This window comes from Sceloporus occidentalis, unplaced genomic scaffold, assembly GCF_023333645.1.
Source record: "Sceloporus occidentalis isolate IW3139 unplaced genomic scaffold, rSceOcc1.0.p SCAF_51, whole genome shotgun sequence".
Taxonomy (NCBI): domain Eukaryota; kingdom Metazoa; phylum Chordata; class Lepidosauria; order Squamata; family Phrynosomatidae; genus Sceloporus; species Sceloporus occidentalis.
This window is the reverse complement of record NW_028317031.1, coordinates 6973523-7254147: the sequence shown is the minus strand read 5'-3', so window position 1 is coordinate 7254147 and position 280625 is coordinate 6973523. Positions and strand designations below refer to the sequence as shown.

The 280625-nt window shown below is 39.7% G+C and overlaps 3 protein-coding genes and 1 pseudogene across 4 annotated transcripts; 1 reads left to right on the top strand and 3 right to left on the bottom strand.

Moving 5' to 3' along the window:
- Window positions 1-12441: 12441 nt before the first annotated feature.
- LOC149288553 (E3 ubiquitin-protein ligase Rnf220 pseudogene) lies at window positions 12442-13066 on the bottom strand (annotated as a pseudogene).
- A 28568-nt stretch (window positions 13067-41634) lies between these two features.
- LOC149288552 (ERI1 exoribonuclease 3-like) lies at window positions 41635-157811 on the top strand. The gene is made up of 8 exons (XM_089491700.1): window positions 41635-41674; window positions 48138-48424; window positions 58982-59098; window positions 62803-62862; window positions 63597-63688; window positions 76537-76609; window positions 107936-108035; window positions 157729-157811. The coding sequence occupies exons 1-8, from the start codon at window positions 41635-41637 to the stop codon at window positions 157809-157811; spliced, it is 852 nt and encodes a 283-aa protein (XP_089347826.1).
- A 13363-nt stretch (window positions 157812-171174) lies between these two features.
- On the bottom strand, window positions 171175-197151 carry LOC149288551 (DNA methyltransferase 1-associated protein 1-like). Of its 2 annotated transcripts, XM_089491796.1 has the most exons (11): window positions 197050-197151; window positions 196779-196870; window positions 196014-196209; window positions 193394-193552; window positions 192517-192684; window positions 190646-190831; window positions 186716-186787; window positions 178750-178822; window positions 177583-177869; window positions 172072-172079; window positions 171175-171232 (listed from the first exon to the last, which is right to left on the bottom strand). In XM_089491796.1, exons 1-11 carry the CDS (start codon window positions 197149-197151, stop codon window positions 171175-171177), a joined length of 1401 nt encoding a protein of 466 aa, XP_089347922.1. The 2 variants fall into 2 exon arrangements, with proteins under 2 accessions (XP_089347922.1, XP_089347923.1); XM_089491797.1 differs by lacking the exon at window positions 172072-172079 and having other exon boundaries at window positions 171175-171234.
- A 23092-nt stretch (window positions 197152-220243) lies between these two features.
- LOC149288550 (uncharacterized) lies at window positions 220244-222331 on the bottom strand. Its single transcript, XM_089491811.1, has 3 exons — window positions 222272-222331; window positions 220790-221783; window positions 220244-220419 (listed from the first exon to the last, which is right to left on the bottom strand). The coding sequence occupies exons 1-3, from the start codon at window positions 222329-222331 to the stop codon at window positions 220244-220246; spliced, it is 1230 nt and encodes a 409-aa protein (XP_089347937.1).
- Window positions 222332-280625: the final 58294 nt, after the last annotated feature.

Sequence of the window (280625 nt, the reverse complement as noted above, 5' to 3'; positions counted from 1 at the left end):
AGCTAGGACTGTTCCTTTTCTGGAGGCCGCTATGTGCCCAAACACACAATGTTAATGATTTTTCTTGATACCTGTAGTGTTTCTTATACTATGTGCCAGAGTAGAGTCAGACGACTTGCTCATGTGAGCTAACAATCTACTTAATACACCCAGGACTGCCTTTAATCCTAATGCATCCTTTGGCTAGTGTCCTCGGCAAGTGCCTTTGTACAACATACATTCCTAACTTTCTTGAGAGGTCTTTGGGTTCTAAAACAGATGGCACATTCATGTCTAGTCTAACCTCAAAAGCCCGCAATCTGTTAGCCGTTTTACCCACCTAGAGCTCCATCTACTTGAAAGGGGGAAAAGGGGGAGAGCTGAGGGGTTCTATGGGTGCCTCACCATGGGGCATCTGCCTAATTTGTTTGAAGAGCGAATGGGTTAATAGTCTCTATTTCCAGCAGGTCCAGCCTGGTGTATATTTCAGACAGAAACTAAGGAGAGAAAACACATCGGGGGGGGGGGGAGATGGGGACCAGCCAAAAAAAAAAGCCAGAATGGGAGAATAAGCAGCACTTCTGTGTTGCATTGTCCACGCTTGGCCACTAATTTGCTGATTGCATTCTCCTGCAGCAGGGAGAATGTTACGGCGGCTTAAGGCACAAATCAGATACAAGATAGAAAAAGGCCCTGTGTGGAGTAGTAAACCAATTAACATAGCGTTTTGTGCTACGACTGCTCCTTTTGATGGCAAGCTGGGCGGGGGGCGACGGGGAGGGGGTCTGTCAGCTTGTACCGTAACCTGCTGCCTAATAACCATAAAGTTACCATTATTTACGGTACAAGATATTAAATAAATAATGGGGAGAAAAAAAAAATACAAGCGCATGGGAGAGAATGAAAAATTCAAAAGCACTTACTGCTCACAAAAACTTTCAATCCGGAACATTTTGTTTTATTCTGTTACTTCCGGGGGGAAAAAATGGTTTGTGAAATCCAGTTTTTAATCCAAATCATACGGTATGCTGGAAATGGCATATCTAATCATAAGTAATAAAAATCAGTAATTCTGCTTTTTTGTATATAACATCTATAGTGGCAATTATATTTTAGGGTGTTTTTTTTTGCTCTGGAATTGCAATAGAAAATAAATTATCCAAGTGCGTCTATCGGTATTTTTGGTTCTGGTTGTGATCCCAAAGGTTGAGCTGATTCTCTCTTAGTTTCCCATTTCCCAGCAAATCTACTCTGTAGACGAGGGACAGTAAGGCCAGAAAACGTCAGGAAAGGGTCTTTTAAATGTCAACGGCATTGTTTAGACACAATAAATATCCCAGCTGGCAAAATCTATGAATTTCTTAATGGGGTTTCAGGGTAGCCTTGGATTAAGACCTAAAATCCTTAGAGTTATTGAAGACGGAGTAAACACTCGTCCATTTGCTCCCTGCAGGGAAGGGGCTATTGTCAGGGGCAGTCACAATCTACATAGCTAAATGGTTCCTCTTTTTGTGTTTTGAATTACCCAATTTGAGAAGTTGGTGTGATGTGCATCTGGATGGCATTCCATCAGCTCTCCTTCCTGTCTACTTAGTACTGGTGTTCACTTACAGTCAACATTAACAGGTCTTTTACGTTGCTTGGGGGTAAGGGGTTAAACTCAAAAACCCCCTTCTCTAGCCTTTTTGTCCCTTCTCTGGCTGGTGATTCTCTGCCCTTTACAACAAAAGCCTTTAAAAGCTGATTGTGATTCAAAAACACTTTTTCTTCCCCTTCTGTTGGGCAGGTCCTGTCGCTACCCCATCCATTCTCAACCTCCCTCATCAACCCCCCTCGGGAAAAAAAAAGAGACTGTACAATGGATTCCCCTCAGTGCCTCGTCATTCAGATTATGTAGAAGCAGTGCTTTTTTGGGGGAAGCCGGCCTTATCCAGCCTTTTGTGAGGTCTGTGCCCCATGCCATAAGAGGTCAACCAAAAGAGACCTCCAGCACACCAACCACAAACAATACACTTCTGCTCTTTCCTGTGATTAGAGGCCAAGGAGCCAGCAGTCACTACAGCCATTGGAAGAACACGAAATTCCTATCCGATATAAAGACCCTAAAACAGAGGATTAGGATTCCTTTAACTAACTCACTGAGTCACAACGTAACCAGCGTCCATATCGTTCTTTGAAGAGACTGGAGAAGTTGGAACAAAGTAAAGTAATACCCCAATGCACACTCTACAAGCCTGTGCTTAGGATGGATTTTTAAAGGACACAGTTAAATGCCCCCCCTTTGCATTTTGGCTTCTGTTTTATGCCAGAAGATGTACTTTTGGTCCACGAGAAGCGCTTCAGCTTTTCCAGAATGGCCGTCCACAAATCAGCTGACATCTACCATTTTTTAAATTCCCTTGCGTTTCCAACTGGTGGGGTTACAGATGATGATGATGATGATAAGGGAATTTGCAATTAACTGCTTAAATTAGCATTGCATCCACTTACAGATCACTCTAATTAATTATCATAATTTATCATTAGCATATGATTGGTGGAGGACCGAGAGGGTGATCATATGGTTTGTTATTATGAGCACCCCCCCCGAGACTTTTCCTTTTATAGAAATATTAAACAACAAATGTATTGATCATGGCTACAATGACCAAAAATAATAAATTGGCTAAAAAAAATAATAAAAATAATAATAAGAATGATAATAATAATTTGTCATTCTTAAAAGCTTTGAACATATTTTTTGGTGAAAAATTAAGATATTAAGATGCAAAAAAAAAATTTTGTTGATTGTGAAGTTTAGAAACTGAAAATTTTGATCTCTAATTTTTTTTTTTTAACCATTAGGGTAAAAGAAGAAAAAAAATGAACGTAGCACGTCCGAGCAACAAATACAAGTTTGTGAGAAAAAAAAAAAAGTTGCTGTCAGCTTAAGAAAAAGAAATCTTCCTTTTTGTCCTCGTTCAAAGCCTTGGCTAATTACTGTGGTCACACTGCATGTTATCTGCTATCTACCAACAAGAAAGAGGCCGGCCGAGGCAAACGCATACAGAATGGGGGTCTGGATATACAGAGGAGGGTGGGCAAAGTGAAAAAGAGGGGAAGAGGGTAAATAAAAGAAAGATATCATTTTTCTTGGTGTAAGGTTGTTAAGGAAAAAAATAAGAACGGGGAAATAAAAGAATCAGACAATACCGGAGAGACACGCACATTCACCATGAACTCTCTATCAGCTTTCACGGGGCAATACATTTTATTTGTTGGCAGCTTTAACTTATCGCCGTCTTGTTTTTAATGAGGTATAATAAGGGGAACATTTTGGAACGCCGCGGTCCCTCTATTTTATCCGACAAACAGCTGTGTCGTGCCAGGGCCGGAGAGAATGATTCATATCTCGCCACATGCATACGCTAACACTCCAGTAATTACCCCAGCATCTTCAATAAAGCAGAGCCTTAAACCTGTCGCTCGGATTACAAGCGAGAGGTGCCGTATCTCGTAACTGGGACCACTATCGTCGCAATGAATTTACCGCCAGAGCGCGGCAAGGATTAGCATGGGCTACAGCAAAAAAAGGATGCACCCATAAGACCCCCCAAAAGAACACAAGGGTGTTACTCTCTCAATCAGTCCCTAACCTCCCCTTATATCTTATGTCAGCATACAACAGACTGCGCCCATCCATCACCCATGTCTCGTATCGATCTGTTGCTGCCAGGCCTTTCTCTGCTGAGTCCTGGGAATACAGCCGGATCCGTAAGCGAGTTTGTCTTTAGGTGTGTGCGCATGCATAACTTTGGGTGCAGGGCATGCACAACCATATCATCCTTTAATGGCCTTAGAATGCAAGAAGCAATAGTCCCCAGCTCTCTCATTCAAGGGGTTAGTAGGGCCTGAAAGAAGTCGGTACCTGCTTCTAAATTCAAATCTTATACCTAGGCTAAGCTTCAGGGTGTTAAACTCAGTAACTCAGGGAAAAAAATGTCCAGAGTTTAGATATTTACCTTATTAGCTAATAAATAATCAACAGTATGTATCACTGCATAAGGGTCAAGTGTTCTTCATTCTAAAAACCTGACGTGTCTTTGGCCCAGGAACACTCAGAGGTTTAAGACAGTCTAGCTTATGACAGACATAGACCTGTAGGGTAACCACTATCCTTAATATCTGTCCATTGGGAAAAAAAACATATAGAGATATATATTCCAAAAATTTTTTTTTCATTACTTATCCTAAGGTCCTGCTAATGCAAGTATAGGCACCAACATTGCCCATGGTAGATATTTACTGGGGTCTGTGGTGGACAATTTAATGATGTTATATGGACCTTCACAAACCTTGTCATGGACGCTGGTGTCCTCGTACGGACACTTAGTCTATCTCTGTGCTAATATGGACGTGATCTACGTATTTAACAGTCTAACTCAACATCATATGGTATATTTTCACTATAAGGTTGGATTATGAGCATAGCAGTAATCAGGGGGCACTAATGCGATAACGCACTCTCAACTAGGAATTCATCTACTAGAGGCATTTATTAGTTAATAACCCTCACACCAGCTTGTGACCCTGTCCACAACAGATTCTAATTGGTCACATGACTAGTTAACCTTCTCAATGCCAAAGCTGTGAGCAATGCATTGTAAAGCACTGGAAGGATTAACCATTAACCATAGCCACCCAACAGTTGAAGAACCACATAACAGCTAAATAATCAGATACTTAAGCATGAGCTATGAGCAAAAACACCTGCCATAAGGTCTGTGCCTCATTTAACCCTTGATATCTCTCTCTGGGGGCAAATCTGTCACCGGATGCCACTAAAAGCCATTATTAGCATTTTTCGCACATATTGACATCTTTGTCTTTCCTTTCTCCAGGGCCATGAGTGATTGGTGTGGACAGAGGGCCTATACGGACTTTATCTCCATGGCAAATATATTGACGGCATAATATTACTGTCCCTTGCAGGATGGAAACTTATGCAAAATCAGGATGAAAAAAAAAAATGTTGACGCCGGGAGACAAGAGAATTGTACAAGGTGCCGGTGACCCTGCTGCGGTGACAGGTGCCCTAGTTGACGTATGTATACCTCGCACATTCTATAGTCTCCTTTTTTTAATTTTATAATTCCTCCCAAAAGACCCATCAATCTGATCAGCACAACACTGGGAACATTTATGGGGAACGTAAAGATGAAAATAAATAATGGGTTTTGTTTACTACTAAAGATTTTTTTATGTAAAAAATCCTATTCCAATTTAAAATTTTCATCGTGCATTTATTTACCTTCGTGAGACTGATTTAGTCTTTTTTACACAACGTATCAAAAAGTATCAAAAGTCAATTTATGAAGTCCTATTTCCACCATAGGAAGGGGTCCTTGAACAAGAGACTCTAAATAAGCAATAATATGTGTTTAAAGCAGTCTCACCCTTTAATCTATTACTATATCCCCTTAATTACATTTCAATACATCGTATCTCACAATGAAAAAGCTCTAGAGAATGGTAAGATAGAAATAATTTGCACAAAATAGAAGAAAACAAAAATGCATTAAGCGATGTGAGTTTGTCAGGTTGCAACATTAGCTCACATAGCCTTCCAGCCATTGAGAGACATGGGCTTCTTGACCTTAAAATTGCTCATTAATATTTTAGACACACAAGGAGTTGTGCCTGCAAACCACCGATGGTCTCAGGAGGGAAACCGTGTAGCAGCACAACGTGATATCACATCAGAGAGGTTTTTTTTTTTTAAAAGCGGAACAATAGCAGATTCCAACTAAGACAATAACTCTCAATAATGTTACCCACTACCTGGTGGCTTTGATGTCACGGGCGTATGTGATGTATTAAAGTACAAAACGTCCATGTATGAGCTTCATTGGGCTATAGAATCTGGAAAGAAAGGCTTTCCAACATCATAGCAGGTGGGAAACCACTGTAGAGCATGGCATCACCAAGATCCACCATTGCTACCCAAAATACTCATCAAAAATAAAGAAGGCACTTAGAAATCTTAACATCTAGTTAAGAAACTGTTGCTTCCTGCTTCCACTTTCTCTCTCAAGTATTTGGTCAAATGGTTCAAGCAACCAAAAATACACTTCTGAGACCAGCTCTTACCACGTATGGATACACCTCTAACTGTCCTTAACACCCACGGCTATTTTTACGTATTACGTTTCTTTTTTTTTTTTTTGCTTTGTTTTATTGACAGTTTTATTAGTTCCATTGCACATAAAGCAGAGGATAAAGTCATAACACGGTCCCAATAAAACTATCCAAAACTGGAAAGCGCAAATAAAATTGTAGCCATAAATAACAAAAAAATGAAATAAAACCAAAATTCCTAGAAGCCCGTTATAAAATTGTGTGAAGGGGAATCAACGACGGACATAAATTAGGTGGCGGCTGACAGTCCTCCTGTTCTCCAAGCGTAAAGCAGCCTTCGGCTGTAAAGTGTCACGCGGAAAAACGCTAAACAAGAAAATCGGGGCTGATTTACTAAAAGGTGAAAAGCTGGGAATGAAAACATTAGGTTTTTCAGTTTGAATTCCATCCCTCTGTATATTACATTAAATCTAGTTTGTTTTCTAGATCCAATTCTAGAATACAAGAACTTTTCCCAGACTTCCAACCCAACACACAAGGAAGGCCAACAACAGTTTTAATAATACAAGAGGGAACAAGGGGGAAGATGGGCCATAAAAAAAAAATATGATGTTATTTCTAATGCCTGGTCATGTAACTCTGTCTGACAGTGTTCCATCTTGATGATCCTACTACAAAGGTACACATGGTCCTACACGGGAACTCTCAGGGTTTTGCCCAGAGACTCCAGGTAAAAGTGTTTCCCCCCCCCAGGTCTTCAGGTCACTGCGGGCAAAGTCCTGGTCCCAATTCCCCTCCAAAATTGGTGGGTTTTCAGGGGCATCAACGTGACCCCCCCACAACGTTGGAAGGACCGGCCAATGACATTAGCAGGACCTACTACATGCACCCCGCAAAGGGGGGGGGCAGAGAGCATCCAGGTATGTGCATGGTAGGAAACAGTGGAGGAATCCTGCCTGGTAGCATGAATTCTTTATGAATTCTACATACTACGGGGCAGTATTTGTCAGACTGAACTGTGGAATCATAGGTGTCAGGTTTTAAATGGCCAAGATGGCAACACTAAGCATTTGATGGTCTCCATGCTGGGTTTCTCACCTTAGAAGGAACTACAGATTAATGTAAACGTCCAAAAATATGCAAATTCTTCTTTAAAAGTCAGTAGAATGAGATGTCTGCTTGAATGGCTACCTATGAATTATAGGAGTTGTGGTCCACAGAACTTGGGAGTCTCAGAGGCTGCCTAATTCTGATTTAATGGGGCGCACACAATATATGTATTTTTATGAACGTATAATAATAGTGCTCAGATTTTTGGCAGGGGGCAGTCTTACTTTTCGCAGATTACGCCAGTTAAGCCTAAAGCCAACCCTAGCCAGGAGATCGTAAAACGTCCAGGACATATGGAACCCCGTGAAATGCTTACGCTGAAACTTTAATGAGACTGTCTAATGCAGAACAGTCATCAAGGTGTTAATTTGTATATCTGACCGCACTTACTAGTCAATTGGGACTTTTACAGTTAAAACGAGATAAAAGCAAACAAAGTGAGAAAAAAAGAGATCACATTGAAAGAAATAAAGAAAAAATCCTCTAAGCCAGAGAGAACGGAGATATAAACCCTGCCGTCCGTCCATGTTCAGCCATAACATGCTTGATACATTTAATGAACATAATAATGATTATATTGGCAAGTACAGCATCCCCGATGTCGTTAAAGCCCCGGCAGTGGTGTGTGACTTCTTTTTAACACTTCCTCTCCCAGTTGGGAAATAGGAGAAAGTGAAAATAGAGCTCGGCAAGGAGTTTCTTCTTTTACAAATTGGTGTTTAGCATAAGAAGAGGTGCGAGGCCGAGAGAAGGAAGGCAGCGAGGAGAGATTTCCTCTACCCTGTTGAATAGTTTGCAGACATGAAAGAGCAATTGGACGCAGAGCAGAGGAGATGTTTACAGGGGAAAAGAGGAGGGGTGCGGGGGTCTCAAGCCATTGCAACATCTGGTTAAGTACTGCTCAGTCCACTGCCAGGCTACCTAATTAGCACAACACTTGTGTCGGGAAATAAGGCTCAGCGCTTGCACCATAAGCGCCGGACGGCAGCTGGCGGATGTAGGGATAGGAGTGCATAAGGCGGCTGCCGTTACGAGCGGGAGAATATCGCGGTGTGTGTGCCGCGGTCGGCACGGGATGGGCCGAGGAGGCAGCTGATCCGCGCGATCCTGGAGAAGGGAAAACTGTGCCCTGGTGACTATGAAGTCCTTTAAAGAGAATTTTTTCTATGCAGCTTGTGGATGAAAAAAAGAGTTATAAAAAAAAGTGCATGTTTTTGGGTTTTTTCCACTTTGCTATAAAAAAAATCAGCAGTATCTTTTAACCTCCGCAGTGCCATGGGGTGCATACCCCTGCTTGTTCCATTTTTTATTTTTTTTTACGTATATGTAAAGAACAACAGAAAACGTTTGTTATATGCGTAACCCTGTAAGCTCTGTGTATACGCTACCCTAGCACTCAAATGGTTAAAAATATAACTCCCAGAATCCTTTCTGGTTCATTAGTGGTAATATTTAGTTCTGTATCTACTAAAGCCTCTCTATTAGTTGAACCCCTTTAGTTTTAAGAACCTGAAGAACAGTGTGCCGGCCGCCAACCCGCTCTTAAATAGTTATTTTCTGAAGCTGTGATTATCACATTTAAGACGAAATTCTTCCTCTCTTCTAAGAACCCATTAAATCCTCCATTTACGTCAAACAATGTGAGTCAAACTCTTGCAAAAAAACCAAAAAAAAAACCCTAAAAAAAGAATCAACTGGTGGCGTGCCAGGTCCAGCATCTCTGGCCCATGCGCCACAAGATTTTCTTCCGGGTACCCCATCAAATCATGACCGTACCCCCGCATACCAAAAATGCAAAAGAATAAAAGCCTTGAGGAGGAATGAGGAGGAATGAGGAGGTTCTCCTGTGCCGTAATGTTTTGTACCTTTAAGACCCTGTCTAGATCAGGAAGGAAGCTGGATCCTTATATTCTCCTGAAGGAATGTCGCTTACTCAGAGTATCCTCGCTAAACCCCCTCTGAAAACCACCAACACATGCGCCAAGACATTAATGCCTCTGTAATGACATCAGAGCATCCAAATACACGCAGAATGCTTATTACTATTTATAAAGTGTTGTCTCTAGACATAGATACATAGGGGTCATATATATAAAACAGTTAGAGCAGGGCCCTCCTTACCACTTGTTTCTCGAATTGTCATGTTATATATATATATATATATATAATACATATATATATGTATAGTACTTGTTATGTCCTGTTTACTCGTTGTACATAGCCACGGAATATGATGGCGCTATGGAAAACAATAAATAATAATAACAGTTATGGAGCAGTGTTCTTAATGTAAAAAAGTTACCATGGAAACCGGTAAAACGTCAGTACTGGTTGCTCCACATTTAGAACTTTAGAGGTACTCTTAAGTTCCCCTTTATGAATATAAAGCAGACACAACAGTGCGAAAGTTGATTTAAAAAAAAAATATTGAAAGATATGTATCACTTTCTGATCTGTTTTGGCCCAACACACTTTCATTGGAATATATATTAAATAAATATCCTCCATACAAGCATTCACAATAATTAAATTGATAGGAAGGCAGATAAAATGTGTGAGGTGTAGCGTTATCGCAGCTGAAACACTTGCCCTGCTTCCTCCCCACTGACTGCATTGGGTTTGTTTTAAAAAAAAAAGTGATTCTTCTGAAGAGTTTGAAAAGTGCATTTATCACCATAGCAACCAATGGAATCGACCAATCAGCAGGGCTTCCAAATCCCACTACTCTTGGCCAGCTCTGGTGGTGAATGTCCGCAGACAGAGCAGCATAATAAATCACTTATCGGAATAAAAGCAATACGGCCCCCCCTTTTAATTCCTACAGTATAACATTCTCCCTGTGTCCAGCCATAAGCAATAAATCTCTCTGCAGACTACATGTTCTCTAACATGATCCTCACATTCCCCCAACAACTGCTGTTTTTCCGTGAAGCAAACATTGGGGGTTATGCGTAAGAGCGATTCTGATTTAAAGGTTAAAAGGTTGTCTTATTGCATTAGCAACCAGTGGAATGGGGAACCCGATTAAACCGCTTGCTATAGTCATAAGACCACTTTCAGACTTTGCACCAGAGTAACGTTTTCTACACAAAAAGCGATACTTGCTCCTTTTTAGAAGCCCCTGTAAAGACTGATCTGTTTCCATGTAAAGTAACGTGCGCTAAGGGGCATGCATCTGGCGTGAAAGCCTATGAACCAGGTGAGGGACGCTAAAGTGCTTAACATTATATTTTGCCACGGGATATATGAGAGGGGGCTTTAAACTTTAAAAAAAAGAAAAAAATCAATAAAAAAAACAAACAATGCATTTAAAAATATTCAAAAGATTGAGCGTTGCAAAGAGGGGGGTGGGTCAGATTTTTTTTTGGGGGGGGGGGTATTAGCTGTATTTTGCATCAATTGCTTCAATTATGGAAGTAAAGTGCAGGCAGGAATTCCAGATATGATCTAATAGATGGTTAAGCGTCTCCTTCCTCCTCTCCAGTCTTAATAGAACCAAACCAGTGATTAGGCATTCAGGGCATGAAGCTGGCATAGACACATCCAGACATAGCCAACTTAGGGCAGATGGGCAACCAACCGTACTCCTTTTCTCCATCCCTCCTCTGTACGTTGCCAGGAATAAAAAAAAAACATCCACGGTGCAGAACGGCTCAGCCGGCTCGGCGTAATGTTTGTGCGGTCATTGCAAGCACAGCTTGTGCGTTCAATTGCCAGTGATCTTGGGAAAATCCCTTTAACTATCCATATGTAATAAGAGATTATTATCATTCTGCTCCCTTTTCCCCACCGGAGGCGTTAACACAGACAACACTTTCAGGTACCGTAATTAAATACAGGGAATATTAATGTGACATATTTAAATTAGCGAAGGCTGGAAAAGAAGACGTTAACCTCAGCGTATTCATCGTGTTCCGGATCAGTGGTAATATTTTGCTACGTGGTTTGATCCATCTTACCGGCTGCGTGATGTGTGTGGAACATTAGAACTTAAACGCGTGTCGTCGTTGGGTTTCGGAAGACGCCGTTCTATGAATACACCTCTTGGAGCCTACAGGTTTCTACGGTTTGTAGGTCCTACAGAGTGTGTCCAAGAAGCGCTAAGCGGAATTTACAAGGCCGAATTGGTTTTACGGCAGCTGAGGTTGGTGTAGGTACAGGGGGCTTAATGGGAACCATTTTTTTTCTAGCCTTGGAAACTTAACTCTGTGTCTAATTCAAGCAGACAGACCGGGGAGGGAAAAAAGAGTAGCTCCGACCAAAGAGAAACAGACAGGACATCTCAATTACCCTCGGCGGTGTCGTAACGGGAGGACACGGAAGACGAGAAAGCCAAAGCTTCGCTTTAAGGGGAGAGAAGAAATTTACACTCCAGGAGAGAAGCCGAGTATGGGGGGGGGGGGGTGTGTGAAAGAAAAGTATCGCTTTGGTTTAAAAATGATCTTTTTTCACTCCTAGGGGAGTTTTTATCATCCCGGCCGTGTATGTGTCATTTTATATGCCGAGCTGGCCGAGAATCTCAGCAAGACGCATATCACTGCTGCCAACTGTGTCTGTATATAAGGGAGCCTATATAAAGAGCTACTAAACAGGGACAGAAATCCTCATATTATTTACATACCATGTACATGGATCAATGATAGGCTATCCCCAAACGTCCAAAACTCCCATGACTCTCAATCGGCTAATTGGCTAAAAACCCATAGAAGCTAAGGTGTAGCCCATGTTTGCATTATTTAGATGCCTGGTCATTGTATGAAGGTGACAAGGACTTCTAACCCCACAGAATAATTTGGAGTTCATCTTCTCCAGTTTTTATATAATTTTATGGAAATTTGTACCAAAGTGTGATTTGTTTTCATCAGTGGTGGGTGGTGGGTAGAGTATGTTATTTTCTCTAATGAAACCTTAGTAAATATCGCTGCTTGCGTTTCAGTTGGTGCTTAGAAGCCTCGATTTAATAAAGATTTTTTTACTTCTAAATAGTGAATTTTGTTTCTGATACATTGAAATTTAGAAATGTATTATTATTTTTTAAATCGAGGTTAAATAGGTTTTTATATTTTCTGAAATCATAAAATACATGATTACTGTTTTCTGAAGTTGTTTTAGAGAATCGTTGATGTTATAAGTAGATATTATGTGTTAGCGAGGAGCTTCTAATTGCAGCTTCCGCTGTGGAAGTTACCGGCGCGTGTACAATGGGCATAATAAAAATGATAAAATTGTACTTACATCTATCATTTCGATCTTCAGGGCTGGATGACGTTTCTCTGTCTGAAATCAGGCCGGACACAGCAAAAAGTTTTTTCCCTGCATCGTCCACTTTGAGCCCGCCTGGGGAGCCGGTGGGGATCTGAGCACCAAATTCATACTCTTTTCCGTCCGCGTCCGAGAAGCGCAGGTGTGGGGAATCAGTGTCATGACAGCTTTTGAGTCGCTTGGCTGGGGTAAAAGCTGACTGATAACTTTCACGCTCCTCAGGGGAAGTGAAAGGCCTAAAGGCACCCACACCACTGTGATTCAGCATGCTGATTGGAGAACAGTCCAGGTTGGGTGGGGCAAACTGTGGGTGCAGATGGAGAAGCGAAGGTGGGAAGTCACGGTTTTGGAAAGCTCCAGGTACCCCTCCTTGACGGTGATACATGGAGGTGAATGTATAGGAACCATTGGTAAATGGAATGTGGACCTCTTTGTCCACTGACACCGGAACCCCAAAAGGTCGCGGCTGTTGGCACGGTATGGATGCATCGCGACTTGCTTCGGCAGTGGATGCCAAGACCATTAGCGCCGGAGATGCCAGAGGGTTGGGGAGAAAAGAAGAGTTCTCCATCTTGAAAGCAGCCCGGTGCAGATCCATTACTGACTTGTAGACTCTTGCAGGATCAAAGGGTATGATGAAGGTTCCTCGGGGGGCTGGAGCAACCAGACCTGGATTAAATAGGGGCTCCGTCACTGCATTTCTTTCTTACAAAACCTGTGTTTCAAAAGAATGAGAGAAATACAAGCAGGTAGAATTGAGTTAGTTGGATGATGTTTAATGAAAATAGATTTTACTGTATTGGTCATCATTTGGCTTGAAAAATGGACCTCTGAGGTCCCGAAAATTCATGAGACTTGATATCTTCAGCAATGGATATTTTGGTCCACTAAAAGGTATCACTCCTTAAAAATACATAAGATAATCAATGAAAGCCCTGAATATTTACAGCAGTACACAGCAATCCAAATAAATACACCATGTCACTACCACATAGGCAACTGGTAAGGCATGTTTCTTAACTCGTTTAAAGCATAAGGAGTGAATAACATTGCTTATATTTTTACCACAAAAAATTTGTGATTTAGAATTTTTGTAATCTCTTCCTTTATTTTTATATATATATAATATATATTTATTTTTCCTTAATATATATTTTTTTACTTATTTTATTATTATTATTGATTTATAAGGACCCTCATATTTTGCAGCACTGTATATTGTTCCTATTATTATATATTAATTATATTAAAAAATCATGTTATCATACAATAATACAAAAGGCAGTGAATGTGTATATATATATATATATAGATAGATATATAGATATATATGTAAATAATATATATATATATTTTAACTCAATTCCGAAAATAAGGATAACTATATAGTAAAAAGAGAATTTTCTGAAAAAATGATCGATTTCGTGTTTGTCTGTTTAATAGCGCCTGCTGGCCTGTATTTCTAAACTTCCTTTAACAATTAAGCCATTTCGCTATTTGCAAATATGCCTATGAGGCCAATAGTTGTGGGTGATTAGATAGCCAGATAAAGAGAAGGAAATAATGATATGTACAGATAGTGATGAATAGCTGGGTGTAATTGCACGCATTCAGATCAGATGGCAAATACACATTAACCCTTTCTACGGCTTGCGCCTCTAGGCACCTTCAGGATTATTAGCAGACTGGCTTCCAGGTGGGAGCAGACATTAATGATGTCGTCTGGGTAAAAGGATAGGCAGGGATATATAGATTAAACGGTCAGGCAGATAAGAGTTTAGGGAAGAATAATTACCAAATCACTTTCCTTGTTAAACAAAGACAGCGCCGAGTGTAAATGAGCGATAATTCCTCTCTGCTTTTAAACCAGACGCCGTCCGACCCTGTATTTAAAACTTCCATGCTTTATGATAAGGCACAAAGGGCAAAAAAAATAATAAAAAAAATACCTGCTTTATTTTAGGCGATTAACCCTTTCATCGCCGTCAACAGAATTTCATGCCGTAACGTTAATCAACTGGATGAGCCATGTATAGAAATTTCTCAGGGTTTTTTTTTTTTTAAATAAAAAGCTGTCTAGATTTTTAGATTTGTAAAAAATTTTTGAGATTGCAATAGAAGGATTGCGTTCACTCGTGTAATACAGAGACACAGTTCAGCTTAATTGGTTAATATCAATTCTGGCCAGTTTAAAGAATAAACTAAAAAATATGAATTTCTGGAAAATAATAGTTATTTAATAGAACGTAGATTTAAGAAATTTTTTTTGCTAATCATGCTATATGGTAAAATGGATTTTCTTGCCTATTGGATGAACAAGAAATGATTTGTTCTGCCGTTAAGCGGACTGGATAGTAAGAATGAAGGTTGCAGATTCGCAGAACCTACTAATATAGTATAGTAGACAAAAAATAGCATATCTGCGCCGTATATGTTTGTGGGGGTATCACCCGTCGCATAAACATACCAGAATTATATACCACAACTGGGCACAAGAAACACCTCACTCCAACATATTGCTTCTTTCTTTAGAGACCAATAAAAACATCTCTCATTTTTAACTTTATCATATAAACAGCGGCCGCCTTTCTTTTAAATCAAAGCACACAAGTTTAATAGCGGAGATGAAAGACTTAACATTAAACTCAGAAACCAGGACTGAGACTAGTAATACGGAGCTGGTAAAACCCGAATACCAAATGGTGGAGAGTGACTTAAATATTTAAAATAAATTTTAATAAAAAAACGAATATTTCTGATTACTTTATTACCTGTTTTAGCTATGGATCTGCTGATTTTAATTTTTTTTAAGTTTGTTTATGTTAACGTTACGTGCAAAACTTTGTAGAAAATTTCATTAGGCGCAAAACGAACCAAATATTAAAAACTAAAAAAGTGGGGAAAAAAGCCCTTTTCCGTTTTTAATATGGATGTCCACTATGAAAATTAACTTTCTCCAAAAGAGCTTCGTCGGATCTTAAAATGAAGGTTTAATCAAAGCCTTTAAATGCTTTGTCACAAGTGGTTGTAAGGGATAAATATTAATAGGCGTTTAACCCTTTCAAAGAACCGCACAATTCACCGGCACTGAAAGGGTTAAATCATCAACGCAAATCCATCTGAACCGCCCTATCTCAGTTTTCTCGTTGCCCCAATTTATTCTGCCGTTAAATTGGTTCATTCAACGTTCTCTTTCATATTCGACCTCCCCAGGATAAAAAATAGCGCGTGTAACGTATCTCCTAAAAGCACAAATTTTGCAGCGGAGGCTACCAGATTTACTGTCCAATCCCTTCCTAAGCATCAAGTAAATGTTGTTAATGTTGTTAACAGTTAATGCAACTGATGTATTTTATTCTAGATTAATATTTGGAATAGTCCTAAAATATGTATTAATTTTTAATTAATATATATTGGCAGATAAAGCTCAAAAGCTCATGCCTGGATGGAGTAGGCTTCGGAGTTGCAAAAAGAATATTTAAATAAATAAATGTATTATAAGTGCTCCATATATATATATATATATATATATATATATATATATAAATATTTTGGCATATATTTATGTGTGTGTGTATATATATATATATATATATCAGGAAAGAGACAATGAAGCCTCACAGGTGGTATAACTCTGGGTCCGGGTGACCATTGCTTCCTACAGGTGAGCCTAAACTTTAATATAAAAACGCCCGGTTTATCGATACCCCTGAATGTATTTCCTCCGCTGCCACGTATCCCGGTATTAATGGTGTAGAGAAGAGGACACCCTCAGATCGCTTCCTCATTTGGCAGATTTCCTGGCCCACATCATCCCTAAATTACTACATTATATACTTCTCATTTATTTTATTTTTCCTCTTCCAAATTTTTAAATAACTTTTGAATCAAGCCGGAGCAATTACGTGATGTCAACTGCACTTAATTGACCTTGAGGGTCTAGATTATTTTCAATACATGATACTCCAGAAAGAATGTTTCATAATTCCAACCACAAATTTCAGCTATCCTGCACAATAATATCTCCCTTCATTTAAACCACTGTAAAATATTTTTAGTTTTAAGCATTAAAAATAATTGTAATAATATAATAATAATGTAATAATGTATGTATAAACAAAAAATGGGTTATGAACATGATGTATCAGTTTAAATAATATCCCTTATATACTCCTGATTTTGTAGGAACATCTTCTTCGCCATAAAAAGACTAAAAGGATGGTACTTTCTCAAACCGCAGCCCTTATGGAAATCTATAGTTAATACACTCACAATGTCAAGATGTCATCGTCTTAAACACAGGACCCTAAACAAGAAAACTAACAAACCTTCTTAATTAAAAAAATATGGATTGCAGGATAATCAGGCAGAACCGGGCATTGAATAGCTCGGAATACACCGCAGGAAGACGGCAGGAAACCAATACATATTTCTGCTAGTATGCTGATTTTTTTTTTTTTTAATTTAGCACCTCGTGCAAATCCAGATTAAAATAACTCCAGCTATTGATCTGGGCAGTGGGATTGACATTAATTTTAGTTCACTTCTCACTTTGCAAAGGGATCAATAACAAGTAATAAGAGCTGACATCCAGGCTGAAAGGAGGAGAAAGAGAACTCGCAGACAGCAATCGAAAAAAAAAAAAAGCTCCCAAATAAATCATCAGATACTTTTCCCCCAGCATGAGACAAACTCAGCCGCAGAAGAATTGTCTTTGGTGAATGAACTAAGCAAGAAGAGCATGATGAACCCCCACCACCACCACCAAAAAAATAGGACCACCAAATTTAAAATTTATAAAAACACAATAAAACCCCAAAAACAGCATAAAACGCACACCAGTTTTTTAAGAATTAATGCTGAAGACGTGCTATTCACAAAAATTTTTTAAATTTTAAAGCAGTTCAGAATGATACTGTTATTGAAACAAGCAATTTTAGATTATAAAACGAATACAATTATCATGATGTAATGTACCATATATATATATATATCTATATATATATATATATGTATATATATATATGTATATATATAGATATATTAATATTAATGCTAAAATTGCATAATAGTGGTAAACCAAGAAAATCTTACAATTCACATATTTTAGAGAGCTCTAAATAGTATTATATGTAATATATATATATATATATATATATATATATATATATATATATATATATATATAGTATTCAATTACTGATATATCATATTAAGCATGATAGTTATACCATACATAAAAAAATGTTTTAAAATTTGTTTTATTTAAGTTGTTGCTTTGAATAGATTTTAGGAGGTAATAAAACTGCAACCAAACAACTATGTCGGGAATGTTTAAAAATAATTGGGCAAGGCTTTTTACTTACTTGTTGACAATGAATTTTAAATAGGATTTTTTTAAATAAAAATCATAGATCATTTATACACAACAGGTTGCATTTCTGTGGTTACATAATTATATGCAAAGACTCCGAAATGAATAAATACAATGCCCTTAGTTTTAAAGAAAAAAGCTTGCAAAAAGTCAGTTCTTTCAAGCTCCTTGTAAAATTGTTCCCGGTGATATAAAAATCTGATTACTTACATCGGGTCCAAATTTAAGGTTTTTTAACATGCTTTTGTATGTCACGGCAAATTTAAAATTCAGTTTCGTAAGTACATACATTTTCAATAAAAGCACAATTTAAAAATAAAATACATAACTTAAAATATACAAGAAAAAATATTGTATTTGTAATTTAATTTTATTAACATATTAACATTTACCAAAATATATATATATAAAATCTGTGTGTGTATTTAATATCTAGCTACAATTAATATACAAGAAAAATATTGAATAACAAAGTTATTCTTAGAAAAAAAAAATAAAAAAGAACACAAAACATTTTCCTTGAAATAAGAAAGTGATATTGGCAAAATCGCAAAAATTGACCACAAACAATATAACAAAAACTGTGGCAGGATGATTGCAAATTGGGTGGATAAATAATTGTATTAACTGTAAGCAAAATAATAACGGGAGAATTATTTTATTTTAGTCAGTTTTCTTAGGAAAAAGAACATTAATGCGAAAAATGTACTACATATAAATAAATAATACATAGATCCAAACTGGTATTGGGCGCTTGATATACAGGGGGTACAACCACTCCATAAGGTTCTGGACAATTTTTGGTTACGCATATAACTCTAAAATATTAACCATACAATGAAAACAGCTTTTATATTATAATTAAGGATTATTTAAAAGTCAAGACACCATTGGGTATCCAAACATCAAACATGAGCATGTTAATTATATATATTTCCAAATATCTAGTTCTTACAGGGAAAGCAGGTGCTGATCCTTAAAAAAAAATCTATTTTGGAATAACTGAAACTTTCTAAGATCTTAAAAATCACACATATTTCATGCTTCAATAAAAGGCACAAATACACCAAGCCAAATTACTGACATTCAAATCCGTTACTAGAACTAATTGAAACAATAGAGAATTTTCATTAAATTCTCTTTTTAAAATTAAGCCACATTAACCCTTTTTATACCGACAATCAAGCAGGGTTTTTTTTTTTTTTAAATAATGTGTCATACAACAACAATATCAGGTGTCGGACTCTTTGTCCAAAAAAACCTTCATAGGATTTTTAATACTTCCCTACAACAACAAAAAAAGATAAAGGCCTAATGAAGCCCCCCTGTCCCAAACAAAGACCCCCCCGCAGTAGAGAGGATGCTAGAACCCTTGAAATTTATTGCAAAAATCGCTTGGAAGGAGTGTTTCCTGTGTGGCAGGACAGGGGCAGTAAGGTTCCTAATCATTTCACGGTGACCAAACAGATGTTTTTTTTATGCATCTACATCAGAAGGTGAAGAATTTGCTTCCCATAAGTCTTAAGCCTAATTCACACACTTCCCTCTTGGATTTTATTTTTAAAAGTTCACAACAATTCCAAGAAGGGTCCCGCTGAGTTTCTATGTATCTTCTCAGGATTTGCCAGGAAGGAAAAGCTAAAAAAAAAAAAAAGTGGCACAATTCTGTAACATTGTAACCCAGCTGCCTTTAACCCCCTAGATAACATTCCATATGATGAATCAATAATCTATAGTAGCTACATAGCAGAAAGTCAGAACCTCTAGGATAGTAGAGGAACATCTAGAGGAGATCCAGTGACCACAATGGTCCCCCCAGTGCCAGGTTCATCTACACTGTGCTTGGGATAAATATTTATTGAATGTCAAACAAATATATTTCTGTGCATGGTGGATAACATCCTGAAGGAAACAATAGAATTTAAAATGTTGGGGAAAAAGAACAAAGTCTTGATTTCCAATTAAATAAAACAAAAGGAAAGACTTACAGGACACTGGTTCTCTGTATACAAATCTATATGTGCAAGTTATTCCTAAATATTACTGCATAACTATTGCAGTAATGGGGTATTTAGAAAAATAAATGCAGTCTTCAAATAAAATGATGGAATTGAAAGTAGCATGAAATACAAATTGCTAATGCTAAACTGGGGAAGGATTTCCATGTAACTGGCCACCAGCACCTGGCCACTGGGTTCCTTATCCACTTGTCCTACCCCAGGGCAGGGGTCTCCTACAACAACCCCAGCAAGAGATGAGGGTCTGGTGCACCAAATTCCTAGCACAAGCTCCTGGAGGAAACATGTCTTAGATCTACACATATTTTTCTGCATCTTGTTGTTTGCATGAAAAGGATAAGCCCAGGAACTGATGTATGATGTCAGAACCCTGCAAACTTCCAGCTCAAAGTTGCACTTTAAATAAGCGAAAGCTCCCAGCACACAGGGGCTCTATAAGGACTCCTAGAAGGTCTTGATCCATAATCCAGGAGCATGAAGTTCTTCCCCCCAAGTGTCCTGCAAAAGCCCCAAAGACCCTCCCCAGTGCAGTGTCCCAACACATGGGAGACAGCTACTCCTGAAATGTGTACTTACAGTGAGAATGCTGTGCATCTGGAGAGGTGAGAGGCAGACAGAGGGAGAGATCCTTGCAGGAGGCTTGCTGCTTCTTGTCCTCAGCCTTTCACACTGTGGCTTTCCTTTTGCATGTGCAGACCAAACAGCCTCTCAGTAGCACACATACATGCAAACACACCAGTGAGTGAGAGGGACTGGAGCAGGGCTGTCTCACTGTGCATGCAGATAGCAGTGACTGAGCTTCATAGGGGACTCCTGGCAGCAGACACACACACACTCTCAGCCTCTCTCTCTTTCACTGCTCTGAATACATTAGGGTACAAAGGGAGGATGGGAAAATTAAGCCCACATACAGGGCTGTCCTACAACATAAACTTGTGCCCCTGCATGGAGTGTGTGCTCATCTGCCTATGGAAGATCTTGTGGGTTCTTCTGTCCTTACATGGGCTTTAATCTTATTAGATGGATCCATGCACCTTGCTTTTGTGTGTTAAAGCACCGTGTACATGGTCGGCTAGCGATAGGATATCAGGCTGCTGAGTAGATGACTCAATAAAGAGACAGGCTTGTACAATAAAAGAAAAATATTCAGCAATATAACATTAGTGATCGCCTTGGGACTGTAGCTAAACCCTAATCAATATGTGCAGATAAAGAGAGTATAGTATGGGGCCGCACATTGTAAATCATATCAGCGCTGGATTTAATTGGCTAGGAAACATATACACATCAGGAAGAATGGGAAAAAAATAGGAGCATTTCGGAGCTAAGCCTTTGATATAAAGAGTAGGTATGAGCTGGAGTAATGAGTCATAGATTATATACGGATCACGCCAGAGGAATTTATAGATTTTACTTAATGACGGTTTCAGATCCCAAATGCTGGTCGGAGACGGGTACTGACTGGGTGCTCGGCTGATACCAACTTAAACAGGCATGATGCCTTTAATGTAAAAAAAATAAATAAATAACAATTATAAGCCAACTGAAACGGCCATCTTTGTGAATATGTTAACCCATTACATGCCAGATAGTTTTAATGTAATTATTTCTGTAATAGTGAAATTAACGTTAATTTCAGCAGTTCATTTAAATTCATATTAATAGAAATATATATATATATATATTATCATAGAAGACAATAGCCCCGGGACCCAAAACAAAGAGGGTCCCAAATCTTGTACATCAGAGAAAACAACTGATCCAAGAAGGGCTTCTGGTTCTGCTTCTGGCCAACATTCCCATGTAGAAATGGTTAAATGTTTCTCAATTTATCTTAGTACGTACATACTGTATATGTGTGTATATATATATATATATATATATATATATATATATATATATATACACCAAACTGAGAACCAATAGGTATTTATTTCTATAGACGCACATTGGTCCATCAAAAAGAATGTTCACTTTGACTCATTATAATTAACTCAGTAACTCGGATGTCCCAAGAATAGGTTGGCATTATATTAGTGAGAGTTTTCATGTTGGTGTATTCAGGATTGCATCTGTCTCTGCAGAACCGACCCTCATATCCTCAGACCCTAGAAAAATATCACTGGAGCTCCATTTAAAACTAGACAACTCAGAAGGAGCTTATGAGAGACCAGATCTGGTCTATGAATTTTGGACTTTGAGAGCAAGGTATGGAACCCATGGCCCATAACTGACGACTGTCACAAAACATTTAGGTATAAGAAAGGTTTTGAAGTACACTGCTCACCATTTTGGTTATCATCATGTTAAAGTGTATTAAATTAACTTGCTCACTTTACTAATATGCTGGAAGATAAGTGGAACAGCCTCCCAGCAGAAGTATTAGAGTTGCTTTAAACATGCATGGGATACACATAAGGCTACACTAAACCTAAAACAAGACCAGGGACTGATTTAGGTTTTTACAGCAGGACAAGTGGGCCGACTACATGGAATGAATGGGTCTACATTTCTACAACAGGACACTTGGTAGGTATGCTTCGGTTTCCATGGTGATTGTGCCACGCTAAGCATTTTACTCCAGAACTGCCCATTACAAACAAGACCCTGTGTGGTTTTATATGGTTGCCCGGCACAGTAAGGGTTAATGGAGAAATGAGGATTGTGCTGTCGAAGTTGTCCTGCGAAGCAGCTTATGAAATAAATAATACTCTTTGTATTAGCCTGTGTTATTAAAGCAATCTTAATATCTGGCGGTTATAAATCAGCTGTGTGTTGTTGGGAAGCTGACCTCCCTAACACTCCTGTTTAGCCTCCCAACCTCTAGCCTGCGAGTTGCCAAGATCAAGGTACACTTTACCTGCTGTGTATTTGTGCAAAATACTATTAATCAAACTTTCATGTCAATAAGTACGGTTCTGGCCCGTGTGCCCTCTGTTGGTCTATAATGATTTGCAATACGTTGGCCGTGTTTATACAAATTTAAAAATACAGCTATCAGGGCGTATAGGCTAGCGCCACTATTTATTACTTGCCCCAAGAGATGTGACACTTCCCCTTTACAGATCCAAAGTCATTCTTCCAGCATATTGTAGGTGTGTGGATATCCTGAATCTAAGATGAGACTAAGGACTGGGTCTTTAAAGCAAAAAAATGGGAGGATGAATGTTTTTTTGTTTTGTTTTTTATTGTTAGTCCAGTTGTTAATGATTGCAGTTCCACATATGGCCACAAGGGGAGTTAACAGTAACCAGATCGTTAGCAGCATGTTCACAATGCCTGAGCCTTTCTGGGCTCCTCCATTGACATCAAGTGATCCAAGAGATGCAGATCTGCACAAAAAAATTGAAATCTCACTTTTTCCTTAAAAGTATTTTTTTTTATTTAAAAGTCCAACTCAAGTGGCATTTTACATGCCTTCTCAGGTAAATTAGAGAACATATGAAACATTTTTGCTTATAGATAATATAAAACAGTTGAAAGATAAACAAAAGGGAATAGGTGCAGAATGCAATATAAACAAACATTTAATAAAAAAAATAAATACATAAATATATAAATAAAGACAAGACCCTGTGAAAGATACAATGTGCCAATTGGCATCACTGATGGACTCTGGTCTTCTCACAGCAAGGAACCACCATCAAACCAGAAAATATGAAGTATAATAAGTAAACCGGTGGTTTCCACATGAAATAAAGTATTGTTACTGTCTCTCTGTCCATTGGTAGGGTTAACTGAGGAAGTGTGTAACCGGTCAATGCTTTCAAGACCAGATAATGGTCATAAAACCCATTTTTTAAGTTTATACCTTTACTTGAACCATGATATAGATCTTGATATTTCTAGCTGTATGTTTGCTGCAATAAATTTAGTATACAGCATCCCTTTACCATTGGTTCATTTTATCAAATATAACGTCTCTTTAAGGACGTGTGATCTCCCCTTTTGTGAATAAGATACATGTTTACTTCCTATTGAAAATATTTTAACTACAATAAGAAACGAGCTTTGTTATGGGATGCTGAATGCCTCATTGAAACAGGAAACCCACAAAACGCATGAAAGTCACAAACAAAATAAAGGCGACCAAAGCAGTAAAAAGTTAGCCTGACAAAAAAGGAATGTAACGGCAGGAAAAACGCGGAAAGGGTTCTCAGCAACATGATTGTTTGCAAGATATTTTTATGTCGTTGTAAACAACATCTTATGGGCATCTTTAGAAATCATCTGAAACAATGTTTCTCCTAGTCTTAGCACTTGGAGTGTTTGTTGATCCTTGGCCATGCTGCACATTGAGGAGTATGGCTTGTTGCCAGGGCTGATTTCAGAAAGAATAAAAAGTACCAGGTGACCAGATGGGCCGACATTCAGCATCATGTATGACTAGGTTCTTGGTATCCACCAAGATGTCCATGAAAATCTTGACCTGGTATGCTGGGAAGGTCACTGTCCTCCACTGGTGTCCTTCAGTTTTAACTTGGATGGCCACCTAGCATGACCCTGCTAAAAAATCAGCCCTGGGTGGCAGTTGAAAGTCATATGATAACCCAGTCTGGGTGATCCCAAGCATGTGTACTGATCTGCACCCTTTCTTCTAGAATATGAATCCAGACGTCCACCTTAGTTTAAGTAAAAATCTTCCACCATCAAACCACAACCTCTGATTAAGAATTTCTCCCTCCTTCCTTCTAATGTGCATTTACTAAACTTTTGAAGTCTTTGCTGGTATAGAGGATAGCATCAGAGTATGGGTGAAAGGGGCAGATGCCCAGGGTAGAGCAGAGATTCCAGGTGCAGGAAAAAAGGGGGTTTTAAAGTTGAGTTTGGGTGAGAGGCACCCTGTACCCGGGATTTGGCTGTATTGAGCTTTCCCGTCAACAGAAGAATAACACTTCAATGTTCAAACATTATCAATCCAGCTTTAACCCTTTGAGTGCAGAAGAAGTGAGTAAAGCACTAAAGGGTTAAGAGTGGAAACAAAGACTATTCACTCTGCAGTCATGAACTTGGAGACAACTTGTGCACTAAACAATTGTGACCATCTGCACATTAACACAATGATGCATTATCTCATTGTTTCTGCGTAGTCTCGGGGATCTCTGCATTATTTGATATACAGTGGTATGATTAAACATCTGTGGAATCCAACTTTGCAAACAACTGCACACCTACCAACTGTCTCAAACTTTCAGTTACAGTCCTGTGTTGTAAGGCTACATGCTGTTGACCTGGCGCATGACCAAAGCTTTAAATCAGCACTTAGCTTTTGAGAGTAAGGTCTTTCCGGTAGTGTTATTATCCCAAATTATATACAAAACTAGCCGTTAAACATGCACATTTGTATATAGTTTAACACATGACGGGTTTCCTTTCATAACAGAATAGGCGATCCTGCAAAAATTTTAACTTTGAAAATACACCCAAACCAATGTGAACCTTACAGGCATCCTGAATGTGTCCGAAAAGTTTGTTTTTCATGTGATGCTTCCAGCGTTCCCATATTAAAGTTATATTACATGTATGTACTAATACTGCCTTTAATGTAAGGTTTATTTGTTATGAGGCTTTATTGTGTCTCTAAAGTTCTTTTCTTGGGGTTCTGTATGAGTTAAAGCAGTACTTTGATGTGATAATGCCCTAATAATGTAGAATTACAGTCTTACAAAGTATTATTAACTCCCGGTTACATGCTGAGGTGTGACTTCACAGTGGCAAAGTGTCCTTGGAATTCTTTAAACTTTTGTATAGTTGCTGTTGGGTGCCATTTTTTGTAGTATCCCTCTTTAACCCTTTTAGTTCCAGGGGTCATGTGCAACACCAATTAGATGAGTACACGCGGAAAGTTCATTATTGCAGTAGCAGTACGGAAAGGGTTAAAAAAAAACAGCACGTTCACGGGATTAATAATATCTTTGTACGAAAAGCAATGGTGTTCTCCCTTCTGCTATTCTGTCAGCAGCTCGCGCTCTAAAAGTCCATATGAAATAATTATAATTATACCACGATAATAACATAGCTGTTATGTCACAGACAGCCAAGGCTCTCACAAGCCATTACAGCCGCTTGCAGCTCTGTCTATGCTTGTCACTCCCAGGCTGGTAATTGTTCTGTTGTGACATCAAAACACAACTAATAAAAGCATCAAATAGCAACTCATCAATTACCATGTGGGAAGTGAGAGGCTACAGCCATTTATATTCCAAACAGATGTCAGTGGCTGCATTGTCTTGGAATCCTGTCTTTTGCAGGTCTCTTTCAGATCAGACTCTCTCTTCCACGCTGAACCCTAGTTGTCTACGTTCTATTAACTCTTTAGAAACAGGAGGCATTCATTCAATTCGCTGCGTCACAAGAGTTTATGTTAATACAGTATAAGCCACTTTGTTGGTGATCCTTTTGAGCCCCGAATCCAGCACTGTTATCATTATATATTTATAAAGCTCCGACGTATTCCATGGCGCTGTACAACGTGGCATTTAAATTTGCGGCGTATTGAAGCACGCAGGAAACGGACGCTAATATGCGATTTCAAGTCCATAAATCACTTGCTTTGAACAAGTCTGACCTTTCTATAAATTGAAAAGCGAAAAAAAATGCTATTAAGTTGTAAGCTCTTTAACAATTTATTCGGATATATATTTTTCTATTCGCTTTTGGATTTTTCTATTTTCTCTTTTATTTTATGTTTTTAGGGGGTATGATATCATAACCTATTTAAAAGTTTAAATCACCACTATCATGTTTTTTTTAATTGTTCTGGCCCTAAAATCCCAAAAGTTTATATTTTTTAAATTGCACGAGAAAAGGATTAAAAGATAATATAGAGGAATCGGTTGGCGGAGCCGCTATGGGCATCTGCCAACTCGAAGTTCAGCAGCAAGATGGCACCTCCGGTCAGGGCTGTTAAAAAAAGGGAAAACGACCTTAATTTCCAGCAATATAGTAAGCATTTCATTCTTGAAACGGTAGCGGCTGGGCTTGCAGGGGTAAAGGGAACATGTGTATGATTTTTATTGTTAGAAATGACAGATCTGCTTTAAAGGCAGCGCTGCTCGACCAGCGCCTGAAATACGTTGTTCTCCAGCTGCTAAGATTACAAATATCTGGGATTTGTACTGAGCGAGCTTTGATAGGATAAGGGATCTTGACAGCAGTTATATCATTTAAACATGATTCATCGTCATGTCACACTCCGATTCTCTGTTTATCTTTCGGGGTAAACTCAGATTTACACAAATATGACACAATGAGTGAATTGCAGCCCTGTAAGTGCATGTTATTTCGCACCGTTGTGTTTTAATTGTAGTGTTGAGGAGGACGCAATGAGAATCGGCCAGGGGCAGGGGAAAAAAAAACGATATGCGAACCAAGAAAGAAAAAATAATGCATCAAGGGCTTATCGAGAAAAAGTCAAAGACTGATTATACTCATTAACCCCTTGACAACTAGGGAGGCCTGAGCTGTGTTAAGCACAATTTGTCTAGCAGCATTCAACGTCTTGAGACGCATGTGGTATTTCTGCACTAAGCTGATGATTTGTCTTATAAATAAATGGCTGCTTACATTCTTGCCAGCGATCAACCCTTTCGGTGACTGAGAAGCAAAAACATTTATAGTATTCCAGCAAGCGATTGCATAAGCTTAGTGCTAATGGGTGTAAATAAGACACTTTGGCATTTATGTAGCACTCCTTTTGTGCAATATGGTAAAACACGACACTGCGTTTGTAAAGCTAAGAAATCAAGGCACTGACAAAAGGATTATTAACAAATAACCAGAGAAGGTCTAGTCTTCAAAAATGACAATGTTCCATAATATATAAAATGTGTAAATAAGTAAACTTACAGCAAAAGTACATTTAAACACCTGTTGGGTACCATATTGCATTGAGATTCCATGCCTTACTAAAATATCACTAGCCACGATCTAGCCCAAGCCCGCCCCCCAGTGACTTGTTAGTTGCCATGTGGTATATTTTGTAAGTGTCCACATTTAGTTTTTTTATGTGTTTTGGAGTCTATTGTGTTTTACCGCATGAATTCTTTATGGGAGATTTCTCACTTAACTCCACTTCTGGCTTCCTCAACTGAAAGCAGGAATTAGTAGTATCTACACATCTTCCAAAGACTTAATAGCACTCTGTATCTCCAGATAGCATACATGTGATTGGTGGCTGCCAATTCCATCGATTTCAATTGGAGCTCAGCTTCAGAGTGCCTAGAGTGGGAGCTCTACTGAGCATGTGCAAAAAGTGTACTGATGAATGCTTCCTGCTCTCAATAGAGGTGGCTGGAGGAGGGCATACACCAGACAGAAGTGTCATTTCATAACTCCAATAGCTAGAGAACGCCTGCATCAATTTGCATGCAGTAAAATGCGCTGGAATCCATGCAAAATGGACTTCAGTAAGCACATAACTTAAAATTAGGACTGGAGTGCTCATTTAAAGTAAACCAGCCTCCAAGCAAACTGACAGTATCTTAATCTATAATCTTATAGAAAAATGTTTTTGGGGGGTCGCTGTTGGAATTGGGACCAAACAGATATTTTTTCCCACTGACTGGTTTTACAGTAGAATCAGAATGTGGATGTTGCTGGCCTTTGCTCTGTTGGATCCAATAGCCCTTCCAACAGATTTACCATTTGAGTTTGTCCACATCATACCTGTATACATTTTGCAACCTATGAAAATAAACCTCTACTACAGACGCACAAAGCCTATTCATGTAATTTTAATAATAAACAAGATGTGAAAACAGCGAATTGAAAAATGCTAATTTTTATTAACTTATTAACCCCCTGAAAGCCGGTTGGTTAATAGTAATTGTAACTTGACTTAGCAATTTCTTTAACTTCCTGAGGTTGGTCAAAATCATATATCATATTAGAAGAAAAGAAAATCTAAACACATGGACAGCAATAGCAGGCATTAGAAAAATAAAACTGATTATGAGCCACGGAATGCCTGCCTGACTACAACAAAGAGGCAAGAAAAAGATTGCTTATTTGCACATTATGATTCGTGTTAAATGGGGCCAAATCATTATCCTAATAACTAGAGAGCTAAACTGTGTAATGATTTTACGGACACCATTAATATTATCCTGTCACCACAACATCTCCGAGACTGCGCCTCGCATGAAAGATTTGATGCATCGTGAAATATTAACATACATAATTACATTTGATTAATACAATTATTGCATAGAATCCTAATAGTCTAGTAGTCCAGGGTAAAATTAGATTGTCGTCAGACGCCGATGCCCTTACTCGGAACAACATGCCCGCGTATATATATTGATATTATATAAAGTGACAAATGCATATAGGCCTTAAGTGATTAATGGTCCCCTGATTCTGATAGCACATCCCAGAGTTCCAACACTTCCTTCTCTTAATTGGAGGCTCGGAACAGGCGATGGGGAGACATTTACGGAACAGACCTTTATATCAGTGGTTCTCAATCAAGATTTAAGAAAACCAACATGTTAAAAACATGTATAATCACAAAAAAAGTATTTTCCATGTTGAATAGAAATATAAAATTCAACGGCAGATAAGAACATTTAGTCTTCCTGGATTTCTATAATTAGAGTTAGGATACCCATATTGCCTGCTCAATGCATGTTTAAATTCCCTTACTGTGTTAACCTCTACCACTTCAGCTGGGAGGCATTTCCACCTATCTATCAACCTCTCAGTACGTTCAGGTAAACGGAAGACCTACGCCGGTGTGAAAAATATAGCGTTTTTAACCCTTGGGTCTTTAAATGGTGAGCCCTACAAGCTGTTAAGAGACATGTGAGTTACACAAACTCTGTCTCGTGATATTCTAGAATCTTAAAGAAGACCTCCCACCATACTTTTACAGCCTTTGTTATTGTTGCATGGTTTCTAATATGCATGTAATATTTCTCACAAAAAAGTCTCATAAATAGTATCTTTATGATGTATGTAATTTTTCACACAAGATGTTCTGCTATTTGAGAAGCTATTTCTCACCATCGTGGCACCAATTGCAACATATGTGACGGAGGGCGCAACACAATTGCCTACACTTTTATGCCGCAAACACTTTTTAAATATTGTCCAGTGTTATGCCCCTGATGTAGGGGTCCTTATCCTGGATCAGTAACAAGGGCTCCTTGCATCTGAATTATATATATCTCACCACATGGTAAAAGGGATCGGGGGCCAATCCCCGAAGATGGCTAACGTGAGCAAGTAGTGAGATTTGGGCTTCCAGTGGCCTGTGCCTCTCCTTGCTCCTCCAAGTGTCTTCTTCTACTTAACCGAAAGCAAACCCTGGAAGTCAAGTGTCTGGCATGCCTTGACCAGGGTGATGCAATCAGTTATTAAAGAAAATGCCCCCAATCTATAAAAGTTGGCCTGGGATCTACCAGTGGTCAACAGACACCTGCATAATGCATGGAGAACGTGCACAAGAGATCTGTGCCTCAAACAAAAGTCATGACGACAAGAGAGCTTCTTGCTGGTGGCACAATTTGGTAGACGAAAAGGCCCTGAGGGGAGCTCAAGTTGCCAAACTGTTGGGCACATTTTAGCTCACATGCTTCAGAACCCCTATCAACCACTACAGTTACTCCTTTGGTATTTTCTATAGATTCTCCAAGATTTAATTATCTACAACATTTTTTTTCCCAGCCCAGTATTTCTTAAATATTACCCCCTGTTTATTATCAAGAAACAGTTGACATGTGAAATCTCACAAACTGTCCATGTAGTGAGATATATAAATTGATGCTTTCTATAACCCAAGTAAAATCAAATTTAAAGGGCCTCATGACATCCCTCTAATCTGACTGAATTAAGAAAAACAAATGCTTAAAAGGACCTTTTCCCCAGATTTAATATTCCTCCACCGTGTACCAGCTCGGAATTAATCATAGAATCCCAAATCTAATTGGTAGTTGGAATTCCGTATAGCTTGCTTATTTTATGATCCATTCCATTACATTTATTAGTTATTATTACATTATATCATATTACAGGGAAAGGTCTTGAGAAATCCCATAATGGCTCATTTTTCATGTTGTACCTGGGTCTCTCTGTATTTTCACCTTGTCAGGAATCCTAGATGGGTTTCACATGAGCTCTTTATCCTCCAAGATAAAGTAAGTTCCTCTGATCAGTTATTTCAACGTTTTCTGAATATTTTACAACAGAGAGAAAGGGATGGAAAGAGAAAAGGAGAGATGTTTAAGATGGTTTAACACTAATGGCTCTTACAAAAATGTCACGTAAAAAATGTCTTCTAGGACTCAATATTCTGTATTCTTCACCGGAATATTTTTAAACAACAACCGGAATTTTAAAGGAAATTCTTATTGATCTCGTTTAATCCTACTTAAACACAACCTTAAGCACCTTGTAGTGCACTGCTCCGTATCGATGAAAATTTACATGTAATTCCTTGTTTTTGACCGTTTATAATCTTGTGGCTATGCTTTTTTTTTAACACAATGGGATTTGATACTTAGATTTTTTTTCCTTGGTCCCTTAAATTATCCATCAGTATCCTTGCGGAGTGTGAAATACCCAATTAGTCCAATAAGTGTGACTGCATAATCCTGGTGGGAAAAGGATGCCAGAGTCTCTAGATTACTAAGTGTAATGGAATTATCTGGAAACTAGATAGTAAGAAAATACCATAAAGGAACGCTTTAGGTCTTTTGTCTTCTTATATTATGGACAACCCTTTTGAACATTATATCGACAAATAAAATAATCTTTACAAGCGTTGATACCAGCTCATAAAAACCTTAGAACATTTTCTGCACTAATTACATGACATCACAATACACTTTATACGGGTAGGTTTTAGAACCTTTTTAAAAAATATATATTTTTATGATTTACAGAACTCTATGAAGATTAAATGTTATAAATTAGAATAAAATGTGTAAATGTGTGAATGAATACATAACCGTTGTTGGCATAACCAACTGAGTACGTTTTGGTAAGAACATTTTAAGGATGCTGTTCCACTATCATTTGTTTTAATTTGAAATAAAATTTTCACAGAAGCTTTACGTTTTTTTGTGTGGCTTTTATGGCCACAACCTATCTATGCCAGCTTTTGTCTCGCACGACAATTAAATGTCCCTAGCAATAATTATGAATGAGATGTGGTTTAAACACTTCTTGATCATTCAACAGCGCCTGGAATGGTTTTTCTTGTGAAGCAAAACTGCTCAGAGTTAGTGGAACAGCACCTTTAATCCATGCCTTTACATCATGCATAATTCAGTTAGTGAGACTAAAACAAAATATCTTGCAAATTTAATTATGCATTTTGCAGGGCCACCTCTACATACAGCACGGCAACCTTGATTACCTGAAACGTTTCAACTCCCTACAACTCATGTGTGTTCTACACAATAGGATACCTTTTTGGAATAGTAATTTGTAGGCAATAGCTCAAGTTAGCTCACGAAACCCCAAAACACACAGCTGATTATTGGGTCAGTGAAAGCCCAGACTGGCCATCGGTTATACCGGGCAAATATCCAGTGGACCAGTGGCTTCCACCTACCTTTAGCATGTGGTCACACTTTTCAGCCACTGGCCAGGGCCAATTTTACCTCTCCAAGGTTGGGGTCAGTAGCTTATATCTCATATACATATGTAGTCATTTAATAACAGAAATGTCGTGGTGAGCAGGCTCACATCAGGCTGACAATCTTAGATTTAGCGATAACGTTGGAAGACTCTCAAGTAGAAGAACATGAAGGAAACCTTGTTGCAGAAGAACACAGAGAAACCTCGTGAAAGAATGTATTGCAATCTGGTCTAAAGAGACCTGGTACTCTTTTCTTTAGAAGCACACAGTGGGATATAACGACTTGGGACAGTAATAATGCTCATTCGATACCCACTTACTACCCAATGGCAAAGTGTCAGCTGTGTTTATTTTCATAAGGATAAGACTGCTTGGCCGCTCCACGGAAAACATCTACTCCTACCCCATGTGGCACTTTTCACAAGTGGAAAATATCATAATATGCGGTAACGCTGTCCTCCCTGTACCAACTGAGATATGTCATTTCTGTAAATGATCCTTTGTGCTGGAGAACAATAAGACTCCTTCACAAGAAATGGAACTAAACCCACCAGGAAGAGGCTTCATAGAATATTTAGTGAGAACTGTACAGTTATAGCGATGACGAAGAATAGCCACAGTCTATTGATGTATCCTTAGGCAAGTATATAAAGTATGGATAAAAGTATTCTTTTTTAAAAAAAAAAAAAAAAAAAAAAAGAGAGAGAAAGAAATGAAGGCAGATAATTTGATTCTGAGCTGAAAGGAGCTTTTTATAAAATCATATTTTTAAAGAAAAGAAATGTTGAAACTTTTATGTGTCACCCAAACAGAGAAGTTTCACAGAGAAAACTGTGATCAGGAAGAAAAAGAGCAATTTGTACAAAAAAAATAAAAATGTGTCTTTCTCAGCGCGATTATAACTTTATGTGATTCGGAAAAAAAATGCTTTTTGAATCCCGGTTGCAGACTGCACTCATTAAAATCTATTGTACATGGGGGTTAGCGTTTTAAAACTATTAAACACATATGATATTGCTTAAAAGAATGGATGGAAAAATATTTTGCTCATTGGCACAGCGGTGTACCCTTTCACTCCTTCCCCGCTACAGAGACTCATAAAACAGCTTTCGTGGAGGGGCAGTTCCACTAAGTGAGGATGTAGCTAAACCAACATAAAAGGGATATATTTTATGTGTGAGTAAAGAAAAAATAGAGATAAAATACATTAGCCGGCAGCAAAAAAAAAGACTCCTAATTTATATGTTTCAAAACATATTCAACTTGTCAAATTTTAGTAAAAAGTACTGTTTAGGTGTCCAGCAGGATCACATAACTAATCCACTGGAGAAGCGGTTTGGTAGCTCTTAGGATGAAGTTTTCTGATCCTGGAGATGTCTAGTGTTCCAATGCATAATATCGAGCCTGCGATAGACTGCTTCCCGTTCCGCAATGCAAAAAAGTACATTTTGGGATTTTGAAAGGTGCATTACACATACATATCACATGTCACCAGCGTGCCACAAAATGCAAGGTAAATGCCAAAAATGTATCAAGCTATTTGATATATGTATATATATATATATATATATATATATATATATATATATACGTGCATGTGTTATCAAGCAATATTTTATATTAAACAAAAAACTTTATTGCCTCTAGGTGATACTTCTTCCCATAAAGATCCTTCAGGTGAACAGTGCAGTGCTTATAGTGCTCTCTTCCATAAAAACGTTAAGTTAATTCAACCTAAAAGCCATATAAACTGAATCTAATATTATATTTATAATTATATGTTTGTATTATTTGTATTTGCCCCTCCATAGGCTTAGAGGTTCTTTTAATCGCTTGGGCCAAGACAAACCTCTTGCCGTTTTTCACCTCTGCACTTTAGGAGGACAAAAATATCCAGTGGTGACACCTACTGGATGACCAACAAGTGACAGCAGTTACCGGTGTGGTCATTTGGGGTAAGAAGAATTAATAACCCCCTCCTCCTTGTAAACCCACCACCCACTGATGATGTAGCATCGTGGAAAATATTACATGTTTGGTTTTGACTTCCAAGGTTCCGTGTTTTTATGGAAGTTTGCACGTGTACAAGGTGAGATGTGTATTTAAATCAAAATAATTGTGAAGTGCAGCTTGTGAATCTTCCTTTACGATGTAGGATTCCGTGTAGGTTTAATGATTGATTGAATTATTTGTGGGGAGGTTGGCGGTTTACCGGGGGTCATCTTCCAATGCACTGAATTAAAAAAATGGTAAAGAATTCTACTGTTGTCCAAGTAAATCTTGCCTTTGTGTTATTTGGTGCAGAGATGTATTTGGAGTCTCGTGCAGTGGTAGAAAAGGTCTAAGTCTCTTGTCTTTGTGTCGCATGATTTGGTGGAAGAGAATATTTTGTGTGCCGGCATTATGTATAATTATGTATAATAAAAATATCCCAGTGTCATGGGCTGGGAAGAGAATGATCTACCGACTCTTATCGGCCGTAACAGAGAGGATGAAAAAACAACAGGTAAATTCCAAAAGTTAATATAACAAAGCAGATACATATTCTGTATATTGACAGCCAAAAATAACAGGAATAGCAATTGATATGTCAATATGACATATACCGGAAGCAGAAAATGAACCATTCGAGATCCAGAGGGATCATCACCCCTATGGTAACAAGATATCGTGTTATCAATGCTCGGGTGGGATTTATATCCAAGCTGTTTGTAATTTCTCTACATGATCTGCTACCTGCATTCATTCCTCCATCTGTACTGGTACGGGAAAGAGCACCAGTACAATGTCTTCTCTCGTTAATGTAACACACATCTTAGCCCCAGGCAAACTAAATCCCTCATCTTTTAATTTGATTCCATTTAAACTCCATTGTGTAGGTTTACGGAACTTTCGTGTTCTTCCGGCATTCTCGGTGGAACAGACTACGCCTTTCTAATCCACATAAACCTGGTTATATCTGCCCTTACCTTTGCTAGCGTATATGAAGAAGAACAGATATCATATATGAGCATATTCATATATGGCTGTGAGCGGGTATTGCTAAAGTTCTCATGACAACCCTTGTCATAGTACATTGACTTGGTATTCGCTGGACTACTATGGGCTCATTTTCTTTCATCTTTTATTTATTACTTTGTAACATGGCTTGTCCCCCCCCATCATATCAGAAAGGATGATTTTTAATATATTTCCCTCCAAACAAGAGTTGGTGGGATTGAACATGTAATAATCCTTGGATGACAATACTATTACATGTACTTTTGAATGGAACAAAACTGTAATAACATATTTATGTGAATTTAGGGATCTTTATTAAAAAATCAGCACCAGCTTGTCATCATTCATGGTCCCCCCTTTCCCCATGGTCCCTCATGATTTGAAAAATGCCCATCCACCCCTTCCATTTACATAATTCTGGCCCTGCACCATATTACAGGTCCCTACCTTGAAACCAATGCATTGGAAGGTAGGAAGCTAGGAGAAGTATTCCAGTATGGGACTGTGTTGGACTGGGGGTGTCTCCAGCTTCAGGGGCTGGGACCCATAGTGCTATATTGTCTATACCCCCTGATGGTGGTCCTGGTTTCTAGTAATGATGGTCATCTGAGGGTAGAGCAAATATTTTGCCTAACTTTTCCATCTAAGTCGCTAATTATATATCGATTAGGGTAGTTTTTGTAGGCTTACTAGCATGGGGATATATAAATATATGCATTTTGTTAATTATCATTAATTTCTTAGTTATTGGCTATACACTTTTCAGTGTCGCTGGTCTTCGACGAGGAGGGGGTCCTTATATCAAACATATTTATTAAAATACCAAATTTTGTTACATTTCAGGGCCACTGTGTCATTTTATTAAAGAGACCTCCAGAAAGTACACAATCTTGGGAACGGATATGAACACTCTCCATTTTTTAGATAAAGCTGTGATAAGGCACATTCCATTAAATGAAACCATAGGAACATTGTATCACTTAAAGTTTTAAAATAACTGTTATATTAAATAAACTACCTGCCATCAAAGCAGACATTGAGGTGAATGAGTTAATTCAAGTGTGGCGGAACTGTTATACCAAAAGTATTCTAAAAATTTAAATGGGAAAGAATGAATTGGGGCAGGCGAGCAAAACGATATTAAGAAAAATATCATGCAGCACTATACTGTCCTCAGGAGAGCTCAAACTGTAATCATTGAGCTCCATATAATACTATTTGTTTGCTATTGTGGCAGTTTTATAGGTACTTGTAGGGCTGCAAATAAGGACACCAATTTGCCACCGCAGTATGTTTTGATAACCGGACTTCTCCATAAATCTGTATTAAAATCAAAGGGGAAAAAATTTAAAAGGAGTCTGGCAGGGTGACAGATGGAAGGTCGCGCGTTTAGATGGCCTCCTTGTCACTGCTACCGTGGCTGTTCTGCGGTTCAGGATACGGTCACAGGAGGATGGATATGTATGAGACGTATGCGTCTGGCCGGTACTAGCTAAAGAGATAACTTAGGTGTCAAAAGCGGGTCAGAGGTCAGTGAAGTTATTGCATGGCTGCTAGAGGGTGACCGGTCATGTGACAATAAGAACACCTCATAGAGAAATTGCAATATTTCCTCCTTCTTACTTACGTCTTTTTCACCTCGTTTTTTTTTTTTTGTCTCCTTGTAATATTATTGTTGAGATTTTCCCACCAACACTGCCTAAATATTGCCTTTTTTGGAGATATTTGCAAAAAAAATCATTAATAAAATATTTTAACATATTTTCAAAAAAGTACTTGATGGGGAGTTGGCTTGCAAACAATGGCAACTGACCAAGGGATCTGGTAGCGCTGTGCCACATGAGAACTGCGTCTCTCGGGGGCTTTATAGGACCCGGACGTCTCTGCCTTGGTTAACCTCTGGGGTGGACTAGCAGACATTTTTATTATTATTATTATTATTATTATAACATTTTACCTACACAGCACCAGTGTATTCATTAGAGCAATGACAAAATAAAAAAATTAAATTATAAATAAAAAAAATAATATGAAAAAACAGATAGCAGCACTCTGATGACCTGTTCATGAAAGTGACTGTACTAAGATAGAGGTCCTCCATACAGACTTGAAACAAAATAAATTTTTGCCTAAAGTAGTGAAAAAGGTCCATTACAGTAAGAACAGTAAAGATGAGAAATTCAGTACCTACAAATCCAACCAATTAAATTACTATAATACCGATACAGATGTAGAAGAGGGCCAAGCTCGTGTGAGTGATGATTATCAATCATCATTATATTCTGGGCTTTTCTACCAAGGGTAATTTTTTGTTTTGCCCATTTGCTCGCTTTCATATAGACATATAAGTAACATCTATGAGAACATTTTTCTACTTCCAATATCTGAAGTGACAAAGTGACTACAATCTCTTCACATTGGCCTTTAATGATTAGACACCTGGGGTACTTTTAAGATATACTTTAAGATTTAAAGACTCATCAATTTTCCCAAACATAAAATTTTACAGTTCTGTATACTAAATAAACGTAACACATACATATGTATATTAGCCCTGGTACCTACATATATACCTATGTTTATGGATATTTTCCACATTTATTTACCCTTGGTTTTCCTAATTTATATACATTTAGGGGGGCAGCTCCCCAAGGACCAGACTTGTATCAAACCTCCACAGTAGCTGTCCTTTAGGCCCCCTCAACAGCTGCCACAGCCTCCTAATGTATAGTATCCTATGCACCCCCTGCAGTTGAAAAATGTGGGTAAATGACTAACGATCTTGGGCTCCACCAGCATGCGAAACAAAGACCACCGGGGAAGTACTAGTCGAGTGATGGTAGCTGCACAGACTTTCACCTCCACTCAGGTACCGGTGGTCTGGTGGGCATCGAGCCCATTTGTGTCTAATGAGAGCGCTGCATAAGGCTATAAAGCAAGCAGTGAAAAAAAGGTCAGATTTTGTTTATACTTCATACATTGAAGGCTTGTATGCTGTTTTGCATGTACATTCATATATATACAGAAATGTACTACAGCTTAAACATACACAATTGTGAGTTTTATTCCTATGGCATATTCGGCAGAGCGGGATTAAGGTCTTATTGGGCCTGGAGCTGAAACATTATGATAGGCTTAGGCTTGTAACCATATTAAAGTAAAAATATATCCTTCTAAAACCTGCCATTAACCTTTAAATGTAATTTAAAAGCCAACAGAATGACATTCTCGAGCATTAAAATGTACAATCTCCTTTTATCGTATTCTAAAATGTATCTTGAGGTTCCATAATGTTTCTGGAGTATGCAGTCCCGCTGTGAATCTAGAAGTCACAGTTTTAGCAGTTATTCAGTAAAGTTATCTGACCTACACAATATGAAATCACTGAAATTTTGCACGCCGTAAGAAATGATATGGCAATTACGTTTAGGAGCTATAAAGGATTATGGTTCAGCCGGCAGACAGAGTCCGATTTCACATAAAGCAGACTAGAAACTTGCACACTTTTTAGGAGCGTTGCAAAAACAGCGATGGGATTCACTCCCTCTTCACAATAAATACATACAGGTTATGTTTTTTGGTAAATATGCATAATACGCATCTCTAAGTGTCGTAAGGTGAGAAAAAGTTGTGTAAATACCAAGATTTTGCAGAAATCCACGAAACAGTGTGGCTAGGGCTTTAGGGGCCATAGTCTAAGTTGCCTGTTTATGTTTAGGGTCTGGGAACCAATAGACTTAAGAACACCACGAATATAAACCAGGTCCGGACTCCAGACCCAACACAAGCTCAGGCATGATCATGACCCACTATTACATGTAAATATCATAACATTTTTTGTATCCTACAAAAACCTCTTGATGAAGGAGGCAGCAAAAATGTTTGTGCTAAGAGTGGCCCTAGGAAGCAAGCATTAAAGGGTTGGATGCATTATCCCAAGATCATTAAGAAAAGCAACAACCTTGATCAATGTATTGCGAAGAAGACAGAACCCACCTCCATGGGAATTTGACCATTAAATACAGAACCACAAGTAATCCACAGTATAGTATAAGGATGGAAAAAAAATGGATATAGCCATATTAGCCCAGGACAAAACTGAATCTTTAGCGGAAGTGAATACTTTTTATTGGGTCAACATAAAAAAATAGCTAAAGTTAGCTTTTACGACTTCAGAGGTCTCTTCTTCAGACAGAAGAGGTCCCAAAAGCTAATGTGACTTTACATATTTTTCTCTGTTGGCCCAATAAAAGGTATCAAGTTCAACTTAAAGTGCTATGGCAAAAGATGGGAGAAGACTTTGAAGTTTTGGGGTTAAAGCAACTAAGCTTTATTCACATATCATCTTGTTGAAGGTGGAAGGATATATCCGAAAATAAAAAATCTGTTGGGTTTGTTATACTCTTTGTGGATGTTAGTGCACACATGTTGTTCTTGTAATATAATGACCCGATGATTAGCAATACATGTGTTTTTACATTCTAACCCAAACTATGCCATCATATTACCCTGCTGATAGTTATTATGATGCTGCACCAAATCAGCTGTCCCAATCAGTATGAGTCTACCATGAAATAGATGAAACCTCCCTGAATCTCCTTGTTCATTGTGCATTCACAGACAGCTCTTATGAAAATACTATTGCAAGTGTACGGGGTCTTTAGTGTTCTCCTACAATGCCCAGAATAATGTAATGTAACATGGCACATTGCCCAGGTTTTCTAGTATAGAACCCACAGCGAGGATACACCAAGGCTATAGTAACTATGCACACTATTAATAGCCCAGGGACGCATAATGTACATTCCCATGTGTGTATGGGGCTGTATCTAGGTTGAGCCCATTTCTCCCTTCTCGGATGACAATGCCCTAAATGAGATCCATTTCCCATGATAGCGAGTCCCTTAATGACTACTATTTCACCTGAATAAAGGGTTAGTACATTCAGCTTATACAGTATACAGAACCTCTTTTGTAAGTTGATGTATGTACTGCTAATTTCATAAAATTCCATGTAGGTAGAGACGGTACCAATACAGAAATCAAAATCACTTCTGGATTTTATTATATACCCTTTTATACACCTAAATAGTAAAAAGAAAAATTAAATGTGAAATGTGACTTTACGCTTATACTTGTAATGGCTCTATTAAACATCTCTTTGCCTAGTATACTCAATCCACACGGATTTAAATGCGTACGCAGAAATTTGCAAACCCATAAGCACAGTTGACCAATGCGATTTTATTTTAGCCCTCTGCTCAGTCGCAAAAGCGCTAATTCAATACCAGCTTAACACACCCAATGGGTGATAGACGAGGGTCTATCTTGAAGTTAAGGTACCCAACACTTCCCACTACTGGGACAGGATTTATAAATAACTGGAAAGAGCTTGAATACCAACAAATTGTTGAAAATATCTATATATACCCCAACAAATAGTAAAATAAATCTATTTATTGGAAATAAGTGGAAAAAAAGCATTGTTCCAATCGCTCTTCAGACATTAACCATTCCTGTCCCCTATGGCCCAAGCTCACTACATTATGAACGCTGTGGATTACGTTGGTTTCTGGTGTCACTCCCTGTAACACTTTATTTTAGTTATTTTACTTTTTTTTAATGAAAAGCTTGGGTTAAAGTGTAATACAGGAGAATAAAAATAACTGATGCGGCTTGCATTGTATAGCAGGGCATGCTTTAGTTGCAAATGAGGCACACAAGCGGTTACGTGAAACCCTAGCAACAGCTGCAAAGGCAAACGAGGATCAGTCTACCAACAAAAAAACCAAAACAGAATTGTATGAACAAAGCTTTGTATTTTTGAATAGTTTTTTAATGAGCGCCTAATCTATGAGGTATATTAATTAACACCTTTTAGTAACCTGGAAACCCAAAGCAATTTTTTTAACCATTTACAATGAGGCTCTTAGACCATTTTTTTACGCCTAGGCACCGTCAGCGGTTAGGGGAAATAACGGACCATGTGCTGGCATGCAGAAAAGAAAAGCACTCCCAAAAACCACAACTCCCGGCATGCAACGAGGCCGCCGCCATGTTGGATCGACATTCCCACATGAATCCGTGTAGGAAAGTGATATAGAGAAAGGAGGCTTGCTCGTTGTCCCCGCCCGTTTACGCGGTGATTGGCTGAACGGGCCGACAGCGGAACTCCTGGTTGGCGGGCGATGTCTGTCCGTCACGACCGTCTCCATAGGCAGGAGGAGAGTGAGAGGTGAGTCGCCTGGTGTTTTGTGTGTATGTGTGAGGAGAGGAGTGGGAGAGACCCTCATGTGTTGCTCTTATCTATATGTATGTGTCTCGGTGGGGGTGGGGTCGGTTGGTGGTGCATTGTGGGGTCCAGGGAGAGCAGGGGCCTGGGCTGCAGCTGCTACCAGGGTCTGTCATGAGTGTGTGGGCCTGGCAGGGAGTCTGGCTAGGGGCTAGCAATACTGGGCCCCCCAAGACAAAGCAGCATGGCTTTGGGCACCGGTTCTCCACAGGCCCTCAGTAGCCAGGGGGGGTGGTGCACCTGCACCCCGGCATCCCAGAGAATCCGCTCCTGCATGTTTCCTGTGGGTGTTGGGTTTCTGGCCTTTACCCATTTTGTAGCACTGTCACATGGCATGTGGCCTTCTGCACCTCCAGCTGATGCTTCTGGTTGACCCCCTCATTTACAATCACTTTGTGCCCCGTTGGGCTTTTGCTAATAGTTTTGTGTTGCTCAGTGCATCCTCTCCTCTATATGGCTCACATAACACGTACACAGAGAAATAGAACTTGATTGCAGATCAGGCCCGTTCAGCCCGTCCAGTCTGCACATTTTCCCTGATGTGAAGACTCACGCCTTAGTCAGTCCTTGCTCTCGTCTTAGGCCTAAAGTTAGCCCGAATCTATCACATGTATGTTCAAATTCCCTCACTGTGTAACCTCTCCTGCTTCTTCAGGGGGGCTGTTCCATTTACCTACCGCCCTCTCAGTAGAGTGAATTATTATCTACTTAATCATTCTTCTAGTTACATGTACGTTACACCGTTCTGTACCAGTTGCCTTCATACCACAAAACTGGCCTCCTGTCCCTGCAGTTGATGCTGACGTACAAAACCTTTCGAAAGTTTGGGGTCACTCAGCCTGTTTCATGGAAAATGAGGGGATTTCTGTCTGTAGCATAATTCCGAAAGGGGTTTTCTAGCCATCAATTTGCCTTTTAAGCTTAAACTTGGATTAGCGAGCACAACGTCCCATTTGAACACAGTGATGGGAGTGATAAAGGGCCTCTTTACGCCTCTGAAGATGTTTCATTAAAACCCAACATCTACGCTGCTTTTCTGATTAATTTTGTTATGTTAATGGACAAAATTTGCTTTTCTATCAAAAACAAGGACTTTTCCAAGCGACCCCAAACTTTTGAATGATAGTGTAGATGGTGTACTCTGTCCTGTGTAACTGAAAGTTGTGTTTCTGCTAAGTTGGCGCATGCACGTTTTCTGCGTATTTGCAATGACATTAAACTTTGTTTTGTTCTTTCTTTTTTTTTTTTTTTTTATGCATCTGCACCTGTAATTTACTGTATAAGTAGGTTTGATATTTTAACCCTGCAATGCTCAGCCTTGTCTTGTCAACCCCTTGCAGAGTTGAAAGACTTCTAGTTAAGAATGACCGAGACAGCCCTTAGCAATGTATTGGACCGGGGTGAACCAAATCACGTGCCGGTGTCTGTGATCAGGCTGGTGCAATTTCCTGGGGCATTTGGGCATTTTAGTGAAATGTTTGCTTTCAAACCTATTTAAAAAAAAAAAAAAGTCTTCCCTGAGTTCTAAACGAATCTTGTTCATTGCATTTGCTCCTAATTGGCCATGTCTGCCATCATTCCCACAGCCTGTGCTGGTTTATATTTTTATTATGTGTTTTACCAACAGCATTTTCATAGTAGCTTTTATTTCCTCCGCTTTAAGAAGCGTGAGACTTCTGGCAGGGTAAGAAAATCTTATGAGCTTGGTAGGCATGGATCTTAAAGTTTTACTTCAATCTCTGTCACTATGCATTATTTCCTGGCTCTTAAAACATGATACTTTGCTAATGTTCCAGCATTATATATATATATATATATATATATATATATATATATATATATATTGCATATTTTCGTAATTGTTTTTTATTCTTCTAAAAGAGAAAACACAAGCAGCAATTTGCTTCAGCTATCTTGACGTGCGTCCTAATATTAATGCTTGATATTATGTGAAGGGAAAACTTCTTGATCTGTGCGATGATTTTTTTATTATCCAGAGCAAGAATTTCAAAGTTTGTTGGCAAAGCCTATGCTAGTTTCCATCAAGTATGAGAACATGCTGTGAAATATACATTTTCTGCATCTTGGGAAGCGTGGATTCAGGCCACCCTCATATAAAAGAACAATGCTTTGAGTGCTTTTCAACAAATTTTATTATAAAGGTGTTTTATTGTTGTTTTTTTATGGCAAAAATCACCTTGTGAGTGATTTGCGGTAATTGGCGTCCTGTCCTCTGTGTGTATGTACATTTTGTAAAGACCTGAAATCTGATGCAAAAGGATTTTTTTGTATCCTACAACCGTAATGAAAAGTCCTCCATCAGCTTCTTGTCCGGGTTGTTGGTGTATAATATTTACTCTGGTGTTTCCATTATTATGGGTTCTTTTCCAGGTTAACCAGTGTTTCTTAATGTAAAAAGCTTTATAAAAACACGGAAAGCTAGTTTTCAGCATCATTATACAGCAAGTGAGTCTGACTCAAAATAACATGAGAAAATTTATATTATTTAGGCAATGTGCATCATCAGGAACATATCAAGATTATGCGAGGTGCGGATGGTACGGGGAGATATACCCAGCGCTCCAATAAAGTAGCACTAAACAAGGTAAATAAAGATACCATGCACACTCAAAATGACATTAAATTGTAAATGTTTATCCTACCAACGTTTCATCCATACAAGGCCTTCATCAGTGCAAACTAAATTCTACAGGCAATTACTGGCCCCTGGGGTTTTGGTGCCCAGGTAACAAAGTGCGTAAAAGACTGTTCGCACCTGTTACATAATTGCCTATAGAATTTTTTTGCCCTCATGAAGGCCTTGTATGGCCCAACGTTGGTAGGATAAACATTAACAATTTATTGTAGTTTTGAGTGCGCGTGGTATCTTTATTTTCCCTGTTTTACATATAACACAAGCACATAGACTGGGCACGTTTCAAAGGAAGGTAAATGTCAGGCGATGATTGTATAATGTTGGTCACCCAAACTCTACCTATTGTGTGGTTACATTTTGTTGGAACTAAAAGTTTTATGGGCTAAAATATTTCAGCAGTGGGATATGCTACATATTGTGGTTATTTAGTATAATGCATGAAATATATTATTATTTAGTCATATGCATGAAATATATATATATACTGTAGGGTCACTGGCTGAGCGTCTCATCTGTACAAATTGTAATAAAGTGCTGTTTAGTGTAGTTGAAGTGGTCAATCCTATACAGTTTTCTCAATTACTTTAATACGTAGAAGGTGCTATTAGGTAAAAAAAAAACATGCTCCCCGATACCTACCCCTGCGGTTGGGTGTTCGCTGTAAAGAAGGCGGTTATTAGTCCGTTTAGCACTGAATTTTATTTCACATTTTCTCTAAACTAGTTATTTTTCATGCTGCTGTTACACATCACCAAACTTGAGCTTGTGTAGTATCCACGGTTCACCATCTGCTGGAATAATTTTTGCTCATTAAAACTTTTTCTTATTTGATCAGCAGTGGGAGTGTGACAGATTAGTAATTCAATAAGAGGAAAACAGTGATTTAACACGTTAACCGCCGATCTGCTGTAATAGGTTATTTACATTTCAAATGGCGCATCTGTATATTCAGATTGTGTATTGGCTGGGGCGAAAGTAACTGTTTTTAACAGAAAATAATTTTGATACCTCAAAGTCAATAATGCAACATATAGAAAATGTAATAATTCCTTGAATAAAATAACTTAAGAGAATTATTTCTGCGAAGTGTTTGGGCATTCAACATCGACTGATTAGGAGGAGCAGCACTTTAGGTATAGCAACTTTGATGTCTTTAGCTTAACTCGCTCATTACTTTTCATCTTAAGGCGTCCAAAGCACATCAGCATCCAACGGAAAAGAGCAGCTCACGGATAAACTTAACTTGTTTTGGATTTTTACATGAAAAACAATATCGGTCTTTAATTACTCATGTAGTAAATCAAGGGGAAAACGAAGCTTGTACATTACTGGTTGTGGGTATTAAACCGGTGATGTGTTGCGCATGAAGCTGTTATAGACATTAACTGATGGGATACATGCTGTATAAAGGGAACAATAGAGCCTTAATCAGCTATTAGTTTAGATTTTATCACTTGTATGACACTCGGAACACGATTGTGAGAATGAAGATTGATTCGATACAGCCAGTAACACTACACAAAGTAATATATTTATTTAGAATGTAGCTTGCACTTAAGGACTTTTTATTTATGCTGATCTTGATGCGATATATACGTCCCTAAAACTCCTTTTGACTCCTATTTACAACATACTACCCAAAAGCCAGAAGAATCCCCCCTGGAAAAAAAAAAAATCAGTGTGATTTTTTGAAATATTCTTCCTGAATTTCACATAAGTTTGTTCTGCTTCACGTACGTATCTGTGTATTAATACATTGGTTGTAGTTGGGTCTTAAATTGAAGATGCCTTTGTGTGAAATTAAGGAATCAATACATCGGGAAGAGTAGGTCTCTTAGATTTTCTTCTACTTTTATTTTATGCAGGGTTAATGGATTAAGACTCTCCAGGTCCCCTAGGCAACAGAAACCTAAACATAGACTCGCTTTCACTTACCTGTTAGGCACCTGGCTAAACGTCTTAATCCAGTGCTTCCATACTTATAGTGCTGGGATCATGTTACGTGACCCTATGGAGTGTCCACCTTACAGCTATAGCAGATGGCTACAGCTACTGTGCATCAGCCCCAGGGTTCCCCATATCTCTGTGCCCCCTAGGCTGATGCCTAATATCCTGACATATGTGTCACTGCTATGCAATTTAAAATACTTTGAAATCTCATGAGCGTGACTGTTTGAAAACTCCATGGAACAAAGCAACGTATCTAGATCCATCAGAGCTTACAATAGTAACTGTAACTACTAAACTCCGGAACATGGTCCTTGGTTTGACTGCTTGGTCTGTAGTTCTTTGTGTATTACGTTTTAATTTTCACCTGAAAACTATTCTTTTGCTGTATTTCCTTGAAAACATTTCAACAGGGGCCTCTTAATTCTGTCTCTTTACTGCTCAGCCTGCCCATCTCTTTTAAAGTGACATCACTCCCATCACACCTCTCACACAATAGACATGACTCCCATCACATCTCTCACATCACCCATCTCTTTCATCACACTCGCAGGCCGTCACTATTATTGGTATTAGTGTTAGGATTTGTGGCAGCAGTTGTGGATTTGTGAAGTGGCAGCGGCTGTAGGAAGTCAGACTGCTGTGATGTAGTAGATAGAGAGGGCTTTGAGGTAATGACGGGACTCTGTTCTTTTGGTTTTCTCTTTAAAATAAATAAATCTGCTTAAACGTTTTTTGAAATACTGCAGTTGCCTAGAAACAAATAGCTTTCCTTCCCTCTACATGATGCAGAACTTCTGGGGATGTTTTAAGGTGGAACAGCACCTTTAAATTGTACCGTGACTATGTATGTCTGCAAAGTATGCAGCTGAGATCACACTACTCTAATGCTCCTTAGATCACGCCAAGCTCAGAAATACACATTCAAATAAAGTGCAGGTCTGCAAATCCCCTTATGTATACTTGACAAGTGATAAGAATCTATTTTGTTGTTTTTAAAGGTGACTTCAGTCTTTGCATATGTTAGAAATCACTGTTCTAATTCTTTACCCCGAAGATAAATAAAAGATTTGTTTTATTTTGACTGGGCTAGTTTAGTTAAGAATGTGACATTTTAAATATTGGGCCCAAAGCTTTAATTGGGGCATCTCCATTCTTTAAGCAGACATTGTCCTGACGTGCGGCTGTTTCTTATTTCTTATGGCTAATGAGCATTCCTCTCGCCGATGCATCAGCATCAGTGACAAGTACAATTTGCGTGGAGAGGGAAGAAATATTGTATGTTCTTCTGTTTATTCGATGTCATGCAGGCATTCAAAGGTGTAGTCCCAGCTGGTTAAAGTCTATAACTTCCCTGACCTCATGATGATGGGCTGAAGTTTGAGATCAAAAGTCCAAAAACGTCAGGATGCCCTACCTTGTTTGTCCCTTGTCTTTTTAAACCATCAGAGGAACAAAGGCTCGGACTACTGAAAGCTGAAATAAAGCCTACAGAATCATATCCCGCTCAATTCTGCAGAAAGAGAGCAGGGGTTGAGTCAGTTCTGTGTTGTCTTCTGTTGTACCCACAGATGATTTATTTGTGCTGCGTGTGCCTTTTATTTACAAAAATAAAGACTAAAAAAGTATGGGAAAAAAAACACATTGTTGCAAAGTACTTGCTACCTTCTCTTCCAAAGAAGAAAGTATGCTGTGAGTTTTCTGTGCAATATGCTGCACACTTAATAGAGTGTTGAAGTTGCGAGGTTTGAGGAACCTTAACAAAAAAGTCTTATTTTGCTCTGCTCTTTCTTTAGGTTTCAACCTAAATGCAACAGAGGATTCAATGCAGTTACTGTTGCACATCCGGCCAGCAATACTTCACAAGCAGATACTCACAAGATCTCTGGGTACTCCCTGCCCTGACGCTTTCAGTACCCTTGGCTCTGAGAAAGCATCTAACCCAATGCTCAACAGAAAACTGGGCAGCCAAGGGTTTGGGGCGTCAGTTGCGGCAATGACCTCCTTCCCTCCCCAGAGATACCACTACTTCCTCGTGCTGGATTTCGAGGCTACGTGTGACAAACCACAGATCCATCCCCAGGTAAAATTGTAAAAGTATTTTTGTATCTGCAAATAGGATTGTCTCCCTTTGTGTGTAGCCCATGTTACAAAAAAATAATGTTTTTTTTTTAAATTTTTATTTCATACGAAAGTCCCCAAATAAATACACGTCCCGTTAAATGAATTGTATACAGAGATGTCCTAAAGCACTGAACAAAACTAAGTTCCATTTAATATTGTTCTTCTGTTGTCTGCACACATTGGGGTCACCATTATTGATAGTTGTGTGATACTTGGATGACATTCCCTACACAACCGCCACAATGGCCTGATGGTCTACTGCAGAGATTCTTTTTATCTACGGAATGCCTTCATATACTTTCATTAGCCGGGCTGTCTTTGTGTAATTAAGACTGGGGCATTCTGTTCTTTACATCAAGGCAATTTGATCTTGATACTAAGATCTAGTAGATACACGTAGATGAGCTGATACATGTCACCAAGATGGGTTTCTGTATAAACAACCTACAGTCTAGTATTCTGTAATATGGGATCATATCAGTATTTTTCAGGATGCATGTGAGGCTACCACATATTCCATTTTCTATCATACCATTAGTGTTACAATCTTTCTTCTTATAACTGATTACGTTTGCAAGGGCATGTTCATCACTAGCAACCTTAAGAGTCCGTTTCACATGTCTGACATGTTTACAAAAATACTTGAGACTATACTAAACATTTAATTTTAGGTCAAACATGAAACGGAGTTTGTTGTATGGCTGCTTCTCCACGTTCGTTACTGTTACTGTTTGGGTCTGCACCATTGAACCACTTTGGGGAGATTGCAAGGAGAATAACCATTTTACAGCTCAAATTTGCCCCTTCCTCTGTTCATCAAGAAGCCCTAAGTATGAAGCATCAGCTTTCATCTGTCAATGTGTAAATCAGCAATTAAAACACAAACAGGCAAATGCCAGCTATGACCTGCAGCACTATGAGGCTGACAAACAAGGCCGGACAAATCGGCGGATAATTTATTAGCTTTGCCCCTAAAATCTAATTATTTGGCAATTCAAATCTTTCAGTCAGCCTGTGCCGTGCAGTAAATTTAACCCACCATAAATTATTTAGAGGACTGCCTGTGGTGTAAATCACGAAAGATAAAAGGGGACATTGAAAGAAATCAGTATTTGTTTAGTGCATCAACTTTTAACTAAAGAGATTTCTTTATCTAATTAACTTTGCATTCTGTCCCATGTTTATGAAACAAGCAGAATTATGTCTTAGCCTTATCCAAATTTCTGATTTCTTTTCCTCTCTCTCTTTCTTTCCCTCTCTATTCTTCTCTCATGTTCTCGCTTTCTTTGCTTTTCCCTGTCTTCTGTTCTCTCTCTTGCTTTTTTTTTTCTTTATTTCCCTTTCCAATCCTCATTTTTTTGTTTATTCTATTGTTTTCTCCCTTTCTTCACCCCCCCTCTGTTTTGTGCATTTGTTTTCTTTTTGGCATCCAGGTAACTAGATAAATTGAACTGTGCAAAGAATTAAGAAACATTACTTGTTTGTCCCTGAGTATTTTCAGATTGGTATTGACACATTGCATTATTAAAGCAATCTATATGTGTTTAATAGAAAGCCGCCACATCTGCAGCCCAGTAAGGGCAGCTATATTTACTGAAAATCTATGCATTTCCATAATTATCCCTTCTATTTCTTGACTCATCCGCCATTGTTTTTAGATTGCAAGCTTTTGATGTCCACTTTGCATTTTTTTCTGAATCATATACCCCCTTTATTATATGTGTATTATAAGTGGTGCTATAATAATATAATATATTTACTAGAGGAAGATGGTTGGATAAGTTTCGGCTTTAAGTAATGCTCTCACGATGTTAACGTGCACATCGTGCCAGTCCCAGCATCTCACTTTTCTACCGCCGTCACTTTTAAATTATGTTACCAAGAACTGGGTGATTATAGGACTTGTGAATACCAAAGGACTAGTTGAAAGAAGCAATAAACACTGGTTAACTGTACGGTCTTTAACCCAACCTACGACATGTATTTTTGGGCAATTAATAAAAACCCTTGTAATGGAACAGAGCTGCCGGTTTACGCGGTAACCTGTCTGCCGTAAATAACATTGGATCAGAACACTTATTGCTCCAAAGGTCTCCACTCTTAGGGAGCACATAAGGGACAGACATTAAATCATTAGAGAAGGTGCCAGTTGACGGCTTTATGACCAACTCAAGCTTGTAACCCATAGCTCTACAGTTAGCAGGCTAAGCAATGCTTGTATTTCCAGGGCTTTGGAGGCTTTTAAAAGATATTTGGGTAATAATTTGCTTTGTACCTGTGTGTTTCACAGTGATAATTACTATTTAGCAGTACCTGCTTCAGAAACATCCACGTGGAGATCTCAACAAGGTTTCCCAAGCAATGGGTTCTAAGTACATAATATAGGAGTAAACAATTCAATTTACTTCAAATATATATTAAGGGCCAGCCCTAGAAAATTTATAGTTGCAATAAAGTGAAGTTCTTGAATTTTTTGTAACTTAGGGGAGAGGTCAACCCACATCTTCTATTTATTGGTTTATATAGCACCAGCATATCCCACAGCGCTGTACAACAGGTAAACAGGACATAAGTAGTGTATCAAATAATAAATACTATTTTACTGAGGGCTCTCCTCGCCTCTTTTTTTTTTTTGTAAGTCAAATTGTTATGTTACTACTTATGTCCTGTCTACAGCGCTACGGAATTTGATGGCGCTATATAAAACAATAAATAATAATATTGCCTTTGGGGCTTTATTCCTGCTATTAGAACCCATATGTGGCTTCCATGCTACTGGTATGGATAAGGTGGTGGCGTTTTCTATACCACTTTCTATCCCCAGGAGGACTGTACCAGAACTACGAGAAGCAGACTGCTTTATTTTATACCGGAAATACTATCATGTTGCTTTATAAACCTATTATAGCTTTTATTGTTGAGCTGCATAGATGAAAATTATAATATTAAAAATGTTTTACTTAAAAATGGTTAAAAAAACGGCACACTGTAGACTGCTATGCCATACCCAGGATTTAGAACAGTCCTTTCTAAAAGGTTACAGAATAGAATTCCTAGTAATTTGTATGAAATATCTTTTTGTCTTTTTTGTGAGAAGTCATTGTCTATTTAAATTTGATATTTAGGTTTCTGCAGGAATGTCAACTTGTAATTTCATAATGCTGCATAGGCTTTAGAAAATTGAATTTTATAAATAGACAGGAGATGAATTGTACCTTCAAAAGGTCCCAACACTTGTCTTTATTAGCGGGACAAACAGAAGATCCTTCATTCCTCTGCCAGCATTGCTTCCTTCCTAATGAAAGTTTAAATGAAAAGTCCAAGCATGTCACAGGTTAAATCTCATTGAGTTGTGATATAACGTCATTAGGGAAGCGTCTCTATCTGTTGTGTTAGTCACAGGGAAAGGCAAGGGGGGTTGTGAATAGACATTTAGACAGCACGGGTACCCCACATCGCAGTGCGTTCCTCCGTGAAGACAATACATGCTGACTTAATTCCCAGAGACATTGGAAATGCATTCTGATCTATGTAAGATTTTTCCTAAGAACAATCGAGGTATAGGTAAGACAAACCAGTTAACCATTTAAACGGTATAGAGTACAGATTTGTATCATTAAATAAAACACAAAGTATCGTCGGCTTGCATATTTAGACCCCCCCCCCATTCTTTGCAATGTTAATGCAATAAGGGAATTCAGTCATGCATGGGATAGGCATAAGGCTAACCTAAAGAGAAGACAAGAGCGGGGACCAAATTATAGAATGTAAGCTCTCAAGAACGTGTCTCTTTTCTTCTTCTGTGCCAATATGCCGTAGCGTGTGTTAATGTAATTGGCGATCTTGTATAATGTCAGCTTTAATGTTTTCGTTCACCGGCCCCTGTTATAGCGCTACGAAATCTATAAATAAAAGTGTAACGTAATAAGGTCTGAGGTTTTTACAGCTAGAAAAAAACGGGCAGCCTAGATGGGACAAATGGTTCTTAGCTGCCGTCAAATTTTATGTTTCTCTATTACTTTCATAAGCTAATCTTATTTGGTTGAGACTTGTCTCATAGGGGTTATTGTAAAAAGAATAGTTACTATTGGATTGTATAAAATAAATAATATAAAATATGGTACAATTATTTTCAATATGATTAAAGACGGTGACAAGCCAGGCAGTTTTACTGTGGTGTGTTTGGTGGTTAAATTCGGTTATATTGGCATATTTCACACTAGTAAATGTAAATTTATACTGGGAAAAAACAGTCATAGATTAATGTGATCATCAAAACCCAGCTGATTATGCTGAGTAATATTTTAGTTTTTTTAGTAGTTTAGTCTTGCAAATCCTATACGCAAGGCATCAGACCGGGTGTAGAATCATCTCTATGTAAAATCAACCACCCTACCCTATTGTGAAGTCACAACTGAGATTATGCCCATTAAAATCATGCCAGCCCCACCATGACATCACAATACTGGCCCTGATTTCTTGCATCATAATATTGGTTCTAGAATTTTGGAAACAGACCAAGAACTAATCTTACAAATATTTCATTTTTTTTATTTTTTTTTTTTATTTTTTCTTCCTTCTCGTCCATTTGATTTCAGACAAATTTTGTTTTCAGCTTTCGGTTCGGATGAAAATCGAAAAGGGCATTTTATATTCCGAAATAACATTTGTCACTCGCCCTCTTTCACGCTCTCTCACATGCTTTCTCCGAATGCCTCACTCTAGAGAGAGAGAGAGAGAGTGGGTGAGAGTCTGAGAAGAGCGTGAGTAAGAGTGAAAGAGCCAATGACATTGAAATTAAAATTCGGAGCTCTTTGCTTTGTTTTTATTTGTTGCTTTGGCGGTCTCTCCTCGTTTTCAGAGATTTGTACGAATGGGCAATTTTCATTAATTTTCTTAAAAAAATTCTTTTACATCTTAAAACCAGTTTTATATCATAAAACTTAACCTGCTCCCTTCTAAAAAAATAAAAAAAATTAAAAAAATCGGATATGTCCCTGTGATTTTGCTCCGCGCTGTCCGTGGTACTGAAGGCTACCGAGGAGTATAACGATGTCTTAGACTTGGTAAAAGTCCTGTTCATCATTTCTTAACTTGCTTCTAAATAGACATTACTGGGACACGGCAGTCACACTCACAAACCCCCCAACCTCCGAACAGACACACTTACCTAACTGTCTTCACGTGGATTCTCAGAGACCTGCACCTCGCCTCCCAGCAGAGATGAGACATAATTCATATCCACTCTTTACACAGGGATAATTGGAGAAGAAAAATGCCATCAATCTCCAAGACAATAAATCAAACAAAATCATATTAGTCCATTAAAAGACAGTTCTATAACATTTAAACCAAAACCCAACTGTTCATTTTAATTATGTTTCTCCATTTCTCAACCTTTCTACTTTGATTTTACAAAACTAAATAAAAGGAGGAACGTTTGACCCTTTTCTGCTGCTAGAGATTTTGCCAGTTCCGTCCTGTGGCCAGTGTCAGGACCGTAGTAAATAATATATATATATATATATATATATATATATAATGTGTGTGTGTGTGTGTGTACCAGCCACTTTTTAGTAATTGCGTTTAATCCTTGCAAATATTAGCGTAAATAATTTATAAATGAACTCTCCGCTGCCTGATCCAGACCTCTGTGTGTTAATGATATTTATGAAGAATTCTGCTGAAAAACATTGTGTGGTTTTTCTGTAAAATAATGATTAAAAAGAAATGTGTATGTGTATATACACAGTGCCGTTCAAAAGTTTGGGTCACTTAGAAGTGTCCTTAATTTTGATCCATTAAAATAACGTGAAATAGATCAGAAATCCTGTTTAATTCTGTAAATGACTATTGTAGTTGGAAACTGGCTGATTTTTTAATGGAATGTCGTTATAGGCGTACAGAGCCCCTTTATCACTCCCATCACTCCCATCACTTCTTGTGTTCTAATGACACTTATTTGCTGATTCAAGTTTGTTTAAAAGGCTAATTGATTGAAAAGTCTTTTGTAATTGATGTTACTATGAAAACAGCTAAGTGACCCCAAACTTTTTAACGGTAGAGAATACTTCAGCCCTCGCGTGCACTTTACCTTATAACATTTATTTTTTTGTTCTAGTTCAATTCAAATGCATAGAGAAATTCATTATCAAGCATTTGGCCTGCTTGCCCACCATCCAGTTCCTTTGAAGTGTCAAAAGTTGTATTTAGGTTACATGATCTGGTACGGCTGCTCTTGTAAAGTAACGTGTGTGTGTTTTTAGACTGTTTTGAAGAAACTTACTGTAAACCAAATTCTGCTATTGATTTATTGGAAGAGCAGATGCATTACATGAGTATCTACCAAACCAGCAGCAAAAACATCCAGAGCAACTTACTGCAGTTAGTCCCCCCCCAAAAACCGCAAAGACCGGTTTGCTTGTGATATGGGTTGCCCCTTGCCCATAAAACTTCATATTAGTTGTATGATAAGTTATAATGTCCCAGATATTCTTGCATTATGAGCAAATTACATGGTTTCTTGCAAAAAAGACAATATTGCTGAATCTTTAAAGAATGTCAGAGGTGTTAGAACTATTCGTTGTCCTGTTTGTACAATTGCCGGATAAGATGTTAAATTTCAGTACATGTATATCTTGCTTTATATATGAAGGTAGTGTTACCACATAAGCAGATTAAGCAGCTGCAATGTAAAAATGGCCCCCGCTCGTCTAAGTATCTCCGTCGTAGAACATGGGGGTAGGTAAGACAGAGCTTCCTAATTTTTGTATAATGTAGGTCATTTGTTCTAGATTTCTATGTTTTATGTTGATCACAAGTACATGACGTATGCCCTTGGCGTCTTCTTCCCACCAAACTATATTCATGCCTCCCCCTTGTAACACAGTCCTTCTTTCTATGAGTGGGCGCCATTGTGCTTGGGTGGGCTTTTCCTCTGTTATTAATTAGGATTCCAAGCTTAACTTGTCTTCTGACCACATCTGATATGGGCCTCCCCAAGACCTCGCCCTTAGTATAGTTTATGGTTTTCGGTTTCCCCTTTGGTACCCGACCTTGGTGTACGCTATGGACAGAGATTGCTCAGCCTGACCATGACCGCTAATTGCTTCCCTTCATTGTGAGTCAACCTCTGTTCGGAACCCAACATTTTGAGAACATGCACTCGTATGCGCATGCACAGTAACTGGATAAAACCTGGAACGTAAGAAGATTGGATGGAGTATGTAATAGGATAGTATTTCCCATTAAAATCCTTCTTAAACCATGGAGGCACTAGATCTTGAAAGGATGGCCAAAATATGTCTTTTCAATAAAATAATATTTTCATCTACTTTATCAGTTTTCGTGCATTTGTGTGTTCTGGTAAAGATATACAAAACCTCAAAAAAATCTTCCATTTCAGATAAATTAACATTTTAAGTACCCTTTTAAAACCTATAGTCACCACGTTGACTGTTTTTAGCAAGGCTGTTGGGTTTGGAAAGGTTAATTCTCCTAATTGCACGCCTAGTTTTAAAAATGTACGGATTTGCTAATAAAAATGTCAGCAATGTAAAAATGTTTGCTTTTGGCTGCTTTGATTAAAGTGCACAAACTGTTTTTGAATATTAAAAAGCAGCAGTTTTGTTTTTTTTCCCCCCTGTTTTTAATGGAGCGGCTCATGACATCAGTCACCGGTTTCATTTGCATAACCCCAGACCCTCCGCTGTTCTAAAAAAATAAAAAGCGGGACCTCATTGCTATGCGTCTTTATTAGGAAGAAACTGATCAATTCATCTTCTTAGGGCACAAAACAAATTGTCACTCTTTCTTTAGAATGTGCAATTGGTAGGGACACAAGGGACGCGGCAAAATAAAAATGGGATTAACAACCGAAAGTAATGATTATGCTTTTATCTCTTTTGGCGTCTTGCTGTGTGTTTTATCTCTTTGGTATTTGTTGCATATATTTTTATGTTTGTTAACAATCTACTGGTTACATATATATATATATAATTTTTATGTATTTTTGCATTAACTGAATCAAAAGTAAAACGAGAAGCATAACTTGGAAGGGCTGTGTGTATAATTTTAATTATAGCGTGATGCATTTTAAGGGTTAGCGAAAAAGAAACGGACAAAACATTAGTTTGAAGACATGGCTGCTTACAATATGACATTGTAGGATGTCGTAAAGAAAAGCACTTATTTTACGGCAATTTCTTTTGCGTACCTGTGTGCTTCTCAGCAATGCCACCCCCTGAAGGTCTTCCCTCCTGAGGAGGGAAGCCGGGGAGGATTAGCATCCCTGGTCCCTGTCACCACTCCACATAACACACACTCTCTCTTCCACTCCAACTCAAACGCAAACACACACGCTTACCTTGCCACACTATAACAGCAACATTGTGTGACCCCCACGGAGCTCCTGCCTCTGCCGTCCCTTTTTGGAGGAGGACCTGCCCTGGGGCAGTTGGCGCGGACCCAGACAGCATGGGGCGAGAGGCTATTTGGATGTAGATAAAGATGTGAGTAGTTTAAAAGGGCGCAGATCGGGAAGTACGTGGAGCCGGGCGAGAATAAATAAATGCCACCTCCTCCCTTTAACAAAACTCTGGCAGAAAGATGAATTATGGTTGCAGCGACGCACAGCATAGTCGCACAGTTGTTCCAGAGTGCCCGCGGTGCACAGATACCATGATGTGTTTCCCCTTTAATGTTTGTCTAGGGTTTGGCTGATCCGGAAATTCTTTGATTTTTTTAAGGTGTTTAAAGAAATTTAAAGAAAGTTATCGGATTTGCTGAAATTGTCAGATTTTATTAAACATTTAGGGAAACAACTAACTTACTAAGTTGTTTTGGCCATTTGAAATAAGACTCAATCAGTTTTAGGGCCCATTTTTTTCCTGCAGAAAAGATGGACCCCCCCAATACAGAAACAGGACGGGTTAGCTGTAAAGTAAGACATTATCCCTCCTTAGAATCAAATTGTTACGTTGGACTAAACCATTGGCCTTCTCAATTAGTTGTTTTCAGCTGATAGAACTTATATTTTGTTTTTAAATTTCTTGACATGTTGTTCGCTCCCGGGCTCTTGCAGGGGGGGTTCCAAGCTCACAGCCAGCTTCTGTGTCCCGGCTTATCAGGGTAGAAGACGTAAGTAGATCATTCACACGAAGATCTCGGCTCCTCAAGTGATAAAAATATATGTTCTTGCAGCCTAATATGCTTCCCACAGGAGCTCAGTCCATTGGAACGCACAGAGCTGACCCTTTTTATATAGTTATTGCATTTATGGAGTATGAGTGCAAAACGTTACATTTTACAATCCCCCTGATTATTGGCAGTTTTTTTTTCTCTTCATATTCATCTCATCGGACCAGGAATTCCTTTATATAATCACTTTCTCATGAGTTTAAATTACCTGTGGGATTCTGCAATGGATTAGTATATTAAATTGGTGTTGTAATAGTTATGATAGCATTGTAATGACTATAGGAAGAGTTTTTTTGGGGGTTATTTTATACCAATATGAAAATGTCTACTTGCAACGTTTTAGGTCTCTTGCTTTGGTAAAACAATGAGAGTTTATATATATATATATATATATATATATATATATATATATATATATATATATATATATGTGTGTGTGTATATATATATGTATATATATTTTATTTATTTATTTATAATGTCATTCAGTAAATACGTTTAAAAGTGATCTTGATACAACCATTGGAATGTTCCTGTTCATTGGGTCATACCGTGACTTGCCGTGGCAGCAAAATATTAAATTTTAACCCAAATCACTTTTTATACGTATAAAATATATGTGGGTTTGTGTGAGAGCTTAATTTAGTCAATCTCTTCTGTGGAAACTGGTTTTGGCAGCCTTTGAAGTAATGGGGAACGTACAGGATAGATTGGTAATTATGCCCATAGCCGGAAACAGTCCTGAGTTTGCTGGGGCAATCTCAAGAAGCATGCTTATGACCCAGCTGCTGGCTTTCCTGGGCTATGGCTGTGGGCCAATGTCCAATGCCCAAATCTGACACTTTCATATAAAGAGGTAAAGATGCACTCTCCTCTGACCATGTAACACAGATGGAGAGTAACATCGCGTGGCCGATGGCATGTTATGAATGGACGCCATGCACCCTCAGGTGTCCCGGGAAAGGGCATATGGGGTTTATGAGTATAAGATCTGGGTGCTGGAGTGGTGAGCAGAAGATGAAAGGCCAAGTCTTTGGGACTGAAAATGTTAAAAGCATTTCTTGGAATCGGGATATTTATGCATTTTTACGCAGTTTTGTAGAATAGTGATGAAAACGAGTGCCGGCTAGATTTATTTTATTACTGCTTGTATCATTTATATTCAGGGCAAAGTGCTTGTTTATTAAATTGTATTAGATGAAATAAATTCCTTTTTAAAACCGCTATTTCCCCGTCTCACCCATCAGACAGCATTGTTTTCACAAAGAAAATGTTCTCCAAGTTAAGAAATGTGTTCTCTCTGTTTTCCGTTTCCCAGGAAATAATTGAATTCCCCATTCTGAAGTTAAATGGCAGAACAATGGAGATAGAATCCACCTTTCATACGTACGTGCAGCCGGTGGTGCACCCCCAGCTTACCCCATTCTGCACCGAGGTAAGGAAAAGAAGTTATCGTTAAACAATTTTTGCCCCCAATGATTGCTTGGTGTCTGAGCGCCTTTTTCTTGCAAGGAAAGCTCACTGGAGTTGACCCTTGTTAATGTGTACTAAAGTCAGAAAGTTGGAACGACAAACACCGTGCTTGGTGATATACCTATATTTTAATGTGACTTTGTGACCTATTTAACCATTTATGTATCCGCATAAGACATTTATAAGAAAAATATTTCTTATTAAGAATAATACACGATCTTGTAAACCAATTCTCTGCTCTTTCTATACACATCATTGGGGTTTTTAGGGCTGTAGAACCCTGCGATTCCCTCATACCCAGCAAACATTCTGAACTTCTGGTAAGAGAGACATCCGAGGAAAAAAGTGGCTCAGAGGGATTTGGGTTCAAAAGCGGCAATGTGGTGCTTGTGAGACGAACATATTGCTTTAAAAAAAAAAAAAGATTGATATGGCATATATTTTAATCAAATTACCATACCATATTTGCTTGATTATAAGACGACCCCCCAAATCTGAATATTAATTTAGGAAAAAAAGAGAGGATGAATATAAGACGACCCTATAGGAAAAATTTTACCAGTAAATGTTAATTCATCTAAACTATTTTTTTTTTAATAAAAGCTATGATTGAGAAAAATATTTTGGTTTTATTTCCTTCTATTTTCCAATCTGCCCCATGATATGCCTTTTAACCCTCTAAATGCCACTGTGCCCCATGATATGCCTTTTGACCCCCTATGTGCCACTCTACCTCCAGAAATGCCTTATACCCCTATATGCCACTCTGGCATTTAGAGGGTTAAAAGGCATATTAGGGGGAAGAGTGGCATATAGGGAGGTTTAAGGCATTCAGGAGGCAGAGTGGCATATAGAGGGTTAAAAAAGGCATTTCTGGAGGCAGAGTGGCATTAAGGGGGTTAAAAGGCATTTCACAGAGCGCTTTGCCTCCAGAAATGCCTTATGCCCCCCATTTAACACTACCCCCCCCCCCCCCCAACTTCTGACTTCCCTGTCATATAGCCGGGGCAGTGAGTAGATCCCACGCACTTACGCTGCAGCCGGAAGGAGGCGTGGCTAACAGCGGGGGTTGTCTGCGTCCATCGCGCAGACCTTCCCCGACTGTCAGAGATCAGAGTTCCCCGCACCGGTGCGGGGAACTCTGATCTCTGACAGCCGGGGAAGGTCTGCGCGATGGACGCAGACAACCCCCGCTGCTAGCCACACCTCCTTCCTGCTGCAGCGGAAGTTGTCTACACGAATCGCGTAGACATCTACACGCTGCCCCAGCTACACACCGGGGACTCAGAAGTACCGGTAAGTGGAGCGGGGGGGGGGGGAGACAGGAGGATCCAGGTCCCCTGCAGCTACGGGGGATCTGGATCTTAGTCGTCTCATAGTCAGACCTATTTGAGGTCTGATTATAAGACGACCCCGATTATAAGACGAGGGGTATTTTTCAGAGCTTTTGCTCTGAAAAAAACCTCGTCTTATAATCGAGCAAATACGGTATTACTTTACCTAAATGTTAGAAATCTTGCAAATGAAGAATTTACATGTTCCAGGTGAAATAATAAAAAATCTAATAGGATCCTTTGGCTGTAAAGTAGTTGATCTGTTCCCCCGGATTGTGCGATTATGGGGTCGCGGCGCAGGGTTTAAAGAGTCGAATTCCCCCTCCTTATCCTCCCGCCATTCCTCTGTTTGTTGTAAATTGCAGTAAAGGGCTTTGTTGCAGCACCTGCCCTTGTAAGGTTGAGATTTATTGCTTTCTTTGTCCAGGAAGAAAGACTTGGCCATCTTATCAGATAGCTCACCAGAGGCGAGTGCTTATGTAATCGGCAAACTGCTTTGCTGTGGCATTATGATTTATTTACAGATAAATCCTTAAAACTTGCCGTTGCGGTCGCACCAGGTGTATGGTGCCAAAAGGCCATGCGTTTTCATGCCCTGCACTATTACAGTGATCTGCCGCTACTCCGGCATCTCCTCTCCTAAATAACAGATTGCAAGCTCTTTGTTGCAGGCCATGGATCCTAAAATGGAAACAAATGAAAGTTTCTTTTGTTTCGTAGGTATATCATTTAGGGACACTGTTCCGTTTTGTTTCTCCTACTGATTTGTTTCCACATACACAGTAGATTTGATAGTATAGCATAACTTTCATCACATTTCTGTGTCGGGCGCGGTGGCGGCGCTTTTCCCAGACGGTTCTAACCGCGGACTGCTGACTTTTTTTTTTTGCATTGCTGGCATTAAGAGGGTTAAAGCCAATTACCGTTTATTTCTGTGCTATTTCACAGTCAATGAAATAGGAGTTTGAAGCAGCATTTAACTTTCACTAGCAGAAATTATCCTTCCACCTCCTGTGACATGCTTCAATTTTCTTTATGTGCACAAATTTACATACAAGCCAACCCCTTCAAATTGCCAGCCATTAGAGGAAATCAGGCAATGTAACCCAAAAATAAAGCTTTTACTAACTAGATTTGTGGTCCTTTTTATCGTGGAGTCCCCCCCCCCCAGTCAAGCAGCATTACTGTCTTAAGCAGACCTCCCTGAGCAACTATTCCCTTTGCGTAGGAATAACTCCATATCTGATGCTACACTCACCAATGTATAGAATACAATGGATTTGTGAAATAAATAGTTTAACAGAAATAAATATTCCTCTTTTTTAGTTTTTTTTCTTTCATTATTATTATTATTATTGTTTTTATATAGCGCCATCAAATTCTGTAGCGCTGTGCAGTGGGTGGACAGGACACAAAAAGTAGTATGTAACATAACAATTTGACTTATTGACAACTCACTGACATAGCTGATAGCCACTGTTTAAAAAACAAAAAAAAGAATAATTATGAATTGTGAACCAATGGGAAGCCACGTGTGATGAGCAAAAATCCTGAAATTTCCGATGAGTTCTAAATAGGCACTTTTGCTTCCTTTTGAATTCTACATCATAATGGCTTAATGAACTGCAAAAGAAAATCCTAGAGCATCCTCTCTTTAATTAACATTTCTCACTGAAAGGTATTTATTACCATTCCTCGTTAGTCATTAGTAGAAAATAAGTTTGCCCTGAAGTCTTAGTTCTTGTATTCATTACAATTAATTAAACTTGTGTTGTGAGTTAATAAACATACCCCTGGGTGGGGTGAGCAGACTGAATTATATATATATATATATATATATATATATATATATATATATATATATTTCTTTTGGATCGGCGTAAAAAATGACTGATACGTGACTTAAAAAAGTACAGCAGTAAATTACTCTTTTTGTAATGGTCTTTATGATAGAGGATACTACCCTTTCTGTAACAATTAGCTGCTTATTTGGTAAACTTTTTCTTCTCCCCTGAAATTTGAAGTACAGTAAATGACCCCTGTATAGTAGAACATTTGTCTGGATTCAAAAGGCATATTAAAGATAAAATTCCAGGGAAACTAAGCAATCCTGTTCAGGGAAACTTAATGGCTTAATAAACACATATAAATGCTGACATTCTGGATGTTTCTAGATTTGAGAGTCCACGAAGATCCAGCACCTTTTTGTTCTACGACGCTAAAAACAGATGGTTGGGTGTCAAAAAGATGGAGAATTCTGTTACCAGGGATAGTTTGACACACTTCAAACTATTTTGGCTATTATAGTAACACACCGTCCCTTCTTTTTCAGCTGACGGGAATTATCCAGGAGATGGTAGATGGACAGCCGACTCTCAGCCAAGTATTGGAGGTGAGTATTGCTCGAGACATTCCACCTCCGGTCTCCAAATACACCAGGGTTTTTACAGGGTAGTTTCAAGAACATGAGGGATATATAATCTATATTGTAGTATATATACACTTAATTTACACAATTTCGCTGTTAATCACAATTTAAACATAGTAAAAATTATGTATAATTGTATTTCCCCTAATGGTCAAGCCAGAATGTATAGACATAATATTACATTTCTATAGACATAATATTACACTTCTAGGTATACATTGCTTGTTTGAGAATTTAAAATCATGGAAAAAATAAATTTAAAATGATGGAAATAATATATAATTCAGTTAAAGGTGAGCTAGAGGATAACCTTGATTAACGTTCCAATGAACAAGGTGGGTAAAGAGGGGAAAAAAAGCCTAAAATGATCTCCGCAAAGTAAATTACGAGTGTTTCCTACTGGTCAACGTGCGATAAACATCAAAGTAAGTTATCATAACATCCTCTCTGTTTATGCCTCTAGGTCTTCCAAGAGTACTGTGACCTTCTAGCATTCGTCCCCCTAGTGCACCCATCTCCCTGGTAAACAAGCACCAAATCTTGTTAATAACAGTAAGAGTATAGGCCAGGGCAGATAAGATCACAATTTTCTCCCTGTTCTGATTACAAGGGCTTATCTTTGTTGAAATGGCTCATCTCTTCCACCGCCTAAAGCTGCTCATCACCGTCTTCCTTATCCTTCTCTCTTCTTTACTCAGAGAGCCGACGAATGGATGGCCAAGGAGGGCCTTTTAGATCCAAGCGTCAAATCTATCTTTGTTACCTGTGGGGACTGGGACTTGAAGCTTATGTGAGTATGAGAGACTAAACAGTGTTTCTGTGTCCGCATGATGTGCCATACGTTGCATTCCTACTAAAGTCAAATCGCAAGCCTGTTTCACATAAAAAGATATTAGATAAATTGCTCAGTTGTCATATAAAATGTTTTAACTGGGCATGCTGTGTGTGGGGGGGCCTCCTTCGATCAAAAAGGGTACAAATGGCTGTGAAACCAGAGGGCAGATCCGCTCTCATCACCCAGAGATCATATGATAATGAAGTGCAAGGTAAGAAATACTTAAGGAAACATGAAAAGAGCTGCATATATACTCCTGTGCTTAACGACACTGATGCTGGAAGTATGGAGTTAAATACCGTGGTGGCTAGACTGTGATTAATGCCTATTGTAACACTTACAGTAGGTTATGTTGTAAAGCAGGGCATTGGTGGTGCACATACATGCCACCCAATGCTAACAAAACGCTAATTGGAAATATTTCTGTTCTATGTGGATAGAATTTCCAGCATTTTATGGCAATTTACCTGGGCTTTTGTAATTTTTTTTCCTGTTAGCAGAAAAATAATTAATTGGGGCGTGCACCCTTCTTAAAGGATACTTAAAGGTGAGTGGAGAGACATTCATGGGGAAAAATGATCATGTTTTTAATATGTATATATCTTACACAGTTAAACTAATTTCAGTCTGCGGCACCATTACATTACATTACATTTCATTTAATGTATAGAGCTGTATAATGTAGGTTTTGGGGAAAGTGACAGATCTCTTCTAAAGGAATAGGAAAGATCTTCGTGATTAATGTCGGGTGGACGGCCTCTTGAAAGCCAGGCGCAATATCTCGCTTGATGCTTTTAGAGATGTTAATTATGTTTGGTCGCGGGATGGTAAATAGAGCTACCCAAAGCCTGTATCACAGACTTTTTTTATCACAGGTTGGGAAGGACCAGCTGACACATAGCAGTAAATTGATAACTCGAATGTGTTAGGGCTGGTTAATTTTATTTTGACATAAATTTTCCAATTTAATACTTAATAAGAATATAAAAAAGTAACGCGGGACAGATAGCAAATTGCTGGGTTTTTTTTTCTTTCCTTTTTTGCAGCGTTTCTTGGAAGTCGATGAAGATACACAGTATGATTAAAAGGGGTGTTGATAGGATTGTAGTTTCCTTTACATCCATTTACCCCAAACTCTCTAGGAAACATGAGAAAAAAAAAAAAATAATAATTCTTTTTACAGGTTACAAATTATTAGAAGCAGAATTACTTAGGTTCTAGGAAAGCAACTTTTTACCTAGAAGTTTTGATTTAACTTACATTTTTCCAACATGGGGTACATGTACATTGGTTGGGACCAAGGGGTATTTCACTACCTAATTAATTTCGTACATTAACATATGACAAAAGAGTTATTCTTGTCCCTAGACAAGCCTAATTATTATATCTTTTATGTAATCACATTATCTTATATGTAATAATAATAAAAAAAAAAGATTACATGTCCCTGATGTTATTGTGAATACGTAAACGCCACAAACATACTCTTATCTATTTTACACACAAAAAGATGCTTAATTCCCCTGATATCTGCTTGCCCTCTTGGCTTTGAAGAGGGTGAATGTGCCTGTTGGCTATTAGGTTACATCAAGAGATCCCTAGAGGAGAAAACACCTTACAGATGGTAATTGGGATTTTGCAGGAATCCTTTGGATCCTCTTGATTGCGGCTTGTAGATTATTGCAGACCTTGCAGTTGTCTTTGAGAATGCTAACCTCTTAAAAGCGAGAAAGGCAGAACCAAATCTCTAGAACACATCCAGCGCCCGACACACGGATAAGTTTAAAGGTCTTTTATCCGTATTCAAAGAATTCTGGCATCTGACCTGAGCTTTTCAGAAACAAGTAGAATTAGCAATTTTATCTACTCTTCCTCCAATATAATCTAATTCATTACCTACACCTGTAGTCTTTTAAAACGCATATTTACTTTTGGGGCAGCCCTATCCCCCACCTAGGGCAGTGCCCAACGTAGCCCACCCTCAGTGGTTGGAACACATTAAAAGGCGCACAGCTCCTTTAGCCGCTCCTCCATTCTTTAAGGTCTGATGCAGCCCTAACACACAATGAAAACTGTAAAATGATTGTGTTTATTAAAAAATTGCCAGTATAGGCCAGAGTGCTGTAATTAGTTACTGTGATTGTAAAATACCAGCGTAGCGACTTCTTCCCTACATGTTCTCTGTCGTTCATTATATATCGGTTATAGATCACTTTTTGTTTTTGTGGATAGATCGCACCCAGATGTATGGCGTGCATGAGCATCCATTGACTTGTCAGGATGTTGGGGACTCAGACAAAAATGTTTATCATAATCATTTTGGTACAAAAACAGCAGAATCATGTTTCATGGAGACTGCCAAAAATGGCTATTGGAGGAGGATTTAGAAAGCAGAGGTTTCTGGATGATTGGTACGCTTGGAAATAAATGCAGCTTAATGTCAATGGGTGATTTCCCTTTAAATGACATATTCTGCTCTAACAGCAATGCCCTCAGACCATAAAGAAACACAACCTAGCTGCCATAACCGCTAGTTTCATACTAAACAAAAAACATATTTTGACAGCATTACCTAGGGCACTGTAACAATGTCAGCTGGGATACTGTTAACCCCTTGAATGCAAGGTGGGTGAGCGGCTTATATGGCTGACTCACCTGGATCACCACAAGATGACTCTACTACTACCAGGAAGAATGACGACTACTGACTACTGTACCTTGCAATGTGAGCAGGCGTACCAATGTTCTCCAGCATCTAACACTTCTGATCTTATCCATCTATAATGTCTTCCTTGGAAAGAGAAATGTCAACTTTCATCTCTTTAATACTTAAAGGGACACTTTAATACTCATGATAGCCCCCACTAAATAAGTATACTATGTGAGTGATTTGATATGCACTCTTCAAAAACGGGGGGGGGGGATTAAAAAGTATGTGCCTGAGAAAGAAGCTGCAGCGGTGCAGCTGGAATCCTCTTCTGTGGCATGACCGTTTGTCCCTTTGAATAAGCCAATCGGTGTCAGGAAAGCTCTTCTATTGAAATGAGACCCCTCTAATTACCTCCCATCTGAACAGAGCCACGCTGCGGAGCTGTCTGGAGGGGAGTATATCGCATGCACAGAGACGGAACGCAATGTAGCAGAATTCCCCCATACGTTTCAAAAGGAACGTCAATCTTTGAGGATCTCTTAGCGGTCCTGTGTGTTAAAGTGCATATGATGGTTGGAGTGACCTTTTAAAGGCACCATATAATGTCCTTTAAAGCGCCAGCTGTAATAAAGGGGAAAGAATGTATGATTGAACTATCCAATATCTCCCATGAAAGTGCTCACTTTGGAACCAACCTGCCTGTAGGTGCATAACTTTCTTGCACGGTAGATAAATGTTAATATTAGGGCTGCAACTAACGATTATTTTAATAATTGATTAGTTGGCCGATTATTTTTTCGATTAATCGGATAAAAAAAACAATATGCAAATTTTTTGTTTATTTAAAATAATTTAATGAACTGGATGTTAAAAAACAACTTAAAATTTACATTAACATTCTTATTTTGTTATGATGTAATAAAAAAACAATATTTTCAAAGTACAAAAACCCAAACACAATATTTATGAAACAAAATAACCCCAAACATTCTGAAAAGAGGTGGACTATTACTGTTCAAGAAACTTTGCACCCAGCCCTGGCACTTTGCACCCAGCCCTGGCACTTTGCACCCAGCCCTGGCACTTTGCACCCAGCCCTGGCACTTTGCATCCAGCACTTTGCACCCAGCCCTGGTACTTTGCATCCAGCACTTTGCACCCAGCCCTGGCACTTTGCACCCAGAACTTTGCACCCAGCCCTGGCACTTTGCACCCAGAACTTTGCACCCAGAACTTTGCACCCAGCCCTGGCACTTTGCACCCAGCCCTGGCACTTTGCACCCAGCCCTGGCACTTTGCACCCAGCCCTGGCACTTTGCACCCAGCCCTCAGCACTTTGCACCCAGAACTTTGCACCCAGCCCTGGCACTTTGCACCCAGCCCTGGCACTTTGCACCCAGCCCTTTGCACTGTGCCCCTGCACCCAGTCTCCAACTCTGCCCTGCACCCAGCCCTGCCCCCACACCCTGCCTTGCCCCCACACCCTGCACCCACTCTGCCCTGCACCCACACTCACACCCTGCACCCACTCTGCCCTGCACCCAGTCTCCAACTCTGCCCTGCCCCCACACTCACACCCTGCCCTGCATCCCCACCCCCACTCTGCCCTGCACTCAGTCTCCTACCCTGGCCTGCCCCCCCACCCCCACTCTGCCCTGCATCCCCTGAAACCCCACCCCCACCCCCGCGAATCGCTCTGTGCGAATGGAGCCACTCGCAACCAAAAGAAGGCGGAGAGTGCAGAGCGTGTAGCGGAAGCGGGGAACGCTCGCGGAGGTAAGTAAAAGGAGCCGAGTGCTCCAACAACGAATCGATCACTCGATTAATCGATAACGGAAATCGTTGTCGACGATTTCCGTTATCGATTATTATCGATTTTATCGATTCGTTGTTTCAGCCCTAGTTAATATAAAAGAAGCGCTTTATGCTTTCGTATGTATTAAAGTGCATATGATGGTTCCCTTTAAATATCCAGCCAATGAGGATGTCATGTAAGATAATCGGAGAACTGCTCGGTTGATAATGGAGAATTTTTTATTAATTTTCTGCCCAACATTCTCTCCTAATATTATAATGAACCCTTTTAAATTAGTATTCATAATCGGCAAAATAAACAAAATTTTCTTAAACTTGCTTAACTCACAATGTTTAAATATTAATTTTTTAACTTGTTAGGTGTTACTGTGCCATTAACTGTTCCCGAGACCCAAAGGTAGGGTCTTACTATGTTATTAGTAATCCGTAACTGAAGATCTGCGGGCAGCAATTTGAGGCTAACTGTCCCCTGTAAACTGTAAATTAAAACATCTGTTTTTAAGCAACAAACAACTATAATTAATGCAATTGTTGGATTTAATATATTCTGTTTCATACTAAGTATCAGATAATTTGCGTAACATCCTTGCAAATGGGAACAAATGTTTCCAGGAAAGATTTTGCCTTGTATTTCTTTCCGGTGAAATGTCTTAAAAAAAAAAATAAAAAAAAATAATATATAAATAAAATGAATGACTATTTCCATTCAAGTTTACGGCGGGCTTCTTATTAATTATTGCAGTTTTTATATGGAGGTAATAATCGGTACATCTCGGGAAACGGGATGCCTTTTGCCTGCCCGATCAAGAGGTTTAAATCCTTAACAAATTGCAAGAACTATTTCTGCGCGTGGAACTTTTTAGTAACATTTGTTCCCGTGGCAGAGACCACATTCTTCCCTTTTTTTTTGCAGTTGCTCACGTTTTCAGGGCGTATTAAACAGCAAATGTTGTTGTGTTTTTATACCGCGATAAAGCAGAATCTTTGCCGTGAAGGGTTTATAGCGGCGTTCCTTCATCTTATGCGCACATTAGTGTAAGCTCGTCGGTAAATTATACTACCGCTTTAATTTTATTTTCCCGATATAATTCTTCTTTTGCGAGTGCTGCTGGCTAAGAGGCCCTTGGATTACGAGTGAATTAAGATCGTTCTATTTGTTTACTGTTTATTGCTTGCTTTTAATATATACAGGGCTGGCCGAATTTATATCGAATTTATGCGCCGGCCGGAAAATTTCAGGAGCCAGCAGGATTTTTTATAGGAGCCAGGAAGGGGCGTTTCCGTCGAGATCGATGTTGGCACCAACAGCATATTTAAAACTAGAGTGTGGGACAGCTGTCGATAAGTGGAGCAGCCTTTCGGCAGAGGTGGTAGAGGGTGTTTCAGTGAGCGAGTTTAATTTTACATGGGATAGGTTTAAGGGTGTCCTAACATAGGATAAGGAACAAGAAAAAGGGTTAGGCCTTAGAAATAAGGAATTTATTTATATATATTTATATTAAAAATGCAAAGTTTTAGGCAGGTGTGAAAACATGCTGTGAAGAAAAAAAAAAAAAACTAGCCGTGTTAATAGTTTATTTTTTTATCATTTAACAAAATGCATAGTGAGTGAACAAAAAAATCTAAAACTTCAGTGCGGGCCGGTGGATTCCAGGTGTTCTGCCCAAGCTCTTTTTGAAGAAGCACAAAGAAACGGGCAATTTATAGGACCGTAGAAGCAGCGGTCGGCCAAGGAAACTTAGTGCAGCAGATGAGACACGCGATGCTTCCCATCGCTGACGGCGGTACACGAATGGGTTTGCAGGCAACAGTGAAGCATAGATTAGGTCCTGTATTTCTACAAACGGAGTTTGGATTTTGGTCCATGCAATTCAATCCGGGAGGCATCAGGTTGACACCACACTATGTTAAGCGTAAAGAAGGAGACCTGAAAGGGATGGTTTGGCCCCCACAGAGCCCTGATCTCAACATCATCGAGTCTGTCTGGGATTACATGAAGAGAGAGAAGCAGCCGAGTCTGAATAAATACACAGAAGAACTGTGGTTCTCCAAGATGTTTGAAACAACCTACTTGCCGAGTTTCTTAAAAGAACTGTGTGCGAGTTTGCCTAGAAGAACGGATTCTGTTTTGAAGGCAAAGGATAGAAGATATTGCACCATACTTACAAAATGAACCCAAGAGCCTATAGCACATGGCATGGTACAAAGGAAATAATGTGTAACAATCCTGTTTATTCTAAACTCCAGAGTTCCTTGTGACTTTCAAGACAGAACACTCGGCAGCTAAGCTATCACTCCCATAGTATTTTTTACCCCCTTTTTTTTTTTGCTACAGGCAAGAAACAAATTAAAACTGTAAAAGTTTCCTTGTGGGTTTTGGAGTTTGGAGAATATGGTGCTTGGGTCTAGTTAATTAAGTTGATTGTGTAGCTGATGATACCCCAGACACAAGTGCATTTGGCTTCTCGCTAGAAATAAATTACAGAAGCTGGAGAAGACTCTCGTTCAAAAGACAGAGCACAGAAGAATTGAAGCCGTGGATACAGGGAACCTCTACAAGTCAAGCAGCCTCTCTTCTTGCCTCATTCTTTCTTGCAGGCAGCCTGAGGCGGGCTGTGTCTCTCCGAGAGAGTGACAGCGGTGTGACACCGTGAAAATAATTACTAACAAATCCTGGTGGTGACTGCAAGCAGCTCCGCGCCTTCAGAGGCATGTCACGGTGCATTAGAGCGGGACTGCGGGAGATACAAGTGGCCGCGAGTGCCATTCAGAAGCTAGGGGCTCGCGTGTGAGGTGTACCTGCGCAGCACCTCTGTTTATGGCCAAGTACGAGTCCCTGCATTGTCGGTTCTGAAATCAAACCGCGGAGACTGATCTTATCTCCTGTGGAGAAGCAGCAGCGGCTTTTGTGTCCGACACTTGTATTCAATGTATCTGTGTCCTTAGGCTAAGTCGTGGCTTCTGGGAACATTGCTCTGTTCAGGTGAAGCCGCAAATAAAATAACTTACTGAGACCAGGGATTTCAACATTTGTGGCTTTAATAGAAGACAATATCTGTTTGTATTTGTACAATGGTTATAGCATCCTGTATGCTCCCCAACCAAATTTCGTTTTTTTTTTTTTTCCTTAAAATAATTTGTGTAATTATACAGGTGTATTACATATACTATTGGAAGGAAATTTCTGTTTACTATGGTAGTTTCCAGTCAACTGAAGCCACATTTTGGGTGCATTTTCACTGTATAGGTAATAGGAAGTTAGACTAATTTTTTTTTTCCTGAAAACCACTACCAAGGTATAAAGGGCAATAGTAACATTTATACCTTTTTGTTATATAGAACAACTTAATTCAATTATAAAAACCACCTATAATGTGTGCTTTTTTTTAATTTTCAATCGGTATAGTTGTTTGAGAAATACTTAACTGGAAAGGGCCTATTTTACATCAACAAAGCTGAGATCTGTGGCAAAAGATGGCACAGCAAGCAACGTCCCTCTTCACCCTAATCCTATACTGACAATAACAATCGGCAACAAAACAAGAGTGAAGATATGACAGGTAGGAATACGTGAAGTTCTTGAGGTGCACACGTAAGGTGATTTTTAATACATATATTCTTTATTATCTGTAAATACTGTTAGTATAGTTTTATTAACAGAAGCGAATTGTAGAATGTAGGCTACAATGCAGGAAATGTATGTGCCTCCCTATATATTAAACAGATTTAGAAAGAAACCTTTTTTTTTTTTTCTTTTGGGTGCATTATTTTATTTGGAGCAAACTGTTAAACCTGCCTAATGAATGGAATTCAGCGCCCCAGGCCTGAAGTTTACCATTCCACGCGTTGTTGTTAGTTTTTAATAGGGTGTATATACAGAGAGACCAAACATCAGGTTACTGTTTCCCTTCTCCAAAAATAAATAAATAATAAAAAGTCCCACCTTCCCCAAGCTGGAGGTCTTGACACTTCAATTCATTAGTGCTAGATGACAGCAGATTGAGATCCCATTCTGCGCCTCTCCCCGCTTCCCTGCTGTCATGTTTCCACTTCACGTGCCGTGATATTTAAAGCTGATGTGTCGCTTATAGACCTGTTGTACCGTGACAAGCTAAAATAAATAAATTCTGGAGGAGAGGGATAAAGAGACAGGGTCCTCCTGTCAACGGAGTCTTATATCCTGTCACCCCGTTCTGTAATAAGCTCCGTCTTATTATGCACGTGTTGTCGTAATTATTTATTTGATACGGCGCTGTCACTATAGATGGTTAACATGTGTACAGCGGAGAGGTACAGCCCGCGAGAAGTGGGAATCAATTGGAAGCATACATATTGGGTGCAAAAATAGAACCGTAATTCCACAGAATTATAGCTTAGTATTGTTGGCAACCAGAACGACAGCCTACCTAGCCTGATATTTGGGGTATGTTTTAAATATCAGCCCTTAACTGATACATCCAAACATTTTAAGTTTTTAAACACCATCAAGCCAGGCTATGATCAAGTGAGAGCTGACCTCTGATTTTATAATTTTGAGGCACTGCTAGAGTAAGGCCTCAAAGTTGTGCATATGTACTTTTGTGACAATTACACCTTGACTAGATCCTTTCTCTTTAGTAAAGGTGTCTTTGAGACATTAGATTGTATGCTCACAAGAGCAGGGCTCCCTTCTAGTTTTATACCAGTGTACCTTAACGTACATTAATCCTATTGTCGAATTGTATATTGTCCGCTTTAATGTTGTTGTGCACATTGCCCTATTGTATTGTTGGTGCTCTATAGGATTAGTGATATATATATATATATATATATATATATATATATATATATATGTGTGTGTGTGTGTGCTATCTTTCAAGTTTGATTTGAGCCATCTTGGTAGGCTTCCTATCTGGGCTGAAAGTTGCCCTGGCTATAAACAGGCAGGTAGGTATCTACACATAATAGGAAAACCTTTGTTTTTTTCAGTACTGTTGCAAAATATTCTTCCGTAAACGTAACCTTGGTCAGAAGAGCAGAAAACCTCAAAAAAAACTTCAGTATTCGTTTCATGGAACTAATTTGGCGCACATGGCAACCCACCCCCTCTGTCCTAAAGTTGTAAACAAAAAAGTTGTAAACATTAAACATCCAAGGTTTCAGAAAGCCGGGGTTGGGTGCATGCTGTGCGCGCCAGTCACAAGAGGCGGTAACATACAGAATCTCTATTAAAAGGTTATGTCCCTTTTTAAATTTCACAACTTCATAAAGAACCCTAATCTACATCCATCCCTTTCCGTATGGATTATGTATAGTGGAACAGTGAGCAATAATCTATTCCCTTTTAGACTTGATATTTGGTTTTACTTCCAATACTTTTGTTTTGAAAATATCCTAGATGAGCATTTTTGAAATATGTTTATAACCGTCCACTAGTTCTGCATGTCCACAACCCACCGACCGAAATTGTGTAGATGAAAGAGATGTATCAATAGGTGATGCCTTGATTTTAGTGCTTACGTATAACATGGGAGGTGAAACGAGACCCTCGGATGATTTCAGATCAATAAAATGTGAAAAAAAAGAGTAAACCTGTCGGTTTTATTTCCTAGAATATGACAGTAACATACACTAAAAGGTGCAAATCACAGTATTCCTGATCAATGCCGTTTAAGTTGAAGCAATGCGTAGAAAACAAATCCCCTGCAAACATTAATACCAGTCATTTTTTACGTGGGTTCGGCATAGGCTGCCTCTTTTCAGCCGTCTGTGTGTCTGTCTGCTTTCCTCGTAGTCTAGAAGCCGTCTCTTGGTTTCATTTGCATCGAGGCTAACCTTGCTGTTCCTGCTTTCATTTAAATGTGTTAAATATTTAGCGACATCTGTTTTGTAATTCAGGAGGGCTTTATGCGTGACATTGCAAGAATGGTCTTCGGGAAACGAAGCTCCGTATCGGAGACAACAAATCTAGGTTCAAAGAAGTTAGTATTGGTGAATATCAAATATCGTTATGCTTGTGAAGATGCCCATGAAAAAGCTGGGCAAATTCCAGGAGCCCCGTGAGCATGGCTACAAATATATTGCTGTGGCACGTAACTATTTGTCCTGATCTATATTCATTTCTATGGATGCTCCTGTCTGTGGCCCTCAAAATCCTACTTTGATTTGTCCGTCGCTGACCGGAGACTTGTGTGTCTCTTCATGCATTCAACAGTACTTTAAGCAGCCAAGTCGTTAGAAATCGCCATTAATAGTTATATTTTATTCTGAACAGTTTGATATTGTAGGAAAACATAACTGTAATTACCTTTTGAAAAGCCAACCTTTTCTCCACCGAGGTGGTGGCCATTCCTTTACTTTTTATTTAAAAAGGTCTAACTTGCAGGAGCTTTCTGTCAGTTTTAGTGATAAAGCCCCTGATGGAGCTGTCAGGGGCTTTATCACCTAAACTGACAAAGCTCCTGCAAGTAAGACCTTTCAAATAAAAAGTAAAGGAATGAGAACCCCCCGTCTCATTCGATAGAAAGCTGTTCAGTGGTCCATGTGACCTTTCTAGGGGGCGGACATGACATTTTTATCATACATTTTATTTTTATATTTTTCCCTAAATTTTTTTTCAACTCTTTCCTTCATTCTAGAATCAAAGCTACTGTCCGCTCTTCTGTATGAGATATGTATATAGATTATGATTATACGGATGGAGAAATGGGCGCAGGCACACACTGAATGTGCCCTCTCTGGGGAGCCTTAGTGAGGTTGATATCAGTCATATAAATATGTTCGCTGCGTATTTTTCTCCCTTCTCCCCAGCACACTCTGCATAACTTTTCTTTAGACGGTGTCTCTCCAGAAAGTGACAAGGCTGACCCCTTTCCATTGTCTCCTGACTCGCTGAACCCAGTAGCAGATGGACATTAACCTAGTCTGATTAGTTGGGAGACAGCGACATTAATTTTTGATACACTGGGACCACCTGAGAAATGGAATTCAATTACCGCATCCTCTCTCCGACGCGGCTCTCTCCCTTGTCTTCTCCACCTCCCGCCTTCACTCTTCTTCTCGCTCGTCCTCTGATTTTATTTCTAGACCCGCGGAACTTGTTGAAATTCAAAACCCCTATTTCTGCCAGTGACCCCCAGGATAATTAGGGTTAAATTGATAAGCTATTACCCCCGCTGACACGTTTTATCAGCTTCTGTTTGTACTAGAGGATACAATACAAAAGTGAAAGAGCAATTTGTGCTCTGCTGTCAATCTCCAGGCCTAGATAAAGGTGTTACAATTTAGATAACACGCTCAGTGTTCTCTGTGCTTTTGTTGTTCAATTAGTGTTCCTTTTTTCCCAGCTCTGTCTCTTCTCGCCCTCCCTCTCTCCCTACGTACCGTCCGTCGTATTTCACCTCGTGCCATCTCGTGATAATGATGCCCTGTTAAGTGTGAGAAGAGATAGGGCAGTTTAGTGCCTTCCTAGCACAATGGACGCCCATCCATCATTACATCGGCTCTGCTCTCACTTAGGGAGAGTGATAAGGGGACGCATGCATTTATCACTGGATGCCGGTGTTATTTCCGCTGCCTGGATTAACGCCGCTGCTTTCTAAGCACACTCTCGCCAATGTTTTTTTTTTTTTTTTTCTTCTTCTCCCTTTCTTCTGTTCTATAGACTAGATAAATTATTTGGATGGTTCCAGTGAAAACCCCTTTCAGACAACCCAGCAGATGATTTAGGAATGCCTAATGATACCTGCAACTCTCTCTGCCCCTAAGGAGAGGGGAGTGTTGCTAACTTCTCCATCAGATTTTGCATGGTTTACCCAGTGAACCATTTTTTTTTTTTTTTTTTTTACAAAAAGTTTTTTTTTTTAGCAATCTGCAATGTGTTTTCACCTCTAGCACACAAATGGTTAAGTATTCGAGTTATCATGGATTTTGGGTTAGGGGGCACTTGGGTAGGAATGTTTTCCTACCAAGGAGTGATTAAGGTCGTAGTCCTTACATGGGGGAAAAATTGGCAGGCTAGATGGGTCGAATGGTTGACATCTAAAAAAGAGACCTCTGCGGCTTTTGAAAACTAATGTGAATCCATGTTTTACGCGGTGAATATTGCTCCACTCAACGGTATCTCAAACACCTCTTGGGTATCTCCTCTGGGACAATTGCATTAATATCCATTTTTAAAAAGTCTTTTTGGTTGCAAAGCACGTTTTTTTAATTTATTTTTTAGCAAGATTCAGTCCACCCCAGTAAGAATAATGTGAAATATTTCAGCAGAAGTAAAGTTTAACAGAAAATGCACGGATTTGGCTGCTAATCCAGATCAGATTAACCGTGACTTTCTCTTCTGCCCTTTACCCAACAGGCTGCCGGGACAGTGTGAATATTTAGGACTGCAGGTCCCAGATTACTTCAAGCAGTGGATTAATCTGAAAAAGGTACTTTCTACTTTTTTTTTCTTCCTAATCCCCTTTTCTTTTAAACATATTTGTCCACGGGGAGGTGTTTCACAGCCGGTGTCATTTGCATGGAAATGAAGTGGAATTTCTTCCTCTCGCCTTTCTCCTGGGACCCGGCAGGTTTCCCTGCGCCCTCTTATTGTACGATCTTTAATGGGAGTCTCGCACCACTTAATGGAATGTGCCACCCCAGAGATTCCCAGATGTGAGCCGGTTGTTTGTACGCAGGCAGCGGCTGTGTGTGTGTGTATTCGCCTCGCTGTACTCGTTTAACCCACCGAGTCCCAGGGTGGTGAGCGATATTCTGCAAACAATATCGGCCACTCATCTTTCACAAAGTATGTATATATGCTACATGAAGGCATCTTGATGAAAGTCCTCCGTCGTGGCTGAAACATTCTCTGCAAGCTTTCATATTTTTTTATTGTCTCAAGACCCGTGCTTTTTGTTTATACAAACACTAAGATATCGACTTGACGGTACAGATGCCTTTGATGTTAAATTTACTGTAGTATTCTGCATGGTGGTTCAGAAAAGATCATGGAACCAGCAGAAAAAAACACTGGCTTGCTTGTGTATACATTGGAGATGTTTTTTTAAACTTTAATCTTATTATCTAATGGTAGTGCATGAAGCCTTTTGATCTATGGGATTTCGAAGGCATTCAATGTGCTTGCAAATGCCCCGGTATACAGCCACGGGGGGGGGGGGGATAGTGTAAGAGACAGAAAAAAGGAAATACAACAGAGGGTTAAATGATGATGAAATCAATTTTGGATCCCCTGTCCAAAAAAGAACAATTGTTTGTTTTAAAATAATTGGATTTATACCTACGGGTTTTACTGTTTTATATAATTGTAGTAACAGAACATTCTACATTAGAATTGTTGTCATAACCCGTGAACTGTCCGTCTACGACATACTTTAATTTTTTTCCCCCTCCCAATACTCGGACGCTCTGTGTGTTAATTAACACTGTTTTTCCGTCATCTGTCACCGAAGGGAGGCAGATAGCGCGTTAGTCCGTCATAACTGTTGTGAATGAGCAGTCAAAAAAAAAAAAGGAGGTCTTGTCTTTACTCTCCGAATAGAGCAGCACAAACCTCGGGTGCGCTGCTCGTTCTCGTCAATCTTGACGTGGGGACTTGAGCATCTTGTGCTGTCAGAACAAATCTTTTTCGTTGATTGCTGGGCCTTTGCAAATGCAATGTGAAGGCACATCGCGGCACTGTGCAGTTCACTGACCATTAGTGATCGCCATTTGAAGTTCAGTAAACTTTTGGTGAGCAGATAGCAGCTTGTAGCTGGCAAGCCAAGCCTGGTAACGAGGGCTGTGACTTGTGTAATCAAGAGCTAAGTTCTAAGCGTCGGTTCACCTTCAGTCCCCCCTCTTCCCAAGTCTTTGCCCCTAGGAGAAATTCATGCACATTCTCCACTTGTCCGTAGCTACCAGGCATACCCACCAATATGATTCAATTATTCTAATTCGAGGCGACATGCAATGTGAAATGACGGATTAAGGTTTAAAATGGCCCTTTCCACGTTTTCCTAGGAACACATAAAGATTCCATAATCTGAATTTCACTTTTCTTATTCAATCCAAACACACCTTGTAACAAACAAACAATTAATGAGATGTTATCAGAGTTCAAATTCAGAAAGCAAAATTAGGATTTACTTTAAAGGGAAATAATATTCCCGATTGTACATCGCTGCGGAATATGATAGCACTAAATCAATCCATAATATCTTTCACATAGAACATCTTGACCTTTACCCGTCGGCATGCTGGAGTCCTGTACAACCCTTCAGCAGTTTAGAGATTACGTTGAATGTACAGTAATCTTTATGCTGTGGATGAGCCTGTGCTAGAGCAAGGTGACCAGAGGATCGCTTCCAAACTCAGAAGAGTATCTAGTCAGGCCCATGGAGTTGGCAGTCCTATCTCCGAAACTGGTCTATCAGTGCGCTTGACGGCTGAGACAAACTACTATTCTCAACTTTGTAATAAGAAGCATAATTGAGACTGTTGTGATGTGAGGTGTGTAAGTTATAACAGCGCAGATACGGCCTCCATCGCACTTATCTGAAATAGCTGAGAATCCATGGCTTTTTCCATAAATATTAATTCAACTTTTTAAGAAAGCCAACGCACACTCTGTTTCTTGTACACATCAACGTCTGTGTAGTCCATCTAGTCTGCCTTGTTTTCCTACCTGACTTGGTCCTTGGCCTTACCCCTATCCAGTGCGTATAGTAGCGCCGCCACCGCTAGAAGAAATAATTATTTCCGGGACCTTCCAGACTATATAAAAAATACAAGAATAGAAATTCTGATCATGTTTTTATACTTTTGTATCAAAAATAATAAAATGGATCTGTTTGAAGATGGGAGCATGTGGGTTAAATATACCAAATATGAATGAGACAATATAAGAATAATGAACTTTTATATTACACAATTATACCACTGTGGTCTCCGCAATATTCTGACACCATTATTCGGCGGACATTAATCATTTCACGTATGTAAATATGTTGATTTTACAAATACATTCTTCGATGTAATTAGTTTCATGACTGATGTAGGTATTTCATGAATATCCTAATCCGAGTGCCAAGATGTTAATTTCCGAGCAAAAAAAATGTTTAAGTGATTTCCATCATTATGCAAAATGCCTTAAAGGGAGCATGATTAAGAACAATGTAATATGCTCTTAGCATGCTCGGCTTAACTGGCACCTTAGTATATATTCAGTCTTAAACAGTAGTTGTGCCTAAGGGTGTAACAATTTTTCCACATGATTTGAAAAAGCATATCATAATTTTAAGGTGATTACATTTTTTGTTATGTAGAATGTTTTACACCTTTTTTTGTAAAGTCCTTAAAATAAATTACTTTAAAAAATTAAGAATAAAAATGATGAAGAGATAATGCCGTAATATGCATTTTTATTTACAAATGGAATTAATGATTTTATAAAAAAAAATAAATCACAATTTGTTTGTTATGAATTCTCACAAAACAAAGCTAAAATCTGATGTGATACTATTGTCCAGCTCAGCACAATGATTTTTAGGACTGGAAACTCTTATTTTAAAAATGTTTTTTCTTTATATTAATTATATGGCAGGTATTTATATAAAATAATCAAAAAAAACTTTCACCATATGGAGGGGCTGTACCTCAGATTTTTTTTTTTCTATTTACTTTATTTTAGACTATTTTTTGCTTATTTTTTCCCTTATTACACCTACGTTTTATTCTAATTCATAAAGCCGTCTTATATTCCCCACGACTTTATATAATTGCATATTTTTTGTATATCCTAAGTAGGTCTATTTATGCCTGAAAAACCTAAGGCTTTTAGTTTAAAAGTTCAAGAAACATTATAAAATGTAACCTGTAGTAACCATTTTTTATAAATCTGCAGATGAACACTGAACCCTTATGCCATAATAATACATTTAAGAAAAAATATAATATAGCAACATGTGGAATTATTATTAAAAATAAAAACAAAATAAAAAATGAATATATATCTATATATATATATATTCTATAGGAATTGCAAAAAGTGTTTAAACTCTCCAGAAGACACTGAAACGGGCAGCTTTAATAAGAAATGTTTATCAGCTGGCGTGTGGTTCGGACGTATTAATTAAGACGAAATGAAGGAACACCTCTAGTTCATATAATCACTGAAAATTAATAAGCAATTACAAGGATGAGCCCACTTAGATTTAATTATGTAAAAGAGCAAAATATTTAATTAATGTTTAATTGCAGTGTAAACATAATTACAGGTAATGAGTCCATAAGTATGTGATAGTGAAATACATACCCGGTAACTACGATGTAATTAGGGGCCGAGCCAAATGAAATAAAGCATCAGTAATATAGATGCGCTATATGTATATAGATATATATATCTTTATATCTAGATCTATATACGTGCATTGGATAGTGTTAATGTGTAGTTGCTGATTAAAAAATCCACTTTGATTTAAAAAATAATCCTTAACAATCCAACACTGGTATCCATAGTGAAATACCAGAAATTATTAAATAGCACGGCGTATTTTATCTTTTTTTTTTTCTTTTTTTTTTTTCTTTCATGCAACTTGTAATGACTTCCCGGCTGAAATCCCCTTTAAATACGCCTCGGAGAAAGAAAAAAAAAAAACGAACTCTAAAAATTTCTTTTCATTCTCTTCCTCCTGTCTTGTTAACATGTGTTGCCTTTGGGGTAATCAGGGAAAAAATATTATGTCCTTTTACAATTACCGGGTTTTGGAATATTAAAATGTCTCAGTGCATCGGCAGTGTTATTTTGATTGGTATTCTAACCTTTGACTAGCCCATAAAGTGAGCGGCTCTTCAAGCCAATATTGCCGGGCTGAAATTTAATTCCGAAATCATTCCAGATAATAGGCAGACAGATAATATATGCATGAAGGATATTATGTTTGGGCTAAATGCAGCAAGGCCAGGGCTCAGGAGTTGAATAATGGGGAAGAGTGAGTTATAATCTGTGGGGTAGAAATACCTTACTGTCAGGACTGGAATAGGAACCATTAAATCAAAACCATAGAGAGGGGAACAGAGCAGCCAGAGGACAGGAATATGTTGTCTAGTTATACTACACTTTTTTATTTTCTTTTACTTACTCCTCAACTCGGGACTCCAAATGCAACCACCGCTTATATTTCGAAGACCAAGTGAGGACTGATGACAGGTGTAATAAATACCTCCTTTCCAACATCCGCATATTCTTACTTTTCACCTGCTAGAGGCTTTTGTCGACCTAATTCAATATTGGTTTGGGAACTGAAGCCATTTTTTTTTACTGTAGTTTTTGTTTATTACTATTTTCTGTGGTCAGTATAGATTTTTGAAGTGGAGGCAAACGAATATGAAAGTTATCTGGGCAAGAACATAGAATAAATAATGTGTCCTTATATTATTAAAGGGGCAGTTTAATCTCCCATGTAGTCTCACCAAGGAACAATGCGTATTAATACTTTAAAAATGCATAAGGGGTACAGCATGTAATCTTATAGGGACCACTCTTTTAAAATATGCAATAAAAGGAATCAGAAGGCTGGATAGTGTTCCTCTTATGTTGTATTTATGGATATTAGTACATATGCTTGGCGGGACCTATTGGGGACGGTGTACTTCAAGCTGCATCAAAAACTGATTAAAAGAGAGAAAATAGGGGGCAAAGAAAACAGGACTGGATTCTTTAAAACTGCATTAAGAATGTTCATACATGGGAACAACCCAGGGTTTGATACCTGGAGTTCTGCCTGTCCCGGGGCTACGATCAGAGACCAGGCTTAGCCACACATAAGGCTACGGCTAGGTAGTCTTTAAATGAATGGGAATTGGGGAGAGATTACAAACCAGTACGCTCTATTCTTCGCCCACTCCTTCCTGCGTCTTCCTCGATTTTGGTCAGAATTCACAGGTTGTTGGTTTCAAAACGTGTCGGAAATAAAGGAAGCCTTATTTCAATCACACTTATTGGCTTAATACATAGTTTCTCTTTTAACACGTAGCAGATATTGGGGTACAAAAAAGAGTGCGCTATAAAGCGTTAGTCTCCTTTGGCTGTTCCCGCAGCCTGCATTAATACGGTTATGTTGTGGGATTATGTGAATCCACCAGAATAATACTTAAAAGTAAATATTATATAGAAAATTAATGTAAAGTTGCTGGAAAAACAATCTACTTGGTAAAACCTGTATTCTAGTGCATTCCTTATCCTACAATTTAGCAAAATTACGATGCCAATTCGGGGAAGATTTATTAGCACCGTGTCATATTGTAAATAAATCAGGTAATAAGATGGGCTACAGCTGTGTGTAGAATAAAGAACGTATTTCTTCCGGAAATGTCATCCCTCCTTTTAATGTGATCTTTTCTTTTAGATTAGCATTGTTTTTTTCCTCCAAATATTTGTAATTAGTTTTGCGTTTCTGAAAAAGTATCAATGCCGTTAACACAGTAGTTACGAGGCCAATGTGAATAAGCCTATTATTTTTGTGTAAAAGAAACCAATTTGTCAGTATTTGAGTTTATTTATAAAAGCACCAGCAGGTTCCGTAGCGCTATTAACAATAAGGGGAGAAAATAAGTTTTACAATTATATTTGAATTTATAATAACATGAGCACGCAGTCATACTGGTATAGAATGAGATTAGGGGCATGCTCCTTGCCTTCCAAGTCTTCTGTTTTAAGCAGGGCAGTCTCCGTTTTCACAAACATTCCCTCCAAGCTCTGCCTCACTATCTGTCATCCACCGGGCAATGTATGGAAGCGATGCAGTGTGACGCCATGTCAAGGTAGGTTGATGGCTTTACCTCTAGTTTCTCCTCTAACCAGTTCCACCCCCCCCCCCCCCCCCCCACTCCTACAAAGGTGTCCAGCTTTGGACAGCTAAAATATTGGGGGCTAGGCTGGGAGGGACTGAGGCAAGAGGGGATTCGTAATTGTAGGTAGAGCTGGATGACAGGGTACTGAAAACGCATCTCATATCAGCCTCTCATATGGATTTTATTCACTAAGCGGTGAGTTTGTAAGGCAACGGTGATCTCAACTCGGCGACTATAAAAATGGCTGACTATTCATTGCATTTTATTTCTTTGGCTTCTCCAGCAAGAAGAGCTTGGCTCACCCTATGTAATGCATGGTTAAATCGGTGGGATTCCTTGAAAGACATTGCTTGAACTATAATTCATAGTTCAATCAATGTCTTTCAAGGAATCCCACCTTGGAGGGAGAGCCCGCTTTCTTTTAGAAGAAACCGCAATGCTTAATGCAATCGGGGAGCTGAAACTGCGCCTCTCCCACAAACGCGTGCTTTAGTAAATAAACCCTTTAGGTAAATGATATAGAGTTATATAGTAACTATAGTGGGGAGCACATTGTGCGTTATACCGGATTAAGGGCTTCAGCTGTTATGAGAACACCGGAGAAGCACATTGAACGCACTCTGTAAAGCTCTCCCACACTTCACCCTCCGTAGCCATCGCTTTAGGGTCTCCGTGACGCACAGAGCACACAAAACATTTTATTTAATTATCGTTACGTGCAATCCATTGATATGTAATTAACATTATTATAATTGAATGTACCCCTTTGGCAATAACAGCTTTTAAAATGTTTCAGTCACGCTACATTTATTCTTTGCTTCCAATTTCACTCACTCTACACTAATGTTTATAGAACATGATAGACTTTCATGATATATTACGTTTTTGTAGCAGCATTTTGTAGACATATGGGCTTGTCGTGTTGAATTTGGATACAGCGGATCAGCACAAAACATATTTTTGTTGGTGTTATAGCAACTCTAGATTTTTATTTTTTTTTTTCTTTCCAGTCCACAGTTTTTCTAAATGAATTAAATGGGCCACAACCTACTGGGTCTGAGCCAGTGTAGGGGGATCATGTCATTCTCTGGAGGCTGGGTCCAAATTCTTACTTTACCTGGCTTGACATCCTTCACGCTTGTTGAAGCAAAGCCCAGTCAGGCTTTGACCTTGAGCCTATTCACTAATTCACTAGCCTATTCACTAATACACACTTTTTATGTTCACTAAAATTCTTATTATAATCCCTGGCATGATCACAGTTTTTTAGTTGTGAGGTTTAGCAATATATCATGTTATCGCAAAAACAAGGTAATTTCCATCAACTTCAACCTCAGGATATATATATAAAAAAATGTGTATCGCGTATTGCAGAGGATAGGGCACATGTCTTAATGGCTATATTAACGATGCTTGGATGTTCTGGGTCAGTGGCAGTTGTTGAGTGAGTTATTATTAATTGGCAAGTTTTTAATAAATGTTCATTTTCTGAACAAAGAAATTTCGAATTAAGGTGTTAAAAGAAATATCTCCTCGGATGTACTTTATTGGCTGCTGTAATGAGTCATAAATCCAGTGTCCTGATTCAGTCCGCTATTAATTAAGTTCCGAAAGATGATTCCAGTGTCCCTTTGTTCTGTGTATTTAGAAATATCTTAACATATAAATTATTTTACTTTTTTCGATTACACAACCTGGTTTGGGGGGGGGGGGGGGGGGTTGAGTCGAAAGGTTTCATTGGAATTTTTTGCCCATCGGGACCATTAGATTCTACAGCCAGGTGTGTGACTGCCTGGTCCCTTTAACTATTCATTTTGGAAGGTAATTTCAGCTGAGCTTCTCCTGGCAGGAGGACTGGGGAGACCCTGCATAAGGCATAGTTAACTGGAACCCATTTAGCTTTGCTCTTCTGGGAGGAGGTCATTGTGTTGGCTCCATTGTTTTAGGACATGATGACGTCAAGCCTTTGGCTTTGTAATTTTTATTTTATTTTGTAAGTTGATGAGCTTCACCTCACCAAAGGTTACTCAATGAACTGCTGGGGTGGAGGCATAAAATCTAAATTTAACAAGTTACTCTTTTCTATGTGATTTACATCTGTAGCAATAAGGAGCACGGAAGGAGGAGGTAGGAGGACAATGCCGATGTCCTAGCTGCATTACATGAAGGACGTTCTGGGGGAAACTCGCGCTTTTATAGATACTCCACTCATAACCATTCAGTCTGTAACAGTGTCGCATCAAAGTGCATAGCTTGAAGCTGAAATTTATAGCCATCATTTCTATAATTCACGTATGTAACGTGCTGAGAATAGAGTGATCCCACCGCGCTGACACTCGTAATTCTGTACCGAACATTACCCTTGTTTTGCTGCCACATTTTGGATGTTACACATAATCTGCCTGAGCGTTACGTGGGAGCCGAGCAACGCGGCCCAGCCAATAATTCTTATTCTAATCAAGCCGTGGCACCTGTCTTTCGGCTTCCAGCACTTCATTTGTTGCTTTTATAGCCAAATGAAAAATATATGAGTGTGTTATGGAGGCTTTGGGTAGTGGCTGTCAGGCTCACATGAAATCTTCCTCACATTGTCCCATGTTTTGATTATTGGTGCGGACTAGCACACCAAGCTTGATATAAAATATCGTGTCTGTCTACTTCTGTGGTTATATAGGTTGGAGCAGGAAATATGTGTGTATATGCATAATTATATATGCACACATACACTCACTCACACACTATATGGACAAAAGTATTGGGACACCTGACCGTTACACCAACAGGGCCTTTATGACATCACATTATAAATACAGAGATTAATATGTAGTTGGACCCCCATTCTTCTGGGAAGACTTTCCACAACATTTTGGAGTGACAAGTAGAGTGGAAACTCTCCCTTCGCTATGGTCTTTCGGTCCTTCGACATGCACTACTGGCCATCTCATACATTGCTAGCCCGTCCCTATGAAAATCTTCTCTTCCGCCCATTCAGCTACATAGGTTTACCAGGTTGTGCACAAATTTTCTTTTTATATATTTATGTAGGTCCCGTCTTTGTAGAATAAATAGGTGAAAGCTGTTGTGGAATGGTTTGTGTTTTTGTACGCACCTCTCGTCTGGAAAAGCCTGCTAGTGATATGACACAGTTGTCCAGCGCCCATGGCACGGCATTTAGTTCACCGAGGTATACAATAAGAAGAGACCGACCTCCTACTCTGAAAAGACTAAAATCCTTTTCTTTCCACGTTCTGTACTTTTGACCCCGTTTTGCAGCGTGGGTCAGTACCAGAGATGCGCACATTCATCCCAGATACCTTTTCTTCTCCTATTCAACGAGTATTAGACATTAGATTGCAGGATCTCAGGGGCAGGTGTTTCCCCCTCCCTATTTTTTGCGGATATTACCATCTTATACGAAATAATAAATATTAATCCACATTCCTGAAGGCATTACTTTGGCTCAGACCTTTTATTTCCCCCTATATGACTGTGATATATTACCGATATGTAAAATCTTACTGGGGGAAAAAAAGCAGTTAACGGCTATCTTTATTATCATTGTTCTTTTACGAGTTTTCTTTATCATTCTTTTATTAAATACATAAAGAGCTTCAACAGAGGCAAGCATATTATAGATAAACAAGCCGGGAGACAAGAGGTCATGATCTGGTGTTAGAACCGGGCCGGGTAATTATACAAACGCACCGCTAGCTTTGGGCTATGGTTGCCATGATGCGCTGGAAGCTGGCTGGGTGTTATAGGATTTGTAGACTAGCATTAGATGGAACGCTGCAGGTTGCCACATTCTGGGCAATTAGATGCGAGACTAAATGGCAAAGGGGGAAGGAGTTGATTTTCAGAGATGGGGAGGGAGTACGGTATTTTAAGATTACTAAATTCGGGGTTTAAAGGGTTAAATTCAGGGTAAATTGGGCAAATAACAGGAATAATAACAGAACAGACAGGAATCTCCTACTTTCTTCTTGAAGGATGTAGATGAAGTCGGCCACATCAGTTCATATGTCCCTGGTGCCAGTCTCTCGGAGGTGAGAATGTTGGTATGTATGGGTATGAGTGTATAATGGTGTTCTGCAGTCCCAAAAGTAACAATATTGGGCTTCAGTTTATAAATTAAATTGCTTTAATAAAACACATTATTGTCCTTTATAATCACCCCAATTACATATATAACTACTGATCTGGGTAAATCTCTGGTGACCCCTGGCCACAACCCTGAAACAAAAAGTGTCCCTCTTTGGCCGTTTCAGAAGTTCGAGTGAACGTCGCTTACAAAGAGGAGGACAGAGCCAAGAATCCCCAGACATACAGAAAATTGCCCCGTGAACACCTTCCCATCTGTAGCTGAACAATTTCCAAAGAGCTGAAAGGGGCAAAATAGATAAAAAAACCTTCGTTTTAACATTGTGTATGTGTGGCGTCATGCAGCGGGCTGCCTTTATTAATAAAAAGTGGCGTTATTACAGAGAGCAAAGAGCGATGCTCCTGATGGAGCTGCTTATTGTGTAATTATTTCTTGTTAATCCCTTATATAATAGAGGTCTCTTCAGAAGCACAGGGGTTAATGAAGTGGATTTAAAGTATCAGCATTTTCCTTCTGTAACTGTAGGAGGATTTCTGCTCGTTCTTCTATGCCGAGTCAAACCTTAGGCCGGTAATCCTTCTAGGAGCTCTGTGGGGCAGCTGAATCATCACATTAAATATTATTATTAATAATAAATATTACCATCAGAAATGCTCGCCTTCCTTTTGACCGGCCCAGTCCTGTACTTTGGATCCCCCGGTAATGCCTTCCATGGCCAGCTACATGTATGTTAGATGTCATGCTTCCATAGGGACAAAAGTAGAGGTGTTCGCAAGTATGGTTGTGTGTTTGTAGAGCCTGTCAGTGCGTGTCTGTGTTAGTGTGTGTGTGTAAGTATGTCACTGTGTGTAGGACGGGTCTGGTTGCCCCCGCAGGGGGGGTTCTCGGCATTTTTGTTATGCCACTAAAGTGGTAGAGGCAAATACAGTACGGGGATTTAAATATGCATGGGACGGGCATATGGCTCCTTAAAACAAGACTGATTAAGGTCTCTACAGCAGGTAAAATGGGCAGACTAAATGGTCCAAATGGACCAAATTCTATATTTCTATGTGATAAAAGTATAATTTGGGATTGAAGGCGTAGGTGACACTATTAAAAGAAAAAAAAATATATATTTTGTTTTAATTTTTTTTTAAATCATTGTTATGCATAAAAAAACTAAGAAAATCTAATAATCTAATAATCTGTGTAAATTGTGGTTTATTAGTGCCCTACAGCTGCAGTTGCTTATACACCGAGATCACCATTCTTTCCAGGTTTCTAGCCGAGCACGTTCCTGTAAAATATATAGCTCTGGAAGAAGAAGAAAAAAAAAAGATGTTTGTTCTGCCTAATTATCAGAAGTGTTGCTTTACGAGGATAGCTACACATTATACTTTTATTGTGGTGTAATTATACCAGCTGCCTGTGGTCTTTGTCATAAAAAGGGGAAAAAATGGCTCATTATCCTTCCAAAGAAATCTTTTCCTCCTGTTTTTATTATTGTTATTTTTCTCCCCTTCCTCTTTTGTTTTAATTTTCGCTGCTTTAGATGGTCTTTAACGCCCAAGAGAGCAGGTTGATTTATAAATACATTTTCTTTCATTGTCCTGCTGGCAAAGGGTTAAATATTATAAAAAATAAAAACCCAAACCTTTAGTGTGTATATATAGTGTCTGTGTGCATACTATATATATATATATATATATATATATATATATATATATATATATATATATATATATACTGTGTGTGTGCGGAAAAATAAAAATATAAATAATAAATATAGGGAGAATGTTGAGAATTTTAAATGTTACTACTTTTATACATGGATTTGAGCAGAGTTGGTTGCATGACCCAGGGGTTCTACCGACTAACGCCAGTTAAGTCATGGACTACGTTGTAGGGATGAAGTGTGTCAGACTGTATTACTTGGTGTTATGTGTGTTTTGTGCTGTGTTTACATTTTTATCACAGGATTGTGTATTTTCTTCCGGTAGGTGTCAGTGATGACACCCGCAGTAAGGTCACTGGAGAGGAGAGAAGATGGAAGAGAGTGAGAAACAAAGTTTCTTCCTTTTCTATGAAATAGAAAATAGTAAAGAAATAAACAAAAGAGAGAACATTTCATAAACTATAAATATACATGGAGTTTAGTGATATATTGAATTGAGAACAGTGCAAGAAAACAAGTAAAATAGAAACATCCTTTTTCCCTGGCACTACAGGTTTAGAAAAAACCTTCACTATCCCCAAACCCCTTAGCCCAGTAGTATTGTAAATAATACACTATAGGGTAATATGTAATGGATGGATATGGCCTTTAAGACCATATATGTATGTGGGGTATTCCTATAATCAGGGGAAGTCACACAGTAGCACCTACTACTGTAGATGAAATCCTACACAAAATTGCATTTTTTTTTCCCTCTTAGTATAGTTTTTTTGCATATTAACACTCATGATTACTTTCCTTTTGTGTGTTTTGATGTGTTTTGGTGAGAGGCACGCCAGCTGTGCAGGTAAAAGCACTCGTTGCGAGCCAAAAGCTGGGGCTGTGATGGTGTTGAGGATGTTGAGATTTGCGCGCAGATTTTTGGAAATTGGCACAGTGCAGCCAGGTCCCGAAGACTTTATTTCTTCGATGGAAAAGGTACACTTCGTGGTTTACCTCTTCTGTGGGGAGATCCAGTCCTCTGACTGGATCATTTTGGTCACATATCTCTTTAAATGAAGACTGGTGACCCTGTGGGCTTACACTGGAGCATGAACCCCCATGTTTTCATTCTTTGACATTGAAGCATGGCACCCTGGGATTTAGAAGGGGAAAAAAAAAGATGTCAGCCCAATAATACTGGAGCAGACAACGCCTTCAGTCTACAGTATCAGTGCGTCCCCCCAAAAAAAGACTGCGTAAAAAGCCCATTCAAGGAGAACAGAATGGATCCAGTTGCGTTGTCAATGCCCTGCAGTGCTTCTTATTCTTATCAATGCCTTACTAAGTTTCCTATCAACGAGTCGTAAAGACACGCACAAAATTCTTGGTAAAGTCCTGCCCGTAGGCACCCCTCGAAAACAAATATGTCCCTATTTGGCTATTGGTAATGCTGGAAAATGTACCCCATGTTTTGTTTAGATCTGTGGTCCCCAGCCCGGTCGTCAAACACCATCAGTCCAGGTTTTTTGACTTTCCTGTAGAAACACAATGTAGCAATTATGAAATCCGTTCAGGTTGCATACAGAAATGTAAATATCTTTCCTTAGCTTGGTGCCTAAATTTATACAATGTGAAAAACAAATCATAAAGTTTTTCTTCAGTGCCATTATATCAGTATTACATGTATTTTCTTACCATTTAGTCCTGAAGCTAAGATATTCTTATGATTTTTCGTGGTTCTTTCCCTGTAAACTGTATTAGCTGGTAATTTTTGCACATACCCCTCTCTGTTTTCAGTTGGGTTACTTTGAATTGCTGTAAGCAGGAATGATGAATGATAACAATAATGTTTCCACTCAGAATATCTCCGAGATGTGTAGGTTTCAGCTGTGTACTACCAATCATCTGATTCTGAGTGATGAGAGGGTCTGCTCGCTTTGAGGACGTGTTGCCGGCCCTATTGTTTGAAGCCGCAGACTCCATTCTCCAAGCAGCCGCTAACTCATTGATTGCCTGAGTAAATGCCCTGTGCTTTTAGATCGATCAGCTATTGAGATAATTCAGATTTTCACATTCACATCATGCGAGTCGAGAGAAATGAGACGGCTTTTTATAGAGACTGGGGATCCAATCTGATTCTCACAGTCGCACACAAAGACCTATTCCAGAACCAACTAGGAGAGAAAATCACTCGGCTGATTCAAACCTAGCTAGTTTCTGCACTTACCACCGTTTCTCCTTGTTATTTATGTGTGATGTAATGTCACAGGCTGCCTATTGTGTGTCATAGCATGTAATGTCCTAGTCTGCCTTGACCGTGGAATTACTGGAATAGGTCCTAGCCCCGGGACTAAAATTGGGACTGTAGTGACAAAAACAGGAAATTTAGTAACTACTGAAGAGACATATCAGTGTCTCAATTGTGATAGACCTGTTGCCTAGATAAATTTCCGGTGGGACAAATGCTAGATATTTCAGTGGTATGGCATCATTCCAGATATTTTTATTAGAATCTGATGTTCACTTTACCCATAATAACTCCAGCATGCGCCCGACTACCTTCGGAGTAGCATCTCATTTTTTTATTTTTTTTTGGAAACGCATAGCTTATTTTAGAAATATTGCAGAAAGATAAACTCGGTTGTAAAATGAGTTCGTTGACAGATTTAAAATCTGGTATTATAATTCTCTTTAAAATGTCACAGCATTTTATAAATAACATTTATTTGGCTTAGGAGCTTTGCCCCAAATTATTTGTGATGCTGCAGCAGTTAACGATCTGAACCCCTGCAGGGGGCACTAGCCATGCTAGTAGAATATCGGGCTAAAGGTAGATTTCCTAGATCTAGGTTTACTTTTATTAAGCGAGCTACAAAAGGCTGGATCTCCCATTTTTAGGGAGAGGTGGTCTTTGATTGGCAGATCATCAGTTTTGAAGGTTCTGATCTTCACCTCCTCTTTTTGGTAACTGTGCAGTTGTAGGATACAAAGTAACACCCCTGATTCATTGGAATCCCACCCTGAAGTGTTCAAAAAAACGACAAAGATTGATTTTAATGTCTTTCTACTACTACTACATGAGGTAGAGGAAGCAACATTGTGGGGGCTAAATAGCTCTTACCTGCCTCCAAATTCGATATTTTTTACTTTTGTTCAGTTAATTAAAGCGTTTTGGAGTATTCCCACAAAATTAAATTGGTGCGCAATAAAGAATGTTGTTTCTTGCCTTCATATCACTTATTTGGGATGTAACGGTGAAGAAGCTGGTCCTCCTCACTGGAACTGAGCTCACGTGCCCAATAGGGGTCAAAGTCCTCAAGTCTGTTAATTTTATGGAAGTGCGAGGACCCAATAACAGAACATCAGAAACTAACTTCTGCCTTACTCTCTTTCCTCCACCCCTGGAGCTAGAACTGGCCTAGAACCAACAGCAGTTGACCCATCTCCAAAGTCAGACTGTCCCTTCTTGTAGAAAACCACCAGCGTTTTCCGAATATTAAGCAGATTTAGCGTAGTTAGCTCACCAGAACTCGCTGTTTAGTGAATGACCACCATAGTGTTTGCTGTTTAAAAGGACATTAGTGTGTCATCCTCACTGAAACCATTCACACCATGAAAATGTTCATCGATGTAGATAAATCTTTTACCTAAAATGAGTCTATGTTGGTGTGAATTTTTCTTTAGATTCACTGTAGCACGTGATACATTTAGGAATGTTGTGTACTGGAGGCTGAGTTCATTTGAAGGAAATTAAGCATCTGCTAATGGCCATTGCTCCTTCGTAAGTAGCCCCCAGTGAGTGATCAATAGCTAAATCCCTGCACTGTTATGTTACACACGCTGACTCTTGCCCTACTTTGGCCCCGTCGGCTCCTGAGCGCCATCCTTCCCCCTCGACTCTCCTTTTGTGTGGGACCTGCTTTGAAGCCTGGCCTGCCGCAGACATCGGCTGGGATTTCATTAAGACTGGAAATGATGCTGGCATCTCTTGTTCGCCTTTTATCTTCTTTTTGCTCTTCATTATCCCGGAGTCTCCGTTGCTTTTCTCTCACTTCTGATTCTCCTTTTGTTCTCCCTTTGTCTATTTATCACACTGTGAAGGTTGAAAGAGATGTTATTAATCTGTGAGAATGAAGGCAGGATTAGTGGCATGAATCGGATTTTGAGAGGTGTAATGATAGAAAGACTCGCTCGGCTGGCGGGCCAGGCGAGTTTGATAAATGGGGAGCACACTATACTGACTCTTAACATTGCTACACGCGTTTGCCCACTGGGGCGATCCGTGTTCTCAGATCTGCCAGCCGTCCCAACGTACCCTCGTCTGATCCGAGGAATTAGTGGGACACAAACATCTCCTCTTACTAGGAACGGAAATAAGATATGGAGATATACAGAGAGCTTACAGAAATCATTACCATGCCTAAAATCACATTTCCTTTTTTATTATTCTCATTTTTATCTCAACTTCCTCTGTTTCAAGCATAATTGTATCGAGTACATGGCTTATAAGAAAGCGCTGTATTGACCTTGAAGTGTTTATAAAAAAAAAAAATACAAAAATCATTTTTATCAACCCCACAGTCCTTCTTGTCCAATACAATTGACTTTTACATTTTTTTTTTTCTCTGTTTAATTTTATTTATATATATATATATATATATATATATATATATATATATATATATATATATAATAATTCTTTTCCCTATCCAGTCTGTCAGTAATTTCTGCTGTAAAGACTCAGACCATGATCGGTTCTCGGTCTCGTGTATGTTTAAATTCCCTTACTATGATAGCCTTGTATCCACTACCCTCTCGGTAAAGTTAAAATAAGAGAAATATATTCTCTCTCATTTTGTCAGTCTAATTATGTTTATTTAGGAAACAGATTAGACTCTTTTGGCAAATTTTGCCACCTAATTTAGTTCCTCTCAGAGAAAAAAAAGTAGCCCTTTTTGTGTTAAACTAGATCTTTTCCGAAAGCAAGTACACAAATTTCAAACCAAAAAGCCCAAGCTCTAGGTTGCCTTATAAGTGAATTTACTTTTAGTAGAAGCTGCGAAGGTTGGCAGCTCTTCTTAACCGAGACTTTACCGAGACCGCAAGACGACCGTTCTATAAATCCAACAGGAAAGAGAGAAATATTTACAACAATTTTTTTTCCCCAACAAATCTACGTAATTTCCATTAAACTTGCCAGTATCTTAAATCCAATATAAACATATTTTTTTTTGTCACTGGGTCAGACTGGCAGCCGAGTGTGTGTGTGTGTGTGTGTGTGTATATATATATATATTGTGTGTGTATGTATATATATATATATATATATATAATGCGCGCACACACATAAAATTAGATTTAATACATGACCTGTCATATTAGTAATAATTAAAGAATTTTTGTTACATTTGAGGATATAGATAGCATCTGGGATGTAATAATTGTGTGATCGTCCTGTTTGATTAGCAGATGCGCGGTGATCTTCTTGTCTTTCTGTCACTGCAATTATACGTATAAAAATATATATTCAATTAAACTTTGTGTTAGTTGCCGTTCCTAATCTGGGGGCTGTGTGGCAGGGGTTGTTAGATAAGCCCTCTGACAGCATATTCTCGGCAAGGCAGGACTTTATTCTTGGGGGGAGTAACAAGATATAGACTGTTGTGTGACAGCTATGTGACAAACTGCCGGTAAATATGCTAAAACCTTGCCTGACTATTTCACCTTCACAGAGCAGCCAAAATAAATTGGGGAAATGATCAGTGGAACATTTCCGAAAGCTGCCTTTTACAGCTAACTGCTTGGGCAGAACTTACCAGGCAGGTAATGAAGCTCTCTCCTGAAATAATTTAGAGTGCAAATTGCCTGACACAGTGTCTCGGTCTGGCGCGGGGGTCTGCCAACGCCATATCATTGGTGTTGGAGGCTAGGGGTTTTCACCTTGCTTTGGCTGATTAGGTTTTATAGTGATCATGTGACTTTTTTTTATTTTTATTTAATTTTTTGTGCATATTTCGGATTTGTGGATTTGGCTTTTCCGGCTAATGGAAAAGGCCATCTGAAAAACAGGCAGGCGTTTTCCTGTACCCATCTGTCCCAAGTGTGCGAGACCCTCTCAGTATGTTGGGCATGCGGGTACAGCCCTAAAAGTTACAATAATGTGTATAGAAACAGGATAAATGGGTTTATAACTGGAATTATGTAAATTAGATTGGCGATGAAGTAGCTGAAGAGATGTCTAAATCCCGTGTCCTAGTGATGTAGGGCAGCGGGAAGACTTTGCTTGGCACAAGGGATGTGAAGCATATTTTCATAGCTTTACCAATCTGTCCCCTAATATTTGCTATATTTACCCAAAATCTATGAATCAGAAGCTTATTTTATGCAGCTGGACAGGTAAAGTAACTTCATATTTCATTTTTACCTGTGAGGATGTTCGATATAAGACCAAGGCGTGAATAAGGTTTGAGGTTCTTTCATCAGGAAAAATAGGAAGACTATGTCAGGAACGTTAATTGTGATAAATTATAAATTACTTCTTAAGTGATGATGAAGATCATTTTAAAGTTGCAGTGCTTTGGTTTTTAGCTCAAACAAGCGTAATAAGTGACAGTGTTGGTATCTATTTTATATATCAAGCTGATGGACGTTATTAATGTTCCTTGGGGATCTATTCCGCGGTCAGTTCTGGTTAATACGTTCATTAGCACTGTCACGTATGGTCCACAGGGAAAACATGGCTTTGTGCACATGCCACGGATCTGTGACGGAGTTGACACTTCAACAAAGGAATATTGGCCAAGTTCGTGAAGTACTGTTCAAGGGCAACAAGTGCAGAAAAAGTAGACAAAATGCGAACAGCGGCAGAAGAAAGCGACCCTCTTGTTTTTCAGCATTCCGTCAAATATGTCCTGTGTTTTAATAGACATTAAACATGTATATTTATGTATTTGGTGTTGCTTTTACAAACAGATTTCAGGTCCTTTAGAATTTAGGAAACCATGGAAAACCGTCTCCATACTGTACCATTAATCTGTAAGCTTAACCATTTGAGAAGCATGTCCATTAATGGTAATTTATTAATCTTCCTAATAGTATATTTTGGTTGAAGTTGTTTTATTTTTCTCAAATTTAATATTATTTTTCAGCAAAAATTTTTTCTAAATGTGTTATGTCATTAGAATACATGAGGGGAAAAAAGGAATTAAATGCTGTAAATAAATAAACCATCCCAAACTACACATTGAGATAACCTGAATTCAACCATCAAATAGAAAGACCTCTAAGGTCCCAAAACATTATGTATCATTTCATCTTTCTCTATCGGTCCAACAAAAAGCATGAACTTAAACTACTAACCCATTTTCTTTTGGGCTAATATGCCTGTTTCTATTTTTTTTTTTATTACCATAAAAAAAAAAACCCATTGCGTTTCCTAATGAATGTTGATCGTGCTTAACCATCTTGGATGCCGCATGTCTTAAATATTTGGGATAATGTGTGGTTTTTAAAAGTACAGTATCAGTCCTGCTCCAGCTAATTATTTGGATACAATAATGCTGTTAGTGGACTATTAAAAAAAACCCTGATATGATTACAGTGGATTTAATATCACATGATATATCATTATATCATTACATGATGACAGATGTAATTGAAATACACTTATTGGAGCCGTGAATCAGGTTTCATTCAATCAGAAGCACCTCGAGGGACATTTAGGACATGAAGAAATAATTGTCAGGAGAGAAAATTGTAATAAAAATAAAGGGAGTGGCAACCCTCCTTCTTGAAGATGGATGCCAGGGCTTATACATTAGGATTTGTTGGAAGATGTTATCAGTTCTAGGACGAAAATAGATATAGTTCCACCCGGAACCTCTGTGTTTATGGAGAGCAAGAGGCTAAAGTACAGGATCCCAGAGTCCTGGTGGAATTTTAATGGTCAATGCAAAGGTCTTACCTTCCCCTGCTTGCTGGAACGGCGTTTAAGGGGAGGCTTGATTCAGTTCTGACTTTTTAAAAGTTGGTAAATGCCAGGCTGGCAACCCGCCTCAACTGCAAGCATGCAGGAGCCTAGAAAACACTTCCAACTCAGGTGACCCGCAGCCCAGTTTAGATAAGATAAGCAGCTGAGTGCAGGTCCTGATGGAGAAGACCTGGGGAATGGAGATATTCATTTATATCCCTGCTTTAGAATGCATCCAGGGACTATAAGCATAGATACTTTTATAAATGTATTGTTTCCTCAAAGTGGGGGACATCTTTTAGAAGAACTTAATGAGTATCCGGTCAATAGCTTGTGCTTGTTGTTTATTTTCAGTTTAATCGTTTTGGCTGTATTTGAGATTTAATGCACTATTTTATTGCATGGACATGAGTGTTAAAAATGGACAACCATTTCAAATGGTACCAAGGCAGTCTTCTTCCTGCATTGTATTTAATGCATGCTGTGAAATAATATTGTGCTGCTTGTCTGGCTTTCTCAACTTTTTTTTTTTTTTTTTTTTTTAAGTTTTCTATTTGTTTGGAGAAGCCCCATACATTACCGATGCTGGCCAGGGTGTTAGCTGCTTGAGTGCCTCCGGTTCATTGTGCCGCTAAAATGTTTAGCTAAATGAGATTGGCGGAATAACAAGCACCGGGATAACTTGACTTTGATCCTTCTTCCCATTTGAAGGTCTGACAAAGCATTTGTGTTAGGAAATCAATACTTCCACGGTACGAGACTTAACACCCGGCTCCAGATTAATCATATCCTACTTTATGTTTACGTTTCCCTGTGTGCAATCCCAGCTCACCACATCTTCCATGTGTGCCCTCTTTCTAAAATATGGAGATGCGCTTACCATGTAACATATCCTATATCACATAGAATTCCAAGAGGAGGCTGGCATTTTGTGTCTGCAAGATACTAAATACAAAATAAAATACGTAATAAAGGCATTGCACCTTAAATGGGTGCTGCAAAACATAAACCCCATCCCATTAGTTGGAGAATACAAATAGAACAAATTGTATATACTGGCAAACCCCCCAGTTTACCTCCGCATTGTGGCATCAGAACAAAGTTCATGATGATTGATTTGCCGAGATGTTCTAAAGCGGAAACGCACGGCACCCTGATTTTTTTGTTTGTTTTATGTCTATGCATTTGGTACGGAACCCGCCGTGGTTGACGTTTTAAAGAAAGCTTGCAAGGCTTCCCTTCTTGGTAAAGATTGTTTGGTCTGTGAATGAGAAACGACAGCTATTTAATAATAACGTCAATAAACAACATTATTAGAAAAAGGGATCAGGTCCCAGGTGTAATTTGTCATGTTATATGCAAGAGTACGCAGGTAAATGTGTTACTGGATCAATGGTACGAGGTTTGGCAGCTATACACTTTCAGTAGCTTTTGGCACGTACCTTATTTTGGAATATTCATTCCCCCCCCAAATGTCCTTCTTTAGGAGGAACAGTCCCTCTTTGGGACTCCAATACCCATCCCCCCTCAGGTGTCCTTCTACACCCCTAAAAGTCACAATGTGCTCAGAAACAGTGGAAATGTATTTATCAATAAAACTGTGTGAATAAAATAGATGAATGCCTTACTCAGTTACATAAATATCTATAGGTCATAAACTTAGACAAAAAGTCTTGGTAAAACTCTACCCCTAGCCCCATCTTTAACAATCCCTCCCACCCCAAACAAAGGTATTGAAATGTTGGGAGGTCTGAATTATTTGGTTGTTAGAACTCTTTTTTTTTTATTATATTGTTGCAGTTTTATAGATCTATAAATGACATAATTGAAAAAACTACCACAAGACATTTAGACAAAAGAATTAAGGATGCCAGTAAGGTGCTAAATTATGAAGAGCAATGGCCTCCTTGTTCTTTCAGGAGCTTTTGGCCTTCCGTGCAGCCTCTTGAGTTGAGTGACCCAGAAGCTAACGGTGCGTTGACCTTGGCAGGATCTCTGGTGATTAATGAACCTGATGAACTTCTTGTGAATGCCCGAAGTAGTAATTCTCAGGGAAGGATTGTTCTGTCTGTTCACATATTAGTCCGCTCAGGTCATCTCTTCGGATCTGGTGTCACCCTTACGTTGAAAAATGCATGTACGTATCTCGCCTTTCTTTATGCTGTTCTCTTAGTCACTTGTATCATTGGGTAAATTGTTTGTCAGGGTTTAATGCCCTTGAGCTTACGTGAGAAAGGCCTGCCCATAAATACAAGCCATACCATCCTTTTACCACTTATGTTCCGTTACTTGTGATTTATGTTCCAACTCTAACCTGCTGGTGTTTCATGAAACAACTACTGTCCAGTTTGTTGTCTTCTCTACACTTTAGAAGGCTTCAACGTTCGAGCTACTTATATGCCCTAATAAGATGTCACTTCCACAGCTGATTGTGGTTCTTTAGATAAAGGGTGTGAATTATTGATTGAGTTCGGTGGTCACTGCTCTTGGTCCACTTTCTAGAGAAGAGACCTACAACACCTGTGAGAGCTGCCCCAGTTTTTGATATTTCACAATATATATTTACTTTAAACTCAGGTAAATCTATTCAAATCTTAAGCTGCCAGTTTAGCCATACGCACCATGATTATCCATCAACCACATAGCCATGCGTCTATAAGATCTTAGCCTTGTATGTACAGATGTGCATGTTAACGCGTGTTTGTCGGGGGAACCTCCCTGCTGTCATTAGAGATATTATGTGGCTCTTCCCTCTACGCATCCCATCATTTACAGATTTGCAGATATTCTAGAACTGCAGGCGATGTAGCTGTGGTCAAACCTTAACACGCCGCTACATTGTTTAGTGTGTTTCTGTATTTCAGTTTAGATCAAAATTTTTTGGAGCAAGAATAAAGTTAAAAGGTTCCTTATTCACGTTTGGCAAACAAATGATATTGTAACAGATTAAAACAATTAGTTGTATGTATTTAGCCTATATATATATATAGATATATAGATATATATATATAGATATTTTTTGTATAAAAGAAGCGTACACTTGTAGCAGCTGTTAAATCCAGCTGTAAGCCTGCTTTACTGGCTGTTTGTGATGGGACTGACAGTGCATGGAGCCGGCTGATTATACACAATTCCATTTTAGCGAAGTAATTTCACAGGGCGATCAGTGTTTGAATGTAATGGCAGCCTGTGCAGGGAGTCAGAATATTAAAGGGACTAATGGAAAAGCTCCCTGACACTAGAGGGGAGGGTGAACGAGACTGCGGGAGGGTAAAGGAGTGCATATGGGGGGGGGGCGGGGTGCTGGGAACAGCGAAATTGCTGGCATACCCACAGATGGATGGGCACTAAACTAATGGCGCGTGATCCGGGGATCAGGGACAGTTTCCCTTGGGCACCGACGTTCCGCTAGGACAGGAATTTAATGCACAGCCCTGTCATCGGTGTCGGAAGCAGCAGGCTTTCCCTTTAACGCAAAACCATTGCGCTTTGCGTGCTTTTAACAAATACTGACAGTTACTGACTTCGTGGATTTTAATCAATGTAAATACAGGAAAGTCACCCTTAGAATTTTGTGTAAAAACACGTATATGATACTCCCTATTTTAGGACTTGCGGAGCGTAACATGGCTTTTCTGTATAGCATTCCTGTAATTGTGGGTATAATACCTGAGGTTTTACAATAGGTGCACTTCACAGGTAACTCTGCGGATGTGAAACGTCTGCTTAATGGAAATTCTTTGTTATAGTAACGATTTCGAAAGTCAAGTGTGTGTATAGGTGACCCCCACATCAACATCGCCAACCCCATCCTTCCCTGTCCCATGCCATGCTGTAGTATAATGTGATTGCAATCTTCTGCTGATGGTACACAGGTACATTATATTACAGCCAAATATATCCCCATGTCCCCACATAAAAATACTACTCCGCATCATACCTCACAACATTTCAACCGGAAGAAAATGGGATACTTTTAGTGTGGTTTGTTGTGGCATTTTTACCAAGACTTTTTCGGTGACGTAGTGAGCTTTTTAAGTAACTAAAATAGGAATATGGATAATGTACAGTATTTTATTTACACAGTGTTATTTCTATACATGTTCTGAGCGAAAGATGATTATCTAACTAAGTTTCCTTATTCTACAACTTGGGGATCGATGGGTGCAAGATATTGAAGCGCTTCTTAGTGTCAGGTGAATAAATCTAGAGGTGGCATCACAAATTCTAGTAGACATGTGGCCCTTGGGGTTTTACTGTTATTAGCTAACGTTTTTAGAGTATATTTTCCTGGCTCCCAGACATACTCATGTTTGCTCTTAAATATTTGTCTGGCTTTGAAATTACACCAGTATTAGCGAGACCCTCATCTCGTACCATTAGTGGCGTTGGATAATTAGCCGAAATTCTAAGTTCTGTTTATATTCGTTGTAGCTTTGCTACATTTTTTTTTTTTTTCATTTGGTTGTTTAGAATCTTTCTTGTAACTGAGGTTAGAATGGAAAGATATGATTATGACCTAACCCAGGACTTTCCTTATGTAGAAGGTCATTAGAACATTAAGATACTCGCTGGAGTAGAGGGGTGAGGCGCTCATGGAGAGGGGAGAACATGCGGAAAAGCAGGGACAAATAACTCTGGTGTCAGGATAGTGATAGCTCCGGGTGCTTTATCTGGGAATATTAAACTGTATTGCATGACATCCTCAGGCAGCCTGAATAGATATGCCAATTCATCTCCCACTCAGGCTTTGACAAGCTAGACTGCCCTTGTTGAAAGGCATCCGTCAACTTGGCTTGTCTGTTCCCTGTTCTCTTCCACCATTCCGCTCACCCTCCCCACACGTCTCCAGCACCTCTAAGCTTCCCATGCACAGAAATTGAAAAGCCAGAATATAACCATGAGAATAATCATAATAACAAGGAAAAAGAGCTAATACTTTTTTTAACTACCCACTCCCCCTATTTCCCTTGGTTTTACAAAAGAAAATTGATAAGAACCCAAGTGTATTAAGGCATGTTTAGATAACATTGAGAATATTAGAGTGACTGAAGCCAGGGCCGGATGAATAATATAAAAGAAGCGTCGTAAGCTGGGGGGAAAGCGACGGCAGATCGGCTAATACTGGTGTTTAATATTTGATGGGTTGGGATAAAGCCGGATCACCTTCGAATCGAATGGAGTGTCAGGCTGAGAATCTATTACTGAAATTCCAGTGTGATTTGACAGAAAAGCGCGCTGTGTTATTCTTCACTAGTTACAGCAATCTGCCGCCTCTACATCACTTAAATATTTTTTTCTTTGCATGAGTAAACACACTTTATGCGTCGTCCTCCCCTGTTCTTTCTCCCATTGCCTCCAACCTTAAATCACGGCAGCTTTCTTTTCCTGAGGCTGACGGAGAAGATTTCATTATTTGTGTTGATAAATTGAATTTCTGACCATTTAATGTTGCCATTAAAGCACCTCACTTACCTTCTATATGTAATATTCATTACACAAAGGATTTGGGCGCTAAACGTTTCAGACCGTACATTCGTGTAAATGCTTTTTTGTGTTTTCTGGGGTTTTTGTGACCGATAGGAAGGAGGTCAAGATTGGCCTCCAAGGCCAAGTTAATCCTTGCTCACACTTTCACTTCTGAGATGTGTTCGGACTCTGGGTGGGATTCAGTGGGAAGGAGAACGTTCTGCAATAAGAGTTAAAGTGAACTATTCTTTTTCCCATTAAAAAAGGAGAAACTTTGCTAAAGTCCTATAGATAACCTTTCCATCCATATAAGAAGGCATAGGCTAGCCAATATTAGCATTGGTTGACCAATGTTCAGTCAGGTTAACCAATATAGTAAAGTCGGTGGATAAAGCTATATTCCACAGAGGGCTTAGAAATATTGTTTAATTTGCCTCCTGTAAAAATATATTAGAACAATAAATGAAACCATTAAAAGCTATTGATTATCACTTTATAATTTTACCCCAGTCAGAAGCTCGACAAAATGCGTGTAATAATGATTTATATGGCACGGGCCTGTTCTCCCGCAGAAGACTTCTATTTGACAATTCCACGTTATCGGTGTAATTCACATATATGTCACTTTCCCCTTTATGTATATCGTCGGTTTATATGCAATGTTCTGTAGTTTTAAGGATTACTCTACCCCCCCACCTCTCCGAGCTGATAATCTTTTCCTATCTTCATTCCACACCCTCTTTCTCCTTATCTCGCTTTAAGTGTGAACAGCCTCGTCTGGAACTGATCAATGCCCCTGGCACTTCCTTCCAAAACCCAGGAAAAAAACAATTAAAAGCCAATCGATCCTGCCGGCAGCTTTGAATATGCATAACACGGGCCTACTTGACCTTCAGTGGTGGGGCCAGTCACTGGATGGCTGGCGAGTTCCTGGACTCTGCTTATACAAAACAATGACCTTGAAGGGTTAACGTAAATTAAGCTGTGTGCGGTGACACACTGCACGCATTCCCTACAGTGCCTGAGTTATTATCATCTCTAAGATAAATTAACTGTTACCGCCAGCATCATATTCCCGGAAGAAGAGCTCCATATTCGTCCACTTTCAGGCCGTCGCATCAAGAACAGCCCAACATTTTGGAATCCTACAGAACAGGCCGTGGCGTCAGGAGGTTCTCAGCCTGCCAATGGCTTATTACGTTAGTGTCTTTGAGTTGAAATATCAGACACTCTCCTGCAACATGAAATTTAAAGTGGCTCGTGCACAAGCGCTAAAATTGATGTCAAATAAAACGATGCAAATTAAGTCTTTTAATGTGTTTTTAAAAGTGACTTTATTTTATCCCACCAAACCTGAACAGCAGAAACGGTAGTCCCAGGAACCTCGAATGATCACATCCAGATGTGTATGAACCATCAAAGGTATGTAGTTCATACCTTCTCCATACACCTTCAAGTGTCCTTCCTTACAAGGGACGGTCCCTTTCTTTTCCTCTTTCCTCCCCTGATGTTTGTCTTTTCTAGGAGTTCACAATGTTTGCGAAGTATGAGCGTATCATAGGGTTCTAGAGCCCTCAATTTCACAGTAATAAAAACAAAAAGATTTATAAATTTATGTAAAGCAGACAGTCATCTTTTATGCATGCCCTGTGCCATTATTTAAATAGCCATCAATAGGTCACAAAGTCACTTAAAATCTCAGTGAAACCCTTCCCCATCCATGGCTCTTTGGCCATTCGAGATGTTGAGAGGTATGCCACCGTCCTAGAGTTTCCGGGGCCAATTAACTGCCCCTAAAGGTGAAAAGCTAAATAAGGAGGAATCATCCTGGCCATGCATGCCAATATACACAGCAGTTTGGAAAGTAATAGATATTTTTTCCAAAAAAAGATTATCTTGGGTGGGGGGAAGGAAATTGTAGGATAGCAGTAGTTTGCGATGATTTGGACAGTAATCCTTTAGACCCTTGTGGGTGACATTGCGTTATTATAGTACAAATAAACTGAAATTAATCTGTAAAAACATTTACACGTGTTTTCCTAACAAAAAGACCTAAGAGGCTATCTGCCGGTCTCCGCTTCTCGGGACTGAACATCTGCTCCAGGATCACATACAAATTGTCCAACGCAGCCCTGATGTACAACAGACTGAGGTCTTGGCTTCGGGGAAAATAATGAACAATAAAGATATCAACACATATTTGTACAAAGGCCAGACAAAAGCAAACAAACTCCCCTTTGTGTACATAAACTGTAATTTCAGTGAATTATGCACAGACTTAATTAGGAGTTTTAATTGCTAATCATCTCCCAATAGGATTAGCACTGTTATCTATTAATTATCCGCAGAGCAGCATGTTTGGCTAAGATTGAAGCGAGATGGCTGCAGAAAGTGGTTGCGTACACTAGCACTTAATTATGTGCTAAAAAGAAACTAAGAGACAGGAAATATTGTGTTATTAGGTTATAAATTACAAGAGCTTCTCCAGCCAATCCGATGTCTTCATACGCAGCGCTCTGTCTCTGCCGATGGTATACATGTGTACGGCAGCACAGATAATATAACGGAAAGGTTACAATCATTTTGCTTAACGATAAAACAAAATGCTGCATATTCAGAGCAAGATTTTTATCTGATAATTTTATGTTTATTTTTTTTTGCAGGTTTTTCGTTACTTGCTTGGCAGCCCCACTAAAGAGTACTTTAGTATGCATTCTTCAAAAATGAATAACTTACCTGAAGTAGAAGCTGCTGCCCTTCTCCTCCATGGGCTCCCCTTCTCCTCCATGATTCAAGCCACTGATTGGCTGCTTGAAGCAGCCAGTCAGTGGCAGGAAAGTGTCCCATTAGAGATCAATGGGAGCGCTTTCCTTGCGTGTGTGTGTGGGGGGTCTGAATTGACTCCTGTCTGATGCAGGCAGTTAGTATATCATGCGCGGGGAGATGCCTTTGGCTAGAAACTTTTCCTACATGGAAGATAGTGGAAAAAGCGCAAGTGCCTATGGGGGGGGGGGGTGTTCTACTTATATGGACAACATAGTTATCGTATGCATTAAACATGGCTGGAGCATGTGCTTAAACATTTTACCGGTATTACTAAGAGGTAAGCTGTGACAACATACAACTTGAGTGAACGTCAAGTAGACTAGAAACGGAAGCTCACTTACTGTAATAGAATTGCTCAAATTCCTACAAACCAGCAAAGTCACTTCTCCAAAAACAATTATGTGGTTGGCCCCTTTAATTTATAGAAATGTACACCCCCGTCCGGGCTTCTAAAATCCGTAATACCGGATCCTAGGTTCTACGCGGATTTAGCAACCCCTGCTCTTGCTTATTTTCTGTTTACTTTATCTGTTCTTTTAAGAACTGTAACATCCCTTCTCCCACGACGCCTTGCTCTGCTTTAATTGCAGTTTGCTTGTAGATATGTATTTTTTTCCATGTGCATAATTTGTCCCGTTCTTTGAACATCAGACATACCGGTCCAGAGCTAAGCAATTTAAAAGCGAACACGAAGGAAGACTACAGGGAAATGAGCTAGACAGGAATTGGGAGGCTGCGGGACCCTCCTTGTCACACTTAACTTATCACCCCCTGGAGACGCATAAAAACGATGATTTTATTATGATCAATCAACAGAGACATGTTGGCTGTAGAAATGTCAGATATGATCTTAATGGCGAGGAGGCACTTGAGGAGTTAGATGCTATCAGATCATGTTTTCATGTCGTAATCCCGGCTACCCTGTAGAAGATGCATTTATTTTTCAAAGTATTCCCATGAATGCACAAACATTTGATCTTTATGTTCCAAAATGATGATAAGGGATATGTACCATGTATTTTGTCATTTAAGTAATGTAAAGTATACATTAATCAGCCTCAAATGTTATGTGAGCCTCTCTCAATGGCACACTTCAAATTATTATTATTATTATTATTTACACATACTATAGGGGAGATCGGTGAAACCCCCCAACTGAGCCATGACCCCCTCTGCTCGTAAAGTCACAAAGACTATGTGCAACAGTCAGCACATTGGTTTCCGAATGGCTCAGTCTGAATCACCCAGTGGGACACTCTGACTATTAAGGATACTGACTATTCGGGATACTTTATTTGCATTGCCATAAAGAATCGGCTACCTAAAATATCATGATATTGGTAGCCTCCAAGTCTGTAGATAAGACGTTTATTGTAACAAATGAAATGAGACCAAGTTGTCTTGAATGCTAAACATCGCTACTGTATACAGCACAAAAATATTTTTCCATGGGACTGTGTATTATGATTTTATGTATATATGTGTGTATATATATATATATATATATGTGTATATATATATAAATACTTTTGCCCATTCATCTGTTCTGGGAATGATGTTCCTAATGCTCCATTTAGTTACAAATCTGTTGGGATTAGGGTTCTCCTATTAAAATGAAAAACCTTTTGCAATACTTATTTATCAACAACATGTTCACATTAGTTTGTATGCCAGCTGAAACGGTATACAGGAAATGTAGTATTGTTCGCTCTCCATTGCGTGCTATATGAATGTGTTCAATAATTCAATCATTGGGGCAGTTAGCGACTGGTAGGCATTGATATGAAAAATAATCAAATTACAGGGGGGGAAAAAAAGAATGTGCCGTATTTTACATAACCATTTACATGTTTCATGTGCAAATTAGATCTGACATTTAAAATATACAGATACTTTTAACTGCGAAGCATAAAGGGGAATGTGTTTTATTATCATTTTTAAGATGCGTCTGCAATTCAATATACTTAGTGATTTCTATACCAAGCGCGTACGACTATTTACGGTGTGCTCGTAGGTAAACTAGTCCTAGTACGCTCATTACACGACATAACGTGGTTTCTTTACAATTAGACTGGTGTGAGCTGCTTTGCGGCAAATTGTCAGTTCCAGAAACCTGTTTTAGACGCTTTTCATCCCACTTATGTGTTAGAAGCGACCTACAAGCATTACATTTTTCATGACACCGACAGCATGTAAAGGCTGCTTCTTGTAAACATGATTAGCGAGTAAAGGTCATACCCCTGGGTATGTAGGGCGCTCGTGTTTGAAAATATGTTTTACAATGCAATGGTATACCGAAACACCCTTTATTTTCCTTTATACTACGGGGGTTTTACTTTATAACGTTGAAATGGGTTTAAAATCATATTACCAGACTTCAGATATCAATAGGAGCCACTCATATTGCTATAAGTGAAAATTATATTAAGTATAATTATTACGTATATATTAAGTAATATAAGTAATAATTATATTAAGGATTTCTGCATCAACAGGTAAAGTTATTTCTGTACCATAAACTACCCTACTTAAAGCACATCGGAATATATAAATATATACTTCAGTATTCAGTGGTGATTCGGAAATGTGTTGAAGGCAGCTGGCCTTAAAGTGGCAGGGACTGTTCCCTGGCCCCTCCATTAAACAATTCATGTATATATTGTATTATATATTACATCTACGTTAGAACTCGACTGGAAATGGTGCATTACGGTTGTCAGCTCAATATTACAGTGTTCCCATCAAATTATAAGTAATAGGTTATTTTGTTACAAAAGTACATACCTTCAGATATTTCAGGGTACCGAAATAAACCCAGAAAACATGTATCTTGTATAATGTGAAATGATACATTATCTGGTACACAAAGATTTTTTATGTAAAAAGCTAACAATGTTGTGCTTGTGTCCTTCCTCTAGGCATACAGCTTCGCGATGGGCACCTGGCCTAAGAATGGGCTCCTAGATATGAACAAGGGTTTGAGTCTGCAGCACATAGGGAGGCCTCACAGCGGGATAGGTAAGTGTTTTTTCTCCACTTATAAGCTATCATTTTGGGGAGTTTCAGGCATTTTAATGTATGCAAAAGGGAGCATGCCTTCTTTAGTTATTGGCGTTATAAAATGAGCCTTCTGTCTCATGTAACTTCATCCCTCACTAGTATCATACTCCCCGCCAGTTCTCAATAGCGCTGCCATTGAAGTCAGTAGGAGCTGCCATTGAATTCAGTGGGCGTCTGGGCCATATTTAACGCAAAGCAAATGGGGTATCTTAACAGCTCCCATCACTCTTTTTCATATAGACTTTTTTCTAGGAACTCAAATAGAGGGGGCATTGAAGAAGCCTGATGCCGAAGGTGTTGGTTAAGGAGGCTTTGTGGTTTGTGAGGAGCCACCACATCCTCAGTAGGGAACACATCATTGTCTAAGACTCCCACAGGCTAATCCTCAGCTTGTTCAAAGACTACGTCATCATTGACCCAGTGCCCTTACTCTTCTGGTCTCCTCTTCCCATGGGCTTTCCACCTAAACCCACCATCGCCCTCATCCTCAGGTGTCACTCCTGCTGCAATTGAGTAGAATGGCAGTGCTACTGAACATGTGTAAGATGTTTTCATACAAATGCATTTTGGTTTCAGTAGAGCCAGAAGTCTCATTTTCTAACCCCAGTAACTGACTACACTACAATGGAGTCCAAGAAGGACCCCAGTAATGGATTTAACATGAAAGTAGGACTGGACAGGTTAAACTCATAAGTAGTATTTAGGTATTCTTTTTTTGGGGTATTACAGTAATCAAAGTTCTGTCTGAAATTGTCTGCCATAATGTTCACCGATTGATTTGTAACATTGGACAATGGAAACGGATGCTGCATTGTAATTGTCCAAGACATCTAGTAGAAAGCCGCAGGCACTTGGAAACATTGTAACTGTCCCGAGACCGCAGTTACTACCGTGATCTATGATGCATAAGGCAACCAGAGTAAGCGTTAAAAGAAAGACACGTAGTTCTGTGATTGGTGGACTCCATCATACAGACTGCGCCTGCAGAACTATATAAATATACCTTGGAACTAACTATACTGCCGCTCATATTAATATATCAAGTCTCTATTTAGCTGAGCCTATAGTTTTCAAACCGGCCACCATGTTTGGACACATTCCATCTACCCAGCCATGATAATTATTCTCTGCATCTGTACGAGGCTGATTTAGTTATGCGTGAAGGGGTTAATTTGTGTTCTCAGCCTCTAACCACAAAACTCTGAGATCAATACACGTTAAGGAGATGAATTATTTAAATCTCAGCAGCATTTAATTAGTGAGACCGTTCTGAGGGATGGCTCTCTGAGAGTTATTGACAGGCGCTGCATTAAAATTTGGTTTCTGCTTTGAGTGGGCATTCATTTTAGTGGCGTGTGGGGACAGCCCTGGAGGAGCTGCACCGAGGGCTGGAAACAGATTCTTAACAAGAACTGCAATCATATACATAATTTCCCTACATTTTCTCTCGCTGCGTTTCCCACTTGTCTGAAATCAACAGTAAATCAGAAGTGGGAGAATACAGAGGGGTTCAGCTGAGCACATCAAGATTAAATTGTTTCTTCAGCCCTTCATTAAGGATTCCACCCTCACCTCGGCAGCCTTAATGTATTATTTTAAGTCTTGCTTGTTTCTAAAGACAGAATTTATAAGGAAAAAAAAATTCCAAAGAAAACACAGCGGTTTTCGGTCCCGCAAGTATCCTTGTCTTTGCTCTATGTAAATAAACACTAGTTTTGGCTCCTGTTCCTTATCGAGGTCTATTCTGTGCCATTGGGCTGAATAAATCGACAAATTGTTAAACTGATATTATAAAAAACAGAATTTTGTATATATCGGGGAATTATAATGCCGATGCTGCTGATGTCATTTCAATACTTACCTTCCACAGCAAGTGTTTATATTTTTGCAGTGTGTGTGTGGCTTTAAATTTATTTAGCAGATTTCAGCTCAAAATGTGCCCAATTTTTATTTTTAAGAAATTTTTAATACTGTTTAAGGCATTTTTCCTATCCCTTCCCCTACTATTTACTAAACCATGAGATCAGACTTCAGTATAAATTATGGAAGGCCAACCTCAGTGAGCAGGGCCGGGCCTGTGGTCGCTAACATAAGTTGGAACTTTATAAATGTGAAAATATTTACCCTTTAATATTTATAGCACGTGATGAAGATTCTAAGCAGTTATTATTTAATGGTACACTTAGAATCACCTGCAGTCAAGCAGGGATATCAGCAATAACATACCAGTAGCAAAAGGGAGTCTTAGATAAGACCACAGAGGTGTAGAATAGGAATGAGTCAGCTGTAGACCGCGTGACCCTGAGATTATGGCAAACACTCAGAATTCCCAGTTGTTAGTGCCTTAGGCAAACAAGGTCTCTGATGATTCTTATAATCAGATGCTTTTTGAAGTATGAGAAAAACCAGTGGTCAGTTGAGCGACCCGAGACAGCTACATATAGAGACTACCTGTAGACTGCCTGTATAGCAGGTCCAGCCCCGCCAGCAAGTTTCTCCTGTGAGGGCTGAATAGTTCTATAGTCGGACGTGTTTTTCACATAACTTTACAGGACTGTAGGGGGGGAACTCAGCCATTTGGCAGGGGACGTCTACTGCAGCCGGCCCTCCGTAATGCAGTGACGGTGAGATTAAATCCATCGTCTCGTTTATGGTTTAGTGAATACACCCCTGCTGAAGCATTCACGTCTGTTGCTTATCCTTTGTGTCTAGGTGGCAGAAAGATAGATGCACGTGTAATTATTAAAGATGTTTACCCATCCAGCCTGAATATAATGAAGATATATCTCCAAGCCATGATGTAAATTAAAATCAGACACCTGTTAGGCGCTTCATAACATAAATCGCCAAAAATAACCCATTATTTTATTTATTTTTTGGTGGGGTTCGAGGAGATTTAATTAACCCCTTCCTTTAAGAGAAGTGCTCTGTGCTGCACTACAGGAACGCCAAAACATCTTTTACATATACTTTTGTATGTTTGAATTTTTTTAATAGAAGCTTGAGTATTAGTATTGTTTATTATTATTATTGATTTATATAGCACTGTCATGTTCTGCAGCGTTGTACAATGAGTAAATAGGACATAAGTGGTGGATCACATAACAGTTTGGACTTACAGAAACAAAGTTAAGAGCGCCCTGCGGAGACGAGTTTACAGCCTTAGATAAGGTACACGTGAAAGAATCTGTGGATGTCGTTCTCAGTCATCCCATTCTCTCTTGTAACGCTGTGAGATACCCCAGTTTACTTGATGGGTTGGATACCATAGTACTCTTAGTCGGGGAGCTTGCGATGCTGGCTCAGGGCTTTGCCTGGAACGGCTCCTGTAAAAGTCCTGGTCATAGGTTCAAATCCCGACCCGCCTGACCCAGCCTTTCATCCTTAGGCGGCAGTTATGGGGGTTTCCAGTTATAATTGAGTCATAATATCAATCATCTGTCAGCCCCAGCACTCTGCAAGGCATCCGTGAGTGTCTCTTACCTCCATTCCGCAGCTTGGGATACAGCCCATTACACGCTAAGAGTTCCCAGCACTCCTGCAATCAATGGTTTAATTGATACTTCATGCAGTTAATGTATCCAAGAAATGAGTAATATCGTCCCCTCAAATTGAGTTCTTTGGCGACGCCGAGTTATGAAGTGTTCACACTCTTGGATTGTCTTATCTCAGGGAACCACAGCTGATAGCAACACTTTTAGAGTTTCTCTGTTTCTCCTACGCCTTAGATGAAACCCAGAAGATGCAAACAAGGTGGTCCATCGTTATCTTACCGAGTGCAAACAAGCCGCGGCGCGTGTCACTCGCGTTTTAGTAATGTAGCCCCCTGCTTTTATCATCTGAACAATTTAATCCAGAAGAATACATACTGAATTAATGCTTTATGCCCAAATGGGAACGCAGGTTCTACGGTTGCTTCTTAAATTGAATGTGTCCCCCACAAAAATCCTTTACATTAATCAGTAGTGCCTTAAAATGGCTGTTCTCCCAAAAATTCAACAAGGACCAAACCTATTCGCGAGGAAGCGGCAGTCGGACAAATCTTTACGGGGAAATTCATGCTTCCAGTGTCAGTATATATACAGACACTTGTCAATTCTTACTTACAGCGAATCAATCTGTGTCACCGGGAGGGTTGGTAACCGAGCAGCGTTTCAGACCAAAACACTACTTGGATTTCACTGGAACTGAATCTGAAATATAAAAATACTCACAGTTGCCCATTTAATGATTTGGGTATACCAGCATTATTTCTGTTATAATTATTATTATTATTACATTTTATTCATACAGCCCCAATAATTTCTGTAGGGCTTCTTACTGACCTTCCAGAGTCTGAGGAAACTAGAAGACGATCCGATACACTAAGTATTATATATTGAAAAACACCCTTGTAAGGTGGAACTGAAATAAGTTTTTGTGTTTTTTTTCGTTGGCCTGTCTGTACTTTTTTTTTTTTTTTTTACCCACTGCACTTTTGACATCATTCATATAGGTTATTATTCTCTTTGAATATTTGGGATATTTGTTATTTTTTCTGAATTAATTGTAAAGGAGAAAAAAATGTTCGGTTTTTTTTTTTTTGTGTTTTTTTTGGCCCGAGTCGCACTAACTTTCTCAGAGACAAATGAATAACACTAAGATAAATAAACTCATTGTAGAGATGGGACCGTTGATGGATTTGGGCATTATGTCTCAGTGCGGTACTTTGGAGACTTTTCTCATGTCAGGGCCAGATGATGTAAGTATAGGATTCATTTAGGCGAAAGGGAATAATGGGTAATGACATCATGAGCCAGAGAAGAGATTAAAGCAATGGATAAAAGAGCCATTTGTTCTTCCTGAAAGGAGGAAGATGGATCCACATAGACACCGCTCGTAGCATCAGAGCATGGCATACGGCACAATATTTCTTCCAGGGTGTGCGCGTGTGTCTAGGGGCAGTGGCAGGCATTGTGATTTGACACAAACAGCCAGCGGCTAGAAAATCAGGTCACTGATACAGCATTTATTTGGCAGGAGAAACATAGTCCAGCAGGGTTTAGTAATTTGGTTGTTTTCAGAGTTAAAAATATTATGTCAAAACATAGGCAACATTTTTGCCCAATAAACAGAAAACAATGACATTGTCTCCAGCTTGTTTTGGTGCTGGATTGAATTACACCTCATACCGTCTACAGATCAGGTCACGATAACACTTGTTAGTTGAAAGAGGGACCAGATGGCACTAGGTTCTCAGATAAAATGTCAAGAGCGTTCAACTCGAAGAGGAAGCACCATGGTGTCTATTTGTCTCGTGCAGTGGAAAAGAAGTCACTTAAGTCTCAGACTTTTCTTGCAGAACAGAGATGGGGTTAGCGTTGGACCGCGTAGAAACGTCTACTGAACATTCCTGGTCACTTGCTTCAAAGAAGAACACCAGAGTCATTTAGAGGAGGGATCAATATGTCAGGGATGTACAAAATAGAGTAGACTGTATTCGTTCTAAGCTTCTTAGTATAATGACTCCAATACATCATGTTAAGGATTTCTGCTGGAACCAAGACAGCAGTTCCTTTTGTTGGCTACATCACACAACCGTGTAAGCAATCTCTACGTGTTACAAATATACTGTAGGGTGTTGGCACAAATGCTTCACCACCTGTTTAGTAGTTTAGCTTTAGGAAACCTATATATGGCCTTAGATATTTCAGTAGACATAAATTCATAGTTACAATTTGCCTTAAAACCAAAAAAGTTGGTGATCCTACTAGATCACCCTGCTGCTAAAGATCAGACACTGGGCCACAGAGAGAATTCCTGAGCCAGTGGTCTTCAGGGGTTCAGTTTCCATGGAAATCAATGTTTTCAGGGGTCCTGCTGTTTACTTCACATGTGTTACTTAGAATACAGGTAATGGGACGGCTCTGTGTCCTTGTTTGGAGTAACAAGCGGCTATTTGTGATTGGAAAAGAGGGAATGAGTTGTTATGAGATCAACAAGTTGCTATGATGTCATTTCCTGTGTTACTTCAGTGTATCTGAACTCATTAACTCGCAGGAAACTACCAGTGACTAATTACAAAGAGTTTCACATCTTGCACAAATGCTCCGTGTTTAATCGAGGCTCCCTTGGATCTGAGAGTTTGAGGAATCCTGAAAACTTTACCCTGCAGGAAAAGTCATTGAAATAGTTCATTTTATAAATTTCATTTGTAATCCAGCTCACAATAGTAGTACTTTTTAAAAAGCAAACACGTGAACCAACCCGACATTTGGTAAATGAACCCCAAAGAGTCCCATATTACAAGGCAAATGTTCTTGAAGTGTGTCATAGTGCCAATATATGGTCATCCTTGTTAAGATGAGATCATTCTTGTGAGAAGCACAAAAGTACATGTTTCATATTGTCATGCATGCCAGTTTAGGGGTGAAGGGTACCGTTGGGTAAGAGTTTATTTAACCCTTTATCACTGGAAGCAAGCTACTCTGCTCGCTACCTGGATTTGCTCTACTCTTTGCCATTGTTTAGGCTTTCATTGAAACCAGAGACAGAAGAAGGTCATTGTGCAATATTGTTACCAATACATTTTATTAATTAGGCTCTGCAGAGAACGAAGAGAAATAGCTTGTGTTTTTTTTGTTTTTGAACGAAGAGGTTAATGGGATGCTCGGAGAGTAGACAGTTTTAATGAGCTTCAACTGGATGTGCTGCGAGTTTACTCTTTGTGTTAAAAGGGTCACACTGCAGTAGTTTGATGTGGATTGTCTCCTGGACCCCCTGTGTCAGAGGTGAGCGTCTGTCAGAGCACAGGCAGAGCTGCATTCACTTAGTGACACAATTCTAATTAACTACCGGGGAGAGCTTTCACCACCGAGGAGACAGGAGCAGGTCTGACGAGAGGCATGGCCTCCAAGCCTCCTGCCTTCCTCTTTCTGTGCACGGATCTCTATTTATTTGTTTCAGAGGAAACCCCGCAAGGAACGAGAAGGAGGAAAACACATTTTTGCTAAGTGCATGAGCTGGAAAACGCAATCTGGAAGCATTGGTGACCTTTTTGCAAGTGATGCAGAGATCTTTCACCTAGGAACAGCTCTTGTGACATACGGGATACCCCTCCCAACCTCCAAAGCTAGAACCACTACCTGTCCTTAGTCTAGTTCTTCGTCGTACCCAAGGATTTGGTCTTATGTTATTTGCTTTATCAGTATTACCTTAAATGTCCTTCCCAGCCATCATCATTCTAAGTAGAACTCATCACAATATCTTTGTGGAATGTTCATATTTACCTCATATATTTCTATTAGATTGATAAATCGGTTGGTCAGTGAGCCACTAAAATTGTAAAAAAAACCAAAACAGCCATGTAGCCCTTAATGGGCTAGCAGCCTCGGACTCTCAGTTCACATAACTAGATACGTTGGGTACACAAGGACTTATATTGTGGCCACATCAGTGATTCACCATATCGGCACATATCATGTCGACTAGTCCGTGGTATTTGAGTTTTTACTTTGTTGTTCTTCACCAGCACATGAATAGTCTGAAAGTCAGTTTTTTAAAAATGCTACTGCTGATGCTTAGCTTTATGTATTATTTTTATATAGGAACGTATAGATGTATCTCTTCCCTGGCTACTGGTGGAGGGGGGGGGGGGGGGGGGGGAGTTTGCAAGTGACCATATTTTAACAGCTCACTACCTCCCAGAAACTTTCTGCTGTTAATTTGTTTAAGAACTTTGCCTGCGAAATGTAGACCACTTTGGTCATAATCAGATTAGGTGGTCATTTCCAATTAAAAGCAATTAAACATTTTGTGCCGACTTTCCAAGGTTCGTAAAATGATTATCCTCTGTTAAACTGCCAATATGTTTGTGGCAAGATCTCCTCTGTCCCGCAGGGAAAAGGTTAAAAGAGAGATTTTGTCGTTTCTGCACACAGTTTTCTCTGGTCTCATTATCTCTGCTGTTGGTGAATGTTTGCCAGGTTTTGTAGGGGCCAGAGGTGATACAGCTGATTGTCAATGTGGTCTCAGCAAGCTCCCGGAATGAGCATACATGAGCCAGAAGATGTTTGGGTTCCATGTTTGGGAGCCTTTGATACGTCAAGCTTTTGCAAACCTTTAATAAGGAAGTGCAGAGGAGCTTTAGGAGCGCCCGTTGTATGCAGAAGCTCGTGGGTACAAAGATAAATCGCTGTAACATTGTAGCTGTTACATAGTGTTGGTCTCGGGTAGCTACAGGGAGAAGCAGATGTCACCGCTTCTCCCTGTCACAGGTGATTCAGGGTTAAGCTCACTTGCCTTAAATATACCGGTGCAGTTCTGAGCTCCGCAGTTCCCGCTAAATGTGTAAATATGTATCTGAACAGCCTAATGTCTATATGAGGGCCACAGATCACTCCAGAATGAAGCCAAACCTTAATAAATTGAAATGTAATACAAGTGAACTTAAAATATCTTAAAAGAGTTACATAAGTGCCAAACATAAACCCTAAAAAAAAACAACATTGTGAGATTTAAGTTGGGAAAACTATGGTGTGGATACCAAGCGACGATGGCAAACGATCCCACACTTAATCAAACCCCAGTCCTTGGGTATCCGTAACCGAAGTGACTTAGGCATAATCTGTTATCTCTGGCTCTACAAAACACAAAGCCGAGGAGGAAGAGGCCGCCATGAGATATGTAGGCAGGAGGGACAATAGTCCATCAGAGTCCAGTCAGAGCACATTAACTTGGTGACATGATTCTAATTAACTAGCCTGAGATGTGCCACAGCTGGGATGACAGCACCGCTAAGACGACTTGAAAAGGCGTAAAGAAACCTGACAGCACCTCCTCCTGCCCCCTCTCCCTCTCCACCTCTGCATCCTTTAATGCTTCCACTATCTCTCCTCTGTGTAGGAGTGTATCTATGAGATAATTAGGATACCTGTCTGCTTGGGGAGGAAGATTAACAAATGGAGCCATATCTCTCTCTGCTCTTTGCATCTATGTTCAAAAAAAAAAGAAAAACCGTCAAAATGACACAAGGGAGGTTGAATCGTAAACCCTGTCGTTTTAAATAAAGTGTCCTGCCCTTCCTGGTCAGTGTGTCTCGCCCTTACAGCGACACGAAAATAAATGAACCCTTAACCCTTCAGTTTATATGCAAAGATTGCTTTTAATGAACCGCGCTGACTAGTGACCATAAGGAGAGGTTGTGGAGCGTTAGATGGTGCAGATAGTTATCTGTACTAAGTGCTGTCATGTAAGTTTCTGTAGAGTCATTTGTATGTGTGAAAACAATCGAGAGTTCCACAGAGCTGTCCCAATCTCGGAGGATTCACAAACAAGCTCGGATAACAGAAAAGGAGAGAGCAAATTGTTCTAGCTGGATTGTGTAGCCTTTGATCAAAAACTGACGTTGGAAAGCAACTGTGCAACTATTGTGATCCTCATCCAGAAACTGCAATCTTAAAATGGATGTGGCCACCTTTATCATATTGTGTATGAAACTGTCCAAGCTATATATATGTTTGGGGAAAGCCATCGGTCTTCTGGTCCCTTTGCCACCAAACTATGATCAGACCAACTAATTGGGTAATCAGTCTCCCTGGTTGGGTGCTGCTCAATGCCAACAGGTCCATTTATATTATGGAGGACTGTGCCAAGCCAGTAGTTCCTCCATGGCATGCCGTTCCCAGATGGTGCGCCGCTTGTTTATATGCCGGGACGTGGCGTTATATCCCAGCCATTGAGGGGGACACTGTAGATAAATACATTGCTATTCAACCTTTCCATGTTACCCACCCATACCTCCCTGTGTTTTGGGTTCTGTCAATGTGTGGCTAGGGCTTTACCAACACTTGTTATATTGCTTTGTGTCCTATTAACAGCTGTTTAGATATCTGAGTAACTGAGTTAAAATCTGAATAATCTGTTTACACAAATGTAATTAACGCACATATTTTGCGATGTTTCTATACACATTATTGTGACTTTTTGGGCTGTAGAACCCTGAGACACCTTCACACCTAGCAAACGTTCTGAGCTCCTAGAAGAGAGGGATTTCAGGTGTAGTAAAGACCGAAATTTCGGGGGCACAGAGATTTGGGTCCTGTAGAGGGATTGGCGTTCCTAAAGGGGGATACTACTGAGTTATGACATATAGGATATTTATGGTTCCTCTGTTACTTTGTCCTTTATGGTACTCAGCATATGGCAACCTGGTTAACCCCTTTTCTGGTGCCTGGTTAAAGAAATGTGTGCGTTAGAAAGCCGTATTAATATCAGGTGCTGTCTGTAAATGTGGACGTTTGGAATCTTAGCTCAATGGGTTAACCCTTTGCTAGCGATTGATTTGCATGTGAAAGTGTTAAGAAGCGCTGTTACAGCTGTAGCTCTCATTGATCTGTTGCTGTCTGCTTCCTATCTCCTGTCACCCCGGTGCTTGCACACACAGGCAAATCAATGTCAGCCAAATTATTACTTGCAGACAGACCAGCTTTGGAGTGAAGGCTGTAGGGTGTGCAATTGCTGATGACCCTGCACTTCACGCCGGTCCCTTCACCTCCCCCAAATCCCTCTCCGTCTACATACTATTTCTCTCTGCGATCCCAGAGAGGCTAAAACACATATTAACCTCTTCATCGCCTGCAAATGATGCCCTCAAATCAAGGTTGAGCCGTCTTGGCCCTGAATCTGTGTTTGTATCACACTTATTACTCTCAGCCAACATTTGGCTTGTCCTGTGCTGTAGACCTTAGGATAGCAACCATTGGGAAAAGGTTATTTATTTAATTTGTATAATTTCCAGTAGAAGACTTTAGTAACAAGTCAAGATTTCTTAACATGGCTTACCAACATAGGGAGCCGATATGTAACCATAAAATGCTGTTCGGCTATAATGACAGCTTTGAGCATCGTTCATAGCCAAGAATCTTGAGCTTAATGTTGGGTACATGTTGTATGGGCCAGAGTTAATATTAAGAACATGTAAGGAATCTTATGGCTGGTAGTGACTGTCCTGTCTTATCTAACCATTTTTCTACTTGCTGAGAGATCTAAAATCTTACTTGCTCCTCAGTTTTGTTAGGAATGCTTTCATAAACTTCTATGAGCTGAAGGTTACCTGCCGTATAGCAGTGCCCCCTGGCAGGGATACATGTTTCCACTTTCGTATTCCTTCTCACATAGATGGTCAGGCGGGCAGGCATGTACTTGGAGAAAACATCAGGAAAGCTTCCGCTTTATCAATATTCACGAGTCGTTCCTACCAATGGTAGTTCAAGGTGAGACATGGAGTGCGAGGAAACAATAAGAATGACCTGTATATACAGTGCGATTCTAACAGATGTTACATTTCATCAACAGTCTGTTGCCCGTTTCGCACAGTAACGCAGTATTCAGACGTTGACCTGTGACGCGTCGAAACCTCTGCTTTGTTTTGGACAACAACTCATTTCTGAGACTTGTAGTTCACCTTCTCGGTTAAAACCCATTCTTTGCCGGGACAATTAGCAACATATTGCAAACTCCTACTGTCATAGGTTGTGTTTTACACTGGTCTTGCCCCATCGGGCATGTAACTTTTGTTACTATCTCTGGTCTATTAGTGAAGAATAATTTCTAAATACATTTTTTTTTTCAAATCTTCAATCAATAGTGATGTACTTTTGCTATTGCATATTGTTAATTAATTGTATGAGATTGACTTTGTATTGGGTTAGGGGGTGATACTGTTCCTAACCCCACGTGAAAACCTAAGCTAGCCGAATTACATTGCCTTCCGCTGGCCCAAGCTAGTTAAACAGAAATTGTCCTCTGTGCTTTTGTGTACAGCAAGGTAAGCACCAGCAGGACTAATAAAACCATACAAATTAAGTGGCAGTCTCCTTGCAAGCACCACCAGTAACAACTCTTTGCACCTACATGTGGAGTTAAATTAAGGAGCCTGCCGGGAACCAGTTGGCCTTGTTGCCGGCTTACCCGATGCTCCTGTGGCTAGATCCTCCCTTAACACGACGTTAACGAGAGCTTCTGTTCAGCTCGGTGACCTTCTGCCTCCTTGTCTGCTGGAGGCTTCCTTGATTAAGCTGGACTTGAAGATGTTCACCTACTTTAACATGTTTTACATGGAATGTAGGAGCTAAAAAAAAAAAAATATCTTTTAATTGGTGGCGGCCCTTTTTCTCCTCTGTGGTGAAAGATCTGATCAAGATAATGAACTTGGAGAGTATGACCGGCAGGAGGAATGGGACAAAGAGAAATGTGTATAAACCAGCCAGGTATGTGATCTCCTAGGGAGCTCTTCACATATGACATTTTGTTATGGACACCCAACCAGAGGTCACAGAACTCTCAAAGGACCCAGTGAAACAGATAATGTATTATTCTAACCTTCCGGTTGCTTATTATAAAGGTTCTGAGCGTGGTAAAGGTTGTAGAGGATAATGTTTCTTATACCTGATCTCAACAGCTGGCTCCAACATTACCGCCAGGAGCTGATATGTGCAAAACGCCAACTAGAACAATGTCTTTAAAATCGAAGGTTAGGCTTTAATAACCAAGTGTTAATATTAATAACCTGATAGCATACATACCGAGAGTTAACTCTAGGTCAGACATACATACAGTATCGCAACATGTTTTTGTTCCGTGATAATAACGAACGTATTTTTAAACAGTCACAGAAATTAATAATTTTATATCTTGGGCTTCTTCATTGTCGATTTATTGGACCTGAAGTCTGTTGTGCTCTAGATCTATTGTACTTATTTTAGTTTTATATCTGATTACCATACGTGAAAATCCTGATTCTAACATGGAATCCCAAGGACATAATGTTTTCATGGCATCCCAGAATTCCACAAATGCAAATTAATTCACACAGCAAATAATATTTTAGATTCCAGCCCATTTGAACAAATGATCCTTTACGTACACATGCCGTTTTCCATTTAAAGCAAAAACAGAACATAGTCCGGTTGCCCTTCCACAAGCAGCTGCTAACTAATAGCTCAGGATAATTTATCCATCCCAAGTAGCAACGTTAGTCCTTATAGTCCTGGGATACACACAATGGATTCAAGTGGTAGGATAAAACAAGTGTGGAATTTGCGATTTCTTTTTTGTTTTAAGGCATGGAGTTCACATTATGGGGATTGCAGTTTTCCCTTCTGTCCACTAGATGTCGCTTGATTTTATGTTTGGCGTTATGAGCGGCAGGAGGTGGCAGGTGTGTACGTATCGAGGCATAAAGGACCTATTTAAGATTTTGATGAGAATCTCGCGATGAAGATGCATAGCTTCCCATCTCTTTGATGTCTGGGAGCACATAGTTGTAACGTTAACATGCACAAGTATTCCTGTTATTAGCCACGCGCTATGCTTGCCCTTCCATAGGATTTAGTTAATGATGCTGATTTCTTTGTGAATTAAGCTCCAGCAGCGCCTCGCACGTTAACAGGTCAGACAACAAAACATAATCAATGATATAAGAGGTTTAATTGGCAGCTAAATATAATGCCCCTTTATTTACCCACTTTTTTTTTTTCCGGCGTGAAAACTAAAATATTTATAGCATCCCAATAGATTTGGTGGGAGTTGTGTAAGAAGGTTCTTTTGGAACCAGGTTGTCACAAAATTCACTGGCTGCCCAATTAGCATCATCCTTTCTAATTTCAGAAGCTATTCATTGACAAGTCAGATGCGTAAAGTGTTGAGTGACCAGTAATTGAAGTATGACTGTCGGTACGATTGTCAGGTCCCCCATCGTAGCTAATTACTCTGGGCTGGACCCAGATATGTCAGCATAAAATGTATGTGTTAATTTATTTGGGAGGGCAATGGGGTAATAAATGCTGTGCAAATAGGAGACCTTTTGAGACCTGGTGTTTTGCGGCACACAGCCGTCTCCCCCTCAACCACCGGAGGCTGAGAGTTGGCCGATCAGATGCGTTGGTACTTTCCATCACTCCGATCGAGCCATTCACGGCCGGCCGGCACTCTGGGAGCGTATAGCCCAGCTCCTAATGAGCAGACGGCTGCTAGTTAGCAGAGGGGTGTGTGTGTGCTAAGCTAAAACGAGATAGTTATACTGCGCTGATTGAAGGTGGAGGTCAGGGGTCAGCTCAATTATGTTCTTGCAGAATAATCGCTGGGTTGTTTGATATCGAAGTTCTAAGCAATTTCAGCTGCAGACAAGCTGCATTTTTTGTGAGAGACAAACTGAGGAGTGTGAAAGAGTAGGTACAATGATTAGAATCTGTTGCTCGGCATCCTCCCCCTTCTACTGTATCCCGTCCTTCACCGATACCTTGTTTCCCAAGTTGACGGTCGGTCCATTGTTTACTATCCTAGGCTGATGAGCGAAATGCATGCACATAAACATCTACTCCTTCCAAAATCTTCCTGATCTCTGGTCATTCAGTTGCATTTCAAAGACTAAAACAAAACAGCGGTCTATATTAAAAATTTTACCACCTTAAAGGAATACAAATTATACGTTATTTTTTTGTGTTAATAATTTGTGGGTATCTCTCTCCATCACAGCTTCTAGAATATTTAAATCCACTTTTTGTGTCGGTGTTCTATGAGTGTGATTTTCTGGAGCTAATGATCGTAAATTATGGACTAATTGGTTGGACCCCCAACTTTCTCTCCTTCTCTCTTATTCTTAGCATATGGCATTTTATTTTTTCTTTAGTTCTCTTATTATCCTGCTTGTGCCTCCCATAGTGTAGAATGCTTTTACTGGGTGCACGTTCTGCGTTGTTTATTTTATTTCTTTCGATACTATATGTGATCTAAAAATCAGAATAATCAAAACAAATCTAAATGGCTGTTTTAATTTAAGAACGTTGAGAACTTTGGTAAAATGTGCCAAGACTACCGAATTTAACCAATTTCTTTTTCTAATCGTTTTTTTTGCGCCGGTCAGGCAATTATCAAACTCTCTGCAGAAAATCTTTTCTTCTTGTAGATGAAAGCAGTGTTCTCACTTTAATAGGAAAGGGGCATTTTTTTTGGGGGGGGGGGAGATACATTAATCCTCCTCATAAGTTTATTTAGCATGTGCACAAGTAATGCACCATTGCAGTACGAGTTGCTACTTCTTCAAAGATTAATTTTCTACAAGTTATACTTGCGTCTACGTGAGCACTCTTTGAAGGATAGTGATGTGTAACGCGTTGGTAAATAGAGTAATGTCCCTCTTTGTGTCTGTGTATGACCGGATAATCCTCGTGTTCGTGAAAACTCTAATTCTTGGTGCCCGAGCAGGACTCCACCTGATCCTAAACAACAAAATGCACGTAAAACCGTTTTACGCGTCTATTCCACCACGTGGTAACGTTTCAATCCAGCTACTGTTGTGAAGTTGACTAGAAGCCGTCTGGAGTATTGTTCTTGCTGTAATAATTGAGAGAGATAAAGTGCTAATATTTGAGCAGAGAGATACAAGAAGTCCGGGTGTTATCATGTACACGTTTTTTCTCATGCCCCATATGAACCGGCTAACAGCGGACCTAACGGCCACCCTAGTCACTTGGCTGATCAAGCTGTGATGGATCTTAATTCCCATGCTGGTATTTCCCATGCTGGCCTACAATTAATAATTTTTCGATGTACATGGGTCAACTCTGTACAGTAATGGAAATTGCTACATGTGGGCTTATGTGTTATAGGGAGGCTGTGCTGGTTTTACATGTCCGAGGCCTCCAGAGGCTGTGAATTTCAATACAGATCATCTCGTCTCTGCTCTTACCCATCCGTTTAACAACAGCCTTTTAATCCTGATTGTTGAGAAGGCGAGAGAGAGAAGGGGGGGGGTTAGAATGTGTGAGATAAATGTTAGCTCATTTCTTAAGTAATTAGTTACCTCCTCATCCCCGTGTTGTAATTGTGAAGAAGCTGTAATGTTTAATTAGTCTGTAAATGAAACCCCAATTTCATAATAGCTGTGATGACAGCATTAAGTGAGACAGACACAGAAGGGAATGCATTGTTTCAGCTGGAGATGAAGCCGTCCGTCAATAAGCCATGCGTCTCGGGGAGAAAATGGGAATGATAAGCGGAGTGAGGCTAATTAGTAGAATCATACAGGCCCCCGCTGATGGCTCTCATGAAGAAGGGGAGGTAATGAAGCTTGACCACTGGGAGCGGCATTAATTGGAGCTGATCTCTGCTTCTCCGCAGAACGGCAAGGTGTACGAAGGCAGAAGGAACAGGCGCCCAAATCCGCTCGCTCATCTGCTTCAAAGAGGGCAGCTGCACCCCGAATGTACCCGCAATGGGTGGGGGGGGTGATTAACCCTTTAAAGGGACTCGAAACGCTGCGTTTCCAAATGTATCGCAAGTGCATTGCCAAATTCGGTGAAAACCGTGTTATCTCGTGTCCAATTGATTTATTGGATCCTGGGAATTTTGTAGGTGCTTTTTTTTTTTTACACACTAAGTCACTTCGCAATGCTTGATTTCTCATTCCTATTCTAACTTCTGGGGATAAGAGATGTCAGAACGTTGGACTCTAAACCCCATGAGCTAATATTTAAGCAGTGAAATACCAGTGGTGCAGACCTAGAACAACGAGGGTGGGATGAATAAAAAATGCGTGTGTAATTTAGTTCCCATTGCATGGAATGACCACCTCCCTCCGGAGTGTACCATCCCGAAAACATAGATGCAAAAATATTACTTATTCAGATGTTTGCCTGAACCTCTGACATCCAATAGTTGCTCACTGCCAGCTCATTGTGTATTATTCATCGCAATAATCCTGAACGATTGTTATAAACTGTAAGCGTGCCGGGCCTGTAGCAGAAGCATGCTGAGCCTCTCAGCCTTTCCTCTGCCTTTCCTCTGCCCTCGCCGTGCTGAAATATTGGCAGCTGCAATCATAAATCTCAATTTACAAGTGTGACTATTGCACGGGGAGTTATGGTTATACTAATGATTACTTCTCTGTCTTATTTTTCATGTTGCAACAGAGTAATAAATTTTTAAGAACACCAGACCTTCAGCGAGGGGTTTTTCACGTTCGTTTATTTTGCGCAGTTTAACCCTTTGTAATAAACAGCTTTAAGGAGTTATTTTTTTAAGTTAAAATAGTTGTGTAACCTTACGGCATTTTCTGTGTGCTGTTCTGTAGACCTTTAATATTTGTACACAAGCAGATCTAACCTTGGACAATAATTATATTAAGAAGGAGGTGGACAGAAGATCATTAGAAAGCCTCGCAAGAGATCATTAAACGTTAACTCTTGAGTAAATAATTAGGTGCAGTTTGGGACCAGATACTGAGGTCTCAGAGTTTGACAGATAAGACCTTGAAGACCAACCATGACAAACTGGCTTACAGCTGGACTGTTGGGGTCCTTTTAAGAGTCAGAACCAACCAAACTCCCCAAATTTGGGAATTCTGTTCACTTTTTAACCATATTAGACGTTTTAACCCTTAAAGTACCACAGGTGTGTGCGACATCTACTGTGGTTCTCGTAGATAGTATTTCAATCGTTAAAATATCAGACTGTTGGGGACTGGTTACCTACACTTCTTACGGGACAATACAACGATCGTCTAGATTGCAAAGTTTTTTTTTTTTACGTTTTCTTCTGGCTATGGAGCAACCATTCCTTATGCCCAATGGATACTGTCTTTCATTTTACAGCTTAATTCCACATTCTGTATGTGATTAGACCCAAGTAATGCATGAAGACGGCCTACAAAAACCGATAACCTCTCAAAAAAAACATATTAACTGGAGCTGCTGCTTTATCAAAAGTGTGCTTTGTCTTTTATCATTCGTGGTTTTAAATGTGCAGCCAAAAATAACCCAACACTTTTCAATATTTGGGGAATTTCACAATGATATGCTTACTTTCCTCGCACTAATTATCTGGCCGACTCTGGCAGACCTATGGAGAGCAGCAGAGTACAGCTACCGTCTGCACATACAAAGTAGCTACTAAATTAAGCTGCGCAGGTGAATCCCCCATTGAACTTGAAGGTAACTCGGCTTAAAAACTCTAAATAATTTGCCAGATCTTGTATTTGCTCTCCGTAGTTCAACCTGAGAGCCTCAGAACTGACCTGATCTTTAGATAAATGAGCGAGCCGTTACAACTTAAGTTAAAGACCTGTTAACATACCTGTGGGAATGGCTTCATGGAGGTGAGTGGGGTGGCCAAATACATCTCCGCTGCCTAGGGAAGTATAAAACCCAGAGAATTATTAGAGAAATCCTTATGTCGCAGTGCAAATGAATATTGTGGCTAACTGAACATTTACCATTAGAAATGTTCTTATTTTAAATTTGGTAAAAAAAATATATATATTCAGACCGCATTATATAAATACAGTTTTCTTGTCTGTGTAATAAGGAGATTGGTCAGCTTGGAAAATCTATACATCTACAAGGCTGCCCTACATCAAAGTGTCAAAGCCCTGGACAGATGCATTCATCAATTGTCCAAGTCTATGCCACCGCCTTTGGGCTCACTCCCAAGTCATGGCTCCGCTGGCCTGCGCATGTTAATGAGCTACAGGAGCTTTGGGAACAAAGTTACCATAGGAAAATCAGATACAGAAGGCTTTGTGAAGGCACAAGACTGTGGGCCTGTCATCTTTAGCTGGATTAAAAACCATTTCATTTAAAAATAGACTTTTTGCCTTTTATCCCTTCCTTAGATAATTGGACGCGCTCTCCCACAAAGCTGCGTGTTTTACATATAGTATAAAATGTATTGTTCGCTGTATGGATTGTGTGCCCTGTATGGTTTTTGCCTATAAAACGCCGTTTTGTCTGACCACGCGCCTGTCTTATCTTTGTGTCCAATAGCCAGATTTATTTAGTTTATCTCCTGGTTTAAGTCGAGGAGGCTGGAGCTCTGGCAGATTTAGACGGATGGGAATGTAATGGAAATGCTTGGATGATGTCCAATTTGATTATCTAAAACTTTTAGAAGGAAAAATACTTTTTTTTTTTTTTTTTTCTTCTTTAGGCAACTATTTCACTAGTTATGAAATAACTACCTTACAGCATCACACATTGTGGCAGGTAGTATTGGTTAGTGGGCTTAGTGTGATAAGTCCTGCTAATGTAAAAGGACTTCAAGCCTTAACCATAGGCAGTCTGATCATGGTGGCCACTAAGAGCTTCATCTACTAAAGCAGGTAAATTGTCTCTTTAATACGGTAATTAATTGGCAACCAGCACTCATCTTCCTCAAGTGAATCTGATGGGCCTTAATGCTGGATTCGAGTTCACTCGGGGAGGTCTGGCAACGGGTTTCTGACTGCTTGGAGACGCTTTAAACTGAAGCGCCGCCGAACGTGGTCAAACGATCGGGCAAATTCGGATAGATGACGTACCTGGGGATCGGAGTGTGTGTGTGGGGGGTGCATGCATAGTAAGTTTTCATAGAGAATGATCACACCTCATGGCCATCAACATTCCATTTAGTTAATATGCTCCCAAATATTTTATCAGTCCAATCAACTTTACTAAAGAGCTGGTCGGCCGCTTATATCATTCATGATTATTCCAGAATCTCGCTGATAAGGCGCTTAGCCAAGCTCTCTGTGCTGTGTTGTTCCAAAGAATGCTTGTTTTTCAGGAAAGAGCAGTGACAGATTTGTAGCTTGTAGAACACAATCATTAAGTCGGTATTGTGCCTCTGACCTACGAGCGATGAAGTGATAGATGCAAGTAATTTGAAAGCCAAAGCTGCCAAGAGGCTGCCCCTCTGAGTGAAATGTACATATCACCAGTGGATAAATAATGCAGCTCACAGCAAAAAAAAAACAAACAACCAACAGACACATTAGTGCATATCACTAGTGTTACATAAATCACACAACTGACTCTAATTAACCCTTTTGCTGCTGTGGGAGATTTGACCGAGGATTGTTTAAACAAATTATACAGCACTGTTTGTAATTTGAAGATCTGGAATTACAACCTTGATAAGCTGACAAAACTTTTTACAAATGAAATGATCGAATTACTTGCTAGCAACTTGAGTTTAAGTTGTACTTATTGACAAGCAACAGTATATTAGGATTATTTATTGGAGGGTTAGGGTTAGGGAAAAAAATCTTCTGGCACAGAGTTTTCTGATTGGACCAGTCCAGCGGTTGATACAGTGGTAACTTTTTTAAAGCGTTACCCCTTTTTAAATAATACCCCCACTGTGTCAGCGTATTGTCCTAATAACACATTGTAACACAAATAAACATGGGGTCCTTTAGATAAGCAGATGGATAATCAATGCTCAGAACGCCATACTAATTAGCAGCTTGTGACAATATCAGGATGGTACAGCGGACCTTGTTTTATACATTACACCAGTCACTGGTCAGCAATTCAAGCAGATAAGGCCGACCTAGAGGTCTGTCACACAGCCGTGCACTAATATCATATGTGCGTGAATTGTTTCCCTGTACTCTTTTCTTTCCTTGTAACCCTGTGCCACTATAATAAACTGCGCAGATAAGGCCTCGTTGCACTGTACACACACTGGGAGATCCATTGACTATTGAAGAAGGTCGCCAGATTGGAGGTTTGATAACCCGGCCCGCTTATTAAAAATGGTAAAAGCCTCCCAGAGGACTCATGAAGTATAGATCTCATGTTCCTCGTTCGCTGTAACCCTTAATGAGATGTCTATCGCAAAGAGCAATAGCCAGGCTCTCCCATCTCGCAAAGGGTACCGTCAGCTGGATGGCCTAGCGGTAAACAAGGCCGTCTGTCTTAATGGGCCAATGCGTAAAAACTTCTTCCACTCCATAAATCAGGCGGTGCGTTCATTACAAGGCTGCCTGCTGGAACACAGACATGGTGATACAAGGCGTTTTGCCATTCTAGAACGCTCTTCATAACAGCTATTTGTTCCAGGCAATTATTACCTACCTCTGCTATGTTCTCTTATCTAATGGTAGATGTTGTTCGTTACTTCAGGAGGTTGGTTATCTTAATCTGCCTTTTGGGATACTCGTCCGGTCGCTTGATTTATTTGTACTAAGGATTTGATGACAAATTATAGCTGATACCCTTAAGTGTATCTTATGGTAAGACAAACGCTGAATGAACTGCAACCGCTTACAACAATATCAAATAAATCGGGTACTTACATCCACAACAATCATATTTGGAATCAGTATAAGCAGTGACGGACAGTAGTAATAGAGGCCAGTCATACACTTTTTGAAACCCTTCCAAAATACAAAATGCTTGTATCTTGCATATTAACATCCTCATTAATTGAGCGTGGCCATTATTATGGACCTCAACTAGATACTTTTGCTTGTGTTGCCGTTTATGTGTAATTGGGGGAATGAGGACCTAATTAAGGTCTGAGTCTTTAAATCTGGAAAAATTAGTTGAACGCCATCACATTCTGTGTAATGCAGGTCAGAATACCCTCTAAATTTGTCATTTTGCACACCGAACGGATCATAAGTAACATTTGGTGTTTTATAAATAAAGAAAAGAGGGTAAAGGGACCGGGGAAAAAACCATACTACAGTCTGGCTCTTCAATAAATGGACAGATCTCTTCATTAGTCATGGGGGTTAAAGCTAGTCCTTGCAATCAAACTTTCTCATCACCAGGAAGCGAGAGGTGTCACTTTGATTTACATTCTCATTCCCAGTTTAGCCAAGCAGGTTGGACTCTACTTGTTAACGGCAAGTAAACAAACCTGATAAATTATAAGTAGCTTCCTTAGAACTGCTCAAGCAATATTCAAATGAGTTGGGATTGTGTGGAGTGGCCCTTAAGTGGTTTTGCTTTCTAATGAAATATTTACAAAGAGAAGTTTCTTTGTAGGAATGACATTACGAGAAAAGGACTTAATAAAAATGAGTCTTCTCCAACACCCTTGAGAGACTATTGTTTATAACAATAAATCATTGGTCCCTTCCAGAGGACTGTCTAGTCTCAACAGTGTTGCTCTTACTGGGGACCAAAATGCATTGGCGTCCCTTGCGGTATCAACAGTTGAAATAGGAGCGGCTGAGTTGGATAACTCCCCCCCCCCCCCCCCTTTGGTTGAATTGTAACATAAACCTTAAATAGCTCTTGTTTAAAAGTACTTTCTAGACTCAGTTTGGTGTCCCAGCTCAAGTCCTCTATTTATGCATTCAGCACCTTTACAGCAGCGCTGTGTGTCATAAAGCCGATACTTATACACTGTGTATGTTTCTCTGTTATAACAGCGTCTTCGTGGGCCACTTTACTTGGCTTGAATTCACACCAATGCTGGTAATTATTATGGTGATACATGCATCACCTGCTCCTGTAAATCCAATTCTAATATTGTGAATAATTATAGTCTGTATTTGTTAGAATACATTAGTGTTGTGGGTGCCAGCCTGTGCAGAAAGATCATCCTCCTGGGGCTACAACCTTTCTCTTCTCTCACTTCACTAATTTCTCATCCTCCGCTGTTTAGTGCCAGATGAGTGAACTCAATGGGTTGAACACCCCACTGGCACTCAAGGGCCACGGGTCTGGCATGGCCTGTGCTCCTGTCAGTCCTCATACTAGCTCCCTGTGTCCTCCATAATTCGGAGTAAAATCCTCGGTCAAACCTACAAAGCTGCCCATTACCATACCACATGCTAAATCGTATCCCTTAAAACCAAGTGTATCCAGAGTCCGTCCTTCTGCAGACGTGATGTCATTTTCCTGTAATTGTATCGGCTGCTGTCTTGTTATCTGCTAACCCGTGTAACTAAAATGTTTCCCAGGTAGATCTCTTTAATGTCAGATTCGGTATTATTTCTTATTATTAGGTCCCTAAGCAGTGAGTTCTGCCTGTTGGTGAGACTCGGGGATTAATTAATATTCTAAAGAAAGAGTGTTAAGAAAGAAACGTCTTGCTGGCCTTTGTAGCAGACGCCTTCTGTGTGTAGGAGTGCATCACACAAGTCCTAAAAGTGGCAAAAGTAAATAAATTAAATTGTATTGGGTTTTTTTCTTCTTCTTCTCCGTCACATGATTGCAATCGATAGGTCATGCTTCTAGGCACACTCCCTAAAACATACACGTCCCTCTGGGTACTTAAACCGTTGGCAGGTATGATAAGTGCGTTAGAGTCTCACTGTGGACGATCCGGTCAGGCGTCTGTATGATGCTAAATGTATCAAACCACCGGCCGCAGTGTACATGAAACAGCCGTAGATCACAGCGTGCGCTTGCTGGGTCCAGGTACGTGCATGCTGGCCTTCTGCTAGGCCAGACCTGTCAGTTACTGTCAAGACAGATGCAAGAAAACATGGCAGCCGGCGGCTATCTCTTTCTCCCCTCTCTAATCGCCTCCTCCTGCTGACATTTGAATAAAATGCTGCTGCCTGTTCACTGTATGAGTGCTTTGCCTGATGTTGTTGGAGATGGAGTTGGGGGGGGGGTGATGGCTCCTAGCATGGGGAATGCTGTGTTTGCTATCACATCCACTCTATCTTATCAGAGGGGTAATTTGATGATAACAAATAATCCATTGCTGGAAAGGAAACATGTGTAGCAAAGTAAAGATTGGATGTAGGTGGATTGTGCCCCGAGGCTCCTGCAGCTCTGTGAGTGAGAGAGAGACGCGCAGGCGAATGTCCTTCGGTTTGACATACAGTACGGACCGTGCCTTCCTCATGGACTGAAACCCTTCCGTTTTAACACATACAACTGTGTATTTGGTGCCTTTTTGGTTACCTTTTTGTTGTCGACCCACTTGACTGTTTTCATTCCATGTGGACTGATCCATTCCAACATTTTTTTATCATTTAACGTTCTGTTTTAAATATGGTTCAATTTGTCCTACAGTTATTTTTTATGGTTTTACCTATAGAATTATCTATTCCATATTATTTTTATTTTCTGTGTTCAGACCACACAATAAAGCATATTCTTCATATAACAACTAACATACAGTGAATGATTTGTGTAGCTATATATGTAGCTCTATGTAGATTTATATTTATTAAGCACTAATTGATGTATTTAGAGTCATAATAAAAAAGGGGTGATACAATAAGTGCACATATTAGTACATAAAGATTACTATTGTCTGCCGTTTGGTATGGGACCACCCTGCTTATAAGAACATTAGGAAATGATGACCCTGCCCCGTAGAGCTTACAGTCTAAGCGCTGCGTAAATAATGTCCATTTCTAACAGGAGCATTTATTAAGAAAAAATACACAGTGATTCCAGATCAATAATACTTTTCAATAATAAATCTGTTTAAATTTGCCATAATATTGGATTACAAGACACTTCCATTTATTTAAAGGTTGAAAACGGGCTCAGAAAACAAATTGTTGTTTTCACAATGCATTAATTATTAAACAACAAGCTGAAGATACTCATCCGAATGATGGGGGCAGAGAATAGTTATTGCACATTTCCAATTCTTAAGTAATTTTTCATGGAATATTGTGAAATACTGCCAAAATACAAATAGAGAAAAAAAAATACAGATCACTTGAGTGAATTAGTGAGCATTGGGAAAGACAGATTCCCTCTGGAGTTTTATTACAGGAAATTGAAGTTTGGTGTAACTTGCTTTATACTCCTATATATCACTTTTGTGGTTCTATTGTTTTTTCAGTAATTGAAGGATCCAAAGATTCTGTTTAAGATATGAAATCTGAAATACATTTTTTTTTTTTTGTGAAATTAATCATTGTTCATAAGGCAGCTGGAATTTAACCCATTGATGTAAAGCAGAGCAGATAAGCCCAAAGAGATAGCACTTTATTCAGGGTTGTGCTACTTAAGCCTTCGATTGCCACCCCATAGGAGGTTTTCAAAGCAACAAGTTACTGGTCCATTAATTAAATATTAACTAAAAAAAAAATAAAAAATAGTAACCTAACACCTGTTTGTACAGCTCAATCCTATACATTTAGATTATGAACTCCTTGAGACAGAAGTGTTCTTCTCCCTGTCTCATATATCATATTGTATACACTTTAAAGTTACTTAACCCTGCATTGTGGTTAAATGGCCCAGTTTATATTTGGTGTATCCTACCAATAGTGAGTATAACATTTAACATAATTTAACACCCATTCCGATACAATAAAGATCACATTTTTAAATGGTAGCCTTTGCTTCCAGGTATACTGTAAGTGTACATGATGAGTATTTTTCACTAACTAGTAATCCCCAGTAACATTTCTCTTGGAAATTTCTTTGAACCTTTTGCACGGCTTCACTCGTTGACCGTTCACTAGACACTTCATTTGTTGTCCATGTTTTCTCAAAGGAAACTTTCAATTTAAATGGTAATGCACTCTAGTGGGATGGCTTCTTCTGCATCTTTCAGGATCCTTAAAACATCAGCCGGGCGTCTGGTAGAGCTACAGCTACCGTGTCCCCTTAGGTGCTACTTAAATGAAGAACGTTTTGCATGAATTCCTTTGGGGATAAGATATTCAAATAGGTACGGGTTCTTCAACTTACACTTTAGTAAAGGTAGAAAGTCTGTGTCTGGTCTTCGGTTTTCTCCATAAATTCCCAGTGGTTCCAGTTCAGGATACAACAGGACCGGAGGAGAACGTCTTGGGCAACGCTGAAGAATCACTATTTAAATTGTATGAATGTTGCAATTAACGTTTAATGCTCATATGTTGGATGAAGCTACTGTCCCAGACCTGGTTAGAGCTTCTTCCAGAAGTTTTTACACCCAGAAAATGTGAAATGTATATGTCTGTCAACATTTTAACCCAGTCTCCTTCACAACTCACTTTCTCGGTTGTCAGTGGCCAAATGTCTTTTTAAGGAGTGTGTTATAGCCGCGAAAGTACTGATGGCGTTATACTGACTGCAGTTAGTGTTACCCAGTTAAATTACTATAATTAATGTTCCACGGGTGCTGTTTGTAACCGGTATCTCCTGCGAGCAGAGTCTAAATTTCCTTTTATCCCTCGAGACAGAAGGGAAAAGAGAGAAACAGCGTCGACCCTTTAGTGCCAAACCATGTCAGGCTAATGTAATCTAACATAACATGGATTTATTTTACCCCACTCTGGGAAGCAGTGCGAGAAGCATTACTTTTCGATTTTACCATTTACCCCTTCAGTGCCAGTGTCTTTTGCAACAGAATCATCAAAATAAATAAAACCACAACTTTTGAATAGATTTTTGTGAAAGCCTTCTCTATTCTATCCCTTACTACTGCTTGAATGCGGTGACTACGGAGTATGTATTTCCACTTTACTACGCATGTGATAATGGATGATATCTGCATATCTGCAGGTGTAATATTCTTAATGAATATCAGATGAAAGAACTAGTAGGTGAAATTGATCTGTTCACGTCTGGATTCTTAAAGAGGCATCAAGTACATCTGATGTGTCTTAACACGTGTTCATCAAACCATACTTTTGTCTTCATTTGATTGTTTTCCTCTGTTTTGTTACAGCTGGGGCTAGTGGTAGGCATTGTTTTAACACAGCAGGGCAGTAACTCTCCCAAAACGTATTTTCTCAAGTAGAGAAGTTATGCCTCAACGCAGTGACCGTGAAAGTTTGGCACGCTGGCTGTTTTGAACTACATATCCCATGAGCCTCAGGTAGCCGTATGTTGCGTGCTCTGTGCCAATAATGCAGGACCAGTTATTTAAACGTAATGTCTCCGCGTCCTTTGGGCATCTGTGCTGAAATCTACAAGCAGATTACTGACAGCGTCAACTCAAGTATGAGAGCTATCTTGGCGATGATACTAAGAGAATGGTGTATTGTCAACTTGAGAGTTGCTGATACATTATATGTACAAGACAGGTTGGCAGTAGCTGAAGGGAATTGAAATAGTAGCGGCCAGTCATTTATCACTGTCCCTTGTGACTCTGACACTATCGCAAAGAACTGATCTCAAGCCACAGAAGCACAACAAGTGTCACAGATAACCAAGCGATGCTTCTTTAAAGCCCATCTACAGCTAAATTGAGAAGCCAGTCTTCCATGAGAATACCCATGGTGTGACTGGTGGCTGCCCCTTGTTCTTCTGGGGATATCGATCTCAATAACCTCATAAGGCAGTGTTTGCGTGTACTGATCAATACTGAAGCCCAGTGGAAAGAGGAAATAGGGTGAGCCAGTATTATCATCCATACAGGGTCTTCACATCTTTTTTTGCCGGTTGGTGAGGAGCGGAGGTCAGCAATTGCTGAATTGAAAGACCTGCTAAGCCCAGATTGGCAATGCTTGTCTTGGCAAGAGTGTCAAGGAGAAAATTCATTTATAAAGCAGTACTGCAATAAAGCTTCACGGTGTCTCGCTAAAAACTCATTAATTTAGATGACACTGGCTCATTGGGTAGTGATGAGGTACATCAGACGGCAACAAAAAGCTTAAATTTCACACAATAGATGACAGGCACCGTAGAAGTTAGTGTTTGGAATATGCAACATGAGAGGTTCGCTCGGAAACATTACTTCTCTGTTCATAACCTTCCAGTCATTTACTTGTCTCTGTGGTTGACTTTGTTTGGTTATTATTGTGGGTCCATATGTTAACATTGCATTTTTTAATATATGTGATTCAACTGGATTCTTGGTGCCATATCATGTTGGCACTTTGCTTATCCTGCATTTTGTGCCAAGTAAATGAGGATTCATACTTTAGGGTTAAGGGATTTATTTACTTAACAGTGAGTTGCAGTTGAATTGTGATAAAACTTAAACTCAACTCAATTCAATACTTTTCTCCACTCCAACTATAACTATATTATGAAGGGCCAGCCCTAGTGAGGGGACAGCAAGTGCTCCATGATCGGAAGTTGGCTTTATGCATTTTATATATCGAGACATTGATGAATGCATTATTATTGGTCAGCTTGGCCCCTCTGTTCTCTGCACATATTAATAGTAATCTTTTATATAGCACCATCATATTCTGTAGCGCTGTACAACATTCATGTTTGAACCGATTTAAATCGACACATCTGTGTTGTTAGGCTGTCCCTGCCAAGTTCATTAGAAAACATCTGGTTTGACGATTTTATAAATTGATTCTTAATCTTAGTTTAGAATTTCTTTTATCCCCCCCCTTTTTTATTTTTATTTTTTTTTGCAGATAAAATAACATTATTTTCCTTCATCTTAAACTTTTAACAATAAATACCAGGGTTTGCACTACAGTTTCTGGGCAGTAAATTCTTATAATTAAGGGAATGTCCTGCAACATTTTATTTCACAATATAATATTGCATTCTCGCGTATGACCAGAGAAACCTCTCATAGCGTTATTGTTCCCGACGCCACTACCTCCTCCGACAGGCGTCAAAAAAGTTGTTAGACTAATGCATTTGTCCGATACCTCCAGCACACAGATTAGAAAGAGCCTTTATCAGAGCGGGAGACGGAGAAACGTGATAATAGATTTCAGCAAATCCTCAGGCTGTCACAGATTAAAATGTCCGTGGCATGGGGCATTAGCAGGCTTTTCAACTGTCTGCAGCCCTTTTTTATTCTCCTTTTGTTGTACCCCCCCCTCCCTTTTCCTTTGGATTGCTTGCCAATTCCATTGTAGCCAGGGACCCTGTAAAGATACAAGAGCAAGTCAGTTTTAATCTGATCTGCGATTGGTTTTCCTGAAGCAGATCTATGTTACAGTATCGATCCATGTGCCCCTGAATGCTAGTCACCTTGTTTGTCTGCAAAGGAAAGGCAGCCCTAAAAGAAATGCTGTCCGGGGGGGGGGTCGACGTTGAGTGCCATTGAAACATATGAAGCCAGGATTCACTTTAAACTTGATACATACCATTGATCTGCAAGTTCATACATTGAGAGTTCAGCTTAGGCTGACTTAAAAGGACCTCATGGAAACTACCCTAATCGGAGAGTTTAAACGCCTCCGACCTTCTTCTTATTACATGGAAAATATTTTACAAAAAAAAATAAAAAAAAATTAGCCGGGGCAGTTTCTGAATAAAATTACTCACGTCTTTGATGTGTTCAGTAAACTAGTAATTTATTAACATTCAGGCATTCTTAGCAGGGATGTGCTGCTCTGAAGAACCTGACCTGTCCAAAACTGTTTTGCTGATACATTGTGTATGTATTCTGTTTACTCGATATTTATTATTTATATTCATTATATTTTTCATGCTCTTGGGGTAAGGAAACGCTCCTGGCATGATGAGTATTAATATGCACAAGAGTTTCCTGCCTTCCTTGTCTGCATTTACATTCATGCGCATTAGTGCTCATTTCTCATATACGTGAGCAGAGCTTCCATTAAAGTCAAAGAAAGTCTCATTATCCAACTCTGGTAGAAGCGAATGAATGCATTTATTTTCATTCAGTAAAATGCATTGGAGGCAGTGCTAAGTGTTACTTATACAGTTTGGTTTCTAAAATCTGGGCGTTTTAGGGCACAGCGTACAGCCCTATTTATTGCGAGTTGGTTAAACATCAACCGTCCAATTCCCTGTGTTTAGTTGTGTTTAGTTTTTTTGCTGCTTAAGCGCATCACAAAACTCGATGAGCGCGAGCACAAAACCAATGTTAATAAACCGTATTTCACTTTTAATTTTGACATATAAGGTAATGATCTTTTTTAAGCTTCTCTCATATTATGTGCATGGCTAGGTTATTGAGCTTTCATCACCTCCAGATAACTTTATAGCTGAAATGAGGCTCAGAATTTATTATCAGTCAATGGAACTCAATACTCTAACAAGGCATGTAATAAGATATACATATTTAATGATCTGAAGTAAAACATCCTGTTAATGGGATGATGAGATGGTACAAGCTTTAATTTTCTTCCCAAATCCTCCTTTCTCTCCCTGCAGCAGAATGTCTTCATTGTCAGAGATATCTGAAGGCCACCGTAACTTTAAAGATGCTATTGGTTTAGGGATCTGGGGTTTTGGGGGGGGAAAGGTAGAGGTTTAAGTCCCATAATAGGGAAATTATTTTACAATTTTTTGTGTGCATTATCTGCCTTTCGGCTAAGATCTTGTAGATCTTGAGAGAGGGACAGCTTGGTTCCCTGGCTTAGCAGGTCATAGAGCCCGAGCTACTCTCTGAGCCACTCGGTTTGGTCGACTGGGGCACTATCCACCCAAATTGCTGTGTTTTGAGAGCGCTGAATGCACTCTGGACCCCTCCATGTACCCCTTTTTACTTCTGTTCCTTCTCCCAATTATGCCACAACCTGTGGCTGGTGAGTGAAGTGATACCATTTATTACACACCAGCCATGAGTTGGGTCCGTTATGTCACTTTGCACACCTTTGTTTGTTTTATTGGAAATGTGTTGGTGGTGTTTTATGTGATCACCTTCTGCTTTTTCTCTGGAAATGTAACAATGGAGCAAGATCTCTGAAGTGATGGTGGAGAGGAGGGTGGACTGTGCCGTTTGGTCCTCCTTGAAGACTTCAGTGGGTTCCCTCTTTGGACAGTGAAGCCCCAGAAAAGGATGATGGGAGACCACGAAGGGGAAACACAATTTTTTTTTTCCGATTAATTTTTAATGTGCATTTGAGTTAAAGAGCTAAATTCCACATATAAAGGGAAAAGTGTAGAACCCTTGATATGATATTTAGTTGCACCAATTCTTTTATAGTCTTCATGATGATGGCTACGTTGTAATAACTGGGAATTTTCCAGGACTGCCCTCCCTGCAGTTAAGGAGGATCAGCTAGCCATATGGGGCCAGGGAGTGGAGGGATCAGGGAAGGACCTAGGCAGGGAGGTTACATGGCCAAGCATTGGAGTCCCCAATTAAATATTATAGCGCGGGAGGTAACACTTGTCTTCGTTCTTAGGGCCTCCTGAAGTGTACTTTTTGCTGCGCGTCTTCAAGGTTGCTATTTTCTCAGCTCAATAGCTTTCTATCAAAACTTCTTAATTCTTTATATACTGCTACAAATATTTTTTTCCTGGTCATTATTGATTAACACGTGCATAGAAGCAACCAGATTTAGAACGCAGCCATTCAAAATGACCGTTTTCAACTTTTAGCAAATAGTATTAGACAGAACAATGGCTAAACCCGGTCCTTCTACCCCGCGTCGATGCAAAAGTTGCCCAGGTAAACCGCCCCTTCTAGTTGTTCTTTTGGATTCCGTTGACTTTCTGGGGCACAGCTTCCCGCTGCCTCTCCTACTGACTTTAAATGAGTTTCCATAACTCTTTTAATAAAGCCGTTTGCCAGACTTTCAAAGGCCCGTCTTTGTGTCACAGATTCCCCCGCGCCAATCCACGCTCTCCGGGGGAGAAAGGACAACTGAGGGAAGAGCCAGTTTGATCTGTCTCCAGCAGAAAGGAGACAAAGGCTTGAACGAGTGATTTGGAGCAAGTGTTTAAAAATAGGCCAGTCTCCCTGTGAGATAAAGGGAGCTGGCCTTCCGCAAAAATAAGTTTTTAGTTCTTGGCTCAAACCCACTAAAAATGTACCTCTCTGCTTTGAGTGCTGCTCTGCTACTTTTTTGATTCATGTTTAAAAGGTAGAAACATGAATTATGTTATGACTTTTGACTTACCACCGCAGGTGCAGCCAAATGAGATTTTTTTTTGGAGAGTCTTAGAACCCTAGAAGACCGAAGGGGTGATCGGATAGCGCCTTCCAGTGAATTCTCTTAGCTTTAATTCCCCGTGCTTATGAGAACCGTTTACTTCTCCCGTATCATTTATAGCTCTGCTTTTTTAAATGTTTTTTTAACCAGTTTTGCATAATTTTGTTAATACGGTTATCTATGCTTTCTGATTTAACTATCATGAAAGTTTTATGTAGTGCGCTAGATGAACGCTTCTATGTCACATCTCATACATAACACGTAGGTATGTCTGTTTTTTGGGTAGAATTAATATTAAATAAGATCAGATAGAAGCGTAATTAGTTACTTGAATATTTTAGGTTCCAATTATTGTAGAGTAATATACATTTACCAGTTGGAACCGATACTTTTTTTTTTTTCTTCCTTCATCCATTTAAAATATAATCTGCTTTTGATGTTGGTGATGAGCTTGAGAAGGTTACATATTTTACTCGCTTATTAATAGCTTTATAAATAGGTTTGAGAGGTACTAGTACAGGAACGGGACATATGACATGATAGATGCTTCTGGAGAAATTTCCCATTAGCTTCACCCAGGTAGAAACAGTGGTCAATTCTTAAAGAGCAATGATACATTAACCCCTTAGCTATTAAAGAGACTGAATTTGACACGGAGACAGATAGACTGTACCAATCCAGCCAATTGATTTACACTTTGAAGGAATTGAGCCATTAGCAACTAATCTATCCTTGACATATTTTACAAATGGAGACTCCCACCGTACAATTAAAATAGATGGTGGTTAGAAAACGGACGCAATCGTCAAGTAAAAATATACAAAGGTCCAAATTTAAGGGGAGGGGGTGAAGGATACCGAACGTGTCAGAGGTTGTGACGAAGGCCAAGAGTTGGTGAGAGGTTAGGACTAGATAGATTACCCTCTCGGTTGGGATACAGTTTTCAGATACCTGTTTTTAGGTATTTGATGTTAAAACATTATGAAAGTAGGTTTTGTATTGCTTATATCTATCTATCTATATATATAGATATAGATATATATATAATGTGTATGTTACACAGATCTCATGCTTCGACTAATTAAATAATAACAGAAGTATTTAAGAAGTCTTTTGCATTGATGTGACAATTGACAAGTGTTTTAGTGCCCTGTCCTTGCATCGGGTGACTACTTCTTACTGTTAAAGGTGCCATTCCACCTACTCTGTGCCTGCTCTGGCAAAGGCAGCCGTGGTGAACACTGGATTTACTACACGTAACTCATAGTAGGAAAATTAGGAACTAAGAGGTACCCATCCAAAAATGTATCCGGCACTATACACTTTCTGCGGGGGCACGTAATGCATGTTATGCGCCCTGGAGGAAAGCGTAGGGTGCCGGATTTACAATGGCAGAAGATAGGCAGTAGGTCTCCCTGAGTAGTGAGTGTGTATGTATATTATAGTGTCAGAGTCAGTGTCTATATGTGTAAATGTGTAGTGCCAGAGTCTGTGTCTAAAGAATTGTAGTGTTAGCGTGTGTATTATTATATAGTGTGTGAGTGTATGTTTGCGTGTGTATAAGAGTGTGATGTTGTGTATGGCATTATGAGTGTGTATGTCAGATATAAAATGTTAGTGTTTGTGAGCATAAGATGTTAGCGCCTGTTGCTATATGGTGTTAGCATGCTTAAGAATAATGGTTAAATGTACAAGCTTGGGTCTTTATGGTGCAAAATACACCCCATGTCATGAAAAAATGGTGCAGAGCTGACAAAAGGTGTGTTTTATGTTGTATTGCCCCAACTGCCTTTAACTGCAGATCAGGGGGGTAATAAAGGAAAATAAAAACATTATTGGGGAAGAAAAAAAAGCTGGCTCCTTTATTTTATGGCTGGCTGCAAGATCCAAATCGAATTTGTCGACCCCTGATATATATATATATATATATGTGTATGTATGTATATATATATGTTTGTAGAATTTATGATACCGCTTATAATACTTTGAAATCTATAAAGTTGATTAAAAAGTTATTAATATTGGCATCAGTAGAATTTTAGGAGCTGTTATCCCTTAGCTAGAAAATGCAACTTCTTCATCTGCTCCAAATCATACTATACCCATAATCATGCAAACATACTGGAAGTCCATATTTTAGTGTCCGGTGCCCATTCCGAGAGAGTCCTATGACAGCTCACGTAGCCTTTTTCCTTCATTGTACCGCAGAATGTATCAGGGTTGTGTTCTAGGCAGGGCCACCGTGAACTCGAGTATCTGGAATTAATTGATTTGTGTGAAGCTGATTTCTTTATTCCTTTTTATATATAATTCCGTTAATAATGGATGTGCTACACTGTCCAACGTAAGTGCAATTAGGAAGATACATAATGCTATGCATGAGTTTACTGCCTTAATATAAGATCATGCTGAATGTTCTTACAGCGTTTCTAATTATACCGCTGCTCATCTAATGTGTTACACGAAAGCGACTGCTTAATCACCAAACAGACTTGGTGTAAAGCTCTAAAATTCAGTTTGTATCCTTTCTGGTTAGTGGTCCAGGGGGCCGCCAACAAGCTTAGACCCGGACCTATCATTCAGGATGTGCAGATAAAGGGGGAACTGATCCCGTCTGCGTATGAATAGAGCTGTCCGGTTGATTGTGATATATTGTTTTTCATTACCGCCTCCCCGGTCCTCTCCACCCCACGTGTGGAAATTCTATTTATTCTTTAATTTGTTAAGAAGACAGGGGCCGGAGAATCCCCTCCTTTCCTTATATGAGCCCAATCAGGGAGGGGTAATTGGCTGAGCCCGACACGAGGCTCGGGTCTTGATGAAGAGATATGTGTCTGTTGGCGGTGTCCGGGCCCACTGCCCCTGCTGAACAAGCCTCCCCGGCCTCAATTAATAATGATTTGCAAATGGCAGACAAGCAGTAACGCAGAAAGATGGTCACCCAGCCTCTCTCCCCGCTCCCCTTAATTTCCTTCTGTAATATAAATTGTGTGGTAACGGAAAACCAGCATCATAAATTCTCAGATTAGTTATTCACCATAATAGATGGCTGCCTTATTCTGCCCATCTCTCTTCCTACCGTCCCTTTGTAGCCTTTTTTTTTTCCTCTCTATTTTCAGATTTTCCTAACCTCCTCCTGCTTTCCATGCTAAGGTAGCCTCATTGCCCCTGTATTTATTTTGTTGTCAGCTCCTCCATGTACCCTGCTGCTTCCTTTAACCCCCGTGGCACACGATCTAGCCTGCCTGGGTCCTGACTGGTCCTGTCTGTTTCTTGTTGGCCTCATTATCCTACGGTACTTGTTATCCATTTTCTCCAGACTAATAGCTTAGCATTGTCCATCGTTAACGCTCACCTCGGTAAAGCTGTACTTTTAGGTATACATGCATTAAATACGTTAGGTTTTAACTAATATCAAGATTTACATGTCAAATGTCCATCCTTGGTTTAAAAATAATATAAATAAACCACAAATAACCTGAGATAAATGTGTGTCAGGTATTAGAATCCAGCTACAAAACTTGATTCTACTACATTAGAATTATTTTTTTTTGGGGGTGGGGGTCAAAAAAGTATTTCCACATGCATTTTAATGTCATGTCAGCATCTTTGAGAAACGGCAATTTGAAATTCTGATGAGCTGTTAAACTAAGTGTATGGTAGAAACGGAAAAAAGTCCTGGCACATGGTGTATTGATAAATGTATCAGAATTCCAATAATCAGTAGCAGCTGTTCTCCCTACAACAAAATCTGTGGTGCCATTTGAATGCAATTTTAGGCATAATGTTTGGCTTTTCCACCTAAAAATTTATTTTATTCCCCAAAGTAACGCATCTCACAAACCCAGTTACTGGTACTGATAAGAGTGATGGGACGTGCAGACCCAGTGTACATAGACAGTGAGAAAGAGATGCCCCTTCGACGCGGCTGTGTGTAGGGACACTTTACTGCTGGGTGGATAATAGCATGAAGAAGAAGCCTGGACCCTCCATGCACCTTCTGTTTGTGGATGGACTGAGAAATGTTTAGCTATGGGCTGAGGCTGGCGTTCCATGTTTCGCTCTGCAAGACTTTGGTGGGGCTCACCATTGTGGAGAGGGATCCTAGACGATCCAGCCCTCCTTAGGCTTTGGCCATGGATGGAAGGGGCTGCATATCTTTGACTTGGGAGAGTAGCCCGGAAGAGGAAGAATGGGATCTGGTCTCCACTGTGGGCCTATCACATTTGGAGCGCTTTTCAAGCACTTTTTCGTTGTTTGTTTTTTTTTTTTTTTTTGGCAATAAGGGGAAGAACAAGGTAACATATATGAAGAGTGCAAAAATGTGTTACATGCGCACTTTGTGGGTGAGGCTGGCTGGGAGTAAGCAAAATGCCATCTTAACTAAGCAAGCGCATGTCTGGTTCAAAATGGTATAAGCTGAAACGTCAACATAGCGACCAAAGGAATGTCCCTCCCCATGTAAAATTTGCATCCGAATTGCTACTTTTTATTATTATTTTGGATGCTTCTCTCATTACCATAGCCTTTAAAGCGCCCCGTTTCCTCTGATCTCCCTCTAATTTATCATTCTTTCAATGTTCAGCATTCATATTGCCCTTATCCCCCATTCTTTCTTCACTCCTTTTAAGTTAACATCAGATATGCAAATGCAGTCATTTAGCTCAATGCAAAAGTTGATTTTCATGTTAACTTAATTACTGTGATTTATGACCAAATCCCACCCCCCCCTTACCAATAAAGTATTCTATCATTACTCTACTCGCCCCAATATTGCCTTATCCTACCCCATACAATACAATCCGACATCAGACTTGTCGCCCTCCCCTTGATTTGTTTTTAATCCTTAACAAGTTTAGTGTTTTATTATCTGGCTCTAAGTGGACTGAAGTTCCTCCATGATAGAAAGTGTAAAGGGTAAAAGAGCCAGCCTGCCGCGCTTAATCGTGCCAGGATAATGGATATATAATTGAGTCATTTGAATGCTTTTTTGCCTACAGGAGTGCATAGCATTAAATGTATGATAGCACTAATTTCCAAACACATCATTATGCCCTTCTTATCCGCTCTTAATAAACACGTTATGACTGTTTCATGCATATGCACCCAGACACAAGAAAACAGAGCGACGTACCCCGGGCCTCCCAGTGTTCTTCCAAGTGATAAACTCTAATTAAGTCTAATATTTAAAAATATGGTAATGGTGACTTGTTTGAATAAGTGGTCTCTATTTCCATAATTTCATTATTACGTAAACTACGCTAATTATTCTGAATGAGCTTGTTACTGGATAAGAAATCAGCCTGCCTAATAAAGGGGCTGGTTCATTCCGTGCTTGGGTCCCATTTTCCTCCCTTTTTGTGTTTTTTTTTTTTTATTTTTTTATTTTAAAAGAGACATTTTCAATACGTTTAGAAGGTTTTCATAAGGACCCTACAACCTGCGCTTATGGCTCACACCGATTAAATGAATAGCACACCCGATTATTGGGTCAGGTTTAGAAAACACTCCACTTGCTGTCTTTATACTTTATACTAAGTCGTATCATTCAATCTATCCCTGGTTACATATTAAACATTTGTACAGACATGGAACCCTGCACAAAAACAATACTATGAACTTCCCCTAACGAGGAGAATATCTTAGTGTTTAAAATATATTTACATTGAGACATAAGGGATCAGATTTTTGAGTGATCGCAATGAAAACCAATGCAGCTCATACCTCCACATTTATCACTTTACATCAGGATGGTCCTTGATACATGAAGCACAATGTTATCATGGTTGGAGGATGATTGTAAAGTCATATAGAAGGGTTATCTGTTTTCCCCTTTTAGGTGCATTTTGGCACGGACCAATTGTAAATAAGACATTGCAGTACCGGTCTTCAAATCCACTCCAAAGGGACCCTGCGTGGTCCAGAAACATTGTTATAAATGAACAAAAAGATAAGAGAACTTTATCGAATGCCTGCTGTCTCCCAGCATTTCAAATAACACAAGAAGGGTCCTTCAGCCTTAAAGGGCTGTGGCTAGGGTTTTACGAACACTATGTGAGATGTTTAGGCTATTATATAACAGAATTGGGCATTTAGAATGAGAATACTGTATTTTATTTTCATAATTGTAAATATACATTACAGTGGATTTTAGGGCTATAGTTCCTAGAAAAGAGGGAGGAAAGATGGAGGGATTCGGGACTGTTTCTCCGTGAGTGAGGATTAGGTGTTTAAGAAGTCCAGGACATTCTCTTGGTTTCCATGGTGATTGCACCACTTTTATTACGTCACACCAGAATTAATAATTCCTGGATTAGGTACAAGGATGTGAATAACCGTTTTGGCCAGTAACAGTTATTTATGGGCTTAGTATTGAATAGAGCAAATTAGCCAGAATATAGCCTGTACCCGCCCGCACGTCTTTATCCAAAATCAGAACGCTGTAAATCAGGTTCTTCTCCCACATTCATAGCTTCACAACCAGCAATCCACGGAGAGGTCTGAGGCATCTCGCCACTCCGGTAAAGAGATCAAATCAAGGAGTTTTTTCTGCATTCATGGGATAGCGTTTCTGGGTGAGATGAGCAAGATCCGGTTTTGTGAATTGTAACATTGGTATTAGAGAGGCTCATTTAGGTCACAGGGTTAATAGCGTCTGCTAATGCATCTGCCCCTCTCATTGTGAGCAATTTACAGGAGATGCCAGTGTTACTGTGAAGACCGGTCGATATGTTGTTTATTACAGAGCCGGTTACTCACACCCGGTCCTCCTGGAAGGTGTCCAAGACAAGGACCCATCTGTTTGCATAAGGACTTGTAAAACTCTCTCTCCTGCTTGACATAAAGGAAGCAATTGTACTGACTGATAAGACGCAATCAGGGCAGACAGCTGAAAAACGCAAGACGCTGAGCCTCTTATTTTAGAAATGTTCCAAGCTCTCTGTTCTGGGCTAAACCTGCTGCTTTGTCACGTTTAGTAAAATGTGCGTCTCCGGAGTTTTCCAACCAGCCTGAGATCAATGAAGTATTCTATATGCACTAAAGCAAAAGTGAAACATTGACTTCATGAATTTATGGAGGGTCGACCCTAGTGGGCTTCTCAAGCTGGTCCTTTATAACGTGAACTTAGCGTGGGAAGTGTCAGCGATTTCACTATACACTGTGCAGGGCCAGCTCAGCCCTTCTCACTGGGGACGGCCAGCTGACATTCATCTAGGGTTTTACTTTACTATAAAGTAACTCATTCCAATTGTAAGGCGGAAAGACCAGCGCCCTCTACATCTTTTGTCTCTTTTTATGACCAAAGGCCGGTTAAGACTCTTTACGGCGGAATTAATGGGCGGACTGGTGGGACCGAATGGTTTTGATCTGCAGTTAAATTCTAGGTTCCTACCGTTTCTATAATGAAGCCGCAGAATCTGTTGGCGCTTTTATAAAGCATTCATTAATAGATGTATTAAAGAGGGTTGGCAGATTTGGGTTGTGATATATTGAGATACCTGTATAGCGCCGCCATATTCCGCAGGGCTGCATATTGAAATAATGATACACTGCGGTATATAAGGTGGGGGTTATATATTAGTATATATGATGGCAGTTAAAGCACACAGTTTAAAGTAAAACAGATAAAAAAACAGAAGTCATCGAGCCCATTGACTGCATGCTCCTGTGTTTGCAGGGAGGCAGGACTTGGGGGGGGGGGTGTTAGAAGAATTGGCAAAATGATTATTAATTGCACAATTAGAATGCTCTCGAAATGAAACTTCTTGTTCTCGGCTTTGTCCACCACCAGATGAGCGAACCGCCAAAGTGAAGTCAATAGAAAACTAATTTTCCTCCCTAGGAAAAGAAATGAGGTGTGAGGCAAAGATGTAATTGGGGATAATGAGGTAACGTATTCTTAATATTCAGCTTGTGATTGTCAGCATCGCCTTGAGGAGAAAAAGTTGTGCAACCAAGTGAGCTTACAGTCACTTAACCCTTTAGACGCCAGTATAACACACACACAGCCTGTGGCTCTCCAGTGGAAGGTCAACTGCATCTCCTTCATGATCCTTCACCAACGGCTGTCAAAGAATCCTGAGAGTTGTAGTTCTTCAGCACTGTCCACGTCTGTTCTAAAGCACGGTAATCGCACTCCGTTATTAACACATGTTGACGTCTTCTACTGCGTGGCGCTTGGATCAATTGTTTATTTTGAGGAGCGTTTAACTTATTTTGTCTTTGTGCTATGCAGTCACTAGTGATGCGAATAGCGGCGCTCCCACTTATAAAGAATGTATATAAACCACAGAAACGCAAAGAAATCTAATTAAGAATGCATTCGTTATGTATAAAGCGGTGATGATCAACAGATGAATATGAGCGTTTAGGTTAACAGATGAATTGCCTATAATAGATGGAGCAGTTATAATGTGACATGTTTAGTTATAGTTATGTGACATGTTTAGTTATAGTTATGTGACATGTTTAGTTATAGTTATGTGACATGTTTAGTTATAGTTATGTGACATGTTTAGTTATAGTTATGTGACTTGTTTAGTTATAGTTATGTGACATGTTTAGTTATAGTTATGTGACATGTTTAGTTATAGTTATGTGACATGTTTAGTTATAGTTATGTGACTTGTTTAGTTATAGTTATGTGACATGTTTAGTTATAGTTATGTGACTTGTTTAGTTATAGTTATGTGACATGTTTCAGTGTTATATGGAGACCTGTTTCCAAAGAGCTGTGGATTTGACCCGTTTGGCCGGAATGCAAGCTTTTTATTACAAGCGACGAGGCAGATAACATTGTGCCGTTGCAGAAAACACTGTGTAGCGTTTGTACCTCGGCCCCTATCTGATGCATCGCTTATTAATAATAGCCTATAAATGTCTGTTAACATGTTGCCACATTGTTTCTGCTGTTATCTCGTTCAGTACAGGCATAGAGGGGGGGTTTTTTGCTCCCACCCAGGCCTTTGCAACGACTGATTTATGTTACAGTAATCTAAATGCAGCACCTTTCCCTATCTGTAGAAACAGATGATTCTCTTAGTATTCTATCGTACTGCGGGGGCCAGTTTAATGCTCGCGGTTAATCTTATTATTATTCTCATTAGCGACTGTCTCTAGAAGAAGCTGCAAGTGGATCCAGGGTAGTCTTAATATCATAATTTGCTATTAATCCATCTGTTCCATCCCAGCGAAGCTCTCGCGTTAAAGCAGCAGTACTTTCTGAAGTTCATTTTCATGGTTCTTCGAGTCATCAAACAGATGTTTTTCTGTCTGTTTTATGATGTAAGGAGAAGAAGTTATGGCAAGAGAGCAGGATTATAAATACTAATAACCGGTCTGACTGTTTTCACTTTTTCAGCAAAGCTGTTTTTCTACACTGATTTATTTCAGGATAGGTTTTATAATAGCAAACATACTATTTAGGCGATTAGGGGCAAACGATGGCTAATATGGGTTCAGGGTTTGTGCTTTTTTTGCTTAACCAGACATATTTGACTTGTAGCCAAAATCCTGTTCAACCACAGCTGTAGAGTTAGGGTAACTTGGTGAGAGTGGGACTTGTGGTCGCTGTCCCCCTCCCCACGTTTTGTTTGCATTGGGACGTTTTTACCTTTATGTTGTATGTAATTGGCTCTAAATCACAATGTTAAATCTTGAAAATGTTTATCATTTAAGGACTGTCCTAATAAGTGCTTTTCATGTAAAATAATACAATATGATAAGAACTGCTGGCGTAATGCGTCGGTCGCATAAAGGGTCTTGTGAATAATTTTCTAGATCTGTGGATAGCGTGCACACCTCTGGTTGTCTTTTTACATGTCACGGCTCCTTTAAATTGTCACCTAAACTCTTGCGAGCTCCTGTTTCACACGTGTTTCACCTACACCGACTCTTCTCACCATGAGAAGAAATATTTTCTATAAACCTTTTAAGTTTAAGCCGAGGAAGCCTGCGATTCTTTGCGTGTCTGATCCGATCGGTTTGCTAAGTTCGGTTCCAAACCGAACGGAGTGGTTGAAGGAGGAAGCGGAGGGGGTTCGTCCCGTGCTCAGGGAAGCATTGCGTAGAACAGGCAGCGGTATTATTCATTTACAGAAATCTGCCATTTTAACACTGACGGATCGCATCTCATCCCTCTGAGGCTCGCCGCGGGTACGGACCATAAAGCATGGGGACAGCTTAAATATGGACCTGCTCAGCCTCGGGGCTGCCTGCGATCTGTCTTTGTGCTGGAAGCCCAGGTGCAGGCCAGGTCACCACCAAATGAACACATTCCCAGCCACCCAAATGCTCCAGTGACTTCTAATTCCTATCTGTGCTCGGCTTTCACCCCTTCGGCATTAAGAGTATTTTGATGAAGCTGTTTATTATGTAACGACGCCTCATCCGACATTGATATCTAGCAATTTATTGACACCTACTATAGAGTATCGATGCGGCGGTGATACGCGGGTCATCGTTGTGATTTTGTGTACCACCTGTCCACCAGAGACCAACCATGGTGAAGACCTTCTGAAGGACGCAACCGAAACAATTAACGTCCTTCTAATCCTTAACGGCTTATTACAAAAATGTAGCTTCTGTCACTTTAGAATCCTAAACAAATAGTACAATAGTTTTTTAATTTGCAAACTTTTTGCCGTGTTCTTGGGTATAATGTGGCTCGATTTACCTTCTCGTTCCTTGTGAAGAAGGAACTGGACGTTCTTCAGAAATTCCTCTACTTTGTAAGAACTCCTCTAGGCTTGCTTTGTTCGCTGCTTCGTTGAGTTACCGTTTGCTTTGCATCTGCTTTTTCTTTTTGAATAAAACGACATATTTTAATAATAACTAAGAGCATCTCTGTTCCTCATTTACAGACACAAATTGAGCGATATCTTAATACAGTAACAGCGGAGAATCCTCTCTCTCTCTCTCTCTCTCTCTCTCTCTCTCTCTCTCTCCTTCTTCCTCCTTTTATATAGGATAACACGGGGTTTAGTACTTTATGTACGATTTATTAGATAGGATATAAATGCAATAAACGCTCTGATTTTGGGCACAGAAGGCAGAAATCTGACCATTGTCCCCGGAGCCGATCTGGTTCTCTATGAGTTGCGTCCGCAAGCACCGAAGCCGTCCTTTCTCGCACGCTCCCTCGCTTCGATGTATTCCTCGTTTTATGTGCACATTTTTCTTGTCAGACTGACATACCTGCTAAGTAGATTTCTCCCTCATACACGGACGGATTATCACATTAGCTCAATGTCCTACATAAACATATTACTTTATATTCAATAGGCCAAATGAATATAAACTGCCTCCTGCCTCATTTTTTAGGTTTTATCTTTCCCGAATCTGAAATGAAGGTGGAAATAAAGATCTGTAGAGAATGAAGCTGTAAGTCCCTCTTTACCGGGCGCTCCCCGAGTCAGATAGACTGTATCGAAAAATCAATGAGTTTATTGTAGGAATATTGCCTATTGATATTGTAATAATAAGACAGAATTGATTTAGTGCCGTTCTATAAAGGCGCTGGGTCAGCCCAGGGTTACAGAGTGATAATGGAGGACAGTTATTTTATGGCAATCACTTTTGAACTCTGATTTGTGTTTTTTTGGTAATTATTGTTATAATTTAGATTATTTAGTGTATGATTGATGTTTATATATGATATTATAGAGGAGCCTTTCCCGCATCGTTGCGATGGAGTGCCACGAGCAGGGGAACCGCAAGCTGACATTTAAAAGGCTGTTTTAAGATCTGAATAAATATGTATTTTAGCAATATAAGAATGGCACTCGTTAGAAAAACCCTCGAGGGGCCGTTAAAAGGATAGATAAACAGGCTCGGATCCTAATAAATACGCCATGTTTCCTTGGCCATGTCTGTCTCAGGATTCCCAAAGTCCAAATGAAACTCGGAGTAGAGCATAAAAATATACGGGGAACCGAAAATAAAATCTGGTCTTTATACTGACATACTGCGGTATTCCGCCCCGCTGACTGAATAAACTCAATATTGTAACGTACGTAATAATAATAATATTTGGTAAATTCAATTAATAAAATTTTTGATGAATTTCGTAAACAGTTATTTTTCCTGTTGTTCCTCAATCTTCATCCTACATGTGCTTTGGCGAGGACATCGGATATTTTACCAGATTACACCGCAGCTAGAATAAATTAGAATAGTGTAGAAGATTTCGTTTTCATACTTTACCTAAAACGCTGAAAATGTAAAAAAATAAAATTCAAAATGAAAACTTTCTTTACCCATAAAACACTTTTTACTGTGCAGTAATCTTATGGAGTAACATATAGAAATTCCCAGTCCAAAAGCTCGGCACCCAACTCACGAAAGGTTTACTGGGCTAGCTGTGATCCTCCAACTTTTATATAGACTGCAGTTCACATAACCCTCAGCCAGGCCTTTGGAGGCCTATAGATGTTTAGCAATATGCTGCAATCCTAATGGAAATTAGAGATCAAGGAAAGCATTGTTTTATCTGTTTTTGTTTTTTTTGATTAGAGTTTATAAAGCCCCCTCTGGTGCCGGCCCGTGAGCCCGGCCCATAATGTCTTATTAAATCAGTCGCAGCGGATTACACGGGAAAATCAATGCCACGCTGTAATTGCATATTAGCAGCGCGTCCTTTGTTGCTCTTATGATTTTGTCTCTTATCGTTTTTTGTTTTTTTAATGTGGGGATAATCGTAATAAGTGTGTTTACTTTGCCGCTGATGGAAATCTGTGTCTCTAATTGATTTAGAGCGTCGTAATCTTGGTTTTGGATGGCATCCCCGATAAAGACTGCGGGGCAACAATACACAGCGATGGAAAATATGTCATGTTGGTGAAAATGCCCTAAAGTTTCCCAGTTGGGGAACTCAAAAATATAGACAAACAGTTCCTGTACTAAAACTCTGGTTAACCCTTCCTAGTACAGGAACTGTTTGATTGGCTCTACACATAATTTATTTCATTTCAATTCATCTATCAATTCATTTTTCCCACCAAGCATGTAGGACGGTGACTTTACTCTGTACTGATCATTTCCCTGCCATCGACGCCATATATATCATCGATTAGCTTGGAGGCTGATGATATGGAGGTTCACGCTGGCTACCGTGGGTCAGCATGTAATCCTTCAGCCGCTGCTAATCCCCGTCACTCACCTACGTGAGAATGTCGCGTTTCTGGTCTGTCTCGCTCTCGTTCTCTTTCGTCTGCGTGTCTCGCGGAATTACTTTTAGCCGCTAATAGCATAAGAGACTCTGAATAGCCGCCGTGACCACCAGGACAGTCTGTTCAAAGCTTTAATCTACTAGATTCCTGCACATGATACGTTTCACGGGTGAATTATAATGCATTGGAATTACCAGTAAAGCTAACTGGACCACATTAATACACAGAACAGTCACCAGGAACCTTATTACTCCGTCCTTTATAAATATTTTCGGTTACTTATTCCAGTTAGCAGGTGTACTGGTGAGACTGGGTACTCATAGTTTCTCCCAGCACACCAACCTATATGTAGCCATTCATTAGGACCTTACTCATGGAACTTGTAAATTAAGATCGAAAATATCTTTAGATATGACCATGCAATAACATTCAGCCTATAAATCTAAAAATCCACCAATATCTGATGGGCCTGTTTAGTGTGAACTGCCCTTTAAATTTTGACATTGATTTTCGCAGTCGGGATGTGTTAATCGATATTAATCTTCAAAGATTTTACCAGAGATGTGTCCGTACAGCGCAGCATGAAAGGCAGGAGCCTATTTACGAACGTTCCCCTTCGGGGAGATCTTAAATCTCCCCCTTCTGGTTTTTGTATTTTTTTGCCATTTCACTCGTTGTCGCTGGTTGGAGAAGGCGATACGGATTTGCCCATTATGAAGAGTTAATGCCTGCGTTGACCCTCCGTCTCCTCCGCAGCCCCTGCAGCAGCGAAGTCTTCACGATGTAATGGGAAGCAGTCGCTGTCAGCGCAGAGGGATGATCCCACGAACTGTACAGTCCAATTCATTGCTAAGTTATTGGGGACATAACCCTGTCCATTAGCTAAAAATTACTGAAATTACTTCTCATGCTGCTCCCGGAGCTGCGGGGCTATGTCATATGCGAAAATTTAACTAGACCTGGAATGCATTGCCCCCGGGCAACCGAGAGAGCTTTAAGTTTAATTAAAAGTTTTTTTTTTTTTTTCCTCTCTAGGTGACCTTAACTTCACGTTTCCACCAGACTGTCCTCCTTAACCTCGCTCTATACCGGCACTCTTATGCTTATGTACACAATCGCTTCTACATGACTTCTGCCTGATGTATACAATGAAGTCTGTGGCGCGCCGTTTAGGCCAACATACGTTGTCGGGTTCGGTCGGGTTGAATTTGTAGAAGTCACCTAATCACCTATTTCTGTGATATGTGTGAAAACAGGAATTTGAATTAAATTGTAACCTTTTGTGATCGTATTTAATGATTGAATTCATAGAATAAGATGCCGAGTCAAATATCCTTAAAGGGTCCTTTCCTTCTCTGAATAAAAGGTCTTTAAAAGTTAATACAATGTTGCTCATTTTAAAGGGTATCAAAAACGTAATATCTGACGCTGGGACCAGTACTGCAACAACTATTAGCTCTGTTAACCCATCAAGGGAAGGAGGAGAGGCTATTCTTTAATTCCTACATCCGGAAGGTGACGGAGTTCTGTTTTCCTTTAAAATGTTATTTCAGTGATTTTGTAATATAATAAAATATGTGGATCTGGTTGCAGGATTGCACATGAACAGTGTTTTACTGGCAGGTTGATCAAAAAATACCGTATTTGCTCGTTTATAAGACGAGGTTTTTTTCAGAGCAAATGCTCTGAAAAATACCCCTCGTCTTCTAATCGGGGTCGTCTTCTAATCAGACCTCAAATAGAGGTCTGATTATGAGACTAAGATCCAGATCCCCCGCACCGCTGCAGGGGACCTGGATCTTCCTGTCTCCCCCCCCCCACACACACACTTACCGGTGCTTCCTGCTGTGTTGCCGGGGCAGCGGGTTGACGTCTACGCGATCCGCGTAGACAACGTTCGCTGCAGCCGGAAGGAGGTGTGGCTAGCAGCGGGGGCTGTCTGCGTCCGTCGCGGATACCTTCCCCGACTGTCAGAGATCAGAGTGCGGCACCGGTGCGGGGAACTCTGATCTCTGACAGCCGGGGAAGGTATGCGCGACGGACGCAGACAAACCCCCGCTGCCAACTCCACCTCCTTCCGGCTGCAGCGGAAGGAGACGTCAACCCGCTGCCCCGGCAATACAGCAGGAAATTGGAAGCACCGGTAAGTGTGTGTGCGTGTGTGTGTTAAATGGGGGCATAGGGCATTTCTGGAATGCCTTATACCCCTATATGCCACTCTGCAGAGTGCTCTATTAAATGCCCCCTTAACGCCACTCTGCCTCCTGAAATGCCTTATACCTCCCTATATGCCACTCTGCCCCATAATATGCATTTTAACCCCCTAAATGCCACAATGGGATATAGGGGTATAAGGCATTTCTGGAGGCAGAGTGGCACATAGGGGGTCAAAAGGCATACCATGGGGCACAGTGGCATATAGAGGGTTAAAAGGCATATCATGGGCCACAGTGCCATATTGGTGTGGCAAGCCTGGGGGCAGATGTGCGTAACTGGGGGACAGGTTGGAAAATACAAGGAAATAAAAACAAAAAAAATATTTTTCTCAATCATAGCTTTTATTTAAAAAAAAAAGTTTAGATGAATTAACATTTACTGGTAAAACTTTTTTCCTTTAGGGTCGTCTTATATTCAGGCTTTTTCTTTTTTTCCTAAGTTAATATTCAGATTTTGGGGGTCGTCTTATAATCAGGGTCGTCTTATAATCGAGCAAATACGGTAACTAAAAGGCAATCATAATTACACGGCAGAAGTGTCCTGGTTACTGTGTTTTCCAGAAATGATTATTACCCGGGTCACAAGCCTAACATGATTATCGAGCGCACCCTGACCCAAGACGTGACAAGCAGCCGGGAAGCGGAGATGGGGTGCATGCGGTGAAATATCGTGTACTAAGTACTAGAGACAGGTGCTGTGACAAACCCAGCTACCCGTTGTACAACGCTACGGAATATGATGGTGCTATATAAAACATTACCTCATAATAATACTGAAAGCATTGTGGCAAAAAAAGAGGTTAGACCCAGGTAGGTGCCGTAGGGTTCCTAGCAGGGCCAGAACATTTCCTCTTCCGTGGTTTAACTCATTTTACGAGATGGCGTTTTGAACCCCGAAAATCAGTAACCGGTTGTTGGAAGGCTGCTCGGCATCGCTCGGGGGTATAAGTATCTCCATCGATAGGTCCCCTTCAGCCAAAACCACAGCCTCTGCCGGTTCTCTTTGCTCTCAGACAGCGCTTGTCTCTCCTAGACAGTGAAATATGGCCACAATTAGCCCAGATACAGTTCAATTATGATAAACAGCGCTCGCACCCTTTAAGCCGTGATTAAAAGGCCTCCCCCTTTGATAGAGAGACCTAATTTCACATTATTACCGCCTGGGCTTGATTATAAAGCACTCTGCAGGTTTACAGCAAGAGATGGATGTCGGGTCTTCTTTATCATTTACACATCAGTAGCAATACAGCCTGCTCTACCTCCGAACATTCATTTTCATTTTCCCCCCTTCTCTCCTATCTTCCCTTTTTTACTTTACCCTCCCCAACCTACCCCCCCATGCTTAAAATTCAGGACCCCCCTCCGCTGCCTCTCTCCTTCCATGGCACTGCCTCGCCGCCTGCCACACGCGCAAGTTGGCAAAGTCACCCTTACGGTAACAGCTTGATAAATGGCCGCGGCGTAATGAAATGGAGACATCAAGGCGTGGGGGCGAGGAAGAAAAAGCGGTAATCCGACAGAACACAGCTGTCCCAAAACGGAGGGGAGAGGGAAGAAGGATGGCCGGCTCTGCTGTGTTCTGTCATGGGAGAAATTACACATTTACTTTTGCTTTTTCTTAAGGAGACGCTTCCCATAGATCAAAACATGGATTTACAAGCCAATTTCCAACATGAAATATAGACGGCGAGAATCAATTTAAAGTCCGGCTTCTATTTTAAAGCTTGCGGCTGCCCAGCCTGTTTACTAAGTAACAGCCCTGCCTGTTCTCTTTAAGCCCCACATCCGGGCCGTAGTACCCTTTATTTAACGGAGAGAACTACATGGCGTAACCTTTTCAAAGTCACGACCTCTTGAATGTTCTCGTTTGTGAGCGGTGAGAGTGCGGCACTATAATATATAATAATATATAATAATGATATCTTTAACTTGTCCTGGACCCCCCTGTAATGCAGCGGACGTTCCTGCCAGTTTATGTTCGGAAAGTTCCATACGCGGCTCATGTGGGTTTCGTAAGGGAGCTCAGAGAGACTTGAAGATAAATGGCTTGCAGGAACCTTTTGCTTGCTGGAGGATAAAGGTTAATATATGTTACCTCTGTGTCCTCGAAGATATTTTATGCATTTGTTGGGGTTTACAATGTATAGGTGAGCGGTTGCGGAGTTGGCGTCGGAGCCGGTGTCACACCGGGCTGTGAAGGGAGGTCCAGAGCTGTTCTGCGTAGCGTTTCTCGTGTAATAATAGTATACCATTCTATTAACTTCATACGAAGCATGTGTATAAAGTCCAGTACAATGCATTGTTAAATCAGTGAGATGAAATGCCCGGAATCTCGATGTTTCCCTCAGGATTGTAAGCTTGCGAGCAGGGCTCTCTCCACCTAATGTATCGGTTTGTCTTAGTCTGTCAATTCTGGTCCTGTCAGACCCCTTGAATATATGTATTTTATTAAGCGCTATATAAAGAAAAGATAATAATAAGTCTGGAAACCAGGCCCGGACTGGGGATGAGGCAGCACTTTAAGGCCAGTGGCTGTTGAGTTAAATAAGTGCAGCTGTCGGCCGGATCCGCACAGGCGCACGTTTTCACACTCGCACATTGTCACGCGACGCACATTGGAGCATCCAGGAGCAGATCGAGAGGGTAAAGGGCGCTGCCGTGATGTGCGAGATGGCCGGTACGAGACGGCTAACAGCTATGCACTATGCAGAAGATCACAGAGGCCGGTCTTTTATACAATGTTTCAACAATGGTTTTTTTTTTCTCTCTATGTCTTTCAGATGACTGCAGGAACATTGCTAACATCATGAAGACGTTGGCTCACAGAGGCTTCATCTTCAAGCAGACCTCCAGACGCATCTGATGTGGTCAGGGGAGGGCTGCAGGGTGGGAGCGGGGCAGGAGGCTGCATGTAGCACTTCCCTTATCGTGTAACCGCATGGGAGGACAGATAGGAGACAGGAGTCAAGGTGAAGGGGCACAACGGCTTGACTGTCATGGAGCGACTGAGATTGGAAAGAAAGACCAACACTGTATATACCCACCACAAAAAAAATCTGTTATGTACGTGTCTGTGTCCCTTGCCAACTCCACCTTACTCTGTCTACTCCATAAATCATATAGAACCCCCATCCATACCATATGCTTTCCCTGCCTTGCCTATTGCGTTATTGGATGATTAAGAAAGGTCGGCTGGGGAGGAACAAGATATGTAGAACTGTGACCTCACTCTACATTTTCTTAATTTGCTCATCATGTCCAAGTTTTTAAATTGTTTTCTTTTTTTTTTAGTTAGAAAGCCCAAATGGGACAAAACCAACCGTTTTGGATGTATCACAGCATGAGCTGAACTTTAGTTGGAAATGCTAGCATAGGGTAGTGTAGCTGAGAGGTTACCGAGTGGATATGTTAATAGAGTGAAGAAAAGAAAAATATTCTGTCATTTGCATTAGGGGGGTGTCTCATTCTAGTGCCTGCCCACTCATGCTTTGCTACATATAGCATAGTATACGATATGTCAACATATCCAGGCAGGGCAGACCCCGTTGGTAGGCTCAGCTTTGGGGACGATTACGTTTCACTTGATTTTTGATACTGTATTTAGTTATCTTACCTGCTTTCGTCTTGAACCGCATGTTTTTTATTTGGCCAGCTTTTGCTTTCTGAGCACCCGAAATAAGAGCTGTCGGTGCTCTACAAGTGTTTCTTCACCGTGCTTCCGGATAACAATCCGTTCTTGCTTCCCTTCTGTGCTTTTAGTTATATTTCCCATATATTGATTCAGGGCCATACAGCGTTGCTGGGTGTAATGCTGGACCCACAAATTTCTCAGATATTGTTAAATGCCCCTAGTAACATGCGATACTTCCATTTGTCGGGAAGGCCTTCCTAAATGATGTTTGCAGGTACAAAAAAACAACTTTTTCAGACCCGTGAAATGCGTTGTAACAGCCTCAAGCGTGATATTTTTTTCTACAACCAACCAAGTGTTTAGGAAACCTAAAAGTCGATGTGAACGGTATTTTTCACTGGACTAAGACAAAACTGTCTCATTAACCTTTAGTTTGAGTTACTAACGTTACTTGCAGGTGCTTCGCAGGTATTGCCAGGGAAGTTAGTTTTCCAAGAGTCCACGGACCAGCAGGATTGATAGAACAAGGATTCTGCGTCCTACTCAGATATAACGGTACCGGCTTTGTAACGATCCGGCCCCGGCACAGCCCTTGGTCGGGCGGTACACAGTATTTGGTAAAAGTGTTGGTTTATATCATATTCACTCCAGGCTAATATTTATCGGTCATGCATACAATGCGTTGCTGTATTACAAAACTATTCGATTGGAGTTTGTATTTGTTTAATTCCTGGGTTGATATCTGCAGGGCGGCCATCTCTGCTGGTTTTCAATTATGTTTAATAAAATCATTGTAGAAGAGTGTATTTAGTGTGATGAAGGCGGAAGGTTTCATTCATTTGTATTTTCCCAAAAACACAAAACTTCCCTCCCGGTTTCCTTTACGTGCGAGTGTTTTCATCTTCCTAAAGAAAGGTTATGTTGAGCTTTTTTAGTGTTGTTCGTTTGTGAGCATGCAGCCATCCGTCTCGACTTTACCATTTTATAGTAGGAAGACTCTGTTTGAATTGAGATTCTAAAATCGGCTCCCAACAATTGCTGTCGGTACAAGATCTAAGAGTTAAGAGACCCTTCAAATTACTGTTTCACAGCCCATCACGAAGACTCTTTGTACCAAGGAAAACCTGTCATCAAGTCAGTGGAGAATATGAAATAGCTCCATGCTCTATGACCCTGACAATCTACCCCTTCACCTACAGACTCAGTCAACATCTATTTGTCCCTGGCCAAGTAGGGTTCTTGAAGGTCTGGAGTCTTGCTGTATATCCATATATACCTATGGAAGGAAAAGACGTGCGAAACCTATAGAACATATAGATAGAATTCAATTGATTGACCTATATTGATCTTCATATATTTCATGTTCATGGACATTCTGACCTACAAATATGACCGGTGATCTCAATAATGTCTCCCATTGATATACAGGGAATCATTATGTGTTTAGCTCCTTTACCTCTAACAAGATCATCAAAACCTATGCGTTCATCTGATCGCCGCATAATATCATTTTCCATTGAAGTCCAAGTGAATTAATGTCAATTCCTGACCATTTTCACAATAGGGGAAGGTGGTTAGCTAGCAAATGGAGATAGAGCCTGCTGCCAAGGCTCATCAATTCATTGCCTGTATATTGCAGCCTTCCCTGAATAGGGAGACATCCATATGTTGCAGTATCTTCCATCGAAGGCCCTACAGGTAATATTAGCCTTCCCCCCTCGAATCATCAAACTGGTTGTGCCCCTTCTTCTCTGAACCTCCCTTCATTAGCCTCCTGCTCTTCGCTGATAACCCTACAGAAAACTTACAATTTTCTAGATGCAGCAAAAGGTACAGTGATCTGCATCCCGAACAAAAAAACAAAAGAAACTGGAGTGTTAAGAAGCTGTTCTTACTGTTACATTGAATGCACGGTGGGTGTTGTTACTCCAGAAAAAAAAGCAAACAAAAAAAACATACAAAATAAACAAGAAAAATAAAAAATAAATAAGAAGTGGATAAAAAAATGCGTACTTGATCATTGAAACAGACATCGCTTTAAGGGACTGCAACAACTACAAATGTTCATTTTTTTTTTTTTAACTATTAAAAATATAGTAAGACATGGACTTCCACACGGACCCTATAAAATGCGCTGCTATGGTTCTTGGTGTCGTTTTTTTTTTTTTGTTTTTTTTTTAAACACAATATAGTCCTGCGCACATTTAGGATCACTGAGGCGTTTAGCTAGGTGGTATATTTTGGTATATATGGAAACCCTTGCACTTAAATTTAAGGGGTAGTAGAAGTATTATTAAACACTCATCTACAGACACCAGACAAACCAGAAGGCCTGTTTTTCCCTCAGAAATCTCATGGTGCTGCCACTACCACATTTTATTCTGGGTAGGTGCATGCAAATAAGATCAACAATGTTCACCTTCACCTCTATATCCACTTTATACATGGATCCCTTGAAAGTAATTGCCTGCCATACAGGACAGCCTTTAGTCAAAACTCGGGTAAGAGATGCAGTAGCCAGATCACCACTTGTTAGCTGTTTTATCCTTAATGGGACTCATCAGCATGAGGATGTGATACTGGCTTGAGGCTTGGGGTAGCCAAGAAATACCATTACATAAGTTATGGTGGGTAAAGGTGATGGGAAAACCCCTCCACTTAAATTTAAGGGGTAGCAGAAGTATTATTAAAGAGCGGGCAATTACTTTCAAGGGATCCATGTATAAAGTGGATATAGAAGCAAAAGTTGATAATTGTTGACCTTATTTGCATGCGCCTACCCAGAATCCCTTGTGGTTGTGGCAGCACCGTGAGATTTCTGAGGGAAAAACAAGCCTTCTGGCTTGTCTGGTGTCTGTAGATGAGTGTTTAATAATGCTTCTACTACCCCCTTATGTGTGTGTGTATATATATATATATATATATATATATATATATATATATATATATATACACACACACACACACCTGTTATTTGCTTTGTATTTGACATCTGTAGTTATCACTACATATAAACACCACATACTAAAGCTTTGTTTAACCCCTTAAGGACCAGGCTGTGTTTTACCTATTGTACCATTGGGACCGAGGCTGTTTTAATACTTTTGCGGTGTTCGTGTTTAGATGTAATTTTCTCTTCACTCATTTAGTGAACCCACACAAATTATATGTTGTTTTTTCAGGACAAGAAGGGCTTTCTTCAGATACCATTGTTTTAATCATATTATCTAATTTCCCATAAAAAAAATAATAAAATATGATGAAAAATGTAAAAAAACCCCACATTTTCTGACTTTTACCCCAAAAATCTTTTACTCATCCAAAAAAGCTAATGAAAAAACCTACTAAATATATTCTACTATTTGTCCTGAGTTTAGAAATACCCAATGTTTTTATGTTTTTTTGCTTTTTTCTGCACGTTATGGAGCATTAAGTACAGGTAGCGTTTTGCTATTTCAAAACCATTTTTTCCAAATCTGGTAATTCTTCCCCCCATGTGCCATTTCGGGTATCTTTGAAGCCGGCCAATGCAATTTACCCCATCAAATCATATATTTTTGAAAACTAGACACCCCAAGGTATTTCAAATGCTAGTATTTTAACCCTTTCCATGCATAAGATTCTACCACCAGCCTTTGCCACACTTTGTGTTAGTATTTTTTTGGTATTTTTTTTTACACAAATTGTACTTTGGGTATACATTTATAGCTCCAGGTATACGTCACTATCAAACAACACCCTAATATGTGTTCAATAACATCTCTCGAGTACAGTGATACCACCCATGCATGGGTTTGACTGCTGTTTGGGGTTAAAAGGCCACATTTGGGAAGTGCGCTTTTTTTCCCCTATTTTGGTCAGTCTGTGCCTATGCCCTATCTTTGAGCCTGGCCACTACAATTTACCTCATAAAACCATATATTTTTGAAAACTAGACACCCCAAGGTACTTAAAATGGTAGTATTTAACCCTTTCCATGCATCAGATTCTACCACCAGCCTTTGCCACACTTTGTGGTAGTATTTTTTTTTATTTTTTTTTTCACACAAATTGTACTTTGGGTATAAATTTATAGCTCCAGGTATACGTCACTATCAAACAACTCCCTAATATGTGTTCAGGAACATCTCCCGAGTTCATTCATACCCCACATGTATGGGTTTGTCTGGTGTTTGAGGTTAAAATGCCACATTTTGGAAGTGCGCTTTTTTTTTTCCCCATTTCGGTCAGTCTGTGCCTATGCCCTATCTTTGAGCCCGGCCACTCCAATTTACCCCATCAAACCATTCATTTTTTTAAATTAGACACCCCTTGGGTATTTGAAATGCTTTTATTTAAATTTTTCCACGTCAGGATTTTTGGGAAGATACAGCGCTAATTTTAGCACTTGCTCATAATAATAAACTTTATTTTTTTATTTTATTTATTTTACTCTTTTTGGACTTTTTTTTTACATTTTGCTGGAACTGGATAGTTCCTCTAAAGCATAATAATTTTTAAATGTTACCATGTTTTTTTTAAGCTTTTTCTTTTTTTCTTTTTTTTCTTTTTAATTTTTTTCCTTTTTTTTTTTAAATATTTTACTAATCACATAGTGATTAGAAAGCTGGCCTCCATTGACTTGTATGGTTGAATGCAGTACCTGTATTCAACCAGCAAGTGGAGCCAGAGTTCTCTAGAAGGTCAGGAGACTGTCTAGCGAATTTTTTCAACTTTATTATTTTTTTCCCGGACCGCCGCCATCTTGCGGATGGTGAAGACTGCGTGCAGCTGCGGCTGTGACCGCTCTCCGGAGCGGTCACAGTCCATCAAGAGGTAAGTGTTTGGTGTCGCTGGATGCCTCCTGATCGAGGCATTCCAGCGACACCATTGAAGTTTAGGAGGTGATCGTTGATCGCCTCCTAAACGCTTTTAAAACGGGCGTCCGCCGCCATACAATGTATGGCGGCTGTTGACGCCCCGGGGAGGGGCCAGACATGGCCCATCATGCCGATCTCGGTGTTGCTGAATGCCTCGACATCGTGATCATCGTGATCATTGATCACTTTCTAAGCTTGTTTAAGTCTGATGACGTGTCAGGCACGTCATAGGTCGTTAAGTGACCGTTTTGCATGACGTGCCTGACCCGGCAATGGACGTTAAGGGGTTAAAGGGGAAAATAATGATGGTGATGAGTTATATACGGATCGATAACATTAGGTGTATCACAGTGTAAGATACCATGAAATACGGCTACATGTACTGTTTTTTGTCTCGGCATATCTGTACACACAGAGTTATTTGGTTTAGAGCTCTGGTCATTCTGTGACTGTGAGCTAATTTTTATATTGTTTCTCCAAAACCCCTGCACTCGGCCCCCAACATTTTATGGGGGTCTACAGCGTAAAATCAACCTTAAAGTGCTTCTCTATCAGGATAAGCACCCAATGCAACGCAAACACCTATAAGTTGATGAGAAGGCAGAATGTTGTAAAATTGAAGGCGCTAGTCAAATACGTGTCGGAACCGGAATGTAGCAGAGCGTGTACGCTATCGTTCAAGAACTCGTGATCAATGTTAACACTAGAAGGGGTGTCAACGAAATAGGTGTATACCTATTGAGTCTCACGCTGCACAAAAGGCCTGAATTAAAGCCTTATGGTCTAACAAAACATATATAACAATATTATTAATGTGAGCAAAGCCGTTATTAATCTTAAGGCAAAAAAAATAAAAAATATATATATTAGATATTGAATTTTCCATGAGTGGTCTCGACTCGTGGAGGGTAAAACCAAAGCTATAAAATCACAATACAGGGTTACATTCAATGGGGAATATAATGGATCTTCAAAGCACCCAAGAGTAGCGGATCCCCCAGCTCAGTTTTCCACTCCACCAACCGGCACCTGAAAGATGGAGAGACTTGTCAGCCCTCCATCTGCCAGCCTCTGATATCCATGTCACGATGATGGACCGGTCGCCGTGCAGCTTGGAAGCGAGTTACTTTACCACACAGCGTGACCTTCTGTTTGGAGTATTTGAAACAAAGGAGCAAGCCATTAGAGGCAATTACATCGGCAGGCCAAGGGTAGGGGACCTGTGCATAAAGAGATCATTTATCACAGCAGAGGGTCATTAATATTTGTGCAGAATCCAATACACAACATAGAGCTATAGAAAGTGTTCAGGTTCCTTTACAGCTTAACTGAACACAATCAATGTAAAATGTTAACCGGGCGGTAATGTCTTCATAAGGGTCCTTTGGTTCTGCGTTCGATATTCCTAACCACCAGGAAAAGGTACGTTTGGTGCAAAAGTTTGACATCATGACTGGCTCAACGCTACGGAACAGAACGACAGTAAATATGAATGCCTTGAACACATGCTACATTCCTGCTAACTGCGATATGGATCAGTCATTCGGCAGTCCTCAAAATGTCCTTTCTTCTATATATCGTCTAAATATATTTGTAGATGCTAATTGTTTATGGACCCCCAAGCAAGAATACTCTCTTGACATCGCCCCCACATCAAGTGTTTGCCTTCCATTTAGCATTACAGTTTTACACAATTATTGTACATTTACACTGTTTAGTTTATACTTTCTTCTTTACCTTGCAGTTTCATCTAAACATTATTGTTACTTTTAGGGCTGTAGAGCCCAACAATCAAAGCTTCTAAAAATCAGCAGAGGAAAGAGGGGCGTCAGCAGAGGAAAGAGGGGCGGTCTGCCTACTGTAAATGTGACACCACTTTGGATCTGTCTCCAAAGTATGCCCCACTGCCCAGCCCCCCCTGATAACGGTGCCCCTGGCAGCTGGCTAGGTATGCCTAGCGCTTAACTTGGCCCTTAGTCTTGTCACTGTCATACTTCATGGTTTGCGGGACTTTGTATGAGTTGATACAATGTAGTCTAGAAATGTAGAAGTTCTGACTTTTCCTCTTGAGCGCGGACCTGCCTTCTCTGCTGGGGCTTTAATAATTCACTGCTGGTTTTGTCATTTATGAAACCTGCTTCTCAGAGACAATTTGTGCTGCAGGAAAAAGAGCTTTTTAGCTGAAGCGTCAAATCAATACAGCAAATCCTTTGATAATCGTTTGCCTTCCTGAAATATGGGACATACCAAATTTAATTTGGCAGCCCTGGAGTCGGCGTGCTTCTCCGGCTCCCGGTGTTACCGACTTTGTGCTGTTTTTTTTATTTCTAACCTTTAAAAACTAACAACTCGTATAATTTTGGAAACAGTTTTGTTCTTTTTCTCATCGGGGTCCGGTAACATGAAATGCAGATGTTTACGCGTTTACAGGATTCCAAAATCTGCCCAAAGCTTTCTAGACTAGGCTTAGTTTTCTAGAGACGCTGACCGCGCAGGCACATATTCCTCAACTTTTTTTTTTTAGTCAATTCTCCTTTATTGAAAATATGCATACTGACAGAGTAGATACACACAGTGGCAACATTGTATAATATGCGCAACATAATACAGAGTTGAAAAATGTGCGACCAAGGACCCGTGGGAGAATATCATACAGTAAACATGACAATTGAAACCTGATGGGGTCCTGAGTTGAACAGCATGCCAGGGTCATCAATTACAGTACATGCACAGGTAAGGAACAAAGAGCAGAGGAGAAATCGAGGTGCGGTAGGGGCCGCAAAATTACAATGTACAATTGCAATAAGAAGAGAACCGAACAAACATGAAAACAAACGGAAGAAGAAAACAAAACAAAACAAATACACTGCACAGCCAAACTACCGGAGGTATCTCGGTTAAAAGAAGTCATGCAAGTGAGCACTACAGATGGAAGACGATAACAACGACATGGGCCCCGATGGATGGGGGGAATGATGATAGGAAAGATGGTAGGGGTATTAGGACCGCAAAGGAGTACCGAAACCCAGGTCAATCATACGAGGAGAAGAAATAAAGGCCGTCCACGGAAGCCACTTGAGGTTGTTTTTGTACTCCCTCCCCCTGGAAACGGCCACTAAATCTTCCATGAGGTAGGTGTAGTTAACCCTAGAAAAGCAGGCACCGATGGGGGGAGGACCCGGGGTTTTCCAAAATCCGGGGATGACGGACTTCGCGGCTTGGATCAGTTGTAAGGACAGGGACCGTTTATAGGAGCCAAAGGAGGACACAGCGGGGATATTTGGGGCAAATAATGGTGCAAATCCCGTGGGACCTTGTACCAGCGCGACAGCAGCTTAAAGGAGCACTCCTGAACCTTGCTGGAGATAGACCCCTTGTGTGTGAGCAGAAATATTTGATCCCATTCAGGCTCCGTGAGCTGGATGGACAAGTCCCTTTCCCAGAGGCTGAGGACAAACGGTGTACCGGTACAGAATTCGTCAATCAATAGTGCGTAAATATGGGAAAGAAGGTGGGACGGCTCAGTAGGTGATACACAGAGTTTTTCAAAGTTGGTCAGCGGCCTGGTAAGATGGGCGTTCGGTAAAAGAGTGGAGGCGTAGTGTTTAAGTTGGTGGTGTAAAAAGGTAAGCTGAAAGGAGCCTGCCGGAGAAAGTCCCTCAGGGGTCGGAATTCCGCACCCTGAAGAAGCAGATGCAGTCTGATATGTTTAACCTTGAGCTGTGCGCTGAGAGCCCTAAGGTGAGTTTGAGTGGTAAAGCAGGATTATGTGTGATGGGAAACAACGGACTGGGCGAGGTCGTGAGAAGGCCCGGGAGGCCAACTTCATCAAGACACGCAATGAAGCCGATATCGTGGGGTGGGTCGGCGGCGATAGGTGCCGAAGGTGGGCCGGCAGCCAAGGAACCGCCAAAATGTGATGCAACATAAAAGAATTCTCTAGGGAGACCCACAGCTTCGGGACCTCCAACTTTTTATTTTTTTTTAACCAATATAGATAATAAAAAGTTTAGAGAAAGTCGAACTAGCTATAGAAGTTGAATAACTTTTTTTGTGTTACACCATTTGTTTCTCTGGTTAGTATGAAAGATTATGTCTTCTTCTGATTAACAATGAATTAATTGCTGTAAGCAACATTAAAGGTGCTGTTCCACTTTTGCAACTATGACACATAACTATTGCACTTGTATAAAACTGAGCAAATTTGTTATATTATTTTCCTCTCGATGTTTAACCACATAAAGCCAACTCCCTGCAAATATTACGAACGAGACACAGGTTAACATGTTTTGAGTATTATTGATCGGAAAGGTTTGGGAATTGTGGAACAGCAGATTGAAATGTGGCAACTTACAAAATGCAGTAGTTTAAATGCTGACCCCCTGCGCTTTATCATTGACCAAGAACGGGACATCCAGTGATGTGACGCTATTACACAGCCGGCTCTGGGGACTTGTATTATCACAGAGCCTCCAGCTCCAGAAAAGCCACCTCTTCTTTGGCAGAGTCTTCCAAGCGCTCCCCTTTCTCTCATTCTCTGTTTCCATTTCTGCCTTTCAAATTGTTAACAAGCCGGTAGACATGTCAAGGAGAAAACACGACAGGCCTGACGTGTGTTGTGGAGTGTTTCTGAATTTCAGCGGGGGAACAAAAGCCGCGTCTTTTACTCTGTCAAGCAGGTGAAGTGTCTGGAAATATAATCCAGGCCGAGTTCTGCTCGGCCATTTGTACACAGTATTGATTGTGTCGGAGCAGAAGCGGCCGCTGTGGGCAGCTACTGATAAAGTGAAGAACAGAACTGGCTACAAGTTAGAAGATACAGCCGCGGAATGTCTGGCAATTACAAGGATTCTTACGCCAGAATATTTCCTGTGCAAAACCCATCTGATTCAACGCAACAATGCCATCAATAATTTGATTTCTGCGCAGAGGTGACGTGTTTGTAAAAATATGGGAACTGGGACTCGTAATTATAGAAGCTAAACTATACTTACCATACTTACCAAAGAGACAGGTTTTTGTGCCGTTAGTTGCATGGCTTGTGTAACACGGGCCCCTTAATCCCCTGCAGTGCAGAAGGGGTCCTATCGCCCCGCCAAAGGCTTCTTTGTGCATACATGAATCCCTCGATGTATGCTGCTAATTAATTGTATAATAATTATTAGGCATATGTAAGCTGTTTGCTTCCCATATAACTGGCTTATTTATGTGAATTATCGGCACCCAGCAAATTCAGATTTAACTCATTCTCATACTTCTTTGCATTCACTTTCTCCCTTTGGGGATCTCTTGGGGTTCACCTCAAGTATAAAAGTGCTTGCTGATTTGTGGCTATAGGGATACCATTTACACCCCAGTAATGAGGCTCATGAACACTGAAACATACACCTGGAGTGGGATTATTATTATTTATTGTTTTATATAGCGCCATCAAACTCCGTAGCACTGTCAGACTGATATGTTGATGGAGATTTCTCTTCTCTTGCCCAAATGAGGAAAATGTTAGATGCTACCCAGTGGGGCGGCTATTAAGTTGCTGCCTGTTCTTGGTTGAGTTGTCTGCACTGCTCTGCATTATAAAGGGTGAGCTTCTGATGGCTGAAGTTTTTCTTTAACTAGTATGATTAGGTTAAAAAATATTGCACTCGATGGTATAAAGTTACACTTTAAAAGTGTTTCACAAACCTCCCCTTCCTGAAATGCACATCCCAGTACTGACTACCCTTCCATGTAACCTGGTCTACATACTGTGTAAATTCTGTCATTTCTTCAGGAATCAGAGATGTTTGCTCATTATGGATCAAAAGGTCGGATTAGTTTTCATGCTTCATGTTGAGATGTAATTAAGTAACAAAAAAAGCAACATGTCCGCTGACCTTTAGCAGCCAGGTCAGGTGCATAAATCATAGGAGGTGTCACAATGTATTGATGACCAGTTATGCCTGTAAGATTGAGTGCTAATGAGCTGGAGAGTGTATGAATGCTGTGTGTGTGCATGCATGTAAATCATTTCAACAGCAATCTCATCACAGCTGTTTACTTTTCTCATCCTATTTATGAGGAGGGAGACTAACTCATATCCACGGGGGTATTAACTCTTTCTGATGGAGGAAAAAAATCTGATTCTTCAGCTAAACCTAGGATTGTTACCTATGATGACCATTAGCAGTGTCAAAGTGCGCAGTGTGGTGTTTTGGGCAGGAAAGTCACCCAAAATATCACACGGCTGGTACAAATGGCAGCCTCCAGATAAAGGGAGTTTTAGATGGTGTAATATGTGGGGGGAGTGGGCACTCAAACATGACTCTGCTTATTCAGAGTGCTTGTCCCTGATGCAGGTTCTGAGCAAACCTTGCGGTTAAGCATCTCACCTTCCACACGGGAGCCTCATTAATGGTGTCCAGAGAAGGCTTTAAAATGCTTGAGCGTCTCAGTGAGTTAAACTGCAGTCCCACTGATTCAGCTCCTTGTAAGCATTATAGCCGTGAATAATTAGGGCTCACTAAACTTGGGCAGTTTGACGTAATGGCCGGCAAAGCAGTTTATGGCTATTTATTGTGATGGAATCCCCAATATATAGATATTTTTTTGAAATGAATTCCCATTATGAGATTGATCAACTAAATAATTATCTTTCAAATAAAATTACACAATTAAAAATGGCTATAATTTGTAGCAGGGTTTTTTTTTTTCCAATAACTTATTAAAGGGTAAAAAAAAATCACCCTGTACAACAGTGTAGTTTTAGAAATAGACATTAAGCTCCTTCACAAACATACAGATAAAGATGGTCTCTGCTGTCTCTTTGTTGGTTCAGCAGGAAGGGGCTCTGCTATTGACTTTTTTTGGCCAGCTGTCTCAGGTCAGTAGAAGCTCCACCGTATCGACGTCCTTATGTTCATACAGTACTGTGATGCCGAGGATCTACAAAGCTCTGTGTCTTCTATGGAGTTGGTGTGTTTGTCACTTCTGTGCATCTCCTGCTATTCCATATTTTACCCAGAAATGTACATTTGTCATCTTAAACCTTTACAAGCAGCCTATGCCACCAGCTACACAGTGAACAGTCTCTTTCATTCACGTCTTCTGCAAACATTCACGAAGGGGAGCCCTGAACATCAACTGTGAACCTCATTCCTCACAACTGCTTGGTTACTTTAGATAATCTGACCAGAATTCCTTCTGGACTCTACACCTACCTCAGAAAGCGATAAATAGGTTAAGATGATTTAGAAAAATATTTCACTTTAACCGGTGAGATCACAGAACACTTTACACATGATGGCATTGCTTATTCACCGGGTCTCACTGGAGCACAATACCGACGAGAAGCCTATAGAACAATAACCCGTATTACTAGATTGATTTTGGATTTCAGAATATTATTCCTCTGATCCTCAATATGATGTTTTATGTAGAAAAACACAGTGTCCTTCAGAAGAAAGTCCAAAACGGCCTTTGGTTCAGTATGTAGGATATTCATCAGTCCGTCACAGGAGCCACACCACAAATAATGTTGTTTTTTTTGTATTTTCACAGTAACCTTAATGTCAAAGCACAATTATATATAATAAAAAAACAAAACAAAAAAAAAAAACTGAAACAAAACACAAATCTAGAACACATCATCTAGAATGTCACAAACAACCCCAGGCCTTTCTGGTTTGAATCCAACAACTGGATTGTCTGTGAAGCCGATCCAACTTTTCTCACAATCTCGCAGACACTGGAGAAACTCAAGGCTTCTTCATCTTCTTCACGGACGAGGAACTGGAAGCCGATTCCCTGCGTTTCCTCTGTAGAGAGCGAAATAAGGTAAAAGAAAATGTTATGGATTTATACAAATGATCACAGAAATCAAGAGGAATCGGCAGAAATGTAGTTTGCTACATCCAAAATAATATCAAAAGCGCATTATGTTCATCGGCAAAAGGGCCAAAAAATGTAACAATATTCTAAAAATAATTGTTTGAACTACACCTTTCTTAAGCAAGAATAAAGAATTCCATGGTATAGGACAAAAAAATAAAAGGTCTGCATATATAATTCCCGTGGCTTCACTTTATAGCGGAGTCCTATGTTGTGACATGCAACATTTTCCATACATTTTTATCCCATTACAGCGTTTAGATATCAAACTAGTTATTGTTATAATGTTCTTTTTTTACCCTGGTAACAAAGTACATCAAATGGCATCTGCCCCCCAACCCAACCTTAAAGAGCAGTATATATTTAGACATATCGGTTACGCAAATCCCTGCTTAAAACCTCTGAAACAGCAAAGCCGCAAAGTTGTAGTTTTGTAATTGAGGTTAATTAAGTAAAGAAAAAGCGTATTTTATATATATATTCCCAGTTCTAAAGTACTTTTTGAGCAGCAGAGTTTCAGGCGTTGCTCTTAAAAATCCTGCCCTTGTTTTCTGCAAGTCATGGAAGGATTTTCTTTAAGCTTTTTAGCGACAAGCAGCACGACATTAATTTCCTTCTGGTGGATCGCATGGGTCTCATTTGCATAATAAGATGATGGCATTTGCATGCGAATGGGCGAACCTTCAAAACTTTGCTGTTTATACCTGGAATTCTGTTTACTCAACTAATCAAAGAAGTTTACTTATAAAGTATTCGGGATTCACGTTTGCTGCTCAATTAATAATATTTTTTTAACTTATTACGATAGCAATAACCTCTTTCATTAATAAAGTCTGCTGATCAGAGTGTCTGACGTGCAGAGGTGATGCAGCTGCCACCGCACGTGGGAGAAGGTCATCATTCCCCAACACCATCCCTGCTAGGGGCAAGAGGCAGCGCACCCCCTCGGCTTGTTTCTATATAGCTTTTATGGTGTATACTCAACATATACACACTAACGTATAATAGTTTGGGTCCCTTACAAATGTTCTTTTTGAAAAAAAAAAAGCAAATTTTGTCCATTGACATGAAATGGATCAGAAAATCAGTGTTAATGTTGTAAGTGACTATTGTAGCTGAAAACACATGATTTTTAGTGGAATCTCTTCATAGGCGTACAGAGGCCCTTTAAACACTCCCATCACTCCCATCACTCCTGTGTTCCAATGGCAGGTTGTGTTCGCTAATCCAAGTTTACGTTTAAAAGGCTAATTGATCGTTAGAAACCCTTCTTGCAATTATGTTACAGCTAGAAATGTCCTTGTTTTCATGAGTGACCCCAAACTTTTGAACGTTCGTGCCTATATTCCAACACACACTGTAAAGGTAAGAGATGATGGCGGTTTTGTAGGTTTATTTCAATATAAATGCTTTCGTAATAATACTACAAATGCTTGATTGTGATCTCGTCTCAAAACTCAGAAGAGAACGCGTTTCTTTATAAGACGGCAATTACGGCCACTGGGACAGTCGGTCTCTCGGCAGAGCGTCCTCATGAACGCGGTCTCTGCAGCCCCTGTTACAAGAAAGTACAGCCGGTAAAGCACGTCCTTCCTCCCGCCGCGACGACGTTAACTGCACCTCGTCTACGCGCCTTAAAATCTTTTCGTTACAGAAGCCGGGCAGCCCCCCCGCCGCAGAGAATCATCACCAGCAAACGGAAAAGATTCTAATAGCTTACCTGGGCGGCCTTTCCTTTCAAACTTCCAGCACTTATTTACATGACAAATATATTCCCAGCATCCCGCGGAAATAAAACCTCGTAGCTGGGAATTGGTATTATTCGATTAACCCTTTGGGCATCAGCAGGCGAGCCATGTGCCGCGCAGACTACACTGACAGCTGTCATTGACATTTAAATTCCTAAACAGGATCCGTTTTCTCATACAAAGGAAGGCGGCTAACAGGCAGGAGCCGGGACGAGAACGTAATGGATCACTGTCTTTAATTATGTGTATAAATGGCCATTCTTCATTGCCTTCCACTCATTAAGCGGCTAAAACAAAGGAATCGCGCGTCACAGCGTGAACGAGACTCAAGTGTTTGCTAATATTCATAAGACGGACGACATTAAAGGATATGGTTCATTTTTCAAATGTGTCAGATGATCAAATTTATATATCGCCGGGGCCTTCGACTTCGCGAGAGCCCCCCCCCCCCCCCCCGGCAAGACGTTTACATTACTTTTTAACCCGTCACCTGCCAGGAGATTGGAGGAGTTGGTCCTACGTCATAGCGACAATCATTCAACAATGTTCAACGTAAAAAAAAAATGTATAAACATTAAATGTGATTTTTTTTTTTTTTTTTTTTATTATTAAACAAGGCCCTCGTACTGTCTGTTAATAAATATATATATATATTACACACACACAAAATCACAGTAAAATGATTATATCTATACACACATTTTGTCTCTTTATTCATACAATCTTACTCCTTTCGGAAATGAAAGATTTTTTTCCCATTTGATGTTAACAATGTAACTCGTAGGTTTCAAATCAGCTCAGAAAGCAGGGAGTCAGCGGGAGTGCAGCCGAAGAAAGCTTAAAAGTCATCTAATTCTGACTCGGAGCCTCAGACTTCATAGACTGGAGGTCTCTTTCTTTTGCCCATTAGTGGGCTGACTTCTGAGAACGGAACAAAGGCCTGTGGTGTGAGGCATTCTGGGACAGCCAACTCATTAGAGATGGATGACTGCAGTACGAGTTTAGGGAATCAAAAGCCGTTCTATTCTGGAGTAGCTGGCCGAACTTCGGCATGGAACTAATTTGCTCCAAGTTGGGCTTCGTCTCTGCAAGACCTTAAGTCTCCCTCATGGGGTCACTCGGGCTCAGGGGAATTTAGTTGGAGCTGAGGCGGTGGCAACAGGTACATATTTTACATTTTACCCCCAAATAACACCCCATGTAACAAAGGAGAGATTAGGTTATTGAGTTAAAAGGGAATGGGATCCATAGAATAAATGGCACAAAGACAGGAGCCACAGGCATCCATAACTGGGGATATGAAACCGCTAATGAGCCAGAAAGTCTCAGTGTGACCCGTTAAATCAGCTTCTATTAAAATTTCAACCAAAATTTACCATTATGTAGAGTACACAAAGGCTCCCAGCGGTGGGCTCAAAGAAGAATGGACTCGAGTGTATCAAGAATCAATGCTATTTACTATTCAGGGCCAGTTAATCATTACACAGAAAATCACAAGTTTATTGGCAACCATTTGGGCTCACCGACTTCACTGCGCGCTTTCAAGGGCCCATCCTGGCAAGTATCTTCGGCAAGAAGCGTCGAGTTGGCCCTACATCAGCCACGATGCGGCCCGGTAGTCAAAGTCCAAAACCAGGCCTGGATTTAGCTAAAGAGATCTAATCCGTTCCTATGACTTTGTTTGGGCCGCTCATGCCGGCACATGCAGAATTGTTATGGCCCTCGAGGCCCGGATTTTGGTACCCTTGCCCTGTCCTATGCGGGGAGACTCCTTGGAAGAGATCCCATTGATTTAACTAAGGTATTATATAGGGCCGGCTTGGCCCTTCTTGCGGGAGCTCGCTTCAGTTTACCTTTTTATAATGAACAGTGAAGTCAGAGAATTGGTTTCGATTAGCCGTAACAGCCCACAAACACACCAGGTTAGTGAATACAACCTCAAGAACAGTACCTATAATGCAACGGGAGTCACAGACGTGAAAAAGCCACACAAAAGAACAAAAGAAATGCTGCTACGAGCGCATGTGAAGCCCCCAAACTAATGCCGGCCTGTTTGGCTTCAGAAGAACCCCAAGCAGCGGTAGAAGGAAAAAAGGACAAGCGGAGAGCGAGATGCCAGCGTCCCTCCGGCCATTTGTGGGTTTTCTGTTCCAAGGTAGTGTAAAACGGTCACAGTGTGAATGCGCCTGACCTTTTGTCTTGAACTAATCTAATTGTGTCGTCTTTGTGTAATCAGCCGGTAAAGGTCAGCGCTGTATTTAACATGGGTCCTCCTTTAGGTAATGAATTTGCCTTGCAGTAAATTAACTTGATTATACTTCTTTGAAATATGTCAAAGACCAGGTGATGTTAACCATGAGAGCGCCGCGCTGCTTCATGCTTGTATCGCACTCCTGATTCCCCGCATCGCTTAGGTTATATCTCCCAGACCTAATTACAGGGAAGACAACCGGAGTGGCCAGATCTGGGAAAATATACTTAAATATCATTGTTTCGAAGATGGGCCTCCCAGTAGGGGTGGTATTGCACAATGAGGAAGAAGAAACAGTTATGTTGGCAAAGGGCAACATATAGAACCTGCGTGAAACGTTTATGTCAGAATAATACATAATTCATGGTTGCATGAACAGTAGGTGGTTTTGGGGTCTACAGCAGTGTTACGCAAATCACAAGCCGAAGCATTAGCCTTTGAGGGCTTGGGGGTACAGCCTGCATGCCCCCAATTATTCTGTATTAAATCACTATGAGCCCCTGTGCCTCAGCCTCAGGTCTAAAAGCGCAGGGGCCTTGATATTTTAACATTGGGCAGATAGAACATACCCACCACGGAGCTATTCTTGTTGTAATGGAAACTCGTGTGATGTTTTTACACGCTGGGGCAGTCTGGGATAAATAATAACAGCGCTCCTGTGATGGCGTTATTCATTCCGCAAGTTCTTATCAACCCTTTAAAACCTGTCCACAAGCTAATTCCATGCTGGTGGCGGTTTCCCAATTTTACCCTCTCTATGATCAAGGTCCTCGTTACAGAGGCTCGAAGCACAACATCAAACTTTAAAACGGACCAGAAAATAATAACGATTCACCCGATCAGGGAGATTTTAAAGATTAAACAGATTACAGTGGGAAATAAATTACAAAATGATGTCACCGGTTCTCATCGATATTTTGCAGAAATAAAGCGATGATGTACAAGGCTTTAGGAATTAACATGCAAATGGATTCAGCTCTGCTACAGAGAAATCCTTGCATCGATCACATGGTGTGTGACGGGTCGTCGGAGTCACGGGACAAACGTTTCCGGCGTAAACCTTTGCCACGGTCGATACGGGGTGAGCGCCCATTCGCCCCGTACTAAAATAAAAGTCCTTCCCCAGACTTGCGCAACACAAATACCAGGTTCTCGTGTCAAGAGCGGGGAACAAGAATCTTATAGTAAGCTCATTTGTAGTTATCTCGGCGTAACTAAACCCATTTTTGTAAGAATTGTATGAAAAAAAAATGCAGTGAATATTTTTTCTTTTTCTTTCAAGGGGCTCCTTAAAGCCAAGCCAAGCCAACGATGACCAACCCCACAAGTCCAGATTAACGTCTGTCCCTCTGCGGCCGACAGATAAAGTGCTTTCAATCTCCGGCTAAATCGCAGCACATTCTGCATTTCTTTTTAAAGTAAGAAGAACATTATCGAGCTTCTACATCCGAGTAGACGTACAGGTATCGTGTATCTAAATACGGGAAGCGGCTCAGGCAGATGCCAGCAAGCTGCGGATTATTTTTTTAAATGGCATTATTGGCAGGGAGGTCAGATGACCGGGTATATAACGTGTTACTGGGGTATCACAATGTGTTACTGGGGTATAATGTGTGGTCTATGAGTTAGAGGTTCCTGTGTTAAGGTTGCAGGTGACAGAATACTGTCTTTGGAATCACTACAAGGAGTCTACTATTTCAATGTATGCTAATATAATAAATAAATAAAATAACCGCAGTGATCAAAAATAAGGAAACAAAAACAATGTACAGGTTTGTGTTTTTAAAAAAAAATAAATGGGAATAGTCAATGAATTCATTTGTTATAAATTCTATATTTCTGATATCCCCGCTTCCCTCCCTAGTAACATCCTATGGGGTTTCAATTAGAAATCATATTATATCATTTGCGGCCTAAACATCTTTTCGCCTTTACGCTCTGTACATGTACATACATTCGTACATACGCAGTCATTTGACGCTCTTGTCTGACCGATGTCACGGAAGGTTTCCTGCGGGGTTGCTCCATGATGTAAATATCATTTTTTATTTTATTTTTACTGATCGGGTGAAAATAGCCGAGCATGGCTCTCTTTATCCTATATTTCCAAAACACCGTAATTTCTCTACAATGTAACTGTAAGTAGCAATATTTGTACAACGAACTACAATTTTCCTTATAAAACAATAAAATACAAAAAAAACCCACAATTTGGTTACTGGGTTTTTTTTCTTCTTCTGTGTATTGTTTCTTAAACCGATCACTCATCGACTTACCGAATTAGGTGTCAATGGAGCTCCAACAACGTCTATGATGGGATCTTTTGCTTCTGTTTTAATCTCTTCCGTACCGAGGACGGTCTGGCTGTCACCCACAGACCCGTCCACACTGGCGGCTGTGCCGGTGCTACCCGTTTTGGACAGCGCTTCAAAGCGATGGCGCAGCATTTGAAGTTCGTATTCACAGTTGGAGAAAGCCTGCTTCAGCTCGTACAACAGCACCAGATCACTCCTCAGCTCATTAAACATCTGTACAATCTCTTCGGTTGGCATTGGGTTCAAATCTATGGGAGGGAAAGAACGAGAAGGAATCGTGGATCAGACATGCCTAATTACCTCTGATTTCTAACGGAACACACAGATAGCAGACTGTGTTTAAACTAAAGTCTTAAGCTACTCTTAAAAAGCTTGAGAGGTTTGTTTTATATATAAATCAGAAGGTGGGGAGCTGCTGCTGTGGATGAACTACAACTCCCATAATCCTCCAGTGCATATGGATTCTTTGGCAAATCTGTCTGGTGGAGGATTATCAGATGATTATCAGTAAATGATTAGTGAATCATCCCTCGGACAGAACCCGCGAGACATCAGTCACTTTCTCCGCAGGTTATAAGAGAGAGGTTATGAGAAAGCACCACAAATACTTCATTTCATTCGATGTGCGATACCGTTTCTTACAGCTGGGCAATAATTAATTAGATGGGACTAAGCAGAAGAACCTGAACGACCTTCGCCCAGCTGTCCTGTTTACACAAGGACTCAATTAGGATGGATGGAGCACAAAAAAGGCCAAAAATAGTGCATATTTTCTCCAAAAAATACCAATTTAATCAACCAAAAAGGGCGACGTAGGCGTATTGCATGGTAGTTCTTTTATTCCTAAATACTCCTTTAAACATTAGCTTTTCCTGCCTGAATTAGGTTAAAAAAGCCCTATGCATCTTTTATATGCGTTCAAGAACCGTTTTTTTTTAAAAAACACAAAGATGTTATTTTAAAATCTCTATGTACAACCGTTATCAAACATCCTCTGTATTAGTGGAAGAATAAAAAATATGTAGCCCGTTGGGACTACAAAAGAGCTCTCTGTGTGCATTTTCCTCCTTCTCGTCCCCCTTCCCCACTTCAGATGCCCCCTTTTTTATTTTTTTTTTCCATACTCACCTACTCCCAGTTCCGTTAGCATCTGATCCAGGGCTTTAATCTTCTTCTGTCCAACTGAGCTCGGCAGTTTCATCTGCAAACACAAAGGTAAAAAGAGAGCCACACAGCTCTCGGTTAGCCTTCGCTCACAGATTCACAGTTCAAAAGGTAGATAGATCTCTTTTTTTGTTTTGTTACATTGTACAGAAAGGGGAACCGTAGAGTAAAAAAAAAAAAACAAAAAAAAAAAGAGGAAAAAAAGAGATAGGGGGGAAAAAAAAGGAGAAAAGAGAAAAAAAGTTGACGACACCAGGGGCTCGTATTTTATCTGGAAGGGTTTGTGCGAATCTCATTGAAAAGATGCCGCAATCCATTTGGTTTTGCAGTTCTCCGCTGTAACCAAACGACTAAGAAAGAGGAGAAGGATAAAGTTCACCTTTTCTGTTTTCATAAAACAACTTCCTGCGGAGGGAGGAAGATGAAAAGGTTTAAGCTATAGCATGTAATGTGAAATGCCCCGTTTGATTTCTTGTTCCTATTTAGCTGGGTTTTTAAATCCTTCTGGGCCAAAATGTTCTTCACTTCTATTGTTTTTTTTTTCTCCTTCTTCTTTTTAACCGGAGGAGCCCCAGAGCAGTAGGGATTCATTTAGCGGGTGATATAACAAAGAGCCGAGAAGTAAGTCGGCGCACAGAAGTGTGGCCGAAAACCCACAAAAGAAAGGACCAAGGAGTTAGCCGGCAGAGCAGAAAGCAGCAGGAGCCAGACGAGGAAAGTGGGGCGAAGCGAATTACGAGTACTCATTAAAAAAAAAAAATAAGACTTTAGAAAGAATAAGAGAAAAAAAAAAACCCCAGCATCGTTTAACGGGGACTTGTTACCTATTGAATTTCATCGCAAAGATCACAGGTAACGGCGCAGCTTAAATTTTCACATCATCACAAGACCGCGGTCGACCGAGCCTCGGATTCAGCTTCCTCGCCTTTTCGCAGCGACTTACTGGCCTTTTGATTTAAACGAAATTCAGCGGACTAACTCCGTGCGAATAATTATCAGGAGCCCGTGCGAGGGACGTAAGTGGCCACTAACCGGGCGGTAGGTCATGGGGATTTTTATTTTTTAATACTCGTGGGTTTATATTTCACTTGAGGCGTTCAATAGGAAGCGGAACTCGTGCTACAAGGTGGAGAATGTAGAGCACTGAGTATCGCAAAGGTTTAAATCTACACGAGAGATGCGCCTGTAAAACCCTCACTCTAAAACTATACAAAAAAAAATAAAAAAATGGTTGGCCCCGTTACCGCCAGAAAGCACCAAATCCTCGTGGAGGTCTGAGGGAGCCTTCGTATGAAGAAAATCGCACTAAAAAACATGAGAAACGCTGGCAACATTCATCCTAGGACAGCCAAGCGGCTACAAACATATTTGGTAGGCAATACACACACACAGTGCACGAAAGCCCATGAAAGGATCACAGAAAGGATCTAGTTGGGGTAGAAAGGCAGAGTAATGCGGTCACCCTGGTGGCTATGTATGGAACTGCAACAAAACAAACACACAACATTGTAAAGGCAGAGCGTCCCAAGACGGCAATTGCCCCCACCCCTTGTCATTCCTCCCCACGTGGAGGTAACAGGTAATCCAGCGAGAATTACAGCCACCAGAATAATACCCCCGGGGGCTCGGATATGATTTCAATTGATTTGGTCCTTAGCAATCATATTTATGTCAACAAAGGACCCAGCGATACTCTGGAGAGCCAGCTATGTGTAGATCTTCGATGTAAAACATAGATTATTCTCAAAGAAGTGGAAACCCCCCCCACCCTAATCACGTTTCTAGTGGGCTTCGCTCTCTGCCCTGTAAATATAATCAATTAATCTTTCCACTAATTTTTCTTCTTTTTTTGCACACTGCCCTCTCTTCCGCGCGGAAAGACTTCATTGGGTCCCGGGAAGCAGAGTATATTTTAATTTTACCATCATTAAGAAAAATGTTATGATTTATGTGGCTGCTGTCGGACTAATATCTTTAAAATTTAGCCGGGGATGGCGATTCATCTTAAAGAGTGATGAAGGTTGATTGCTCTCCATGCAAAATGTATTAAAAGTAAATGAGGAGTCTATTACTCACAGAGCGCTCATAATCTGTTAGGTAAGCTCCGTTAGCTAAACACATTTAGAAGCGTCGTTACAGGACGGCGGACCGAGGTGGCCAGCGGGGTGGTGGTAGGAGGGAATAATTAACTCCTCGGGTCCTGTAACATCAACCGAGACCCCCAAGCCTAGAGAATGCTGCGAAAACACGGCGCCTCTGCACCAAAATCAACAATACAAAAAAAACACTTTTATTACCTAAATTTAAAAGCAACAAAGTATGTACACGTAAGAAATCGAGTGGTTTATTTACGCTACCATTCAAAAGTTTGGGGTCAAATTTTGCCCATTAAAATAACGTGAAATGGATGCGGAAAAACAGCAGACGGGGTTAATGTTTTAAAATGATTACTGTAGCTGGAAATGGCTGATTTTTAATGGAATCTCTTCATAGGCTTACAGAGGCCGTTTATCACTCCCATCACTCCCGTATCACTCCTAATGGCACGTTGTGTTCATAATCCAAGTTTAAGTTTCAAAGGCTAATTGCCCATTAGGGAAATTTCTAGCTGTAACATAATTGTCAAAAAGGTTTTCTTTTTTCCACGAAAACAACCAATTGAACCCAAACCGTTGTCTAGCTTCACATTGGAGCATTAATCAGAGGGATACAAGGACCCAACCTCTGTAATCCTAATAATGTTTGTTGGAGTCAGTGAGGTGGAATGTTCAAACTAGGGATATATCCACTAGTCTTTGGATGTTTTATTTGTAAATTACTATTTTTTCACTTGAAATATATATATATATGTAATTTTAAGTGAAAAAATTGTAATTTACAAACATGACATCCACACATACAGACATATACACATTTTCTTTTTCTTCTATATTAGCAAAATGTTTAGTAAAAAGATTACTTTATTGGGTTGCGTACACAAATAATTTCTGAACAGATATTAAAAAGCCGCACTAAATAATTGGTGAACATTACTTTTGAAAAGTATTTTAGAGATAACCTCGCCTGCGTTTGTCATACCCGTCCTGAGGTTTACGGACAGGCCCTGCTACGCAAACTAAAATTACTAAAATACACGAAGATTCCTTACTTTCAAAATGGACCAAAAATGTCCAGACCTTTACTTTAATCTTGTGCATATTTGTGCCGAATACCCCCCCCCCCAAAGTAATCTGAAATATGTATATTTGTACTCTACAAAATGAACGGGGTTTTAGCCAAATTTGTTTCAGCAAGATTTTTATTAAAGAGCCGTCTTTATGCGTTCCGTTCGATTAATCTCCTTGTGTCGTGTGCTTTTTTTTGGCCTTGGCGTATAGTTTGATGAGTAGTAACGTGTGATCTTCAGACACGGCTCCTCAAAAAAATCAGAGCGTAAGCATTTTACACGGGTGTCACTGTAGCCGTCTACAACCGCGTCTTGTCTCTAGGAAGCCGTTATACGCGTCTCTTCTTGGCTGGTGATTCTCTGGCAGAAGATATCCTGACAAGTCTCTGTAGGCTTCTTAATTGACCAAAGACAGCTCCGCCAACTATAATAATTCCATCACCTGTACTCTCACTATATTTTTAGGGACGTTCCTTGCCATGGAGCTGGTAAACCGTAACTTTTGCTACAGAAATTGATTAGCTGGCTCCCCCCCCCCCCCCCCTTGTACTTGTTTTTTTTTTTTGTTTTTTTTTTAAGGTTAATATATTTTGGACGGCATCCAACCCTTGCCATCTTTTCCCCACAGTCCTCTAGGGGAGTCTAACTCACACGCATAATTACACAGACGTCTCTTTTGATTTAGGGACTACGGTTCCCCTGGCCTTGCAATAAACAACTCCTTAAACTGCATGAACTGCGCACACATGGGAGACATTGGAACACGCGAAGACGTTGCTTAATTAAGAGGGGGGGGGATGGATTCCTCAACATTGATATTAGCAACAGAGGTGCGCGAGAATAATAAGTTGAATAAGATAAAGTTGCTGGCGGTGTAGGGTTTATTTAATGCTACTGAGTCCAGAAAGGGTAGCATCCACTGGTTTTTGGGATGTGGTGTTCACCAACTACCACTTAAACATAAATCTACTGAGGATTGCCCCATAGGGTGACGTCCTTCGTCAAGAAACAAAATTAGCAACATTTTGCCCATTTTCGTTGGGGAGAATAGATGGGTGGGATGGTTCTCATCTGCCGTCACTTTCTAGGTTTACCCAAAAGTGACATTTTACACACATATGGGATTACATATAATCAAAGAGTACATTTAAGGTCATCCCGAAGTACAAAGAATGTTAAGCTTTTGGTGGGAGAAGATCAGGAGATCTTTTGTGGGCCCGAAGCTGGGATATTTTTGAAGCCTCATCTCCACCAAAAGTAATACAGGTTGAGTATTCCTTATACGAAATATGCCCCCCCCCCCCATATAACGGATATTCATGCCTGGGGGGGGGGCAGGAAGTGTCTGATCTCTCCTGTAGTCCGTAGAGCCTTTCCGTCTCCTCTTCGGCTTCTCTCGTGTGACGCTGTGAGCTGCGCAAGTGGAGAACATACACTCCTTCCCCAGCACACCAGATCCCCCTATCTGGGGCATAAATATTAGGGATTCCATCACACTATATGGCACTATGTCCAAGTACCCCAAGTTAGGTGAGTTATCTATGTTTTTCACGGCTATATTGCTTGCCAAGGAGCTGACTCAGTGGGACTGCTTTGCGTTTTAACCCAAATGAGACTCTCAAGCAATTTAAAGCCCTCTCTGGACACCATTAACGAGGCAGGTAAGGTTGCTCAACCCTAAGGTTTGCTCAGGACCTGCAAATACTAACAATTTGTATTCTATCGGAATGTTACCACCACATTTGGGCATTAATAAGCGAACAAAGATTTATATCAGTTTATCTCTCACAGATGCCCACAGTGCAATCAATAAAGAAAGAAAGAAAAATAAAGATTACTTATCTAAAGTAATTGCATCTATCATGCTAAAAAAATATCAGAGATATGTTGTGGTTTAAAAAGGAAAATTGTGTCTCCTAACAAAGTAAACAGAACGCAGTATTGATTAGTAAAGGAGAGAATAGTTACTTTGTTAAGAGCATGAGGAGAATGGACAGTAACGCAATCAAAAAGGAAAAAGTGTATCAAAATACCATATATATACACCGATCAGCCATAACATTACGACCACCGGCCTAATATTGCTAAAACAGCCCTGACCTTCGAGGCATGGACTCTGCTAGTCCTCTGAAGGTGTGCTGTCATATCTGACACCAAGACGTTAGCAGCAGGTCCTTCTAGTCCTGTAAGTTGCGAGATGAGGACTCCATGGATCGGACTTGTTTGTCCAGCACGGATCCGGGGAATTCGGAGGTCAAGTCAACACCTTGAACTCATCGTGTTCCTCAAACCATTCCTGAACCATTTTTGCTTTGTGGCAGGGAGCGTTATCCTGCTGAAAGAGGCCATCAGGGAATACCGTGTCCATGAAAGGGTGTACATGGTCTGCAACAATGTTTGGGTAGGTGGTATGTGTCAAAGTAACATCCACATGAATGGCAGGACCCAAAATTTCCCAGCAGAACATCGCACAAAGCATCACACTGCCTCCACCGGCTTCTTCCCGTAGTGCATCCGGGTGCCGCGTGTTCTCCGGGTAAGCGACGCACCCGGCCATCCATGTGATGTAAAAGAAAACGTGATTAATCAGACCAGCCACCTTCTTCCATTGCTCCGTGGTCCAAGTTCTTATGCTCACGTGCCCATTGTAGGTGCCTCTTGGCAATGGACAGGGGTCAGCGCAGGCTCCCTGGCTGATCTGTGGCTACGAGGTCCCATACGCAACAAACTGCGATGCTCTGCGTGTTCTGACCCCTCTCTATCAAAACCAGCAGTAACCTTTTTTATCAATTTGAGCTACAGCAGCTCGTCTGTTGGATGTGAACATACAGGCCGGCCTTCGCCCCCTCAGCACGTGCATCAATGAGCCTTGGCCACCCATGATCATGTCTCTGATTCACCGCTTTTCCTTCCTTGGACCACTTTTGATAGGTACTGACCACTGCAGCCCGGGAACACCCAACAAGAGCTGCAGTTTTGGAGATGCTCGGACCCAGTCGTCGGGCATTGATGTTGGGCGAGACGCCCGGCACGCAATCTCTGTTCCAGTTTATCCCAAAGGTGTTCGCTGGGCTTAAGGTCAGGGCTCTGTGCGGCCGATCAAGTTCCTCCACACCAGGCTCGTCCAACCGTGTTGGAAGCAGAGCATTGTTGGTATGGTGAAGGGGATAGCCTTCCCAGAAGAGTGAAAGCTGTTATAGTTGCAAATGGGGGACCCACTACATATTAATGTCTGTATTTAGAGTGCAATGTTATAAAACTCCCCGTTTTAAAAATAATCTAGTTACCATATACACATGGTGGATTTTACAAGCAGAACAATTAAATGTCAAGGGTTCTTAAAACTCTCTGGTTGGGAATGGTGGGCTTTGTAGTTTTTTGCCCTTTAACCCCTTAAGGACAATGGGCGGTCCCTAAACCCATTGAAAACAATGCATTTTGAGCCCATACATGGCTTTGACATTAAGGGGTTAATGCAGAATGCCAAACAAAAAATAAAACAGAAACACCTTAACTCAACAATTAGGGTAACTGATAAATATTAACCAAGGTTCATACCAGGTACTAATGTTTAGAGCTCCTATAAAACACTAGATTTCAGCACATAAATCAATAACTAAGATCATCCCTCCCTCAGTTAGTGGATGAAACTGTCATCTTTCAAGATCAAAACTGTTCCTTTGTGGAATAAAACGTGATGCGAAGGCGAAGGGGCTCTACTCATGCAATCCTTGATGACTGCACAAGTAAGAATTATCAGTAAATTCCAAACTAAGTCACTAAATTGCTAACATCAGGACACCAACATTGTATCAAACTCAGATCCCCTCATTACCAGACTCTTTACTCACAGAAAGCAGGAGGATATGGCCAAGCGGCACCCATTACCTCGCGCGCATCTAGCGGTGTTCATCATTAATTAGGCAATGTCCGTTCAAAAATAAATAAATTAACAACTACCGGTCTAACACCGTCTCTCTTCCAAATACTTTCACCTTCCCAGAATACACCAGCTATGCCTGTCTTTGTCAGAAAGATACAAATCATCCCTTATTCTTGTGAATGGATGTAATTTTGAGCTACTGAACTAGATCTAACTATTCTCCTGTTCTACCTACTTCATTACACCAAGCCTCAGTTCTGCCGTTCTGTTTGCTGTCGTACTGTGAAGAGACTTAAAGAGACACCCCAGCCAACAAATGCACTTTAATGCACATGATAGAGTAACGGTCCCTTTAAATACAGGACTGAGACCAGGAATTATCAGTGACCAGCGACCTGCTTACCAGCTATGCACGGATCTCTAACGCTGCAAACCGACAAGCTTCCCCTTTCTGGCCGACACCTGGTTACTTCTGACCACTTAAACGGCAAATGTAAGGGTTAATCCCGACATGAAAAATCGTGCTGTTAATGTAACCCAGCAAGTAAAGAGGTTCTAGTTCACTGGAGGACGTGACAGCCACCTTCCCCAGAAGCAACAGAAAAATCCATGATATAGGACACCAACACTGGCTGAGCATGGTGGGAGCTGTAGTCCAACAGAGAATCTATGTCATTGTATAATAACTCTCAAAAATGCCATAACGCTACTCTAATAATGAGTTACAGATATGAAAAAAGGGTGCCTGTTGTGAACTGCTTTGTTGTTACATTGGAAAGAAAACAGACTGGGAGAACCCGAAACCTCGCCCTCGCAAACCAGAGCATTAGGACGGGCACAAAAAAAATAAATTCTAAACCCATGCCATGAACACGACTTACCCTCTGACTGCGCAACGTTACACCCGCAGACTTGAAATCAGGAAACCGTATCCCAGCGGTCTCTGGTACGGCCTGGAAATTATATAACGAAACAAAAAACAACACAGTTAATAAACCAAAAGTAAAAAAAGGACACCAAAGGAATTTCAATTGTTTCAGAGTGAGATAAAAACGAAACATGTGAGGATTCACAATAGGCCAACAATTTATGCCATCACATTCTACACTGTTAAAAATAAAATAATATTTTGACTTAAAACTGGTAATAACCAACAGATTGATCAGGGACACACAAAATAGGCTAATTACAAACTTAGCAGACAAAGTCCAATCGGGCAGTGGTAAAACACACTAAATATTACCCTTGTATTTGCGTCCAATGTAATGATGGCTTCACGTTTTGAAACGTCAATGTGTTTGTTCGCTGACGAGCTACCATCGTGACCGGTCCCTTACAGCCCTGGGACGAATTGGAGGCTCTCCTGAGTGATGGGGGGACTTAAATCTCAATACGATTCCATGGAGCCTCATTTATTTAATCCGAACACAAGCCCCGCATAAAAACATCAGAGTTTTAAGTCTGGAGTAATCACAATATGCAGGTTGGCGATGATTTTTCTATGCCAAGTAACGCACACGTCTTGGATTGGCGTGGAGAACAAATCTTGACAGTAACAAGTGTCATTATTGGGAAATTAAAAATATATATATATCTCCAGTTCCTCAACAAGTTTTAACTCCCTACCTTGAAACAGTACTAGGTGACACTCCGACTCTATTGCACTCATGACAAAGTATCGCTCTCGCACGGCGTTACACGCTGTAATGAACCAAGGTTGTCAAACATCACTTGGAGTATCGCATTCTCCGGCAAATCATAATCCCATGTTCCCGTGGAAATCGGCATGTCATGACATTATATATATTACTGCAATGGCGCAGCGTGTTATGAACATGCCTTTAAAGCAGTATGGGGTAAAGGTACGTCCTAGCCGGAGTGTGAACTACGGATCGCTGCGAGAAGCGCTAATTTTAGGAACAAAAGGGCCAAATGATTTTGTGAAAACGTATAGGATGATTGTGCGGATTATGCCATGAAAAGCACATGAACAATAATCACTAATCACACACAAGTAATGATGTAAACATGTTATGTATAGGAGAGGAGAAAGGCAGAGACGGCTGTAGGCATGACAGATCATGAAATAAAGTTTCTGAATGTGTTGGATGCTCTTGCTTAATAGCATCATGATAATAGGGTAGAATAAGGGACTGCGTGGTAATGTGACAGCAGGAAGCTTAAAATATAGATAAAAATAGGAAAAAATATAATAGAAAAGAGAAAAAAAGGGTTTGATGGCTACACTATTTTGCCTTTTGTATTCTATTACCTAGAAAACGTTCAGATCCCCGATTCTCTTGTTAAGGGTACGATCTGCATATATTGGGGGTTGGTTTTATCTCTACATTTCTTTGCAACCCCAATGTTTGTTCTTCTGAGGAGCTGAGTCCCATTACAACCAGTACAACAGTAAATATCCGAGTTGCGCTATACCGTATTTGCTCGATTATAAGACGACCCTGATTATAAGACGACCCCCCAAATCTTAATATTAATTTAGGAAAAAAAGAAAAAGCCTGAATATAAGACGACCCTATAGGAAAAAAGTTTTACCAGTAAATTTTAATTCATTTAAACACTTTTTTTAATAAAAGCTATGCTTGAGAAAAATATTTTGGTTTTATTTCCTTCTATTTTCCAACCTGCCTCCTAGTTATGCACATCTGCCCCAGAAGTGCCTTATACCCCCTATATGCCACTGTGCCCCATGATATGCCTTTTAACCCTCTAAATGCCACAGTGCCCCATAATATGCCTTTTAACCCTATATGCCACTGTGCCCCATGATATGCCTTTTAACCCTATATGCCACTCTGGCACTTAGAGGATTAAAAGGCATATTATGGCATATAGGGAGGTTTAAGGCATTTCAGGAGGCAGAGTGGCATTAAAGGGGTTAAAAAGCATTTCACAGAGCACTCTGCCTCCAGAAATGCCTTACACCCCCCATTTAACACTCCCCCTCCCTCTTCCAAACTTACCGGTGCTTCTGAGTTGGGGGGGCGCATAACACAGGAGGATCCAGGTCCCCTGCATCTGAGCCCCCGGTGCTTAGTCCGGGCTGCATGTAGAGCTCTACGCGATATAATCGCGTAGAGCTCTACACGATACAATCGCGTAGAGCTCTACACGCTGCCCGGACTAAGCACCGGGGACTCAGATGCACCGGTAAGTTGGGTCGGGGGTTAACACAGGAGGATCCAGGTCCCCTGCATCTGGGTCCCCAGTGCTTAGTCCGGGAAGCGTGTAGAGCTCTACGCGATTGTATCGTGTAGAGCTCTACACGCAGCCCGGACTAAGCACCGGGGACTCAGAAGCACCGGTAAGTTGGGGGGGGGGTTAACATAGGAGGATCCAGGTCCTCTGCATCGCTGCGGGGGATCTGGATCTTAGTCTCATAATCAGACCTATTTGAGGTCTGATTATAAGACGACCCTGATTATAAGACGAGGGGTATTTTTCAGAGCATTTGCTCTGGAAAAAACCTCGTCTTATAATCGAGCAAATACGGTATTCATATTTCGTGCTTTCCTAGGACAGCTTGATGTCTTATAACTCGGGAAACGTCTTGCAAAGTTCTGTCTCTAAGCAGCCTATCGTTACTCAGCTCGACGGCTGTTTGATCACGACTATTAAACAGCAAGAAAAGCAGCTCTGGGGAGACGCAGCGTCCTTGCTATTGATTCAAGGTTTCCCGATGACCCCCTGAGCGTAAACAGACCGATGAGAAAGGTAACTTTGCATGCAGCCGACACAAGGGTGGGCTGACACCTGTCATTGGTTTTACGCAGGACCCATCAGCATGAAATCGTATCTATATACCTAGGAGGTGTTAATGCTAGTTAATTGCAAAAACAAATAAATACAATTAAAACGTGGTTAGACGGAAGGCCACACACAATTTACATTTTCTCCTACAAACACTATGTTTTTTTCTTGTTATCAGTATATATCGGTTTACAATTTCACAAAGAAGGGCACATGCTGCATGTAAAAAGTCCTAAATACGATTTAAAAGGAACGGATTATTTTTCATAATCCTAATTTTTACACCATATTAATCATGTGGTTTTCCATTACCATTTTTATTTTTTTATTGTGCTGTACTTAGGAGCCATCGTGTTTAATAAAGCAGCGCTGTCCTAAGGATATTTGTGATTATACGTTTATTGAAGGACTACACAGTTGTTCTCAGATGCTTGTATTAGATAAATCATGTGAGTTTTGTTATTTTGGAGAGAAAATAGGGGATAACTGGCAGCTTTCTCCTTAAGCGGATAGCAGGATTCCTATGCAATCTTCACTGAGGGATCATGGGTAATACAGGGACATTTTCATGAAAAACCCTGACAATACCTTTTACGTGAATATTTAGATAAAGATAATATTAAGACACGTGAAATATGTTTTAGTACTGGCTTCAGTTACAGTTTTATCTTGAATGTGAAGGTTCTCCTTTACAAATTGCTTTGAATTGTACATTTGTGAAATCCTGAGAATTTCAGAATGTCCAGCATCATTCCCCTTATATTTTGTCAAATCGTGTCAGATTCTTAGTAAATATTTATTTTTGGGATGTGACGCTGATAGCAGAAAGAAATATCACACAAGGACTTTAGTAACGATATTGTCCAGGGCTAAACCGTAAAGTCCTACACTGTCCCTGTTGAAATCACGGGTCTTCTTAACATGGTTTTATTCAGAAACTGGCTGCTAACATTTTCGATGTGCTCATGAAGCATGCGACGGCATTGTGTGTGAACTCCCAGAAGCCGTATGCGTAACTTTATCTTGAGGGTTGCACTTACAGGTTTCTCAGTTTCCTTTTTCTGCGGCAACTTCTTTTTGGTGGCTTTCCGTTCTGCTCGGCGGAGCTCCGTGGTGGTATCGGCCGCGGTGATGAGTTTCTGCAGGTCCTGGGCTTTCTTTTCCCGTTCCTTCTTTCTGCTCTCGATTTTCCGCAGTTCCTGGATAAGATACTCTTCTTCTGACACCTGCAGGCGGAAAGAGAATTATCCAGAGAAACAGACTGGATGGCCGAAGCATGCTAATGCTTCCATCTAGTGGACACGAAACAGCACTTTATTCTTACCCCCTTCCCTACAAATTCAGCGTCTCATTTTTGTATGGGAGCTTTCACATTCTGAAACTCTGAAAGTTTCCTGGTTCCAACTCCATTCCTTTAATATTACCCACATTAAAAGGAACTTTAACCAAACGTTTAGTGCCGCAGGTGATTCGACTGTAACGTAAATGAATAGTAAAAAAAACAATGACATTTATTGCACAGCAATGATGTCATCAAATCGGACAGATACAATTAAATTTAATAATGGAATCAGTGGGGGGCATCTATAGAAGATGGTAATTGGTAGCTTGCGACAAAATTTCCTTTGATAAACAAAAGAAAAAAAATCAGCAGCTCTATGACATGTATGCATATACCAACAACTGTCCCGTTATATTACATAATGAATTAGTGTCCAGGCTGTATATTAAGTGAGAAAGTGGTCTGAATAGGAGGCGGAATATTTGGCTACACATGGTTAGGCCCCCGGTGTGAAAGCCAGCTTAGGAACCAATTTCACAGAGGCAAAGGAGCTCTGAGGGCATAACACGTACACTTTAAAGAAGACCGTGAGGTATGATGGGTGTAGAATAGTGAGATCACCTTCCTGATCTGTATACTCCTTCTTGCTTTACAGCGTGAGATCAGGAACGGCACCAGTGAGAAAAGCAGTGAAAAAACACAAACTTCAAACCTAAGAGAGTTCACATAACTTTGAACTTCAGTTTTCTACGTGGAATCGTAGAAGCGGGGTCATGAGGCACGATGAGCAAATGGAAAACACTTATAACATCTACTTAAAAAGGAACAGAAAGCTTGGGAATCTTTCAGTATCCGGGGTTCTTTCGTTCTATCAGATTTGTGAAAACAATCTATCTACTTCCTATACCATGAAAGGGTTATTCTTGCCCTGCGGACAAACGTCGGAACAAGTTTATGTTAACGTGCATATTAGGTATATGTGTCTAACTGGATTGTGCTAAAACACAGAACGTTTCACTCTGATTAGCGAAGGTGTATGGGGTAAGGGAATTCATTATTATGTTGAGCAGAATATTTTTTCTTTCCTCAAGCCGTACAAACCGTATTAAGCTTTGGAGATAACGCGAGTTGGAATGTCTTTTAGTTTGTACATTGTAAGGATTTATTTACATGTTGACACTTTAACCACTGGTCAGATAATTACTGAGATCAGAAACAGAATTCTATAACAAATTTTAGTCATCAGAGAACTTTCTTAGTCGCAGCAATGATTTTTTATAGAACTTATAATTTCCTGCAGGACGTGAAGTTTCTACTCTACACTCAAAGTAAACTTCTATGCACAAAAAACACCAAATTAGGTATTTATTACAAATGCCTAATAGCGCAGGGCCACTTGGCACATCTCAACCTCCCAAGTATTTCACCTTGAGCATTAAAAGCAGAGCTCCTGAGACAGGTTATCTATGACGTTATTTGCGACTCAACACAGTAAAGCATGGCTTGAGATTCTCCAAAGTTTCAAAGAATCTCCCACACTTTTAAACACCTGACACAGATCCTAAAAACAAGGGGTTAGGGGATAATTATATTGGTAAAGACAAATTTTAACATAGGCATAGAACACACCTGTTCAGGCGTCCTGCTGTATAATCTCTCCAGCTGCTCCTTCCTCCTCCTCTCGTGTCCAGCGTCAAACACAGGTATTTTAAGATCAGTCCCTGGAGTAGCTCGAATATTTGCCAGCTTGGCATATATGCTATAGTAACGGTCTTTCAGATCTTCAGCCGATCTTTTCTGTAAAAGAAAACAAATCTCATTGAGCAACTTGGGCAATAAAGCCCTGCTGAACATGTAATTTGTGTCCAATCATTTGACACATGCCCTAATATATTTAGTAGGATTATATATTTATTTAGATTAAAAAAAAAAAAAAATAGCCCCGCACTCCTACCTAAAGATAAAAAAGGTGACAAATACTAGATTCCTAGTTCAAAAAACATGGCGCCCGGTGCTTGGCGGATAGCAAAGTAACAATAATCTAGAAGTAGTGAAGCCAGCACTCACGGTCTTCAATAATGCTTCATTTTATTTGCAAGATGCCAAGATGTCAAGTGGACTGAAACGTTGACATCTTGGCATCTTGCAAATAAAAATGAAGCATTATTGAAGACCGTGAGTGCTGGCTTCACTACTTTTAGATTATATATATATAATCTATATATATCTATATAGATATATATATCTATATTGATATACACACACAACAGGGTAAAAAGATGACAGCAAAAAAAATCCTTCGTTGTTCAATGAAGCCTTGTTACAAATTTGTTAAACAGAACATTTTGGTTTTTCCCACTTTTGCATAATTTTTACTTTGTTTACATTGTAGATCTTGCGTGTATAATAGGACATTTTTTGTGTGTAAATAAACTGTTACAATGCATTACCATTTTAATACATAGTATGCTTTTAAGAGTGAATAACTTGATGTTGAATGTCTGACCTTGAACTGTTGGTGATCATACCGATCGTGGATGACAATGAAGCGAAGGTCAAAACGCCGACAAAGGTCAAATAGATGGTCTGTCTCAGCTTTAGTCCAACCGTCGTCATGTAAGTACATTTGATACTCCTGTTCTGAATATACCGGGACCTGTACTGTCTATTAATGAAAGGGTAAGAGAATGGTGAAAAAATAAAAAAAATAAAAGAACTTTGAAGGCAGAATTACATATGTTCTGCAATCGAAATTAGTGTATTGGTTTTTTTTTGTTTTAAGATAGTTATAGTTTGTAGATAATATATAATATATTCAGACAGCTGCCTAATTCTAGCTCTGCTAAACTCATTATACTAGACATACATCCAGACTCCTTATCGTAATGCCTTGTGATAAACAATAGAACAGTTCAGTCCTAATCATCGAGCAAGACACCCTGACTAATGAAAGCCTATAGTGGAACGGACTTCATGAGCAGTGCCATTAAAAATCAGTTCAGGGTGGTATTTGAGCGGGGAAAAAATCACACAAAATATCACATGGCTGACAACAATGGCCGTCGCCCGGTCGGCTGATTATGGGGGTTTGTTTAAACTTAATGAAACAGAATCAGCTCTTCACCGCTAAACTACATTACTGCATACGGCGCTATAGTTAATTCTTCAATGTACACAGGACGTTTACCCGTTATAGTCAAAGCATCGCATCCTCATATAAGAATAGCAAGTTGTCCTTAACGCGTGTTAAGGATAGAAGGTTTTTTCATTAATGGTTAAAGAATGTTTTCAGATGGCAAATCTCATCAAACAGACTATGTCTCTGTGTGATGTACACAGACTCTGTGACCTTGCCTGATTCTCAGTCGCTACCATTGAAAGAAAAAAAATTAATTGATTAGGAAGTAAAAACTACACCTCTCACAGCAAACATCTCACACCCCCCGTGAGCCCACAGAACATACATATTCAGTGCAAGCATCTGTGTTTGTTCCACTCACAGCTTAAGAACTGCAGCAAGACTCCTCGGAGCCCTGAACTGTCACATGTGTGGATATGTTTCATTTCATCCCCTGGAGGGGGTGCAAGATTAGAATCCTCGAAGAAGGGAGGGTAACTAGTGGGGGGTTTCAGATATTTGGCTGACTATGGATAGCACCTGTCAGAAAGTTTGTGAGTGGAAGGCAGCCGGAGTACTAAATGCATCGGCTTAACCGCTGGATGAAATACCAGGGTGGGAAAAAAAACTTTTTTTTTTAAAGGGACATAAAGTAAATATCTAGATTTTCTTTGCCCTCTGTGGTCCCTTTGTATCGCCAATGATCAGCGGCAAGGAAGAGTTCCCACTGGAATTAAATGGAGTAATTTCTGGTTGGGTACATAGGGGGTCTTGTTAAATCTAAATCTGACTTGTGTTGAATATATCACGTGGTCACAGGCAGCAGGAGTTGTGTTGAGTTTACAACCCCCCCCCCAACAATACCCTCAAGTAGCAACCTACAGAAGCCATCCACCTTACCCACCTGCAAGATCAACACAGAGTTCTCCATATCGCCCTCGCTACAGTCAGCTCACCCTCATCCACACAGTCCTCTCCTACTGTCCCACTTTCCCCTCAACCACCAAACAGATTGTTAGTTCAAACGAGCAGGGCCATCTTCTCCTTCTTTACTATTATGATTAAATGTGTTTTTACTTTACGTTCACTATTTTCACTGCCGTCTATTGTAACAGCTTTACGGAATCTGCTGGCGCCTTATGAATAATAAATGTATAGGAATATGATGTAATGATATGATGGTGGGTATGTCCCTATTAAACGGATTTGCATACAGTATATTTTTGTTTGATCCACCAAGCATGAAACCACCGTATCCCACCATTTCTTTTCTCAACCAACCTGGGCATTGATCTGAATCAAGAGGTGTGCTACCAGCAACTTGACAAGACTAAAACCATAAATCTGATTAGCTGTCTGGATAGACATGATGCAATACCATTTTATGGATCATGAAAACTATTTCCAATGATCAAATATTATACACAGTACAAATATAAAAGATCAGATTCAGATTTTATGGCTTTCATACCCCCATGTGCTCAATCAGGTGCCGTGTAAATTATAGCATGTACCAGGAGCAACTATGAGAATGGATCTGTAATTTCCCAAATCCTAATTTTGTAGTTTTGTATGTGTGCATCTACAGTAAGAAAATGAAAACATCCAGCTTGTCACAAGATCTTCACGATTACCATCAGCCATTAAGATCCGGTCCCGGACCAGCCTTCTATTCGAGGGGGTAATAAAAATAGTCACGACCTTAGCTGATAGATACCCATAAAGGGTTATGTACAAAAACTAAACTCAGCGTTTTTTTTTCTCTCTAGTATCTTTTAAACACTGCTTGTGCATTATATACTAGATGTTATTGTATTGTTGAAGAAACACAGAAATCATGCCTTATGAAACATAATAAATTATCAAAGCTTTAAGCATGTATTCTCCATAACAGAAAATTAGATTGGAGTGACAGGTCTCAGACTTAATAGTGTTATTCTGATAACAATGTGAATAATCAATTCCAAGGTAAAAATTATAACAGAGAATTAGGATGGACTAAAATTACCTTGTTAAACCTGGCAAAGGGATAATCTTTTCCCTCCTCCGATGCCCGCCGCCAGTGATAGAATATGGCCCCGTCCTTCCTAGCAGGGTTAGTGAAAGGCATCCACTTCCAGGGACGCACTTTCTTACAGCCCAGCTTTGCCTTCACTGTGCGGTAACCTTGGGTCGTGTCGCTTGGCAGTAGAGGGGGAGCATCTCTGCAGCAAGACACAAAGAACGTACGCTGAACACAGACCAGTAGGTGCAAAATCAGAGATATCCTGTATGTACTGCACCTGAATTGTTATATTAAAGTTGCCAAACACAGCTATACTATTCATGTGAAAGCCCCATACAATCAGACAATATAAACAAAATAACACTGTCTCTAAATATATAGATGCATGGAGACCAAATAAGTTCTAAGACCTACACCCATTAAAAAGAACACAAAAAAGAAAGCATACTTTAATTTAAAAATTTAAAAATCCCTCTCTTGGTGCAGCTCCGGTGAGAACGACCAATAGGGAAATGTTAAAAACTCGCTGGTTGCAGGGAAATAGTATAGTTCTGACAAAGACACGCCGTCACACACACTAACACACCCTAAAATACTTAGATACACACAACTCACTCATCTTGTGAGGCCTCAGGCTGTCTTCAATGCTAGTACGGTGGGGTCACCCATGATATTACATGACCCCGTAAATATCAGAATCAATTTCTCAGTTGTTGGTATGCAAGGTACAAAGAAATTTTACCGCCTGCCACAACGATCTCCGCTTACTTTTTGTCTGAGTAGAGGAGAGCGTACACTTCTCGATGCATCCCTTCTGGTCTTTTAAAAGTCAGAGTTTCGGATGATTTCTTAGATTTTTTCTGCAAGGTAAACAAGTTTGTTTAAAGTAATGATGATAATTAATACTTTCCATCATACCTTATACTACCAGAGACAAAAAAGAAACAGTATACTAGGTGGCATTGTAATATTTCAATAACGGATACTTGAGTGGTTGATCAAATACGGTAACAAATGATGACAATTCCAGGAACTTCACCTTATCTGCATTTATTATGTCTTTTTTACTGATGATTCCAGTGCTCTCCGAATCACCTCCCCCCAGCTCCAAAATATCACGAACATCTGCTCCGGTAGTCATGGCTACGCCTGTAAATAAAAATTAGAATTTGTCAGCAAACATGTGATATTTGGCTCCAACCAAGCCACTCTTTCTGCCCACTTATGTTCAGGATAGCCTTATAACTATTGCGTCCACTCTTAAATTCCCGCATTGTGTTAAAAGAAAATACATCCCAGGTGTTAAAATTGTTGACATCTCTCTTAAGATTGGAAGAAAGGAGCTTTCGTCTTAAACAGAGAAGGTTTCTTTACTGTTAGGGCAGTTAAACTATGGAATAGACTGCCATCTGAAGTTGTTCCGGTCAATTCGATTAATATATTCAAAAAACATTTGCACACAGGTTTATCAGGTGTAAAAATAGAAAAGTTAATGTTGATCCAGGGTGAGTCCGACTGCCTTGGAGTCAAGAAGGATTTTTTCCCCTTTTAGGTGACATTACTGTCTCCATGGGGTTTTATTTTTTGCCTTCTTCTGAAGCAACTAATACGGGTTTGTGGAATGGTTGAAACGATACATCTTTTTTTTCAATTGGTCAAATTGTATCCTATTGTACTTTACTGGCCGGTAAATTCTTTGCCGTAAATATAAATGATTAATGATGAATTTTTATATCACAGTACAAAAAAGATCTTCGTTTTATATTTACATGTCACCTAGCTACAAGTTGCCAATACAGGTAAGAACAATTTAGAGCATGATATGAATAACTTTATATACATTTAATTGAGCATTCCAATATAGAAGAAAATTCATCTTGTTGTCTTCAACAATCCCAATATAATTACTAAAAATACAGATTAATATGCTTACCTCGGCTGTGTGCTCCGGATTACGCCGATATAGTAGTCTTACTCTGGTTTGTTGCCTGCAAAATAAATAGCAAAGGAATTATTTGACATCTACGTAAAAAGAGCGCGCGCTCACGGGGGCAGGGCCCTCTTCCCCTTCTCTACGAGTTTGTCTTGAGTGTTTTCCATTACTATTAAGTTTGTATATTGGTGGTTTTTAATGTTCTTCTTAATTTTGGATTCTCGGCTACTGTAGCAGCGTTAAAGAAACTGCCGGCGCTCTATAAAAAATATATGATGTCACTCAATCACTCTACCTCAAGTATTTGTAACTCGCTCACCTTCTCTCCACATCACCCTGTCATCTCCTACCCCCCTGCCACAAACTAAGAAAAGCCTTTACTGTCTCACTACGTCATTAGTCTTCTAATACCCATCTTTTTGCTTTTGCTGTTTTCATTCATACATTTGGGTGATAAACTCTACGTTTCTACGCTACCTGGATGTTTTGTCATAGGAGACCCCCTTCCATTCATCGCCGTGAAGAGACGACATCTTAATGGCCTCCAGTCTCCTCACAATTTCCGGGCCATATGAACAACCCCCCGGTACCCGCTAGCACTCACCTCAGCCGAGCACTGTGAACGGTTAACTCGCTAGGACTCCCTTACATCGGGATTCGTTTCCCAAAACATCCAGCCGCTCTTACACCGTACGGTCCGGCACTGTAAACATCCGCCGACACACTTCCGGTACGCGCGATACTAGCGTTCCAAAAGCGGAAGCTTTTCTCCAGTGCACCAAGGGATATCCGGGCGGCGGCTGGTTCCATGGCAACTGAGTAGCCGGCTCGGTGGGGAAGGTAGGGGTTTCTGAGCTGTGCAATGGCTATGGAACCCGTTACACCTATAATATAATGACGAGAGGGCTTCACAAAAGACTGTACTTTGTTGTACCGTGCCTTGCAGAACTGTGACACGGGTGTAGTGTCCCCTGTACAGGCTGTGTCGTGCAGTTCTGCCCCCTTAGTGCAAACTGGGGGTCGGGGGGGGAGGGGAAATTGCCCATTGTGCTGGTCCATTATGGTACAGGGGAGAAAACACAATGGGGGGGTCACATAAAGTAACGCTACCTAACCCTGCAACAGTGTCAAGACCACTCACACAACATGTGAGCATGGCTAAGACAGGCTCCAGGTGAGTGAGTGTATGCACATTGGGGGGCACTTGGGCAAAAAGGTGCCAGTTCTCCCCTGAGTGCAGTGCTATGAGTGCGCACCGAGATATTTGGAATTTTATTCTATGTTTTTATAATTTAACAGGGTCATACTCTATGGTGAGAGGAAAAAGAGATTCCTTGCTAAGCAAAGTAAAGTTTGGTGGACATGCTGATCTCCCGTACACCAGCAGGGATTTCGCCCCACTGTTTCTTAAAGCAATAGGACGTAGTACTACGTCCTCCAGCGTTAACTGCTGGAAGTTTTCTCCAGATAACCTGCTTGTAAGAACCTCAAACACTCGTCATCAGTGCTGCATTATAAAAGGTCCATATTCTAGTAGTGGATCCTTTTCCGTTGCTGCTCCCACTAGGATACGTGCTAATTTATTATTGATATAAGGTTATACTCTCAGCTGTTAATACAGATACTTTATCTCCTGATGAAGGGGGTTTCGTACATTTTTTGTTAGTTTACCTGATTTGTTGACGTCCTTCCTCTTAGTTGCAGCTATGACTTGTGGGCTATTAGGTCACACGTTGAACCCTCTATATCTGATCCACACTTCATACACAAGGGGGCGTCATTTTCTTTTTTAATGTAACAAATTCAAATGTTTTAATAATAAAGGGAGATCACGTTGAAATCATAGTATATTTAATTGATTCTACAAAATTATATGGTTTACTAAAGTTGACGCACAGGGATCAATAGCAGCTAAAATACGTGTAGATCCAGTGGTATGGCAGTATTACCAATAATGTCTGGTTTTTTTTTTTCCAGTGGTGATCATGGGATGGTTAGGAAGATCAGAGGATCTCCCCTGATGGCAGCTGAGTTATATGTAACGCTATAACATGTTTATGTGGCATCATGGCATGTTGCCCATCAACAGCTGTTGGCAAAGGAAACAAGTAGGGTTTCTCATCACATAGGTTTGAAAGGTATGATAGTTATATGGGTATATAATTTATCTAATTTGCCAGTGTTATTGCTTTTTCTTTTTCCCAAATTAAACCTGTATCGTAGACCTAAAGTTTATGGCTAGAGGTAGCCCGTTGAACTCATTTTAGAAGACTTTGAGGTATCAAAAAATTAGGCAGACCAAATGTGTTCTAGAACTAGTTCTTATCTACGGCCACATTCTATGTTTAATCCTATCTGTGTTATGTCAGCCAGTCTGGTTCTGCTGTCAGTTGTGGAACAGACCGGAGTGTGGTCCAGCTGACTCATTTTTTTTGTACAGCTTGATTATTATTATTATTATATTATGTGCAATAATGTTAATAATACCTTCTAGGCAAGATCGAGGGACCAGTGCCAACATAAAACAGCCAGCAATCTCCTGCTCAATGTGCCGAAACATGCTGGGACTGGTATTGACAACCTCCTGTACTAATTCCCAGATATAACAGCTCTGGGCAGTGGCTAAACCATGATTTTGGCATCGTGTGCCATTGAAATATGCCAAATAATTGACATCCAGCCACTGTCGCTCTTGTGAGAGCAATAGGGATGATACTGCTTCTGTGTTCAGATCTGAACCGTAGGGTTCTGATCTGTGTTAATCCTTAGGTTGGCAAAGAAAGAGGCAGAAAGCGTATTTGTATATGAATCACATTCCGTCCACAACACAAGAATTTTACTTAAAGACAGTAAAGCCAGGACACTGAAAACACTTAAATAACTGAAGATCAAATGCTTTTAGTAAAAATAGAATCCCTGACACATAGTAGGGAAATGCTTCAATAGAGTTTGCTTGAATGTCTGTAGGTGATCAGGATTCCCCCCTCATGTTCTTTAAGCTTCCGAGTTTATCCGTGGGGTTGAGAATTACACAACCTCACAACCTATGCATTTTAATGAACCAACCTGAGAAAATTATGTTTTTGAGTGCCAGCTATGTAATGGAAATGCAGTTCGCCAGCTTGACCCAAGAGGCCAACTACGCATCTATCAGTACCTAACTTTGCAGCCAGTTTGCGGAGAACCTCTGCTTCCTAGCAGTAGACGTTCTGTCGAGGGGGTTCCCAGACGGCAGGCAGCAGTCTCTGGGTGACAGGCATCTCTCCATCTGCAAGATCCAGCAATGGGGGGGGGGTTTGATTTGTAACAAACATTACCTGCATGAATGAGTGTACTCGGTTGCTTGTTTCCTATGTCCTGATCCTTGACCCCCTGTATCCTTGTAGCTTGTGCCACCCTAACCATTTTTGCCCGATTAACCTACCGTTTATGACTTTGGCCTGCTTAATCTACACTGATTTTGTCTGGCTCTATCTGGACTACCTATTCTGGGATCTGACCTGTCCTGCTCCTGTAACTTTTTTCTGCGGTGGGACTGCTGTTCAGCATCCACTTCAGAAGGGGAGAATACTGATTGTTTAGTGACCGAAGGTTCCCTCGCAGTTTAAAACAAAATTCCTGAGGCATAGGTGTTAAAATTCTTGTTGAAATGTGTACTTTTATTCCTAAATTGTTTTAGTAGAAGTATGGCATTACACCCCATCTAGTGTGTACGGCGCAGCAACAGGGTATAATTTGATTAAAGCGGCCCGCGGTCATATGCAGTTTAATTCTTATGATAACTGTTTGGTCCTTTAACATTTTCTTCAAGCAAATGTTGATGACTATAGACTGTAAGCTCGTTTGAAGTAGTGGATGTTTCTTTGTTATAATGGTCACATGTTGGACACTTATTCGGTATTGTCAAGAAAAAATGGCTAACATCTCATCCAAATATAGTCCCTTTGGTAGAAGTAATAAATACTATTTTATTAATCTGCTTTATGCTCCATTCCCATCGTTCTTGCTTTCTATTAGTGGCAAAATAAATTGTCTGATTGTGTAGATATTTAAATTTGTTTACATAGTTCATCCAATTTGCGATGTCATGGGAACCTCCTACCCCGGTTAAATCTGCAATAGCCACACAAAAACACTTGTGGTTTACGTGTATGCATATGCATTATGTTTTTGGCACAAGTTCTTTAAAGGGAGAAATTAATATAGTAACTTTGAAAGTAACTTCAACGGAAGGGAGGAGTTGCAACAGATCAGTTTTGGAAAGTGAGTAATCGGCAAAACATCTACTTTCCGCTAAAAAAAGTAATAACGAATGGGAATTATTTGGGACATACATGTGGCTAAGAGTATAGGGCAAACACTCCTAAATATTTGTTTTGAATCTGCTGTACAATCTGGAATCTACATAACGAGGTTTTGTAATTGGGTCACTTGGCAAGTAGACAGAACGTTTTCCAAAAATATATCTGCCAGTTGAGTTCCATATATTGAAGCAAATAGCTCTGGGTTATAAGCAGTAGCAAGTTAGTTCAAGTGACATCTTGTTTTATCCATATGTTATTTATCTCAACATTTTCACTCGGGTTTCAACATGATGTGTATGTTGGCTTTATGCAATTTTGTTTGTCGATGTGATGGCTTCTAACCTTTACAATACAATACAGTGTCTGTATTCATTATACAAAACACTCGCCAAATGATTTCAAGACGCTAATATCAGTGAATCGAAGGTTCAGCCTAGGCGAAAATCTCTGGCTTGGTGATATACCCCAAAATTCGGTCAAATAGTTTTCCTCACAAGCTGTTCAGTTTTAGACAGATGTAAAAAAAATGCTTTCAGAGCTTCTCTCTCCTCATGTAACTCGATGATGTTCAGATCTGTGGGGTCATACCATCACCTTCAGGACTCCTTGTTCTTTTTTAGGCTATAGATAGCTCTTAATGACTTTGGCTGTATGTTTGGGATCATTGCCATGCTGTAGAATTAATATTTTTGGGGCCATTCAGATGTCTCCCTGATGGTATTGCATGATGGATAAGTACGGCCCTGTAATTCTCGGCATCGAGGAGACAATTCTGACCAAATCACCAACTCCATCTGCAGAAATACAGCCCCAAACCTGCAAGGAACTTCTACCCCTCTTCACTTTTACCTGCAAACAATGAATCGTGTACCGCTCTCCAGCCCTTCAGTGAACAATTTGTCACTTGGCTTTGTTTCTTTCTTTTTTTTTTTTTTTTGAGAAGTATTTTATTATATTTTATGTTGTAAGTACAGAGGGTGATTTCCAAAGAGACAAACGTAGCACAATGGGTTTAAGAGATACATGCAAACCTGGCCTTGTTTCTTGGTCACGTGACCACTTCTGGCACAACTCCTCCGGACAGTTGATGGGTGTACCAGGGTCCCACTGTTTTTGCCACTGTTGAGCTGATGGCACTGCTGGACATTTTCTGATTTCAAAGGGAAGTAAGCACCATGTGTGTTTCTTTTACTGCACTAAGTTTTCTTGGCTGACCACTGTGTCTACGGTAATCAACATTGTTTCTTTGTGCTGCTTCCAGAGATCTTGGATAGAACATCTGGAAGCGCCTGTCTGCATTGAAGTTTCTGCCTGGGAGAGGCCTTGCTGATGCACTATAACTACCTCGTGCCTTGTTGCTGTGCTCAGTCTTACCATGATTTTCGACTTTTGACATTAAACCGTCTTCAGCAACCTGACTTTGTTAGTGAGTTTGGCTTTTCCTCACCCAGTTTTATTCCTCCCACACAACTGTTTCTGTTCCAGTTAATGATTGTGTCTCAACCTGTATATTAAATTGATGATCATTATCACCTGTTGGGTATAATTACTAATCATGCACTACTATATACCTACAAAACTCCTGAATTTTGTAAGCATACCTAGAAGAATTGATGCTGTTTTAAGGGAAAGGGTGCAACACCACATATTGATTTGGTTTAGATTTTTCTTCTGTTCACTCACTTTCCTCTTTATTAAATGATAAAAACAAACTATTAACATGTCTACTTTTGAACACAGTCTTGCTTAACAGTATTGTTTCTTCCTGCCTAAAATATTTGTACAGTAATGTATATTGACTGGCACAACAGTATGGGTTGTAGGTGTCATAATGTACCTTGTAGGTCACTGCACATGACATTGTACCATATAATCTTGCGTGAGACCCCCTTTTACCCTGGTTTTCCACATTAGGAACTTGACAGTGTAACTACTAAATTAGTTGGTAAGGTGTGTAATGATGGGAGTCATGGGCAAGGTGATTCAGAGAATGTGCCCACAATACGTCCTTGCTCCTGAATTCCAAAACTACTGTTGTATTGTGATAGCTTACCTACCCCTTAGAGGATTTGTGGAAATAGCTCTTAGGACTATCTACTATAAACAGGGTTATATGCATACCCATGAACCTGTTGGGTTTTACCTACGTTCTCTTGGTCAGTTTCTTCAATTACTGGGAAGAGGAGCAATGCATGGTCTCACCCATTCCTTACACGGTGTCTGCTCGCTGCCTACTTACTGCCTATTAATGCCTAGCTGGGGCTAGCCCTGCGCCTACATGGAAGTAACTCTGCCACCAGGATGAAGCCACATCCCCAAAAGCCAACCCTGGGAAGTTCATCTGGTGGTTGTAAGAATTGGATTATTAGGTCCTTTACAAGACCTACTTTATAGTTTCCTGGAATCAAAAGCTTACGCAGACTTGTACCCAATATAACAAAGTACTATGACTGGTAACATGCAATTATGGAAGCATTTATTACAATTTGATTTATCTCATCTCTCAACTGCGTAATAGGCTATGCTTCATAATGGATGGATTATATGCAATCAAGAAACGTGCCTGCATGCCTAAAAAATAGATTTTCTGTATAGGATTATGCAATATTTTAATTACAATGTGCATTCGGCCTTGGTCCATAGCCCCTAATGCCCACCAAGTAAGTGGACAAAAATCACCAGTCAGGATGTAAACTTTCTAACCTGTTCCAATAAACTACCTTTATATGCAGACCAGGAGGCCGCCTTTGTTGTCAGTGGATGATATTTTGGATTACCTTTTCTGGTCCGTCACACTAAACAGGTTGTTTATGGTAATGCAAATACTGCTTGTACGATGACATTCTTTCCTCCATAGACTTTCATTAGTCAGTGTGACAAACTGGGTAATTGAGACTGAGCCATTCTATTATTTACCACAATGCAGTATGATACGAAGTGTTTGACTTTTAGATTGGGCTCAGAGAACAGCAAATGGCCAACACAAAGCTGCCTGAAACATTATACTATGCAAAAACTCCAAAACGAAACACAATATATATTTTATCTGGTACTAGCATTAAAAATGTTTGTGGGTGATCCTCATTAAGAGTCCGTATTATTCTGTTAAAGCTTGCTGTGGGCTTTATCCCCAAAGCTAGCTTATGGGTCTAGCTTACAGTTAACTCCTATATCATATCATTGTAAGAATTCTTTATTATACATAGATCTTCTCCAGCGCTTAAAATGGTAAATATTGTATCCAAAATACTTTCTTTTGCCAGAATTTTTTTCTCCACTGCGTTTTCATGGAATAACCTTTCACACCAGAATATCGGTGTAATGTGAGCGTCAAGAACTGCATCGTGTATTATTCGTATACAGGAACCGTGTGCATTTCCTGAACTTATAGTTAAGACGCTCCATTGAGTGGATACAATGAAAGATTATGTTACTGACCTGATCATTGATAAATGATACTGAGTGTCACTCGTTTTAATAGAGAGCTTTTCTTTATTTGCCGCCTGCGGTTTGTCCCAGGTGAACAAAACATTATGACCCCATTCCCACACTCCAGAAAGATGTTCATTGAAAATAATATTGTACCCCCAAAACAAGCGAGATTGAATTCCTTTGAATAACCAATCATCTTTCCAGCCTCAGTTACTTTAATGCATAGAGATGAAATTGGCTTTTGTGGTTTAGTAAAATTCTTTTAAAAAAGGCTTTGGGGAACATTTTTTTCTATTCAGTAGAGTTAGCATTTTCTTGCCACTCATTTGCTGAATGAGAGTGACAACTAATTTAATTTCTTAATGGAAAAAGCCCCCCGGAATTTCCTCCAAAAAGAAAGGACAGGAAACGAAATTCCTTGTCCGAAAACAAATAGGCCAAAAACAAAACGAAAAATTTGATTTTAGTGTTTTTAAACTAAGAACGTCTATAGCCAGTATATACTAAATACATAAACTAAAAATCTGAAGTAGATAATTATGTTTTAATCCACCCATGTTGAGCATATTAGTAGAAAAGCAAGAGAAGGCTGAGCCAATTTTATACAAAAATCCAGATCTCCCACACTCACAACTCAAACTTACATAACCTGCACATGTGCTTGTTTTCTTTATCATTGTTTTTTTTGGCTTCTTCTACATGTTTGATAAAGGAGTAGCGTTATCCTTGTTTGGGGTACCAGCCTGGGAAGTGTCCTCGGCTCATGAATAGAAGACTGATGATTGTAACCTTAGGCATCTCCCCTGACCTTTCAGTTAGCGTAATGGGGATTTAAGCTGGAGAATTCTGCATTAAAGACAAATAGTAAAGATAAAACAGACGAATACCTTACAGAAGGACGCACATTGATCCAACGGTAAATATTGGGATGAATGAATGGATTATACGGGGAATAGATAGGAAGACAGGTACTGGAAGCAGCTTCATATAACAATGGTTTATATCTACTCTAAATTTACTCTGTTAATTCTCCATCTTTATGTATTCATAGCAGGACATTTCATTTAAACTTTTTTTCATTCCTGCAGTGAAGATTCCACTGGAATTCTACCCAGAGCCCAAGCACAGAATGTATTCTGTGTTGTTTTAGTTAACTGCGCACTAAAGATATGGTGTAGCGTCAAGTTGGTAGCTCCATCATACAACACAATGGAAAAAACAGAGGTATCACATTATTCTGATTATTATTGTATTAAATGGAATGAAATGCAAAAAGATGTTTATGTGCAAAATAATAAAAATGTACATAACCAAAAGAATATAAAAAAATCAAGATAGAATTGATAGTTTGTGTTAGTAAAGTTACTAACAAAAATATTAATAAAAAGACAATAATCTCTAAAATAGAAAACTCAAAAGCAAAGAATTAAATTAAATATTAAGGCAATGAAAGGAGATAAACCATATCTAAAAGATCTTAATCCCTAATATTTACAGAACTTTAATCTAATCTTAAAGTTTCATCTGTTTAGTTTATGACCTGTGTTCATGTCATACCTTGCCTGGACCTTCTGTATAATATCTAATTCATACACATCGCGGGTTATGTATTGCCATTAGTTCTGGTGCAATATAAAAAACCCCAAAAAATAAACAGTTTTATAACCATGGTGACCAATGCAGTGGTCCAATTATAGGAATTGCTACCATCGGTAGCAATGGTGGAAAAAAACACTTTCAACTTTGCACAATGTATACAGTAAAGAAACATTCCGTTCTATTCAATTATTACCCGCAGAAATTTGACTCCTTTGGTTTAAAAGTAAGGGACTATTTTACCTAAAAAATATACAAACCCAAAACCCTAAAATCTGGAGGAACAAGCATAATAATAATAATAATGTCTGAGTTATTTTGTTTCTCCCCTAACATTTACAAAGGGTTAGCCACCACCAAAAGAGGGATGGCAATGTAGCAAATATGGAGGAATAATTTAATGGGGGGGGGGGGGGGTATCATATAATCGTGACAACCGGCAGTTTAGAAGGCTGTTCCAAGATGTTTACAGATAAAGTGGGATTCTAATCCGTACATGTTGTTTTTATCTGTATACACCTTTAAATAGATAAATAAACGCAGTATTAGAAATGTAATTTTTAGTGCTGGCAAATGTCCATGAATAATCGTCAAGTTTTTACATCATTCTTGTTTTTTTGCTGTTATAAATGAATGGTCATTTGACACAAATATGAGAGCCTCAGTGTTGGTTTATGTAATTAAACCTTTGTAGGAATAAAACACAATTACAAATGTACTAAGGTTTATTACAAATGTACTAAGGTTTATTACAAATGTACTAAGGCTCAGCATATTAGAAAGTAAGCGGAACAGCCCCTTTAAACTCCACAATGTAGTGACAGATACATTTTAACATGCGTTGGCGCACACAGGACCATCAGTGATGGCTTCGTCCCAGTAAATGACTAATGAATGCGTAATACCGAGAGGTAAGAGCGGAGAGTTTGGAAATGATTATTGCACGCAATGTGAGTGGACTCAGGTGTTTAAAACAAACGTTTGCAGAGGGTGAGGTGGTAGCAATCACTTTGTAATGATAGCAGAGATAGTGTCCTTCCATTGCTACCGAATCTTATCACACCAGTAAACTGAGGCTTATACACAGGCAGCCTAAATCTTTACTGCGCTCGTGCATGACAAAGCTGCATTTGGCGGTTCCTTCCTGGTTGATCTGGATACAGTTTGGGATATCTTGTTCCATGACATTTCACTGTTGTGAATACTGTCAGTATTATAGAGAATGTTACATGTTTATACGTAATAGAATTGTGAACACGTTAAAAAATGACTGTAAATTCTCAAAGAAAAAAATGATACTGGATTCTATATATTGGTATGGTATATATTGTACATAGCGGTATTTGCATTATGGTATGGGAAGAATAACATACTATGCAGCTATTTTTGAAACTGAGTAAATGATGTTAAATATTATCTGCCAAGAGTAGGTATTCTTTTTTCTTGTATATGTTTGTAAGGTATGTACATTATTATTATTATTATTATTATTATCTTTAATATAGCGCCAACAATTTACACACCGCTTATATACATATATTCTCTGCATATAAACTATATATATATAACACCTATATAAAAGCCGGTTGGTAAACGCCCTGAATGCAGAACCTGTTTCAACCTTGGGGTCACAGGTTAAAATTCCAGCAGGTTCAGCCCTTCTTCTTTCTGAGGTCGATAAAATTAGTACTTTGGATTGGGTAATAGCAATATCTATTATTCTGCTGCCAATTAGGTTGATACCCAGAGCGTGCGTTAGAAATCAACTTGTTGGACACCCCATTCCAAAACCATGGCATTGGTAGGGCCTGTTTGTGGCCAACCCGGACTCCAGTCTTCAAGAGTAGCCTCCCACAAGATCTTGCAGTGTGCCTGTGGTAATTGGTACCCATTCAGCCAAAAAAAAGCATATGTTGGAGGTCTGGCTCGCAATCGTCATTCTAATTCATCCCAAAGGTGTTCAATGGTGTTTAGGTCAGAGCTTTGTGCGGCCACTTGAGTTCCTCCACACCAATCTCATCAAACCATATCTTTATGGATCTTACTTTGAGGCACAGTCATGATGGAAAAGAAATGTGAGCAACAGAGACGATCTCCAGCTGTTTACAAACTGGGCAAATACATCACAATATGATATGCCCGGTTAGAATAGTCATCTACTACAACTTCCAAGGGACATGAGTGAAAGACTGAATGAATAGCTTAATAATAATATATTTACATGTTTTGTCTGTTCTTGTACAAGTTTTCCTTCCTGGTTCAGATGACGTCTCTTGCTTTAGGTTTAAGCACGAAGCCATCGGGCTGTAACCATCACACTTCTTTATAATCTATCTCTCACCCTTACTGCGAGTGGCACAGCCCGCCGGGGATGTATTGTAATCCTAAACCTGAACTTTCACAGAACAACCTTTTTCAGAAATAGGTGGAGATCTCTTTGGCATAGCAAGTCTTAAACAAATATTGTCAAAGTTAGTACATCAAATATTGGGAGATAAGTGTGGAACTAATCCTAAATTGTACAGATTAAAATATATCTACTATAAACATCAGAGTGTTGGCTGTGCCAAAGTCTTTGGATTGACTAAGTGATTAATTGCTCCTGTGCTACTTCTCCTACATTTCAGCGAATAACAGGATGAGGACCATATAAAAGTCTTCGAATTAAAGGCTACATCCAACAGAGCCAACCTCCAGTTTGTCGCCAATGGCATACAGGTTAATCGTTAGTGATTTCCCCAAAATGTAGAGGTTTATCCAACTTTAAAGACTTAAAGCTGTTCTGGTCGGTGATTTCTTCTCCATCCCATACTTAGGTGTAATGGTGGTAGATCATCAGTAACTGTCTAGTCTTTCAAGAAGTAGTTCCTAGTTCGACCCAATGTCCCAGGATTTAAATATCTGCTTGTTCTTAAAGCTAAATGTTTTCCCCAATATATTCAACAGGATATCATTACTTCTGTGTGTAATAACGATACAAATCATCCAGATATATTAATATTTATATAATGCTTACTTCCCTGTATTTGTTTTATTAGTATTTGCTGTAGTGGTACATGGTTTTTTTTAAGTGGTGTCTTCATGTTACGATGTTTGCCTTTTTACACAAGTACACTCTAGAATGAATTTTCTGCTGGTTGCACAATACTAAACATGCCTGCTTATGGGTAAGAGCGGTGACCTCGATGTAAAATGTCCATAATATTACTTTTCAAATGTTGGGAACCTAAAGGTATTTAAAAGTTTATAACGATCCATATTCTTTTTAGCAGGGTCGGTCTGGCGATGACGAGACAGACCTGGCACTTTAAGGACAGCCGCCACCTAATGTCGAAAGAGCCACCAATGGCACGTTACATTTGTTCTGCTCACGACCTGCTGGCCACACGCTGCAGCACTCGCTGGCCACGTGCTATGGACCAGCGGCCCACCTGGCATTATCCCCATTTGCCAGATGGCCGCTTCTTTTCAGGGATCAGTAAAGCCAACCGAGCATTGTTTCGCTTAGAAATATTGCTTGTTTGCGTTCCTCCTCACATCAGGCAGCACTGCTGAGTGTCTGCGCAGGCGACAAAAAAAATATATATGGACCTACTAGGAAAGATAAATTGTCGTCACGGCTGGCTCTGGAAAGAGTTGCGACCCACTGTTCGTCGGATATAGCCCTTAGTCACCAGGACTGCAGGTGGCAGGAAACCCTGAGTGAATGGGACAAAAGGTCGTGGCTCAGAGGTTGCTAATTATTCCATGACACCGATCTGGCACAGTTCTGGATGTGTGCCTGGCTGTAGAATGATTATGATCTAAATGCTGGAAGTTTCCAGCAGGAAATAAAAATGTTGTACTGTCATTGGTAAATCCTCATAACCTATTAAGGAGGATTACCCATTCTCCCTATGAAGTGAATATATATGTATTGTGTGTGTGTGTGTGTATATTTATATATATATATATATATATATATATATATATATATATATATTTACAGTGTCAAATTAAACTATAAGGTGTAAAGGGTTGAGTGCCATACGGAGACTGCAAGGGTCAACTTAAATGTCTCAGAAGTGTTCAGCTCATCCCTAATTGTACTTACAATCCTATAAATACTTAAGTATCTTTACTATTGCCTCCATAATATAGTGACTGTTAACTTTGCCCAAAAGATGACTGCCCCAAGGTAATACGTGATGGACTTTCTGTTTTATATACCTTGTAAACGGTGTTCCTTCTAAGCTGTGCGATTGTGCACGCGCACATAGCATTTTTTGGGAGCGCACACGTCCAAAAAATGTGCGCACAACAGTTTTTCCCAATAAAAAAACATATATATATATTTTTTTTGATACTTTATGTGGTGCGGATATTGTGCGCACATAATTTTGGCTCTGGTAAAATTTTTGCACAAGAGAAATTTTCTGCGCACACCACCTAAGAAAAATTAGATGGAACATTGCTTGTAAGGGATTTTTTAGATGCCTATAATCTGTTTAGTATGATCTTTCACATAGCATATAACATCCTTTAGGTTTAATAATAAATGTTGCATTTATATTTAAAAGAACATTAATTCAGTAGGTAGTTATTTGTAGAAATACACACAATAGAGGACAAGGTGTAATTTGGTCCATGGGTCCCCCTTTCTCCACCAGGGGTACTGAGGGGTAAGTAATGCGTTCTTCAGAACACCAATAACATTAACGCAATACATGTTCCCAGTAAACAGAGGAATGTGGTTGTTAAGGTCTAGATACTTAAACATCCACAGTCGGAAGAAAGGTACTGGGACAGGTCCAAGTCTCTTACACATCAGCTCTAGCAGAGAACAAACGCAAACACAGTCACTGTTTAACAGCCGATAAGTGGTATTAATAGGAGGCTTATAAAACCACAACTTGGTGCACACAGCTGGAACTCGCTGTGTGTAATGAGCAGGGTGTGAATGATGAAAACCTTGAGAGCCGAAATATGGGAAAGTGCCTGCCGTTCGTGATAGAGTGGGTCTTCAGTAAGGCTGTTAGACTAATGTATCTCTGTCCATGTGAAATCCAGAGTTGGTTGAGTAGTGCTGGACTCAAACTGGGTTCATTCACGTTGAACCCATGGCTTGAGCTGGAGCTGAGCTGAGTAAAACAGGTTTCACCTTATTACATTACATTACATTTATTTATAAAGTGCCGGCTGCTTCCGCAGTGCTGAACCCTTATGGGTTTGGGTCCTCCATCCCATAGCTGGGCAAAAAAGTTACATTTTGTTCCAGTCAATAACTGATAATCTCACTCATTTTCATGCTAATACTTCCTACGTTAGAAATAATAATAATATCTATATACTAACAAATATCTTCTGATGTCACAACACATGGAAAGACTCTGTTTCCTAAAGTGATGCGCATGTTGTTTGGGCAATGCCATGTGGTATAACCGGCCAAAGAAAGTTTGGGTGGAAACTGTTTTCTCTGCTAGATATAAAATGCGATTATGCACCTGTTTTATAAAACATGCAAAAGTATATGCCCACCTCTACTCCTTCCATCTGACTTCTATATGCATGCTGCAAATGCGTCATATGATTGATCAAATACTAAAACATACATTATACAAACACACACAAAACATTCACTAAAACACAGGTTATATACATTGTTAACAGAATAATATAGCCCAAGCACATAAATACTGTACATATATATGCATATTAACCTGCCATTCTCTAGGTTGTAAACTCATTTCAGCAGGACCCTCCTTACCTTTTGTTTTTATAAGTCAAAAATGTTATGTACTACTTGCGTCCTGTTAACCCATTATGCAGCACTGCGGGAATATAATGGCTCTATATCAATCAATAAATAATAATTTGGATTTATTCAAAACATATAAAAAACAGCTTCTATCAGAAGGGATTTGTGGCACCACCTAGTGGCCACAGGTGTTAATGCACTAACCTTCACTTAAAATGTTTCGTGAGCTTTGGTCCTAATGCAAGAGATCTCATTTGTCTTAAAATTCAGGGGTTTTTTTCAAAATAATTATCTTGCCAATGAGAAGATACAGAAGGACGGGAGTGAATTATCCAGTGTTATTTCAGCAGATGATTGCAGGGTCAACATGATATTTTGTAGTCTGTGCTCAGAATTTTGACTTCTGAAATTGAGAAGTATTACGAAATGAATGGAGAACATGGGGAAATATAGTTTTTAACAAGTTTAGTTTGTAGTCTATTACTTGCTGTTAGGACTGGGTTGGACATTATTTAAACAGAATGACGTAAAAAGTGAAGAGATAGCAGTGGGCAGCCTTGTCTTGTTCTCTTTATGAGCTCTTTGCGAGCTTTGGTAGCCTGCTATGCTAGCGTTGCATAAGGTAGTGCGTTTAATGCCTGGATATCTTGGAAGAATTCTCCTTAGGATCCAAAAGCTCAAAGTGTACGTAATATGTAGCCGCAATCAAGTGAGAGGTGTATTGTAAATGTATCGGTGGATAGAGCGCAGTACTGTATTCTATCATAGAAAATCTCAGAGCTGAGGATAATGGAAAAATGATACTAAATGCCCCCAAATTAAATATCTCACACCTCCTTCTGACCTCTTTCTCACGTCTTTGTAACCGGCCCAAAGTCTTTACATGGTGCTATACTGCTGGGGTATAAATCGGTTCACTGCTGAGTATTTTCAAAGGTGTAAGTGTTCATGGATTATGATCATCAAATAAGTAATTACTGTTTTTCGTTTCAAATACTTAGCGGTCTCTCTCTAATAAATCTACACATCAGAAAGTGTAAAGGTTTTATTTATTTTTTTCTTCAAAGAACAGGAGTCTGACTCACTGATACTTGTAACAAACTGATCATTCTTGCGAATTATAATAAGATTCAATAACTCTGTTCCCTTGTTTATTACATCATAAACAATGTTTTCATGTCTGACCTCATCTGCCGTTTTACACATTTAAGAAGTGTATTTAAGATGTCACATTTACAAAGGATGGCAGTTATTGTCTGTGATCTCGCTTTGAAGTACTTCAGAGCGGAAATGTGCTTTTAGTTGGTAGAAGAATATTGATTTCCTCTTTTATGATTCTATATCGAGAACAATAAGCCAGGCTTGTCGTGTTTTTTGCTTTGCCAGAAAAACCGGCTTTGGCAATGTATTCTACAAATAATTTATATAAACAATATCTAAATTGTATAGATTGTTTGGGAGTATTTATATATGTATTGTTAGCAATTATTGGTTATGCATGTTATGACTGAGTACCATAAGTTGATTCAGACCATGGGGGGTTATGTTGAAAAATTGATACTTGTGCAATATTGCCAGTGAGGTCTTATCACCATAGTTACCAATGGAATAGTGCAATCAACTGGAACGCCGTGGGTCATCTGCTTCAGTTTACTATCCATTATGATGGATCCACCTCCAGTGAGCTCCTGCTATAGGAAGAATCCATTGAATTTTACACTATACAGGGCCAGCTCATCCATTTTTGCTAAAAGAAACTTGCTAGCCATTCAAAGTGAGTAGTGAAGCGAGGGGAGTACAAACACAGCTCTCCATTTAATGGGTAAACCCTCACTAGAAGAACACGTGTTTCCTGCATTACAATATGATACGGATTCAAGGTCCACCTCTGATGCCACCTTCTGCTATATTGCAAACATTCCGAGGATCAGTGGGCTTTTAAAAGTCTTTCAGTCCAGTATGTCTGCCCTAAAATCTATTTCTTTTAAGGCTACTATATTATACATTATATATATAAATATATATATATATATATATATATATATATATATACATACATATAATTTTAGCGGTGATCTGGAGGTTCATTCAGGCGTAACATTCTATTTAACAGCCGGCCCCATTGCTGCAGAGATTGTGCTCTAATTCAGGATGGATTTGGGAGAGACGGCAAACTGACAGCTGGGTTATGAAATTGGGACTGGTCTGTGCAGGACAAGTTGAATCTAGCTTGTGATCTTCTTCATAATCCGGTGCTACTGCCGTTAATTACTCGGCCTGGATTGTGGTTGCGTCAGCACTCCCCCACAAAGCAAGCTTTTCTAGTGCCACCGGATACGTGACAGCCCATTGTGCCATGGAAGCAAGAGATACACATTGTGCATGCACAAACAAAGAGCAGACGCATAAACATACAGCTATATATAAACAACCTCACATGCGTCCTCTCGGTGCTCGCACTTTGATTAATAGTCCCTTTATGTCCAGTTTTAGAAGAGAGTCTGGGAATGGGAATACATTGAAGGTTTTAGATAACGCAAGATATGTCTTCAGAATATAGGTCAAGTTGGTGTCAACGGATTTGGCCCCTAGAAATAGAGACACGTAACGCTGCAGACCAGTCCAGAATAATGTGGGATTCCTACACTCACCTTAACTACCTGAGAGCTTAGCACAAACATCGTATCATCAATGGAATGGTTAGAGGTTAGCGGAAGGGGTGTACCATTCATGGAATAATGTAAATCTAGAGCATGGACCATACCATTAGTAAGCTGATAACGGGTGATCAGTGAATTCAGCTATCGCTATAGTGCTACATTTTGTTACAAATGACTAACTAGCTGAATAATGTATACATTCAGAGCAATAAGAGTGCCTTGTGTGCTCCATCACTCAACAGCATATGCCGCTAGTTGGTACTGTTGAGAAAGCTGGAGATTGGGCTTTTATATGTTTGTATCTATATATATATATATATCTATATATATATATATATATATATATATATGTATATATATCTATATCTATATATATATATATATACACATAAATATATATATATATAAATATTTATGTATGTATAAAACTTCCTTGCATTACATCTAAGCTTCCGCCCCTCTAGTTTCAGATTATGTCTTCTTGCTCTAATATTTTTAGAACCACCTTTCTTCCTATTGCTAAAGCGACTGCCCAGATCATTCATACTACAATAAATATCAGTTTTCCTGCGATGTACCTGATTTTCACCCAATTCCATATGAGAAAGAGACGATGTGTTTTCTATCTGCCTCCACACAGCCCAACCTGAGCTTCTGCGTATTAATGTCACACTTCAGCTGTAAATTGTGATTATGAGCCCAGCTCTTTTAGTTAATCTGCCCCTACTGTGCCGATGCCTTGAGGTTTGCCCTGCAGGGTCCCCGCTAATAGGTGACTAGTATGACATAAAGCGTGCAGCGTAAGATGATTATTATTGCAAATAACGCACTTTTACAAGAGTGCTGGTATTTACCGTGTGATTTAAGGCAGGAAGTGACAATTTTAGAAGATCTGTGCAATGTGTTTATGAGGCTTTCTTTGCAGCAAATAAAAAGCCTATAATTGAGACACTGGAGTTAGGTGGAGCAGCCGGGGGAACACTGTCCTCAAATGCGCCACTCCCTTATAATTTAGATGTAATATCTCAGTGGGATTCCGCATGCACCATACCCGACCGGTTTTACCCAAAATGCGGAAATTAAGATTGTAGCAAAATTTAGCTTTCCTGTTGAAAGTGATGAGTTAAAAATCAGGAGCTTCCGAAACAGGGAAAGGGGTTATAAAGGGGCTGAATGTCTTAGCAGTTGGAGTAGAAGGGGACATGGTGGCTTCAGAGCCTAGTTCCACAAAACACAGGGGCCGAATAAGGCTTCAGGCAGACTAGATGGGCCGGATGGATCTTATCTGCCATCAAATTCTATTTTCTATTCTTTGTGCAGGGGTAACCATTGTAGAACATCGCTGTCTTCTCATGAGTACCATCACACTCAACGTCACGCTTAACGCAGCAAATGTATTTATTCATTTATTTATTTATTTTGGTCTTTTTGCCAAAAAAATAAAAAAATTGTATTCTTAAATAATGTTAAACTATGCCATAGTGCATTATTTGAATTTGTATTATTATTAATAATAATAATAATATATATTTTTTTTTATTCCTTTTCCATAACTTGCAGATAATCGTTATCCTTAATCATGTTGTATAAGGAACAGATGCACAAAAATTTGCGGGATTTAGCAAACATTTAAATACACGGTCTGCATTTTATTAACCATTTGTTTGCCTAACCCTTCATGCACACCCCTCTGCTATCCAAGGGGTTAAATGATAATTAAGTTTAATTGTACGTACCGAAGATTGATGATTTTTTTTTTGGTTCCACCTACCTATGATTTCAGGATCCGGATGTCCATTTAAAGTAAAAACACACATCAATATGCATCAGGTGGAAAAACAGCCTTCTTAAATGGACTAATTACCCTGACTCATAGGATTAGTTTGTTTTTTATGAATGTTTGTTATTGCATTTTTTTTTACATTTTTTTTATTTTACTCTTCATGTCACTCCCTTCCCTTAGAGGAAAAAGCTGCAGGACTTGCCAAGCTAGCAATAAATAAAGCCGACAGATAGAGAGGAACATCTTTTTGGCAGAAGCTAAATTCCTCTCAAGAAAGATCCATTGTGTATCTGTCCGTAGCGATAACTTCAATCACAAGCGGTTATTCGATGTGGCTGCAAATATGCAGGAAAACGCGTTGGGAACATGCTGCGGAAACAAAAATTACATCTCAAATGCCATTTTCAAAAGCTCTTTTTGTAATAATTTTTCAGACATAAATTAATCGGAAAAAAAATGTTAAAAATATATATTTTTAAACCCATATATAACCATTGCCTCTTATATAACATCTCAATTTATTTTACATAGAAACATCTAGTTTTGGCAAAACCTGAAACCTTATCTGTCTTATGTTCAGGACAGCTGTATATCGATCCAATGCATGTTTATATCCCCTCGCTGTATTAGCCTCTACCACTTCTGCTGGAAGGTTGTTCCACATCCTACTACCCTGTTAGTGAAGATGTTTGCTTTTTTTTTTTTTTTTTGCTCACAATAAAGTTGAATAGTAAATATAATCCTCATACTGTATTTTATATACATATTTATGCCCGTGCCAATATTTCTTGAGATTTAACATATAATGAAGGCTAAATAAAACAGAGTGGGAAAGTATATAGTATGAATGTATAGAATATGCTTTGGTTACAATTTTGCAAAATGTTATTTGTAGTATCCCAAAGTATTATCCAAAAATTAACATTACTGTAAAAAAATAATTGTTTAGATCCATAGAATGATCACAAAGAAAGGTGTCCGACAAGGTTAAAAAAAAAAAATAACTAGATGCCATGGACATCCAAAAAAATTTGGGGAAGGATAGACGTTATCAGAAATTGACCACCACAGACTGGTTTTTATTATGTTATTTATTGTATATGTGTATTTATCTATATGTTAAAATTATGTATCTAAAAATAAAACAATGCTTAGATTTATTAATTTGATGTGGGTAGAATCATACGAACACAGAAGAAAGATTCAGACTTTAATCAGTCGTCGGTCTCATCTTAGATTCAGGAGCCATTTGCCTATCCTATGTATGTTTAATTTTCCTCGATGTATTAGCCTCTACCACTTCTGCTGGGAAGCTGTTCCACTTGTCTACCACCCTCTCAGTAAAGTAAAGTAAAATACATTAAAACAATGAGTTTTGGGAACATCTAGTAAATCAAACCGTGGTTCAGTCTAGGTGATATCCTAGCAGTAAAGGTACCATTCAATATAGTCTTGTTTTCATGATTTCCTTGGTTGCTACGGTGATAAGACCACTTTTATTACACGTTAGTGAGAACATCAGCCACTCATTCACGAGAAATGTGTATTCCGTTGTGTGACGTTTTTGTTTGTCCTGTATTTGGGATTTTTATATTGTTTGGCTAACATACTGGGGACCTTTTTCAACATAAGACATACATATACTCTATCTTTTGAACATTCAGTCTGCTATTAGAACATAGGGGTTCATTTGTTACACCGATTTGTATTGAAATATTTTGTTACATTTTTCTATGCAATCAGTTGCAAATGATACACATTTAAAAAGTAAAAGCCTCTATTCTCATTTAGGCAAACAATTTTAACCCTCGCATAGGTGGCATATTAATAAAATAAAAAAAGTATAATTCCCCCCTCCTGACATTTTAGCACATAGAAGCTTGAAAAAAATAGGGGGTCACTTTTTGGTTTCAAGCTCTTGCAGACTGGGGAAGTTGTGGATTCTTATGTGTACATTAAGTGTCAAGAGTTTAAGTCATTGGTTACTAACCATCTACTACAGTAATATTTGTAATCAAACTAAGTGAATTGCACCCAGAAGGTGCCATATGAACCCCTAGCACTCAAAATGTTACAAGATGATCAGGATTTGTAATGACAACCACAAGAAGTTTCACAAATAATATTTTATTTACAAATATTTACATTTTGTTGAACATGGCATTTGCAAAAGTACCTAGCATAATGTCCCTTCCAAAGGGAAAAAAAAAAATTAAAAAAAATAGTATAATCCTGGCAGATAAAAGAATACAAATTTGTGTATAAAATAAAAAAAACTTGCAAAATGGCCACTTTAAATGCTTTACATTGCAGTGCACGAAATATCCACTAGGCGTCGCCATTTCTCAGCAAGAAAGTGTGACATGCACTGAATGGACAGTAAATTGCACTTATTATAAGAGCACTGGGGAAATAAAACAAAAAAAATGTAAGCACTTTAGAGTGTATTAAAAAGCTGTAGCCTTCCAGATTATCCAGCAACTTCAATTCACCTTACAAAAATGCAAGAAGCTAAAATTTACAGATGTTGTACAAATGCAGAGAATACAAATTCCCTGGGTATATGTAGCATAGCTCTTTTTAAATAACATTTGTTTTTGTGGCAGATAAACCTGACTTGTCAAGTGTTATTTTTCTTAAATACTAAAAATTTACAGACTCTATTTACAGATTTCCCATAAGAAAAAAAATATTAACATCTCTATAAATAGTCTCTAGTTTTTTTTCCAATATATTAGTGTGTGTAGATATGTACAGTTGTCCTTCATGTCTCTTGTTGCCATTTCTTTTACATGTGTCTCTTCATGTGAAGGGCCAGATGATCAGACCTGGAGAACGCCCGCTCACACAGGTGGCACTGGAAAGGCCTATGGCCAGTGTGTTTGCGAAAGTGACGAGTGAGTTCATCAGACCTTGCGAATTTCCATCCACAGCCTTCCCAGTTACAGTGGTATGGCTTTTCACCTGGAGGGAATAGAAAAATATATAAATTATATGCATTAACACAAAACAAAAACTATTCTAATAGGGTAACTAATAGGTGTATTCAGTTTGTAACATGTATTACCACCAATTCATAATCATATCAACAGGTTAAGTTGCATATAAACTTTTCTCTTATACATAACTAATTAGTCTTTTACGGTGGATCAGATATTGCACCTGTGAACCAGGCATGGACAGCCAAATAGCGTTTTCATCTAACTCAATTTAGTAGTTTTTTTTTTTTTTAATCTACTTTTACTCAACCCATGAGGCACTAAATTAATCCTCGGGGTTCCATTCCTAACCTTTCGATCCCATTTAATGTACTGAACACTAGAGATTGTCTTACCTGTATGGGTGCGCATGTGAGCTTTGAGGTGTGAGCTTTTTGTGTAGGTCTTGCCACATCCAGGGTACTCGCAGTTGTGAGTGGCTGTTCTCTTCCTGGCCCAAGACCTACGACCCCTTTTTGGTTTGCAGTCTTCTGACGGATTCATGGGAGGGTAGTACTCTAACAAAGGGGAAGAGGGTGGTGTGACAATCATCCCATGCATTGCTTGGTGAACCTTCATGGGGTCTCTGTACACCCCAAACTGTCCATGAAACTGTGCATGGGGCTGGTTGGGAAAGTGAGGTGGGTATGGGGATGCAATCTGGTAGTGTTGGCCCATAGGCATGATTGAGAGGCAGTGCATGTCAGTCATCATATGGCAGTCATTGAGTGGCATGTCCTCAGTGGGTGCTGGAGGGCTCAACCTATGCTGAGGGAAGGCATGTCCTTGCATTTGCACATGCACCATACCCATCTTCTGGTCCAACACGGGAGTCATGCAGTTTGGAGAAGTGGGAGATGGTGTGCTTAGCATGCAGGACTGCTCAGGGTGCTCCTTCTTGATCTTGTGTCCTAGGTGTTGCAGGTGATCCACTGAAAGGTGAACTGGGGCATCCATGCTAGATACTCTAAGCTCAGTGTACTTTCTGTTGTGCATGGCAGTTTTAAGTCCATATTCAGGAGACATATCCAGACAAGGAACATCAGGTGTGAGCAGCTCTGCCACATAGCTGTGGTGGGGGCTTCCAGCAAAGTTCCCCCCTCCGTATTTATGGTTGGCAGTGTAGGATCCATCGCTGTCGTAAGTGGTACTACAACTCTCAGGAGTCTCAGGCAGAGGATAAGCGGTGCCCTGGGTTGAAGCACCCCCATTCTGAGAGCTGGTGGTATGAGCCAAAATAAAGTCCAAGTCCACAAATTTACCCAGATCATCATCCTCCTTCTTGATACAAGCCTCAGTCATGGGATATCCCATATCAGGCAGAGGTCTCAGGTCCTCCATAGTCATCTCCTGCAGAACCACCAAGAGAAAAGAAAATTAGTTATTAGATCAGAGGACTCCTGAAATCCCCAAACAGACAAGCATCTGAGCAGAGGCACCAAGTGATCCCTTCCAAAGCTGTCTAATTGCAACCAAACAACTCACTGGGAGAATATGCCTTATGGAGGAACCAGTTAAACTAGTTACTCTCCTTCAGACCAATAGTCATGGATTGAAGCATATAATAAACAGAATGTCTGCTGTTCAAATAGCTCTAAATCCTCTCTGGGACTTTGTTTTTCTTACTTTACTTCTATAACTTTTCTACAGTACGAGTACTACTTGGGAATCAGTCAAAACAAAATGGAACCACAACTGACTCAATTCAGGATAAATCTACAAATAAATAAAAAAAAAAAAAAAGAAATAAAATTAAAGTTCCAAATTTCAGCAAAATAAGCTTTTTAGGTTTTTTTTTTCTTCCCCCAAATCTTGAGTTGGAAATATACGAAACTTACCGAAACCATCCCAAGCTGCTTGTCTTCCAGTGACTGTAGATTTTCAAAAGCCACACTCATCCTGGCACAGAAGCCACCAGGCTTGCAGGAGATCAGAGAGTTAAAGCCAAGCAGATGAGAACTCAACAAACTTTCTCAGACAACTAATCTGAAAGTCGGCTTCTGGCAGCCTTGTTAAGGTCCCTGCCTTGATTTGATTGGCTGAAAGTTACCTCGTGTTGATTGGCTGTTGATTTGTACACACAGTGAGCAGTATTTTATTGAAGCCACGCCCACAGCCCCAGGCTTACATGTCAAGCTGGTTGCTGTTAGCACACACATGTAATGTTTTACATGTAAAGCTAGTGCCTACCTGGGTAAACAGGGGATAGCTACTTAATACACGTTGTCGTGACCTTGTGTGTATATCCATGAATGAAAAAATTAAAAAAAGATGTGTTTTCTGTTACAGCAAATAAGAAAAGCAGTAATTTAAATTAAAAGCTCCTATGGGTATTTTTTTTTAAATAAATTCATTAAAAATTCGATAGCTATTATTTTTTCCCCGAATTTTAGAGAGTATATGTGCATAAAATAAAATTCCTTAAACCAAATGCGGATAGTTTTTTATAACTCTGGCAATATTTTGATAAAATTGTTTCATTTTGTTTTAATGGTGATCTCATCAAAGAGTGCATTATAGATCTGTATGGATTAAGAAAAATAATTAAAAGTATTTTTTTAAAAAATGCAATTTAAAAAAAATAATAATTCCAAAACAAACAATTAGACTGGATTTGTCACAGCTACAATCCGGCGTTAGCGCTCCCTGGTCTGGATAGAGGGGGTGGAGAGCAATTTCTCAGTGTGGGAGGAATGTATTATGTCTATATGTTTATGTATTAATTTATGTCTTTTCCAAACCAGATCACCCAAAAGTAGTAATCAGGTATGGGCGTTAACCCTTTCCCAGCATTACCTATGTTAATGTAATGCGTTTGACATACACGTTGGCGACCACAATAAAAATCTAGGGGTGCAGGAAGGAATCCTTACATTACTATCTCGATGTACGGGCGATCAGGAATTAACCATCCATATGCCGGAGAAATGTTTGCGAAGCTAAAAGTTGCGCTTAAAAACTCTATTTGTTGAATCACGAATTTCGTTAAATTAAGTGTATATTACTAATGCACTAGTTATGGGTTATGGGATACTGGTGGATATATGGGTTTAGGGGGTCTTTTAGTAATCGGATAAACATTTTTTTGGCTTTTAACGTATAGGATTGGTTATTATTGTCAATGTACACAGTCATGCTGCTCTACGGTTTGTGTAGGCGATATTTATGCTGCATGGGTATATGCATGGAGCGAAAACATTATAACAACCGACATTTGTTGCATTTTTCATGAACATTCGCAAACAACCATTTCATCTTTATTTAATAAAAGGAGTTCGATTTTTGGACCTGAAAACGCTGACTCTTGCAACTCCTCCTGGCACACAAGGTGTTAATAGCTCCCTCCAGGCTGTTCTGAATTCAATATATAATTTCTGGGGCTTTCCTACCACAACAAAATCCCCCATACAAATGTTAACAAGCTCATCAAGATTATCAGTTAAACAAACGACAACAACAAAAAAAATTGGTTCTATTTTCGAATTAACCCCTTCCCTGCCGTCGCGGAGGAACAAGGCGCTGCACACAAATCGTATGGAATGGATTAACCTTTTCGGTGCTAGAGGAGTTCGTTGTACAAACATCTGGCTGTCATAAGGTTATTTGTAACCTTTAAAAAGCAAAAAAAAAAAAAAAAAAAAGTTCCATACAAACCCCTGGGGTCAAAATTAATTTGGCTCCGTGACAACTGATACTGAGAATGCCATTTCATTTTGACCGTTCAACTTGTGAAGGGAAGATAAGCCTTATCCTGTCTGCTCCTTACTCAACTACTTCTAAGAAGAGCTGTCTCACATATTTTTTTTTTTATTATTATCTCTCCACCAAATAAAACAAAAATATCCCTCCATAACTTCTCTGCTATAACCTACAGTATGTCCTGCCATAGATTCTCTGTGTATATAGGTTTATTCACTCCTGTGATCAGCTCTGTAAAGGGTTAATCGGTTGTAAGTATCAGTTTGGGAAGTGGAAAGTTTCTGTGGATACTGTGAATATTGTATCCTATACTTTCCATCCCAGATTAATGGGTATGTACAGTGCATCTGTGGTGTGATCCGAAAATATTGTCCCCATAATTTTGTTTTGACTGCTTATCTTGTATTCTTGGTCTGTAACCCCCCTGTCATTGCAATGGAAAATATAAATCAGGTGGCAAACTGTATAAGTTATGTTTTTTTTTTTCTCTGCAAATAGCACTTATTTTCCACTAATTACATTATTGCTGGAAAGTTTACGTTTCAATGATGGTCGAATTTAGAAGGATAAATATTTTTGCAATGATTCTGTATTCCAAGAGGATTTTGAGGTTCCAGGTTTACTTTATGTTGTTGTTGTTATTATTATTTTCAAAAGGGGTGAATAGCAGCCTGGAAAAGGGTTAAAGTACCTGGCTAGGAGTGTAGACTGGAAAGGGTTAAACAGATGGTCAATGCACCTTGATAGAAGTGTAGATTGGAAAAGGTTAAACGGGGAGTCAAGGTACTTGGCTAGGAGTGTAGATCGGAAAGAGTTAAACAGAGTTTATGTACCTGTCTGGGAGTGTAGACTAGAAAGGGTTAAACAGTGAGTCAAGGTACCTGGATAGGAGTGCAGACTGGAAAGGGTTAAACATGGAGTCTATGTACCTAGGTAGGAGTGTAGGCTGGGAAGGGTTAAACAGGTGAGTCAAAGGACCTGGCTAGGACTGTTGCCCACAGCAGGGCATGCAACTGGTTACCTCGTGATATCTGTCGATTTATAAACCAAAATCAATATTCGGGAATTAATCTGATCAGCACATAAATTATATTTTCCAGAGGGTTTACAATTACACTTTTCTTATTTGGGTTTCTGCAATTAATTGTTGCATTAATTGTTGCATTTTTTTATATGACCTTTTTTTTAGGTTTTCTCAGAAAAAGAAATGCCCCCAAGTCACTAACAAATCTGAAGGCAGTTAACCCACTGCGTGCCAGAAGTGCAAAAGAAAAGTATTTCGTTTTTTTTTTAAATGCAGAACCTAGAAGTAATTGAACCATAGACTGTTTTCCCCCTCCATCCAAGAAACCACAATTATTGTTTATTTCAATGGTTAACCCCCCCCCCACCGCCACATTCTTAGAGGGTGTGAAGTGTGTTAACCTTTTTGATGCTTTTATACCATAGTTTAATATGCACAAAATCAATAAATACACAAATAAAAAGAAAACAACCCAATAAGCATTAACAAAAAAACAAACAAACAAACAAAAAAAATCACACGTTTGGACAGGTCTTTGTGGCCTGGGTCACTAAATTACCCTCTATCCAGGAGCATTTACTGGGCATCAGACAGCAATCACTCTGACAGCCAAACAGTAGGGTCCAGGGGCCCAGATTAATGAGGTGTGTAGGCTTAGTAAAAGTTAATCAGTAACAAGTATCTTTTGTCATCATGATTGTTATCCAGAGGTAAATATATAAGGTTTGTTTACTGACTTAATTGGGATTATCTCTGATATATACACTGCCTGAGAGGGCAGTCATTGGTCTCATTATTGAGCCTTCTGTGATCTGGCTTCTAAAAGTTTCTTTTGCATTAAAGTTTCCAGTAGTCTGTTACAATCATAAAAAAGACAAAAATACATAAATACAAATCAAACATTTTCTAGATTGTAAGCTCCTTTGAGCAGGGCCCACCTTACCTTTTGTTTCTGTAAATCCAATTGGAAATATATGATGCACTGTTATGCCCTGCTTACCCATTGTACAGCTTTGCGGAATATGGTGGCGCTATATACCGGTAAATCAATGGGGGGGGGGGGTGATAGAGACATTTAAATATTTAAAGGGATTTAACAAAGAAGGGAAGTTTATTTCAGAGGAGGAGAAATGTAAGAACAAGAGGCCATGATCTAAAACTTCAGGGTCAGAGGCTTAGATGAAATGCAAGGAACTTTTACTTTACTGAGAGGGTGATAGATAAATGGAAAAGCCACCCAAAAGAAGTGGTAGAGGTTAACAAAGAACGTGAATTTAAACATGCATGGAATAGGCATAAAGTTATCCTGAATCTTAGATGAGACCAACGACTGATTAAGGTCTGGGATGGACTAATAAAGTTTGATCTGCCGTCAGATTCTATAATAATAATTAATAATAATAATAATAAATATGGTGGTGGATTGGCTGATTTCATTCCATAATAACTTTAAGAGGATAAATAATGAACAAACAAATGTTGCAATTAACAGGGAGGGGGGATGCTGATGAAACCATAAAGCCAACAAGGATTTACAGAAACTTCCTGCTGTCTGCGCAGGACGACACCTGGGCACAGGTGACAACGTCTAACACACAACAATGTGGAAGTTGGCACCTTGTGTACAGAGATCAGCCAGGAATATGCTGCCTATTGTTTACATGGCACCAAAGGGTGATTAGTAAATGAAAGAAAGGCCGTTTAATGAAATGACATCCTAATTAATTGACTTAACTGTTGGGAACCAGGTCGCTATAGAATTGTCTTGTTTTGACATTTATAGACTACAATCTATCTATCATCTATCTATCTATCTATCTATCTATCTATCTATCTATCTATCTATCTATCTATCTATTATCTATCATCTATCTATCTATCTATCTATCTATCTATCCGTCTATCTATTATCTATCTATCTATCTATCTATCTATCATCTATCTATCTATCTATCTATCTATCTATCTATCCCTCTATCTATCCATCTATCTATCTATCTATCTATCTATCTATCTATCTATCTATCATCTATCTATCTATCTATCTATCTATCTATCTATCTATCTATCTATCTATCTATCCATCCCTCTATCTATCCCTCTATCTATCCATCTATCTATCTATCTATCTATCTATCTATCTATCTATCTATCTATCTATCTATCTATCTATCTATCTATCATTATGTCCCAAACAAGGTTTTAGGCATCTGTGGTCTGCTTGTCTCCTCAATGTCTTTTGCAATTTGTTATGTATCCCTCAGACCCCCTGCCGGGTACGGTTAAGAGATGTTTATTTCATCAATGTATTGTATTCAGGGCCGGCCCGACAATGGAGCCAAGTGGGGCAACCGCTCCAGGCGGCACTTTTGAAGGGGCGGCACTTTGCCGCCCCAAGCCCTTTTTTTAAAAAAAAAAAGCGAGTGGTTTTCGCTTACCAAGCTGTCAGTACCCGCTCGGCGCCCCTCTCTCTCTCCTCTGCGGCGAGTCTTCCTGTTCGGTCTCGGTGCCGGCTTGTAATGCTGAGTGCCGGAAGATTTCCTCAAACAGGGAGACTCGCCGCAGGACTGCTGAAAGGTAAGTACAAGGGGGGGGGAACGGAGGGAGAGGAAGGGTAGATAAGGGGGGGGGGCGGCATTTTAAAATTCGCCCCAGGCGGCATTTTGCCTTGGGCCGGCCCTGATTGTATTATATTTGAATACTTAATGAGTTTGGCACTAGCACTTTCTAGACGTTCTGTGAGCTCTTCCTATGCACATTATATCCCCCGTAACCCCGTAACCCATACATAATGCTATATAGAAAGCGGCAGAATTCAATGAATTAACCATTTTTAGTGATATTGTGTTGTTTAAAAGGATCCAGACAACACAATCATGCACCGGTAAGAATTAGATACTGGTTTTCATTACGGACCTTAGGGCACACGCCAGTGTCCCATGCAGCCCCACCAATGAAGAATAGTACACCACGTGGCAGGGCCAGGCGGGGGATGACAGGGCGACCCTGGCACTTTAAGGGCAGCGGCCACCTGATGACGTAAGTGTTTGATGACATTTTTTTGGGGGGGGCTGAGCATATCCAGCTCCGGGCTGGACGCTGCTTTTAGATAGTGGTTGACTGTGTTGAATACGATAGAAGTGTGGCGGTATATGAGGCAGCCTCGTGACTTCTGGATCCCATTTCTCATGGCTGAACTTCAACACGCCTGGGGGGGAAAAATAGAGCAATTGACAGAAATATTGAAAAGTCTTAATATTTTGCAAATTTATAAAACAATTTGCAACGTTTAAATCAAAATGTGGCACGTATTACATATACATTTTACTAAACCCAACTAAACGAACCACCGCTTCCTAAGTGGTGGCACCACGTCTGCTACATCTCAAGTCGTGGTATGGCACTCGTATATATTATTGTAAGCATGACCCCCCTCCCGCTATATTACCCAAAAGAAAATGGGTCTTAAGTCAAAGTTGATGACTTTTATTGGCCCAATGTAGGAAAAGATACAAAGTGGCATTAGGTTTCAGGACGTCGCAGGTCTCTTCTACAAATGGAATCAAGCTCCATTTTTTCTCATTTATCTCGTAATTTCTCCAATTTTGGTTCTTATTTCTGTGACGTCTTTTTTTTTTAATTTTCCGTGTCCTGGCATTCAGGTTGTGCCCCATCCCCCATCCCCCCGGGTCAACCATCGCTGAGAGTTGTAGTCCACAACAGCTGGAGTGCCCGAGAGCGCATATCCCGGCTGGCTTGTGGTTTTCAGGGACTGATTACCTTCCTATTCCAGGCAGTAAAATCCAGGGGAAGCCTCATTTCTCCGCTGTAAGTACATATGGTTTGTAGAAAGAGCAGATAAGGTATCTTATCAGGGCACCTAAGAAACTTGACTTTGGTGGAACCTGGAGCAAAGGTTTCAAACAGCAGAGGAAGGAAGATCCGAGGGTTTCCTAACAGAGTTTATATCCTTGTTGCAAGTAAACAGACTATTTTAAGGAACTGCGGCAGGGTTGCCTCTCGGCCACAGCGGAGGTTCCCGTCCGACGTGGTGTCTTTGTATGTAGACACCAAACCCCCCAAAAAATTGGAAATTAGAAGACAGGCAGCGTGTATAACTCATACACAGGCAGAAGTGTTGAATTTTGGGGCATTTACATTTTAAATGGCGGGCATGGCGTGGGGTAATAAAAATGGCTACTTTACTATTTACTTACTAAATCTGGCGATTTCTGCAAATGAAATTTTTACATCATTGAATAATTCTTTTGACTTGATTAGCGAAACTTGAGTTAAACACAAAGATATTTAAGGGCCTCTGTGAGTATTTTAGGATGACAAATATGTGGAAATGTAAGTAAAACACGCAATAAGCCGGAAACGTGAAATATTCATATTGGAGAATCCAATGTAGCAGCTGTCCTCCTTACCCCTCCGTCGGACCCTCTTTGAATTATGTGCTGAATTTGTTGAATTAGGTCCCAATCTGAGTCCTGCCAAAGGCTTGTGGGATCACAAACCATATCTGAGGTTTTTTTGCCTTTTTTTGGAATAAAAGGAGAAAGAATAGGTAGAATGATTGAACTTGATGGATTTCAATCTAAATGGCTCTGAGTTCCAATTAGAATCTGGTGTCCTTTTAATTTATAGTATAAGTGCAAGCATCTTGTTATCGACGGGGATCGCTCCATATGAGAATCCCGCAATGCTCTGTATTAACCCTACGGCCATTAAGTAGCCGTGTTTCTCGTCTGTGTTTAGACTGAACGGTGTTGAAGTATTTCTGTGTTATCTGGTAGCCTTTCACACTGTTATGGTCCGTGGAACTCTCTAGCTCTCTTTATATACCCCTGCTATATTTAACGTTGCCTACGCAAATCCAGATCCGGAGTGAACAAGCGGCCCAGCCAAACGGGAAAAGGAGATGGGGTAAATTTCCTGAACAAGACAAAAAAAAAAACAAAAAAAAACATAAAACAAACCTTTGGGCCCGTTGGCTTTTCTTCCTTTGAATCTCGCTAGCACAATCTTTTTTTTTTTTTTTCTCGTTTCCTCTAACTTTCACTGCTACAGGAAAACACAGATTAGCAGATGTAGTGAAATTGGCTGCTTTAATGCGCTGCGTCTCTTGGAGTCCAAACTGCTGGCCACTGTCCGAAACATTTATCGCTTTTGACACGCAATTAAACGTGGTCTTGGAGAAACATCACTGATTAGATGGTGGGTTTCGATTCTTTTGTTAGAATAAAAATAAAAAAAAGACGAACAGCCGCCATTGTCACGAACACCGCACAATGATTTTTGCTTGTTCAATGACCTGAGAATGGCGGTATAAGTGGAAGGAGTAGAAGGAGTAGATTGAAATTTACCAGGTCATCTGCATCAGGAGTTATACTGACCTTGATTCAAGGCATGAAGGGTTGGATAGAAAGGGCAGTTGAGATGGGGAATCCGTACTCTGGATCACAGCAGAGCAAATGAGAGGCATGCTATAGCCTGTAGGTCCTACTAACACGAGGCAGACATGGACTAAATGTATATGAATATATATGGCAGCTGTTATCTTTCAAAGAAAGTAAGTACAATATATATTCATGTATTGGAAGCAGCTCACAGACGATCATCTTTTTTTATTCCAGCTTTACAGACACGTCTTCCTGGTCCATGCAGAAGATGAGTTGGGGACATTTCCCCAGCTTTACATTCCATACACTGTTTTATAATAGACTTTTTAGGGAGCCCCCAAAATATCACCTATAGGATGCCCTCCTCCATAATATTATTACCTTTATGTGGGTCATTTGATGTTAAGTTGTCATGAGGTGGTAGCCTCATCCATGCCCCCTGTAGCCACTTGGATATTCAACACTATGAAAATGGAATAGCTTACTCAGTATGTATAAAGGAGACCAGAAGATGTTTAGTGTCCTCATAAATAGGACCTCCAGCCAAACAAGGGCTGATGCAAAGTCATTGTTTAAGAACTCCTTGGTTTATCGAGCGTTCCATTTCTTCCCCTTAAGATCTTAAAATACAACCAGTCCCAACAACCACCAATTTGGTAATCCTCAACAGTGACTTTCTGGAATCACCCCAAGACTGGTTCTACTGACCTGTTACTGCGACGGGGGAGCCAAAGAATTAAGTTCATTTGCTAAAACGTGTAGGTTTTGTTTTTGTCAATGAGCACAATTATTTTGGAGATAGTTGGTGTCTTCAGACAGGCGGAGATCCGTGGAAAAGACAGCAACGTTTACCCATTAATTAGTTCCCTGTTTTCATATAATTTCCTTGCTGCTCACTGTATCCTTGCCAAGGCATCTTCCACCAAAGCGGAGTAAACACTTAGAAAAGCAGCACTTGTCAGGTTTATATAGTATGGTAAACTGTACAGACCCACTTTAACCCCTTCATGACAAAGCCTGTACATGTACGGGCTCACAATGCATTGTTTTTAATGGGTTTAAGGACAACCCATTGTCCTTAAGGGGTTAATAATGTCCTTAATGTCCCATGGAAAAGATATTTGGGCATAAAATCCAGCTCTGTATACAGTAATGTCAGCATTGTCCAAAAAACCCTGGTTTTATCTCATTTGTTTAAATAATCTTGCTTCATCTGCAGACCTGAAGCTCAACAGTTTGGTGAATAAGACTGAGCCATTCTATCGTCTCCCACAGGCAGTGTGGTAAGGAGTCGTCAGGGTGTTTGTCTAGTAGATTATGTTCAGAAAACTCATACAAATGGCTAATATGCAGCTGTCTGAAAACATTCTATTATACAAAAACTGCAAGAAAATTGCACAATATGTGAAAAAAATATATTTTTAATCTGGTAATGGTAATAGAAATGCTGGGAGCTTTTCTGATACACACTGAGAATTCTGTGCAGGTGCTTTGTATGTCATATGTATAGAAGGTAGCGTGTTTGCTGTTACTTATTTGACATGTCGTATTGTTACTGCATATGTATAGTTGCTGTTACAACACACCTTTTGGCTTTTAACCATAGTTGTGTGTACACAATACTCATTTTTGGATAGATATGTTACCAACGGGATTTCAAGGAACATCATGGTGTTATTACGAGTTATTATATTTAAATAAGCCCTGGTACAGAGCACAGATTGTCCGGTGCCATTCTAATGAAACCCTAACTTATTTATACTGGTTTTTAACTCTTTAGGAGGAGTGACGACCGCCACCTATCGTTAGTGAAAATATTTGATCATTTTATTTTAATACATGGCGGAATTTTCTGTTTAGTGCTAATTTTAACAAAGCCATATCAGCCGATATTGTTTGTTTGGGTAGAAGGATATTTTCAGATCTGCTCGATCGACGGATAAGGCCTTATCTCAATGTACTGAGTGACTGCGTCTCGGCGGTGTCCTTTTGACAGCGTGTTGAATTTTAACGCTATCAGGCAACCAACGTCTGCCGCTGAACTCAGCAGAACGTCTTTAACCCCCGGATGGAGCTTCTGTCCTGGGTTGGAATGAAAGGAAGTCCATAGAATGTTTGGTTCTTCAGAGTTCCGCAAGATAGGAGCTCCGGCCATCGTAGGCACTTTAATGCATATGATAGCTGAGAGGTCCCTTTAAACTTACATGGTGTCCCTTATGTAGATACTTTAAAGGTGCTGTTCCACTTAGCCAAAATATTATTGACACTCTCTAGTTTATTAAAAACAAATAACCCTTGACTGATCCGTCATTTTATTCTCTTCTCCAAAGGTTTAATCGCATAAAAACCATCACAGAATGTTTCGAGGACCCTTTTTTTTTTAAAGTCTCTACTGTATTCGCTTACCAGTGTCTGCTTTTGTGTCACATGACAATTAAGTGATCCCGGCATAAGTTATGAATGAGGCAAAACTTGATGAAATGATTATTTCTGGGTATGGTTTTCAACTGTGCCAGCAATGATGCTTCTAATGCTGCATTCAGTTACAAAACAGTTGAATTCAGCAGAGTAGACGGTTTAGGATTTTAAAGGCAGAGATGTTTTATAGACTCGCGATTATTCACACATTCAGGGACTTTGGATCGATATAATCAGTAAAGGAGAATAGAAGAACCCTCTCCTCCCGGGATCATGATTTGGTTGAAATGGTTGGCATGTTAGTGCATTTCCTAAAGTCTGACAGCAGCGCCATGCCTCTCGTTGCTGCTCGGTTAACACCGTGTAACATGCAGTTTATATCTCTGTGTGCTTTGCTATTACAAACACAATAAATATCATTTTTGAGCGGAATCCTTCACTGTATAGTTTAAACAACAGGTGTGTCGGTGACTGAATGCCAAAATCAACAGTAGCCTCACCACACCACACAGCAAGCAGGCTGCCGGGCCATAGTGCAGCCAGAACCGTGGAAATATACCGTATTAACCCTTCCATGGCTAGCGATCCAGTACTTTGGCAAGTGTGTATATATATATATATATATATATATATATATATATATTATTACTATCATTAAAATAGAAATTTATACTCAGGCTCAAATAATAGAATTGTCTTTGAGGGAACCTCTTAAGTTAACCTTTAGGTTGTTTTCGAACTACAAATCCCATGATTCTCAGTAAGTCATTCACGTTATCATAAGCCTGGACTTGGCTAATTGGAAGGATGCATTAAAGTCATGGGGGTTGTAGTTGCACTCTTTTTTATACTACTAATATCAGATTAAAGGTACATTTTTAAAAATATTGTGCTGTTTTCTTTTTAACAAATGGTTCTAGTGTTTGCATAATATAATATATTATAGGTGTTATCTTATATAAACACAGCATGTGATGTGCAATAGAATGACTCAGTCTTAATTACCCAGCTGGACACTTTGACTAATGAAAGTCAATGAAGGAACCGACTTCATTAGCATTGCCACAAAGCATCAGCTCAGTGTGGTGTCTGGGCAGGGAAAGTCACCGAAAATATCACATGACTGACAACAATGGCGGCCTCCAGGCCCGTGGATAAAGAAAATGAATTGGAAGATAAAACCAAGTTTTTGTTAACTCAACCTACATTACTGTATATATACAGCACTAGATTTTATGATGAATAGTTAGCAATCCCTGTCTTCAGGGGTCCAAATCGGGTATATATTTAGGGCTTCCCTCTTTTTTTGTTTGGGAACAATGCAAATTAGGAAACGTCCAAGTGAGATTTCCAGGAGAAGAATGAAATCGTGACGTTACAACTGCAGGGAATCAACCTTACGCATGCATGAGCACCGGCCAGGGGAAGAGCATTCATTGGTGCTCCCGACGCATTTCACACATGAACTGGCAATCAGTCCTAGGGGAGCTCGATAGCTGTGTACATATGGCCAGCCCAGGAGTCCCAGTTTATCAATCATCCCATATCCCATATTCCCAGTGGTTTCCATGTATAGTATCAGCTCCAGAGCTCATTCTTTACACGTTCCATTATCCATGTTGGACGAATGTCATGAAAAGATTAAAGATCTTCTCTTTAAACCTTTTAATAGAGGCACCTTGATTATAGTTTAGTCTTTATTTATTTCCTTCACATGTCAATCCCATTTGGCCCAAACAGCTGATCCGCCGCTTTTTTTAAGAAATATTACACAACTAGGACATTTTGCAATCGCGTTTAATAACTTCTCTGTATTTCCAGTTGTGTTAATTATTGTTGATGACAAATACATCAACAACAAGCAGGAGGATGGGACGTCGCTTGATGGATATGCATGTTGTTGCTGCATGAGTAACAACTAATTGACGGCATGTTTGATGAAACTTTAAGTTACATGGCTTAGCTTGGATTTTACAAGGACCGGCCTTAGAAAGGAGCGATTTTCATTAAAATATTAAAAAAAAAACTCAGGATATCCTCTTTTAGGCACTACAATGAAAATTTAAAATTGCAATAAAATAATTTATTTTTCACTTTAAAGGTTTAGTTCCATTTTGACAAAACATTAATAGCTCGTTACACGATGAAATCTTAGCGGATCTGTCATTTTATTCTTTCTCCGGAAGGTTTAATTAACCTTAGGAAGCTTCCTCTGTTTCTACCAATGCCTGCTTTTATTCATACAAATTATGAATTTTAAAAAAATTTAAATTTTTTCTGGGAAGGTGTTACATTCAGCAGAGTAGGCTATAGAGCGCCTTGGAGTGCTGTACAACAATTGGACAACGAAGCTTTCTGTCCAGTTGCACGCTGTCGGTTCCCGTGGAAACAAAGAGTTTTTTACAGAGAAGATACTATCCTTTGTAAAGTTATCTTTCACAGCAGCTGTAACGAGCATTTTGCTAACTTCATTGAAGCTGAGTGTGTGTGTGTGAGTGTGTGAGAGAGTGTGTTTGAGTGTGTGTGTGACAGTGTGAGTGTGGGTGTGTGCGAGTCTGTGTGTGAGTGTGTGTGTGAGTGTGTGTGTGCCCTTCATGATGCATTGCTATGGCAGTAAGATAAAACATTTCATTGCACCAAAATTCACAGCTTAGTGAATAAACCCTTAATCAAGATCATTTTCATTTGAAAAAAAATCAGGTGACTGAAGGCTGCATTAAGATGTTGGGGATAATGTAAGAAAAAAGTGATTCTGGTCCAAACATGGTCCTAACACCATAACCGATGGAATGGTCCAAACAGCATGGAGATCCTACTGGATTTTATGCTACTTTCCAATCTTTGGATCCATAGCGTGCAAGAAATCGCTGTCATCGTTTAGGGTCGTGTGTTAATGAGATCACTTTCCAGCTGCTGCAAAGTTGTGTGCTCTAGAACCCCGCTCTCCCGTTTGCATGTATTTGGCAGCAGTCTCTGTGAGTGGTCTGCATTTTGGATATCGGTTCCCCAATTATAGCCATTTGAATAATTTGTTCTTGTATCAGATCACATGGATCACGCCGCAAGGATTCGCTCCATAAATTAACTGCTTACATTTATTCTCCATGTGAACGTATAATTATCTCGTCAAGCGCGAGGCACGGCCGGGCTGAAGTAAACCAAACTTACAATAAATTAAAACTTAATTGATACATTTCTGAGGCATTTTGCCAGAGAATAAAAGTAACTTTCTTACTTTTCTAGTGATAAGCAGAACTCCATTAGATTTTCTCCTGGCTCCAATGAAAGGGATCGGACTGAGAACCATTTTTTTTAGCCCCCATGTAATGGACTGAATGAGGGCAATATGCCATGGGTTAAAAAAATGACCTCAGAGGGAAATGTGCTTCACAAATGTTTCCGAACATTTTAATGTTTTGTTTAGTTGTAATAATTGTGCAATTCTGCAGCAGGATTACCCTTATTTCCTTTACCAAGTAAAGCTTGACTTTATATACATTTCTATAATTGGCCGGCTGTTGTGAAACGGTCTTTTTATTTGTTTGTTACAGGAGTAGCTTTATGGGTTTTTTTTTTGTCTGGCATCACAGAACGAAAGAGATGGTCCTTATCTAGGGTACCAGATGGCTCCTTTAACTGGGTACCCAGGGCCGGCCCTATAATGGGGCAGACTGGGGCAATTGCCCCAGGCGGCACTTTAGAAGGGGCGGCACTTTGCCGCCCCAAGCGCTTTTTTTTTTTTGAAGCGGAGGAGAGAGAGAGGGGCACCGAGTGGTTTTAGCTTACCCGCTCGGCGCCCCTCTCTCTCTCTCCTCTGCGGCGAGTCTCCCTGTTCGGTCCCGGTGCCGGCTTGTAATGCAGAGCGCCGGAAGTGACGTCAATTTCCGGCGCTCAGCATTACAAGCCGGCACCGTGGCAGAGCAGGGAGACTCGCCGCAGGACTGTTTAAAGGTAAGTACCGGGGGGGGGTCGTAGATTATGCCGTCGGCGAAGTTTAAAATGCCGCCCCCCCCCCCCCGGCGTCGGCGGGGGGGGGGCGGCGTTTTAAACTTCGCCCCAGGCGGCGTTAAGTCTTCGGCCGGCCCTGTGGGTACCCGTATAGAAAAATGCATAATTTGGGGTAGCGACAGCCTAATAGCATTTCCCTTTTTAGGGCCAACCTGGCAAGGGTTTCCAGAATTCCAAATAGAAATTCTTGTAAGCTTCTCTGCATGTATTAGACCATCGTGTGCATGGGGCATCGGTGATCAAGCAAGGATCTTGATATTCTGCTAGCTTTCATTTAGAAACTCAACCCTGCCTTAACATCTCCAATGGGGAAACATAATCAGCATTCATACATCATACGTACATCAGTGATGTCATCACTTCTGACAGATCAGATGAGCGTGCCAGCTGCACGGTAAAACAAGCCACAGTATTAAATTATTATTATTATTATAAGCATATAAATAAAATAATAATTAAATTTTTTCTGCTTCACACGTAGTTGTTTCACAACCCATAAGCTTACGCGCATGATAAAATGTTTCATCTATCTGATTAATTCAAAGTCAGTGGGCAGAAACGTAAATATCAATATTTCTTTTGGCCTGGTAAGCGGGAGCTTGCAGTGGCGTGCTTAGCGCCGCCGATATCCCTTTAGGAGATAAATGATGATGGCTCAGGGAAAGCTGGAAAAGCTACCATGCAAATCTGAGTTTCTGTTGAGCCTGAATTCTGTACGTCTCCTCCAGGGTGGAGTCGCTTTTTTTCTTCAAAGCGATACCAATCTTCTGTCAGGTTGCTCCATGCATTCTTTGGAAGTGTCTCACTTGCCTGACTCAGACAGGCTTTGCGTGCACCTGAAAGAGACAGATCGTAGCAGCTCTGAGACTGATAGACTGATGCTCGACGCGTAGGCCACATAAACCTTGACCAAAGATCCCACCTTTAGCACCACTCGAGAATTCCACCAACTTGTAAGGTGGCATGAGGATCTCTTGAAATGCTTCCAAGTTTACAGGGGTAAATACAAACCCCAACCCCCCAAACATGATCAAAGGTTCTATGGGGGGCAAATTTCAGGGGATGTTGGGTTGGGGTGGAGATCCCGTCCTGCTCCATGGATGCACAAGCAAAATGGACAATAGGGAAAATCTTGTAACAATGTTTACAGAGGCCAAAAAGTATTATGTCTTATTGTCATTTCTGCAAAGGTTGTGGTTTCTGTATCTTTCGTAGAGGCTGGTGCATCGGAAGCAATGAAACAGACATTTGCAGCTTGCCTTGCAGTAGTTCTGTGAATTGTGCACATTCTGTCAGACATAGTATGCATTTATCAGATAGTTTGATATAATCCCACTCAACACTCGCTCCCCGGAGAGTCATGTGTGCAGGAGCCCCGCGGTTTCTTGATGAAGCGGGCCTTTTGAAGATGGCGGTAAGGATTATATTGGAACTCTCCAGGTTTGACTCTGAGTCTCCTGATGAAGCCCTGCTTTCCTGGGTCTCTGGATCAGTTTCTTCATTTACCGGCCAGGGGAGCGGCATTTGGTCACGCCCCACCCACTTTATGCTCACTCCCCGCCCACTAAAGGCTGCCTGGGATACAGCTGGCCCCACCCCTATATGCAACTAGCCCTGCTCCTTCATGAAGACACACCCCCAGAAGACGGAGTGCCCCAGGTAGCCTACCTTGGGAAGTTCCCAGGTACGCTCATTACTTATGTAGTTATTTATTACCAGCTATGTCCAAAGTGTTTGTTATCATACCAATGGTTTATTTAGCTGCAACATTGTCACCTTGCATTTATTGCTCCATAATATCACAGCACGCAAGTGAATACCGATTTTGTGCATGCGCAGAGACACAGACTTTCACATCCAAGGATGAACAAATTAGAAGTGGGCCTTCGAAGAAGATGGAAGCAGAGTCCCATTTTTATGTTACGGCACTGGATGAACATATGCAGTCAGCAAAAGAGCAATAGACTCGGGGAGGAATTTTATGGCATTAATGTTTAGCCCCTCCCACTTGCGTTAAGTGAAATTTCAATGATGTCATTAGTTAGCCTAGTGCACACTTAACTCCATAATTCTGCTAGAGATGATATATATATATATATATATATGTATATATCTATATCTATATATATACATCTATATATATATATCTCTATCTATCTATCTATCTATCTATCTATCTATCTATCTATATAAATATAAATATATATATATATATAGATATAGATATATGATCAAAGCAAAACTGCGGTATCTTCAGTGCTATGGGCTAAATTTGGAGACACCTGTAGGAAACAATATTACGTTGGCGCCCATCGTGTCTGCTCCACATTTTGCTCTTTGGTATCTAATTTTATTAATTTGGTTTAATAAGAAAAAAAGGATTTATTAATAAAATAGTTTATGCACCTCTCAGATTATAAATTTAACCGTATACAAAATATCAGAATTAGTTGTATTTAGTAATATTTGCAAACCATCGGGGCAACAAATACATTTAGTAGATAATTAACTCAAAGTAGATTGTAAGTTCCTTTGAGCCGGGCCCTCCTCACCTGTTGTCTCTGTAAGTCAATTTGTTATGTCATACTACTTGTTTTGTCCTATCTACCCATTGTACAGCGCTACGGAATTTGATGGCGCTATATAAAACAATAAATAATAATAATAATAGAGAGGTTGTATTGTTTTTGGTTTAAAAGGAAAAAAAGAACGTCTGGGAGAGATGATGGGTGAGGTTCATTTGTGTTCATAAATTATTGCCATTTAAACATAAAGCCCTCTGGGACTTTCAACTAAAAGGGTTCCCTAAATGACTTTGATCTGAACGCTACAGGTGAGATAATCATCTCAATTAAGATCATTTGATAAAAACAATTTCTTTCCACGTTGAATACCCCAGCTTCCTGGTACAAGTTTCTGTAAAATGATTCAGAACACACTCAGACTTCAAGCGCTGGTGGCAATAATCTGTTCTGTCGAGGTTGTGAATGTCTTGTAATAGAACACAGATTTTTCTTCATTTTAGAATGATAAAACATAGTTAATGTACTTTAAATAAAGTCAATTAAGCCTGGCCTTCCCTGGTACCTGTAATCATTTCTCTTAAGCCAACAGAAGTTTAGCATTTCTAAATGTTTGCTTTATTTTAGCAATATCTGCTTAATTGTTGTTTTTCATTCTATATATATATATATATATATATATATATATATATATATATATATATATATATATGATTTGAAGAGTATCCCCCATTTTTTTCTCGAAAGTTTTGAGTGAACTTTTTGACTATTTGATTTGACAGTGGATTCCTAAACTTAACCATCCATACCGTGGAAAAGAAAATATTGCATTAATTCTTTAATGATGAATTTAAATCATCCGTTCCACATTGAGCATTTGTAAAGTCTTTGAACTTTGTTTCTTGGTCAAAACATCTTTTCCAGTGTCTTTAACTTGGCTGTTCAACTGGAGGCCAGTTTTTTTTTTACAGGATTTCTAACTTTTTGTTCTAAAAAGCACATCATGTTTGGTGTCGCTTCTAAGACCAACAAATCATTAAATACCATTTCCATTCCAATATATGAGTTAAAGTCCCTTTGGAATTATGGTCCAGAAGACTTAAGCAAATTTCTGTTGTGATGTCTCCACGTTATAGGCCCATCCACCCATTACATTGTGACACATCCATTGTATTCATTAATCAATTTACAGAATTCAGGAGAAAGAGCTTTATCCAAACCTTAAATGTTTAAAGAAACCCCAATGACCTTGACACGTCTTTCCTTAAATCATCATTGAGTTAGGTCTAAAAGTGTTAAATCCCATTTTTGGTGGCGTGAGATTCCTTTTTTTAACGTGCTAACCCGTGAACTTGCTGATTAACGTCCGTGTGAAGTGGGAATTTTTAATTTGCTGTTGTGCTGACCCATTCTTTTGTTCATAAAGGTATCATTCCTTTTGTTTGGGGCTATTATTATTTTTTTTGTCTTTTTCCCTAACTCAGTGAGGAATATAACACCAACTCGGAATATTAGTGCTGATCTCCCTCCGGGCGGAATGTTATCATGATCCTTTAATTGCATTACATTTTATTGGGTGATATTAAACCTGTTTTGGTGGTGCCGCTGTTTAGTTGCAGACATGGGTCTTGACAAAGGGTCTTGCTTAGCTTATTTACCACTTTTTTTGTCATGAGGTCATTATGCAAATACCTTTCAGACCCCCGGGGCTGGGATATTTCTAGCTCCTGTCAATTCTCAACATCAGCATGAACCTCCATGGCTTCCAGTCTTGGCAGGGGGCTAGTAACGCTGATAAGCATCTCTCTTTCGGGGCATTATAATGTATTATAATGTGTATAATCTTGGTTATGACGCAATGACTGCTGATGGTTAGCTTATCAGCAAACAATAAGATCATTCTTACTACTTAACGATTAACAGAAGATTAAAAAATACGTGGGTACAAATAGAATAACATCATTTTATCTAAAACAGGTAAAATTTCAAATGTTTTCGACTCAACCTCTAGTCAAGCCAGTCTTGGCATTACCTTCAATTATGATTTTTTTTGTTTACCTTTACGAAATAAAAAATTGATAAGAAAAGGAAATTCTAGATGTACACCTGTTGGTACATTTTTGATATTGCCTTTTAATGTGTTCTTTCTAGAATAACTCACATTTTGCTGTTGTTTGTCAACAATACTTCTATCGGAATTTGATCTTCTCGCAGAATCTAATTTTGTCCACAAAACAATGAGATCACAACATAGATTCTGTCAACAATGCAAGCTCAGACTCAATTAATTATGCATACGGAATTCCAGGACATTGGGTAACGTAACTCTGTGTCACAAAATCTATTGTATGAACACAATCACAGTGTCACAAATTTTGGATTGTGATTTTGGAAGATAGCGAAGCCTCGGAGTCCGATGAATTGGTTCGGTAGTGTGGTTCATTTTGGACAAACTTGGCTTTTGTGGACTTTTCACGAAAAAATATATTTAGCGTTTTATGCATGAGTGCAACATCAATATTGTTGACAAAATGAAATATTCAGATAACATATTCTTAAGGTGACCTTTTACTACAAAATAAGTTAAAGGCTATGAAAATTACAAAAAAAAATCCCTAACTTAATGAGTTTTTACCTAATCATGCCCAGAGGCAGTAACATAGTCTGGTGTAGCCTCTGTGGTGCCGGGGTACCCAGGTCTTCAAGAGGCCTCCAGGCCTTTTGGTCAAAGGGGGCCCTATGATGCCGGCTCTTTCACTAATGACTTTTGTAATTATTTATAACCAGAAGCATGAACAATGTCTTACCCACTTATTTGGTTTCCAAAACTGAAACACCGAGTTTGTTTGTTACATATTATAACACCAGAAGCACACCTGTGCAGCAGGTAAGAATACCCCCTTAGATCCCCAAATTAATGGTAGGGTCACAAACATTGTGATTTGCCCCCCTCGACAACATTTGCAGGAGGAGGCAGTGTTCATGTTACGCTGGTGATCTCCATACCCAACAATGTTTTTTGTTTTTTTTTGAGGGGTCAACCTTTTGAGTTATACCATAAATTGTTCTGTCTTGCAAGCTTGGGCAAAGTTTCCATATGAGCTATTAGCTATTTCTTATCAGGCAACAGCAATGGTTGAGTTTGATTGATAAGTCTGTTATCTTGAATTACAGCACTGAACATAATTTAACAATAAAATTCTTAGGACGCTACCCAATTTTTAGGTGTTTTTTATACTTGCGATTTTTCACTTGGATTATAAATTTCAAGCTGCATAGCTAAAATTGATTGAATAAGAATGTAGTAATCACTAAACCACTTTGGGTTCTTCATTAAGATCATTAAGATCTGAGTCTTAGACGAGGAAACATGGGTAGACTAGAGGAGCCAAATGGTTCTAGTGAAATCTATGTTTCTGCGTCAGAAAGCTCCTCCGATGTTTGCGATCTCCTCTCTCATTAACCCTTTATCGTTTTATTAAGATGATTGTTTCTTGTGAATTGGAACATCTCATTTATTATCTGTGTGTTTTTCAGTTATTAACTGCTTTGACACCTTTGGAGAAAAAGTGAGCCCCGGACTCCATTGCCATTTTTTTTCTTTGATTGGTCCTTTTGCATCATTGACTATGGCCGTGAGTGTATGACATCATACCTGAGCAGCCTCAGGACTTTAATGGAAAACGAGAGATCTGTGATATCAGAATGGGGCAACCTCGTCCCTCTATTTTAAGAGGAGATCTCCTGAAAGTTTGGTCCTTTTATGTCATCTGTCATTTTTTTGTTTGTTTGGCGCACCATTTAAGGTATTTTCTAAAAAAATTATGGAAATGTCCACGAGCCGGTATATTTTATTGACTAGCACCCTTATAAATAACATCTGTGATATATTTAATGTGATAAACATTTTTTTTATGTTATCTTTGCATCTCAGAAAAAGTTGTGATTAAACTTCATTGATATCGATTATTTTTAATTTAACCAAATACAATGTATTCTTCCAGCTCTTTAGCTTATTACTTCTTGGAATCGTATCATTGAACCATTCAGAAATCTGGTCCCCTTACATCAAGAGTGCCGATCCCACCTCTCCATCTCTCAAGTCGAGGCCGCTTATTAAAGGGGCGCAAAACCATGTGGCCCTTTGGGACAAAGAACCCATTGTCATAATCTATAGTAATTCCGCTTCAATATCTAGTGGAGGGAAGGGCAGGCTTATGGCTGGTGTGTGTGACCTGTCTCTTCCTTTACACACATGCTGTACGTTCCACACTCGGGTTTAGCCACTCATTCTAAATCAACACGCGTGTGACGGAAAAAGCTACGTGTAAGAGAAGAGGGGAAGGTCCCCGGGGAACACTCAAACCAATTGCCTTTCAGCTCATGGAAAATTCAATAATTCTTGAAAGTCCCCTTCAGCACCACGTGTGAAAGCATATTTCCAGCAAAAACATATTTTGTGTTTTTTTTCCTCACGTGTCAAGTTTGAGCTTCCGCGGATTCCATCGCATTACTGGCAGGTCCTGAGAATTTCCATAACCAGCAAACAAAACAATACTACAATGGGAATAACATCCACCAAATGGGGAGCCAGGTAATTAGAAGCGGAATCTGATTTATACATTCACTCTGGGATTTTCGAAACATTACCCAGTCTGACTATTTGTGTTTGACATCATGACGTGACCCTATTACCTCATTGCTTGCTGGGTTTGTTAAAGGCCAATGGTGTTGAAGTCAACCTTCCCTTCAAGTACAACAGCACTAAAAACGCTCACTCTGAAGTTTAGCTAATAGCTCAAAGTGGTTCGGGCCCTTTTTGGGGCTGTATCTTAGAGGGGACACTAGTCGTAAATCAGCAACACTGTAGCTGCTGGCCTACATGTTACGCATTACGATCTACACTTACCCAAAACAGAAAATTATGGTTCTGGAATGTGAAATATTTAGCACATTTTTCTTCTTAATCGCCTGTGCATGACGAAAAATACCAAAAAACACCCATGCTAAAAATTATAATAATTATAAAACATACTCTCATAGGATTGTTCATTGATCTAAGGAAGGGGGTCTGGGGGATAACCATTTGTTCTGCAGAACAATCTGTTTCGCAACAAAAAAGTGTAACTATTGGCACTGAATATTCCAAATGTAATTGATTTTTCTTTGTTTTTTGTGTTTTTTTGCCAATAGATAAATGTGGACTCCATTTAACATTGGCAATGGGATTCCCCGCTCCCCTTATCTCATGCAAAGGATCTTGGTCATGAAAACTGATTTCTAATTAGCTGAGAAAAAAAAAAAGAGGAAAAACAATTTCGGCTGTTATTAAATGTGACTCAGAGACTGGATTAGGCAAATGAAGAGTATTAACTGAAACGTATCCACTTTGCTGCAGGAAAAGCTTATTAACACCGCCGAAATATCTATCTTTCTTTCTTTATTTCGTTAGATAATATGTCTGAGGCTTAATGTGCAGACAGATCGGTGTCACAAAAATAACCCCACAAACACAACAAAAAAACACATTTTCATCTTTCACAGATTATTAATTCATTGATACAGTTTGTAAAATAAACATGTAATATTTTGTGTGCATGGTCGTCTTGTATTTTGTATAGTTTAGAAATATCATTCATTTTCATATCTATATAATAATTAAAAAAAAAAAGGTTTAAATAAATCTAGGTGGTAACATTTAAAACGCTATCAGTGTTTACATTTTGAGATTCTAAAATTTGTTGTAAAATTTACAAATGTAATCAGTAACAATCACTTCTTCTCTAATATACATTAACAAACAATAAAAGTATCATTGTTCCAAGCTAAAAGAGAACAAACGGCTTTTAGGGATAACTCGGGGTAGCAGGTAGGGGGTCTTTTCCGTTATGCTTTATATTTGGGTCTTCATTAACCCAAACTGGATCTCACACCCTGTAGATTGCTACATGCCAATTTTTTATTACTACCCCCGGATGCTATGTCAGGTCCCCATGACCATCTCAAATTCTATTACTGCTTAACCAATTTCCTAAGCATTGAGAAGAAACCTGTCCAAGTAGAGAGGTTATGGGATAACGTTGTGAGTTTATTCCATGTCACTTTGTTCAATTTAGTTAACGCAGCTGGTATTCAACCCTTTGGAAATTCAACGCTATTACACGAGCCTTAATGTCCCTTGTTCAAAAGCACCCCTAGGCATAATACTATCTTGCTTGTGGAAATCCAACCCAGACAATCTTACTAAAGCTGCTTACTGCTTCAGCTTCAGACATCTTTCTCTAATGACTCTTACAGTGGCAGACATTCTCTTTAATAATTAACAAAAGACACCAAAGATTTGTAAATCCATGAAAACACAGTTAATTCTCTGTTCTGTGCTACTTACTGGAGCTTAACATTACTGAAAGAAATTATACCTTAAAAATAAGAAATTTTTTGCAGAGTTTTTTTCTTTTGGAAACTTAATACTGAAATTTTTAAGAACCTACATTTTTTTTAGTTCTCATTGCTCTTTTGGAAAACTTTTTCCAAACATTGCCTTCTTAGTGAAAACTAATAATATCATTTCGATATCTATTACATTACAAGCCATTGGTAACATTAATGACCAAGGTTGTGAGCTCCAGCTGAATCATTGTCACGTTTCACATTATATTGTTACATTAGATATGCCATTAGGTATTGGACATTCTTAATAAGCAGTAATCACCCCAAGTTCAGAGCAGTCGGGGACCTCAGCTGATCCCTGTGAATTTTCCATACATTCCATCACCAAGTGTCTTGTGAGTCTTGTGCTATTGCCGAGTCAGCACCTTTTAGCCTATATAACCAACAGAGTTAAATGATGGTCTCCGGACAGGTGCATAAAGTAACGTCGGACTATATAAGTGATTTGGAAGAAAAACATTATTTAAGTTTGCTTGTAAAAGTTAAATGAACCCAGCCGATGCACAAATCTAAGCGTAGAGCTGCAGGTTAAGAGCTTGCAATGCCATAACCGTTGGGTTAAAAAACCTTAATGCCAGCTTAAAGGCTAAACGTCGCGGTGATCCCTGACATTCTGGAAAATATATCAGCTTATGAAACTCACCCATAGCTAGCTCTGGCAAGTAAAACCTTAAAAAGTCTCACGTGTCAACATTCGGTTTCCACTTTTTGAAGATTTTTTTTTTTTTTGCCCACAAACCATGAATGGTCATAGAGTCCTAAATAAATGGCATTCAACTTCCCCTGATATTAAAAATTATCGTATTCATAAGATTATTACAGAATGTTTCTCTGCGTGAAAATACATATTCCCCAAGAGTTCCTTTTATATTTATAAGCTCCTCTCCTCGGGAGCTGCACCCATCTCCTTTGTACACACAATGTTCAGCTTCACTAGACGTTTAATCCAAGAACTTGCAAAAACCAAGTAGCATTTTGGGTGTTGGCAAAGAGGATGCCCCATTCACTAATACATTCCTTGTATTTAACGTGGCTGTAAATAGCATTTTAAGACTGCGAGCGTAATGGAATCGAGCCAGGCCAGATGAACAAGCATTGGACAGGTGTTTGGTAGAAGCTGATGATGTGCTGAAGTTCTCTGACTTGGATTGTCTAAAGCAGGTGCTGTCCTGATTTCATGTCATGTCATTAAATGCAATGGGATACATTTATAATGAACAGATCTATTGCAATAACTGCGGAGTAATTGGAATAAACATTTGGTTGGATTCCATGGTAACTGCTCCACTTTTAGAACTTTGCCCATTAAACATTAAAGTGTACTAAAAAAGTCACAGCAATAACAAAAGCCTGGGCAGATAGTTAGTCTGCTAGCTTATTTGTCATTTCTTCTTCTTTTGAATGGATAAATCAATGCACTTGCAATGCAATGCGCAATATGGATTGCTAAATGTCGCATGTGGGATTTCACCCAACTTCCTTATGACGCCTGAGTAAGATTTAGATCACTGGCAGGTGATAAAATATCCATCTTATCAAAATCCCGATCCCCTGAAAGATGATACATTGTATTGGATTGGATTAAAAAATGAAGCTAAAGGAAATAAAATCTCTGTTTTCCTTAAGGTTACTAATTAATTAAGCGTTCCACCGATGTTGTGCCATACCGTGGGATTTTAGCCTACCTTCCTTAAGTAGCAGCAGACTCTACAGAGAAATACTAGTGTAGGGTACACAAGAAGAACAAAGTATTCCGAAGAAACCACGGTTACAGGTACAATTCCGCCCTCATATTAATGTTACTATGTAAATTACTTTTTATTTAACCCAAATAGACTTTACACAATACTCACAAAGTATTTTAATATGCATTCATGGTTGATGAGGCTGTTCAGGGCAGTGAACTGTCCCATAAAGGAAAACTCTTGTCAATTTATTTGTCTAATCCCATATTCTTCCCAATATGATACAAGCATTTCTAAAAGCCCCAACCCCTTTGCTGATTCTGGTAACATAGCATGGCCAGTAGACTAGTTTGCCAATGGGTTGAAGGCTAAACCCTGCATGAAGGTAGAAATGAAAAAGCATGTTTCACGCAAACAAGAAACACCAATTAAGACCCATGTAATGGGGATAACCTAAGATCTATAATTCCATGATGGATATAGGAACATATATAGTTGGAATGTATATAATCATGGTAGTCAGCAGGAACCTTCCTTTGTTCTCCATGATTACACCACATTTAGGACTTTGCGAGTAGGACACATGAGTTGTGTATAGAAAAGAATTTGGTTGCACAAGTACAAGAACAAAAGGGATTTTATCATCATATCGCCCAATGGAGAATTTCTGTTAACTGGGCAATTCCATTTGTTGCTATAGAGATAACCCCATTATTTAAAATGTTTATGTATAACCCCCATAGTGACCCGTTTTGTACAAGAAAAAATACCAGAATCTGGTATTCTAGCAGTGAAAGTGTGCCTTTAACTGTCACTTTCTGATATTAACCAATAGGCCTAATTAACTGAAAGAAAGTCAACGGCCAACACCCTGAGCGGTAACGCAACTGTTATACAGAAAGTCCGTATTACACGGCGCTCTCAAAAACTCATTATTCAACGTCCACTAATTACAACAGGTGTGACCACCAATTAGTTCTAACCAAGGATGGCCCAGAATTACAATACCAATGAGCTGGGACAGGGTAATAGCATCATGGGACTTGTAGTTCTTCAGGACTACCTCCAAATCACTTTTCATTCTTTTTAAATGGAATATGTTTGTTTTATGTGCTGAAAATGTAAGAAATCGGCCATATGTAAAATACAAATCATTTAGATTTTCTATTGGAAATTCCATCCAGACCGTAAATATATTATTATATAACCGTAATATATATTATTAAAGTGTCTGGTAATTCAGAGGCAAGTAGTATGTGTCATTGACTTTATACATCTTAAGAGTTCCTATAAATACAGAACTTAGTTTGTTGTCCTTTGAAGCCGAACTTTTAAGGGCCTGGTTAGACTCACTTGTTTGCTAATAAAAGTTGAATACCAAAAAGTATGACTTTTTATAAGCATCTGCGACTTCATTAAATGTAAAGTGAACTGTACATTGTTACATAGTGACGGACATGGATCCAGTCATTCGGATATGAAGAGTAAGTGTAACTTGCTTTCCTTGCTTGAGTACACATTAAAGACTAAGCATCAGGTCTGTGACACCATCTAGCCTGGGCTATTATGTCACATGTGTCATGATGTATTAAACTTGCTACTTTTTTGGTCAGTTAGAATCTTCATGCTGTTGATGCAGCTAAAATGCACCATGTTTGGATCATGGAAAGAGAGAAAATAGAGAAAGAGGAAAGAAGGAAGGCAACAAGAGATACATTAAAAGGCAGGAGAGATTAGTGCTGGGGGGGGGGGGGAGAAAGGAATAATGTTTGCAGTACTAAGGAAGTGATGGTTTGAAAGTCTTAAGTTCCCAAAATCTGAAGTTTAGCATTAATGATAACCTTGGTCCTCTTTGTAGCTAATGTCCAGTCCACATTCCATCGACCGTATTTCCATCAATGCATAAGGTTGAGCTGTGAATGAATCTTCTTTATCGAGACACAAAGCTCAGCAAGGTTCTCTCGAGACATTTCCTTGGGTAAGATTGCAGGAACTGGAATAGGAGGATGTTGGGAAAATGGTGAGTAGGGTATCCCAGGAAACATTATTCAAATCTCTTGTACTTCCTATGTTCATAGTGATTCCTTGCTTATGCTCTTGAAATACTCTATTTTAACCTGTTACAACATCTCTGCATTTTTTTTTCAGATCAAGAGAAATAGTTTGTGTTCTCGGTTGGTGGTGGGGTGACTCAAAGCCCTGAGGACATTCTGGGGACGGGGGCAACTCACCTGTACTGACACGTGAACCTCTGCAGATCACTGAAACCAAGTTTCCAAAAGTCAACTGGGAATAAACCTTGTTCTGTTTCTCAGCCAGTGGGAACCTTTCCAGCTTCAGTGTTCTATGCATCATATGGTGATACATACCCCTTGGCACGCTATATGTCTCTCGCTCAATGCAGTTTTCGTTCAGTTTACTGTATCAGGAAAACAGATATATCATTATATAGATACTCTAGTTAGAAAAGACACAGAGGCCATCAAGTTCAAACCGACTCAAAAAGAAGGCACAATCTCCAGTGGTACTTTTATTCAATATTGCCCCAATGTGGTAAAGAAAATAGATACTTAATAGATTGTGAGAATGTGTTAGTAAATATGTGTGCTAGTGTGCGTTTATATACTCATTTTCATTTTAATAGAGCATAAAAACTTGTTTGAATTTACTGCACCTGTCTGAGATTTTGGACTGCTGGATAGTCAACTCCTGCTCCATAGAGAGTTCCTCCTATAAGCAGTCATTTAAAGTTTAACTGGAATGCTTATTTTCTTTTCTCAAATGCAAAACTTTACATTTTGATATTTTTTATTTGACTGCCCACATTTTGTCTAAAACTATTTGCAGAAAGATGATCTAGTTCTGATTACGTGTCTTGCCATCTGCCAATGTTGGGATATATGGGGGGAGAAATTCTTGCTAGGATCTTTTGGGGGTCACAATTGCTCCTTAATGATAACTATATTTGTCATCACTCTGTTGAGATCTTTCTAGTGGATATGAAGAAGAGTGGAAGTTTAAGCCTCATGGGTGCCATCAAAACCTTTATGTTTATGGAACTATTCCACCAATCCTTTCCCCATCTACTCCTGCAGACAGAAGAAGAAGGAAATTGTCACTTTTATCCTATTGGAGACAGTCCTGCTCTTCACTTCTACAACTATAAAGATGTTTCATTGATGTCTAAAGGCTCTTTCGAGCAATGGACTCCATACAGACTGTTAGTAATTTTTCAGAGAACAGGCCCATAAAAACCTGGAGAAAGTGGACAAACTGCTGATGTGACGTATACCCAATCAGTTATACGCTGCCCTATAAAACACCTTATAGCCAAACATCCCGACTGTATAAAATCTTTTATAGGAAGGCATTTGTATAAATGTTACAGTTTATAAAAAAACTCTGGAAATCTGCTTTTTTTTTTTTTTTTGCCGTAGTCCCGTATTTAATCTGACCATTATCGTGAGTCAACCACAGCTGTATTGTGGCTAATCTTCAATAGCCAATGGAACTTGTGCGCTCGGCTCTGATAAAGGCCGGTGTTTTCTTCTGTTTGGTTGCTACGTTGCAGCCAGATTGTGCAAAAGTGACATTGTTAGTTACGCATTCTTTTCGCAGCCCAAGATAGGAATAACCGTATTTCCTTATTTCATCTTAGAAACCGGTGGGTTAATACATCACCTGCAAAGACACCCTCGCTTTGACATACTGCACCCTTTTCTACTAATGACGGTGTAAAAAAAAAACATATTAGTCACGGTTTGTTGGAATTCGCTCAGGGTGAATAAAGTATTTGATGTTGAATGTCTTGACATGATGCTCCTTGATTCAAGCAGAAGCTTTGACCGCCTGAAACTCACTGTTATTTTTTGAAATGTTATTACAAATATACCCCAAAACACGCTTATACACATAACCCACCTTATGCCAGGAGAAAAAGTTACAATAATTACTATATATTTCGCCATGGTGTCCCCTTATAGAGGAGGAGGAGCCGAGAAGGAGATCTCCAGATGTTACTGAACTACAACTCCCAGGATTCAAGCCGTAAATATAGCGTGTTTTAATAAACATATTACTCCAGTGTTCCAAGCAGCCTCCTTAACAAAAAGTAATTATTAAAGCACCTTGTAAGTGCTTTAATATGCATTCACCAAACCTATAGAAAACAAATACCTCCTCTAAAATGTTTTTCAGTGGATGACAGCTCTATGGAGTTCTGAAAATACACTTTGAAAAATAACATCCTTCAACCCCTACATTTATTCCCCTAAAAGTAGCCAAGTCAGCAGCGTGGTGTGAACTTCATGGAAAAGAAGCACTCCTGCTTAGCAATGTTACATAAGTTTATGACTATTATTCACTTCTGCTTCTGCATTACCTGGCTGGGTTGACGTGTGCTTCTTGCTTTACTGACGTTCGAGGTCTACCGATCATCAGAAAAATTGTTTTTCCTTCAAGGCATAAATATGATTATGTCTTTATGCAAGGCATTAGTTAAACCTTACTTGGAATATGCAGTCCAAGTCTAGGCACCAATTCACAAAAATGACAAGTAGAAGAGAGTACAAAGACAAGCTCCAAAATTAAAAAAAGGTAATTTCGGTTAGGGAGAGCTTTTAGCTAAAATAGATTTTTTTTTTTGTAGGGCTGCCTAAGGGGCATTAGGCCCTTGCAAAGGCAATGTTCTCCATATGGACAGAGCAGATAACAAGAGGCTCCTTATTACAACTATTACAACTTATTACAACTAGAGGAGCCAAGATTCCATCTTGAGCAGAGAAGTAATGGCAAGGGTTGGGATCCACCACTCATGGAGTTGGACATCACAGGTAGTGTATGGAAGCTTTTAAGAACGAACTAGATGGAACTAGGGTAAATTAGATACAAAAAGAGATACATTAATATAACATAAGCAGTGCTTATGGTTTTATGATATGTTTTCCGATAGTGAATTAAAACCAGTTATATGTATCCGAAACAATTGCAAAGTGTTACAAAGTGAAACGACACAAGTCCATCATTTAAAAGCGATCATACGCTTTGTGCTGATCCTACTTGTTGCAGCCTCTCCCATATTGTCCCTAATGTGGGTTATTATTTATTATCTATTGTTTACAGCCTCGGTAAGAAAACACATTGCTTAATTATAGTGGAAGATATCAATTAAACCTGTTCTTGCTGCTTGGTTAGAGTTCACCCACGCAGTAAATGAGTACTTGTAGAGGATTAGTACAGCTTGGTCCAAGGATTTGCTGCTTTCTGCCCCTATCGTGCTTTCTCTGTGCCAGCTGTTCATTATACGAGTGAGGAGTTGCCGTAACACGTTTATTTTCTCTTCACGTGAGCTCTTGGCCCACGACGACTCCTCCACCTGCATCTGCCATTCTCGTACTTTCGCTCATTCATTCCACTCCACGGAATTATCTCCTGTTTGCCATCAGTCTGGGAGAATATATGTGGAGCAGATAGAAGATAGAAGGAGACAGCTTTTCTGGAGCACTTGTGCATGTGACCCACATGCGGACATAATTGTAAAAAAACATGTAGAAATTTTTCCTCCATATTGTTTTTCTTAATATTATTTTGAGGTTGCCATAGCTTCCTTTTAAATGAAAATACCAATGGATTCTACATACCATGGGCTAGCCTGTAGAACGTGCTGGCTAGCACTATGCACAATATGTAATTATGCTACCATATAAAGTCAATATATTGGTTGGCTGGACAATCAGCCTGTGGGGTATATAAATAATAATGATCTACTTTGGATACAGGTCCTATATGACATTGGCCATCTGGCACACCGGGCAAATCCTTCTTGGGACGCTGTCCAAAAGCACTGCAGATTTTGAAGATGCTATATAAACCACTAGGAACTACCAATACATAACACTATTAATGATATTGATTTATTTGGTGGAGTGACTTGGACCGACCTGAATAATGACAGATGCCCACCAAGTGGTCACACTTAGTACTGAGTTTGGCCAATGGGAGAAAAGCAAAGGCTCAGTTCTAGGTCTCATTGGCTTTTCAACCTCCCTCTTACCTTAAATAATAAAGTAAAGTATCTTGTAACATGCACATGGTTTAAGCCAAAGATCAGTAAACTAGAAACTACAATATTGTCGACCCAGTAAATGGTGCTATACAATCAAGAATTAACTCTAAAAGGTGCTCAAAATATAGCAAGCAATGGAAAAAACAACAGGACAAAGAACTTTCAATAAGAACTAGAGGTGGATAGTACGTATATGATGATAGCCAGGGGTTAATTTGTATATTGTCACTTGTTCGATGATTGCTTTCTCATTCACTTACTTGTAGAGCATCGGAACCTTGTACCAACCACAATAACAACAATTACCGTAAAACTGTTCTTGAACACTGATGATAATTTGACCGGAAATCCTGGCAAGCCACACTTTGATTTCAAAGTTAATTGACTAAGAAATTGAAAGTTCAGAAGTAAATAATTATAATAATCAATGTTTATGACACTCCACCTTCATGAGAAGACAAGCCCTGGGTGAATCATGTGCTTCTCAGGGATGTAGCTTTAATAGATTCACCTAAAGGGTTCAATAAGATCTATTTTCTCCAGATAATGGGAGGGAGAGGTTTGTTTCAACGTTACGTGTGACCAGACAACTGTTATGATTATTGTATATTTTCCATGTGCCAAGAGTAATGATACCCTTTGCAGCGGTGTTATCATAACAAATACAACAAGAGGTGGATGGGGGACATCTCCGGAGGGTATTCCTCTAACTCAGTCATGCTTTAGTTCATGGCATTAAATAAGAGTCAGGGCCATAACTTCCATGGGGCAAGAAAGGCAGCTGCCCCCAAGTGCCCCAAGGGGCACACTAGAGCTTCCCAGGTGGCAATGTCCCTGTTTTCCCCTTGAAGTTCACAGAATTGATGGAAGCCCAGGTCACAACCTCTGACCTTGCATCAGACATCAAGATCCCTAGTTACAGCTTGAGACCGAGTTGACATGGGGTGGATGAAACCTTGGTTGGCCTTTAGGTTGTGGATTGGGTAGATTGAGCTGTTAACTAGGGGGGACTTGGGTGTTAATATTACCTATCCTGGCTCTAAATAAGTTTTGTTGTATGTAATATCACCACTTTGGAATGAAAGTAGTGGATGCAGATTATATGATATAATTTAAAATGAACGTATTGCTTAACTTGGCGATAATTTGAACAGCGGTACAATGTTGAAGAAGCATTCGGCCCGTCTAGTTTGCCCATTTTTTCTGCTGTAGCTACTCAGACCTTAATCAGTCGTCTTAGATTCAGGAGCCATATGCCTACCCCGTGCATGTTTAAATCCCTTCACTGTATCAAATACCTTTAATTTTATTCCCTGTTCCCCCTTCTCCCCTCGCTGTGATCAGTCAGACTCTATTTATCCTGTCCTTGGACTCGACCCATAAAATCTTTATTACAAGCAAAACGTCTGTTTCCGAATTAATTTAGATTTTGAAACACGCTGTGAAAATCACTGCAGAGAAGGTGTATCGAGGTTGCTGTTCTAGTATCTGTTCTGCACTTCATGCTGGGGTTTTGAGAGTGTCGCGGAGTAAACATTTCTAGTTAATTAGAAATCGGTGCCAAGCTAGGAAATACACACCCAATGCAGATAGAGTTTGATGCAAAATAAAATTCTGTTTATAATTTACGGTGAAAAAATGGTACCAAAAACAAAATAAAAATAAACAAAATTTTAATAAGTGACCTAGGGCAGTTTTTTCATTCATCCGTTTTTTTTTTTGTTTGTTTTTTTTCCAGAATATTTTTTAAAGGTACATTAACATGAAAATTAAATATCTTTTTAATGTATCTAAATGATGTGTACTTATATGGTGTCCTCTTTGGGTTTAGTGTTTGTTATACTCAATCTTGCTTTTTCTAGTGTATTATAAGATTCACCTTGGTTCTTTCCCCCTTTTCTTATTAATTTGTAGCATTGTCTCGAGTTTTTTCATAGCGGTCAAGAGTCTGGCGAGGACTATGATAACACACGACACAGACTTTAAATTTCAAAAACAAATGGACAAAAATAAAACAATTTCACACAAAATGATCCCATTTTGGTTATATTGAAACTTAGAAAGGGGGCAAAATATTAACGACAGGGTCCATATAAGTAATGGTTCTTTTAACATTAGTGTCTGTTTTACTTTGTTCTTGAGATTTCTACATAATTAATACAAATCTGTACTAAATTTGTACAATTCAGCAATTTTGATAATTTTTATATTATGTAAGGACCTCTCATTACATTCCAGTGATATAACAGGAGAATTGTTGTGCATTATTGTTCCCCCAACACCAGAGACGGTTTAACATATAAAAACGTTACATTTTTTGAACAGGTACTTTTAAAATTACGAAAGCCCCCCCCCCTTTAAAGGGCTATTGTAAACAAAAAAGAATATCCAACCTATAAAAATCAACTCTTTTATAATGTACCGTATTTGCTCGATTATAAGACCCTCGTCTTCTAATCGGGGTCGTCTTCTAATCAGACCTCAAATAGAGGTCTGATTATGAGACTAAGATCCAGATCCCCCGCACCGCTGCAGGGGACCTGGATCCTCCTGTCTCACCCCCCCCCCCCCATCATACACACTTACCGGTGCTTCCTGCTGTATTGCCGGGGCAGCGGGTTGACGTCTCCGCGATCCGCGTAGACAACGTCCGCTGCAGCCAGAAGGAGGCGTGGCTAGCAGCGGGGGTTGTCTGCACCGGTGCGGGGAACTCTGATCTCTGACAGCCGGGGAAGGTATGCACGACCGACGCAGACAAACCCCCGCTGCCAACTCCACCGCCTTCCGGCTGCAGCGGAAGGAGACGTCAACCCGCTGCCCGGCAATACAGCAGGAAATTGGAAGCACCGGTAAGTGTGCGTGTGTGTGCGCGTGTGTGTGCGCGTGTGTGTTAAATGGGGGCATAGGGCATTTCTGGAATGCCTTATACCCCTATATGCCACTCTGGCACTTAGGGGGTTAAAAGGCATATTATGGGGCAGAGTGGCATATAGGGAGGTATAAGGCATTTCAGGAGGCAGAGTGGCGTTAAGGGGGCATTTAATAGAGCACTCTGCCTCCTGAAATGCCTTATACCCCCCTATATGCCACTCTGCCCCATAATATGCATTTTAACCCCCTAAATGCCAGAATGGGATATAGGGGTATAAGGCATTTCTGGAGGCAGAGTGGCACATAGGGGGTCAAAAGGCATACCATGGGGCACAGTGGCATATAGAGGGTTAAAAGGCATATCATGGGCCACAGTGCCATATTGGTGTGGCAAGCCTGGGGGCAGATGTGCGTAACTGGGGGACAGGTTGGAAAATACAAGGAAATAAAAACAAAAAAAAATATTTTTCTCAATCATAGCTTTTATTTAAAAAAATAGTTTACATGAATTAACATTTACTGGTAAAACTTTTTTCCTTTAGGGTCGTCTTATATTCAGGCTTTTTCTTTTTTTCCTAAGTTAATATTCAGATTTTGGGGGGTCGTCTTATAATCAGGGTCGTCTTATAATCGAGCAAATACGGTATATTATTTGCAGTTTTTGCCCTAACATTTTGGTAAAAAGAATGTATTGGCCTTAAAAGTGTATAAACTGCAAAATATTATTTTGGTAAAAAGAAATATTATTTTGGTAAAAATATTATTTTGGTAAAAAGAATGTATTGGCCTTAAAAGTGTATAAACTGCAAAATATTATTAAAAAAAATATAAAGGCCAATGCGCTAATAATTTATCAATGAAAGATAAAAAGGCCAATTATGCTCAACTTTGTAATGCTAATTCCCAAATATTTTTAAATGCAGAACCAAGGGTCCGTTGAAGGCAGAGGGGTTTAATACTGCTTCAATTGGCTCGGGATAGTTCATTTTAAGCCAATTTGAGCAGGGCTTTTGTTTTTGTAAGTTCAAACCCTGTTTAGCCATCAATTTGTATAATAATAAAAATAAGAGTAATAGTTATATATATATATATATATATATATATATATAATGTATTGATTATTGCATGTGATAAGCGTGTTTCCCCTTGCAAAGCTGGTGTTGTGGCCAGTGGCTAACTTCCAATTTGTAGCATGAAGGCTTTTGTTAGCTGCTAAAATAGTTTTATGACTTCTCCCCGCACACAATGCACTCCGCAGTCTGGGGCATTTACACAGCTGTATGGATAACATAATAGGAAAGGGTGTTGTAGGTCAAGTTTGAGATGCATCCTGTGGTTTAAACAAGTCTTCTCCATGCGCCTTGGATCCATGAGACGTTACACGCACCCAAAGGGATACAGAAGAAAGAAAATATAATCAGCTCTCTAGAGTTGTGAATATGACAAAACCCTAACATTAAAGATTGCTGGGCATCTTTCCAAGGGAGACGCCTGTAACTTTTCCAGGCTCTATGATTAGAAAGTGACTGGACCTGATGGGGAAGGAAGTGATCTTTAATTTCATTTGGAGTAAAAGGCTTAGTCAGAGTGTTAAACCCACACATCCCTTACCCAAATCCAGCGTACGAACAGTGAATACACGTGAGAGGGTCATACAATGCCATGATCCTATGTACTCCATGTCCTAGAGTCTTGGGTTGTCCAATGTCATCAATGCATCAAGACCAAGCTGCTGCTTCTGCAGAACTTCACAGAGTTCAAATCCGTGCAACATTTAATTAGATGGCATTTTTGATACAATAAAGAGAGATTTAACAATAAAAGAAGTGTAGAATAGAGATTTTTGCATGTTTCCGATGAGTTTTTGCAGCATTACAAATATTTTTCTTTCATAAGCCCCCCTGCTCAATTTTTTTGGCTTAACTCATGAACCCGGAGATTCCATCTGGAAATCACAGGATTCCAAACAAAATGGCACAAGGATTTTGGCACAATGGGAAGAACAAAAGAAATTAGGTGACCATGGGTTTACTTGCATTCAATTATATGGGGCAACATATATGCCTTCTTCATCAGTAGTGAAAAAAAGTCTTGGGCCATAAGCAATTTTTAGGCAAAGCTTTGCTTCTGTACTTGAATAATTGCCAGAAAAAAAGGCCAGATTCAAAATGTTATTTAATATTTAAGACTCTATACCATTTGGCCGATAAATTAGATATTAAAGTAACTCAAGTCTAGCGAGATTGTATCACCCAGGCAAGAAATAAGCAGACATAAATCATCAATATATTCCAAGCTGCCATTTTTAAAGGATTCTTTAGGTGGAGGTAGCTTTGATTCAGCACTGAGAGACGGTTATTATCTCAAGAATATTTGAATTCTCGTTGGAATTGAAGACCAACCCATGGAACTACCAAACTTTAAATCGAGGAGAAACCTGCCAGATTTAGCATCATATTGTTCAGATTTGTGTGATGAGCAGTAGTTAAAAATAAATTGTGACGCTATAGGAAAAAGGTTACTACACTAGTTTTTTTTTTTACCAAAATTATCACATTTGCACTGATGGGTGTGACCAGAATACGGAGATATACAGACTCATAATTATTATAGGCATTTGGCCAAAGGCAGGAACATATCTTGTTCTTACCAGGACTGCCCTCTCTCCTTAAAGATTTTATTCTTTTTTTGGGCAAGAAGAAGTTCTGTAAAGCTTGAGACCTTTAGATACCTTGAACCCTTCATCTTTTTTGTTGTTTGAAAAATGATAATCAACATGGGGTTCCAAATCTCCAATTAAAGCCATAATAACATGTGACCTTACCAAGCTGGTAGCTGCCAATACGTCAAAATGTTTTAACTGTTACTTAGGATTATTTATTAGAAGCTATTGTTTAGTTGTAGTAGACATTCATATAGATGACTGCATAATATTGGTTATTTTTATTTTGTATTTTATTTGTTGTTGGGGTTCAAAGTTCCAGCCACCTTTAGTGGACACTCGGCAGTATAATTGTCTAGGGGTCAATTTAGCCTTCATGCCTCCCCTAATACAGATATAAGCCCATCAGCCACAAATGAATGGGACCTGGATTCTCCTAGGCTCTTTATTCATTTCACTTTTGAGCGTCTTAACCTTGAAGCTTGTGAGATGGAGTCCACTAGAAGGTCCTACATGCTTCTTATGCTCCGGTAAAGTCATAGAAGAGGTTCTTAATTATATTAATTTTGCAGGTTCATCCCCTCTGTCCATAACACTGGTTTATAGATAAGTGCTAATGTAGGAAAGCTTCTTGGTTACTTTGAAAACAGGCCAAGCCGACAAAGGACATGTTGATCTTTTGCATGTTGTTATAAGCAGATATCCGATTTCAGAGGAGAACTTGCAACATTCAACAAGGAAGAATCATCATTCAAAATCTTAGGTATTTGTTGGTCTCCTTAAAATATTATTATTATTATTATGTTGGTTAGTTGGCATTGCTCAAGCAAGCTTACAATCTACAAATGATCCATACACCCTTTTAAGTCATATCCAGTGCACAAGAACACTGCCCAAAAGGGACTTGGCAGAAAAACCCAGCCAATGATCCTACAATGCATGTAGTTGGAAATGAAATATTGTATCAACGACCTGGCGTTGTCTTTTGCTAGATGTGAATGTTAGTTTAGGTTCTTGAAATCAAATTAGCACAGTGGGCAAAACTCTCTTCCGCCAACCCTTAGCCCGAGTGAGTGTTACAAAGTATCATGTGAGACACACGCATGGCACCCATGTTCCTATATCTAATCTCTGAAGCGGGGAAGAAAGTAAATGAAATTTGAAAGTGTTACGCATACAATTCCTAGAGCAGAGAACACATCATCAGAAATTACTGAAGCCAATTTATTGTGCCTTCTTTGCATTGTGTCATAACACAAGCTATTTGACTAATGCAATTGTGTTAAGAGTTAACCATGTGTGATGGCTTTACAGACTTTCAGAGTCTCAGAACGTAGCTATGAACTGTGGCCATTCATTTGTAGTTTACGGTCAGTCGGTATCATGCTTCAGATCTACCTTCCAACCAGACTGCTCGATGGCTGGATATGTACATACTACTTTTTAAATGCTCATGTGCCGTGGGATCAGGGAAGTACACGGCGCTGTCAGCCAGTGGCATACTGGGCATTTGCCGATGGGCCAGATTGCCAGTCCAGGCTTGAATTTATTTGTGTGTCCTGTGGAGCAAGCACATGAGAAGACCCTTATAAATGATCAAAAAGCAAGAGATTCTCCCCCAAAAAACAACACGGAAAAATTAAGTTACATATTCCATATGTGTTTTATTCCAGTGAAGAGGCAATGATTCCTGCTTAGAAAAGTATTATTTGGAGCTACGCTCTGTACTTCATCTGTTGAGAACAATCAACTTGTGAAGAATTCCTAAAAACTAAAATAAAAAAAGGCAACAAATGTAAGAGACTGTTGACATTTGTAAACACAAGCTCTTTAATAAAACTTATGGGACCAACCCATACTGGTTAACTGGGCCCTTCTCTGTGGCGTCACCTAAAAGTAATATTCCAAAACATCTGATTCATTCTCCTCTTTTTATTTCTATGTTTTTATACGTGTTTTATTTTGCCTTCATTTCAACAGTACTGTCAAAAGAAAAAGAAAAGATCCAGCTCATAAAAAAACCTTGCTCAATTACTCAAGATTGTTTTCCTTTTCGTGGTGTTAAGATGAAAAGAGCGTGCGGGTTTTGTCACATTGACCAGGTCTTCTCAGTTGGACTGGTGGTGGAAGGTGTGCCGTCTATTGAGTTGGCTCATGATTCACGCTGCTCTGTCTCTGTCTTGGCTTGGTTACCCCCCACTGCAAAGATTAGTTAACTAGTCCCTCAGGCACCAGAGTGTTTAGCAGAATAGTCGTGTCAAGCACGTGTTCTTAAAGTTCTTTCTTCTTGTGACAATGCTATGTCTGTGACAGACAGCACCAAAGACTATTCTGGGTTGACGGAGCCTCTCCCATTCAGGAGCCAATGGAGAAGAAGATCAGAGAGGTGACACACGCGCTCCAGAACACACGTGGGAGGACCAAGAGTACTTGTTTTTCGTGATTGCCATCTCATAAGCCTTTTGATCTCACACCACAAATTGTTGGCACCCTCCAACGCACTCAGCGCTGATGAAAGGCTTGGCCTACAGGTTGCAACACGTCTTCCTGGCACTTGTCCTGCCAGAGACATTAAAAGTCTACATCATGTTCACCATAGAAAGCATGGTTATTAGCATTTCATAGCAGCCAGCACTGATGCAGGACTTTGCCTTGGCATAGAACAGTTGTAGCTGTTTAAAAGGCGCTTTTCAAGCAGGTCTGAGATTACATGGATACCGTTCCTTTGTCCAGGGGAGGGCTGGCAGCCTAAGGCCTGGGGGGCAAGTCTAGTCAAGTGGCCCATTGCGCCACCAAAGCGGCTGCGAGCGACATTGATAGCAGTCACTCCACCGGCGCCTAATGAAATTAAAGCGGCCGGCATGCACGCACCGCGCCGCCCAATAGCCGTGCCTCAGCTCTTCATCCCACCCCTTTTAAGACGTGGGACAAAGAGCTGAGGAGTGGCCATTGGGTCTGACTGCTGCATGATGCAGGGGCGTACCTAGAGTATTTGGCACCTGTGGCAGATCCTGTATGTGGCACCCCCCCCCACACACACACTTTAAAACTGCATAGTTTCTATGGTTAGGCAAACATTGACAGGGGTACAGCAAAATTGTTATCATTATATACTGAGGCACACATTGACGGTGGTACAGCATAACTGTTATCATTATATACTTAGGGATTACGCTGTACCACCGTCAATGTGTGCCTATACTTTGAGCCAGACACTGACAATACTGCAGTACAACCCCTATCACTATATACTAAGCCAAACATTGATGTGGTGTAGGCCTAACACTTCAGTGACTGGCTAAGTATATAGTAGGGATGCACCGAAATTAAAATTCTGGACCTAAACTGAAAATTCAGCATTCATTTGGCCAAAAAAACCCGTTTAAAATACTTTATTAAAAGTAACACACCAAAATTAGACAAAAAAAAAATCAACAATATTAATATATATATACATATATATATGTATATATATACATATAATTAACAGCAATCACAATCCTATCATGCCCAGGTTCTAGCATGTACTGGCTGACTTAGCATGATAGGCGTGTGATTGCTGTTTGCAACCATATATATCTATTAATACTGTTATTGAATTATTGGACGGAAAAAAAAAAATTGATAACAGCAATCACACTCCTATCATGCCTAGACAGCCTCCCTATGCCATGCTATCCCCCCACACTTCCATGCAATCTGAAACCCTCATTCACAAACATTCATCATAAACTACAGCATAACACCCATCACTCTCACACACTTACTAATATTTTCCTACCTTTCCTCTGGCACTGTCACTTTTCCTCCTCCTCTTCATTCTTCCTCTTCTTCTTCCTCCTCTGTGTCCTGTCCTTCCGGTGTGCGGAAGGCAGTGGGCGTGGCTTCAGTGTTGTGCGCCGGGATTTGACATCAAGTTTTTGGAGGCGTGCGCGCATCGTTTTTGGAGGCGTGCCGGCACCCCTCAGTGAGCGGCACTCCAGGCGGACCGCCCCCCACCAGGTACGCTACCGTTTTTAACTTTGCGGCTGCCATGAATGTTCGTCTGCCTGCCCCCTGGCCCAGCCCGCCCCTGCCTTTGTCTGACCCAAAAATGCAACATTTCCCATTTTAAGAAGTATAAAAATTGCAGGTTTTTGGTGTCAATAATGGTATCATGCGACAGACCAGCATTTATCTCTTCTGGAAGCAGCCCCAGACTGGCCATCTGGCACATCGACAAGTTTTCTTTCTGCTCCATGGCAGGTTGGGTCCTATTGTGTAGAAAGTTGTCTCGGTACGCATGGCTGCACACCACCTGAGTGTAATTACATGACATGCAGCCGCACATACGTTATTTGGCGGCTGCTGGCCTTAAAGTGCCAGGACCACCAAGTCACCCACCTTTTAGCCTTGTCTTGAATGGTAACTGGCATATAGAGCCACAGAGTAATATCAGGTTTTTTAAGGAACTAAACAGGCTTCATTTTCTAAGAATTCCGTTAATGTAATAACGCTCTCTTTATGTCAATTCTTAAACATTTTTGTCTGCATTCTTTTATGTTTAAAACAGCTTGGAGTTCTGTATTTATTCGTAAGAGGGTGAATATGAATAATAATAATCTGCATGTTTAGATTTAGAGGCACTGGATTTACCCCCCAAAAAGATACATTTGTGGGAGTTACAACGAAAAGCAGGTCTTTTCCTCTACTTCTTCAGCAACATTCATGATGTCACAGGCATGAATACATCATACGGCTCATGTCCTGCCTTATACGTCGGCAGAAACTCAGACGAGGGGAACATTTTTTGCTGCAGGAGTTTTCCCATGATGGAAAGTGGCACCTTTTTAGGAGATGGGCATTTTTTTAAGGTACCCATCTCGGTAGGTTATATAGAGGACCCATAAAAAACCCTTTAAGGGCAGAAGTATGGAGGCCAAGGTTCTTGGTTTTTGACCGCGCACATCTTCCATAAAGCGACTCTGGGGGACGGAAAGAAACAAGGAGTTTCGGTGAAATAAGATCCTTCCCTTAAAACCAGCTTTTCGTAGGCCTTTACGAGAGGCCACATAAAAACATCGCTAAGTGCTAGCTCTTTCTAACCTGTTTTATTGACGGGGAACTTGTAGCGACAGGAAGCTCGCCAAATAAGTGTCAAACTTCTGTCATGTCCATAGGATTTTGGTTCCTTGTATTGCTGTTGTGGGTGAGGCTGGTCTGATAATGCTGGTGTAGGTGGCTGGATTATGGGATTAGACTCTTATGAGCAAGCAAGTGTATTTTTTTCCCCTTATTTACCATTAACTATTATGTTGCTGGGAGGGATTAACCTTTCAAAAGTAAAAATGTCATTGAACAGAACCGGAATTCCGTCTGATGTGCGTGTGCTCCCAAACAAATGACTTTAAATTACACAAAACATCATAAATAATACGGTTCTGCCATATTAAAAGTGTTACAATGGTTTGCAATGTTTATGATCTTTTTTTTTAACAAAAATATTGTATTGAACCTATTATATGTGTCCTGTAAAATAAGTTGCAAAGATTTTTTTAAATTTATATATTCTACATTTAACTCTAATTTAGATTCTAATTTAACTACGGACCTGAATGTCGATGGTTGAAAGCTAAGATGCCGCCCCAAATTAGAATGCCTCCATCTTTGATGATCACCCAATGTATGGCAGAGCCTTTGTTTCTCTGGGGGGGGTCTTTTTATTCCTGCCAGACTGAAAACCATTAAAGTTGTCAGGTAGGTTGATCAGCTTTTCTAACAAAGGATGTTTGGAAGGACCCCCGATGATTGCTGCAGGTCACGTTTTGGGGTTAGGTAATGCCGTGCATCTGCAAGCTGCCAGGTAGCGTCTGGTTTTTAAACTTACAGTTGTGTAACAAAGTTACCTTGCGCACGTGTCTTACATCATATTACATCATATTGCTGCGCAGACTTGTGTGCCAAGCTGGCATCTCTGGTAACTTTGAAATATTAAACTTTTTAATAACCCATAACAAAGATTCTGTTGTCTTTACGGGAACTATTACTTACCAGGACACAATGATATCACCCAATAGAGACACCTGTATTCAAGCAGGGATTTGGATTGTGATGCAGCAGTGACAAAAGCACCAGATATCATTAAACCGATATATGAAGAAGCCAGCTCTCGACTGTATTACCCATATCTGCCCGAGACAAGGCAAGGTGTTTGGGTCTTTTAGATTTTCCTCCATATTGCCAAGAAGCAGGGAGTAAATTGGTTTACTTAAAGTTCTAAGAATCCACCAGTTAATCAATGCTGACATGGTACCCAGCAGAGGCAGCCAGAGACATGCCTTGTCCATGAAATGTATGTCTAGTCTATGAATAAAATCAATCGGAGGTAACCCGAGACAAACTCCATGACAAACACTATTGCTGGGTGATCTATGACATTTTTTAGCAGTCCCACTTGTGTTTGTTTAACAAAGTGTTAATTGTGAATGACAATGAGCCACCTGTAGTGAGACACAAAACACGAGGGCCCTTGCTGGGAACATGGAACAGGAACAAGTACTCCGGGTACCGGCATGGAGTGCAAGCCAGACCAGACGAGAGCGTGGCAGGTGTCTCTGCATTCTAACCCCAGGAACTGCAAGCATTGCTTGCAATATTCTTTTGCCGATTAGTTTTGTGTCCTTCTTTCAATGTTTTGTCTTGGGAAATCTCGATGAAATTCAGGAAGTGAAAGAAAATTGGTCAGCCTATCGCTGCTGTGATTTCCATTTACACATGGATTCTGTTACTCCCTGCCGTTAGCCCACTATGACCTTGTTGTCTCCTTTTTTAGATTCTGCCTTACCATATTTTTACACTTCATCTTCTGGCTACTTCCAGTATCAAATTCCAACACTCGGTTCCCCTGTTGTACTTGTCTGTTGCTTCCAAGACCCAAATGTATTTGGGTTCAAACCGCAGAGCACAACACCCTGTACACGAATTTATTTAACACCCATCAACTATCCCAATTTACTGGGCAAAAATGGATAAAAAAGGTTCCTGTAAAGCTCAATCATCAGATCTAGTTGGAGGACACCAAGGAGGTACCAGACGTTCTCTCCTGCACAATCACAGATACCAGCAGGGTATAAAATAATGTCCCACAAATTAATCGAGCGCATGAGCGGCCAGAGTATTGAACGGTTATCTGTGACACAGAAGCCCTGATTTTCGACTCCCACTCACTAGACTTCATGGTGGTTTTGGGGATGATTTCTCGCCAACTGCTTGTGTTCTGCCACTGGTCCAGGTTATCTTTTTGTGTTGTGTCAGCCTTGGGCTGTTTTCCTTTCATCTGTTTATCTCTGTCTTGTTACTGTAGCCTGCAATCGTGTTTAACTTCTTTCTGGGTTTTTTGTTACGCTTTGAAGGCACGGCTGGTTTGGTGCAGGGGATAGACGTAAAAGCCCTATGTGACCAATTAGCTAAAATGAGCTAAAATGAAAAATGTAATTGCCAAAACTGTAGAAAACTGATAATTGTATCAAGTAAAGACTTTGATCAGGTCTACAAAACTTGACAAAGCCATGATTTGCTCCCCAGGCAGACACATACTGCATGTGGCCGGCATATCCAGCCGTCGGTCGCTCCTACGTCATCAGGTGGCCGCTGGTCTTAAGGTGCCAGGGTAGCCTTGCGATAACCTGTCCGGCCCTTTCCCAAAGTAACTCTAGGGGTACAGATATTGGCATTTACATAACCTTCCTTCCAACATTTCAAATGGCTAATGATGGCCTTTCTGTTTTAAGAGGTGTTGTTAGAGGTGTAGCAATGGAGGGGGGTTTAATGAGACATCTTCTGTGACTTTTTAGCTATTTATTAAATGAAGTAGGGAATTTATAAGATGAAAAGTATATTTGACTTGCACAATATCATTTATAAACAGTTTCTTTGCAGATTATAGTGAGTTTTAGGGCTGCCAAACACCGTGATCCCACCCAGAAGACATTCTGAGCTCATAGAAAAGAGTGAAGATGGCCTTTCCTCGTTTGTTTCTGTCTTCGTCCTAGTAGGTGCTTCTTGTATGAAGCCTGGATCCTGATACAGTAGACATGTAGATGAGCATGTAGTTTCAGACACGAGAATCAGTATATTTTAAAGACTACGGCTTAATTAGGGTTTTATCAGAGCCTCCTGTGAAGCTGACAAGAGTCACCACGGTGTGCTGTGAGATAAGGATTGTAAAAGTAAAAGGGAGAATATGTTTATCGTAACAGTAGACTATGGTGCAAAATGGGCCTTGTAAAAACAAAACAGTTATTATATGATATAGGGACATAGTCTCTGGAACAGCGCACCATGTATTCCATTTATCCAGTCACTGACGTTTATTTTTTTTCATATTCAAATATTTTTTTAAACTATGTTTCTGCATATTATGACCGCCACGGGCTCAGGCTATTGCTTTATTTGCTGTAAACGTATAAAAAATTAATTTATACGGCATACGTCTGTTAAGATTTTTTTTTAATCAAAGTGAATTTTTTCCTCTAAATCCTACATTTTTTAATATTCCAAATAAACTTATGCACTGGTTTTGCAGATTAATATGTTTTTTTCTGCTACTGGTTTGACAAAAACAGCTGAAAAATTACAATTTATTATTGCCTTTATTTTTTATTTTTTATTATTTTGTATTAATTTATACTGCAGCTTCACCTTCCGCAGCTCTGTACAATGAGTAAAAAGCACATCACAAACAACAACAACTTGGACTTACAGAAGAGGGTCCTGCTCAAAGGAGCTTACAATCTAGAAGGAGGTGAGGATATATTGCACATTCTACGAAGCAGAGGAACCAGCTTTAGATAAATTGAACAAGGTGGCCGCATCAGGACTTGGCCTTCTGAATAACATCTTGCTATATATATATATATATATATATAAATATATATATTTTTAAATATATATATATATATATTTATTTTATATATATATATATATTATATATATATTTATATATATTATATATATATATAAATATATATATATGTTTAAATATATATATATATATATATATATATATATATAAAATGAACCCTTTTTTCCGCAGTTCTCTCCTTGTCTTATCAGTTTGGAGAAAAGGATTTGTAGAAGAGCCTTATTATTTTTAAATGAATCGAAAGCCATGGCTGATATTTGCAGAGAACTCTTCCTTGAAAACTTTGCTTTTACTTGCACCACTCTAGCCACAACTTAGCGTCACAGATAGTTTTCTCATACAATGCTAAGTGTTCGGCGATGGCCTGTGTAATGACCTCAAAAAGTGAGGGTCGCGTGCACTCAAGCCTGGATGGAGACAGCGACTTGGAAAGCTTAGTATTTGCTGTCTTATTTACCTGCCAGACATTGATTCATACAACTAAAGAAGGATTTCACGTCTCCAGAGTTCCCATGGACAACGTCGAAGTCTTCCACCGCGTCTCTTGCTTTCCAGTACGAGCCGGGGAGTTGTTGTTTTTTCCATGACAAATGACACAAGTTGGGCCCCAGCTAATTAAGCTTCTGCAAATATTTGGAGTTTGCTCTGTTAAGCGCCACTGCCGTGCCATTCTGTACAAACGACGTTCTCATTGCGGTGGTTTCAGGTCTCCACTTTACAGAGCCAGCGGACCATCAACTGACCTTTGAATGACTAATCTAATTAGCAGGAATAGTTTCAGGGAGGTAATGACACGAGCGTTATGCGGGATAACACTGAGATACACACATAGCCGCGCGGGGCATATTTACAATGGAAGAGAAGAATTAGGAAAGACCGGAGAATGGTGCAAAAAAGGGTGGCACAGTTAGGATGTTTGGGGCCAATTTCTGTTTATGTAAGAATGTACGTCACAATGTTGCGAAGACGCTGGCCGCTACATCCTAGTGCTGCGCTAGGTCGCCCTTCCGAAATACCATAATGTGCTTATCAATACACTTTTTTTGCGTTTTACTTATTTTGTGTTGGTGCATTTTTTGCCGTTTTGCTTGGTGTATCAGGAATTGTGCATCAAGGTTCCCGTTTAGATACAATTTCATTTATTTATGTATTTATTTAATGCGCGTGTCATAACGCAATACAGAATTCGACAGTAATGTCCCCAATATTCTATTAGTATAAATGGTAGCTGGTGTGTTTTGCCCCACATATTATTATTCAATATTATTTATTGTTTTGTAAAGTGCCATCATATGCCGTAGCGCTGTACATTGAGTAAACAGGACATAACAGGTAGTATATAACATAACAAATTGACTTACAGAGACAACAGGTGAGGAGGGCCCGGCTCAACCGAGCTTACAATCTAGAGACGTAAAACATTAGTGTTTTTTAGTTTGTGTGTTCTTAGATCTAATATTTTTATGGCAGGTGGACTTTAGTGAACGCTGAATGATCCCTTCCCCCACCGATTAGAGACGCTTTAGGGAAGGTGAAAAGTGCAGGTCCAGGTCATGCTCTACTTTCACAGGTAGATCGCTATCTGTCTTTTTTTTTTTTGTTGTTCACCGACGAGAAATAACTATTGTAAAAACAACGTAAAAGTCTGTTTAATTTGATATCCAATGGGTCCGCTTTCTGATGATGCACGAAATGCGTCGTCTAGAAAGTGGCCCGAGTTCCAGTATATTAAAGACGATCTATTTATCTATATGGAAGAGCTAAAAAAAATAAAAAAAAATACATATGCATTCACAAATCACTATAAAATAAAACACATAAAAGTTACTTCTCTGCATGCGCATCCATCATGGATGGAAAAGAGACTTGACAAGCAGAATTAATAGGACCTGAAGATAATAGATCAGAGGATAAATTCATTGTTTGTAGGCAATGAAGTGTAGGCTATATGGGAGCGTTTAAAGGCTCTGTGATATCTGTCTAATGTTTTAAGAGTTTTTTTTATTAGATGAGTAGGTGGAAAAGTACCTTTTAAGACTTTGTTTCAACATATATGCTATTATACGCATTTTTAAACATTGACTCCTTTTATGCTACATAATCAATGCCGAAAATTCAAAGTGATCACCGATTTACTACTGATGTTATGATGAGGAAGCTACATAGTAAATATCCACCACTTGGTTTGGCGCAGCTCATTAAGAAGCTCAAAAGTTTCTTCAACTTCGGTATTTGGGTTCCAACCATGGAATTTTGCTGTCTAGGCTTTTTTCCCCCAACATTTTTCCAAGAATATATCCAAATTTAACATATATACATACATAGGCGATATATACTCATAGAAAGGAATCAACTCCTTAACAAGGGAACTGTCACCTTTACATCCTTTAGCATAACTGAATTAATTTATCAAAATTAACTATTGCCTGACATTTTTGATCTTTTAATCAATGTCATAGTTTTCAAGATATGTAGCTTAAAAGTTTGGAGCTATTATGACTTATGTGGCAAAATGGGGCAAAATAGGGCAAAACTACCATATCATCAATATCATGTCTTTACGTTTTCTCCTTTATTTATTATTATCGTTTTACTTGTTTGGGTAGAGGAGCCCAAAAAGTGACCAGGTGATTCGCCATTAAAAACTTGACACCAATACCTTCAACATGAATCAGGCAAGTGCCGTCCTACAGGTTGAAGACTACATACATGTCAATTCAGTACATGCCTTGTACATATTTTGGGGTGCACCAGACCAATACTGGCCTGTCCTTTAGGGTATATAATGTATAGGTGCCTAGTGTTAAAAGGTCACCCAGTGAACCAAAGCCATGAACGCCCTTTCCCTAGCCCCAAAGCTAAATAGCATATTAGTACATTACTGCTATGACATAGTCTATGGTACATGGGACTTGAGAGTTGTAAGAATGCTTGAACACAGGTGACTATGATAACCAACAATGTTAACGAGATCTGAGGCTTAGATAAAATTAATTCTTTTTTTCAATCTTGCGTCTCTTGTCCCTCTTTCAACCTTAGATGACCCCTTTTTGTAGAAGATAAGAATGTGCGCTGAATTATTTTTAAAGGTGTCCCCCTCTTTGACCATGAGAAGCGTCGGGAGGGTATAAGCTTATGAGTAAGCATGATCTAAGGAGCAAAACGCGTTAACCATTGTGAATTTCTCTCCCACTGCGTGTACACTTGCCCTTTATTTTACATTAAAGTCTTCGGTATGATCCGTAATTAGATATATTCCAGCAGAGGTTTTCTAGTTACTAAAATACCACATGTTTATTTAGAATTCTATATTTTTCCTTGTTGCGTCAGTGTCCGTCATATTCCAGATGTAAAGGAGTTAGTTAATGTTTACAGTTTTTGTAAATTTTGCTGTAATTAGCTTAAACGGTCCCTGGAATCCACTTACTAATTATGCATAAACCCTTTAATCCTGAGGATAATTTAGATTAGCAGTGATAAGGTTACTTGTTTGCATTTTTTATATAAGCTACTTTAGTTACTAAAAATAATAAATGTCCTGAACCATTTAATTAGAAGATAGTTTCCTGTTTTTGAGACAATCACAATTTTCTGAGCAGTTCCATTACCAATTGAGCTTTATATTGCTGATTATCTCCAGAGCGAGAGAAAGAGATATTTATCTGTCTCTGGTTTGTTCTGATGTTAAGAGATACTTTTCCAAGTGAAAGTAACAGGAAAATGGTAAACCTTAGTTTTGGAAAAAAATCGCTTTTTATGAAGATTCCAAATGGTTATAACTTAGAATATTTTAATTTATTTATAAGAACCTTTAACAATATAAGGAGGTGTAAATTTTTTTTTTATTTTTTATATATTTATATATAATATATATATATTATATCTATCTATGTCTATCTATCTATCTATCTATCTATCTATCTATCTATCTATCTATCTATCTATATATATATATATATATATATATAAGTATGTGTCTTACTTTTATCTTCCTGTAGATGTCTGAATGGGCCCAAAACATGCAACTTTTTTCAAAAAAAAATTTTTTTTTTTGTTTTCTTATATATAACAAAAGAAAGGTTGGGATATTAGGGTAGAAAATCCTAGCACTATTATAGGTTTTAAATGCCGTGTATTTTTGTGTGTTGGAAAGGAATGGATAGTACATATGCGCACAGAGAAGAAAATAATCCGCTATTGCCAATTGTCTTTAAATTATTTATACACACAGAAAAGAAAATGTAATGTTTTCTTACATGTGCTCTCTTTTTTAGAGTTATTCATTTTAGAGATGTGAACTCTGCGGCAACATTTTTTCAATTTTTATTAAAGCAACAATTTTAAACATTCTCCCAAATGTTAATGTTTAATTTGACTCCAGAAAAAAACCAAAACCATAATCAGCTATATTGTTGCTTATCAGTTCCATCTTAAGAAGAGACATGTGAGGTTGCACGTAACATCTTTTTTCTATGTTGGCTCAATAAAAGGTGTTAACTTCAACTAAAGACTCTATCGCCCATTGCTGACGATCCATTCAGAAAATAAGCAATCGGTAGCATTTTGATGAACCGTAAAGAGCTCTGCTTTTTAGAGGATCATGAGCAAGGTTGGATATATCTGGTAAACCTAGCCAGAAAGTGTATTTTAGAAGCCAGCTTGATAGTTTGGGAGCAACGAAAAGGAAGACCCTTAAAAATAATTGGACAATTATGGCGACTTTAGTGCTCATTGGAAGTTATTACTTAAGTAGGTCAAAAAAATATATTTTTTTGCTGTAATGTTGTAGCCATGGATACCTGGATCTCGGGTTTTGGTCGGCTTTGGTTACATATTTTGAAAGCCTTATCACTGCATAACACTAAGGTTGGGTCATACTCAGGGCACAGATTTTTTATTTTCGATTTGTACTCACCTACGCGTGCATTAGTAATAACCTCCTTATGGACTTAGGAGCCCACGCGATATCCTATCGCTTCTCTATCAAAATGAACCCAAGTTTTGTGCCAAGCTATATATTTGTTCAATCAGGTGTGATGTATGCCAATAATATAGCGCTCAATCCATTTGCCGGTGACACGCATTGCTCATTACCCCACGTACTTGTCAAAATCAGGGGAAAAGTACTTTTTGCCGATAACATTAGGTAAGATAAGTGGCAACTTGTGCTGGCAGCTCTGTTAGTCACACAGAAAGCAGATATGAGGGGTTGGCACAAAGTACTGAACATACACACTGCAAACAAGTAGCTGAATTGTATCGCAGGAGGGCTGATACAGAAGCATTTTTTGTGAAGGTTTCAGCGAAGTGGATGAAGGGTTAGCTGAACCGGGTTTACAAAGCAACCAATTCCCCCTCTAAATATATTTTCCATTATGCGCAATTAGCTTTTTTGGGCATTTAGCCTGGTTTTTGCAAAAGTTGTACAATAGTGATAAAATTATGAGAAAGTCAAGGACACATCATGACCATGACTGTGATGTGTTTGATGGAGAAGTGACCTGCGATATCTCTGCCAGTAGCGAAGTGCATAGGACGCTATCTCCTGGTCTTCTGTGGAACCTTCAGAGTTGTAGAGCCTGGTTCTGATGTAGTAGAACAGCATCATTCTGAAAATCTCTCTTGAGATCAGATTGTGGCTCTATCCTGTTGCATTGTATTTTAAAGAAGGGGTAAATGGGTACAGAGGGACAAAGTGAGGAGCGAGTGCCGGTGGAGGAGGACTTGTGAAGCCAGTTCTGGCCCTACTTTGTGGAGCACGCTAGCTCAATCCTGGCCAAAGCCCAGCTGAGGCCCAGCTTTACATCCCGCTCAGGCTAGGCTCAAGCCCTTGTTTCCCAATGAAGGGTGACTTAAGCAGTCCAGCATGATACATTTTCTATAAACACCTTTGGTTAATATGGTTGCCTTAATTTACGTACAAATTGGTCACCATGAATCCCAACGCTGGCTGGATATTTTGTGTTTTTAGCCAATTGTGGAGGCATGCAGTGCAAAAAATGATGGTTCCCAGGTACGAGCCATCAGCTGCAATGCAAAGGGCCCATTCTCCTTCCGTATAGCACACTAAACGACCTTCCGTATAACATCGTAGCCCTATCAGGCCCTCAATGAACCATCTAACCCTAAATACCAGCCTTTATTATTACTGCGCTGTAATGAAACAAGCAAGACAGTAATAGCTCGATGCTTTGGGGCAATGAGCTGTCTGCATTTCACAGCCAACGGATTGAAGTACATCAGTCATGCTAACATTCTGATTAACAAAAGGATCTGTCATACAGAAGGTTTATTCTGGCAAGGACTGCTCTACCCTGTTCCTGCCATTGGTCTATAAGACTCTTCAAAGCCTTTGATTCCTTTGTACTTTTGCTACCGGCCACCGATTATCAGATCTACCTTCCATCTCTGGGACAGCGCCGGCGTTCACCTTTTTACAGTGACCATATAACATGTTTATCTACAAACGGTGATCCATATCTGCTCCTTTCTCTCTTCTAGCTATTTCTGCAATGAGGCCAATGCCTTGCAGCCACAAATTTCTCTACGGAGGTTAATTGTTTAGTCTCATCGTACGACACCTGTGAATTTCCACATTTCTGCCTTTTTTTTAAAAAATATTTGTAAAGCGCCAGCAGAAAATAGCTTCAGACAAGCTTTTTTTATTTTTTTTTAAATATCTAATCGGAATTCAATTATAGTATTATTGGCAAATAGTGGGATTCCCTATTCCATAATAACCGCATGTCAAGAGAGACTCTTGTCTTCGACACCGATTGAAACGTCTGCAGAAATTATCAAAAAAAGAGTAAAATTGTTTAATTTTTAAAAGATTGCTAGGTATTTATTATGTCTAAATTAGCTTTTTTGAATTTCGCAAGATCGAGGCCTTCTTCTCTTTCTGTACCAGATGGTCTCAGCGCGCATTATTAAAATTATTATGATTGTCTTTATGTAAATAAGTGTAATGCATTTTTAAACACGTACTGCATAAAAAGGGCCAATTAGGACCTGATGGTTTCCCATTTTTGTAACCAAAAGACAATACAATCGTAGGGGGTCAGACATATAAAATAGGAATAGAGATGGGCCCCTGCTCATAAGTGGGGGCCAAATGTTAGATGTACCGCTCCAGGGCCCTGCTCTTAATGTACATTTCTAACTTATCCGTTGGTATATTAGCACATTTTTAGTCTATGTGAGGTTTTGTATCTATAGGGTTCTATAGGGTGATACATAATATCCCTTCGCATTGAACAGATAAATGGTAGATATAATTGAATGATACAACTTACAATTCAGCGCTGCGACGCACCTTTATGTTATTTTAAAAGGCGCATTTCTGGATCCATTTCTTAGATGAACCCAGGTGTAAGGTTCCTCCCTGAAGTGCCACTCGGCAAAGAACGTGAAAAGCAACATACTAATTACTTGGAAAGCGCTGTGATGGCTGCCATATCAAAAGTGCACAGTGATTGTGACATGAAGTGGGGACACGTGGCTAACCTTCTTCAGTAGCCTGTGTGAAGCAGACACGGTCCTTACAGAGGCAACAGGGTTCCTACCAATGGAGTCAAAGAAGCCGGAACAAAGGCGACATTTTGCTCTCACGTGCAAAGAAAAATTATTAAAATTTGGGCGGTGGTGAAAAAGGCCTCTATTAGAAATCACAATATTTTAGAAAAAAAGGCCACAAAACAAAGAGGAGTACTTGAATCGGCACTCAAGGTGATAATCATTTCAAATGGTTCTACACTCAAAAGGTGTTGTTGGGGACACAGACTCAATCTTCGTCTGTCTCTTGCTTGGGAGCAATAATAACAGGAATAATAAATATAAAGGCCTTGCTCCGATGATTGTCAGACATAAACAGAGCTTATATGAGGTGTAATCAAGGATTCTGAGCAGCGAGAGAACGGTTTTGTCGCTGGAACCATCTGAGTCCCCCAGAGAAGAAAAATGAGATATAAGGCAGCGAGGAAAATTGGTGGCTACTTGGACCTCTTGGGGTCAGTCTGGGATACAGCTCTCGAATGATTCTGATTTTCCCTGTGGGAACTTTAAACAAGTGCTGACCATGAGACCATCCATCATTCTGCCCAAACCCAACATCTCTTACTCACGGATTAGCCAAGGTCTAATTGCAATGTATGGGGAGAAATTCCATTTGTAAATATTAATGATAAAGGAAATATGAAAAAAAATGACCAGGTGAGAAGTCATGGCGGATAGAAATGGCGGATCATTTCTTATACAAACACCTGGGCTGCGTGAGCAGGTTATATAATTTGTTTTGGTGCTCTGATAAACGGGGTTGTGTGACTAGAGGCCATTGAGAATTATAACCTGCTATATAATTATAGTTTTGGTTTTTTTTGCAATTAAAGTAGACAGTGTGAAACAACTCTTGTTATTATTAAAGAGCTTTTGAGAACTCTTTCAATTGATGAAGCAACCTCTACTTAAGTTAAAATTGCGACAAAATTCTGGGTGATGATACAACCCACACTTTGCTACATGTCTTGTACATATATATGTTTTCCTTTCTTTATATATACATTTGTATTTATCATGCAGATCCATTGACCATCAAAAGGACTTTGCTAGGGAGATTTTTTTCTGTGCTGACCCTACCTATAGTAGCGCCATCTTAACGCTATTGCTCTTGGCAAGAAAATGTCAGCTAATCCGTCAAGACTCTTTCTGGGCACATGGTGTGAGCTGCAAAGCTAGTAGTGAGGGGTCATGAGACATTACATGACCCCACTGAGCACCCACCTCCCAGATATAGCAGCCCAGACAGTGCGGCTACTGCTGGTATGTGTCTGGTGGCCAGTGATGTATTTAACTCAGGTGTTGTCCTATGCCTGAACCGGGGCAGTGCACCCAGCCAACCTCTCCACGGCTGCCATCCTCACTGCTAAGTACCAGGTTATGACTTCATATCCCGGTGCACTGTGTCTCAAAGTCGTCCATAGGTAAGGTTTTTGGATTATCTACTAAATAACTGCCCAGAGCTATATCTAGTGTGCCTAATGGATAACTAGGCTCTGGGGCAGAATTCTTACCCGCTCACATGAGTAATTGTAGGGCAATAACACTGTAAGTGGGGACTTCGGTCCACCTTTGGCTCTCGGCAATAACTTTGGTAAGACGTGGCGATTATTGTGTGCTCTTAATGCGAGGGGACCGTGCAAAGTCTGGGTGCCTTCATACATTGGTCATTGTGAACCTTCTGTGGCTCACGTCTGTCTCAAGCTTTCAGTTTACTCTCATTTTCTGTTTCAAACAGATATGGATTAGAATAAAATTATGTTTGTGTTTCCTGTACTTTTGGAGTGAAATTCTCCATGATATGTATTTTATCCCACTCGATCCCTTTAGCATGTATAGCACATGTTGGCTGTAATTGCTGGAGTCAAAAGAACATTTTCGTTCTAAAAAGTTCTAAAGTTGTCAAAACAATTCCGATAAACAATCCCATCCTTTACTTAAATAGAGGAACTGGGGGGCTTCTTGTAATCATACTTCTCTGTATGTAGGAATTTGCAATGGTTAACATTTTCAATTAAAAGAAATTACATACCATTACCCACAACCATAATACATTGCACTTCAACTGCATACTGCAAGTAATTTTCCTTTCTGAACCCACTCATTGTTAAAAAAAAAAATCATAATTAAAAAAAAAAATTATAAAAAAAAAAAAAATGGAATTAAATTTTAGAAAATTTTTAGTGGCTTTCCACATAAATTGGGGTGTCTTTTTCTTGGGGTATCTCCCCATAGACCATCCATAATTGACCCTCTGCCAGTTTACTCGTGGCTTTCCAAGAGGAGTGAGACAAAATATGGTGGCCCTCTGCAAGCTCTTTTGAGGGGCTTCCCTATCTGAACGCTGTGTCTCTGAATATGCCATTCCACGTGCTAGATCAGAACTCAATTATGTGCAGTTATATTACGGAGCTAATAAAACCTGGGTGCCAATTATACGCAGCAATAAGCCGGTGATATGATGGTAATAAATAATTACATAATTCAGTAGCCGCAGATGTTATTAGAATTAGACGGCCCGGGCGGTTAACTAATCTGCTGCCCTGCACTATGTAAGATGTATATCTAGGTAAATAATTTTCATAGCTTTCTCTGTCAGTAATGATTTGGCTTCAACTATCGATCTCTGGGAAATATTGAATATATGTTTATATGTTTTGTCTCCATGACCTGGTTGGAATGAAAAGCTAAAGGCTTTTAAAGGATCTTAAGCAGAGAGCTACATGTTCATTGAGAAAGACGCGCGATTCAGCATTCTGTCAGACAACAGGAGAGCCAGATAAGAGGCTTCTGAGCGCGCATCTCCGGCATTATCAGGACGGAGCACACTGCCGTTATCATGGCGTGGAGCAGCTACCGAACCTGTCAGGACATCTCCGCTCGCACAGCCTTCTGCTGCCTTCTACATAAAAAAAACAACAATAAACCAACTTATTACCGCTACTTGTGTCCTTATCCAGGCCAACCGGCTCCACAAATGCCCCCTTTATCACAACTGTTGTTTTTGTCAAGAATCTTACAATTTATGTTTGCTTTACAACTCCTATGATACTTTACTTTTATGTTCTTTTAAAAAGTTTTAATGATACGCAGACTATAAAGCACACGACGTGTATTAATACAAAGAGAAGGGGCTACTTTATTATTTTCTTTAGGGCTTTTTGCAGACAGGGTCTCCTTTTTATTTTAACAGTGGTGCCAGACAGGTGAGCAAAACGCGTTGCCGAGCAAACCCAGCTGAGGCTTTGAAAGAGTTAACCTTACATCAGGTTGTTTGATAATTGTTTGTATCAAGTATGGAATCCCTAGCTGTAAATAATTTAAAGCCCAGAAGCATTGCAGAGTTGGGCAACACCCATATTCATTATATAATAATAATAGTGGGGTAACATTACTTGCGATATTGGTATGACTTTACTTGCCCACTATGCCTGAAAGTGCCAGCCTTCCATAATGCCAAGAAACACTTTGTAGGTTTTGGTCAGCTATGTGTAAAAAATAGATATGTCTTGGAATAAATGGTGGATATGGCTGGAGATTGGGAAGTACCGGGTTATGGTTATAATACACAAACCAAAGCAAGAATCCAGTCCATACTCAGCGAATGCTATTCAAAAAACAACAAGGCACACGGATTGGGGGTACCCCAACTTTGGCGAGTCCTATTTAATTTTGAATTGCTTACCAAGGAGCTGACTCAATGGGACTGCATTTTAACCCAAATGAGACCCTCAACCAATTTAAAGCCTTCTCCGGACACCATTAATGAGGCAAATTTTGATGTTACAACAATCCAGAGGAAAAAAAAACTGTAACAAAAAGTCTTAATTAAAGGAACATTTGTACCAAAACATGTATCTTAACCGCCGTGGGATACATTTTTAAAAAAAATCTGTCTTCTAATTAAAGTGGCAAGGACTCAGAGGAGCCTACAAATTTCACACAAAATTACCTCAATTAATTTCAGTTACAATTTCTCTTTTACTTAGAGTTTTCTTTAAGTAAAAGCTAGATTGTAAGCTCATTTGAGCCGGGCCCTCCTCACCTCTTTTTTCTGTAAGTCAAATTGTAATGTTATATACTACTTGTTATGTCCTGTCTACCCATTGTACAGCGCTACTGAATTTGATGGCGCTATATAAAATAATAATAATAACAATTACATTTCTCTAGAACCCTGTGTAACACCAGCATTTTGTTAAAATCTATAACAGAAAGCGTGACTGTGCGAAGACTACTATAGAATATTATTTTCTAACCACCTAATAATATTGCCTGCGTAAGTAGGCCTTTAATTACACAAATAATTGAAAGAATAATTGTATCAAGTCTACATTGAGAACATTTGTCCTCAAAATAATCTTCGCAAGGGTACCAATTAAAACATCGGCCGATATTCACGTTTCTACCTCTCTGCGTAAAAAAAAACAAACAGCTCACGTCTTTCCCCCAAACTGCGGGCTAAGAAGCTTAACTCTGTTCCTTTAAGAGACTACAATCCATGCGTGTCCCTTATCTCCCCTAATTATAAGACACAAATGGACAGGTTAATAGCACTTTTTTCCAGGTAACTGCCAATTCCAGTTTAGGCCTTGGGCCTGTTTTAAACACCTGGGCCCGCAAGGGCCTTAAGCAGGGAATAAATACCTTTGTGATTAGAGCAACAACAGATTTGATAGGGCTGCAGGTATTAATCAGGAGGTCTCCCTCGGTTATCTTTGTTGTAAGAGAATAAAGATGTTTATCTATAAAATCTAATGTTATAAAAGCCCACGTCTCTAGTTTTAGTTAAGCCGCCATCATTTGTCTACAAGTTAGATTAGTCGGGATGTTTAAAGCTATCAAATGCTCTTTATGATGCGAGTTGAGCTTACGGCCTGTAATAATGTTTTACAGTAAGCCCTAGTGACTGCACTTAGTACGTCGTA

Excerpts from the sequence above, each read along its gene's own strand:
- LOC149288552 (XM_089491700.1), top strand. The coding sequence starts at position 41,635 with ATGTCTGTCCGTCACGACCGTCTCCATAGGCAGGAGGAGA. Across the intron at positions 63,689-76,536 it reads GACTGGGACTTGAAGCTTAT|GCTGCCGGGACAGTGTGAAT; the intron begins GTGAGTATGAGA and ends TTTACCCAACAG. Across the intron at positions 108,036-157,728 it reads GAGGCCTCACAGCGGGATAG|ATGACTGCAGGAACATTGCT; the intron begins GTAAGTGTTTTT and ends TATGTCTTTCAG.
- LOC149288551 (XM_089491796.1), bottom strand. The coding sequence starts at position 197,151 with ATGACTACCGGAGCAGATGTTCGTGATATTTTGGAGCTGGGGGGAGGT. Across the intron at positions 186,788-190,645 it reads AAAAGGAAACTGAGAAACCT|GCCGTACCAGAGACCGCTGG; the intron begins GTAAGTGCAACC and ends TATAATTTCCAG. Across the intron at positions 177,870-178,749 it reads GCTAACGGAACTGGGAGTAG|ATTTGAACCCAATGCCAACC; the intron begins GTGAGTATGGAA and ends TCCCTCCCATAG.
- LOC149288550 (XM_089491811.1), bottom strand. The coding sequence starts at position 222,331 with ATGAGTGTGGCTTTTGAAAATCTACAGTCACTGGAAGACAAGCAGCTT. Across the intron at positions 221,784-222,271 it reads AGCAGCTTGGGATGGTTTCG|GAGATGACTATGGAGGACCT; the intron begins GTAAGTTTCGTA and ends GTGGTTCTGCAG. Across the intron at positions 220,420-220,789 it reads TCACATGCGCACCCATACAG|GTGAAAAGCCATACCACTGT; the intron begins GTAAGACAATCT and ends TATTCCCTCCAG.